Below are 266794 nucleotides of genomic sequence, written 5' to 3'. Positions count from 1 at the left end.
ATCATCATTTACAGGATCCCCTTAAACACAGAAGGCAAATAACTTGAGCAAGTTCACCTTGTCAGCCTGAGTTTCAGCCAGCTTTCTGAAAGATCTTTTCTGTCACCTCTAAATTTCACAACAATTTTTTTTTATGCCTTAACTGGAAATGAGTTGCTATCCTGTTTTTATTGTCTCCAGGGAACATCACTTCAAAATGTCCACCTGTGACTGTCCAGCAACACAAGGGTTCAGGCTGTAGATGTAACATGAGAGAGAATGTATACACAGATACCTTGGGACCCGGGCTGAGGAGTCACTCACGCCATGCCACAGAACTTACATAGTTTTTATTGTCCTTTTTCTCCTAATTTACACATCTGCAAGAGAAGGAATTTTGCTTTTTTGCTATCTTCAAGTGCTAGACATCTGTTGAAAATAAAAAAGGAAGGAAGGAAGGAAAGTCTCAAGGGTTCTCCACTGTGGACCCTCTCTGTTAGACCCTCTGTGGGCCTTTTTCTTTGAATCTATCACGCGAGAACCCATTTATCAGTCAAACTAAACATGCAGTCCTTGTGGTTCAAAAAAAATCCACTGCAAACAGTTTGATTTCCAAGTTGAGAGAAAAACAAAAAACAAGTATTTTTCAAGCGAGGTAGCTGAAGCATGGATAAAAGTTTAGAGTACATCTCTGGGCTGCTGTCAAAATCCCATTCTGATTAAATGTAATAAAAGAGAGCCAATACCAAAATATTAATAAAATACTGCTTTTCCCCTAGTCACAAGCATCTAATAAAGGTGTTCTGATCCTATTTATGAAATAAATTATATTACTTAGTACCCAAAGGTGCTATTTTGTCTGTGGGAGGTAATCATATTCTAATTTAATGACAGAGGGGGAAAAATCATGCATGACTAAAATAAGTATAACACAGGCTATCCAGCTTTAGGAAAACCACATCTTGTGAGCTGCTACAGACATGCCAGTGCTTGTTAAAGTATTAAAATTAACATGTTTAAGTTTTTTTTTCATTTACTATATATTCGGTTTGTCTTCTTCCAGCTCCCACAAGCCCACACTATCTTTCTCATAAATATTTAATTTCTTTCCCTGGGAAGTCAAATCGGCAACCACCCCTCCAGAAAAAGAACTGTAAACAAGGCTGAAGGGAAAAGTGAGACAGGAGATGAGGTGAGAGCAAATGCAAAAGGACAGATGGCTAAGAAAAGCAGAGCATCGCAGAGTCACCCTCAAAGGAAGAGAGAAACAATTAAAACCCAGAAGTGGGCAGATTCATTTTGAAGACATTTAAAACGCTAATATCTCCCCAAATGGAGAAATGGGTTCTATTTTGAGGCAAAGGGGAAGCTTATGAATACTTTATGATGTTTGCATTGGAGAGTCTATGTCAGCATGAATAGATTGCATCCTTTGGGTGAGTAAACCTCTCCCTGGTCAGTGGTTAGAAATTTTAAATGTCTTTCCTGAAGCAAACTTCCTGGGGGCTGTTGAGTCACCAAATAAGGTGATTTAGAGGCAGACAGAAAACCTTTAGTGCAGGAATAATGAACTACTTTATATGCATGCATTAGGCCCAAGAGGATACTTGGCCTCCCAACAGACTTGAGTAGAAAACCATTAGTATAGCAACGTTTTTGAACTGCATTAAGAACAAGTAGGAAACACATAAAGAGCAAACCCTCTGTTCAGTCAAATCATCACTATTTCCTCCTTAGGCTGGGTTAGCACACCTGCGATGGGATTTTGTCAGAAAACAACTACTGGTCAGTATGTGGTATTACAACTCTGATTGTTGAAAACCACGTTTTAGAGGTAATATCGTCCTTGTCTAGTACCTGGGCAACCTCTAGGCAACTATTAACCCTCACTGTCCAGTCACATTTTTCCTTCAAATCAGCAGTGGAAGAGTGATATCTGAGTACTACCTTTAGCAAGGCTGCACAGGAAATAATGATGGAGACGGAATTGCAGAGTAACGGATTAAGCCAAAATCTGTAATGCCAGCCTCCCATAGGGGCACAGGTTCAAGTCTGAGTTGCTCTACTTTGAATCTATCCCCTGCTAATATGCCTGGGAAAGCAGCAGAAGATGCCTTAGTTCTTGAGTCCCTGCAGCCACGTGAGAGACACAGAGGAAGCTCTCGGCCCTGATTTCTGCTGGTGGCTGTTGTAGCCATTTGGGGAGTAAACCAGGGGAGAAAAGATTCCCTAGCCTGCCTTTCTTCTTTCTTGTAACACTGTCTTTCAACTAAATAAATCTTTTAAAAAATAGAGAGAAACATTTGCTTTTCCGTAAGATTAAAGGCTAACTAAATTCTACACTTAACTACATTCACTAAAATGCAGTTTGGTAAGAAAAACATTTTATGGTTTTGGTTCCCCCAGAACTAGATCTAGAGGTAGATATTAGAATGCAAGGGTATGGTGTTTCAGATCAATTCAAGTGAAAATATGAGACAGGGAATGTTATTTTAAAAAGTTTACTATCAATACATATGGTAAGCAACTGAATGGAGCTCATCTCACTGGGGAATTCTGGGAAGCAACATGGAAAACATGCCTCAAACTCAACCTACGTGACAGGAGCTGCTGGGATAGGCAGACACCAACTCCCCCCACTGTGGGCTGCTGAATTGTCCAGCACTTCCAACCTGCTTTGCTCCTCCTGTCAGGGGCTGAGTGAGGCTGAGTGGGCTGCAGCAGCTTGAGAGAGCACATTTGAAAAAAAAAATAAACATGTGCAGACAGTAGGCAGTCAGGCTGAGCGCGTTCAGTGGCAAAGGCCTGAGCAGCATGGACAGGCAAGCAAAGGCAGCAAGAGCAGCCTTACAAGAGGAAAGATCACAGGGACCAGGGTCACTTTGAAACGGACTCCAGGGAACTAGAACACATGGGCGTTCAGGCTCTAAGTGGTAGATCGTGAGACTTGCTGGTGATTTCAACTCTAGGTGAAATAATATTACTTATAAACTCTCAGTAGCAACTGCACCATGACAAGCCACAGCCCAGCGTGCTTGGGAGCTCCAATGGCTGTGCTTAAGAGGAATGGAATGGGCAGAGACCCAAGGGAATCAGGGAAAGGAGCAAGAGAGGGCAGCTTAGGAAGACTGATCAGGAGAATATTCACCGTCACCTCTGCGCAATTCTAACACTGCAGAAAAGACTGGAGGAAAGAAATATATAATATAAGATGTGTGTGTGTGTGTGTGTGTGTGTGTGTGTGTGTGTGTGTGTGTGTGTGTGTGTTGCAGTGCGGTGGGGAATGAGCCTATGTACACATAACCAGATTCTCCTATCCTCCATAATCTGCTGTGAAAAGTACATTTTGCACGATTGTCTTGGTAGTGACGTCTTACATAACCCCCATTCTAAAATGACCACAACTTAATTTAATCTCAGATACAAGTCTGAAAACAATTCCCAATCTTAGAAAATGGAATCAACATTCTTCATATCAATTTGCTATTAAGCACTCACTTCTGAAGAAAAACACGTTTTTATACATTGGGATAATCATTAGCAACAGTCTGCTAAATAATATTCCCTACCACCCTTTATTCTTCCTCAAACACTACACCTGCACTGATTTCTCCTTTCATAGCAAAAACTTACCAAAATGGAAGAAGGCAAGCTAGTACTAGCCAGAAAGCTGCATGATTTCAGAAAAAAAAAAAAGCAGGGGCAGTGAGGGAGGGGGGGAGCGGGTGGGATAGTACACTCTCTGTGGAAGTGAACAGCAGCTCTGTCTTGAAAGCAGGATGGGTCTTTGGTTGCCACACACTTGGGAAACTCCCATCTCATATCAAAGTGCCTGGAGTTGAGTCCCTACCTGGCTCTGGATTCCAAACTCCTATTAATACGTACACTGGGAGGTACCAGTTGATAGCACAAACAGTTGAACCAGATCGGGCTCCCAGGCTGCAGGCGTGTCAGCAGGAAAGCAGTAAATGGAAGATTTACTTTCTTTGTGTGTGTGTCTCCACATTTCCTTTTCTCTCAAAATATCAGCTATTACAAAAAAAAAAAAAAAAGAAGTGTCACCTTAGAGGTTCCTGAAGTCCTTGAGTGTGCCCTTTATGTTCAAGAAAGATTAGTCTGATAGCATTTTGGTTTAAAATATTAATGTTTGATTTTATGCAACTTACAAATTTAAAAGACCTAGTTTTTCCTTAAGCTTTCTCATTTGAGCTTGCAAACTTAATTGTTTATCATCTAGCAAATTTTAGCAATTGCTTTTAAGGGTACTTAGAGGAATATTAAGCTCCATTTGTAAACAGTTAATTAAATCTCTCAAACATTTAAAAATTCATTTATTAATTTAATATATCTAATTTCCTTTAAATCCTTCAATTGTCTAACTTAAAGCCTTCCTAATTAAATAAATTTCTTACATGAATTAAATTTATAAATATGGTGAATCAAATTCTTTTAAATATTTTAATGCTGTACATCAATTTAGCAATATTTCAGCCTGAAACCACAAGTCTAAATCAATGATTAAATTATTCATTTTATGCTGAAATGATAAGGCTGATTGGTTTAACAAACCAAAATCTCTTAAGCATCACAGAAACATTCAATATCATATAAACAGGTTCCTCTCTAACATAAAATCCTTTTGTGTTGGTGCTGATCACATTAAGCACTGCTGTAGTAAGTAGGAACAGTTCTTAGTTAATAGAGATGGCTCCTACTTCTTCACACTTGATCTTAGCCACACTAAAACACACTGCTGTTAATCTGTCCATGACATTCATGAAATTCTTGTCAATATCAATGGAAGACCCCGAGTCCTAATATAGTCTACAGGAGAGGCCCCAAACTAAAGTAGGTGGTCATGTAATCATTTTTCAAAGAATTGCGTGAGTCTGTGTGTGTGTGTTCAGAAATTCACTACAATTCCTTTATTTATTCATCTATTTGAAATTCACAGAAAGCAATAGAGTGGGAAATCTCCCATCTGCTTGTTCCATATGCACTTATGTGCAATATCCAAGCCTGGGAAGGTCAAAACCAGTAACTCAAGCTGGGTCTCCCACACAGGTGGCTACAGACCAAGTACTAGAACCTTAACCACTGTACACTTCCTCCCAGGCTGTGCATGAGCAGGAAGATGGAATCCAACTTGAACTCATATACCTCAATATGGTATGTGGACATTCTAAGCAGTGACTTAACTACTGAAAAATAAAACCATGATTACCCCAGGTTCCTAGGTCATGAGTCACAGTTAAATTTCAAGCCAGAAAGTGGCTTGAAAGTGATCATACTTCAGAGTTTGCAGATACATATAATTGTGAAAAAGTATGAACTTAAAAGCCTTTTGCAACAACATAAACCTATTTTTAAATACCATTTTTATTAACTGTTTGAAGTATACTCTTAATCTATAATTTACACTTAGGTAGCTATACAACTTGACCAGGCTATATATTTCTTTGGCACTTAAGTTAAATCCTTATCTTTTGAAGTTTAAATATCTAGAGCATAATAGCAGAATCTCCCTGTAGAATATCACCCCTATATCTCTGCCTGCTACCTGGTAGGCGTGACCTACAGCTTACCTGCCAGCTGTGAGTGTTGTATGTGACCTATGACGTGATTGGAGGGTTTAAATGGATAGAAGTACCTTCTAGTCAATTATGGCCCCATTGTTGGGTGGGAGGACTGTTGGGGGATGCCCCTTGCCTTTCCCTTTCCTCGTCTATATAAGCTTGTTCTTACATTACAATAAATGGGCATGCTCGATCAGGTTGTGGTTCTTAGAGCTGCAGAATAATGTCGCTCCACCTGTTTGGTGATTTGGGGGGACTATTGGCAAAAAAACCCAAGATCTTCCGTTTTTCCCATATTTTCTATTTCTGCCCTACAACTCTTGCAGATTGTGAATGAAGTTGTTCATAAGGATTACTAACAACTCAGGTGTACTCGTCTACTTGGCTTTAATGTTCAAGACAGTTCAACTGACTGTAACATGGAAAGATCATGTCAGGCTCCCCCCTAAGCACCTCTTTCTAGTAAGAATACTTTTTGTCACTTGTACAATATGTTATGCTATGAGATCAGAGGTTAAAGGTCATTAATGTACGGATATCAGGAAAAACTGAACAAGAATTCAAATGATAATGACAAAGTCTGCAAGTCACTTCAATTGATGATTACTAACTTCATAGGGGTCACCATCATTTCAAAGAATCTGATATAGATCAGGGATTTTCTGCAGAAATATACAAGCACACAGACTCCGGTGCTTATATATTTCCAAGATGTTGTGATTTCCCTGACATTCACCAATGGAAATCAAGTTAAATTCAAAGCAAATCAAAACTTTGGGATGGATGAATCTTGAAGGTCCTTTCCAAATACAGTCTCTGGAAAATACTTTAAAGGGGGTATATTACAGTGGACACAGCAAAAATGTATTCCTGAGTATTGGTTTTTAAAGTAACAGAGACCATCAGAATCAATCAAAGCAAATGAAAGCATGGTGGAGATTGAATAGTATTTTCTCCTAAAAAAAAAAGTTTGAGATGTCTCCTAATTTTCTTTGAGCACATGTCACAGGGAGACAACAATGGAAATTTAATACACAAGGTTAAAATAAAGTGTCTACTCAGCCTTGTGAAGCATCAGTGAAGAAAATGTTTATGTAACACTTCTTCCAGGTATGTAAAAAAGCTTTCATGCAAAGGAATATAATAATCTTATTTTCTATATTTACTGAGAACAAAATACAATCTGAAGATACAGAAAGCTTTTGTTGGGTTGGCTGGCTCTGAATGAGTTATTGTAGATAACATAAAAATGACTTCTCTGAAAATGACAACCTTCAGTGTTCTTCTGTCCAAGGCAATTAAGGACTAACACGGAGCAAGAGGATGAGCCACATGTTCTGTGAATGAATTAATGATCTTTCAATATTCCTTTGAAGTCCATAAATCAACACATTGTACAACAGTTTATGTGATTTTCTCCACTGACATTAGTGGTTATTTCATCCATACACTCTATGCCACAAAAATAACCAGAAAAAAATCCCTATCAGATTGTGGGGTTTTTTTTTTTAGGGTTCACATTTTATCTAGTAATGTCAATTTTGTTGAGTTTAAATTCCCTATTGATAGCACAAGTTTAAAGGAAGAGTTACAGCTACTTTAGAGTCTCCTTTGTGCTGTGTGCTAAAAGCCAAACAGAACTTCTAACATGGTTTTACGTTCTGGAGTATCTGGAGAGGTGTGGTGGGTTTTAAAGCTATTTTATCTGTACAGCCCCTAGAGCCAGGCTTCTGCACTGAACACATTTAAGGCTTGAATTTAAGCTGCTGGCTCATAGAGTAACACAGAAAATCAAGCTCTGATGCAGGAGGCTGTCAACAAAAGTAACACACTTTCTTTAAAGTTTCAGTTCAATAAGTGCTTGCCTTATAGAAACAATCTTTTTCTTTTTGAGACTTTTTCAGCCACAAGTTCTCATTTTAAATCATTTTTAATACCTTTATTGTTGTTGCAAAAGATGAGAATCACTATGGCCCACCAAAACAATGGGGTAGGAGTGAACTGAAGGACAAAGACCTGAACTCTGCGACCTTGCATACATCCTTCGACTTCTATAGCATAGGAAGGGGACAGTGGGAAGAGGGCAGAGACCTGGGCAACTTGCACACAGGTGCAGCTTTACTAAATACACTGAAGTTTGAATTTACAAAAGGCAGGAAAGAAAGACAGCCATGATGTGGATTGAAACCAACGATTCAGAATCTGAAGTGCCTTTGTTCGCTCTGACACAACATTCCTGAACTATAAAGAACTAGTCAATTGCCAGGCATCTGTTTTCTGTATGAGAAGGGATTCAGAAGCAAAATCAGCTTCTACCGTGTCATGCGGTGCTACTGCAGACAAACCTGCTCATATTTCAGTAGATGTTCCCATGTCACCCTCATTTCCTTCAGGCCAAGGCCTCTTTCTCCGAAAACTGCTTTTTTTGTTTCTAAATAGAACAATCCATTTAGCAAATGGAAACAGTTTTTCCTACTTCTACTGTGGTATACCATACCATATACAAAATGCAAACCCAGAAAACGAAAGTAAAAAAATTACATTTTAGTCCTAATCACACATAAAAATTCAGAAGTCATATTGACTCTGTAATCACTAACTAAATGCCTTATTCGACTATGCCTTCATCCAATTCTTCAACTACCATGCTCCTTTTATACGCGAGGCACTGAATGAGCAACCCCTTTCAAGAAGATACTGCCTGGAACTGGAGATAGACAAGATGTTGACCACAGAACAGAGTTAGAGAATTACAGACATATTCTGGGAGCAATAAGGCACACCAGGTATAGGAGGAAAGAGGAGGAAAGGGGAAGAAAGACTTGTGAAGAATAAGCAGATGAGTCACATAATAAAGGAGAAGGCTACTTTCAACCAAATCATTTCTCTACATGTAATAAGAAAATATGAACAGTATGCAAGTTTTCCAAGTTTACTATAAGAAAGACTCAGATCTGATCTGAGCACAGCCAACAAAATCTCTGGAGCTCACGGGAAGTTGGTATGGCTTTTTCTAACACAGGCCCTCCTAATCAGGTCTTCTGATGACACAGGGGATGTAACGCAAACTGCACGGCATTCAGAAAGGGCAGCTATTCAAATCTCTGTATCTGCACAAGCACCCACACTATTGCTAAAAGATCCAAAATCTTGAAGAAATAGCTATTCTTAGCAAAGGAATATTCACATACCTTTCAACCAGTGAGGTAATTTTTTTTAAGAGGGATACTTTTCTCAAAAGATTGTGACAAATACCCTTTCACAGAAGATTCATCTTTGAAATGCCTTGCACATTCCGACTGAGACAAAGAGCAACACCTTCATTTTTCCTCCTTGCAGAAGTCACTTTTGTTTTTAGCTCACTGTGCTTTCATTAATGTTGGAACATATTTCCTTCTAGGAGTTAGTATTTCCAATTTTTTTTTTTGGTACTGACTGATTTAATGGCACTAACATTAAGGTTCCTACTCAGCAGATTACCAAAAAAAGCCCACTGAAATGGACTGTGAACAGAGAAAAACGTAGAATATCAAAAGGAGTGGGAGAGTAGCAAGAGGGCTGGCAGCGTGCTTGCCCTGCTGTACGTGTACGGGAGCTGATGCTGGCTCTAGTTACTAGCACAGCATGTTGGAGGTCTACTGAGAGCGTCCACTGAGCCTCCTCCTGATGGGAAAAAGCTCAGGAAGGAGGAGCAGGCTACCAGCACCGCTGCTTTGATCTCACCGACTCTGCATCAAATCTTGCTATTTCAGTAGAAGTAGAGACACAAGCCAATCCTTTGCTTCAGCTCTTTTGAGTCTTTCTCAGGGGCTTCAGCTCAGTTTGGCCACCCTGTTGAATCTTGGCATCACTATAAAACGTACAGACCCAAATGAAAGCATAGTGACCTGAGGAGAGGGCCAGAGCCCGAGGTGCCCTCCAAGAGCTCAGGTTTTCTGAACTTCCGCTGAATCAATTGCTACCTAATTTGTGCAGAAGCCAGACAGGTATTGAAGGAAGCAAGTCTGGACATCACTGGCGATCAGAGGGGCAGCACAGGCCTTCTTTTTAAAGGAAGTCACTGTTGTATTCTAGTCTAAATTTTGCTATGACATTACAGCACACAGGGCTAATTGCTAAAAATCTTTTGACATTTCAAAAGAACTGCAATTAGAAATATGAATGTGAAGTTCTTCAATTTTGAAATACTGCCAACAGATAGAAAACTCACGCATGTCAAACAAAATGAGGGTACTTCAAAAAGTTTGTGCAAAATTAATATTAGCAAAATCCTCTCCATAGGTTTCAAACCTTTTCATATCAAAATTAACTTCTCTTTTAATTGCATTTTCATGAATTTTTGAAATACTTTAAACACCTGGTGACAGATGCAACTGAGAAGCTGCCAGTTTACACTGTTTAATCAAAAATGTTAAAGTCAAAAATTGAAGATCATTTTAGAGGCATAATAAGTTAAAACCAAGGTCCCATTAGGACTCTGGTTTCTGAACCATCATTTTAACTCAGACAGACCCTAAGAAGCTGGTCATGGACAAAATGTGTTTTTTTTATTTTTGTTTTTAAGTTTTTACTTCTTTTCCCAAAACAAGGCTAATATTAGGTTCAAAGTGTCCAAGGGAGAGAATGAGAAGGGACCTGGTTTGATACTTGGGTTTTCTTCTAAAGACTGTGTGGGACATGTCACCACACCACATACTTGCAATTTACATCAGCTCACAAGAGTCTTATATATCCAAGTAAGTGTGCTGATTTTTATTTTTTGTGACAAACGTTGAGATTTGTGAAAAAGGAATTTAGAGCTAAAAATCATAAGCCTGACAAGGTCTTCATAAGCACAGAGCTGGTTTCTTTGAAGTGGGTTGGCACGGGCAAAGGACAGAAAGTGCTCCGTTCTAGACTAACAATGCAGAACACACACTTAACCACACTGAACAACAGAGTAGGTGAACTCACAGGATGGAATGCCAGAAACTCCATGGAAAATGTGTATTATCTATTACTTCCGTTTTCCATGAGCTTTTGGACGCCTCCCTCTAAAACCCTTCTAATAAATGTATGTTGCATACCTGCCAAAAATCAGACATTATTCTAGATATTTGAGTTCATAGCAAATTAGTTTCTCTGTCATTCAAAGAAACAAATGCATAAATCAACATATGTTACAATGTCAGGTGATGCAACACAAGGAGAGGGTAATCAATGGCACATCATGATAGATGAGGACACTTATAGGAAGCTTTCTCAGATACAGGGAACACTTCTTGGATGGTCACACTCTCATTTCTACATCATGGTTCTAAAACGAACACTAGAAGGAAGAGCACTGGTCTGGAATCCTGTTGACACTTGTTACAATCTATAGGTTTAGGCTGAGGCTCCCTGAGGTCCCTGTAAAATGTGAGTAATCTTACCTGCCCAACATGAAGGACTGCAAGTGGGTTCAACAGGGCAATGACAAAAGCATGCAGCGCCAAAGGCTCAGATGGTCAACACCACTTTAGTCAAATCAATTCCCAGCACCGTGTACATCTGACTGTAATTCCCAGTTTCTTTTCTCTTTTCCCTTTCGGCAATGGTGGGGGTCAACATGTGTATGCACAGGGGTGACACAGCATAGGCCTTGGACAGGAGTGTATTACATTGCAGACAACACTGAGAATGCCAAAAGCTAGTGTTTTTTTCTGACCCAAAGTCAGGGACAGAGCTCGTTTGTCTTCTTCCATTCTATACACATAGGTAAAAATATATTTGCTGCTGAGGAATTAGCAACTTTCAAAAGCATCTGATGAACCAGGTTATGTTTCACAGAGAATTTTTCTTGGTCAAAACAGAAATTACCTGTTTTCATTAAGAGGTAACTATGAAAAAGTTAACAGTCGTGTTAAATACTTCTGTCTTCTTCTTCCTTGAAGTGCTGTTGCTATAGAGATTCTGACTTTAATTTATATGAGTTGACGACTGCCAGAAAGTAGAATGGTAGAATTTTCCAGTGCAAAAATAATAACTCTCATGAAATGGATAAAATGGTCTAAATACATATTTGATGAATGATTCTAACATTATTTGAATAGTGACTGTCATGTTTTTTCAAAGGTTGTTTAAAATGGGTCCCTTTAGCCACATAGGTAAGGGAAAAGCAGAGAAATTGATTTCAAATTAAATTTGCAAACTTAAGCCCAGTGCTGCTTACCTATTTTCGGTCAAATATGAATTTAATAGATTTTTCTCACTCACCATTTAAAAGAGTCTGTTAGTATCATGAAAAACAACCCATAGGAAATCTACTTGGGAAATAATAAATATGAGGCAAAACCATTAATTTGGGAAGAAGGACTAATGTGTAGCTGTGCTATACTGCATTTAGCCAGCATATTAGCAAATATACTCCAATTCTTTCAAATTAATTAAATAGATTAGATAAGAAACTGAACAAATCATAATATATTATTCAATCAATGTTTACTTCTACATTAATATAACTGTTTAAAAGCCATGCCAGCTGATATCTATGCAGTGTCACAGATAAAATGAAAGCAACTAAGAGTGGCAAATTTGGCGCTTGAAAGCATGACACTATTATTGCCATCTCAATTTTCTCTATGAAATACAGAAAATGCAGGTCAGTTCTACCGCCATGTAAAATTGTCAAGGTTTAGAGTAATTGACTGCAAAATCTTGAACATGTGCTATAGTACACAGTAGTACTGTGGCATGTCTTTTGAGATAAGTTGCATTTTATAAAAAAAATTCAGGAGAAACATTTTCCTCTGTTATTATAGCATATAACATACAAATTTACAGTACACATATTAGTTTTAATTGCACCTTAATGATCTGAGCTTCAAGAAACTATTTGGAGGCTGAAAATCACAGCAGAACACTAATGAAGAAAAGTATGAGACTCCTACCCTTTTACTCCTATACATGTTTCCATTAAAAAACTGCAATGGTTTCATCTAGGAGATGGGAGGGCTAGCTTTTCAAATCAGAAGGCAACAGTGTGCCTGGAAAGGCTGATCCAAGTTCTACAGCTTAGAGTACTGATGGATGATTGCAGTGCCAAGCTCGCTGTTAAAATGGACAATGTGGACAAAAACAATGAGTCTCAGAGGTAACCAATGTTTGTATAGCAGAATTCTGGAGTTCATATAAAACTCTTGGAAGAACCACAGAACAATAGTTAGTGCTGGGCCTCTCTCCATTTGGCAAATAAAAACAGAGACACACTAACTTGGGTTTTGAAGAATCAAAGAGTGTAACATTCATGCACTTAGATATACCACAATAAACCCATGTCTGTTACTCAGACGACCCACACTAACTCAACAGTTTTCTCCTTTGAGTGTAGGGAAGCGAAAGTGCTCTCATTTCACTGGGGTAATATTTCCACACCTTGAGCAGAAATTATTGCTGCATAATACCTTCAAAGCAATAGCACATTCTGACATCTAATCCTTGTGGCCGACGGTCACCAGCCTCCTTGATAGATGCTCCCAGGCAGAGCAACTCAGTGACTGTTCCAACAGCCAAAATATGGAATCAACCTTGGTGGCTATCAGCAAATGAATGGATACAGAAAAATGCGGTGATGCCAGTATTGTGATGCAGTAGATTAATTTATTACTTGAACGCTCATGTCCCATATGGTAATGCATTGGGTAGAATAACACATCAGGGGCCAGTGTTGTGGTACAAAGGGTTAAGCTATTGCCTACAGCATCAGCATCCAATATGGTGGATAGTTTGCTTCAGTTCTTATCCAGCTCCCTTTTAATTCACATGAGCAAGCAACAGATGATGGCCCAAATGTTTGGGCCCTGCCATCCATGTGGGAGACCCAGTAGAAGCTCCTGGCTCCTGGCTTTGCTGTGTGCCATCCCCAGCCAATACAGCCATTTGGGGTGTGAACCAGCAGGCAATCTCTCTTTTGCTTTTGCTGTCTGTAACTTTGCCTTTCAAAAAGATAATTTTTAAAAAAGAATCCCATATCAGTTTCTAATGCAACTTTTTACAAATATGCATCCTTTGAGAGAGCAGAAAATGAATGGATTGAGTGCTTGGCTCCCTGCCTGCCATCCACATGGGAGATCCAAATGTAGTTCCTGACTCCTGGTAGGAGCCTGACCCTGTCCTGATTGATGCAGACATTTGGGGAGTGAACCATTCAAGCCATCAAAATCTCAAGTTTTACCTCTCAATTTTTTCATTCTCTTTTTTTCCATTCCCTTCTCAAATAATTCTACAAAAATGAAAGCCAAAGGATCAACAAGCTTGGGGAAGATTCTCTGTAGATGGGCCACCAGGCTTTTGAGGAGTGGGTGTTTCCGGCTGTTACCAAATATGTCAAAACAAGGTGGAAACTGGAATTATCACTGCCAAGTTAAAAACAGAAGCAGCAAACATACAGGAAGGAGAAGACCATTCTCCCTTCTTCCAGCATCCCAATCTCCTTCTAGCATGCTTCTAGGCAGAAAGCACCTGAGAGGCATCTTCCAAGATTCCCAGGCCACACACAAAGCTAATAGAAGGGTAGGAGTCAAGGTGGAAACAAAGTTTAATGTGCTAACTAGCATATGCATCTCTGTGCACACATGCAAGTGGGGCAGGCAGAGCAGGCAGCAGGAGTGCAGTGAGGTCTCCTTGCTAAGTGATGACCCTGACGACACAGATTGAAACCACTTTTCCCTTTTGATCGTATCTCCATTGGATGGATTCATGAATGGAAGAAAATCAGTCTGTTCTGATGCCCACAAGGTGGGAATATTGTCCTGAGCATTTTATCACATGTGATATTTAACCTTTAAGGAATAGTCCGGTGTGTCATCATAAAACACAGGCATTTGCAACAGCCACCATACTATACAAAAACCACACAGCAAAAACTGCAGGGCTCCTGCTAAAACCAGGGATGGCTCATAACCCTCACATATTTCTGGCAGTAACACAAAAGAATCTAATAAATGGAGTAGCACAATTTACACATTCAAAAGTACAGACTACAGCAAACACAAAGGGAACTTTACTTTGAGAAATGATAACAAGGTGTTTGTGAAGTGGGTGTCAGATGGCTACAGCTTATGAGTTCCTGCGAAGTGGGGCAAGGATATCATCTGAAATTGGACATAACAGTTGAGGTGGGTGGTGGGGCCTGGGACACAGAGCATGAGGCAGCTGGGCATGTCTGAGGATTGTGTGTTTTGTGCATTACAAAGCAGCTCTGTTTAGCCAGCTGCGACTTTACATAACAGGTCCTGAGGACAAAATCTCATCTACACCAACACAAAATCCATGTTGTATGTAGATCACATTGCAACGGATTAATGAGTTCAAAATAATGATTACGGTAGAGCTGATCATAGCCTGTAGACCAGGTAGTCCACCAGCACGAATCCACAGGTGGATGCTGACTCACAAAGATGAAATACCTTGCGCAGATTTCGCTGAAAGGCAGAAAAAAGCACACTGCATTTCTTGGGCCAGCACAATTTTTTCACTTAAGATACATTGCTTGTCTGAAGGCGGGCAGAGTAGAAGCAAAGGGCAGCATTCAGGACAGCTTTGTCCAGGACCTTTTTCAGGTGGGTTTAAATCCCTGGGACAAAATGGCTGGTGATCTTAATCTTCTTTAGGTCAACATTTAACACAGAGATGCCAAGCAAAGATAGTCATACCTCTCCTGTATTTTCTCAGAAATTCGCCTCTAGACTTGAGTCACTGTGATTCTGAAAAGATGTTTGATAAGACTTGAAACCTACAGAAATAAATGTCCCAACCTCCACAGTTCAGAAATAACCCATAGCATGAATTGCTAAGTGCGTGCTTCCATCCCCCGCCACAATGATCTTAGGATCATGCTGAACATCCTTTGATGATGCTGCTCTGCCCAAAGACAAAGCCAACCTCCTCAGCATAAGGATGGGTCTTCTGAGCTGTACCACTTGCTCATTCCTCCAGTTATAGCTCAGTGTGTCTAACCCGCTCAACTGGCAGCTGCACTGCTTGCTTCCTCATTTCAAACAGGCAATTTCAGAACAATACACATTAACTCACACTAGTGCCTTGGCTGGAATGCCCATTCCCTAGGCCCTGCATGCTTAATACCAAGCCACCATTCACTCACAAGCTTCTCAGAGGTAGGTGTGTGTGTGTGTGTGTGTGTGTGTGTGTGTGTGTGTGTGTGTGATCCCCTCCCTATCTGCTTGTGTGCCGAAATCCACCAAATCCTGTGGTAACTCCTATTGTAAAACTTTGCTGTGAATATTTGAGGTCAGTTCCTCTATTCCCTCTTTTTTAGTGCTTATTTTTATTTGAAAGGCAGCTATAGACAGGAGGTAAGACAGAGTGAACCATTCTCTGATTCACTCCCCAAATAACCACACGGCCAATCTGAAGCCAGGAGCATCAACTGAGTTGCCTATGTGAATGAGCAACTTGAGCCATCCTCTGCTCCTTTCCAAGGCCTTATTCAGGGAGCTGAAACAGAAATGGAGCAGATGGGACGGGAATCAGCATCCATACAGGTGTCACAGGCTGAGGCTTAGGTTACAAAGTCATATATCAACCCCATTCCCAGCTTAAAAACAAAACAAAACAAACAAAAAGCAAAAACTCTGCAAGCTATCCAAAGCAACATGCCACATCTTAGTAATCTCTGCATCTCTGACACCAAGTTCATGGCCAGAGAACTGAATGAGTCATGAATGCTTAAACAGTGAGTGAATACGTGTCTACAAAATGATCAGGATAGGGAACAAGTACAGCAATGCAGACCAGTCCAGACCTTTTCTTCCCTTCATCTGATATCTGGATATTCAGTTCCTCTAAAGAATTTCTGTGCACAGTAAAACCTATCGAGTTGGTAAGGGCAAGGGATTATTCCATGTAGTAAATTATTTTGCCAAGATAAAGTGAACCTTGGGACAACAAAGTGGAAGATGCTTAAGGACAGGAAACACACAGATGCTGTGTACTAAATTGTTTTCAACAGAGAGGAATCAGCACCAAAGAATAAGCATTAGACCATAGGAAACACTCCCTCTGGGTGAATTATAAGGAAGCTATCTGCGTAAGAAGCTATGGAGGGAGGCCTCTGTGGGTAATAAACACTTCCATACTGAATCTGAGGACTGCAAAACTGTTCCCCTGAAGTTCGAGATTGACACTCTCTGTTTAAATTACAGCAACCAGACATCTTGTTCTACACTGAGGCCAACTTAAATCAAAATACCATAAAGAGTTTGCAAACACCACCTCTTTGATGTATGACTAACTTACACGGCTCAGTGGCTCAGCTGCTTGGAGTTTTTCTGGATCTACATCCTTCTAGAGGTCTCTCTATTCACATGTGGATCACTGGTCTGGGGCAACGACACAATCCTTAATCAGGTGATATATCCAGCCACAAGGTATAAAAACAACAAAAGCTTCTTGAAAGTGAACATCCTAGAAACACATTCAAAAAAATTCCTACACTTTGTCCCTTCTTCCAATTTGGATTTTGAGTTTCTTAGCCGGAAGAAAAGGTAAATCCTGAAATTCATTTTCTTACACCCCAATACTTAAAATAGACACAAATTTTAAAGCAGCTAACACTTGTCCTTTTTAGGAGCAATGGTGACACTGCAGTGGAATATCTGTTTCTCATACATTTCACCATCACTTCAAACAGTTTATGCTCCAAACACCCTCCAGCAGTCTTTTCCCCATAAATGCACTGTGTTGCCCAATAGTGCATTACTTTCTGAATCAACATTCTGAGAGTACAGGTTCCTTTTTTTAAAAAAAAAAAACTTTTTTTATTGTTTCTTGATACAGTTTAGTTGGGACTGGGGTCTCCCATCCCCCTCCCCAAGTCATATATTGGTTCTTGAAAATAATAATAGCATATTTGTATCAGAAACAGTCATAGATAAGCAGTCTTCATAAAGTTTATGGAAAATACATACTAAGAAAAAATGTGCATGACTTTCTAAAATGTTTGACATCCAAACCAATACCTTTTAACTTTTTCCATTAGCTTCCTGAAGCATTCTCACGTGTTCAAGGGGATCTCAAAGAATTTGCAGAAAGTGCTATTATCTTTTAATTCAACTATATAAAATTTTGTAATCCATGGAAGATCCCGCAAATGAATTAAGTTCAAAGTACTGTACACCAAAATATTCATTTTTTAATTCCACCTTTTTGAAGTATTCTCACACATACACACCATTTATTCTTATAGTTCACACTAATATGTGTCTCATGTTTCATAAATACACTGTTAGACTTTGCATTGAGGCTTTACCTTGCTTCATAGTAACTTTTTCCCTTAATTTTGTAAAGTGAACAAATTTCATTCATTTCACAAAAGGTTTGCAAGCACAGTGATATTTCCTAACCCACCAATCCTCTTGCATACATTTCCCATTTGTTTTCCTCGTCCATTCTTTTTATTTTTTTCCCCTAATATTCACAATGGTTTATTCTCATTTTACTCTGAAATCACAGGCTTATCACTCCATTAGGTAAAGAAATCTACATATAGAAAATATAAAGCTAAAGGGAAAAAAAAATCCCTACTGTTTCTTAGGTGTATAGGTAAAAACTATAAACAATTATGAAAACCCAGAAGGTCAGTTTTGCTCATATGGATTGCACTTTTTTGTATTCTGTACTCACAATTCAGGGAAAACAAATGATATTTGTGTTTTTGGACTGTCTTATTTCACTAAGCATAATGGATTCCAACTGGGTCCATTTGGTTGCAAAAGACAATGTTCTATACTTTTTATGGCTGAGTTACATTCCCTTATTTAGATGTGTCACATTCTCTTTATCCAGTCATCATTTAACAGACATCTAGATTAATTATATCTCTGAAGTATTGTGAACTGAGCTGCAATGAACATGGAAATACAGATGACGCTTTCATATGTTGATTTAATTCCATATGGATAAATTCCTAGGAGAGAGATGGCTAGGTCATATGGTAGACCTATTTTCAGATACCTGAGGAACCTCCATGCTGTCTTCCATTTAGGTTTTACTAGTTTACATTTTCAGCAACACTAGATTAGGGTGACTTTCCCCTACATATTTGGCTGCATTTGCTTTTTTCCTGATTTCTGTATAATACGCATTCTATCTGGGCTGAGTCGAGACCTCGCTGTAGTATTTCATTTGCTTTTCCCTGATGAACTTGTTTCATTCTATAAAGGACAGAGTGTAGAGGTGAAATGGGAGAGCCTAGGTCACATAGCTGGAAGCTAACACAGGAGAAGCCAAGCCTGACTCTTCCTTTCTGACCTCAGGTCTTCATTATTGGCTTCCTTGCCTTCATCACAGAAAAAAAGCAAACAAGCTAAGAAAGCTACATAGGGGCTCTTGCCACTGTTATCTCATGGAACTCAGTAATTGTTTTCAGCCTGCGTATAAATTTACTTCCTGCCATACTGACTGGGCAACGTGGCATTCTGCTTTACATCACTAAGAGTTGCAGAAAGCCAGCTTCCGCATGGGTTTCCCAGCCTGATCACAGCCATTGGCTGAGGAGGGTATTTTTCTGTAACTCCTCTCTGACTTTCCCACACGGTGCCCTATCCTTTACCTACCCAAAGAGTGTCACACATGAACACCTTCAACGTCATAGGTGCACCACCCTTAGCCACTATTATCACAATCTGAACTTTAAGCTTTCAAAACAGATTTTTTTTTTTCAAGAACACAAGATAAAGGGAGAAGGCACAAATTTAATCATTCTCCATGACTTCATCTTCTTCCTCTCCCAAAAAAGTCAGATGTGATCATTTGTATCATGTTTCCCACCTTGAGAAATCCATGACATATCAAAATAAACCTATCATTTGAAAAGAAATTAGTGACCTTTACATAAACTGCTTTGTTGATGGCCAATCACTTCCCAAATGACAGGCTAATGAGACACCTATCAGTCATTGCCGACCTCCTACCTGGCACAACTTATCTGACCAACTGTGCCTGACAAAGCATTTCCCAGCAGACAACAAGGCAGCCAATTTGTAAAACAAGGTAACGAGGGAGGCAGAGATCATCTCTCAGAGGGCACTGCCCTCCTAACCCATGGCAGGCACTGTAAAGGTATTTTATGTGCCAACCTTGGCACAAAATGGAACTTGCGTAGTTAAAATGAAGACAAAGACAAATTAGGCACTTCCATGAGAAAACTGATTTTTTTTTCTATTGCTATGGTAACACTACTCCATTTTAGAAGGAAGAAAAGGAAGAATGGGCCTTAAAAATAAGCTTTAAAATTTGTCAATGATATATCAGAAAGAGATGTAGCTTTAAATTATTTCACTGGTGGGAACTCATGCCAGAGAAATAATCTGATACATGTGTAGACATACCTATATGATGTTTATGAAAACACTTAACTAAAAGTCAAATTGGAAAAATATAAACATAGAACAAAACAGTATGTTACTAATTACATTGGTCCAACAGAATCCCAGAGGGGCAGCATGAAGTAGGATATAGATACATGCTTGTTAATATGAATTCATGTTCACTGTATGCAAGTTACCATACAGCACATCATTTGGTTCCATCTTAAAAATTTCCCAAAAATGTCTGAAATTATTTATACCAATAACCGCAATAGTCTTAATAGAAGAAACTTGGTAGGTGTTGGATTGAAAATCTCCTCCTTGTGCTTTTCTATGTGTCTATTCCATGATGACTTTTCATTACGTGTAAAATAGAGAACAAGGGAACCATGGTGGTATCCATTGATCCTTCCTACAGACCTTTTCCTGGTGTTTCTTCTTATGGGAAGAAAAGAATTCATATCCTCATAAGCATTAGGCTTACCTAAATGATGTGCTGTAATGAAACAGGCAGTATATTGTGAGTGGAATGGCCACAGTAGCTCCCTGCAGAGCTCTGAGGGCTATCACAGTGCTTTCACCCATTTTAATCTTCACTCCAAGAAAGGCATGGTATAGACACAAGCTCCTGCTTCTGCCAAGCCAGAGGCGAAAGAAACAGATTTCAGCAGACTTGCAATAGCCATAATGTGGCTAAAAAAGTCATGCGCACTTTTTCCATAGTATGTATTTTCTATAAACTTTGTGAAGACTGCTTATCTGTCAAATGTTTGTAATACAAATATGTTATCGTTACTTTCTAAAGGCAAGCTATACCCTAAGAGAGCTGATTCAGATAATAAGGCACAATCCTACAGCCTTCTTTATCATACTCATAGTAATGGCTCCAATGCATTTTTAGGGTCCCAAGGTTTTCAGCCATTCTCTACTACCTTTCCCATGCCATAAGCAGGATGCTGGATGAGAACTGGAGTGGCCAGGACATGCACCAGCACCCAAAGGGATTCCAGTGGATTTAGTTATTAGGCTAGCACACTGGGCCCTAACCAGTGATTCTAGCTACACAGATAATCATACTATTGTGAGAAGTTAGGCTATTGGACAAGACAGTGCATTTATGGGAAAAAGACTGTTGGACCATTGAAGCTGCAGCACCTGCTGGTGAATGCAGAGGTGAGGCAAACATGCCAGTTAGGGTGCAGTGGGTGCCAGATCCTTGAGCCATGACTTGGAAGTGTTGCTGCAGGGCTTGGGTTGCTTGACCTGGGTCCTTGGGCTTACCTGTGCAGTGTGTGCCAGGCCTGTAAGCCCCGGCAGGATTCTGGCAGGGTCTGGGTCTCCAGGCTTAGTTCCTTGGGACTGCCTGAGCAGTGCATGTTGCATCCATGAGCCCTAGGCTTGGGGAGTCCGGCTGGGTCTGGGTCGGGTGGCCCAGGGCACCACTGGCACCAGGGGAAGCTCACAGACCACCTGCTTGTGGGGACAAGGTGTGAGGCTTTACTGGGGTCTGGCAATGGCACAGCTGGGGATGTGCATGGGTCTGGGGTCTCATGTCCAGAATTGGTTGTCTGACCATGCAATGCATGTGTCAGAACTAGGTTTCCACAGTGGAAAAGATGGAGCAGTGAACAGCTGGCCAAGATGCACATGAAGTGTATGGCAGCCCATTTGGACCTGCAGAAGACATCCGGTACCACAGCAGAGGAAGGAGGGCAGAACAAATTGGACACTTACCCTAGCCAAATGAAGACAGCAAATATCTGGGTTAATGGAGACTCTAAGGTCAACTATGTCAGCCAACGAACATTGGAAGCAGATCCTCATCCCTGGATAAGTGAAATTGACAGCATTTCAGAACTATCAAGGCCACTTGGGCAGAATTCTTCAAATATGCACCACATCAGAGACCCTGGGTTGATATCAGGTGGTCATCCCTGTCACCACATACTTGTGTGGTTAGGAGGCTGGCTATGGCTTCCCTTCTTATTTCTTCCCTTCATCAAATATAGGAAGAAGAAATTAAAAAATTGGAAACAATGATCACACCCACTTTTCCCTAACCCTCAATCCTTCCCACTCTGATCAAATATGTAAACATCAAAAATTAAACAATTTAATAAAAAAGGAAACAAGTCTTGGGTTATTGCAAGCCACTCTTCTTTGGAGACTATTTACTGCCATAGCATAATAGAATCAAAACTGAATGATAGAGCAAATTAAGTATAAATATCATAGCTTCTGAGTTGTCTTTTTGACTATTTTCAAATTTTACATGTAATTCAGACCTTTACCTTAGCATATTTTTTTAAAAAAAGATTTATTTATTTGCAAGGCAGCACAAAAAACAGGCAAAGACAGAAAGATCTTCTATTTATTGGTTCACTTGCCCAAGACTTACCAAAACAGGGCTCACACAAGCTGAAGCCAGCAGCCAAGAAATACAGCTAGGTCTCCAAAGTAGGTAGAAGTCTAGTTCTTAGGCCACCATTGGCTGCCTTGCCGGATACATCAGCAGGAAGCTGGATCAGAGGCCCAGAGCAGGTGGAACTTGAACTGGCTCTCTGCTGAGGGTTGCAGGCATCCCAAGCAGCAGCTTAACCTGCCATACCCTAAGGCCCACTCCTGTTAAGCATGATTTACATCTGCTATTATGGAAGAGCTTATCACTGTCAACATTCTCTTCTTCTCTGTCCTGAGACATGCAGCTTGCTCCTGTCTCTTCTAATCTCTCAGGCTCCACTATCCTTCCTGTCGGTCAATGAAATGGTTAATGGCACTATCTTTTGATCTTCTAAAGTTGACCTCAATTTTGATTTAATAATAACTGCATATATTACATGTATGTATTAGATGTGGTTCAATGTCATATCTTAGTAAATATTTATAGTGCATAATTAAATAAAGCTAATGAACAAATCCATTTCCTCATTTAAATAAGAAAACATTTTAACCTGGTTCTTCTAGTGATTCTTAGAACAATACATTCTTATTTGTTGGGATCACCAATTAATGCTATTCGCACAACACTGAGATTTACTTTCCTTAACTATTGCTTCACAATTTGCCACTGCTAGTTGAAGGTCCCTTGGTCTACTAGCCTGGGACCCAGGTCACGGTTTAACTCTTCAAACTCATTAACCTTCTAACATGAACACTCGCCAGCAACCAAATAACTCATTATTTTCTCTGCACACCTTACACATTCTAAGTATAAGTTTATTATAATGTCATTAGCCTGAACCCATTAAAGGGAAAAAAAAAGGTTATTCTTGTGGTGGACCAAAGGAGTAATTTATTGGGAATCTCTGATACACAGTAGCCCAAGCAGCACTGCCTTGAGAAGCTGGTGTGACAGTGAACACAGCAGCGAGTCACAGTGATCATTTCCCATGCTAATTATCAAGTGTTCCTCCTGTCCTAGAACACAGAAGAAATGGAATCTGGGCTGGACATGCAACTTGCTTGGAGTGGTGTGCTGAGATTTGTAAGACTGTCAGAGTCCCAGGAGTTGCTGCTTTCAGCCCATCTGCAGGGCTCAAAGGAAACCCATGCCAGACCACTGAAATATGAGAGACTGTACAGAGAGAAGCCTGGCAGAATCAGGCCATGTGGGATTGACCTACTTCAGCTGGGTTTCCAGCCAAACACAGCTGGAATACCCTTCATAAAGGATATTCTCCTCATTTCTTCACTCATTAAATTTCACTCCACTTTCTTAGGGAATGGAGGGTTGTTTACAGAGCCCAAGAGACACAGCAGCAGTACTAGGTTATCCTTGGGTGGCTCAGCCAATGGTGAGCAAAAATGTTGAGCAAAGAGGTTTAGGTGTACATGGTGGGAGGAGGAAAAGATGGCAGACACCACATGAGAAGTACTGCTGATAGACTAGCCTAGCAAATGTTGCTAGTTGAAAATCTGGGTGTACAGAATCTCCTTTACAGGTCTAGGCAAGAGCCAGTACATTTTGAGATGCTATTCCTGTGCTCAAGATCTGTTCCCAAAGCAATTCAGGGCTCAGAAAGTCAGGTGTACTTAATAACAAATAATTATCTGTGAGACTGTGGTAATCCCAAGGGAATACACCCTCATCATGAGAGGAATTCCAAGTTTACAATGCTGGACAATAAAAGGCCCAGAGATGTCTAACCACTCACCAAACTTGCCTTTTCCTGAACCCAGACAGGGACCACGTTCCCTAGCCTCTCCCTACAGTCAGGTAAGATATGTCACTGAGCTCTAGACAGTAGACTTGGGCATTTTTAAATAGATCTTTTAAAATCTTTCATGCATTGCTAACATGTGCAGCCAAGTTGCACCCACCTGGCTGCACTCAGTATCTTTACCTCAAAACGTTCTTCGGTACAAAGGTATCAACAAAGGGTCTCCAGATGCCTTCAAAGATTTCAGGATGGTAATGGAACTCCTTAGGTATTTTCAATATTCAAAATGTCTAATAGAAAGCCTAGTCTTCGCTCTGGTCTAGTATTAGTTAAACCATCATACATCTCTGCTTTGTGGAGAACTACATTACCACAACACTGAAGCACCAGCAACCTCATGCCCATCAGTTGCACTGCAGTTACAACAAAATGATGTCGACATTATTATTTGACATAATGGAACACAGCTTGGTTTGTCCACAAATTCTTTGATTATTTAAAATGATAAAAGAGATTCTTAGTGGTACAAAGTCTTGGAACCACTGCTCTGCTTTTCCATCCTTTCCCAGGCTACCCTCCTTTCCTATTCTAGTTTCCTTTTATGAGTTTCTAAAGAAAATCAGGTATCACAACAGTGAACTCTAAGAAATATTCAAAGATTACTTGAAGATACTCGTGAGCATGATTTTATTGTTCTGAAATTATCAAGAGTTAATCTTGATGACACCATTAGCCTGTTGGATGGCTCTGAGCAAGTCAAGTCTTTCTGAATTTCAATTCAGAGGCCTCTTTCATTTCCCTCGGGGGCTCTCAAACCTAGGGGTCATTAATATCAGCTATAGGGCTTGCAGAATCAGACTGTCAAGTCCCATCCTCAGTGTCTGACCCGGCATGGGTGGGGTGAGGTGGGGCTTAAGAAAATGCCTTCCTAACACGTGTGCAGGTACAGCTGTCAGGGGTTCTTGGTGAAGCAGAACTACAAGGACCTGTGTATCAAGAGGCTGGAGAGGACACCGAGATTGAATTTCAAGGAATTAGCTTCCCCAGCCGTGGACCAGGCAAACATAAAATATGCAGGGCAAATCAGCAGAACAGATGCTGGGAAGGCAGTGTGGACATAGGATTTCTCTCTCTTTATCCCATCAGTCTTTTCTCTGGAGGCTACCCACTGAGTGAGTTGGCTGAGTGAGGCTGACTCATGTCAGGGAGAGTTACCTGATTTACTCAGAGACAATGGATTAAAATGCTCATTGTGTCTAAACTATTCCTTGACAGCAACATCTCATGTGGGATGTCTAAGCAAAAATGGGCACCACTACACCTGAAATAAGCCACCACATCTTGTGATGTCAAAATCCTGGGATTCCTCTGAAAGTCACTCATTGCTCTATAGGATGGAATTCAGTGAAGTTAAACAAGCTGAAAGAAGTAAAATCATGCAGCAGCAAAGTTTGTTCAATGTCAGATGCCTTTTCTACTTCTCCTGATAGCCTTTTAAACTAGTGTTGAACTCTTTCGACTACCGGTCTGTTTCTATAATGAGGACATGTAACAGTGCATATTCATGGTTGGTTCCCAAGTTCAAAGAAGTAGTTTAGGGATCAGACACTTGTTGATGTTCTCTGAGCCTGTTCTCCATTCCACAAGGACAACACTCAAATGTTTAATTATGCTTCTTAACTGTGTCATGTACAGACACTAAAACAAAGTTAGCACAGTTTAGCATCCACCCCTAAGATTTTCCAAACCTTCATCGGTATAAATTTAGAAAACTAAATTTCAAACTTAATGCTGGTATTCTGACCAGACACTTAATAATTACATGTTACATAAACATGATGAATAATTTCATATGTTGAAAAGTTGTAAAATGATGATATAAATGAAATGCTAATTATTCTCTTTTAAGAGAGTTGTTTCCTACTAGGATTACATTCTTGCTTTCTGACACATTTCAAAAATCTGCACTTCACAGCAGTTGGAAAATAGCGGAATTTGGTTCTGATTTAATCAGATGAGAACTAATTCAGCTTCAGGCCAAAATGACACTTGGTAGGAGAGGTTGGGAGGCTTTCACACTACATATTTTAAAAAATACACAAATCTCATTCACTCCTCCCTTGAACTTTTACTCTGCTAGGTACTATTCCTGGATTTTAATTCCTATCTCCCCCGAAGGTAAAGAAAAGCCATCTAATGTATAAGGATGCCAGGCATTTTAATAAGGTTTTTAAAATACTACCACTCAATGGACTGCTTTCTTGAAACTAAGTTTGGCAAAAGTGACACTATTAATAAACAGATACACCCATGTATGTGAACAAATACATACAAACATACACGTAAACACATACACTCACATGTCCTCTTTGACCAAATTACTGCTATCCCTTATCTAAATTCATTTTTACATGTTTCTCAAATCATGCTATACAAAATTCCCTGTAATAGGTGCTGGGGGGAAAAATATCAGCTGGTGGGGAAGGATTTCTAGGTTTAGCAAGTCCTTTTATCATATTTTAATATGTAAATATGCACTGTGAGTGCTAAAACACATGCGCTGTGGATCAGCAGTGTGCCTAGTGATGTAGACGCTCCTGTCCCATTGCAGAGGGCATGGGTTCCTTTGCCAGCTCAGGCTCTTGAGTCCAGCTCCCTGCTAACAGAGACTATGGGAGGCAGTGATGGCTCTGCAAACCGGGTTCCAGTCACTCAGGTGGGAGACGCTGATTCAGGTTTTGGCATGGCCCAGTTCCTGTCACTATGAGCACCTGGGAAGTAAACTAGAAGATGGATGTTTGCTATCTCAATCTTGCTACCTCCTTAATAAACTTTATTTAAGAGTAAAGCTATACTATTAACTAATTCCTAAACTTCCTTGTTCATGAGTAACCTTTTTCCTTGCAACCCCACCTCAAAACATCTCAGCACTGGGATTCTACTGAAAACATTTGAACTCAGGAGGAATCAACATTCACAACATTCTAATAGTTGCAAAATTGAGAACAGCTTTCTGCTTTCAATGTTTTAATTCAAATACAGGCTTTAAAAAAATTTTAATTATTTGTCACACAGACTGAATTCCAATTCTCTTCCTATACTGAGTACTAGAAAACCATTTCCTTCAAATATTAGTTCTACTAAGTTACATTCCACATATAGAAGAATTCCTCATTCCTCCAAAAATGATAATGTATGCATCACAGAACAATAGAGGCAGTTACTGTCGCAAGGGAATAAAAACAGTGGGAACATGCGCAGGAGCGCTGCGAGGTACAGCTTATTTATTTCAAGTAGTTTTCTGGAAAATCTGGCAACAACAACAAAAAATATTGGCAGTCTAATGCATCGTAAGTATGGACTTACATAGAACTTCTAGAACACAGAGTAACAGTACAAACGATTCACTTTTCTTTAGCAAGGTCTTAATCCCTTCTTCAAAGTGGCCTCCTTCTTCTATGAAAAGTACTGGGAATCCAAATTTGAATGTAGATTAATTCTTTAAAAAAATTAGGCAGGTATTTGGTAGTATATCCAGACAACTCCACCCTTTTCAGAGCACATCTCTAGACAAGATTTCCCAGCCTCACCTGCAGAGCTGAACAAAGACCAAGATCCGGACAGTCAAATGTACATGTAGCAGTGTGTATTGTCTCCAAGCATGACTCGGAAAACCCCGAGATGATCCCCCATATTCCTTTCCCTTTTGTACCTGCCTTGGGATCCACTGTTATGGATGGGCTGGTATTGGAAAGAGTCTAGAAGAAGAAACTATTGGCATTTATTTCTTACACTAGAAATAAATATGTTTGACTTACACAGTGGTCTCGTTTGATTTGTTCACTAACAAGTTGATTCAGCTAAAATGGAAGTACATTGGGTACTCAACACATGCCAAAACATAAGGGAGCAAATGACAACACCCAGAAACTCACCAAGTCAAGAAAACAGTACAAGCAAAATCCAATGATGTGTGATCCTATGTCTTACAAATTAAGGCTGCAATTCACGCAATATTTGTGTGTGTGTGTGTAAATAGCCGATATTTCCACACACAATAAATACTAGAGGTTCTAACAACCATCAGGCAGTCACAGGATACTTCCCCTGAACAAAAACTCACTGTTCTCTGCCAATTCATCCCTCCTTTCCCCTCTTTCCCTAACTGCTGGCAACTAGTAATCTTTGACTAATCTCTGCAATTACATCTTTTTCAAAATATCATATAGATGGAACCATACAGTATTATGTAGCCTTTTTAGACTGCTTCCTTCATTTAGTAATATTCATTTAAGGTTCTTTCATGACTTTTTTTTTGATAGTTCATTTCTTCTCACCACTGAAACCTATTCCATTGCTGGAATATTCTATGGTTGATCAACTCAGCCATTGAAAGACATCTCCATTGCTGCAAATTTTTACCAGAAGAAGACTCTGAATCTTTTTTAAGAACATGACTTGTTGGGTTAATAACTAGAAGTTTTATGACGGATGGTATAATGTAATCCTGTTTGGCTCTGAGGAACTGCCAAACCATCTTCCAAGGTGCCCACTCCATTTTGCCTTCCTACCAGCAAGGAGTGCCAGTGTTTGTTGCATCACATCCTTGCTAGCATTTGGTTGTGTTGGAGTTTTGGATTTTGACAAATCTAATAAGAATGTAACAATGTCTCCTGTTTAATTTCTAACTATCCAATCACTTGGGATGTTGAGCACAATTTCATACATTTATTTTCATGTTTAGAATTTTTGCCCATTTTTAAATTTGGTTGTTTCCTTATTAATACTAAAAATTACTTACAAGTTTTCGTGAAAACTTTTTACAGAGTTTTAGTTTTTGCAAATAATTTCTCCTAATCTATGGCTTTTCATTCTGTAATAACATCTTTTGCAGGGCAAAATTTTTAATTTTAATAAAATCAAACTCCATTTGTGTTCATGGATCACACTTTACATATTGTCCTCACTAAATAGATCATGAGGATTTTCTCCTAAGTTACACCCTAAGGGCTCTTCAGATACTATGCTTTTACATTTAGGAGCATGGCTTTGAGTTCCTATGAGTTTATATCAATTTTGGTGAAAGGTGAGAGTTTGTGTCTAGATTTTCTTGCAAGTAACCTCTAGTTGTTCTGGTACATTTAGTTAAAAAGACTATCATTTCTCCACTGAACTGTCATTCTCTATCAAAGGTCAACTGACAGTATCTGTGTGGTTCTACTTCCATCGCCTCTTTTCAACTTAACTGATCTGTTCCGCTGCTCTTTTACCAAGAGCATGCTGCCTTGACTAAAATAGCTTTAGATTAAATCTGGGAGGCAGACTAAATTTTTAACCAGTAATTAGAAAGGACAGATAAAGGGGAAAAACTCGCCTTGGATGGCTCACAGGTCGCATTAAACATTCAATACGAGGGTACTTCAAAGAGTTCACGAAAAATAGAATTAGGAGATATGTCTATCTGGTGCAAGGAAAAACTGAAATCCACGCAGTTTTTTCCCCAGTATGTATCTGTAAAATGCACATTTTTCATTAGCTGTCTGAAGACCCCTGGGTCCTTGGAGAGAACACAAGCGTGGAAGCTGCAGGAACTGTCCCTCAGCTTTGAGCGGAGCCCGAGCGGGCAGAACTTTGGCTGCCCCAAGACGAATCTACTGAATAAGAAGTAAACTTTGACACTGTAAGTCAATCAGGTCTCAGATTTTGTTGTTGTAATTACCAACATATAACATAGCTTTCCTAGACATCTATAACTGTTTTCAGCAATGTTAATGAAAAAAATCTATTTAATTATTTATTTGAAAGGCAAAATTACAGAGAGAGAAGGAGAGACAGTGAGATCTTCCACCTACTGGTTAGCTCCCTAAATGTCTACAACAGACAGAGCGTGGCTGATATGAAGCCAGGAACTTCTTCCAGATTACCCAGGTGGGTAGCGGAATCTAAGAACTCAAGCCACCATCTGCTGCGTTTTCAGGCCATAAGCAGGGAGCCAGATACAAAATGTAACAGCTGGAACATGAGCCATCAACCCTATGGGATACTAGCACTGCAGGTGGAGGCTTAGCCTACTACGCCATGGTGTCAGCCCTGGAAAACCAGTTTTGATAACCAAATATTTTATCAGAGTAAAACAAGCATCTAAAATGTTCCTCTCATTGTATCCACATCACTGGGAGAGGCCTTTGATTTAGTAGCTAAAACTATTCTTAAGATGCTTGGGGATCAGCGCAATGGCTCATCTGGCTAATCTTCCACCTGCAAGTGCTGGGATTGCATCTGGGAGACAGCACTCCTGGCTTCCAATCCAGACACCTGTAACACACCTGAAAAAGTTCACACTCAAGTGTACTTTTTGGGTATACACACTATAAGTGAACTTTTTGTTATTATTAAGATCAGAGAAGCCCAGAAGGGAAGAAAAAAGCTCAAACACATTATCCATTTAAAAATCCCATTCCATCAGCATTTATTAGCTACCTCGCACAGGCCGCCTTCCCTCGTAAGTACTGAAAGTGAAGTCACTCGGACTGAACAGTGACAGAACCTGTTTGAGCACACAGCAACACAAAGGCACACAGATAAGCATGTACTTGCAAATCCACAAGCTGCAGGAGTGATTCACAGTTCATAAAAATCCAACTAGCTCAGGAAAGGGCAGAGAAGCAAGTAAGTCTCTAGTTCTCAATTAGAGATGATTCTTAATTACCCAAGAAACATTTGGCAATGCCTAAAGACATTTCTGGTTGTCATGAGTGGGGGACTGTTACGGCGTCTAGTAGGCAAGTGTCATGAATGATGCTTGGCACCCCACAAGGCCTGTGGGCACCCCTCGATCCCAAGCACCACCTGACACCACAGGCCAGCGCTGCTGAGGTTGAGAAGTGCTGACCTGGGCCCGAGTTGGGTTTGCTGACCAGCTTCTTTCAGCAGGATCTAAAAGTAGGTCAGAAATTCAGAAGTTTGTCCTTGCTCTCAGATTATTTCCATTAGAAACTGCAGAAGATCTCAGGTGAGTCAGGTATATTACATTTTGAGCAGGACCCTCAGCTTGCACAACTGCCTCCGCAATGACTTTGCCAGGCATGTCTCTCCCTGCGTGGCTTCCCGTATCTCCAGGCTCATGAAATCTGGCCTCACGCGCAGACCCAGGCTGCCGTGGGTTCCTATGACTCACATCTGACACTGTCTTCCACAAGAGAGGCATGGACTCTTGCCCATGTCCAGAGCTTACCAAATAGGCAGCAGCTCATAGAGCCACCAAAAAAATAATGAGTGTCCAATCCTGGAATGGGATCAGGAACTCTTCCACTGAACAAACTCATTTATGAAAATAAAGACAGTTCGCCAGACAAATCCAGACATATTTACTAAGCACTGATTATGTTCCAGATGCTTTTCTGGGACTGGCAATGCATCAGTGAAAAGAATAAAGACCAGCCCCTACCCTTGAAAAGAGCTTATATTCTACTGGATAGAAGCCAACAATCATATCTGAAAAGAGACAACACAGTAACAGAATGTGAGAAATGCTAAATGGAAGGCAGGCAGGCAGGAGAGAGGGAGGGAAGGGAAGGGAAGGGAAGGGAAGGGAAAGGAAGGGAAAGGAAGGGAAGGGAAGGGAAGGGAAGGGAAGGGAAGGGAAGGGAAGGGAAGGGAAGGGAAGGGAAGGGAAGGGAAGGGAAGGGAAGGGAAGGGAAGGGAAGGAGGGAAGGGAAGGGAAGGGAAGGGAAGGGAAGGGAAGGGAAGGGAAGGGAAGGGAAGGGAAGGGAAGGGAAGGGAAGGGAAGGGAAGGGAAGGGAAGGGAAGGGAAGGGAAGGGAAGGGAAAGGAAGGGAAGGGAAGGGAAAGGAAGAAAGGAAGGGAAGAAGGGAAGGGAAGGAAGGGGAAGAGAGGGAGGGAGGGAATGAACAAACTGGAAAATAAAGGATGACGTGATAGATGCCTAGAGTATAAGGATGAACATCTGAGGAAGTTTTCTTCAAATGAGTTAAAATTTAGACTTAACCCAAAAGGATAAATAGTAAAGCAACCAGGGAAGGACCTTCTACAAAGAAATCACCCAAGGGCCAGTGTTGTAGACTAGTGGCTAATGCTGCTGAATGCGAAGCCAGCTCCCCATTTACTCCTCTTCTGATCCAGCTCCCTGCTAACGAACCTGGGAAGGCAGCCGGAGATGGCTAAGTGCCTGGGCTCTGCCATCCACGAGGCAGCTCCAGATGTTCCTGGCTCTAGCTGGCCCAGCACTGGCCATTACAGATATCTAGCAAGTGAACCAATAGATGAAGATCATTCTCTCTCTCTCCAGCGCTCTCTGAAACTTTACTAATAACTAAATAACTAATTAAAAGTTAAACCAATGAACAAAAGGAAGAGATCATCCAACGCAAAGGCCCTGAGCAAGTGAGCCCTAGGGTATGAAGGGGTGAGGGACATTCAAGGAGGAGGGATCGGGGAAAGTGTAGTGTGGCAGAAAGAGGGAAATACACTGACCTTCCCCAGCGGAGGGGAATGCTGCAGAGGTGGGTCTCCAGGTTCTGGCAGCCTCCGCTGGATTCTGAACTGCACAATTTCTCAGGAGTATGATCAACTCTGTGAGCCCTACAAATAACATGAGAAGACACCAGAGGACAGAGGTTGGCCAAATCTGGCCCACTGTTGGTTTTATACAGCCTGTGACTTAAAAATATTTTTTTCATTATTAATTAGTTATACTACAAGTATATTTTTGTTGTATCTATGGTGTTTGCTCTCGATCTGCAAAGCCTAAAATAGTTACTATTTTGCCCTTAAAATACACACATGCCAATGAACCAGGCCTAGGCAAACTGAATAACAGGCATTCTAGAGTTGAGAACTACTGCTTCCATTTGCCATCATAGCGTATCTGCCTCTCAGCTAAGTATGACTTCAAAATCTTTATATAATCTCTCAAAATAACTATTAGCCAAAATTGCATTTAAAACATAGGAAACAAAGGGATACAGGGGGGGGAAATGATGGTATTAGTGTGGAAACAATGGTATTACCCACTTTCCTGTAGCCCTTGACCCTTTGTACCCCAATCACTAAGTAAGACTATAAAAAAGTAAATAAATAAATAAATAAATAAAAGAATTAATCAATGAAAAATAAAATATAGGGAAGGGCTCAATGTAATAGCTCAGTGGCTAATCTTCATCATTTAAGCGTTGGAATCCAAATGAGCGACTGTTCACGTCCTGGTTGCTTCACTTCCCACCCAGCTCCCTGCTTGTGGCCTGGGAAAGCAGGAGGACAGCCCCAAATCTTGGGACCCTGCACCATATGGGAGACCCGGAAGACGCTTCTGGCCCCTGGCTTCGGATCAGCTCAGCTCCAGCCACTGCAGCCAACCGGGCGGCGAACCATCAGATACAAGATCTTTCCATCTTCCCAACCCCCATCTCTGTAAAGATGACCTGCCTTCCCAACAAAAACAAATAAATCTAAAAACAAAATACAACAAACTACTTTCTAATAACAAAGTGTCTTCAAGAAGCTCATGAGAAATGCTGTAAAAAAAAAACACACAACATTGACTTCAAAAATTGTCACAAATCTCTCACATTCATTTCTATCACAAACTTTCTAAAGTACTCTCCTACAATCACTTCTATTTGTAGAAGTGAAATGTAGATCTCCATATCTCTAAACTTCATGATCTTTCCATCTGTCTGGAAATCCTCCAGATAATTAGGCTCTCTATTAATGTGTTCTCCAACTCAAATGTTTTGTCTCCTGCGTATCTGACACATAGGCAGCTGAAATAGAGCTGAATGAATATACAATATGTCACTCACTTCATGATCAAAAAACTGCTGGGGATAAGAAAGCAATGTGCTTGAGGGTGGTACCTATCCCAACTTATTGGCCCTCTTTTTATTTTTCTCCTGTCATTAACTTTCAATAATGAATGTGACTTTTATGATGAGAAGAAAATACTTATTTTTTTTATAAAGAAAGAAAGCTGCAATAATCAGCCTCATCCAGGGTATCTATATTGTACTTTTTAAAGACAGCACTATTTTGACAGCCAAAAAAAGACACTTAGAAATACAGCATTACAAATTCAAGATCATGTCTATGAACTTGGCTTTAAAAAAACTCTCCACAAAAATACAATCTACCATCTGTACGATATATTCAAAATGATTAGCATAGTATGAAAAAAAATAATGCTGGAATGGCAGGTTTTTTTTCATTTTAAAGAATGTTTCCTACTCAGTATTCTTTTCAGATTTCTTCATGAGATGTAAGCAAAGGCAAAATGGAACATAAGGTAAGAAGATGGAAACAGGAAGTAAACCAATATGAGAAAGGAACAGGTCTATATTCCTGACTGGAGACAAGCCATAGCTCTAGAAATTTCACAGAGTCCAAGAAAGAATCTTGGTCTCCACTCACAGACGTGGGAAACCTCAGAGCCCTGGCTGCAGATATTAGACCTGGTGCCACCACACTATTTCAGCCATGAGCGCTATAAATGCTGGGCCTCTGGTAGCAGGACTCTCACTGGGAGAACTTACAGGTTATACAGACAGTAACTCTTACATGACTGAATGGAACAGCCTTTCATCCTGGGTGCAGTCCTGCAAAAATCCTTCCACTTGTCTGAATTCTCACTAAATATAAAGGAGTTTGGCTAAGAACCTGAGGCACATAGTCACTTGTTGATTTTTATGAGCATAAGTCAGGAGGCCACCACATTCATACTTGGAGAAACAGATCGAATAAAGGAGATAAAACGGATTCCAAGCAGCATCAGTCTTATGAAATTACTAAGTGTTCAAGTAGTCTTTCTAAAATGAAAAGAAAAAGGAAAGAAACAGATCCAACTGATACCAGTTAAGGAATATTTAGCACACAGGCACAGTGCCTCAAGGGACCTATGGAGGCTCCACGTGTTCTCAAAGAGAGGCTGGACTGTTTTTGCTCCCTTCCTGTTAGTGTTGAGGATCCCTGTGGATGAACTGCAGCTTGTAGGACAAAGTGGCCACTCCAAGGTGGTCAAGAGAACAATCTGTAGCACTACTTGGCACTCAGAAGTTCCACGCTTTACACACACCTTCACCTTGGCAGCCAGAATTGCTGAATCCAGCCAGGAGATGAGTCCTTGAGAATTTCAATTAAAGAAAGAAAAGTGTTAGCTGTCAGCTACCATCAGCCCAGCTCCCTTCCCTGTGTCAGTCTGTTGCTCACCTACGGAAAGCCAAGAACTGCCAGCTTGTTTTCCAGTGCTGTCCAAGCCAATTCAATCCAGGACAAGAGGAAATACCACACACTCCCTGAAAACCACTTGGATCTCTTCAGTTTCACAAAACACCTTAATTGGCCAATGGAAGAGGTCAAAGCCCTCATGGTGGAGAACAGGATGCTCTTTGGATGCTGGCTTTCTTCAGTCTAAGGACAGAAACTCCACACCTGCGACAGAGCCATGCCCAGCAGTGTCTAGGGGTTAGCCGAGCTGGACTGATAAACACTAACCCAGTTTTCCAGACACTTCTGAAAATGAACTAGCACAGGGTTCAGCAAACCTTTCCTGTGAAGAGGTAGAGAATATTACAGGTTCTGAAGGCGATATGGACTCTGCTGCAACCACTCAACTCTGCTGTTCTGGGTCAAACACAGCCACTGAAGACACACGAACTGAACAGCATGGTTGTGTTCTCATAAAACTTTATGGACACTGACATTTGAGTTTTCATGTAATTTTTGCATATTCTTATGATTTTCCATAACTGTTTAAAAACAGATTAGTTTCAGCTCACAGGTCATATAAAATTAGGCAGACTACAGTTTGCTGATTTCCAACCTGGAAACTGCAGTAACTGTCTGATGGAACATCCACCAGGAAAAATGCAGACTGCAGTCTTTCTTCAGCAACTTGCTCATTCTTGACGTATCCCTTTCCCTCTGTACAAAATCAACCCTCCAAAACATTCCTGCAGTGGGGCCGTTTGTCTCTGCTCCCATGACCTCTCCATGGCCTCTACTTATCTTCCTCAATTCTCACACTTTCAAAGCAGGCTGCAGCCAACACCAAGAGTTATGGGGTGCGGCACAGATGCTTGGTACAGCAGTTTAACTGCTGCATGGGAACCCCCACCCCATACTGGAAAGCCTGGTTTCTAGTCCTGACTCACTCTCCATTTTAGCTTCCTGCTGATGCATACTCCGGGAGGCAGTAGGAGATCATTCAGGTACTTGAGTCCTTGTCACCCACTTGGAAGACCAATATGGAGTGCCTGTCTCCTGGCTGGAGCTGCATCCAGATCTGCCTGGTATTGGCCTTTGGACACTGAGCCAGCAGATAGGAAATAGGCATTCTCCCTTTCCAATAATTTTTTTTAAAGATTTTATTTTTATTATTTTTTCATTGGAAAGGTGGATATACAGAGAGGAGAGACAGAGAGGAAGATCTTCCATCCGATGATTCACTCCCCAAGTGAGCGCAATGGGCCGATACTATGCCGGTCCGAAGCCAGGAGCCTCTTCCAGGTCTCCCATGCGGGTGCAGGTTCCCAAAGCTTTGGGCCGTCCTCGACTGCTTTCCCAGGCCACAGGCAGGGAGCTGGAAGGGAAGCGGGGCTGCCGGGATTAGAACCAGCGCCCATATGGGATCCCGGGCGTGCAAGGCGAGGACCTTTAACCACTTGCGCCACCGCGCCGGGCCCTCCAATAATTTTTTAAAGAAAAAGTAATGAACTTTCAGAGGGAACAAGTCTCAAGCTTCTTCACTATCACTCAGATATCATTAGAATAAACTTCAAACCCCTTACTCAAAAGTACAAAGTTCGTCGTCTCCTCCTAACTTCAGTCGTGCCCCTTTGCTTGTTTTTGACTTTCCTGGGTGATGGTTCATTGTCTGTGAACCATTTGGGCTCAAGGATGACAGGCACCTGTTTAAACATTATCCCGTGTGTTTCAGTGAGGGACGTACTGGATGAGATGGGCATTTCAGTCAATAGACTGAGTAAAGCTGAGAGCCCTCTGTACTAGTCAAGACTCCCCAGAGAAGCACAACCAGGAATATGGAGGTATAGCTAAATCCAGAATGAGTCATGTTAGAAGGAATTGCTCACACAATTTTAAGGCTGATGTGGCCTATGGTCTGATGTCTACATGCTCGAGACCCCTGAAAGCCAGCGATGGGAATTACAGTCTGAATCTGAAAGCCTGAGAACCAGGAGTGCTGTTAGTGCAAGCTCTGCTCCAAGGACACGAGAAGATGGACATCTCAGCTCACATACTCAGGCAGAGTGAGAGATTAGCCTCCTGTCATTTCGTTGTATCAGGCCATCACTGGGTTAGAGAATGCCAGCCACCTACCCATCCACACTCAACAAACATATACATGGAAGGATCTGTGGTCTCAGCCCTCAACAATTAAAACGCTACTCTCTTCCAGAGACACCTGCAGACACACCCAGAAATGATATTGAATCTGATATCTGGGTTATCAGTCAGGCTGGTACATAAACTAAACCAACCCACCCCATCCAATGGGCCCCATCCAATCAGCTGCAGGCCTAATGAGAACCTAAAGGCTGAGATCCCGCAGACCTGCCCTCACACTGGGAAACAGACACTTCTTCCTGCCTTTAGATTCAAACTGAGACTTCAGCTCTCCCTGGGTCTAAGAAGGCTAGCCTTTGGACAAAAGCTATACTGGCAGCACTCAGGACCCAGAAAGGCCTCTGGGTTCACACTGTTACTACTCCATAGCTCCCCAGCTTCCAAACTGCCAATACACCTTGCACAACTTTGGAATTTCTTGCCTTCATACCTGCAATGAGCCTATTCCTTAATCTGTGGACGCAGACATACACTCACTGTTGTGTTTCCTCAATCCCGACCACAAATATTACACTTTGTCTTGCTTCCTCAAACAGTTACAGGATGCTGTTTACACTTTAAGGCCCCTGCATGTTTCTTTGCTCATGGATTATGATTCTCTTAAAAACCTCATTCAAGGTCTCAGTTTAAACTACATTTCTCCTAATATCCTTAGAAAAAACTGTTCCCTCTGATCCTCCACCAATGATTCCCTATCCCAGCCTCTTGTTCTTGCTCCTTTCAAAACACTGATCAAATCTTGAAGTGTTCTGTTTGCTTATTTGTGCCCATTTTTCCTAGAAGAAAAGCTTCATTAGAGTATGCACCACATTTGTGTTATTCGTGTATCTTTAGCCCTAAGGCAATGCCTGTTGTAAAATAAATAGCTTGGATTTTATTGCCACACCCTTCCTGTTCTTTCCCTCTTTCCTTCTTTTTTGGCTCTTCCATCTGCTTTATCAGAAAGTAATACTTTTACAGCATGATGGTACTCATCTCTGCATTAGTCAGAGGGTGGGGACCATTCAGCCCACTGGTCATGTAAGGTCTGTGAAATCATTTGGTCTGGTTATCCCAAAGCAACCACAAGTGAAACTTCAAATTCAGAAGATCTATAGTGGGCTACATTTTTTCATATCTTCACTGAAAAGCAGATCAACAGAGAGAATAGGCAGTGAAAATCCATTCACTGGCCCACTCCCTAAGTAGCTGTAATGGCAAGAGCTGAGCCAATCCAAAGCCAGAGCCAGGAGCCAAAAGACAGGTGCTTCCTCTGGATCTCTACATGGGCCCAGGGTCTGAAGACCTTGGCCATCCTCCTCTGCTTTCCCAGGCCACAAGCACGGAGATGGATGGGAAGCAGAGTAGCTGGAACACGTACCAGTGCCCACAAGGGATGCCACTGCATGCAAGGTGGAGATGTAGCTAGTAGGTCATCATACCGGGTCCCAGTATTGGGCTACTTTTTAAGTTAACATTGTATGATCCTTAGCAGAAAACTATTTCCCATCCCTGCCACAAGTGATGCTTGTACTTCTTCACTACTGGGAAATCTCCCTACCTTCTTGCTTTCTGGACCTATCACTGGAATGGAGACTTACTCACAAGATGCTTCATCTACTCTTCTTGGCTGGGCACTCATAGTGGTAATCCCAGTCAAGTCACTCGCCCATGCAATTCTATTGCACTTTCCCTTACCAATCTGTATGTGTCTTGAAGGTCTGGATACTTCACTCACATTGGCACATGGTAGATGTTTCAAGTTTGCCTATTGAGTCCACTTAACCATCTCAATTCTGCATTTACTCGGTGCAACTTCTCCTAAATTAAAAGACTGGATCACAACATTAGATTAGAAATAGGATGTAAAATTAATCGGTGTACCTATTAATAACAAGTATCTTTGTTTAGAAATGAGGCGTCTTTTATGTTTGCTAAGAGTTCATCAGCTTAAGACCACCATTTTGGGGTAAAGATTGCTTGTATCCTATCAAAACACAGAAATCTCTAGTAGGGTACTTGCTTGTTTTCTGTCCCTTACACAGATGTGTGGGTGAGAAGAAAAGCAGAGTGGAAGGAACACAGGGTTCACTGCCTTCTTTGTGGCCAGCTGCTGGTAAAGCTAATGAACCACTGCTATTGCTGGGCTCCTCCTCTGAACCCCCTGTATTTCACAATCTTCAACAACATCATCTTTAATTCAGGTAAAACAATGTGATCTCAGTGCACACTACAACTTAATTAAAAATAACATGTTGGCACTAGTTATGTGAATTTGTCTCCCATATCATAGAGTCCCCAAGCAAGACCAGGCATAGGTATCTGAAACCTGCTGGCAAATTAGGGAACTGGATCCTGGGATATCAGTCTCTGCTAGAACTGTTCTGTCACCAAGAAAAATCACAGATCCCAAAAGATGTGCAGGCTCATTATACCTGGGATAATTCTTTGTTCCCCCAGTTCTTGCAGGGCAAAACAATGTGACTTGGGTGTTCCAACTTAACTCGTGCCGAATCCTCTCACTTTTCCAATGTGAATTTCATGCTGCTGAGAACAAGGCAGCTATTTTTACATCTGCCCAGTTTCTATTCACATGGATAAACAGCAATACGAGTAGTGATGCAGCTCCTAAGATCTCTTAAAGAAGATCCTAGACTTAATATTAGCTTACACCTGAGTGCTTTCTCTTTGAATATAATTCTCCTCACAAAGCAGCACCTTGAGGTGCAAACTTCAAAGCCGCAGCCAAAGTGAAATGGCAGGCGCAGTGTTTCCACACTCCAGACATCACTGTGCAGCCTGCATTTTTCAGACTTCTGATATTATATTGGGGTGATCTGTTTGTCACACGGCAGAAAAAAAAAACCAATTACATGGGTCAAGCTCTAAAGTGATCAAGTGCTGGCAGGTAAAGCTACTACTGTTTTTGATTCATTACAAATACATCCTGCAGACCCACACTTAGACACACGATGCAGTTTGGTTGTTATTGCACTACTTTATGTACGATATTTCTTTATTTGGCTCAAAGTACATACTTGTGAGATACTGTGAAAAGTCACAAGAGAAGGAAGGCATTCATCGATCATGCAATTCCTAAAGCTTTATTTCAACAAAACATTGTAAAATGCTAGAAACAAACAAAAAAAATGCCTCAATTTGCCTGCAAATCTCCAACACGGTTTTCTAATAAGTCTACAAGGTAAAAGCATTGCTCTGCATCTGTCTGCTGAAGACTCCCACAGCTGCTAAGATTAGGTTTCTGGCAGGAATTCTGCACAATTGTATGAGCAGAAAGTACAATAGTCTCAGCTTGATTCCAGCCCTACTTTCTTCTCTGAACTCATGTGGTTTTTTTTGTTTGTTTGTTTTTAGAGTAGAGCCATTTGCAGTCAATTGTAACAGTAAAATAATAATAATAATGGCAATTTCATTAACACTCTTAGGCGAACACTGCTGCATCTTAGACAGACACATCTGTGTCCAGGAACATAGGGCAAGGTAATCACCTGTCACAGGAAAGACTATCTTAAAAATCAGGTCAGGGTGGCCTTTACAAACTGGTCATTCATTGAGTGATGGAAATTTTCTGTTTTGCTTTTTAGAAGAAATTAATTGCATGTGTTCTATAGGCAGTCTCCCTCCCCCCACCCTTCTTTGCCACAGAGTTTTAATAAAGTACCAAGTTTTGTAAGGCTAGTAGAGTTTCAATAAAATTGTAGAATCTCATTTAAATGTTTTCTAATAATAGTTTAGAACCTTTCCTCTTACGCACGCAGCACATGTGGTGTAACATAAAATATAGTATTTCAATACAGAACAGAGAAAGGACAATAAATACCTTTTAGAAATGCAATTTGGCATTATTAGACATATTGGCTACCTGATTGATACCTTGGAAAAATCTGGTAAGGACCTTTCCTCCAAAGAATAAGGTGATTTGACAAAAGCATGAATGAACAGAACCAAGAGCTTCGGAAAGTGTGACTGCCACACTGTTAGTAGCGTATTTGGTAAGCCATCCCCTGTCACTATATATATTCAGAAATAATGACAAAGAAATGTAGTTCCTCTGGGCAAATGAAACAGAGGTGCAAATTAGAATCACACCTCCAGTCTCATTTTGGTATCACTTCTTGTCTGGATAAACAACACGTACTCTCAATCTCCCACTCATGGCAAGTAGCCACTGTTAACACTTGTATTAGGGATCAGTCACAACAAATTACAGTTAAGTTTCACACTGCACCGCAGGAGGCAGACCGGGCGCCGGGAGAGTGCCCAGTTAAGCTGGGATGCATTACCAATCTTGAGATAACTGGCATTGCGGCTGCAAAGGCTCTTGTGCCTCAGCCACATGAAGTGGTAAAATTCTAATACTCTAAGTGGTTTCTTAATATTTCTGTCTATGGTCATTTATTATTCTCCGTGGAGAACAGCAGTGGCTAACTGCTTGCAAAAGGGGTGATTTTAATCACCAATCATTTTCAAGAACACAAGAGATCAGTGGTACTCAACTGTGAAAGCAGTATTACGATAGAAAACTGCCTATGTGGATTAAAAATACTGAGTTCACTTCAACATAATTGTGTCTGATGCCAGACTTTCAGGAAGTAGAGTATTATCTACAGACTTCACACATGTAAAATTAATCCACAGGGAAGGCAAGGAAAATAAAACCTGGACGCAGTCCCTCGCTGATTGGTCCCATCAGGTGGGTAGGTAGAAGAGAAAGTTACACAGCCTGAATCCTGTAACAGTTACCCTATCGCCTCCTCAGCTAAGGCAGAATCCACATTGGCCAGTGAAATGGCACAGGGAAAGGGGTGGGAGGTGGGAGCGCCTATAGAACAATTAATTTCTTCTAAAGGGCAAATAAAGTGAAATGAAATCTTATCTCTAAGAATCAGTCAACATAGCTACATATTAATACGACAAAAACAATGTTAAATGGTCTCTGAAGGAAACAGACACAGATGAACTCATCAGATGTACAGCTTTGGAAAGCATGTTCCGTCTCCGGGCAAGCCTGGGAAGCTTCCTAAGTGATCCTGACATTTCAAGGTGGCGAGGGAGGAATCCAGGTGCTTTGTGACACAGTCCACAGGACTTTGGAGATCTCAAACAGTACTCACCCTGTAATTCAGTGGAATAAAGGAGAAAGGTGGGGAGGGTTAGATACGCTTTAATCACAAGTTAAACATTGTTCAGTGTTTGATGGCTGTTTGTTTTTCAATTTAGTTCTTGGAAAGGCAGAGAGACAGAAGAAAGAGGCGGAGGTGGAAGATCTACCAATCCTCTTCTCACATGCACAATCAGGCCAGGCTGAGGTCAGGCACTAGAAGCCAGGAAGTTCCAGGACTGGTGCTGTAGCATAAGAGGCCAAGGTCTCTGCAGCACAGTGTCTCCATCCAAATGCACAGCAGTCTATGTCGCTGCTCCACTTCTTATCCAGCTCCCTGTTTATGCTCTGGGAAAGCAGCAGAAGATGGCTCAAGTCCTCAAGCCCTCACACTCAGAGCAGACCTATGTCTGTCAAATGAAATAAATCTTTAAAAAAAATAAGCCAGAAGTTCTATCCTGGTGGTCCATATGGGTGGCAGGGATCCAAGTACATGAGTCACCTTCTCTTGCTTTCTCAGGAGCATTAGCAGGAAGCTGGAGAGAGGCAGGACAGCTGGGGCTGGAACTGGTATGATGATATGGGACGGCACCAGTATAAACAGCAGATTAACACTCTGTGGCACAAAGCTGGCCCCTGCAGGTCTCTGGTTGGTAAGTTGTTAGCTTTTCAGAAAGTAGAGGAAAATTATTACAATTCATCATTTGAACGTCTCCTCATTTGTACACTTGGGGACATAAATTACTATTCGTGTCCTTCCTTATTTATAAGAACTCGTTATATAAAGGGACCCTCATGCCTCAATATTTACAGTGGTACCAGCCAGCAGTGCTCAATATTGGCAGCTGTCATGTGTCCATCACCACTCTAAGTGCTGGATATGAACTATCTCACTTGCTGCTCTCAACAGGTCATAAGGTACAAACGAGGATCTAAAGCTAAAAGACCTGAGCTAAGTTGCTCCAGGTAACAGAGTAGATAGAGCACAGTCAATCCCAGCCTATTTGATGCCAGTGAGGAAGAGAACATTCTTTTACTGAGAAAGTGCTGATATGATGAAGATAAATAAAATAATTCAAGACACATATCACCAGTGAGTCAGATGTGTGAACTGCTAAAATGGTACAGGCACAATGGGGTTTAGACCAAGAGAGGATGCAAAAGGTTGCATCTGAAGGGAAGCTTAGAAAAATGTTTAAACTTAAACGCTACACATTTTTCCAGGCTCATTAGGGATGGGTAAGTGGAAAAGGTCACTTTAAATGAATAGCAAATTTGGAAGGAATGCACATAAAGCTCACATGTGAAAACAGCCAGCCAACTGTCCAGGTAGGCTCAAGTGCATGCATGTGTGAAAGATACAGAAAATAATAGGACTTAGTCAACTGTGCAAGATGCCTATTGGAATTTCATTAGGCTCTTCCAACTTTGCTGCCAGATGTCATCAACAGTTACCCTGACATGTTCTTGCAAGTGTATTTCCACCAGAACTTTCCTTCTCTCTTTAACCTTATCTCTTGCTTGACCTACTGCAATGCAAAGTCGTTTACTCTCCTAGTTCCCCCTCAACCTCCTCAGTGTTTCTATGATTACAGATCACACTGTCACTACCCTTCATTAGCACATCTGATTTCACAGAGAGCTACATTCCAAATCTTGGTTCTTGTTCTACCTGCTTATGTATACATCACCTCTATTAAGTTTACCAGCTGTAATGTTCCATTACCTCACCTCTCCCATTTCCCCTCCATTGCTTCTGATTTCAACACATAAGTCAATGTACAGCAAAACCAAGTAAAACAATCATCCCGAACTTCTCCTCACCCTATGCTTATTCTAAACACAAGTTTTAAAAGACTTCACCATCGCTGATTTCTAGTTGCACATAATTTAAACTGAACACTGTCATCTGTTATTTGCTGATCCCAATTTCATTATTTTCCTATTCACTTTTTTGCTAAAATGATCAAATATAACTATTAGTCCCTAGCTTAGAACTTTTCAAAGGGGTTGAGCTGGACATTTGAACTCTCAGTTAAGATGACCACATCTATAATGAAGTACCCAGAAGCCATATCCAGCTCCACGCCTGACAAGCTTTCTGTTGACACAGGTTCTGAGATACAACAGTGAAGGCACAAAGAGACTACTGTCACTCATTCTGAAGACCTCTCTAGATTGAATTATTGGCTCCCAGTTTACAAGTATTTGGGAATGAACTAGTGAATGGAAACTTTCTTAATCATATTCATTCTCTTTTCCATAAACAAATATATAACTGTTCAAATAACCCTACCTGCTCTAGGGTGTAGAGGACAAACCTGCTCTTTTGAACAGGACATACGGAGCCTACCAAAGTCTGGCCTGTGCTCCTAGCTGAATGCACTGACTATCACCATTCCATTCTTGATCTTAGCAAAGAGGCCAAGCAGTGACAGCTGTCACTATTTCCTGCCTCGTCCCGATGCTCCTGGAACTCTTGGATGTTCCTAAACTCATGCAGGTTCTTTCTCTGTCCTTTGACAAAGCCCCACTCTGCACAGGGCATACCCCTCCTGATTCTCACCTGTTTGCAGCTAACTCTTTCCCCTTTCTGAATTTCAGTTTATGTGTTTCTCTTGCCAGGAGGGTATGGTGTTTTTCCACATCTACATTAAGAGCATTTCTTTTTTTCTCTGACAGAATTCTGGTATCACCACTCCATAACAGAAATATGTATATAATTGTGTTTCTCACTTATTAAGAAGCCATGGAAGATCTTTTATCAAATCCTTGCATGTCACACATGTGGGTAGGGGAACCAATTATTTTCTGCATTAGCCAATGCTATCATATTTAATTATATTTGTAAATCTAGCCATGTTTCCCAATTGTCCCTCTAGCTCCAAAAGAAAAATTCTATAGAAAAGTCTCTCCAATACTGAAGAAAAACATCCAGGAAAGCACATATTTGTGTGGATTATCTCTACTCTTTCACATGAAGTTTTCTTGGCTCAGAGACAGCAACTCCAGCTAGTAGTCTTCGGCAACATTTCATAAAAATCTGATTACATGAGAATACAATAAGAGAGTGAACACAATACATAAATGAAAACATTACAAGCAACACTCCATGGCCATTTTCCATGAAATTAAATTCCCTTAGTATCAGTTGGTACCTACAAGTTTTAGTACACCGGGCTAGAAACAAGATGTGAGGAAATAAGGATTCTCCCTTCTACTTATTTACTCTCTCTATTGCCTTCTTTCATATATTCTTCTTTGTTGCCTCTCAGCAAATTCTGGCAATAAGTTCTTGAGGAAAAAAAGGCAATGTTGGCATTTAAAATTTTCTTTCTTTTTTTAGATTTATTTTCTTTTTATTGGAAAGGCAGATATACAGAGAGGAGGAGAGACAGAGAGGAAGATCTTCTGTCCGATGATTCACTTCCCAAGCGGCAGCAATGGCTGCAGTTGTACCAACCCAAAGTCAGGAGCCAGGAACTCTTCCGGGTCTCCTACGTGGGTGCAGGGTCCCAAGGTTTTGGGCCGTCCTCGACTGCTTTCCCAGGCCACAGGCAGGGAGCTGGATGGGAAGCGGGGCCGCTGGGATTAGAACTGGCATCCACATGGGATTCCATCACATCCAAGGCGAGGCCCTTAACCACTACACCATCGCGCTGGGCCCAGCATATAAGATTTTCATATCTGCAAGACGGGGATATCTAAGTATAGTGCAGACTATTACCTGGCAGTGTAAGTCCTCCCATAAGAGCAAACTAAGGCTCAAAACTGATGCATGATGTTAATATTGTCCCCTCAATCAGCTAGTAAACTGCTTAGTGTCTCTGTCGGCCACATATTTGTGATTCCCAAATTAAAACAAAGTACCGGTCACGTCTAACAAGGCACTGCCTCTTTAAAGTGAGCAGCAAAAGCAGAACTTTCAGATGGGCACAATTACCACTCCTCCCCATGGAGAATGAAGAGAGAGGAAATGATGCAAAATAATGCAGAAACATTCAACTGGCATTCACATTTCAGCTTGTAAACAATTTCTAATTCACTTGCTGAGACAGTTAACTATCAGTCTGGATGTAAAGAATTTAAGCCCAACGAAGAAACAGGATGCATCATTCTGTCATAAATGTGTTTATTTTGGTGGCTCACATCTGCAGCTCTTCCCCCTCAGTGTATTTTTTCAGAGCCCAAACAGGAACGTGAACAAAGGTACTGGGCCTAAACCCATCACTGCCACTGTGATGCGCTCAGCCACCCACAGCATCACGAGGAAGAAGCTCTGAGTTTCATGCTGAAGAACTCCAACCCACATATGGGCCAATTCTACAAAGTAAAGGATCAGGCAGCTCAACACTATTAACTTTAATCCGTCTCCCCAGTGGCATCCCAGGACTGAGCCAGTCACACCCAGCTGCAAAGCAGCACATTTACATGGATGTGTTCCGATGGACAGCAAAAGCACCTGGTACTCCACTGAGAGTTTCACATCAGCACAAGATCTTCTTGATGCCACCTTGAGTCAATGATGCAATTACTTCCAAACAACTAGAAATGTGAAGGCAAAACTACTCCAAATCAAACCTATAAAACCAAAGGGTAGATTTGACAACAGCTTTGTCAACTGTCTAGGGTGAATGCAAATCCTCTGACAGGACATCTCCAATATACCCTGAATTCTTGTGGTATGCCCCAAGAGTCAGCATACTATATGACCCGTGGGCCAAAAACCTGTCAGCCACCATTTTGGCAATTGAACTTCTGCTGGTATGTAGCCATAATTATTCATTTATTCATTATCTGTGGCTGATGAAAAGTATTTATGACAAAGAGCCCATGAATCACAAAGCCTAAAATATTATCTGTCTCTTTACAGGAAAAGTTGATCAATTCACAATCTAGAATGGTGACTCACTTGTCAATCTTTGCTCTTAAAAATCAAGTTCTGGATCAAAATGACTCTGTCCTGATTTTCTAATTTTTCACTGCGGATCCAAGTACTTACGGCATTGGATTGGCCCAATGACATCCCAAGTCTCAGCTTGGAAACACTGTGGGAACAGGTCCAGGTGGCAACCCTGCAAATCTGAGCAGATGCCCACTTCTTCTTCTGCCCAGTGGACAGATGGTCCTCAGAGAGGGAGGAGAAGAACTAGCCTGTGAGAAAGAAATCTCTGGGCAGCACTAATTTTGGAAATGCATCCCTGATCCATCTGGCTTTGGAGGATTCCTTAGGAGTACCTTTACTATCGAAGTTTGTTTAGCATTCAGCAGGGAAATCCTAGGCTTTCGGGTCAGCTTTTTACTCTTTGCCAAAATGTCACTACAGTGTTTCAATTCCACCCTTCAGACAAGAAGTCTCAAGTAACTGTAAGAACAAGAGAAAGATAAAGAACAAGATGACCAATATCTCATACAGGAACCTTTATGAAGTGAATTTATTCACTGTCTATAATAAATGTTCATTTAGATGAAGAAATAACATGATTTTCTACCACCTACAGAAAATAGCAGGAATAATACTAACTGCCTAATATACTAAGAGTAACTCTCCCACAAAATACAGCAATTATTCCCACTAACCACTCTTAAACTTGCAAAGTTAACTCAGATCTGAAGCTTCCCCATTTTTGATTCCTACATCTTCACAACACGTAGTATTGGTGTAAAAGTAGTAAAGACACAAAATTAAGATCAGATTCGGGGGAAAGTGAGGCAACAAGAAGCAAGGGCATTAGAGACACACTATGAAAACACTTTTCATTTTGGAAATATACTGGCGAGAAAGAAAGCAGCCTCTCTGTTGGGTTAGTCCCCAGACTCCCACAACAGCTAAGCCTAGGCTGCTTGTTGAGGACAGGTGACAGGAATGCAAACCAGGTCTCTCCCGCAGACGACAGAGGCACAGGGTTTACACTGCTAGGAAGCTGAGACTGGGAGCCAGATGCAACAACTGAACCCAGGCACTCATGTCCACCTCCTGCCAGCCCCACCAAAACGGGGGGAGAAGGGCTGGAAGACTGATGGGCTTAAATCTGTTCTACCACTTACCATCTGTCTAATCACAGGATCCTTGTGTGTAATAACCTCATTACCCGTGTTTTCATTGTGAGGATTGAACGAAAATGCATATAAATTATTTAACAGTGCCTGAGTCAGTTTTAGTCCTTAATATGTACTTAAAGATCATTACTGAGCCAAGTTCCTGCAGATAGCACAGTTACTCTAAGAAGCAGAACAAAGCTGGGCTAGGGAAGAAGTCACAAGGGAAACGTATCTTCCTTGCTTTTCTTTTGACTCACAACTTGGAGAGAAAGGAAGAGCAGTAGCAAAAAAGGGGAAAAAAAGATGCTATTAAACATTCTGTGTCTACTTTATCATTAGGAATACTTAACACTCTGATTCCCAAGCATTGTGTGGAGTTACTTGAGGGCTGACATGAGTATCCAACTTCACCTCATAGTTTCTACATCAGGAGGATAAAAGATAAAGATAGTGGCCAGGGCTGTGGTACATTGAGTCAAACTGCTGCCTGCATCCCCAGCATCCTAATATGCACCTGATTCACGTCCCAAGTACATGGTTAGAATGCAGCTCTCTATCGCACCTGGGGAACCAATGTAAGTTGACCTGTGTACTCATACTCATGTTGCAAACTAAGGCAGAATTTCAAACTCCTGGCTTTGCCCTGGCCCAGTCCTAGCCATTGCAGCCATTTCAGAGTGAACCAGATTTCACTTGGTTTGATGGAAGATCAATCAATCAAGCTCTCTCCTCCTCCTGATTCTTCCTTTCAAATAAATATTTTTTTAAGATACTGTCTCAAAGAACTGGAGGTAGGGGTAAGCATTTGGAGCAAAAGTGAGATTTCTACTTGGGATGCACACAACCTCCATCAGCATGCTTGGATAGCCTTGGCTACTCTGCATCTGACCCAGTATCTTGCTAACAATCGCACTGATAGTCAATGAACAATGGCCCAAGTACCTGGGTCCCTATCACCTACACGGAGAGCTCAACCATTTCCAGGACCCTGGGTTCAGCCTGACGCAGCCCTGGCTATTATATTTGGGGAGTTTACCAGCAGATAGAAGATGTCCTTGTCTATTTCCTCAATAAAATCAAAATAAAAATTTATGGAAAAGAAGTGTAAGAATCCACATAGAAGCTATGGCTAACAAGGAAAAAAATAGTTATATAGTTAGCATTAATCAGTGGGTTGGGAAACATTTCTTCTGCATAGTTAAGTAGCTGTATGTAGGAAAATACCAGAACAACCCCAATGTGGTAAGCACTTAGCTTTCACTTAGCCTTATGGCATTTCCTTAAGGGTACACTATCTGCTCACAAAATATAACTCAGTATTTTTCTATCTGAGATCCTTAGACAAAATGTACAAGATGGAGACAGAGAGAGAGAGACCAAATGAGCAAATAATAAACCAAGAAAAAAGAGTTGATTTTCCTACCAGGCTACAAACAAAAATGATAAAAGGATTTATAAGTGAAAATCAAGACTCACATTCTTCCTACAAGTAAATTTGGAGCCAGCACAGACTACGGAACAAAGCTGAAATGACCTAGCTGCTGTTAATCTCATTAAGTTCACCTCTGGCGCAACTTCCTTAAAGCAAAGCATGATTACCCATCCCTACCCCTCACCAGATGTTTCTCTCCTTCGCAGCTCCATGGGTTTAGGTTATATCCGAGCTTACTTTCACCCATGTCGTGAGCTAATTACATGGGATCCAGAATTGTAGGAATGAATTGGGAATATTGTAGGTTGCCTTTAGAAACCTTAGCACCATCTGCTGAAATATTAAGATGCTGGTTTAATAAGCTGGCTCCAAGAGAAGGAAGCCACTGCACAGGCAATGGGAAAGTTCTCTTTAATAATTACTTCTTACTTCTGTCTTTGTATACAAGCAGTAGGGCACTCAATCAAATTTGAGCAGTCCAGAGATAAAAGGCCAGGTCTACTTACCCTCTCCTGGGCAGGCCACCAGTAAGAGAAAAACTTAAAGGGCCTTGGTCATCAAAAGAGAAAATAATATGTACAAAGACTATGGCATGTTAGTGTATTTCACCAAACAGCAACAGTCATGCGTGCAATTGTCTAAGAAAATCATTATGTAAATCCGATCTTATCCTGAGTATGACAATCCCTCAGTAACTGAGACTCATGGGACTCATGTATCCCTTTGTAGGACTTGATGTTTCTTTCTCAAATAGGAGCAAGAGCAGGTTAAGACAGCTGAGGTTTGGCACTAATGATCAGTGTATAGGCCAGATTTCCAAGGAGCTTTGGGAAAGTCTTGCATTATTTAGTATCACTGTTAAATGGCCCCAACACTGTCCCATCCAGCAGTGGTCAGGAACTGCAGAACAATGACAGTCCTGGGACTACTCTCTCAGCAAAGAGAAGTATCCGCTTTAGTCTCTGGTGAGTGATGGTAATGGCAAAGGTAATGATGGGTACAACAGCATCTAACAGTTTTTGTACATGTTCCATGTTATCAAGTATTATGCTAAGGGCGTCATCTGTTATTTATGAAGTTTTCTGACATTCTGGTACAGGTATTCCTGCTTGGTTTTGTGACAGAGGAAAATGTGGTTTAGAGGTTAAGGATTGTACCCAAGAGCTCAGGAGCCAGGAATGTGTACAGCTTGCATTAAGGTCACACTGTTCACTTCAGGGATGGACTGTACCTGCAACCATGCTGCTGGTGTCCACCGACAGTCACTGACAGGAACCCACTCGCTTAAGGGAGGATCTTACCAGGATAACAGCGTTACTGAAGACGGGGACAGTGCAAAAGCCCGCTTCACAGAGATATGTGGAGATTGCAGGGAGCATAGGTCCAGAAGGCACAGAGTGTACACCTGGCCACGGGCACGCTAGGCCTGTGCTGCTCTTGTACAAAAGGCATTCTGAACCCTCATTGGTGTCTGCTCTCTCATTTTTGGCATTCACAGTGATTACTTACACCCGAAAGGACACATAGGATTAATCTTCCCTCCCAGTAGTCTATGTTTAATGACTATGTAAGTGAAAAAGCACACACATCAAGGTCTTTTCTACCAATAAATGCAAAAAGTACTTATAAGGATGGACTGGTAATGTACAAAAGGTGTCCCTCCCTCTTCTCTGTTTCAAAGTTCTGTTCATTAGAATTAAAAGATACACAGGCCTTGCTTTCCACTTACCAGGAGGCTGGTCATTTTTCATCATTACGTAGAGGGGTGGCTCCGAGTTTAGCTCAACCATCTGCCGTCCCTCACAAGCCTGAGGGATGCACAGCAGGACCAGGGTGGCTTGCCAACCCTCACAAGCAGGTTCTTAGGGCAGAGATGACAAGTTACTCCCAAGCCTGGGAAGACCAGACAGGGAGAACAGACTGTCACACGTGACCAGACAGAGCCAGACACAGCGGATGATAGGTCATAACAAAAGCAGAGTCCCCCTCCAAAAATAACCAACACCTATCCAGCAACAATCACCATCAAAGCCACGGGTGTTCACACCAGACGGTACCTTTGTACTCCAATGTCTCCAGGGCAAAAAGGCTAAGTGACTTCTTCTGGTAGAACAAAATTCCTTTTCATGCCAAGAAAAGTTAACTAGTGTAAGCCTAAGCCATGCCATAAGCCCAAAGATCAACATGCTCTTACAGCAAACACAATCAATCCATTGGAAAGAAGAAAATACTTCAATTGGAAAGAGACAAATCTTTACATTTTCCCTAAGAAATTTAAGCTCTTTAGAAAAAGGTATTGATATCATTAGATATGAACCCCCAAATTAACACATGTCATTCAGGTGACCCTTAGCTTGTCTGGTCAAAAACAGAGAGACGGGGGGAAAGAGGGCTGTGGAAATCAATGTGCATTCTTGAACCCTTTATTAAATGCTACCATCCTGATATATTCTGCTCAACTGGCTTTTACAGGTCTGTTTTTAGGAAACTGGTAGGACAGACAGGAGTCATATCTAGCCTGAAAACAATGGGACAGAATGTGATCTCAGGTCCTGCACTTACTAACCATGTTACCATGGCTGCTCACTCCCATTCACCTGGAGTTAAGTACACAAGCTTCTGGGGCTCAAATAAAATTACATATTCAAAACTTTAAAAACTGGAGGTAGGCTTAGGCGTTTTCATTTTTACTAGCCACACAGATTCAAACCTATTTGGACCAGCTTTGAACAAAACAGGACACATACTCAGCATGGGTTCCAGAAAACACGTTCCAGCTGCAATTTAAACATCAGCCCCGCAAGTAAACCTGGAGGAATCATACATGCCTTGTTCCACAACTGGAGGAGTGGAATAAACACTCATTTTGAGGAACGGTGAGGTGCCAAACAGAAAAAGGTGAATAAGAATGAAACATTGGCTTTCTTCTTATAACCCTGAAGACCTTCCCAACTAAAACCTCCAATGTCTTTGAGCATCTTGGCATGCACTACACCCACAGACACAACATGTCCAAATGGAAGTCAGCTTTTCCTAGGATGTATTTTCCAGAAAATACACCAACAATTTTTTAAACGAATACACTGCTCCCAAAGCACAGCTCCCATACATGCCAAGACCAAACAATTTACAAGGAATAAGGTTTTTACATTTGACATCTTACAGAAACTTCTTTTTGCAATTACTTTTTCAAGGGTAATTTGAAAGTCTGTGGGAAAATGAATTTTACAATGTTTGCTTTAGTACAAGAAAAAATGTGAAATGCATGGAGAGCTTTCTCATATCTTTTTACATGAACTTTTCTGAAGTATTTTCATGTACCTATGAATGGATTACTTTCCACATTAAAGGTACAATTTGGAAATTAATGGCAAATGAGCAAAAGCTCACATATGCAAATCTTTCTTATAAATACTGTCAGCTAAGAGCTGCACCCACCACAGGTACTGAAGTAACTTTTTTTCATTAGACAATTCAAATACTTAGTGCTAACCGCAGAAGATTAATACTTTAAACACAGAAAATAATTTGTTAGAATAGTTTTAAAATTTGACTTCCTGTACCACTACATTTTTTTAAAACATAAAGATGCAGCAGTAGTTTGTATCAAAAGTTTTCATTGTTAAAAGAAGCTAAACAGACCATCTACCCAACAGTTGCATCCCTACATACTTCATCATTATAAAGGGTAGAGGAACTGATACCTTCTGATCATGCTAACCTATAGAATTATTTGCTAATCTCACTGGTACTCATACTTTCAATGGCTAAACACATAAAAACACAGCCAACCAAGCACAGACAACCTAAGAACTGGCCCAAGTCCATTTGAAATGGAAAGACGATGGCTATGTCAGCTTCAGAGTTTTAGTCTGTGCTTTTATATATAGTACTCGCCAAGAGGGGTAATGAAACACTATGAGAGTTCTTAGAAAAAAATGAAAAGAGAATGTGCAAGTTTTCCCTCTGATGGATAAAGGTGGCAAGTTTCTGCTCAACCCATCAAGTGGTTTACTGGAGACTGGGCATGATTCCCCTTCCCATGTATCTGCACACACACTCCTCGCAACTTCAAACGATTTCCTATCAACCTTCGTCCTCCTGCAGTATACCTTTTCAGTGAATATATGAGGAACTATTTGAAATCTACTTTCAGTCATTGGTGAAAAGAAAACAAACAACCCAGAACTGGTTACAAACATCTTTGCCTCATGGAGCTCAACAACCAGATGGCATATGAAACATCTCAGCTCCAGGGACCATGGAATCAATGGCACAGAGTGTCCAGGGGAAAGGTAATCCCTGGGCATATACCCAAACCTACCAAATCAGTCTTTTAGGTCAGAAATTCTACATAATGCAAGTTACAGTTCAATAGGCTGATAGGTATAAGGCACGATGGGCCTGAAATTGTAACAATTCTCCAGGTGATATCACTAGTACAGATTTATTACCATATTTAGAAAACAGAGTCCAATGCTTTTATTCTGAATATTACAATTCATCAGCAATCCAATTTGGGAACCAAGACTATGTGATATTGGTGAGAGCAGCGATAATGGTACCTAACTAGACGACTACCTAAAACACTATGCATGTTATTTTGTTGTTTTAAAAAAAATCCAAACATTTCCTGCTTAAGTACTTCAATTTAAAAAAATATAAAACAAAAGAAATTTAACTATTTCCTGCAAATGTTTCAAAGACAACTGCTCGGTTTCTACTTCACAGCCTGGAAGCCAAAGGTCCACCGCTCTAATCACACAACAGGTGTTCAACATTAGTCAATTCCAGCTTATTTTTTCTTTTACCAGATTTTCTCATCTGCCAGATGAAAGTATTGATACCAGTTAATCTATAGGATTATGTACTTCTTACAGGTGCAATAACATGCATGGCAAATAGGAAACAGTCAAAACAGAATTAGCCATAACTGCTTCTGAGATACAAATTTCTCATAAAAAGAAAATGTTAAGTGCCATTCCTGACACCAAAACAAATGCTTGCTAGTCTCTGCAGGCAGAAAAATAGACCTTGAACTTAGTCCTACTGAATCTTACAAGCTTTCTGATGCCCGGCGATACATGTAACATAAGAATCAAAGAAAAGAATCTGAATTTGAATCGCCAAATCCAGTCTTAACCATGCTTCTGTTACCAAGATGATTCACAAGAGATAACAGTTCTCACTCACCGACCTAGACACAGAATCCTCCTTTCTGTTCTACTTAGCAATGCTGAAAAAAGCCAAACTATCCATTCTATCAGGGATCACTTTGTACACTCAGGCATCAAGCTTCCTATCTGTAAAATGGGGTCAATACAAATAACAATACAGAATTAGGAGAATTAGCAACTCAGGTGAAATGTCAACTTTAGTAACTTGGTCATGGTTAATACTAAACAAAAGAAAACTGTTATGATAAGAGTTTTATAGAATGATACTCTGATACGGTATGAGAGAGTTCTTTTCTCAAAATACATCTGTACTACAACTTCACCCCCATACTAAACATCCTAAAATTCTTATAAGATTCTCTCAGGAATTAGGATTTGGTCAAGAAATCACCCCCCCAAGGACGTAATATTGTACCAATAAGAATAAAGTCAAATAGGTCAGGTTACTTTAGGGCTCAGCAACATAATATCCCCTTTGAAAATGAAAGAGCTATTAAATCGTTGAATTGAAGAATGCATACCAAATATTGCTCACCTGAGATCCCTGAGAGTTAGTGCCAAAGGCATTTCAACTCTCCAAGTTTCTCTTCAACATATACATATGCACACACATACACAATCCAGACACACTGCCAGTCTATCCATCATCCAAGAGAAATGTTCCTTGCTCCAAAATTCATAAGGGAAACATTTACACTTTGTTAGACATTCCTATCCTAGGAGCTCAGAAACAAAACTGACTCAGTTGCAAAATTCACTAAGTAGAACCTTGTTCTGGAGTACAACTCCTTCTTCACACGTTTCCTGGAGTCATTGATAAACAATTCAGGCAAAATTCTCAACTCTGACTCAGTCTCAAAAGCAACAAGCCAGAATGAAATGTCAATGGCTTAAGAACATCATTAACACTAACTTCCTGAGAGAGAAGATAAATTTTAGGATGATTCAGGTCTTACACCTTACTTTTGATTCCATTCTTTTCTTTGATATATTCTGCCCCATTCCACAAACTCACAACACATAAAGTACTTTGGAAGACACAGCGGTACAGGCATTAAGCTGAAACCCAGAAAGATACTATCTTCTGGATTTTTCCAGTGTAGAAAGCTTGAAAGCTCACTATCATCTTCCATCCTCACTCATCATAAACAAAAATGGACTCTTCCAAACGATGTATTTTCAGCAATGAAATCAAACACTGCATTCATGGGTAAAAATCAAAATATTTCTATGATCCCCATAATCACCGTTATCAGGTATGTGTCATTAAAAATTCAAGTCTTCTTCCCCACTGTGAAATACAGACTATGAGGAAACATCCTTCATGAGGTTAAACGTATTACTATATATTGAGCGCTCAGTATATTAATGCTTCACCCAAAACAGGCGGTCTGATGCAAATTTTCTGGGTGAAGAATCCAGCAGGAATGGACACCAACAGGCTTGCTGGAACCTAAAGGGAACACCTTTGAGTAATTACGACAATGTATCTCTAGCTTGCCTGAAAAATCCCTGTCTACCCTACAGCCTTTCTAGGGCTCAAAGCACAGCCATCCAATCAGAATCTTGAAGTCACCCGGCACCAGTCATATTGGTAGAAAAGATCCAAGGGTCTGCCTAGGAAAATTACTGTGGATGACAAAGTGCTTTTGTTTCCACGTCTGTTTTAGACATGTTTCAATTAAGATCAAGCATTTTTCTTTTGAAATTAATACGATTGCCTAGTCTCAAAATCTCAGGATCACTGTGCATAATTCCCTGCACAGGTGTTCTTAAGGGAGGTTGTCCCGAATCACCCGCAGCTCTGGCCTCCATTTTCTCATGCTGCAAAAAAGGACTTAACATTCGGGCCTTCTCTTCCCTCCTCCACACATGTGGTCAACTGATCTATTCTCACTCACACTTCAAAATGCTTCTCAGCCACATTTCTGCCGAGTCCCAAACTACTTTCATACTGCTTTCAAACATATACACACTCAAATATGAGCATCAAAAAATTTATTTAACAGACATCTTAGCTCAGAAGTTATCAGTACCCCAATATATATTGGTTCAGTTTCCAAATAGCTAAGAAACTGTCTCAAAGAGTTTGAAGAAAGAACAAATTCATTAACAATTTGTATTGCTATGCTTATTCCATCTTTTCTCCCAAGGGATAAGGAGAGAAGGCACTCCATTTTGCTCAAATTTTTGTGTAGTCAACTAAGAACATGAATACATCAGAAGACTGTAATATTATTGAAAAACAAACTCATAAATATTTAGAGAAAAACTTCATATACATGAAGCTTAATTCACCAGTGTTCATACTTCTTCAATTATATGAAGATTTTTATTGGAGGGGGTGTGATTAAAGAACTACTCCACTTGATTTAGTAATAGCTCCAAGCTGGCTCATCAGACAGACTGCCATCTGGTCAATAAGTTGCCATTTGAAAGGATGCTCTAAAAATATCCTCATATAAGTGTCTAAAACCTCATAAAAATGTAATGACTCCTAATCAACTTATCCTATGAGGAGACATAGCTTCAGTGTACACTTTAGATTCACATGTGTAATACAATTCCAAAACCCCCTGTATTTCCAAATTATCACCCCTCATTCCAAAAAGCCAGGTGAGACAGTCTCATTCTACTCTGCCAACAAGCCACTTCATTGGTCAGGGACAGGAGGGCAACTCCCATCAGCTTATAAAACAAGGTTGAGTCATCAATCAGAAGTAAAACACACTGCATTTTCTTATTGACACAAACTAACTGGTTGACTGCAGAAAAGCAAGCAAATGGCTAGGCACAATCCTAAATTATGTAGCAGGGCTAACACAGAGTAAACTGAGTGTAAAATTATGACTCCTAAAGTAGTAAGATATTCAATACAAGATACTTCAAAATATTTATAAAAAGCAGAACTAAAGCTTTATTTTGGTGCAAAAAATTTCTGAAATCCATACACTCAAAATGCCTTCAAAAATCACAGAAAACACTTATCATAAAAAAAATTACTCCTAGGTTTCAAAAACTTTGCATCAAAATAAACTTCTCTTTTAATTCCTTTTCTCCACAAGCTTTTTGAAGAACTCTCAAGTACAGACATACATACTCCTCCACCAAAAGGATATTCAAAGGCAAAAGCAGACACTATAAAAATAGTGCAACAATCCCTTCATTTGAGCTGCTGTTTCTGAAGTGTCAGGCATTAAATCGGAGCCAAGATTCTCTAAGAAGCTACTCTAGAAAAAGACATAAATCAATGGGCACCAGATTGTATCTGTAAATCTCTTTCTTAGACTTGCACATGCAGATTATCCCATAAAAGACACAACAAGGAGAGCAAACAAGAAGTAAACACAAAAGGAAAAAATCCCTGCGCAAACAGCATAATGTTTAGGGATGAGTCACATTCAGGTTTGCAGGGAGAGTGCTGAGAGAGAAGAGAATGGTGCAAGTTTCTTGTGCACACAGCAGTAAGGGCCATCCAGGCTACCACAAAACAGCCAGGTGTTGATGCGACTCTGATGAACACAGCATGCTGATGATGCCATTGTACATTCGGTTTGGCTCAGGATCGCCCAATCGAATTTGCTAACACAGTGGACTCCAGAAGAATCACCCATTAAAAACAATTCAAATACAGACTCGAAATGTGCATAAGGCCTTCCATGATCTCCGCTGGAGCTTATAGTATCTAACAGCTGCAACTGTGACTGCTCAGGCTAATTGCTCTCAGCAACAAAAATAAACAATCACTCCAGGAAGAAGACGATGCCCGCCAAATATTAATAAAATTTTTATAGCCAGAAATTTCAAATCTTGGTTTAAAAGCCTTGCCACTGGTGAAACACTCTGAAAGTGCTCTTCTACCATTCCACAGGGTTGGGGAAGCAGAGACCATGCCACTCACCTCCACCCCCCACCCTCCAAAAGGAACATGCCTTGAGTCTGAAAGAATTCAAGCAATCTGAGATATTTTAACTCATGTATAACTTTTTAACATATGGGGGAAAAGAGTCGCACTGATTGGAGCTATTTTTAAAGTGCAGCTCTACCACAAAAATAGACATTTACTCATAAGGATGCTTGAATAGGGAACCGGCCCAATCTTCGTCTCATTGTTGAGAAAGGGGTGGAAAAGGCTGTCGTGCTTTCTGGAGAGCCGTTTATGGTCCGCCTGTGATGTCATGGCAGGATCCAGGTGCACACTAATGAGCGTCTTTCGGTCTCGTCAATCCTTTTCAAAGTGCTCTTCTACCATCAGCCACTTCTCTGAACACATGCAATAAGGAGCCAGTATTTACCCAGTTCCTTGCAAGAGAGAATAACACGGCAATCAGGGACCCAAGGAAAAAAAGGAAGAAAAATTACTCACCTGCACTTGGGTTCAGCGCTGTCCTTTCCTCCTCCCTCCCATTAGTGAATGGAGCACCGACTTAGGCTAAGAAAGATTAGAAGCAGTTAACTTACCGGCATTCTAGGATATCTATTCTCTCTCCATGAGGAAAAAAAAAAAACAAAAAATGTAGTTATACATTCCAGTGCTTCTCATCCATGAGCGACTGCTTAGCTAAAGCATACCAAACTGTCCTAAAACAGTGATAAATGATCTTTTAGGTACGTGAAACAGGTTTCTGATTTCCAGTTAGTCTCGAGCCTTTCTCAAAGCTTGGAGGAATGGAGTTGTAGAAGGCAAATACACAGAAATCCCGATTTGTACCCCTGACATAACATCAGGGTTATGGTTGCAATAAAAATCAAACAAGCACTTATATTTGACATGCCTCAAATCAAAACCAGCATGTATTATTTTACATCCGTTAAAAATTTCTCCATACACTCACAGAAAATCAGAAAAAGACAGAAGGATTAACATACAGCAGAGTGGGAGGTTTATGGTAAACCTGAAAATGTAATGGGAAAGATTGACTGATGGCTACTGCATTAGCAGTGGAAAGGATTAAGACATGCTGGGGTTCCATTGCACAGTAGGATGAAGGGAGATAATGATTTACTGTGTGTTTCTCTATTAAAATACTACTTGATAGGATTTTCCAGTGTTTTTTCCTGCAGAGTTAAATGCCTGAAAGGATAATGCATTTAACCTGTGTGGACATCAAAGACCACCAAATCATAATGAAACGTTACATAGCATCCAACAAATGTGTTTAATTTGTACTTATTTATTGGTTTAAAAAATTATAGGTTCATGAGAAAAATATACATTCTCATGACTTTAAGTAAGCTAAACATATTAAGCAGTTTTCAAGAGGCCTAAGTTCTGACATCCATTTTTACATTTAATCTTTCCACAGTTACTATAGTATTATTTATAGATATTATTTGTAAGGATATAATATTGAGCTATAATTAAAATATTGTATGCACTTACCTATGTTCAGTTTCTAGATGTCATACTCACATGGAGGGGTTCCAGAAGTCTGATTCAAAAAAAAAATGACAACAAAAAACAGTTCATGATAGTTAAGTCAGCTTTTCACACGTTCATGATCCGGAAAGGCGGAGTTCCAAGAAGTAGGGAGGATTAGGTACACGAGTCAGGTCTCACACTGGCAAGAGAACCTCAACTTCTGCAAGCCTGCTTACGTCTCTGCAAAGTAAGGTCAAGCAAGACTCTAAACATGTTTTTTCCAATTCCAAACTAGAGTGGACACTAACCTTTTAGCACAGACATATACAGCACAGCACAGTGGCTGATACAGGAGAGAGATACCTGATAAACAATGAAAGGATGACATTTTTACATAAATAAAATACATATTTAAAATGGAGCTTCATACCGGGTTCCAAATGGAGCTGCTGGACCTGGAAATAGCTATAAGATGTGTCAAAATACAATCCTCCGCAGAACAGGAACTGTGGCATGAAGAACTTTAGGAAGCACACATTTTTAAATCTACTACAATACTAGCCAAAGATAAATCTCATTTGGTTAAGTTGAAGACTAAACTTGTAAGTCTGGCATTGAAGCAATGCAGGTAATGCTGCTATTCAGCAACACCAGCATCTCAAAGATAAGTGTCAGCTGGACTTAGCACCTGCACAGCCTCCTCCCCAGCTCCCTGCTGGTGCCCTGGGGAGAGCAACACATGATTGCACATGTACCTGGGTGTCCACCATCCATGAGGGAGGCACAGAGTTTTCCAGTTGCTGGATTCATCTTGACCCACCCCTAACCATTGGGGAGCAAACTACTGAATAGAAGACCTCTGTCTTTAGTCTCTATGTAACATTATCTTCAACTAAATAATTTTCTTAGGACTACAGCAACAACTTCAATTTCTATTTTAATATTTCTTTGCCTTTATAAATGCACCTCATGAATTTTTAGCATGAAAACCTGTACTTCTTGTAACTATTCTACCATTTCACAAGATACGTTCCAATTTATAATGTGTATGCTATAAGTCACAGTATTTAATTGTGATTTTTGATACAATACATGAAATGAAAATTCAATGACTTTCTGATGCTTGCATGTAGGCCTCCCTGCCACATTCGCAGAGCTGGCAGCTGCACCTTTCCCGCCATTTCAACACAAAGCCTGCAGTCCACTTCACAAAGCTACCTTGCAAACTAAGCCAGACTGCATGGGGGGGCGGGGGGCGGTATCCAGTGGGCGACTTCTGTTCTTGGCATGGCTACTGGGAGATGCTAAGCGGGCCGTAAGTTTCTGAAACATACTTTCAGCTGTACAAGGATTTATTTTCAGGAGTCTACCATGACAATCAATGTGACCAACAACCTAAAGGTCAAAGAGCTCCACAACAAAATAAACCAGTTGGTCCTTTCTACTGAGTGGCTATTTAAATGTTGTGGTTCTGCATTAATAAGGGAAGTCACGGCTACTCAATGAATTTCCAAACATCACAAAGCTAAAAATCTGTCCAACTGAAAATTTCATCTTGTAAATACCTGAGAAACATCGAGATTTTGTAGTTTCACCCTCACTTAAGATGATATTTAAGTGACAGGCTAGAAAAAGGTGAAATACGTAGCTAACACAAACAGTTAAGTACTATGGCACAAGCATAGTATAAATACTTCAAGAGGGTCACACTTCATTATCACAAATCATTGAGCTTGGGAGACCTACACACGGAGAAGCAGACTCAAAATTCCATTGCTGAGGAGATTCTGTTTGTGCCCATGCACTGAACAACATGCTTGAAAGAAACATCACTTTCCAATCAGCCAATATCCTAGCAAATCTCACGCAACTTCCCAATCACTTGTATTTCATGGCGGCAACAGAACTGTGCAAGAAACAAAAACAACTTTTTGACCATTTACGTATAATTTGGTTTTTCTTATAAAGATATTGCATTCATCTGATATTTAACTAGTCATGAATAAAAAAGTTTTAGGGAATTTATACATCTATATTAATTATGACTTAGCATATTAATTACTCAGAAACATGAATAGATGGATGCTTACCTGTATCTTTGACCCCAGGGTTCTCTTCTCAAATCTTCTTTTCCTGGATATTATATTCCTCTTATTCTTAATAACCAAGATAAACCGATACCACTTCTGTGTGTGTGGCTTGACCCGCCCAACCACAATCCCATAAACCACACACACACACACACACACACACACACGTCACTCTCACCCTCCTTTTATGAAGCATAGGTTTTGCACAGCGCTTGTTTTTACAGCGTAGGTCTTTGTGGATAGGGAGGAATCTTCTGGTCTGCAAAGAATAAGCTCCAATAATAGCGGAGGGATACGTCTTTCAGATTTGTGTCTGTAACACTATTTTCTTGCATTACTGTCTACAAGGTTGGTATAATGTATTTATTTGAAAAAGCATAAACTATTGAGTGTTTTTAAGGGTTTCTTAGTCTTAATTCACATCTTCAGTTGTTGGGAACAAAAACAATGCTAATTATGAGTTTGCAAAACTCAGATTGTGGTCAGTTCCAATATAAAGCAGAGTAAAACCAGCCAAGCAATCTCTGAGATATTTAACCATCAGTGCTTTGTCTCTCTGTGAACCCTGGGTTTAGAGATGGCAAGAGTATCAACATCAAATTCCTCAGTGGTCCCAATGCCTCAGGTACATGGTGTCTTATTGCCTGTTAATAAAACAAAGCCTCCCAAGTGCTTTCACCACAGAAGCAATGGATACTTTGTGGAGGATTGTCAGTATGGACACCGAGAACCGTATCACGACTGCCTAGGAGATCACAGGGAATATGAATGCCCTCGGAGCCGAGAACTCTGAGGTCAGTCATTTCCTATTGGATTTCCCACACGGATGGCAGCAGCCCAAAACCCTCTCATAGGGTCTGGTGACAGCAGAGCTATAGCCAGGAACCGCCGAGTGGCACTTAGAGATAAAAGAGTTGTAAATTTCCTTTTGGACTCAGGAGAGGAGCTTTCTCTGGCCCTTATCTAGTTCCAGCCTTGGCTCCCAGGCCTGTCTTACACTGGCCATCAGGGTTGCTTGTGAGCCCCAAAATTAGTTCAGATAGACAGAGACTAATAAAGTCAGCTAGTTGATAGTCACGCAGCTTGTACCTTACTGATCAGGCTTCCCATCTGGCTTTTCAGATAGACAAAGACATAGATATAGATACAGAAAGTCTGGAACAGCCAGGGAAAAGGCCAACTAGCCTATAATCACTCAGCCTGTACTTACTGGCCAGGCTCCCTATTTGCTTCTCCTGGACTTTGCTAGGTAGGATGCAGAGTTAAATTCTTCCTCACTCACTGGGTTGTTGGGGATTTCCCTGCTCACCTGCCGAAAACTTTTCTCTTCTTCAATTGTTAAAATGCAAAGTTCTGTAAAACCATGCTTAACCACCATATACTGCAAAGTTTAAATTGTGGTTTAATTTTCTCTGCAAAATACTTTATCAATTTATGACTGTTAATGCTAAACAAAATGTAACTGCATAGAAACTTCGAAGGTAAGTTTGCACTCAGTTGTTACACATATGATGAATGTTAATGTTGATGCTTCCACTGTTCCTGTGCCACTCTGATTTAGGTTAAACTCAAAAACATGTTAGCTTGGGAGGGGGAAAAAAGTTTATAACAGCCGGTTGTGTATATACTAAAATTGAGATGCCAAGGAAGTAGTTACAGGATGTGGCTAAGAACTTACATTTTCTAACATATTGGTCATTCGACACCATGTTAATTAACTTCATGATGTTAATTTCGATGTTTCTTCCTATTGTTGAAGTTGTGTAGTGACATCTCATTGGAGGAGATGATATTCTACCAGCTCTACTCTCACACCAGGATGGACTCCCAATGAAACTGTTGATTTTATCTGGACAATAAGACACTGGACTCTATGCATGGTCCATGCCCGCAATGAAAGAATCATGACTGGATATGAACTGTACTACTGTAACTATATGGAGGAATTCAATGTGGGCGGGGGGTTTGGGGAGTGGTGGGGGAATCCCAGAGCCTATGAAACTGTCATAAAATGATATTTGAAAAAACAAAAGAGGTCCCTGAGGTAGGAAAGTAAAAATTTTTTTAAATTAAAAATAAAAGAAAGTACACTAAATGACATTGTTTCAGATTGCAAATCTCCCAAATGAGCTAATAGTCAAAAGGATCTGTAAGAAACGCATAGCAGGTTTACTTTTATGAATTTTAACTGGGTTTATAAAAATCACACCAAATCAGCCTGATTACTGTGTCTGGTCTTTCAGAGTAATTACAGCATTTTAGTCACCACAGTTAGGCGGCCAAGTTAAGAGCCATAACTGCCTCTTTTTTACAGCCTGTAAGAACGGTGTAGTAGATGACCAGTTAATCTGTGCTGGCTAACCAAAAGACCCTCTTTTTCAAGGAAACAAAATTCTCAAAACATCAATTTCAATATGGCCCACGCTACATTAATGGGATGCCTAGACCACCTAAAGGGAAATAAGCCTGCGTTGTGGAATTTTCAGAAGAATGTAAATACTTCAGGTAGAGAATTTGGGATTCACTGCAAGGACAAACTTTAAATGCTCACCCACCAAACAAGCAACTGCTATATCAGCACTTGTGCTCTTTCCTCACTGTGTGGAGTTTCAGTATAATGAGAGAGGTACAAAGAAAGAGAGGCACTGCCTCTCCTTCTGAAAGCACATTGATGGAGACCCCGATATTCAACGTTCAAAGTATGTACTGCTAACAGATGTGCAGGGTTCCAGCTAACCCTCCAAGTAAAGTGAGTGGCAAAACTTCCACAGCAACTCATTCTGGGTTCTCATAAACACAGGGCCCAGAATGGTAGCCTTGTAACTAATGTCCTCGCTTTGCACGTCTGGACTCCCATATGAGCACCAGTTCTAATCCCGGCGGTCCCGCTTCCCATCCAGCTCCCTGCCTGTGGCCTGGGAAACCAGCCAAGGACGGCCCAAACCCTTGGGACCCTTTACCAGCATGAGAGACCTGGAAGACGCTCTGGGTTCCTGGCTTCAGATTGGTACAGCTCTGGCCGTTGCGCTCACTTGGAGAGTGAATCATCCGATGGAAGATCTTTGTCTCTGTCTCTCCTCCTCTCTGTATATTTGACTTTCCAATACAAATAAAACAAATCTTAAAAAAATACAGAAATACTGTAATTTGTTTTTAAATGAGGCAAAAATGTTCTACTTTTAAGTTAATTAAAATAATGTGAAATGATGTTAAAATTGGGATCTTATATTGGACACTCTCAGATTAAACTGCAGTACTACCCAAATGATTTGCAACTTGAGTGGTAAGAACTCTGAGGGAAAACAATGCCGTTTCCTTTTAAATACAACACAGCAGTTTCACAAATCACCGCTATTGAGAATTTTGGCAAATTCTGCTCAAATATAAAAGAACTGCTGACATGCAAAACCAGTCAAAACACTGATAAAAGCAAGAGAAGCAAAGGCAGGATGCTCCAACATCACAAAATTAGAGGATTAAACACATATTTAATCAAAAAAAAAGTTTGGAAATTTGAAACTGATTGCATGCGGAAGGAATTAGTGTCTTGTCACTCAACTACACTCTTGACTGCAAGTTGTGAATTCAGGACAATTACTTTTAGAATGACTTTTACCAAGAAAGCTGACAGACACAATCAAATCAAAAAGCCATTTACTATTCTGGGTTTTTTCTTTTCAGCATACTTCATTACTATGTCCAATTTTCTTATGCTCTATAGAAGTAGAATTCTCGCATAAAAGAAATCATTTTCTCCCATCCATAAACCTTCTAAAGATGTGATACAAGAACACATGAGTGACACAGGGTTGGTACAGTGCATGCTTGTGTGCACAATACACACCAACCCCAACGTAGCAGAAATGCAATTTCCATTGTCTTTTGACAATGCAGCACTTGTATTACAAAGTAAGTGCCACACACTAACACTTAATTCCTTGTGCAAATTAAATCTCAGCAGCGGAGGCAGGATAAATTCTTTCTGCTGTATTTGTGTTTTCTTTCGGTTGTTTAAACATAGAGGGCAATTCCCATTTATGTGAAAGGTTGCAGGTGAAATCAGAGCCTTTCAGTAACATCAGTATTTAATTTCCCAAACCTTACAATGCGTTACCCTAAGAATTACTCATCTAGCTGTTTCTGAAAACTGATCAACCAAAAGGGGCCATTCAAACTTTTCTTATACACTCTATTTCAATTGAGTCACCTTTTGGTATTCATCCGTCAGCACTTTGAGGAAAACTCTCTCAACTGAAGAATATAAGTTGCTTTATAAGAACGATCAGCAGATGCTCCCCCGATGGATACAAAGACCTACTCGCCACACTGTTCTTTCCCTTCAACTTTGTTTATTGATGTACTGAACATGAAAAAGTACAAAGAATCCAAACACAAAAGAAAACATGTACAGCCTCTTAAATACTCAACAGAATATATTTTCTATTCCAACAGATGTGAATTAAGTCATACTGTACAACTTCAAATAAATACCAGCCTTACATTTTATTAAGTGCTCTGATAAACACTGTAAAGTGAAGCACAATTTGCATGCCCTCTCATCAATGCCTTGGTTTGCTACAGTAGTACAGGAAAGAAGCATGTAGCTGCTGTTTTCCCCTGAGGGAATCCTTATTTTTTTTTTAAGTATATACATGTATTTTAGTTTTTAGTTTTTTTTTTTTAAACGCAGAAGGTTAACTCTGACAATCTAAATGCACCTAAGGATATGAGAAAGTGCTAAGCCAATTGATTTCTGAATAGCATTGAGTGGGTCAGCATGAAAACTCGCTTATTCACTTTAGCACGCGCCTCACAGTATATGTACTGTACTATACTGAAAATTTTTATAACTACAATTTTAAATAATAAAAAATAAAACTCAAAGCAACCGCAAAGATAATGTACAACTATGTTATGCATAGCACATTGCCTGTTCTAAGGGGAAGCATGTGAGCATCTCAGTTTATACAAAAAGCAGGACGTAACTACATAGTTCTCAGTGCATCCTGATGAAGGCAATTTCTGCCTTCAGCTTTTTTGAAAATTTATTATAAGCTAGATGCTAATCAGAAAATATTTTGTATTTTTTAAAATTTCTTTCATACATGGTAAAGACTTATTTTATTATTTCCCCAAATAGTGGTTTAAGCATCATACAAAGTTAAATTTCAATAGCATACAGATATTTATGATTTTTGTATGAAAAATGTAAGGAAATTTGTTCAAAACCTATGGTTATACTCATTTTTTTTTACCACAAACATATTTATAAACAGAAATGTAGCATCACCATAAACAGCTGAAGCTAGACTATCTACAGACAAAATTAGCAACAAATCTGATGTACTGTAAATTCAAGTCCTCAGGACAACAGAAGTGATTAAGCAAGACCTCAAGTAACAATGTTAATGCCATTTACAAAGGAAAAAACTGATACAAAAACATTCAAAACCTGAACATCACTTGGCATGTAAGGGAAAAAAAAAATCAAATTAGCTGAAAGGTTCATAAACACAAGGTTTTATTTACATTACACAAAGCTCAGGTGTTAGCCTTGAACGTAACTTTCAAAATACCTTCAAATATATCCAACTCAGGTCACTTTTGCCGATTTGTTGCAGTACAAATCATGTGCAATGTCTTTTTCCTTAAGACAAAACAATTCTTCAAACAATACTGCAAGTACATCACTAAACACCATGAGCTCTATCTGAAGGGATTTCTTTAGGAAGAACAGATTTTTTTCCCCCATCTCTTGGTAATTTAAATTTCTTGCCTGCTCTTATATATTCTTTTGTAAATTTTTATTTGTTTCAAAATCACAAATCAATGTGAGCCACCTGTCACGTAATAACCAGGATGATCAGACATGCCACTGGTGATTACAAAAACGAAACCAGCAGTGGTTCCCTCATTGATTCTACTTCTTTCATACAAAGATCTCAAAAGTATTTTCTACATCATAAATCTTTCTAAATTTTCCAGCTGCTGCAAATTTCCTGGTAAATTTTAAAAGCTCACTAGGTGTCATATGAAGAGATTTCTCAAAGTATTCAAGTCAAAATATTTGTTCCAGGACCAGTAAAAAGTTTCTCCAAATTTTCTTTTTTATAAAAATAGATGCTTTTTTTAAACCCACATCAAAGAGGCTCTTATCTCTTTGGCAAGGTACTGCTTTACGAAAAGTTCTCCAGTATTCTTACAATAAGCGTTTATAATGTAGACCCCCCCTTCCCCAACCCAAATCATAATTATAAAATAAATACTGTTTTTAACTTTATAAATAAAATGTAAACTTCAAAATACTTTTCTTAAACAGACGTAACAGTAATGCTTTAAATGTAAACCAAACACAAAGCTAATCAGAAAAAGGAAAAAAAGGGGGGAAAAAAGACAGAATCAACTGAAGTACAACACAAAGCCTCAAGATTTACTCACAGGTTCAAGGCAGTTATGTAAAAAGAAAAGAAATGTCTTCCCTTAGCTGAAACACTTTAAAAGGTCCACCTTCTTCAAAGAAGGCAATAGAATGCAATGTGACAGGTAAAAACCCTGTACCTCTTGTCCATATTCAAACATAAAAGATATTTAAGAAGTTTTAATTCAAATACTAGCAATAAAAAATCTCACATATTTCTTAGGATGCTAAGTAGTCGTTTTATCCCCTTCTCAACACTGACTTACAAAGACATTTACTAATGTATAAAGTTTCTCTTAACTTGCCTTTGTTGTATAGTTTTCATATATAAATGGACTGAGGACAAGAGCTCATTAGGCTTTGTGCGTTTTGTTTGTCTTAAAGGAGACCTGCAATACTCTGTCTCCCAGACGGTATCCATTGAGGCTAGCTATCGCCATGGCGGCCTCATCATAGTTTGTCATAGTCACAAATCCAAAACCTTTGCATTTATTGGTGTTAAAGTCACGGATGACCTTCACGTTGGTGACAGCTCCAAAAGGCCCAAACATTTGCCACAGGATACTCTCGTCTGCATCAGGAGCCAGGTTGTACACAAATATACACCACCCAGTTCCAGGGTGCCCAGGGATATTAATTCCAGCCAAACTGGTCATTCCATCAATGGTCATCGGAGAAAACCTACTAAACAAAACAGGAAACACACACAAAACAGAAAATAGGTTGGTTACAGTGATGACTTTTTTTCCTTTTCCATCCATAACAGTTTTAGTAATTTCCACCCCTATTGGATACATCCAATCATTTTGATGCTTCAACCAAAGTCTACTTGTGACTTACAATGACAATGTATTAATAAGCTATGCAATGCCATTACTTTCTGTACTGAATTACATTATCCACAATAGCAAAGAAACATTTAGAACTGACTTCATGAAAGCAGGATCGGGCAGAAAACAACCAACACATACATAAACATGCTATAACATTGGAACACAACATGAAACAAACAACAGCTTTTTAAAAGGCCAGGTGGCACCCAGTGGTAAAGAAATATTCCCTGAGTCAAATGTGTGTCAAAAAAACAGCTTTGTGTTATGTTGTACATGCAAAATAAAATCCAATACAAACTCATGAAGGGTGTAAACAGCAGTGCTCAAATCAAAGAAAACTAATCATGGGAAGGTATGATGAGTATCATGAACCTCTATCATTACCTCTTTACTCCATAAGCCATATTGAGCAGATTGTCCAACCTGCAAAACACACATTCAGCAAACTTCAGTTTTAGGTTTTCCCCTTAATATTCTAGAAGGCTGGGCTGCTCAGTACAATCTTCTAAGGGGATGTCTGTACATTGCTTATACATGAAGTGTCCAAACACACCTGAGACTTTTCATAGTCCTTAGGGGATGGGCAGCCATGGGCGCAGGGCACTAGCTGTGCCCACAGATGTATCTGAGCTGTGTAAGGCTCAGTGCTGGGGAAACACTGATGGTCACATGTACAAACTGCTCAGAGAGAACGCATGGAGCCAGGTGAAGAGTTAACCCCAGGGTTCTCACCAGGCAGTTTCCTCGTCCTCTATACATATACTTTTAACATCCACAATTCCGTTGCTTGCTGAGGACACACAGGTGCAGAGAGAATAATTCACCTGTCCAAGACCACTGCAACAGTAAATGGTAGTACTGATACTCTCCAATACCAAAGAGTCATATAATTGTCCTTTGCATCTCCCAACCTGGAGGGATTTTCACATTGCAGAAGCAAAAAGGAATAAAAGAATTACAAAAGAGCTTCACAGACAATTTTGGTTAACACTTCCATGTCTCATATATGCAAAGCTAAGGTCCAGGGAAGGAGAGAAGAAAGAGCTATTGCTTTAGCAAGCAACAAAGCCAGAGGTTCAGATCTTGAGCACAAGGTTGCATTTATACTAGAGGAAATGTACATCTACTGGTAAGAAGCCAGGCAGAGAGCAAAGAAGGCAAACTGATAGTCTCTTAAGTACATGAAAACAAAGTGATAAGGTGATAAAACCACAACTTTCTACCCTTTCTGTAGTCCAAAAGCTGAACTGATTATATATTACTTGATTCTTTTTGCTTTATCACAGTTTGAAAAAGACTACTGTGATGTCCTAAATTTGCAGTTTATTGTGTATCTGTTTTAAGGAAGCAAGCACATGCTTAATCTCCCCAAAAGATCTCAGGTTACAAGACAGATTTTTATTCTTTTTTAAAAATACCCCTAAAATGTAAATTTGAAAACAGAAGTTTGATCATTTCTCAGTTTTTTGGTTAACATCAAGTGAAGAAAAAGTCTCAAGTTGATTGTGTCTAACTTATGGCACAAAGTCAAGCTACACCACACAAGAAAAAAGCAAAGCACTTTAGTTTTTATAAACACCAATACAAATCTAGGTTGATGTTTAAGAACTGACAAAAGGAGCACTATTTCAGCAAATACCTGTCCCTTATCTCTACTAGAACTTTTCTGTACAAAAATAGAAAGAAAAAATTGAGCAGGCATAACCCAAAATGCAAGGAAACAGAACAAATCACAGTAGTACTTTCATCAATGTACATGTGCCTATGTGTGCACATGTGTGTGTGCATGCCCATGTGCATATATATGCACACATACTAACCAGTACAAGCATGTGTACATCTGTGTGTGTGTGTGTATGTGTGTGTCAAGCTTGCATGAGTGTTGTTCTTGAGTCTCACTGCACTGGTGATAACAGACTTAGGTCATGTCAATTTAAAATAAATGATCTGATGACTACAAAAAGGCAAGGAGGCTATCAAAACATGACAGCTACCAAAAGAATCACGTGAATAAGCCTGCTTACACATGAAGGGATAAAAGCCCACATGCAGAGGATAGCTTTGTTACCTGCGAAGAGCAAAAGTACATTCAAATATGCCATGCCTTTAAACTCAAGAATAAAGACTACCAGCACCAGAAATAAGGAAGAGCACACACTGGGATCACCAACGCACAAAGTCATTCAATACATAGAATCTGCATTTGGTGTCTAAGGATGTCTTAAAAGGTTTAAGGGAAAATGGAATTTTAAAAAAAGTTTATTCCACTGTTTTGAAAGCCATTCATAAGCCATGCAGTGGTCTTTAGAAAATTTATAAAAATGAATAATGTAAAAAAGCTGTGAATGATTTCAAAATGCTTTTGCATGAAGACAGACTCATTATATTTTCCACAGACTTTGTACACTATCCTAACATCTTTTGACATGGGCAGAACAGAAGAGCATTCTGAAGTCTCTGTCCACAGTGCTGAAAGATGAGGTGTCCAAAAGCACAGAAGCACATCGATTCAATGAAAAGTGGTGCAGTGCCTACATTCGTTAACTGTGACACATAAAGACAGACATTCATGGTTACCAACCACTTGGGACAGCAACCAGAAATTCAGACTCAGAATTCACTAAAGAAGTTTTCAGTGTTTTCAAGGTGGGATATAAACCAAGCCTAGCCCAGAAATGAGTAACATTCTTTGAGGAAGAGATGGTCTCCTTCCTCTTCATCTCCCTCTCCTGGCCTCTGCCATCCTTGCAATCATCATACAAGAAGTCTAGGACTTTCAGATTAGGATTTCTGACATCCCTCATTACTGAGCTTCCAGTCTCCTCTATCTGTGAAGCTCTATGATAGGATTTTCCAAAGATATCTTCATTCAGCTTTCATTTTAGGAAAAAATTCTGTCCTCTGAAATTGAAGCCAAATTGTAGACCCCTCTCCTCCTCTACCATCACCAGGAAAGCAAGAGAACATCAGACCAAGGAGATGTGGGCCACGTACGACTGAAACCTTCTCCCTGCATGAAGCTCAGCTCAGTAACTTCACTTGATCTTTCAGTGTCTCACAACCATGTTTTCCAGCCCAGAGGAATCCAGGGATAAAATTCACGGACAACATGTGTACTATGTCTAGCAGTACTTGGCAAGTCATGTATTATCTAGAGATAAAATAGTGCAGTGTCTCCAAAACACCCTACATTGCATTTCTTTACCAAGTCTGTCCATAGCTCAAGGACATGTTTTATACACTGTAATTTAAAACAATTTAAATGGAGATGAAGCTAACAATCTTTGGTGTGACTCAGAGGATGCACATTAGGATGTGCATGTTGCGGGAGGTAAAGCCTGAAGTCATCATTAAATGTATTTCAATATTTTAAAATAAAGCATTCTTGGGCTGGCTGTTGGACCTAGCAGTTCAGAAGCCAACAGGGATGCCCCAGAGTGGCCTGGGTTTAGTCCTGGCTCCTTCTCCTGACTCCAGCTTCCTATCAACACACATGGTGAGAGACAGAAGCAATGGATTAACTACTTAGAACTGGACTGAGTCCCAGGCTCCTAATTTAAGCTTTTGTCTGGCCCAGTTTGAGCTACCTGTAGGTCTCTGTCAGGGGGTATGGGGGTGGGGGGGATAAAACAGTAGGTGGGTGAATTTCTCTCTCCACCATGAATATAAAACTTAAAATACTTTTATTTTGTTTAATAAATGCACTGCACCCTGTGCCCACTCTCAGTTGCATGCCTTTCCCTGAGGGAATAAGAAGCCATTCTCAGAGGAGCAAAGTGGCCAGTGCCATCTCACCTGATCTGCAGCCCGGACATAATCCACTTTATAAAAGATACATTAAGTGGATTTAGAGGATTGTACTGGATAACCTAGATTTAATTAAAATAACCTTCGCTTTTAAAAGATTCTCATCAAAAAAAAAAAAAAAGAGGCAAATCAGAGTTGAGGATAATACCAGCAAAGAAAATCCAAGCAAATAAGAGAAAGGAGAGACAATTATTTCTCCTAATCCCAATACAAGTCACATGATGAGGCTAAGCAAAGCCAATCCAATCAATATGCCTCAGGTAAGGTCACAAAGGAGCCTCAACATCATCAATACTACCTTTTGAATCTTTTTAGAAGGTATATTGAGATAGTAGGTAAATGAGAAGTGAAGACAGCCAACAGTTACTCGCAAGACATTTTTAACTGGATTTTTACTATATCCTACTATTTTCTGCTTGATTATGCTTATATTATTTATGAAAAATAAAATTCAGATTAAAACCAAATTTTTAAAGAGAAACACTTATTAGCCTCATTCCAAAACAAGTGTTTATAAATACAGAGCAAAAATAAACACTTGTCTAATTCTCAAGAGCTATACCTGAATGTTCTATATGATATTCTGGATATGTAGATAAATGCCTTGATATTTATCAAAAGCCATAGAATTATACAACAAAAAAGCGTAATGTAAACTATAAAACTTAGTTAATAATGCATCCACACTAGTTTACAAACAATTAAAAAACACACTAATCCAAGGTTTCCAGAGATGAGCGTATGGAAAGGGGGGAGAAGGAGTACAGGAGAACTTTCCGCTCTTCTGAGTAGTTTTCTGTAAATATAAATTACTATGAAAAATATGATCTTAATTTAAAGCACAGTCCAGATTAAAAAAAGAAATCCAGCTGACAGCCCTTGGGAAGCTAACATGCAAGTAGTGGGGAAACTGAAGTCTATTCCAATCAGAAATAAAAGTATGGAAAGATTACTAATTGGAAAGAAAGCTCTGAATACTGCAAATACTAGGTATCCAAATCTCTCCAGAACACTGATCAACATGCACAGCATAGTTAACTTCCAACTTGATTCAACCAAATGGGCATATCTTATTTTCAAGAGGAATGTTCTAAGAGTACTCAGCCCAGTTTCTTCTTAAAAGGAAACTGTGATGCTATAATAAATATCTAAAATGTCTAACTCAAATGTTTATTTAAAAGACTCCTCTGGAGGTGCCTGCACGATGTCTCAACTGGCTAATCCTCCCCCTGCAAGTGCCAACATCCCATATGGGAGCCAGTTTATGTCTTGTTTTCTCCACTTCCCATCCTGCTCCCTTCTTATGGCCTGAGAAAGCAGAAGAGGATGACCCAAAGCTTTGAGACCATGTGCTCACATGGGAGAACAGTAAGGGACTCCTAGCTCCGGGCTCCTGGCTTTGGATCAGCTCAGCTTGGGCCATTGCAGCCATTTGGGGAGTGAGCCAGTGGATGATGGAAGATGTTTCTATCTCTCCTGTCAACCTGCCTTTCCAATTAAAAAAAAAAAAATCTTTAAAAAAAGACTCCTTTAGGGGCATGCCAGCATTAGAATAGATCATTTTCAACGAATTTAAAGATGTTTCATAAAAAAATAAGCTTAAAATTTTTATTTTAGACATCACAGAATATCCATAATGGCTTGAATCATACTACTGATCCAAATAAAAACTAATTTTGAAAACTGCAGTTAATTAAATAAGCATATTTTATTTGCAGAGCTCATGTTAAAATAATTATCTAATTACTCACATGGGTAAACTAAGCAGTAAACTTCACCAGCACATTTTAAGCTTAACCCTTACTACTTACTTACTTACTTACTATTTCTTTACCCTAGAAGACATGGTGCACTTCATGAATAGCAGATTCCTTGGCTATAACACTATTTGTGACTTGAGTTCTCTGATCTCTCTCAGCTCCCAAGATACTATGTCAACATAAAAATACACAATGAGATATTTTCTTAGTTGTCTGCTGTAAAGTACAAACTCAAGGCTAAGAGCATTAAACCACAAATCCTAGGGGCAAAAAATGTGTGGAAAGAACTTGATCTCAACTATGGAAAAAAAGCACCAACAACACACAACAGTCAGTCCTTAATATACAGGTCTTTATGGAGCAAAAGTAAGTATAACCTTTATTTAATTGAAGAGCAGGTGAGGGGCAGAATCAAGTCAGTAACAGCAATGTTAAAGATACTACACAGGGCCCGGCCTGATAGCGTTAGTGGTTAGAGTCTGCACCTTGCACATGTTGGGATCCCATATGGTCGCTGATTCTAGTCCCAGCAGCCCGCTTCCCATTCAGCTCCCTGCTTGTGGCCTGGGAAAGCAATTAAGAATGGCCCAAAGTCTTGGGACCTGCACCTGTAGGGGAGACCTGGAGGAGCTCCTGGCTCCTGGCTTTGGCCATTGTGCTCACTTGGGGAGCGAGCTACTGGATGGAAAATCTTCCTCTCTGTCTCTCCTCCTCTCTGTGTATCCACCTTTCCAATAAAAATAGATAAATCTTTAAAAAAAAATACTACATAAAAGCATCAAACATTGTTCAAGTTAAAGCCTGACCTCGAAAAATAAGCGTTCTAAATTTTTTCCCCCAACACCCAACTTAGATAAAACCCTTTCACTAAGCATAATAACTAGTTGATTATGTCATTACCTGGGCAGAAATTGCGTGAAGGGTGGTAAGTGGAATGAAGGAGACCACAGACAGTAACCAGCAGGGGAAAGAATAATCTGCACCACCTTCTGATCAGGCTTCCCTTACCAAGAGCAATTCTAATGCTCTTCTCCTTAAACTTCTCCAAAAGTTAAGAATATAATCTCCAAATTAATCATGTTACATGGTTTAATACAGAGAAGCATAGAATGTGCAGTGGATACTATAAAGGTATTGGATCTGACCTTCAAAATGTCAACCCACCAAATGAAAAGCTTGAGTATTCAAGATGGGGTGAGGGTGTGGAGAGGGGAACACTGGAGTCATCATTATTTTAAACTTAGTCAGCTGCAAGTCTTGTCCTTTCAGTAACCAAGCACTCTCCCGAATCGTCTTTTCTTGCTCTTGTCCAATCTTTTGTCTGCACTCAATTCTCATTTGAAAAACGCTACATTTTACTCATGATTATCGCCCTCCCACACACACGTACAGCCTAAAAAGGGGAAAAGTACCTAAAATTTTAGACTAATACGGCTTTCTACTAACATCAGCCATTTTATAATTTCTCAGTTGTAAAATCAACTGATAAAGTTTTAAAGAACTGACTTCCATATAAGCTCTGTTCCTTTCCATGCCCCCAAAGAACCCTGAAAGCGACCTGACAGGTTGCCTAAAACACATGTAGAACTCCTACAGGTTTTTCTGTCCTCAACCTGAAGGTGAGAGTATTTTATATGTAATTTCACTTAAGGAAGATGCCACACATAAAACTTATGGACAGAGCAAAAAATTCTGTGACATTTTCTTCTCCACTAGGGCAAGTATCAAATAATACCATGTATGACCCCTTTCAAGAATATAGAACCGTTTTTCTGCCAACAGCCATTTGGATATTTATAATACCATTTTGGGTCATACAGAGTTAAAAATTAGCCTGCTATGGATTTACTGAACTTCAAGTTACATCTTCAGTTGCCTTAGAACCAGAACAAGTGATTTTGCAGGTCTCATACGGACCACAGACCAGATGTTCCCCATCCTGTTAGCTCAATTTTTTCTAGTATCCACCATTAAAGTCAAAGGTGGCAAACATTTCTTTTCTTTAAAAATCTTAAAAAAAAAACCCTCAACATTGAAGCAGAATTCATCTACTCAACAGGGACCCAAGCAACCAGTTGAATAGTAGCCTTTTAAGGAAATTATTTCTTCCAGGGAAAAGGCCAACTTAAGTAGACATTAAATTGGTGGCATTTATGGTAAACAACTTCTCACCTTAAGTAATACAAAGAGTACTTCTAAAAGGAGGTATTTTGACTGATTTTATCCCTACTATATTAACACTCTATAAATACCTCAAAAATATAAGTTGGAAAACATATAACTTCTCAGTCTCCTTGAGTTACATTTGTGATTGTTTCATAATTATTCTGCTTCAAAATGGAAAAAATAAGCTTGATAAACACTTAAAAAAAGAAGAATCCGTTAGATGATACTGTGACTGAAATACACAATATGGTTTAAAATGTCCTGGAAAATTATAGCTGACTTGTTCAGGAAACTGGAAAGATTTTATGCTGTATTTTTTTAAAAATGTTTAACTTCTTAAAGTCACTTGTCTCCTTAAGCACACACTGGGATGATTTCTAAATGAATCCAAGATGAGCTATTATCCCAGAATTAAAATAAAAGTTGGATTATTTACCTGTTAATAAAAACAAAAATATTTTTTTTCTTATGAGCTAAAGCCACGGATGTTTATGGATTCTACAAAGGTTAGCAATGTCCACCCACAGGTCACACACAGGCTGACATAGGTGTTGTATGGCTCAAGAATTTTAAAATGGCATCTATTTTTTTTTAAAGCTGTTAAAAAGGGGGAAAAAAAAAAGAAGGGACACCAATGCAATAGAGACCGAAATAGTCAACTTTTAAACTCCAAGGAATAATAAAGGGTAGGCAATTATCCATTTGTATATAATGCATTCACATTCATTACAAATCCTTAGGGTGGACTCATCATAAAGCAATGTAGTAAAGAGTTTTATGCTAAAATATAAAACACTGGAAACAAACAAAATTCTTAAGAGAAAAAAAAAATCTTTTGAACACTGGAGAACAGAGTCCTGGAAACAGTTAAGATGACTCCAGCAATCTGCAGATTGATTTCTCAATCATGGCACCGCTTTGATGTTGGGGTCCAATGATCTGTTGCTGGGACTACACTGTGGACACTGTAGGATGCTCCGCAGTATCCCTTTCGGTAGAGAACACCCCTGTGGGTCACTGTCCCTTTGTCTCCATCTTTAATATTAGCAAAAGACACTATTCCCCTACTAGGTTGTCTCTGTGCCCATCAGAAAGAAAACACCAAAACAACAAAAATGATCAAAGCAAACCAGAAATTCTGTCAATTAAAAGTTGTTGGGCAGTAAACCCTCTTTCAGTTTAGTAGCTGGGCACAAAAACTAAACCAGACTTACCTAAAACGCTGTGCCTGCTGAGCTAGCGGTCCTGGATACCTTCTGTTTGGAGACTGGTACAGCTGGGAAAGGATGGCCTGATTGGTTTTTTGGCTTGGATTATTAGCAAACTTTACAGTGATTGGCTCTGTGGCACCAGGAGGTTTCTGGCCATTTAGGCCTTTGATAGCTTCTTCTGCCTCAATCCGCTTGTCAAATCGAATAAACCCTACACCCCTTGATATGCCTATGGTAGATTTGAGTAAAGATTCGGGAAAGAGGGAGTGGAAGGAGAGGGAAGGGAGAGAAGAAAGGATAATTAATTTTTCCTTCTCAAGAACACGTTCACTCACACAAACATTTGCCATAAAATCACACCAAGAGGAAAGTTTAACTTTAACCTAGTAGCAATTCAGTCGAGAATCATAATTTTGCAATTTTTAAATGCATGGAGTCATTTATACAACATGAATGCTGATTATCACATGCCTTCCAATAAGCCAAGACGAGAAAGCACAAGTATGTCCATGTTTTCTCTCTCTCTCCCCTCCCTTCCTCTTTCCCTCCCATGTCTTTAATGTCAACTGTATGCCCAAGTTCCATTTTTAAAATTGTGTTACTAGATAAGCAGCTCAGAAATGAGAGGCACCAGCAGCCCCTTTCCCGATAACAAGGAAGAAAGAATCAGGCATTGCTAAAACTGTTAAAAAAAAAAACTATGTTAAAAATACATACACTGTGGTGACATAGTACAGATAGAATTTTAAATAATATTCTCAGCTCAATACCACTGTACACAGGTCCTTTAGAAAAAAAAGTCTACAGAGGATCCTTGTACTTTGAAATTGCACTGTTTCCAACTAATATGAGTGTTAGACGAAGAGAAAAAAAATAAAGTCAAGCACATGCAGGCTTGTACTTAGAGTGGCTGTTAGGATGCTGATCAGGACACTTGCGTCTCCTATCAAAGGAAAGGTACTCAGGTTCAACACTTGCCTCCAGCACCGAGCACACAGCAGCCCTGGCTGCACCATGAGTGCCGGACTCTGGCATTAAGCATTGCAGGCATCTCGGAGTCAACCAGCAAATTGAGAGCACTTACACTCACGCGCTCTTGCTCACTCCCTCAAACAATTATATTTTTAAAAAGTGAGGTATCAGTGATTTCTCCTAAAAAAGCCACTCCCTACCCATAGTTTGCCTCCAGGACTGACAAAAATGAAAGCAGAGAATGGCCGAGCAACTCTCCAGCTTATGAGAAATCACAAGCGGAAACCCAAAGCTAGTCATCAGGAGATAACAAAATACAGGAAGGTATTTTCTCGGCAAACAAGTTTATACTGGCACTATCTGTTTGGGGCAAGCAGCTGGAAACGCAAACATGATTCAGAGTATGTCATTAAATAAAAGAATGACAGACAACTAAGAAAGCTGTGCTGGGAAAATGCATTAGGCTATCATGATTTATAGGAACTTTCAGAGAAATTGAAGGTTTATTCACTTTACAATTAACACTACAGAATACATAAGGTCAATGGCTTGGAATGGTGTAAGTAGGAAATGCATTTTTCTCCTTATCTTTTTCTCTCAGCCACTATTACTACTTTTGCTATCACTACCTGTTCCACCTAAGTTATAGCCATTGCACATTATTGCCTCCTGATGGCTAGATGAAAAAATTGTTGGGTTTCAATTTTTATTTCAGGTAAAGTAAGCCTGCTCTGAAATCTCTAAGTATTAAGATGAAATAGCAAATTGATGGCAAATACATCTTGTCATTTATCTATCATTTCCTTTTAAGAATCAATGACCCTTAGATTTAGTTGTTCCATTAGGAAACCATTAGATAAGCAAAGAAACTGTTTCTACACAGGTACAATCACATAAACCAGTGGTCCTCAGACTTAAGTCTATATCAGAATAATAAGGGTGAAATGTCCACCCTTAGAGTTTTAAACTCATAGGTGCTGGACATGGCCCAAGTATGTACACTCCTGGCAAGGACTCAGAAAGATGCTGATGCTGCAGAGGGAGAGCCATGAGCAAGAACCACCCACAACCTTACTGATGGTCAGTGAAGAGATCCGAGGGGCTTTCTGAATCACAGGTAAAAATCTACTCTCGAATCATTCAGTTTTCACTAAAAGTCAGAAAGCATGGACAATATGAACATAATAAAAAGGCATTGTTGTTAACTTGGAACAGTTTTAATCTGGATTGATAGGACTAGATTTCTACTTCATTCCATTAGCAGCCTACAGGATACAATACAGTGTGACAGAACGTATAAGGATTAAGGAATAATTAATGCAACTAAGACACTATTCTATATACTCTTGCTGGCATAAAGCTTCCCATGACCATACTACCTCTAACAGCATTCTCTCAGGCATGTACATGGTGACAGGTTATCTTTCCAGCCACAATACCAAGGGTGATGCTTCCTAGGAAGCCAATTAACAGCACGGAGGGGCGTAACACCATCTCTCATTCAGATCAAACTAAAGTGATCTCCCCTTGGAAAATTAAAGATCCAATTTCATTTTGCAGAAAATATACTGCATTCTTCTAAACTTCAGATGTTGTAATATACAAAGTATCATCAGGGTCACAAGATTGTGAAATAGGGAAAGGATGAGAGAAAAAGGGACAGACAGAAGAAGGGAGATGTGGGGGGTGAGGGATGAGAAAGAAATAAAGAGAAAGACCTATTTATTTTTTAAAACCACGGAATTTTGTATTTGCTTGAGTATGTAACAAAACACAGTGCCATCCTCCCTGCCCTGCCACTTTACCTGATTTTGCTGCTTTAAAATTGTTTCTAAAATTCTTTGAGGAGAAAAATATATGTGTACTTCAGGTTGAAAATCCATAATTAAGTCAGTCAATGTTGCTAGCTCTCATGTCACTGAAAGCTTGGGCAGAATGGCCCCCCCAAAATGCTAACAGTTTGATAAACAGGTCAGCATTCTCATTCCAGTTCAGCTAAAGCTGACATTAGGCACAAAATCAATTTTGAAAATTCAAACTCTCAAATTCTTAACATTTGCCTGAACAGCATAGGCCAGGCCAGGAACACAAACTCCACAGTAATTACGAGTGTGGATGGGTGGAATTCTCCCTTGAAGAACTAGCTGCATATTGCTGCATTAAACTTTCCTTTCACAAAAAGATTGTTTATTAGCACTTTATAAGGAGGATGGGGGCTTTTTCACAAGGCAGCTTGGAAAGGAAGATTATAGCATCTATAAATTTATTACAAGCCATGAAACAGGCTTCAAACCTGCACCTTCGGGGTGGAAATGACTCAAACTTGCTCACTACATTCCACAATCTATTTTTGTCCATGCATATTTATGAACAATTCCAGCAGAAAATTGCATTTTCTGGCCCACATATACCTTTGATGTGTTCTTGAAGCACGACTGCTGTATGAGAAGACAAAATACTTCAAGATCTGACAGTTGAACAAAGCAAAAGACTGTGCAGAACGGCTGCCTACTTACCAGTGACCTGGTCAACAAGGATACGAGAAGTAATAATGCGCCCATACTGCGAAAAAAGCTGCTCCAACTCCTTCTGGGTCATTGTTTTAGGAAGTCCACTGACATACAAATTTGCATCTCTGATAGAGGCTGAACTTGGGCGAGCATAGGAAACCTGGAAAAGGGAAAGAAAATATATATATTCATACTCAATCACTTCCCCTTAGAAACTAATTAACCTTTCTATAAAGAGTATACAATGGACACTGGAAGTGAAATGAGCTCAACATGAACAGTGTGACTCATTTCTGGAAAAATCCCAGGCAAATGCCAAGTGTCAGAGCAGTGTATTAGGCCTTGAGGGTTTGGAAGTCCTCAACATAACAACACTAACGAACACAGGTTTTCCTCCATGGAGGAAACCCTCCACCGAGCAGATTTAAACCCACTTATTCCAAGCAGGACTCTAAATTCACTGGATACATTTACGTCACCTCTCCCCAGCTTCTGGGTACAGTGGAACCACATTTCTACAAACTTCACCCTTCATCACAATGCATGCCTTTTTTACTTAAAAATAATTATCTATTTCATATATTTCTAAAAATTTAGATATATGAATAAACTATATCCTATTATCTTTTGGTGTCTTCTTGTTCACAAGTCTTTCCAATCTTGATTTTCAGAAGGAATTATGCCCTCTTATTACTTCACCTGCCATTTTACATGCTTTTCAGTAGATATAAAAAAAGACTGATTAATTTGAAAGACAGAGTTACAGAGAGGGAGGGAACGAAAGGTACAATCTTATACTTACTGATTTACTCTACAAGTGACTACAATTAGCTCTGGCTGAACCAGGCCAAATTCAGTAACCAGAAATTGCATCTGGGTCACCCAGGTGGATGACAGAGGACCAAGCACCCAGGCCCATCCACAAAAGCTTTCACAGGCACATTAAGAGAGAACTGAGTTGGACATTAAGCAGCCAGGCCTTGAATGAGATGCCAGCATCACAGACAGGGACCAACTCACTGCACCACAAGGCCAATCCACTGGTTCTTTGCTTAAAACATATCTCTGATGAGACAGCTGTCTGCCACATGAGTTATTCCTCTGACTTAGGTTTTTCTGGACAGGTAAATGTAAGCACAGATATTTCACAATACACCTAGATTTTAGATTACCCACAAAAACGGGCAATGATTCTAACTTGAAAATTCCTTTGCTGGGGTATTAGGATACAATTACTTCTGCCTGCTCATTTTATCCACTGCACCCACCTTTAATTTAGCTTATTGCCCACCTTCCCCGAAAACAGATACTATCCAGTGTGCACCAATAGTTAAATAACCTGTACCATGAAACATCAAATACTTTCTCCATAGCTTAAATTATTCCCACAGCTTTGTCACAGCATATTTTTCACTGTTTTCCAGGATAAAACATAAGCCAAGTTTTCTATTACTTTATGAAATTTTTTCAGTGTTTCACTCATGGCAACAGGATAAACAGTCTTCTCATTGACAAGTAAAAATATACCTGTCATTCTGAAAGTATATTTGGAAGTCATTTTGGCACTGTCCTGTCCTAAGTCTACAACAGTGGTAGACAGAAGATGGATAATTATTCACATACTACTTGTTTTCTCCATGCCTAAGCACTTAGGATCATAAGAACTAAAACTTAAATATATGTGAAAAATTACATATACAGGAAAAGATCAAGTAATTTAGGAGATCTCTAATATTGAGATGGCTATCAGTCAGTGTAAATTATATATCAATTCAGAAATACCAAGAAACAAATGCACAACTTGTTTTCTAGAGTACAGCTCTCAACTGTCTAGGAAAGCTGAACTCTGCAGCGCTCAAGGCCCCACGTGCACATAGGATCCCAAGGCTTTATTCCTTAGACTGCATGTTCTCAGCAAGTCAGCCAGTTTGCTGTATGTGACTGATGCACCATCATTATGAACAGCCACTTTTGATTGTCAACATTGTCACAGGAGAATAACTTCTGACAACCAATGAAGAGGCAGCAGAAGCAGGCCGCTTCTGTGAGCTCAAGTGTGGCATAACAGCCTAAAGGTATCAGCTACCCAATCATGGTCCCGGAGCTCAACACAAGATGAATTCACTACGGGTTTTGTGAATTTAGAGTACTATTTTTAAACCTTCTGTATACATTTGTTAGAATAACTAAACAAAATTATTTCAACTCCATAGGAAATACTTAGCACAAGTCTCAAAACCTAGATGAGTATGTTATAAATAGTAGTGATCTTTGCAAGTCCTTGAAGATGTAGGTAAAGACCGAGACCATTAAATTTAAGGGTAACCTGAGTCCATTGCAGTGTTCTAGAATAATTTACTCATGCAGTGACATTCACTGCTTTGTGCATTTCAAACGAGTGTGGGTGGAGTGCTTTAAAAGTTATTCTGAAATGCATTTAGGAGAGCGAGTTTATATTTAATGCTTATATAAAAGCTTTGAAAACATACTTAGGTTAACAATGCTTTTTTTTCTCTCTCTCTGTCCCTCCCTTCCTCTCTCTCTCTCTCATTTCCCAACGTCCAGTCTTAAGCTCATATTGCTTCTGTAATTCCTAGCCCCATAAAGAAGGCTTGAACATAAAGAAGGCTCCTTCGAACAGCTTATTTCACTAATTTTGTCAAATCAGCAGTATCCTAGAGGTGACATGTTATCACATATAAACTCACAGTGGTTACAAAATGGTTTAATATCCAATTCACATTTACACAGTGAGGGGATTTCATCATTTACCAATCCCTGTATTTGTATTCTGTCCACATCTCACAACAACCCTAATGAGACAGGTAGGAAATATGTAAATATGTGAGAGTTGAGGAAACAGGCAAAAGCACAGTAAATAACATGCTTAAGGTTATATACAACTGGGATTAAATTCTGGATTCAACTTCTCTTCTTGGCTCCACGACCTCATCTCCCCAACTGATTTTCTCTCCGCAATCCTATACGCAGGCAACTGGCATTGCTTCACTTCTTCCAAAAAAATAAATCTTGCTGTTTCTTTTTCTTTCTTTCCTTCTCTCTCTCTCTCTCTCTCTCTCTCTCTCTCACACACACACACACACACAGCAGATGAGAAGAAACAGGATGTTACTAGAAATAACAATCAGGATTTACTTATTTTGCTTTCTACTGATACTGTTTAACAGAAAAAATTCCCAGAAAAACTGATGACTGAGAGTAACTGAAAAAATAGCACATTATAATCAATATTTGTTCTGTTTTCTAATTCTTATAAGAAAGCAATTTGAGGGTGGGCATTTAGTACAGTGGTTAAGACACCATGATGAAAGCTGGAATTCCTCAAGCCTGATTTCCGCTTTATATTCCAGGTTCTTGGTGATTCACACCAGGGGAGGCAACGAGTGTTGGTTTAAGCAGCCGAATCCCTAACATCAATATAGGAGGCTTGGATTGTTTGCAAGCCTCAGGCTTTGGTCTGGTCCAGTAACAACTGTTACTGGCAACCGGGGAATGAAGAGAAGATAGGAGATGCTTCTTTGCAACTCAAATAGACAAACATTTAGTTAAAATCCAAGATGATCCCAGAATAATTTAAAAAGAAAAAAAGTTAGCAATGTATTCCCCACTCACTTCCAGGAAACAAAGATGCTAGAAAAGGTGACTGTCCTGCACTTCCTTCCAGGGCTTTGCAGTAACTCACAGCCACCCTGCAGTAATCTCACAACTACTGCTTCCTTTCTCTGAATTACAGCAGTGATGGTCATCGGCTTTGACAAAGAAATCTCTGTCATCAACATCATGTTAGGAAAACACTTCCTGTTCCATCTCTCAGAATTACAAATGAACAATCTAGTCAGACCCAAGTGGGAAGAGGCCTTGCTGAGAGATTAAAGAGTTGCACTTTGCAGAGTCAAGCCATTCACTAGATCAAATTTTCTTCCTGCCAACGATCAGCAACTTTCCCTATTTTGATTTTCCTGTGGGTCTATAGTTTATACAGCTCCCTTGCTTTCATGTTCACCTAGAGAACCGCACAGGAGCTATCTTCAGCTTCAAAGCGTTAAGTATCTTTCTGGGACTAAATCCCTTGGAGAATCCCCATGACAGGGTTGCTTTAACTGACAGATTCTGTGTTAGAAATACTTGAATAAAATGTACTTTCAGCACTTGTCTTATTGAGGTCAAAACAGCTTCTTCTTTCTCCAAGTGCAAGTTGTTCCCCATCTACATTCACTGGATTAATACATGCGTTTTGGATTTTAAATTTTCACTGCCATTTAAACAGGTGAATATTTAATGCCTGAGGAGCAAGGTTATGAAATGTCAAAACTACTAAGCGAAGGATCTAATTTAAGAGGCAGCCAGAGAGTCTGCAATTTAAATATTTAAAGATGAAACAGGGAGTACAACACTGAACACCAATCTACTCCAAAGATACCAATTTAAAACTCAGGTTTGCTCTGGAATTTCTCACAACCCTACAAGTGATATAATAAACAAAGACAAGCCATACCAAGATACTTGAGGGAAAAAAGAGGCAGTTAAAAGGAACAGGCAAATACACACTCCAGCCAATGGTTTCTCAAAAATATTTTTAGTGATATAAAATCAGACTGGACAAAATAGACAAAATTAGATTTATCAACATAATTAGGTCTTAGAAATTAAATGATTTCAGAGAGTATATTCCTTATAATTAGCTAATTTCTTCAGCAGCAAAACTGTATTAAACATGAAAAAATACACACAGGAGTGGGTCATCAAAACAAATTAATCAAAATATTAAAAATTAAAATGAATGAAGATATACTATGAATAAGAATTGCTGCTTTACTTAAATGTACGTAGTGAACTTTACAAATCCCATTAGATCACTTTCAAGGTTAAATCCATATAAATGCTTTAGTCCAAAGACAAAATTGCACTCAGTTCTTTGATTCATCAGTGGAAAAGATTGGCGATGAGAGACAGTAATTAACAACAGGTTGAAGTGATAAGGCCCATAAATGAGCAAAGAAATACCTTCTTTTCTATACTAAGAACATTTGAGAAACCACCCACAGACAAAATCATCATTGAAAAACTTTTATCACTTGTGCATTACTGACCTAAAATTACAAATTGGACGTCTGAATATTAGTTACATGTTCAATGTTTCGGAAAAGCTGTAGCCAATCTCTCCACTTGAAAAGTGTGGGCGAGGTCACAGCTACACTTAAACAGCTAACTGTTGTTCACATCAAAAACTGGAGTCTTGATAAGACTATAGAAAAAAGACACTATTACTAAATACAAGTTCTGGCTCTGACAGGCAGCAGCAAAAGTGGCAGGAGAGTGTCCTGGCCATACAGAGAAATGGCTACCTTGGACTCCCTCCCCTGAACAGTGTGCAAGTGTTCAAAGATGTGATCTCCAACCACAACATCATAGTTCAGGGCGAACCTCAGAAAGACGACGAATACTTTAACTGACTTTTAAATACAAAACCCTAAGAGTAACAGGTTTCAAACCCACATCCAGACAGATACATATCATAAGGATCAGACGAAGTTTTCAGTAAGGAAAGGGATCCTTTACCATTGGGTTGGAAATGAGGGAACCTCAAAAACCATCAGAAAAGTAAAGATTCAGTTTCAGTGGAAGCATTGGAGTTAAGAGAAATAAGCACTTTAGAAGGGGCTTTAAAGATATTACAAATTAGTGCAGATACTCTTAACAGATATCCCAAGACACAGAACTTAGAAAATGACAATGGTCGGGGAGGGGGGTTGGGTGAGGGCAGAATTCAGACACATAAACATACAGAACCTTGGCTTTTATTTACACTGGCTTTGCTTGAATGCTTTCAAGACAAATAATGACGGCTTTAACTCAAGCGAAAAGGTCAGAGATGTCATGGAATGCATTCGATAATGTTACTCTGCTCAAAGCTCGTCAGGGCTCCAGGAATTTCTTGGTCTTTTACTAGCTAGCCATCCCTATCGCCGCACACATGCACCCTGTAGTTTCCCGAAGCCCCTTGTTGTCGCACACGAAAGACGCTGTTCCTCTCACCTATCTGAATTTGTGACATTCTAGGCTCTGTATGAAATCCTCTCTCCAAGATCAATGCTCAATTAATCCCTTTCCCCTCGGTTTCAATTCGGTATTTCTCACCAAAATGCATAATGTTTCAAATGTTTTCAATACCGACTACACCAACATGTATTCATTCGTAATCTTATATGACTGGCTTCACCACTTCAAAGAAGGTCTTCATTCTATTCTGTTTATCTTGTGCCTAGAACACAGTCCTTATGATGAAAATAGTTTATAATTAGATTAAATTCATTTTTGAAATCCTTAAAAGTTAAGCCACAATCTGCTATATTGCATCCCCAAAAATCATAGATGGTCCACTGTACACAGAATAGGAAATTCCATTAAGTATTTTAAAATAAGGTTTCATTTCTCAAACTGGAGATTCAAGAGAAAATCTTTAACAGGATAGTGTATTGTTGGAGGTTAAGTGAAGACCCCTCAATTTTGGAGCAAAGAGAAAAGAGAATGCACAAATTTCTTACTCATAGAAAAACAAGGTGATGTTTCCAAAGACATGGAGCAAAAGAGATGAGGACTCAGGGGTTGTAATTCTGATTTCAGAAATTTTCAGCTGCAACACACTCTGAAAACATGAAGCCTTCTAGCAAAATGATAGATGTTGGAAAATGACCAGACATTCCTAAGGGGATTCTGTAACAGGAACTGCAAGAAGGCAAGAATGTCAGCATTGCTTAGGAAAGTCCTCCTTATTTACATTTTAGGAACAATAAAGGCCATTACAGTACTTCATTCTCTCAGCAAAGTTACAGTACTTCTGCTAATAATACCTGAGGATTTAGCTTTCTGAGAAAAATATAGGCTATAAACAGGTGGAAAAATCAAGCTAACAATAGTCAAACTATAGCTTTACAAAATTAAAATGTGTCCACAATAATCAGAATCTTATTGACATTAATTCCTTGTGCTTTTTTAAAATTTTTATTTTATAGCAGCTAATAGAAAATAGCAACTGGTCCTTTACACAGAGAAGTTTCTTGGGCTGCCTATTTTCATGTTCTAGTGCAGCACCATTAAATAAAAGTCAAAGCAGTTGCTCTCAGCTTCAACTTAAAGATGAAGTTAAAATATTGGTAATATCATGAGAATAACTGATTGTATACTGTTTTTAAAAAAAACACACTAAAATTACTGACTGCCCAAGCAAAAACAAAAATATATAGATTGAAGGACTTGTATTAAACTAATCATAAATTTTAAGCTGGAAAAATTAGAATACCTTTTTCAAATGTCTGAAACGCTACAGCAAGCATGTTTTTGAAAATTCCACCCAGTTTCACCAAGTGACTTATTAAATGAGGGTCAAATCAAGCTGCCCAAAAAGATATTCATCCCAACTCGTAGGTTAATTTTGCCCTTTTATCACTGTTCAGTTGAGGTACAGTTGATTCAGCAAGGACCTCTTATGCTGGTGAAGGCAAAAGGGGAATATTGCAGATGATAAAGGTATTTCTCAGAATGTAATTTAGAAGGACTGCAATGTCTTTTAAATTCTTAAAAATGTCTCTGTGCAAAAGATGAAGCAGAAGTACAGCAACATTTATGGATTTGGCATTTCAGGCAGTGCTGGTAAATTAATCATCCTGAGGTCTGAGTAGGAACTTGTCAATCAATATACTTCACAGGGCATTTCCAAATTCATACCTGCACTTAGCTCAATTTTAGAAAGTGAATGTACAAAAACAATTTTTTTTTCATCTGTAATCACCAAAGACTCCATGCCTACTACCTTTTCATTTCAGTTAACAATTAAAAACAAAAACCTAGTTCCATTTAAGAGTAAAAAGGAGAAATGAGCCTGCATTTATTAGGTCGCATAATCTTTCAAACATTATATAACACATCAGACTGGAAGTGAGTAGTTCAGGACTAAGCTGGGAGGACATTTAAAAGGGGACACATTATCATGGGTTAAGTTCTGGCCAGAAGACAAGATACTGTGAACCCTTGCAAGAAATGAAATGTCTTAACAAGTGTCCTTTAAAGTTAAGAAGGAAAGAAAACATAGATCATGGGACAACACAGATCATGGCTCTGTCATCTATCACTTATGTTTTTGGAATAATTAATTAAGGTCCTGTAAAGCTTCTTTATTTCTAAAAGGATGTCATTTACACTGCCTACCTTTTGGGGCCTTATCAGTACTGAACGTAATAATGAAACTGTGACCAGAGAACTGCAGAACCAGTTTTTCCATAATACGTAAATGTGTCTCTTCACAACACAAATAGTAACAGCCTCTTATGTGTACTAGGGGATTGCTGTGTGCCTAACTCTGTTCTATCAACACCTAGGGAAATATGCATGGGGTATCAGCATTACCCTCTGTTTAATGAGAAAAAGTAAAATTTACTATTATCTTTGTAGTCAGACAAGAAGTCACAAATAGGCACACTTGGCACAAGAATAGTGTCTGTTCCATAACAGGAAATGTTCAAAGTTTACATAAATGAGGCATCTTCCAATCACAGGGAAATTACTGCAATTCTCAAATGTTGCAGATTTTTATAACACTGCAGACATGTGTGTTGGACAGCCTGCTGCCCAGATGAAGCCTGAGGAAGTAACCACCTTATTGTCAAATGAAGGATCAACATCCAGCATCTTTACCTGAACTCCAAAATAAATTGGATTAATTTCTGCAATTAAACTATTACACAGTAAATCCTACCAATTTTTCATTCTCTTTGGGCGACATCTTTTAGAATCTAAACTCCATAAAATAAAATGTAAAATGAGAAACAGAGGGTTTATTTTGGGGGAAAAGTAGAAGCAGTAATTTATTTTCTAATAATAATGTCTAGCTTCAAATTAGGGTTATGTGTAAAGTTCCTGCATGCCAGGTGAGTTCTAAGTCATCACGCCACCAACCAGCTGTCTGATGACTTTAGTGTCATATCCCCCACATTAAAGAATTCAGAAGCTGCTACACTAGCAAGTAGTAATACAAATGTTCACTTCAGCCGCTGTCACTAAATATGCTGTGAGGATGCTGGGAACACAGGAAGGGGGAAAACATCCACAATGAGCACTCTGATGTGTCTGAGGCCTCACCCCTGCACAGCCTGTCTCAGAGTCTTGCCAGGGTGACAGTGCTACAATTCAAACCTTTCATGTCACTAGGATTTTAGCTTCCAGTAGGCTGAAACGAACTCATATATATGCCTATCTTCTAGTCCCACCAACCAAGTGGGCACTCCAACACCTGTCAAGTGGATATGTTCCTCAGCCTTGTGCAGGAACTACTGCTGAAGTACCTCTCAGGTAAGATAATTATAAGTTGTGACATTTGCCCAAACAACCTGGCTTTTTACGCTTCACTGAAACAATACAGGTTAAACCAGCTTATGAGAAAAACAGATGTACTCATCCAAATCTGAGACAGCTATTCCGGAGTTGCAGGGCCCGGTCTCCTAAGGGTTAACTCCACAGCTTAGCTTGTTTTTCAAGGGGTAACAGGATGCACAATCTTGGCCTGATACATTTAGTTCCTGGCTTAACCACAAATTCCTGCTTCCCTGCTTCCCATTCAAGATGCCCCTGGGGGTCTTAGGAGCTGTTTGAGCATTGGAAAAATACTAGGAGGAACCAGAGAGTATAAAAGGCAGGCTAGACTTCAATAAAGCGGCATTCTCTTTGCACGAATATCCCAGTGTGTGTTGTCTTCTTTGTAACCCTAGTCCCTCCTCTCCACTGGGAATGCACGGTGACGCGGGCACTGCCCACAGGAGTAATGGCTTTCTAAGGGTTCTTTTTTTTTCCTTTTTTATTTTAAGGGTTCTTTTAAGATTGTACCTACACCTGATCAGATAACATTTCTAGAAGCCAGACCATCTAGATAAGTGCCAAGACTATTAAGCTTTGATTGTTGTAGTATTTGAATATCTAAGGCACTGTCAACAGATTCAAATGCTGCTAGAAAATTAAATCTAAAGAGACTACCAATTAGTTGATATAAGTAAACCAGAGTCTTTTAAGAATAAAATCCAACTAGTATTGGTTAGTAATATCTCACCAAGCCAATTTTGGTGGATTTAACACCTGGGTGAGAGAAGGAAGGTACGCAAAGGCACAGATGCAGAAACATTACACAGAAAATCTCAAGGGGAGGCTTCAATTAATTTTTGATTTTCTTGATTTTACAAAAAATAAAGGAGCTGACAAGCCCTTTACATGCTTTTCAGCTGACTTTTTCTTCAATGTATACTGATGTCTACCAGGAAGTGACAGATGGCTTTAAAAAAAAATTTCAGAAAAATTCATTTTTAATTTCACTTAAATTGTAACTTATCCCATCTCTGAGCAGAGAGGAGGTCCCTGCTGCCTCTGGTAAGCTATATATTTCATATGTATACGACAGACACCTCCTCATTCAGAAGTTATAAATACAACATCCGGTAATGCACTCCAAAAACAAAGATCCCTGGGCACTCATGGATAATTTACAACAGACAGTAAGTGCTTCTCTACCCAAATAATTTAGTAAACCATGACACAGTATAAGCAACACAAGCAGAGGACTACATAAGGCATGCAAGCACAAATTAGATGGCCATACTGAAGGATGCTGAGCCAAGGGAGCCAGAATGAAGCTGCCTGTGGAGACACTGACACTGAAACAGTGAGTTGAGGGCCAATTTTACAGCCCTCACACGTTCAGGGCAAAGTTAAGCAGAGGAATCCCGGTCTAACTGTTGGCAAGTATTACCCAACAGAAATGTTGTGAAAGAAGCAATATGGAGGCAGCCGTCCCTTCGTAATGCAGGTGGTGAGAGCCGTCAAAATTAGCCCAGTCCCAAAAAGGGTAATTTATTTTCCATCTACAGTCAGTTTCCTTTTGTTCTATAACTAGAAGAAAGATTGCTTCACTACAGTATCAGTTCAGACACTCAAGTCTTCTGTGACCTACTTATATATACGGTAATGGAAAAAGTTATATAATGAGCCTGTGTAAATATACTAAATACTACAGAGAGAAATTTCATCTAGCTCTCATTTGTAAATATCCTAAACAAGTCCCACAGGTCATCACAGATCTTTGCAGAACAGGGCAAATCATTAATCTACCCAAGATTCCTTCCTTCATTTCCTCTTGTGTGTTAGCTTTTCTCTAGAAAGGGATACATTTTTCTCCAAAAATGGCTGAATCCAGCCAATTTTGAAGTTAACCATTTGACAGAAGAAGTACACTTCAAGGTTTTCAGACACAGGTTTCTTCCCAGAAGGCTAAAAACCTTCCAGGTCTAACACGTTTATTCTTCTTCTATTGGATGAAACCTCATCACTTCTGAAATCACTGCACAGGCCTCCAGAAGTCTGTGACATATCCATTGCCACTGTACTCTGAGTCACCTATCGTACATCCAAACATAGTCATGTAAAGTAACTGCTCTCCTCCGCTGCAAAGATGCGTCAAGGACAAGATAACTCATCTTAATTTAACAGCGTTCCAACAGTTGGCAACACTAGGAACCCAAAATTCTTAAAGAATTAAGTGCTTATTGAATTACATATCTCCCCTGCCTCAAACCATGTTATAGTCAAAATTACAGAGGTAGGAAAAAAACCAACTTTTGATAAAATGCATTGTGTTAATTTTACTTTTTTTTTTAACCTTGTCCTTTTCAGGGGTTGGGAGAAAGTGGAGAGGAAAAAAAGCAAGGATTCGGCAGACATGAGGAGCTTTTAACACAGTGAGGTTTCCTAAGCTCACCTTGCCATGCATCCATGTAGCATTAATGCCTTAACCAATGACACATCCCTCTAGCAGGAAATTATCACCTTTGCTAAGCCTCTAATGTAGTTTTTTTGTTTGTTTTCCAAACATTGCAAAATGCCTAACAATTTTACACTTTTAAACAAAGGATGAGACATTTTAACTCAATAACCCCCTTTCGAATGTCTGTGTTTTAAAAATATACGATCCATACCTCCAGCAGAGGAGAACACCACATTCACGAGTCTGGAGAACCTGGATGTGTCTCAGTCATTCAGCAACCTGACTTTGAAACCCAAGTACACTTACACAGAGCCACGACCAAGTGAGGAAATCGACACATTTTCTTTTGAGGGTAGCATGTCTTTGATGAGTCTCAAACAGTAAAACTGTATACCAATTTTGAAAAAGAAAGAAAAGGCTACAGTGACAGAAACATGTTGGACTGCCTATGCCATCATCTCTCCAATAGACCAGGATGAAAATCTGCCACACATGCACATGCACAGAGGGGAAACATGGGTAAAGCAATGTTAATTCATAAGCCCTTCCCCGGTGAGCCAAAGGAAATCTTAACTACATATATTTTATGAATATGACATAGGTTACACAACTGTGAAATAATTATTCAATACTTAAGGGGATAAACCCTGAAACATTACGAAGTGTTTTATGACTTTAAATCTACTAAAATATTTTCTGTCTGAACCAGATTACACATTAGAGAATAACTACAGAGACAGCTAAAAAAAAAAAACTGATTTGCAAGACTAATAGTCTCATTCAAAGACAATCCTTCATTACTCAAGTATCTATTAGACACCTGAGCTGTATATTCCTCCAAACCGCCTTAACAAAAAAAAAAATTCTGCATTCCTAAAGCCCTTTGTGTGACTAAAAGTATAGACCATACAAGAAAAGAAAAATAGGAAAACAATCAGGCTTTGCAGTACATAATAAACAGACATGACGTTTGTGGAACTCATGCAGAAATTAAAAGAGGGGCAAGAAAGGAGGAGACAACCACCTTTATCCTTGTTCTCAAAGTGTTTTTACTTGATCTCTGCAGATGCACCTCTCTTTACCTCGAGATGTCTGCTCAGAGGTATTTAATTACCCAGAATGATCTGGCAGCAGACCCTCTCTCTCTGGGTCTCCCTGATTGATAGCATCAATAACACTCACTGGCTGTAATTAAACCTCCAAGTGGTATCCCCTTTGCCACATGGTAGATCAATGTTCTTCCATACTCAGGAACAAAGTACAGAGGTCAGAGGGATGCGTTTACAACTCACCTTCACAGGTCATTTGACTGTGTATGCCAGGGTCATTTGCAGACAAACATATTTCATTACTCCCCAAAGAGGCAATTAATGATAAACACTAAAGAAAACCATTGGTTATGACAATTTCCTACTAATGCATTGACACACATCTGAGCAAGTCTTACATGCTAAGTCTTTCTAGCAGAAGTGCATCCTTCTTTTTGGTTTCAGGGGAATATGATTCAGTTTAAAATTCAAAAAATTTCTAAATGAAGAGTGCACATAGCAAATGTATTCCTTATAAAATATTTACCAACATGTTATATCTGAGAGTCCTTAAAAATGACAGAACAAATTCCCATTTACTGTCTGGACAGGTGGATGAGGTATTCATATTTAGGTACTACAGGTTGTGGGAAAGGATGTGGTTATGAGCCTATAAATCAACACAAATTTTTATTAAATTGTAAAAACAGCTTTCATAAGAGGTCATCTGTCATACAACTCCCGACCTCTACTCTATGAAACTTCCATTTTAAATAATAGATGCTCCCATGTTGCAAATACCTCAAATACTCACAGAATCTAGTAATAAAGTATGCTAATATAGTGGCCATGCTCAAATATATAATGACCTAGCAATGCTCTAAAAAATGAGCAAGTTGTGTTGTGTTGACTGTGTATATGGGTGTTTGAGAGAGTATACATTCTCTAGATAAAATCAGCATTATATTCATTTAAAGCACACTAGTAAGCCCCAGTCATTCAAACGGTCTCATAAAGCTCACAAGTGAAAATAATATTGTTTACATGTCGATTTGCTTTGAAACAAGAGCCAGAGTACCCAAGGACAAACTGCTCATCTCAGCTAAACACTGGAGCTCAGGTGAGGCCACTGCCTCTTAGGACTGGCCGGTCGTTGCTGTTGAGACACAAGTTTGTGCTGCCGATGATCAGAGTTAATCGATCTTGGCTGGAGTCTAAAAATCTTCATCGTGTCAAACAACCCACCCTAAGTGAGTCTGATGAACATGAACATTTTGGCAATGCCTTGTGTAAAGAGATTTAAATAAGTAACCCTCAAACTCTGGAGCTTATGAAGCTTTCCTGGGGGAGCTCATAAAAGCCGGAGGTCTAGTGTTACTCCTTACCATCCACATTTGGTGCTAACTGCCGAATAAGACAAATTCTCACAGAGCTTCAGAGCAAAGCAGAAGAATACAAATTACTAACAAATGCAAAAATACCAAAGTAAACAAAGCCTACAAAACCTACAAAGATGTTTCCGGAAACTCAAACAGGCCAGAAGTTTTTAGCTGGTTGGGGAGTCCAGGCACCTGGCCAGTCTGCATGCAAGTGCCACTGGGTTTGATTCTGTGAAGGCAGAGCCACTCTCAAAGATTCTGTAATCTTTTCAGTAAAGGAAACAGGAGAGTCATTTGTTTAAAGCAGGCAACCAAATTTCTAAATGCAGCCAGTGAGCAAAACTCAAAGATGAAAGCTGCTTCTGGATTATCGGTTTCCAAGACTACATCAAGTCTCTGCTTTTCTGTGACCTTCTTGCAGCCAACTCAGGGGCTACGTCAAGATTCCTTAGTAACTCCCAAATCTGTGTAGAAAAGACTAAGTTTCTCATTCCCTTGGGAGGAGGTACCTTGCACTAAGGAGCCAAGCACATTCGCATGATTGTCCCCACCCCTATTAACTTCTCCATAACATAAAAGAAGCAGTTAACACTAAAACACCCAACAAAACTCAAACAACACTAAACTTTGTGACTGTTCATGCCCAAGTAAAACTGTGTTTTGCTATAATTTCTCCCAAACAAGATTTTGGAAACACACTCAATATGGCGAGAACACTGAGAACAACAGTGTTTTTGTTCTTGTTTTCACAGTACTTCTGTAGACTGGTGACACCATATCCCCCATTTTATCAATGAAGAAACCAGAAGAGAACACAAATACTAGGATCAGATTTAGCATCTAGGAACAGGCACTGTGGCACAACAAGCTAAGCACCCACTGTGATACTGGCATCCCATAGGGGTGCTGGTTTCTGTACCGGCTGCTCCACCTCCAATAAAATTCCCCTGCTTATGTCTTGGGGAGGCAATGGAGGATGCCTTAAATCCTTGGGCCCCAGGATCCACTCAGGAGGCCTGGAGGAAACTCCTGACTCAGATCAAAGCAGCTCTAGTCACTGAGGTTTTGTGGAGTAAATCACCAGAGGTTAAGACCTCTGTTTCTCTTTTTCCATGTGACCCTGTCTTTCAAATAAAAATAGACTCCTCTTTGCCTGTCCATAAGCATCATGCCAAGAAACATCTAGAAATAAAACCTCCTCAAGTTCATTCTGAGATAGTACTTCTGGTTTACAGCTGATGCTAAAGGTAACCATTGGAAAGTCTAGCAGAAGCCAAGTAAAATAAATTTTTTTAAGAAAATCATCATTCAGACTTCAGAGTCTACAAATTTAAAGATAGCACAGTGTTAATGCACTTTTCTGTACTTTTCCAACTAGCATCTAATAAGACTTGGCAAGAATCATCCATTAAGACAGTCTTGAAGAATTTGTAGCCTCCTACAAAACAGATTGACAAGATTTCTATAATAATCCTTCTACTGTTCAGTTACAACTGAAATAAAGCATATTAATCCACCTAGCTGCTATGACCTCAAAACCCCAGTCTTCTTCTCAAACTGAAGGTCTTGCTGCCACACGCGCTCAGCCTAACACGCCAAAATCCTTCCACTTCCAAAGAAGGGACAGCTCCACAGAAAGACCTGGTTTACAAAGTCTCAAGACAGTAAAGGGACCACAATAAAGCCCCCTACCTGTTTATTTACACTGATATCTGCATCCTAATTCCAAGCAGAACATGCTTACATCAGTAGCATGCATCCCAAGTTCCTCTTTCTGGTGCCTATGGTGTTATTAGTTACACTGTTTTGAATAAGTTCCATGGTCTGAGTTTCACTTCACTGGTCAGGAATGCAGAGGCTAGGCTCCCAAAGATGACTGTTGTGCCTGCATAAATCCACACAAATAGAGAGGCGAAAGCCCAATCGCATGGCTAAGGGCTTCTCAGGAAATGTGTCACACACACACACACACACACACACACACTCTCTCTCTCTCTCTCTCTCTCTCTCTCTCTCTCTAACTATGGCAAGCACCCTCAAGCCAAACTAAGTGGGCAATGCGTCTCCTGGCTCTTAAGTCACAACAACAGGAAAGCCTAACTCCACCTTCTGCTTAAACAGCAGAAAAGCAAGCAGGTGCTAGAGGAGCTTTTGGTGGTGTGCTTATACAACAGCAAGGAAAGCAGAAAAATGAAGTGATCTCAGGCAGTAAGATGTCCCTAGCCAACCAGCTCAGTTTTTGATTTATCTTGTCCAAACGCTAGCTTGTCCAAACAAATCTGGTCACATACTTCTATTCTTTCCAGTGTCTTCTGTAAAGGTCCACATGGTTTGCCTGAATCTTTTCTTCCTCGGCTTCATTACTAGAAAATCAATTTTGTATATATCACTAAACACCTGCAAATACTTTTTACTTTTTAAGCTATTAAAAGTTGTCAAGTTTCAAAGATACTCTTCCCTCCTTCTTACCTCACTTATACACAGAAAAACAGCAGCAATTTCCTAAATGAATCCAAATACTACTTCTGTAGGTTTCCCCTTATATTGCCACAATCACATGCTCCCAAGAGCTAGCTACTCTTAACTTCAAGGGTCTCATTTATAAAACCTACAGCACAGATCAGTCTGCTCCAGCCGCTGTGAGCACTTGGGGAGTGAACCAGCAGACAAAAGATTTTTCTGTCTTTCTCGCTGCAAATCTGACTTTTGAATAAAAATAGATCTTTAAAACTTACAATCCTCCTTGTTGGTTATATAAATTAAATAGCCAGGATTTCACTCCATGTTACTTTAAGCATCCTTGTGCGCCCCTGATGCTTTCCAAGGAGCATCCCAGGTAACACAATGATAGACTCTCTATAAGGAAGATAGGTTCAGGCACATTCAGAGACTCACAGAGAAAATAAGCTGCTTCCGGAAAAGTATAAACTGAAGAAAAATTAAAAGCAATACAGCTTACAGTAAAAGTTTATTACCTCTGCTTAACTGCTCTCAAGCAGAACGCTTTAAGGAGCATTGCTATTAATGATTCATATTCCAGTTTATATGGCTGAATTTTTCCATGTATTTAATAATGGCTTATTGTAACAAATTTCATGTTATTGTTTAGTACTTGATAATTTTTATGGAAAGGCATATTTTGGCCTGGTTTAGCTATGCTTGATTATTCAAGAAAGAGATACAGAGTACTTGACCAAGAGCACTTGAGGCAGTTTACCTATGCTGGCAACACTTCCAGGCAGGGTTTCTTCTTTTGAGGAGTTCAGAAAATATTGTTTTCCCCAAGTATCTCATACCATTAATAACGACATTCTATTCCTTCACACAACAGCTGTTATTTTACAGAGATAAAGCAACTCTTTTCTTATCAGAAAAAAAATAAACCTTCCTCAGCCCCTTGTAATAGCAGAATTTGGGAGACACGCTGGGAACCAGACATTCGCATTTCCCTGTCCATGTGATAATCACCCATACTGAGTACCTGGTAGAAGGAAGAATCTATCCTAATTTATTTTTCTGAAAATAAACTATTTTTCCTATAAGACAGACACTGCGGCGCAGTGAGTTGAGACACCTGAGACTCTGGCAGCTTACCTGGGCCCAATTCAAGTTCTGGCTGCTCCACTTCCTATCCAGCTCCCTGCTGATATGCCTGGGAAGCTAGTGGAGCATGGCCCAGGCATTGAAGCCCCTGCCACTGATGTGGAAGATTAATAGTAAGCTCCTTGCTTTGGCCAGGTCCAACCCTGGCTGTTAGAGCCATCTGGGTTGTGAACCGATGGATGGAATATCTTCCTTTTCATCCTCCATCCTCTCCCTTCTGCTCTCTTCTCCTTCTTCCTGCCCCTCTTTGTGACCTTGCCTAAGTAAATCTTTAAAAAAAAAAAAAAGTTAATTTTCTAATCATGCATTTAAATGGGACACTAGTAACCTAGTCAGAAGTACTGGCTTTAAAGTTATAATGTTTCACAAACTATCTACATTTTACTTAAGACCTTGTTTTAATAGTAAGTAGTACAGAACACAGTAAATATAGAATACAAACAGTCCAGAGGCTCCCATGGAGTCCAGAGGCTCTGATGACTAACAATCCCTACCCTCACCCCCTCAACCACCAGCCCATAATTTCTGAGCATGCCATGTTTTTTCTTCCCTCCTTGACTCCTGAACTGTACATGTATCACACATTTTACTACTCTATTATCAGAAGATAAAAACATCCTTAATGTTGACATTTTATATTAGGAGCACTGACTCGTGTGTAATTCAGGAACAGCGTGATGTTGTTGCCCATGAGATTAGGTGATGCAGCACTGTACCAGAGGAACAAAGTGAAAGAAAAGACCCAAAACCTATGGATGCTACCACTTAAAATATATACAACTGCCATTCCAACATGAAACGAACAATGAGTTGTTTTTTCTCATTTCTAAGCTACTCTGAACTGCAAAAACTGACCTATCACGGAATACTCCCACAAGAGACAATGATTAATGCATTGGGTCATAGAATTAACTATAAAAGAGCATCTAGGCAGAATTCTACAAACTCCTGAAAAGATACAGATTGCCAGCTCTCTCTTGTGGACAGTGATCTACTAGAGCCTGTGTTTCTAACTCACACTCTTCGAGGTAATGATGCAACCAAGGCTGGGAACAAGTACGTTAGGATTCTCACAGCGCCTGAGGGACTGCTTCATGCACTGCAGAAACACTGAAAATATGCCATTTATCCAACATATCATCTATTGCACAAAACCCTACTGGGCTAATGCTATTAGGAAGCCCCAGGAGAAACTGCTAAATAAACCACCTTTCATAGTATTTGATTCACTGTTTCAATATTCCAATAACCAGGAATTTTTCCCAAAAGCATACTAAATGCTATGTATCATGGAAGACAGAACAACAATCTAGATTCAAGGAGTATAGAGACATTTGTATATTCTTTTTATATACACTGATTGATTTTCTGTAGTTTAGTAAAGTACAGAACAGTGTCACAAGCAGAGTTTTAATATATGCATTAGGAGACAAGGACCTGAGTCACAGCTCCGTCATCAATTGCCTGGTCTTTGCTAACTGTATGACCAAGGTCTCCACCTGGATGGGAGCACTGAGTGGTATTTAAACTTCAGTTTTATCTGAATCCCCTTGACTCAGGGAGTAGGTAACTTAAGAGGAGCTGAAACAATTCAGTAAGAAGGTACTTTAGCAACAAGCTAAAAATGAGTGGGAAGGGGTACACCAGGGAGTGGGTGCTACACAGCATATGCAGAGGCTGGAAAGAGATCTGGTTACAAGTGAAGAGCCAGTGCAACTACAGTGAAGAACAGCAATAGCACTGGCATCATTCTTCCCAAACTAAGCCAAGTGAAATGGTAAAATAGCAGAGAAACACGACAGAATTCTGAATAGAAAGTAATATGAGGAAAGTTGTGGAAGATTAGCATGACAACCATCATGAGGATGAAGAGCAGGAAGCAAAAGCCACTAATTTATAGAATAGCATCCCAAGGAACAGAACAGTTTAAACGCAACTTCCAAAAAGTACCTAAAGTTGTGAACATTAGCAAAACCTGGATTGAAACCTTGTAGTAAGAGCACAAAACCTATCTAACTCCAAATAAGAAGAAGAAGAAACACAGCAAGAAGAAACAAGCAAAATGATGCTATATACTTTTTGGAAAATGGTCTGCTTTGCCTCTCGGAGAAATCTCGGCCAAAGTGAGGATACCAGCTGTTATCTGATATTTTTGCAGGAACCAAGTGGGGGCGGGGAAAGAAGTAGCCTGCTGCTTCCCCATTACCCCCAGTCCATTTTAGAAAATCAGAAGAGAAGCAGCAGATGTCCCAGCATAAAAGCCACAAGGCACTCCTGCCCTTTCTTCCATGTATTTAGCCCGAGCAGCTGGGCCCTGAAGAGAGCAGGCTGAGTGATGGGCAGTAAGGCAGCAGCTGTCATCCACGAGCTCCTCGAGGACCACAAACATGTCTCGATGCTGACGTATTTCCCCCTATGTCTACTTCTTCCGGATCTTAGTGCAGTCAGAACACATAGCAAAAGAACTGACTCATTAAGGATAGAAGGGAAGTGTGGTTATTTCTGGAGCAGAAGACGTGTTGGCCAGGATGAGCCGCCTCAACCCATCACCTTTTCTTCTTAACCACAACTAAGGCTGTCAGAACTAAGGTAACATAGCTAACACCCTAAAAATTAATATAAGTAGGGGGACGGGAAGGCTTACAAATATCTGCCATAAAATGGAGAGCACACAAAACTTCTAAATGCTATAACTGGACACTGCATACCTTTTCTGTAAAAAGTCATCAATTATTACTTAATACCTCCAGATATTAATCTGAGGCAATCAGAAAATATGGGAGAACGGTGTGAACAATTACAAAAAGCAATTTAGAAAAACTGTGAAACGAAACCTAAGCTTTTAGTATATTGCATTATATTCTAATATTTTTTCTTAAATTTTGCTTCTGTGCAATAGAAGGGTATATATTCTCATAGGACATTTTTCTAGAATTCTTAGACATCCTACATCCAAGTGAATTTAGAAGGCATCATACAGCCACCTTCAGATGAAAGAGCTGGTAGGCATTTTTCTTACAAGCCAATAAATATAAAGAATGAGCTGTCAAAACTACCACGAGTTAACAAATTATCTTAACTGACAATTTTAAGAAAAGTAACGTTTAAGCACAAGGATGATACTGCATTTTCAGATACCTGAAAAAACAAATACAAACCTTCCAGACAAGTCTCTAAGCAAGAAGGATGCTACAGTCAGCCTTGATGAACTTTCCCTCACCACTTCAGGCTACATACTGTGCTGGTTTGTTAAATCAAGGGTGGAAAATAGGTTCTAACTTGGGTCAACTGATAGAGGTTGTCTAGCGTATGTTTTGAAAAATATTTGGGAGTCAATTCTAGACTGAATGAGAAAGACTGCCATGACTGATTGGCAATGTCTGCGCAGAACACTGGAGAGTAAATTGATGGGACAGGTACTAAGAACTGGCTAGAGGCAAGATCCAATTTGTTTCCTAAAGGAAAAGAAAGCTATACTATGCACTGGATTAACTTCTTATCCAGAGAGAGAATCCACATCATTATTTGAAACACACACACACACACACACACACACACACAGTACCTGCTAAATTATGTACAGAAAGTCTTGGAAAGAAAAAATAGAGCAGGAAAAATATCTCTGTTGTCATGAAGGCTCTTTCAGCCTACTCACAGTGAGCTGAACCTGCCAGCAGAAACAAACTATCGCACAATTACCGCAGCCATCACGCCACCCACTTCTCTATGACCTATGAGCCAGGAAAGACTTTTAAACGGGAAAAAATAAAAAGAATATTTTGTGACAGTCTATCAAAATCAAGTTTCGGTGCCATAAGGAAGGCTCTAGTGCATCGCATCAGTTCGTTCACGGAGGGACTGCAGTAGTTTCCATGCTACAACAACAACGCCGAGAGCTGGGAAGCTGTGGCTGAGCTTGCACAGCTCACCATGCCCAGTAGTTCCCCCTGGCATTTTACAGAATGTGACTGGTACAGCCACTGCTGGAAAAAGAGGGCTAAGATTTCCTCTAGCAGTGAGGGAAAATACTGTCTCGATAAGGGAAAAGGATATAATACAACATGCTTCTTCAAGCATTTATCTAAGAAACTTGCACCTGTCCTATTAATATGCTTGGTTATAAATAAGCCACTTCCCACTCTTCACTCAAAAAAAAAAAAGAAAAAGAAAAAGAAACAGAAACAGCTCTGCTGCCTCTCCCAGAGAAGTGTATATATGGGTTCAAAATGAAGAGGAGTGGGAAAAAGAAAACCTAAAGACAAATCGTGTTTTTTTTTAACTTCTACACACACATATATAACACTTTTTAAACCTACTTTTATTGTTTTGGTTTGAAGTCTCAATCCATTCAGGGTGTTGATAGCTTTCTCTGCATCCTTGGGGTCAATGTAGTTCACAAAGCCATATCCCAAGCTCTGCCCTAATGGAAGGGAAGTGGAAAAAGGCATACATTAGCTCTACACATCAACAGAGATCGACTTTCATTTTGGCATATGGTCTTGTCATTAACACCAGCATATTTTCTCAGTAGTAAAAAGAATTCTCCATTAATTCTTCTAGAAATATACACATAGTCTTTTTTCATCTCCTGTCTACTACATTTGCAACTTTAAACATCAATTGGACTCAGCAGGCACTGCTGTTTAAAAAAACTACACATCCCCAAAGTGTTCCATCACACATGCCCTGGTTGAGCCAGTGTGCCAGCAGCAAGGCAACATTCAGCTTCAAAAGCCGTGGGTGCAAATCTCCACGGAGCTATTGAGAGAGCTTCAGTGACAACAGCTTGTCAGCTTCAATTTCCTTACCCATAAAATCAGAAGATGGCAAACATCAGTCAGGAACCTACCAGTGTTTTAGAAACTGTACCCCAACACGTTTCCAGTCTTTCCCAAATATAATTATCTCAGAGTCTAAAATGAAATGGTAAAGAATCAGGTGGGCCTCTGGCACAGCAGGATCCCACACTGAGTGTCCAGGCTCATCCCGAGACAGTTTGCTGATAATACATGCTGGAACACATCAAGTAATGGCTTCGCTGTCTGGATCCCTGCCAACTACATGGGAGAACAAGACTGGGACCTTGCCTCCTGTATTTTTTGGCTCTGTTTGAATGCTGAGGGCATTTGGGGAGAAAATCAACAAATCTCTCTCTATGCCTTTCAACAAAAAAAGTGAAAATGAATAAACTAGTAAAGCATTGCGATTGAACTGTTCTATACATACATATGTTCCTGTGCCACATGATGACATTTAGGTCAAGGGTGTATTTTTACCACATGTACAACAGTGGTCCTCTAATGGAGCTGCAAAGTTCCTGTATGATATAGCTTGCTTTCTTTTTTAAATTTCTTTTATCGGAAAGGTAGATTTATAGAGAAAGGTTTTTCATCCACTGGTTCACTCCCCAAATAGCGGCAATCGTTGAAGCTGAGCCAATCTAAAACCAAGAGCTTCTTCCAGGCCAGGTCTGCCACACAGGTACAGGATCCCAAGAATATATTCGAAGGGCCTACTGGCTAAAGTCCTTGCCTTGCACACCCGGGATCCCATATGAGTACTGATTAGTGTATTGGCAGGCAAGTTCTCACCCAGCTCCCTGCTTGTGGCCTGGGAAAGCAGTAGAGGATGGTCCAAAGCCTTGGGACCCTGCACCTGCATGGGAGATCCAGAAGAAGCTCCTGACTCCTGCCTTTGGATCGGGTCAGCTCTGGCCATTGGACACTTGATGAGTGAATCAGCAGACAAGATATTTCTGTCTCTCCTCCTCTGTGTATATCTTACTTTTCAATAAAAATAAATCTTTTTAAAAAGAGTATATTTGGAACAGTATAGGAAATTAGAGACTTCATTGCCTTCTCTCTCACCAGTCTTTGATGATCTAATTTGATTCTTGTGCAGAATAGCTGCCAGTTAATCCAATATACTGGCCCCATACAACTTTTTTAGCACAAGGACATGACACAATGGGGTTCAAAGACTAAATCCTCATCTTGCAGGCACTGGGATCCCTTATGGGCACTGGTTCTTATCCAGGCTACTTCACTTCCCATCCAGCACCCTGCCTGTGGCTTGTAAAACTACTAGAATACTGCCCAAAGCCTTGGGAGCCTGCACTCATGTGGAGACCTGGAGGAAGCTCCTGGCTCCTGGCCTCAGATTGACTCAGTTTTGGGCATTTGGAGAGTGAACCAGTGGGTGGAAGATATTTCTGTCTCTTTTTTCCTCTGTAAATCTGATATGCCTTTCCAATAAAAATAGGTAGCCTTTAAAAAAAAATACCCAGCACAATGTATTACATTCTTGTCTATGGTGATGCTGGTATGGGCAAACCTACTACCAGTTACACAGAACTGTATACAGTATATAATAACTGCTAATGGTAATAAGCCCCTATTACAAGATCTTAGACTTTCTGTCCTATACTTTTTAGCATTATTTAGAGCACGCTCTGAGAAAAACATCTCCTTAATATCATATGTCCTCATTATGCTAGCATAGTTTCACATGTTGCAGAATGACCCACAGCAGCTAGGTTTGTGTAAGCATACTCATGATCAACCAAATGATAATTCTGCTTAAGGAAATACTTCTTACAGTGGCTCACGGTCATGAAGCCTGCAGAGCCATATTTGTGTGTGTGCACGCACCTATGTTCCTACATGTATACAATGATGCATAGTGGTGACATCCCAGCCACTGATAGCATGTGGGAAAGCAATAAAAAAAAAATACCAAAGTCAAAAACAAACCCACCAAAAAATGGCAAAACTGTGAGAAGTAGGAGTTGCTTCAGAAAAAGTTTTTTGTGATTCCTCTCTCCTCTGGCTCAATGATGACACAATCTCAGAAAATAGAAGGTATTCTGCAGTTGACATCAATGAAACACACATTTAAGTAAATTCAATCCCCAAAACATCAACTTTTCAACTAAGGAAAAGTTTCTCATTTTGGAAAGGTGACCAAACTGGGCATAAGTTTAGGCCGCTAAATAATCTGGAAAACATTAAAACAAAGCAAAACAAAACAAACAAATTAAAAAACCCTTATGCCTGATCCAATGCACACAAATTCTGATTTTACTCTTCTGTTACGGAGTGCTAGAATCTGGTGACTGTGTCACACAACCAGGTTGGAAAACACAGTATTAATGACGGGAAAATAACTCGGGGTTTCTGCGGCTCCTGAGCGGAGCAAAACGCTGACAGTCTGGGTATGTGAAAATATTCTGCAGGGAAGACTGAAGGTTTGACAGCTGCCTGTCTTAAAGATAAAGACGGATGGCCTTTTGCTCGTCTCCAAGTTGCCTATCATTTCTAGGAACAGCTTCTTTGCTGTTTCTGAGGTCAGTGTTAGGCGCAGTAGGACCTGTGAAGGTAAGATCATTTTGTAAAGGGCAAAGGTGTGTCCAGCTGTTGTCACTCCCAGTGTGTTGCAGGGACTCGAAGATTTGCTGACTAACAGAATGAAAAACTAACTGGGCTTACTTATCTGACCAAAGGTATTATCAACAAATCATCCTACGGCTTATTTCCTTGAATGGGTCTTCGACCTGGTTTCCTCAAGCAATCACAACTAGTCAAAATTAAAAAATCTATCCAGTATCTACGATCTGTAAATTGACTTTATTCAAATAACATTTATTACTAAATAATCTCTCTTTGGAAAAACGTTTCTAAGTTTACCAAGTGACATTTAGTTTCTAATTTCTTTGGTGGCACCTCCTCCCCCATTAGAAAGTGACTGAAGCACAATTTTGCTAAAATTTAAAACAAAATAATATGAAAGTATTTCTCTACTACTGAAAGGCTGCATTCCTAAATCCACTCTTGTGCATGCATTAAAAATGCTAGTAGTGTTACCCAAAAGAGGTGAGAATGTTAGATTTCACTGTAAAGCAAGTTAGCCAATTCAGCAAAAATTTACCAGATACTTAAAATACATGAAGACATCCTAGACACCAAGATAGGCAAGGTTCTCAATTCTTAACTTTTAGCTACATTTTCACTGCTTAATTTTAGCCTCACATTAATCATTTTCAACATTCAGATTCTTCACAATCAAGAAGAAATGAAATATAAAGCATGGTAAGGTGAGTCAACTTCTACCAATCAATACAGCAGCGGGAAGGAGTAAAGTCAGCTGTGAATCCAGTACTTTCAAATGCTGTTCTCTCTACTGCACAGCTCGCAGCTGACTTACACACAGACTATCTTAAATATGACTGAAGCATGTAGCCAGGCACTGAGTGTCAAAGTTTTACATTAAAAGTGTTTCATGGGCCCGGCGGCATGGCCTAGCAGCTAAAGTCCTCACCTTGAACACACCCAGGATCCCATATGGGCGCCAGTTCTAATCCCGGCAGCTCCACTTCCTATCCAGCTCCCTGCTTGTGGCCTGGGAAAGCAGTCGAGGACGGCCCAAATCTTTGGGACCCTGCACCCATGTGGGATACCTGGAAGAGGTTCCTGGATCCTGACTTCGGATCGGCATAGCATGGGCCATTGCGCTCACTTGGGGAGTGACTCATCAGATGGAAGATCTTCCTCTCTGTCTCAACTCCTCTCTGTATATCTGACTTTCCAATAAATAAATAAATCTTTAAAAAAAAAAAGGTGCTTCATGTTTGCCCACTATGTTAAGTTTCTATACTTTTGGTGCAAACATCAGCTTCACTATGTATTAATTTCTTCGGTGTTATTTATTCCTTTGACAATGTATACTGGATTTATCTATGCAACACATATTTCTGGCTTTTACATGTGAGCACAGATTTTTTAAAACATGAGTAGGTATGTCAGACACCCTTCTGCCCCCAAAATACTCAGCCCAGATCCACATTCTCAATCCTTGTAGTCATCAAATACTAATGGGCACATCCACCAGGGACGGCTGGGAAATTAAGGATCACTTATTCAGATCAGCTAAAGTTTGTTTTCAAGTCATTGTGAATTTAAAATATGTATGCTGACAATCTCAAAACCAAGAATCACTGCTTTAAAAAAGTTACTTTTAAATTTCAAGTATAACCATTCCGGAAAAAAAATAACTAAAATAAAAAATTCAGATCAAATTGCTAAAGCTAACTTTTTCCCCCAAAAAAATCCTTCAACAAATCCTATCTTAACAGGCCAAAGTGCTCCTCCTGGTAACTAAAACCCAACAAAGGCGTTAAGGGGCTGGCACTGAGGTGCAGCCCACTGAGTGCCACTTGAGGCACTTCATTCCATATCTAAGTCGGAATCCTGGCTGCTCTGCACCTAATATCTACAAATCCATATCTGGATCTGAACCCTGGCTCTGCACCCGTATCAGCAAACCCACATCTGGTTTAAATCCTGGCTGCTCTGTACCCAAGCCCTCTTCCTACTTTGGCATCTGGGAAGCAGCAGATGACCCAAGTCCACAGCCATTGCCACCCATGTGGGAGACCAGGACAGAGTGCCTGGCTTCCGATGTCAGTCTGGTCCAGATCTCAATGTTGCAACCATCTGGGATGCAAAACCAGCCCAGAGAAAGTTAATCAGCATCTCCCTCACTCCCTCCTGACACACCTCTGCCTACCAAACAAATCATCAGAAAACATGGAGAGACAAACCATTTGTCCCCAGTTAGCCTTTCAAGTTACATGTGGTTGCATGTGCTTCAGAATTTTTCAATCAATGATAGGAGTTGTGGTCCCATGCATAGAGATTCTACACGTTGACTATGGAGGAAGCTATTTGAACAGTCACACAACCTATGACCTTCACGTGGGTACTCAAAATCCCAAGACAACACTGCACTTTAACACATGCATTCTGTATGGTGCTGTGTATGAATGACTTTTATTTTGCATCCTCCTTTTTAATCTAACATACATGCCACGGAAAAGCATCCCTTCTCAACAAGACAGAAGAATCACTTAGAACTGGCACAAGGTGAACAGTTATTTAAGAAAAAAAGAGCCGCTTAGAACCAAGGTCAAGTGATCTATAACACAGAACTGAAACACTCCACAGACCTCTGAATGGCTCACAAGGACTACCGAAAGCTGCACAGAGATCAGAATAGGAAGAGATTCCATTTAGTCACAAAGTGCTACTGGGGGAAACACAGCAAATGCCAATTTATCCCAAACTGTGTGTAATTCAAAGCATCAGCCATTCCCTTGCCACCTACATAGCTTTTAATAGCATACTTTAATTAAAATTTTAATTGCATATTTTAATTAAAAATACACAATCTTCTGGACCTGTTTCATTCAAAGGTCATTTTATTTAGTCTTTTCTCCTTCAAATTACTACCAACATTCAAAATATCAAATTCCTGCCTCCCCACCCCCCCGGCCTAAAGCTAAAGGCAATAGCCGCAATTCTTAATTGTAAAGCTCATACATTAATTTTTGCTAACCAGTATTATATGAGATTCTCTTCAATAAGAAATTGTAATAACAAATTTTTGAATTAAAAAAGAGCCATCTACTAACACGTTTTCCATTCATCTGTTCAAAAATTATGGCAAGTCTAGGCCTGAGAATACAAATAAGAGACAAAAAATTCATTCTTATCGACTTTACCATTCTGAAAGGCAAAGTGATTTAATTCCACAATATACCCAAAGAAGAGTCATTAATAAAAAGGAAACAAGAGCAGGAAGTAGATTAGAAAGCTAATATGTAAATATTAAGTTCGATTTTGTAGCTGACTTTGCCACTCCACTGTGTATGCACACATTTTCTTCAGCGACCCATTTGTTGATGGACACTTAAGGTTTCCCACGTCCTGACTCTTGTCAGAAGTTCTGCGGCAGAGGGGAGTGCAGACCAGGCGTTTCCTTGATAGCCTCATTCCATTTCCTTTACTCTATATAGTAAAGGCATTGCTTGTGGCCAGTTAGGTTAGAAGATACGTTCTGATATCCTATTACATTGTAAGGTGGCTATGGCTAAGAACACAGCCAGAAAAAGAGGATCTTCAATGTCTTCATGACAAAGATGTGACAGACATGCTAACCAGCTATCGCTTCGTTATACAAAGTATGTGCTGTTACTCAAACATTATACTGCACTTCATATAAATACACTATTGCGTGCTAATTAGATGAAATTTAAAATCCTTTATCGGAGCAAGAAAAGGACAAATACAGTACAGTAAGAGATCATCCTTAAACAACAAAGGATCCAAGACTTTCAGAAAAGACATTTACAGACTTAAGATGGACAAGTAGATTTATTTCAGCTCAAGTTCTACCACACAGTTTTCATATGCTGCCTTGGCTGTAATATCCTGGCCCATCACCCCCTCCTCCGTGGGCTGCTGTCAGCTAAACCTCCAGTATTCTGCACTGTGACAGTGTTTGGATGGTCTTCCTAAAAGACTAATAGGACTATACTTTCGTATCCAAGTCTGTCATCGGCTTCTGCTTACCTCACCTACTCCTGCACATACAGCATAAACGCACCAAGGTCACCGGGTCAGGAACACGTATCTCTTCAGCCAACCAACACCACCTATTCTGGGATAATTTCGCTGAGATCACTTCATTCCACAAGTTAATCCAGCCCAATGTACACTGCTCAGAGCCCTTTCCTAGTCCTCACTCAGTCCCTGACATACTTCTACCTCACTCTGTATGTGTGTGTTGAATGCATACTAGATTGTTGAATGAAGCTAAGCCCTACTTATTTCCTGGCAAAAAACAATTCTAACACAGTTTATTAATTAAATGGTTAACGACTGCATGAATGAACAAATGAAAGAACAGTAGTGTCTGCCTTCCAGAACTTCACAGTTCAAAAGAGATCTGTCCTTACAAACCTGCCCCCCATGTCCCCACACTACACCAGATGGATTGCCGATCATGTGGAGACAAGATGTTCAAATGTTACAGGATTCTCCTGCAAAAGGGAGTGTATATGAGATACAATTTTAAAATAGTTCATGCAAAATTTTTCATGTAAAATTTTTCTATAAATATCATTAAAATGAAATCTCAATTTAAAAAAACTAATGTCATCTAGAGTAATTTGATAGATTTACATAAATCTGGTTCATAAATCTGTAAGTATGAATTATGGGATGTCAGCATATAATTTTGCTGAAAGTGCTTTCTCACTAATATAATTAAGTCTGCTAAGACTATTCATGCACAAGTCAAATAAAATGCAGAATGAATTCTGTAAAAACCTGAGAGTTGAATGAACAATAAAAGGTGACTAGACTGACTGATGTGTATCTATTATTTCATTTAGAGTAGTAGTAATGTTGTATGAAATAAATGAGAATAAAAACAGCATGAGTCTTTTCAAAATCCTAGTTAGCAGAAATAGTCCACCATGGTCCACTCTGTAACTGCCTAGAAACCTAAGGTCTAATGTTGCAATACTTGAAGAAAAGCAAAACAGATTTTCTCCTCAAAAAGCACCTATGTAAACTTGCACATCTTTTTTAAAAAGCAAATAATTTGGGAAATTTAAGTATCATGCCAAAGGGGATCTTTTTTTATAAAGACCCAGTTCCTTCTTTCCTAACATCCTTCTTTTCAAACACATAAGAAAGTTGCAAATGTGCTGTGTTTCTTCAGATGGACTTTCTGTTCTTGGGCACTCATTCTGTGTGTCTGTTCAGACAGGCTGTGCACTAAAGCCATGCATGCCAGACTTCACCAGGGAGCGTCCTTAGCATCTCAAACCTTAGAAACAGCAAAACCATGTGCATATCACACAGCAGAGGAAAGGGTGGAAGGAATCTTAGGGGAATAAAGGGATGTAACACTTTTCAGTCACCGGCCTCTCCCAATTTTAACTGCTTTAGTTGGGAGTCTCCTCCATTACAGCGTGCCAGATACAACCAGTCCTCCCATTTAAACACGCAACATCTTGAGGTCAGATGAAACAGGTTTTCCCTGCTGCCCTCTCCTCAGTGAGATCAATCTGGGAGGTGTACGACTGGTGAGACTCTACAACCCAACCCAGCCTCGCTCCACCTCAGTATCTTTACCAGATTCCCAAAAGACGTTACTAGGGATTATCACCAAGACGGATAATTCAACCTAGATGCTCAAAGAATACAGAAGACTCACCCAAAGATTCATCTTTCACCCAAACGCTAATAAAGCTGACCTGAGACAGAAAGCTCCTCTTTTCTATGTGGTTTTCAGAACTTCAGATACATGAATATGCTGCAGGGAATTCAACTTACAAATTTTCTGCTGAAATCAAGGTTGTAAATAGTAATCATCTGGTAAAAATAACCTAAGCATCCTAATTCTAAAAAGAGCAGTTAGTGTCCTCAGCAACAGGATATTTCCTCAAATTAATTTTAATGGCCATATCTACCCTCTGATTATGCAACTGGTAGAGCTCTATTTTCTTACAATTCCAGTCCCAGTAATTATGAATTTGCTGGCAATGCAGCGTGACCTTGCTTAAGTTGGCAAAACTGTGGGTTCTTAATACATCACATTTGCAGACAACATTAAGAACTCCCACACAATTCAGTTGTAGTCTATGGGGAACAGAAAGAGCACATTAAATACTCTAAATGTTTATCAAGCACTGCACCATGTACTAAGATGCCTCGCATTCAAGACCAGGAATGGTAGAACAAGAAATCTTCTCTGAAGTGTGTGTGTGGGGGGGGGGGGGGGGGGGGACAATTCCTTTTAGTTTAGACATCACAGGACAAGATTTTGATTTGGAGCAAGTTTCACAGTAGAGTGTGAGCTAGCGCGGCAGTATCATGAAAACAAATGTTGTCATTACCTACTGAATTAGACAGTACCTCTACCAGAGACTCAGCACTTACACCTCAAAGAGCCACTACCACCATGAGAACAAAACAGACCAGAAAGTCAGATCTGACAGTTCAAAACATAATAATAAAATGGGATATTAACAACCAGAGAGCGTTTTGTAAGGCACAATGGTTCTCTGTTGAAGGTTTGCATCTATTGCAACAGTCTTGTTCCCTTGTTAATTATTAATTCTATACAGCTTGAAATACCTTTCTATTGCATATGGACTCACATAACCCATTTCATCACGTGTTCACTTAAAAGGCTGTGGAGTTATTCCAGTAAAACATCATTTAGCCTGGACGCAAAGGTATCATATTCTGGAGAAAGTTTTACGTTGAAAGAAGGAAACCAGTCAACAACTGCAGTGGTAACAAGGGCATCTGCTGCTTCTTGTGCCACCAGCTGGTGTTAATCTTTGCATCATGCATGCCATGCACAAACACAAAGAAACCACTAACCAGGCCACTGAGAAGCAGCACAGACTCTTCATAGGTTTTTTGCTCTGCAAAAGATCATTTTTATTCAGATATTGCAAGAAATACATTTAAGGGCCCTACACACTATAATTAGCTCCGTGCCCTTTTTAAGATTATGTCAGAATGTTGCAAAACCACTGTTGAGAGCTCGCTGTTTGTCCAGAAAAATAGGAAGCATGAAACTATATAAATCTCACCAGGTCCACAATGATAAAAAATACACTCATTAAAGACATTTTCTTCTTTAATGCATATTTTTTTGTAAAATATCTCTATATCCTGAAGGTTAAATGCTCAAACTCGCCAATATGAATATGTCAGTAAGTCTGTGGAGAAAGTCCTGTTGTCAATGCTCTATCAATGTTCATACCGGGTTGCCTGTAAGCAAATGATACCGCTCCTAACTAAAGTGTTGTCAAGGAATTTGCAGTCCCTATATTACATGTAATCATTTTGCGGATACAAATTTGAAGATTCAGAGATGATAATTATCTTGCTCAAAGATACACAACTAGATGTTAAATAACAGCAAGGTTTAGATGCAGGAACTGACCTTTCCAAACTCAATGTCTTTGCTATTCAATCCATTACCTCTGACGGAACACAGCAATTACTTTAGGGACAGTCCTATGCACACAACTCTCCAAGCAAAATATGTGATCTCCAAATACAGCTGCCATTTTTCCATTCTTTATTATTATGTATTAGTTCTTATTATTTATGTATTAGTATTTCAGTTTTCTTAATCCATCCAAGAGACTATGTATAGCAGGAAGAGAGAGAGAGAGAGAGAGAGAGAGAGAGAGAGAGAGAGAGAGAGAGAAAAGCATCCTGCAGGTGCACAAAACACTTAAACCCTCCAAACCAGTCCATCATCACAAAACAGATGAGAAATGTCTGCATTATAAAAAAAATGATTCATTTCAAATGGGCCTTGATTTACATACTCCTTTCCAGATATTCAGAAAGCAACTCTCACGGCTAAAGCCAAACATGTCTGCTACTGCCAAAACTGTCTCCCACACAAGACACATCTCTCCTCAGCAGACTGCATTAGCATGCTTTCAGAAGCAGAGTGTGGTTTCTTAGCTGCAGAAAAGAAGGTAAGATCAATACCACATGGTCACTGTCCTCCAACACGCACACAAATTTAAAGCAACACAGTCAACAGGGAGAGCTGGCATGATATGTGGAACATGAAAAGTTAATTACTGGCGTGTCATGCTTAATCAGGATGAAATTTAAAAAGAGAAGTCTTTAGTGTCTCAGAATAGGAGATAAAATTCAGACTTCTTGATAAATACACTAAGAACACAGGCGCATGGCGAAGAGAGATTTGTGGAGAAGTATAAAGCAAGAAGCAGGTCAAAGACACCCTGAACAACAAACACCAAATACCTACCTGAGCGCAGAGCCACCAACATGCAGGTTTACAGCAAACAAGCGAAGCGAAATGAAGCAAGGCTTAGAGTGACGCAAAACAGATACTGTGCACAAGAAGATCTGCAATCAAGGGAATTCACACAAAGCTGACAGGATGAAAGCCCACAACCTGGGGAGGGCAAATCAGCATAGCAGGTAAGATGCCCATTTCCCAGACCAGAGCATCTGGAATTCATGCCTGGCTCCGCCTCCAGAGCCCAAGGTCCCTCCAATGCAGCTGGGGGGGGGGCGGGGAAGGGCAGCAGTGACGGCCTGAGTTCTTGGGTCTCTGCCACCTCTCTACCTGAACCACTCACACGAAGTGCTCCACTTGAGCCCAGCTCCAAACGCTGCAGAAAATGAGCAGATGGGAGCTGTCTAGCTGTCTTCAACCCCCCACCTCATATGTGTCTCAATCAAATAACAGTGAAATTTTAAAAACTCATAATCTACTTCATAACTCTCTACGCAGTGCCACAGTACTAAGTGAATAACCTATCATGTGAATCAACTGCAGCTCAGATTTCAATACCAAGGCAGTTCCCCTTCTTCAAACCCCCACAAACGTACTCCTGGGTTCACAATAAGCACAATGCCTCAATTAATGCACATCCCCTTTCCAGGCATTCCAGATACAGTCTAGACTGAGATCTAAGTCAACTCCTTGTCCCAGTGAGCAGCTGTCCTGCCTTGGGATGATCAATTCTTAACTGTGATGACAAGGAAACTTCCCAACTACGGGCTCATAACCAGAGAGGGACAGGGCACCAATGCAGCACTCCTCCAATCAGCCCAAGTTCAGGGCTGGCACAGTGCACGGAACGTACGAATTAGAAAGCTTCCTTTGGTGCAGAACCATTAGGTCATTTTCCATGAACCTCTTGGAGACCACGTGTATGTCTGCTACATCGGTGTGGATGAGTCCAGCCTCCGAAGAGCAATTATGGAAGACCGTCCCACGGATGGCTCTGATTGGAGCTCTCGGTACAGCTATACAAAACAAATTTACCCAAACACCCTTTCTCCCAGAAAAGCTGCTATAAGTGGACAAAAGTCCAGAAGTGGGTAGAAAGTATTATAGGAGATAATAAAGTTTAATTTTGTATGTTGTGCATTAACAAGGGTCTTCATGACTTGAAAGCAAACATACCTCAAAATTCTTCACACAAAACAGTGATACCAAATTAAAAAGAATACATGATGGAAGCAGGTTTGCTTCTAATGGAACAGTGAGCAATATCACATGATCAGAAATAAAAGGTTCAAGGGGCCTGGTGCTGTAGCCTAGCAGTTAAGGCCCTTGCCTTGCATGAACCAACATCCCATATGGGCACCGGTTCTAATCCCAGCTTCCCATCTTGTGGCCTGGGAAAGCATTTGAGGACGACCCAAAGCCTCAAGAACCTGCACCTGTATGGGAAACCCGAAGAGGCTCTGGGCTCCTGGCTTCGGATCAGTGCGGTTCCAACTATTGCAGCCACTTGGGGAGTGAGCCACCGGACAGAAGATCTTCCTCTCTCCTCCTCTCAGTATATCTGACTTTCCAATAAAAAAAAAATAAATCTTTTTTAAAAAGTTTAATGGAGTAAAAATATCATTTCACTTTATCTATACTAGAATAGAAAGTGTCCACCACAGGTAGCATGTATGCCCAAGGCTTCCATCTGGGGACAGCCTGAGTTTATTTCAATTCAAAACAACGCAGCAGAATTAAATTCATGATGCTTTTAGCAACACAAAGTAAGTGAATTTTTGCAGGACATCCATTGTCCCTAACTAACAAAAGGAATTTAAGAATAAACACACATGACTTTCCTTCTATGTGTACAGAACATTTTGTTTACTGAAGACAGACGGTTATATTTTCAGGAATATATGAGGGATCTAGTCTTCCTTCCTCCTAAGTTTAAAATAATTACATAAAAAGCAATGATTTTTATGGTTTTCAGAAATCTCCAAACAGGTCAATTGTGTCTGGGTAGGTTATGACGTAAGTGATGAGCAGAATGGAAACGTCTCACGCTGCAGACACAGCTCCACGAACCTTCTGAAACCTCTGTGCAAGGAGTGGGGAGAATTCCAGCAGCACACCGTCCCAGGAGGAGGCTGAGCAGTGCCTGGTCACAGCTGCAAGGCCTATGGAGGAGGTGGGAATCACAGCTACAAATGAAGCCAGAGGCGTCCTTACAGAAATGAATACCCATTCTGTTTGTGCTAAGGGACCACTCTAAACTGGAGTAATTCACTCTCTAACCACAGCGGAATCTGATCACCAACTACCAGGTGACCTTGAAAGAGAAACACAAAATGCTGCAACTCCTATGATCGTCACATCCTTCTCACACATAAACATGCCTTCCCACACCACTTCACTTGCAAAGATTCCTATTGTGGTCCTCTAAGTTCACATTTATACTCTGACGAAAAAGCAAATGCTCAAAGACTAGTTTTTCGACTAGACAATTACTCATCTTGACAAGAACTAACATTGCACCATCCATACCAACATCATAGTAAACGCACCTTCCATCTGAAGCAGAGAACACCAGGACTCGCCTGTTGCCACTGAAAGGAAGGCTATGAATGGAATATTTACATCATAGACACAATTATTGAAGATGCCGAACGGCTGCTCGCTAATTCTAGACTTACTCTTTCCATCAAACAGGAAGAGCCGAAACACGAAAATAATCTTTCTAGCTTATTTTCACTCTATCATCCCAAGCAGCCTTGGAGCTACAACACAGTAGGCAATGAGAAACATCTTATGCAAGACATTTCACTTTTAAGTCATGCCTTTAAAAGATTCATTTGTTGGAGAACGTGCATACTCGTGAGCATGCTTTCCCATGCTGGTTCACTCCCAACTGGCCACGGCAGCAGAGACTGGCCAGGCCAAAGCCAGGAGCTTCAGAAGACTTGGACCATCTTCCCCGGTTCGCCCAGGGGCCTTAGCAGGGAGCTACTACTACAAACAGCTACAGCGCAGACACATTTCAACATGAAGGCAAAGACAGGTTAAAAAAAAAAATCAATCTTGCTCCCCAAAGCATCCTCTAGATCTGCAGGACCCTGAGATCCACATTTTGCAACATTTCATCCGTGGGCAGAGTCGGGCCAGTGGTGCTCTCCAACGTTCCCTCAGGAGCTCCACCAAGTGCCTTTTCCTGGTTAAGTGTATTTCACCAGTAAATGTACAGCAGAGGCTCAGCACCAGTCTCATCAGGAGGATTCCTACACCGCTGACTGCTCTACGTATAATATGGTACGTATTCGATCCCAAGTAAGCCACCCAAAGAAATAAAGATTCCACTAAAAGCCAGACTTCCAGCTCATTCCAACACTCAGCACTCTAGTGTCAAGCAGTCTATTTTGCTGCTGACAATTTCTTCCACGCTGTATTTATAAGGAGCAGCACTTCAGTCTCACATTATACCCCAACCTCCTTTACAAAACTATCAGAAATACCTTACGGATGCTGGCCGATCATTTACCAGTTCAAGTTCTATCAAACATAATACAAGCTATGAAGTAAGGGCTTAGTTTATTTCTGTTAATTGACATCAACATTCACAGGGAGTTCCATTCATACTTAGATTACTGACCAATTTCCTCAAGCAAAAGTACTCCCTAGTACTTTCTATTCACTCTGTGTGTGCACATAAATCACTATTCACTGTGTGTGTGTATATTCATTATTCACTACATACACACACTCAGAGTGAAACAGATTTTAACACAAAAGCCTACCCTACCATATTTGAGTTCCTTCACTCTTTCAGGTGATCCCCATTGCTACTACTGAATGAAGCTATACCACATTTAAAACATTATCTTTAGTCTACAGTTGTGATTTATTGTATGCATAAATTCAGAGGTATCTGAAAGAATGATACATATCATGACTGACTACCTCTAAACATCACTCTTTTGGAAAAAAAAAACAGGTGATGAACAAATTATTTTTCTGAAGCCTCTAGAACATGAGACAAATGTGTACTCAACTAACTGCTACAAAACCACCTTAATGCTACTTGTTTCCACTGTTACAACATGAAAATTAACCTAGAATTTCTTCTCTTTCGTAGCAATTCTTAAGACTTCAGGCTGAAAAGAAATTTTTTAAAAAGCCAGTGGTTAATCACAGTATGAATATCTCAGTTATCAAATTGCATAAATTACTGCCTTTAGTCAAATCGTAAATCTTACCACCACATCAGTATCTCCTATACTTGACTGATGGCCCACAATGCTTGCTGCCATTATTCCCCAATAAGCTAACTTGTTCCTTCATTTGAAGTCTCTTTCACCTAGAATTTTTTTTAAAAGGGGGGGGTGGTTGGGGGGCAGAAACACAAATCAAATGACCAGGAACTAATGAAGTTTTGTAAGCTCCTCAAAGGAAGTTTGTTTTCAGAGCGCAGTCTACCTAGCTAACTAAGGTGCTGTGCAGAGATTGTCTGATTATATCTGGCAGGTCATCCATCCCGCTGCGCCATAAGACACCAGGTTTTCCCCTGAAGCCAGACACCTGCATATCCCATTCTAACCCTTAACAGGAACACATTATCAGGTTGCAAGGTACGAACACACAAATAGCTAGATTTTTCAAAAAAAATGATTACACTCATGACTTTGTATCACTGTTTTTGGGGCAGTAAGTATAATAAAAACAAGCAAAAATATCTTTTTATTTCTTCAAGGAGAACTAAAGATTGTCCAAAAACTTGGTGATAACAATACACACCACTGATTCCATGGGACAGAGTGTAAAGATACATTTGTCCCCAAGGGACTAGACTGGAAAAGACTAAGTAAACTGGGGGCGCGTGAATGAAGGCCTTTCACAGGCAAAACTGCTTCTTTTCACAACGATGGCTCCTTTCAGCTGCTTCCAGCAATGGGAGTCACCAAAAACGCAAGAGTCTGAAGAGCAACACACCCACACGCCCTGCCGTGAGGTCATGGCAACGGCATCACTGCTGGTCATCTCAGCCACCCAAGGCCCTTCTTGTTTCCAACCAAGGAGGGAAGTACAGAGTAGGAGACATCAGCAAATGAGGGAGACATCACACAAGGTTACTGAGGAGAGAGCACCAACTGCCTTCAAAGCATCCACTCCCATGTTTGCATAACTGGATTAAAATATGCTTTCCCAGGGCCCAGTGCGATAGTGTAGCAGTTAAAGTCCTTGCCTTGAACGCCCGGGATCCCATTGGGGCACTGGTTCTAGTCCTGGCAACCCCACTTCCCATCCAGTTCTCTGCCTGTGGCCTGGGAAAGCAATCCAGGACAGCCCAAGGCTTTGGGACCCTGCACCTGCGTGGGATACAACAATGAAGCTCCTGTCTCCTGGCTTCGGATTGGCTCAGCTCCAGCCATTGCAGCCGCTTGGGGAGTGAGCCATCAGACACAAGATCTTCCTCTGTGTCTCTCATCCTCTCTCTATATCTACCTTTCCAATAAAAATAAATAGCCCTTAAAATACGCTTTTCCTTGTGCCCAGCGTGATGGCTCAATTGGCTAAATCCTCACATTGTAAGCGCTGGGATCCCATACAGATGCCAGTTCATGTCCCAGATGCTCTACATCCAATCCAGCTCCCTGTTCGTGTCCTGTGAAAGTACTAGGGGGTGGTCCACAATCTTGGGACCCTGTACCCACATGAGAGGCCCAGAATATGCTCCTGGCTTCAGATGGGCTCAGCTCTGACTGTTGTGACCACCTGGAGAGTATAGATGAGTTTTCGCTCCGTTTCTCCTTTTCTCTGTAAATCTGATGTCTTTTTAATTAAAAAAAAAAATCCTAAAAAAAATAAGGTTTCACCAATAAAAAGAATCATTGGATTTAAACATACTGACAAGTGGCTTTTTAAATAAAATACTCATATACTAGTATATTTCAGGGCCCAGCATGAAGGCTAAATCCTCACCTTGCATGAGCCAGGATTGCATATGGGCACTGGTTTGTGCCCTGACTACTCTACTTCCCATCCAGCTCCCTGCCTGTGGTCTGGGAAAGCAGCAGAGGACGGCCCAAAGCATTGGAACACTGCACCCGTGTGGGAGATCTGGAAGAAGCTCCTGGCTCCTGGTTACAGACAGGCTCAGCTCTGACTGTTGTGGCCATTTGGGGAGTAGACCAATCTGTGGAAGATCTTTGTCTCTCCTCTTGTAAGTCTGTCTTTCCATCTTTCCAATTAAAAAATAAATAAATAAAATCTTTTTTAAAAAAAACTATATTTCAAAATGGCTATTGAAATGGAAGTAAAACGTAAGTTGATTTTCATGCAAAAAAGAACTTTGAAATTGAGGCTGGCACTGTGGCACAAGAGGCCACAAAGACTCTGCCTAGAGCACCAGTATCCCATATGGGCACTGGCTCGTGGCCCGGAAGTACCACTTCTGATCTAGGTGCCTGTTAATGGGCTGGGAAAGCAGTAGAGGAAGTCCCACGATCTTGGGCCCCTGCACCCACGTGGGAGATCTGAAGCAGCATTGGATTGGCCAATCTACAGCTGCTGCAGCCATTTGGGGAATGAACCAGTGGATGGAATATACCTCTCTCTACTCCCTCTGTAACTCTACTTTTAAAATAAAATAAATCTCTTTTAAAAAAAGAATTTTGAAATTCATGTATAGCTTATAATATCTATTTCCCACAAACATTAAAAAATATTATTTCAAAACTTTTGCACCAAAATCAACTTCTTTTAATCATACTTTTCCATGAGCTTTCTGAAGTTGGCTAAGTTCTAGGGAAAAGAATCCAGCAATATCAAAGGATACATGTAAAATGCCAGTTACATTTCTTTTGGATCCACGAATGTCCCTACAATGCCTTCCATTCAAACTGAAAACTGCATTCCCATTTTTTCCCAAATGATTGCATCAAACATTAATCATAATGTACTCAGCAAATCATTAGTCTACCAGGCCATAATACTTCTACATCCTAGCTCAAAAGCAAACCATGTAAATACTTCCATCCGGAGTATCACAAGCAGTGTGTGAAGCAGCTGCCTGTGAGGTTGGCTCTAGTTCATATCTGCTTCCAGTCCAGCTCTCTGCTAACGTGCCCAGGAAGGCAGCAGAAGGTGCCCCAAGTGCATGGCATGGCCCCTGCCACCCACATAGGAGACCTAGAAAAAGCTCCCACCTTCGGCATGGTCTAACCTAGGCCTTTGCAGTCGTTTAGGGAGTTAACCATATCTATGTTTCTCTCCTAAGTCTGCCTTTTAAATAAACAAAATAAATCTTAAGGGGGGAAAACAAAAAGCACCCAGCCCCGTAGCATGATCCTTTTCCCTCCACTGAACCCTCACCTTAACTATGAGGTCCACAAGAGACAGTTATGTTACTGGTATTTCAGGATTCAGAGCTTCTTCAATAGTTACCACCAGAAGTCAGGCATTCAAACCTGGGATCTATACTCAGGCACATCCAAAAAACTTACACAAAGACTGCCAAAAATTGGTTAGTTTGAGTCACTGTCACCACTCTTACTAGAAAAGGCCTTAACGGCCCTAGAGGTAAAAGATCTTCTTTATCACAGAGGAATCTGAAGTCCCAATAAACACGGGAGCAGAGCAGGTGGTAAAGAGAAGAAAAGCCGACAAGAAGCCTCAGTAAGGCCTCAGCCAACAATACTACTACCGTTTTCTATTATTTTTAACTCATACAACCCAGGGGGGAGCTTTCTGTTAAGTCCCTACACACAGAATTGCTTTTCAGCTGTCAATAGCCAACATTGGAAAATAAATACAGTCACCAAGTGTAGAATGGTGTTCCTGCAGCCAGCAGGCATTTGGCTGATGCCAACAGAAAAAGGCAGGAGGCCAAGATATATAAGACCTCAAATTTAAAAGGGAGACAATATTCTATTCGCTAGCACAGAATCTGAAATAATGCAAAGCAGAAATAGGTCAAAGACTGCCTGTCTCCACATCCAACAATCCTCCTCTCTGAAGGCTGCTCATGGAAACTACTTCAGTTTTCTGTTTCAACAATAATTATTTCTATGTGCGAAAAAAGAACAGCTCTGCCCTGAAAGTTTGCTTGGTTGGTAGGTTTCCCGATTGCTACTCTGAAGAGTTTGTTACGAGCGAGGGGCTGAGTGGAATGGGAACTAGAAAAGAAGAAAGCAGATGAAAGAACTAAAACTACAGAAGGGAATTTCTGCTTTACTCTCTTTGGCTCCTTCTACTGAAGAATGGCTTTCTGCCAAGATTTTCATCAGGTTCTTAGCAGTGGAAGGGACCAAGTGAGGTAAAAATACGGAAGTCAGGGGATGCTGCCCGCTGTGTCCTGTGTTCCAGGAATCCACACAAATGTTCCTTCCCAGATGTTCTGGCTCTGTGAGAGAAGAGGATGTGGCAAAGCCTGCACGCAGAGGCGATTGCTGGCTTCTCCTGTCTGACCCCACTTGGCATGTCCTGGTCTCCTCCTGCATGTGACCTTATGTGAGAGGAAGGACAACTTCTGAAAGAATGGAAAAAGCCTGAACCAGGCTAAAAACCTGAACAGGGACTAGACGGACTCTAAAAGTATTCAACAACCTGATAATATGCTACACAAATGCAACGTCTGAATAAACTTAAAGATAAAAAAAAAACAGTAAACTTAAGTTGAGTCTACACCCCAGGGGAAGAACTAATCTGTCTTAAAATAATAATTGCAATTTACTTTTTAACATATTTTATGATCTCACATATATGTATGAGGTCCCTGCAATAAATTCATAGAGAAAGACTACGGGGGCTAAGAGTAGAGGAGGTACAGGGCTATTACTCTTAATGGTACATGATTTCAACTTGGGGTAACAAAAAAGTTCCTGTAACCACATTAAAAATGGTCATTCAGGTTATGTGCACCTTGTTGCAGTAAATTTTTTAAATACATAGGAACCAGTGTTATTTGTACACAAAAATGGTAAGCATTAATTTTAAGAGCAGTCCTTGAAGAGCCAGTGTTTTGGCACAGCAAGGTACACTTCTACCTGTGATGCCAACATCCCGTAAGAGTACTGGTTCTAGTCCCGCCTACTTGAAATGGTGAAAAAGGGGGTGTTATTGGAAAACACTAAAGGTATCCAACATGTAGAAGAGTTTAGATCGTTTAGAAACACTGCATACCCAGGTATAAACAAAGGGCAAGAATCCAAAGTGGGTCTACTCTTGTATCACATATTAAACATTCCTGGGTTCAGAAGCCAGAACAGAGCATCAATCTCTTTGGGTCTAACTATGTTCTACAGTTTGGCCAGACCTGCTTTTATCATACAGTGAAGTAGCTTCCTCCTCCTCCTTCTACTATCACCTGCCCAAAATTACCTAAGAACTGTATATACTAACTGGTGTCTCACTTGCAGCATTTCCGCTCTCAAAAGAGGAGGAAAACGACTCTTTAAGAAGTCTGTAGTCCAAAGCTAAAAGCTGGAAAGAGTATCAGTCACCTCCTTACATGATGGTTATGTCCAAATACACTGTTTTTCATACATATTCAGTGAATTAAAAATCAAGTAAGAAAGAAGCTAATAAGCCAAGATTCCACATTTTACTTTTGAATAGAACAGTAACTCCAAGATTAAAGGTTTTAACATGGAATCGAGAAGCTGGCATTTGTGGCATGGCACATTAACCTGCTGCCCGTAGTGTAGTCTTCCCCTACTAGAGCACAGGGGCCAGTCTCTGCTGTTGTGCTTCTGATCCAGCTTCCTGCTAACATGCCTGGGAGACCAGCAGCAGACGGCCCACTACGACGGCCCCTGCCACCCACATAGGAGATCTGAATGGAGCTCCTGGTGTCTGACTTCATCCTGCCCTAAACCAAGCCATCCCAGCCAGGAAGGAAAACTACAAGATGGAACATTAGCTGCTCTCTCCCTCCCCATCCCTCTGCCTTTCAGTAGGTTCTCTCATCTTCCTGCTTGATAAGGTAACAAACTTTCTACAACATGTGCAGTAAAAATCATTTAAAAATGTGTTTAACAGAAGCTAACCTTATATTTAGGCTCACAGAGGGAAAAAGTTACAGAATTTTACAAAAATCAAGCAATCATTTAGGGAGAGCCTTTATTTCACACATGAAGAAATGTCAACTGACATGACACACCACAATCAGCTCATTCAGATACACGTTAGAGTGAACTAAGAGCAAGCTCCCACTCTGGGGGTGGGCTAAAGAAAGTGGCAAAGGAGACTCTCCAGGATTAGAATAGAATGGGTGCGAGGGGCTTAAAAGACAATGTCGTTGTTAACCTCTATGTTAATGGCCCTGAATAACCCTTTCAACATTTTCATTTAAAACATCAAAATGTGATGAAATAAAGCTGTTCTTTCTCTTGCCCAGTGACCTTGAAAACACACAGGCATTCTGGTTTCATTATTTCCTTTAGGTATACCTACATTAAACCTCACTTTAAACGTCAGGATACATGCAAGGTCAAAGAGGTTGTGAAAAGTCAAGGGTTATCAAATTTACTCCTCAAGGCTCTACAAAACATTCAAGTTTCTCATTCCACACCAAGAAATGCAAACGTTAGCTGAGCTAGAGGTGGGGGTGGATACACCATCTATGCTCCCCCTTAACAATCAAAGCATTATGGGGAAAACAGAGTTCCAACAAAAAGTACAATGATGAGAAAAGAACTCATTAACAGCTAAAAATAAACTCTAATTCACAATATGCATAAGGATTTAGCAAAAAAAAAAAAGAAAAGGAAAGGAAAACAAGATGTAAAATTGCATCTGTTAAGCTAACCATTCCCTCATGGAAATTGCTCCTACCCAACCCCACACAAACTGAAATCTGTAGTCTGGGATGCCTGAATGAAGCAAAGCTTTAGATGTTTTCAATGAATATTTCAACAGAAAAGAAAACAAAGGGGTAGCAATTTTTTTTCCCAAGCCCTTCAATTTGCTAACACGGCAGAATACTGAGTTTTTTTAACATCTAAGTACTCAGGTCTCTGTATTTGAAGATCTTACTTGACAAAATCAGAAATAGTTAGTTCATATTAAAGGGCTAGTCACCTTAAGGAAGAGGATGGTCAATTAAAGTAAAGTCACAGGTCTTATCTAACCAATACTTCACAGCTCAATTTAAAACCGACTATCCTTCTAGGCCAAGTGTAGGCCGTTGGGGAAGCTCAGCTCAGAGTACCTTCATATTTTAAGTCAAGCTAATTCATTCTGAGTAACATCCACACAATACCACATAGAGCAGTAACTCCATGCTCCAGTGCTCGAGTTCCAAGAGGCTGATACAGCGTCTTTAGTCATCTTACCAGGCTCCCAAGTTCTGTCTTAGACTTCCTATTCCCACCTTATCCCACCCCTGGGAAACCAATTATGTTGGCCAAATCACCTAGAAAGCAAAAGACAGAAAATCAACTTTGCAATTTGCCCATAAGAAACTAAGAATTGCAGGACGATAGATATATTTACATATTTTAAAAAGGAAAAAAAATGCCGTACAATTAAATAAATATTAACAGATAAAAAAGAGATTAGGAAAAGGGAATAACCCCCACTTGCCAGCAGCTCTTAGGCAGAAACAAATTTAGAGACCAGTAGCTCTCATTAGGCAACAAACGAGAAGTGTTCAGGCTAGGATTTGAACCCGAGTGTAACAATGTTCTTTCCAGGGTAACACCTCAGAGATTATTGCTCTTCTGGTCATTTCCCCAGCAGGAAAGGATACAACAGGCATTTTGTGGCTAAATTCAACCCAACAACTTGATTCGGAACTACTAGGACTGCAACAACCCAAGAGAGCCCGGAGCTGCAGTACATTTTATTACCATTGCGTTCACACCCAGTGCACAGGATAAGGAGTGCCTCACAGTGCCATCTTCTTATTCCCCTGAAGATATAAAGGCCAAACTGAACATCTTTGTTCTAATTTAGCACAATAAGGACAGATCATCTCTCGAGTTACCTAACAATCACATTTGGGATAAAAAAACTTTCTGAAGCTAGAACTCAAAGATAGTTCAATGTTCCACTCCTTAATAATCTTTGGAAGAGGTGTGACTACTGCTCTGTAGCCTACCACCACTAAAAATTTTGGATTTCCAGACACCATTATCAATGAAAAATGTTTCCAATGGTATCAAAATATTGCTATCCTCACATTTCGAACAGCAAAAACAAATGCATTGAGGAGTAAAACACGCTAATTCAGTTACTGTACAGATCTGGCAAATCAAATGACACTCCCAAGCAAAATGCCAGAAAATATCTGTTAAAGTTGACCTTTTTTAGTTAGGAAACAATGCTCTGAGTTTCCACAGCTCTCAGAATTCAGCAGCAGCAGTGTACTCAGCTGAAAGTCAATTAACTCAGAACAAGCTCAAAAGAAGTTGGCAAATTCTGAAACACAGCTTTAGTTCAACAATCCACTATTTTGTTCAGGAATATTCAAAAGGAAATGTTCCAATAGGTACAAAATAAAAATGCCTCATTCTATTCAGAATGTAGACAGAATTTTTAAAAGCAGCTGGTGCTATGGTCATTTAAAAAGTAAAGTAATGAAACAGAATAAAGACCAACACCAACAAAAAAAAAGGGAGGTTGGGTTTTTACTGCACGATATGATGGAAAAGGGTAAGATGCGTCAATTTCCTTTCTTAGGAAAAGAAGGATTTTACCATTTGATAGATGTGCAAAAGGAGAAGAAATTCTGTTTCAGAATTTAATTGTTCTTTACCTTATTTTAATTCACCTGCTTCTTTCAACATTTTCACCATTTTCCACAATTACTGTGACATCTACTAATATATTGAGCATTCTAACCATAAATAACCTGACCCAAGTGTCAACAGACTATTATTTAAACACAGAAATTTCTGGAATAGCATAAGGCACACATGCACTTAAACTATACGCCTCAAAACCTTCGAATCATGCTCTCATTTCCTATGAACAGTAACAAAGTTTGGGAGTTTTTATCAAACTAAAAAATAAAAGAAAAAGAAACTAAACATGTTTAGTTTAATTTACTGGTAAGAAAATATGACCATTCTAGATGTCCCAATCACAACAGTAATATAATCAATGGGCAAGATCAGGATCAACATTTTGAGATTTGATTATTGTTTAGTCTTTATCTTTTTGGGCCCAGCACCGTAGCCTATGAGCTAAAGTCCTCGCCTTGAACATGCCCAGATCCCAAATGGGCACTGGTTCTAATCATGGCAGCTCCACTTCCCATCCAGCTCCCTTCTTGTGGCCTGGAAAAGCAGTCAAGGACAGCCCAAAGCCTTGGGACCCTGTACCCATGTGGGATGCCCCGAAGAAGCTCCTGGCTCCTGGCTCCAGATCTGCATAACATCGGTCGTTGTGCCCACTTGGGGAGTGAATCATTGGAAGGAAGATCTTCTCTGTCTCTCCTCCTCTCCGGTTATCTGACTTTCCAATAAATAACTAAGTCTTTAAAAAAAAAAAAAAAAAGATCAACATTTTGAGATTTGATTATTGTTTAGGCGTTATCTATAGTCTTAAGTTTTTTTTCCCACTATTTTTACTTGTTGAATGTTTTACTAAATGGAGTTTTAAGCCTGTGATTGTGAAGTGAACTGAAAGTATGCCAATATAAACATTTTAAAAATGAAGTCGGAGGGTAGGTGGAAAACGTGAATAGCAAGGAGGGTTGGTTGGGAAGTACCATTGTCTCCTAAATCTGTATTTTAGAACCAGTGGACTTTAGACTTCATAAAAGCTTTAAATATGTGTGTGCACATATATGTCTATATTTATATAAAACCACAAAATGAAAACCCAATAGATTCAGACTGATTTTTTCAGTGTGTGTTCTAAAGAGCTGTTGGAAATTGACATAAGTTGGCTTCTCAGAGTCACATGTCCTCTTCCACACTTAAGACAATGCGGTACAAAATAGGAAATACCACAACCGTCAACCTCAGTAAATCAGGAAAACAATCCTCATGATTTATCAACTCAAGAGAAGTGCTTCTTTTTCAAATATTTTTGTATGCCTACAATAGATGTCTTCTCTGCAACCAGTGATGGTTTCATTAACTTAGGGTATACGCAGCAGCTGCACTGTTTATGTTTGCCAAGACTCATTCCATTGCGCTGTAAAGGAGTCCAGCCCATGCCACCTCTAAACACTCCACTGTGATATACTCCTTGAACTGAATGTCAGTGAGAATCACCTTATTTTTTTAAAAATTGTATTATGTTATTTGAACGGGGCAGAGGAACTAAGAAAGATCTTCCAACTGCCGCTCTACTTCCACTTGTAACAACCAGGGCTGGCCAGGCTAAACCCATGGGCCAGAAACTCGACTCAGATCACCTAAGTGAGATGCAGGGACTCAGATACTTGAGTCAACAGCTGCTGTCTCCCCCAGGATGCATGCCAGCAGGAAGCTGCATGGGATCAGAACTACAAGTACATGAGGAATGAGGGTATCCACTTCACTGCAACCCAAATGCCACCCCAAAGGACACAGGAGAGCCGGTGCAGGAGCACTCTGCCCGCCAAATGTAAAAACCATGGTTATCAGAACCAGAGGCATCAGAGAGGAATCTGCTTAAATAGATCTTGTTCCTTTTCTTCCTTAGTTTCTCATGTAGACTTCTTAGCCACTTCCCCACAACTTAATGTCCCTCAAAGTCCAAATCCTTCCTTTGTTAAAATAGCACAGAAGCCCCCAAATCTAACTTTGAAGTTCCGCTCCTTCTCATGAGCTTCTGAGCATGTAAAATATTAAAAATCTGTGCCTTTTCCCCAATTAATATATCTTTTGTTAGCCTAATTTCCAGATCATCAGATTTTGAAACCTAACACAGTGGGGAGGAAGTTTTCCCTTTCAGGCAAGGAAAAGAATAGTACGTAATCTCTTAAATGTTATGTTTCTAATTTCATCCTTCTGGAATCTCTGATCTAAACTAATCAACACTTACATTGATATCTGGTCTAAATACTCAGAAAAAAAGAGGCACCCAGAAGAATACCTTTTAAAGCCTTTCTCCAAAATTTTGCTGAAAGCTTCCAAAGTAATACAATTTTTTTAATGACAGATTAAGCATGACCTTTGGAAGAAAAAAAAAAGGCATAATGGAAAACTAATTAGATCTAAAAATATATTGATAAGGATGCAAATGAAGTTTCTTCAGAACCTTTTTATCTATTAGAGATGTTTGAAAGTTCCATCAAGGGCTCTACAAACTTGAAAAAAGTTTCATTTTAGACAGACTAAGCCACTAAAGTTTGTAAGATTCAAAGGCACTATATTCATTAGCACACTAGGCCTTAACCCTTGTGTAGCCAAGCTCTCCCTATTCCTGCAGAACGTGGAGCACCTGGGGCCATTCTACCATCCAGACAATTAAACAGCATTGAAAGTGTGTAAGGTAAGATGTTCACCACTCACTCTTCAACCTGCCCAGGTGCCCTGCTGCATTCAACCAGTCAGCAAGAGGCAGAATTACTGATTTCTCGACAAACACCTACCAGGCTAAATATACAACTGTACTTACAGAACCACACACATTGCCAATGTGCCAACAGCCATCTGTTCCCTGTGACAGACAGATTTCATCACAGGAAATAAGCACAATTAAATGTGGAGGTATATGTTAGGCTAATGAATTATCATTTATCTGTTTCAATTCTGAAGAACTATGATTGCATTTGTTTAAAAAGCAGGGGAAACTCCTAGGCCATAAAACCAAAATTTTAAAATCTCATTCTGGGTCCAGCATAGTACTGCCATCAGCGACACCAGCATCCCACTGAATGCCAGTTCATGCCCAGCTGCTCAACTTTCAATGCAGCTTCCTGCTAATAGCATGGGAACACAAAGAAAGATGGCCAAACGCTGAGGTCCCTGCCACTAATGTGAGAACCAGATGAAAGTCCTGGTTGAATTGGCTCAGTGCTGGCTGTTGAAGCCAAGTGTGGAGTGAATCGATGGATGGAACATCACTTTGTCCCTTACTCTAATTCTTCCAAAATAAAGAAATAAATCTTGTTGTTTTTTTTTTTAATCACATTCTGGGGGCCAGGGCTATGATGTCAGTAATTCTACCTCTAATCCAACTCCCTGCTAAAGTACCTAAAAAAGCAATGGAAAATGGTCCAAGTACCTGGACTCCTGCCACCACATGGCAGACCTGGACGGAGTTCCAGGCTTCTGGCCTCCACCTGGCCTAGCCTAGGCTGTCACGGCTATTTTGGGAGTGAACCACTGGACAGAGGTGTGTGTGTGTGTGTGTGTGTGTGTGTGTGTGTGTGTGTTCTCTATAGTTCTATCAAGTAAATAAGAATGAATCTTGTAAGAAAAATATCACATTCTGATCCAATAAGCAAGGGTCAAAACTAGCATTAAGGTTCTCGGGAAGCAGTAGCAACAAAGCAAAACTAGGTGGACCTGAGGGGAGCAGGGCGTTCTTACCAGACAAGGCACTGTCTGTTTACAGGTAATCAACACACGCAGAATCTCCCTAGAACCCCGGAAGTGTCTGGGTTTTATTTGTTTTGTTTTGTTTTCATTATTTTGTCCGAAAGCTTCCAGTTGGCAGCTGATAGGGTCTACACAGGACCATCTCAAACAATTCATAGACTGAGACCACCATACTAATATGAAACAAATAACACTAATGACAACACCTTCAACTAATTAGTTACCCCTCCTTTTAAAAGAAAAAAATAACAGTGACAGAGCACCTATCCTCGATTTTTGAACTACTCACATGCTCACTTTGACAGACATGCAGAATCAATATGGCCTCATGACTTTTAAGCTCTAATTTCCAGAAACACTGAAATCAACTCATCAAAGAACAATGAGAAGGAAAACTTAAGTTTTCTGTAGAATTAAGTACTATAGTTGCCGTGCTTATCCAACCACTCAAGAACCAGAATTCAGGCAAGCCTGGATATCCAAGGCTCCACGACTCTGCAAAATGTTCAGCGAGACACTGGTAACGAAGTGACTGAAGCACTGCACCGCACCTGCAGAAATCGACTCATCAATTCTCTGCACAGCACCAAAAATTTTTTCAAACTTCCCTTTGCTAAAGAAGTAGAGCTGGATTTGGGGGCCAGAGGACCAGAATACTGCCACAGATCTACAATATTTTGGAGAAGTATGAATATCTTTGTTGATGTTATTGAATCTCAGTGCTTGATTCCCCCTTCCACTCTCCCTTCAAATGAAAATACACTAGGCTAGAAGATACCCACCCACTCACAGCTATATCCCACGATAAATTCCTAAGTGGGCCCTATGTTTACTTTCTAAATGAATTTTGTTGCAAAACAAAAGGAAAGGAGATTGCCACAAAAAGGGATCCGAACATGAAAACGGTTACTCTTGCTGTGTACATAACGCCTGTCATGTTTAAACGGACTGGTTAGGGTCACCAACGAAGACTTTTCTGGCTTTAACACTCTATTAGTTTATTCACTCCTTAAATCATAAAATCCACTTCCCTTCTTTACAAAGCAGCATCAGCAGGTGCCACGGACTCTAAAGTACACCTAGACCTTAAAGGGATGAGCCAGTCAACTCACATGTACACACAGCTATAGCTTCTCACACTGAATGCCTATAGATGGAAACACGCATGAGCATAAAACTGGGCAGAAGCTCAGAGACAACTTAGCATCCAACACAATAGAATGTAAGCTACAGAAGCTAATTATATTTGTTTCTGAAGGCATTTCTTAATGTACTTCCCTAATCCTCACTCAAAATAGTGACATTAATTTGCTAACTTACACACAATTTTAAAATTATGTTTTCTTCTATGGCTCAGAAAAATGGCACAGACTCTCCTAACTATGGGCTTTTGCAACTGAAATTATATTTCCTAATTCAGCAATAAGTTTTCAGAAAAGTGAAAGGAGAGATTTCAAATTTTCCTCAAGGGCAACTTCAAAATCATCTTGAAAGCTTCACAACTACTGCTCGCGCACCCACAGAATCAGAACACAAACACCTAAAGCAACTGCTCACCAGGACATCCGGTCAGCTGGCTGCTGAAGCGAGGAAGCCAACAAGTCTGACCCGCCCTGAAAACACCCCAAGACAAGAACTCCACAGGGTAGAGTCCAAAGTCCCACAATTTTTTCCCAAAAACCTTTCTAGAGGTATGTTAAAAGCATTTCTTAGGAAGATAGCCTACTTTGCAAAGTACAACGATACAGAATCTATTTTTGGATAATTACAATTTACTACTTTGTTCAATACACATATTTACTAAGAAACAGCATGGCGGGGGGCCAGAGGGTTCCTAAGTTTTGCTAGTGGCTAAATGTCAAACCCTCCTGAAAACAGGTTGAAACTGAAACGTCAACATGCCAGATCCAAACAGTCACTGGAAACAGAGGGGCTTTGTGTTCAGATTCACCTAGTCCGTTTTTTAAACTGAACCTCACTGTCATTATGCCCACCTTATGACACATTCACACTTTGTCAATATTCACAAGTTAGGGAAGATTTCAGATTAAACTGTATGATAACCAGTCAGCAAATGATTCCACATTAAGTAGAAATCTACTGACAGGAACACATCCCCAAAACAGATTCTACAATCAAAGAAGGCTAAGAGATTCTCTGAATCAAACCTGATTTTTTTTTTTTCTGTAGGATTTTTCAAGACTCTTATCATGATTATGATCTGCAGTGTAGATCTCAGAACCACTAAGCGGTATTTCTCAAATGTGTCTTTAACAGTAAACTTACACTGAGGAATAATTACAACTATTTCGTGAAAGCTTAGAAGTCATATTTCAAAGTCCATCCCCATTATGACATCTCTTAGGTACTATATTTGTTTACTAGATGTTTTTAACTGACATTGTTACCACAGTGGAAATGTCCATTACTACTGTCTATCACTGGAAAGGCAACGGCAGAAGGTAAAGGAACTGAACAGCAAACCCAAATAAGGCATTTAGCTAACCACATATTTCAGATTCACCACATGGTGTATGTTCCTATTATATATATGTACCTATTACTTTATAATAGGTAGTGATAAAGAACGTGAAGAAACATCCTAAACTAAGTCCACTTTGCTAGGTAGCAGCTTCAGTTAAAGGTGTGATGGATGTTCACCTTGAATTACTTTACTTTTTAAAACTGTTTATAAACTTCACATGTATTATTCATACTCATTTTAGGAAATGAAACTGCAAAAATCTCATGTACCTAGTTCTCTATGTTCAAGGACATTAACAAGAAACTTCCTGATGAGATCACAGTGAACATCTAAGAACCTGGTCAGTAGGGGCCAGTGACAATAAGCTTTGCCTGATCTCAAAGTGTAACAAGTTCAATCTGCAACTCAAGAAAGCAAGCATTAAGAGGAACGGGATCTTGCAGTCTTGGTAACTGCATGGCTAAATCCATGATCTCCAGAGAAGTCCAAATGGTTCTTAGAAAGGTACTGAAGTAGTAGCACTGCCCTTTCTTCAACCTCCACTTCATTTTGCTGATCAAAACCTTAACTCATGAACTACGTGTTGGGGTCATTGTGGCATAGTGAGCAAGACATACACCTGCAACAACAGTGTCCAAAATGGCACTCCTTCTTGTGTCCAAGCTGCTCCATTTCTGATCCAGCTTCTTGATAACAGCCTGGGGAAACTGGAAATATGCCAAGTGTTCCAGCCCCTGCCACTCACATGGCAGAGCCTGATGAAGCCCCTTGCTTCGGCATGCCTGGTGCTGGCCACTGCAGCTATGTGTTGAAGCACCAGTAAAGAATTCCGATTGCTGGGCCTGGGCACAGCGGCTTAGCAGCTAAAGTCCTCTCCTTGAACATGCCGGGATCCCATAGGGGACCGGTTCTAATCCCGGCAGCCCTGCTTCCCATCCAGCTCCCTGCTTTTGGCCTGGGAAAGCAGTCGAGGATGGCCCAAAAGCCTTGGGACCCTGCACCCGCGTGGGAGACTAGGAGGAGCTCCTGGCTTTGAATCAGTGCAGTTTCAACTGTTGCACTCACTTGGGGAGTGAATCATTGGAAGGAAGATCTTCCTCTCTGTCTCTTCTCTCTATACATCTGACTTTGCAATAAAAATAAATAAATCTAAAAAAAAAAAAAAAAGGAATTCTGATTCCTGAGTCCACTTGTTCACTCTGTAAGTATGCTTGGCTTTTACAAACATTCAGCTTATGAGTAATTTGATAAATACAATCACTCAAATTTAACAATAATGAAAAAAAGCCATGAGTTCTCACTACATTTGATATATTTTTCATGTTTAAAAACAACTCCTACAGGGACTATTAGCCCTTCTATGGAAAGCATACGCATCCTAATTAGGTTGTGGCTTACTCTGAAAACTTAAGTCAAATATTTAAACATCCCAAAGAGATTTCCAATGACCTACTATTCAAAATGATACAATCATTAAAACAAAATTACCTTTTTGATAAGAGGGATACTGCTATACCACTTCTTCCTTTCCTTGCTAAAGAACAGATCTCATCATAGTTGCACTCCATCAGTGCAAAGATTCATACACTGACATGAATGTTAGCATTTACTTTATCAAACAGAAGCACTATATTAAATTAAAGGACATCATCATAAGAGTTGGTTTTTTCCTCTCTCTCTCCTAAACTCAATATTCTCTTCCTATCTCACTGTTTAGAAAAGTCACAGAAGCATAGGAAACTGAAAAAGGAAAAGGTTAATAATTACTTCCCTGGGGTACGGACACTTTTAAGATATTTTCCAGATGAACTGCCCAGCGTAGGCAAAAGTTAAAATACAGATCGCCTTTCCTTCAGAAGAAAAAAATAAAGCTTCTATAACTAAGTTTCACAGTGTTAATATAGCTAGTTAAGAAAAAAATCTGGATGTGTAAAACCCACAGCCCTGAATGATTTACCAGCAGAAATGTAAATGCTTTCTTGTATCTTGTAACACAATCTTTTACAGGTGATTATTTATACAAGACTGCGTACCTGTTATTTTGTCTCTTACAAGCTTACAGGACTCTATCTCCCCAATGCTCCCAAAAAGACTCTTTAGTTCTTCCTGGGTCATGTTCTGAGGAAGGTAGTTGACTATTAGGTTGGTCTTGCTGTCCTCCGTGTTCCCAGAGTCAACTGGCGACGAGCAGTTGTTATTTATGGTGGTTGGACCATTGGCTGTGTTATTGCAAGTTGGCCCATTAGACAGTTGTGTTTCCATGGCAGCAATTACCTGCTAAAAACAGAGAAAATAAGAAATGTCAGAATTCATATTTCACAACCTATTAGAGATTCCATCCAAGAGTTTAAACACCTGTCACTAAACACAAGTCATTCTGCTGAAATTACAACAAAGCTTCAACACAAAGTATAACGCCTACACTAATTTGCACTTCATATTAAGCTATTCCACCTAAGATTAGAATTACATTTTCATATACATATTCCATACATGCACATAGGTATAATTTAAAGTTTAAATATTTTCTAGACTCACATTCTAGTCTATTCTCATACCCTTACTCACCTGTAATGTCCTTTAAAGAGGGTACTGGGACCAGGGGCACACAATTAAATCCTGACTAAACATCATATTTTAAAAATAAGTACTTAACATGCTGTCAAAACAAACCAAAAACAATCTAACTCAGAAGGTTTTCAATTATCTAAACAGGTTCAATATTCTAAATCTGACCTTCATTAACTTAAAATCAAGGAAAGAACACTTTAACAAAATATAAGTTTGTCAACATGTACTGTTTTGGTTACATATTGAGAATATTTTGAATCGACAACAACTTGTACTTCTACCATTGGCAAGAAATAAGAAAAATAGGGAATGCAAAGGATTTGTAGGGTAACTTGGGAATGAAGCTATAAATACTTTGCCTACCATGTAGAATATAACAGGCCATCCTTGTCCACCTTAGCAGCTAAAAATCACAAATAAGGCAAATGATCTATAGCATTAGAATGATATCCCAAACAATGCAATATGGTATTTTTGTCTTGGCTCTGATTTCAAAGAGCCATTCCTGAAGAGCCATTTCTCTTCAGAGAGGGAAAAATAACCACACACATAAAAGTATCCATTATCCAGGCCACCAAAACAATAATATAAATTTATGTCAACTTTGCAAACAGACCAGCCCAAGAAATTTTCATTTGAGCACAAAAGCCTGTTGAAAAATGCCAGTAATGAGATACCTATAAACTCCAAATAACCAAATAAATGCCAAAGTGGGGGAAGGGTTTGCATGGGAGATAGCCTCAAACTACTGAAGCTAATCTGAAAATCATTTATCAAGCAATTTTGGATACAGGTTTCATTAAAAACAAAAATCCTATGCTCTTTTGAGCAAGAGTCCACAAACCATAACCCCGTATTTGCCAAAAGCAACCACCAACAGCTATATAACACCAAGAGTACAGGGCAGGGGTGGGGGGATCCAAAAATCGCAGCATCACTGACAGCATTATCCTTCGCATTCCATCCAAGATACCTTTCCACTCCACAAAGGACCACTTCTAACTGGAAATGCTCAGTGAATGGGATGCTAGTTTTAGGGAAGTTTTTAATGTAGAAATACAAAAGAATTTAAGGCAAAGAAAAACTAAGAAAGAGTGTTACAAGAGAAAAAAAATTTTTTTAAAAAGCATACTGCTTAGGAAAAATACAAGGCACACCAGCGGGTAATACACAGGAAGAAATCCATATTGCCACACGACACACATAAAAAAGGTGGCAGCACTGTACTGACTGAGAGTGGCCAGCTGACCAAGCGGAAGCTGCTCACACTGGACAAATGATTTTAAAAAAAAAATAAGGAAAAACAGGAGACCAAATTCAGAATGGCTAGGAAATATCCAACAACCTGTAACTTCTCCACGGCTTCATTTCCTTCTCAGAGGAATAGGTATGTGTTTGACCAGCAGCAAGCTATCTTTCTCACGGAATATTTAACATAGTAAAGGAAAATATAAAACCTTAGAAAAAATAGGAAAGTCAAGTTATAAGTTTTATTGTTATTAAGAAATCTATATGAAAACTGAGAAGGGAAGTTTCAGATTTCCTAATAGAGCAGAACTGCTCTGGTGTGCAGAATATTAGCTGCAGAATGCCTTTCCCACAGCAAAATCCTCGTGAGGTTAATCACCGCCCAGCAGTTATGAAAACACCGAGATACAGGATGAATGTAATCAAAGCCAATTAAAACAAATCAATTTTTAAAAGTCAGTATATATGTAGAAACAGTGAGAGCCCCAAATGTGAGACTTGGGCTAAAGCTCACTGGAATGGCATTTCAAATACAGTGTTCATTGACTGAAATTAGCAAGATTTAGCAAGGACAACAAACACTCCTCACTTAATTGCACATTTATTTCCATTTTCAGGTGGCAAGAATGAGCTCCTACACCAACATTCAAGTGAACAGCTGCAGTAGGCTGTGTGTGCTGAAAATTATAGCATCTTTCAGCTATAGGACCATCTGCTCAGATTAAAATGATACTAATGTGCTATATTTTACAAATAATGCATATTCCATTGATAGGCTCAACACAACTGTTCACAGAATGCAAACTCCTTCTACAGCTACTGGGCAAATAATTTCCATCCAGATTTATAATTTCAACCTTTTTTTTAAGCATCAGGAATTGTAAATAACTTCAAAATTTAGTAACCAAAAAAATACATAGTAAACAGAATGAAAAGAATTATGGTAACTCAGTATTCAGACCATACCAAAACTTTTTTTTTTTTTTTGCTTTTTAAAAAAAGCTTGTCACTGTTTTGAGTCTGCACTAAATCCTAATTTATATTATAAAAAGTGACATACAAAAGCATGGTTCTGATGCTACATGTACCGCTACAGTTAAAATTGTAATGTGCTTTAAGTCCTAATGATGGCCATACCGCAATAGGTTAAATGTGAGTATAATTAATATGCCAAATGGAAAGTTCAAGTGTTTGGTATGGCCTCAGCACTCCTGCAACATGCTAAAAAATAGTAGCCTACAGAATTTAAGAAAAATCCCACAGACCCCGGTCCAAGGCTCTGCTGCCCACGAACCACTTCTAAGCAGAGAAGCCACATCACACAGTCTGACTGCCATGTTAGTTTGGAGTTGCCGTCTGCAATATGGACACAAAAAGTACCGTATGTTAGATGAGCAAGATAATGCAACAAATCAGCTTGTACAAAATTTACAGTGATTGTATTGATATTCCCAGCACGTCCATGCAGTGTGGCTTAATTGAATTTGAGGCAATTCCAATCTAATCTTTCCAAATTCAGTTTAACATGTAGTTTTCTTGCACAAATGTAAGCATTTTAAATTAAGTGCCTGAGCTTAAAACAATATCAACTGGTTATCTTGGCATTTATCCTAAGATCTACCTTAAACCACGTCTCAAAAATTAAAAATAAAATAAAATGAAGCAAAATACTGCATGCTGATCTGTCTCTTAAGGATATGGGAGAAGGGAGGAAATGCAAATGAAATTTTCTAGTGAGAAAAAAGCGGTCATGCAATTCATAAATGACTGCTTCGTTTGAAAGCATGCTTTGCCCAAAATATTAAAAGGGCATTAAGAGGAGCTATATTTGCCCACATTCTTACATTATACTACAAATGATCCTTAATCTTGAGACTTAAAATTAAAAGTGAATTGAAACCCTGTGAGGTTATTCTGCCACTATAGTCAAACTGGTTTCTAACAGTTTCACTGAGAATTGTTCACATATACTAAGAGGCAGTAAACCAGCATCTTTCAATTGAAATAATTGGACCAATAAATAGGATAGTTTGGAGTAATGCTTGTATAGGATGTCAGCTTTGTCCCTGGACGAAATCAAGTGAACATTTTTTAATATGTAAATTGTAAACCCAGCACGAATTGAAATTAGTGCTGCTATGAGGCCTCCAATATAGTTAATGAGCCATTTACCACTTATTACAACTTGCCCAAACACTCAACACCGCCATGATATTGGCACAAAAGTCAAAGTTTACTTCTTAGGCATATTTGCAGATGCTTTCAATGTCAATGAAATAATCAGAAAACTTTATCTCTGAAAATAGACAATATAAACAAAGGAGGGCTGGAAATAAATGTTTCTTTCACTTTTAGAATCATTAAAATTCCATCCTCTGAGTTAAAACCAGGCTGTAAGTGATTTAACTCTGAAAACTAGCAATGACATCAGTAACAAAGAATTCCATTTTTGGCATCTACCAGGAAGGTGTAACTACTCTTTACAAGATGCCATGAAACATTAGAAACCTTCTTCCCTTCTCCCACTGGAGCCAGAGAATACAACTCGATTCTGTGCTTTTTTCAGAAAAGCTACTTATTCTTCAACTGAACCTGTGAAAAAGTAATATGTTTCATACCCATGAAATACTATTACCAGAACCCAATTGTGATTAGACCAGATGAGGACAGGAATACCACAGTCCCAACAGATTAAACCCAGGCTAAAATACATCCTAGACACCCTCTGGAGTTAGTATCTAAACATCTCTCCTATATAAGACCATAGCTTCAAACTCAACGGCTTCTGTTCCTTCCATTCCATGGCAGGTGGGCACTAATGAGCTAATCCACTGACACCCCTCTTTCTGAAAGCCCCAGGGAGACGAATAATCACTTCATTGCCCCAACTAGCTAGGAAGGATGTGTATGGAAAAATATTCTACTGCACTTTCACATTTCCAGCACCCCAGACAGTCTCTCGGCTTGAGGCAGACACATACCTTTATGGGAAGTTATAAATAAGTTGCTCACATGGCCCTTACCTTTATGCTGGCCAACAATCCAGTTACTAAAAATGTAAAGCTACTTCCCCTTCACTTAAGGACAGGAGACTCTGCTCTGCTCAATCTACCACAGACAACTGGGCTGTGCACTATTTATAGGTCCCACTGCCTCTGAAACTCTTTGGCAGGCAAAAAAGGCCATATTCCAGCGAAACAGCCATTAATTTCACGGCTTAAAAAATAATGTTTCAATATATGTTCGCCTCTTAATTTAGACATCAATTGTGACACTTCAGACTGCTTTTCCTCCTGTTACTCTCCGTGTAATAATTTATGAAAAGGCACTTTAACACAGATCAGTCTAGAATATTCTCATCTTTCACAGGGCTCCAAAAGAGGCCTTAGATTTGACAGAAGCACGCATTGGGCTATTTGGGGAGCCAGCTCGACCTCTTCACAGCCACGGTTTACTTCCTTCAAATCCATAAAGGCTTTTAAACTGGATTTGCACTTTTTATTTTAATGACCGTATGCTTTAACATCTGTAGTTTCCACTATAATGAACGATAGAAACACCTTAGCTCTTTCCTACCCGGGAACAGCACAAATCTGAAAAATCAAAGCAGCCTGAGAGTTTCCTAGTCAGAGAAAATCTTTCAGCTCAAAAAATTTGAAAACTAAGGTCACTAGCATCCTCACCCATTTTAAATATCTTAATAAACAGCCACCAAGCAAGACAGCACGCTAATGAAAGACAGTAGAAATGTGCTGAGGACCCCCTCGTTCACTTGGGATGTCTGCAGGGTAGAAAGGGGGCTTCCATAACCCAGACACCATCTGATCTGAGATCAGACCTCTGCAGGTTGAAGGCACAATGGGACTGCTGAGGTCCAGCACAGCCCCTGGGAAGGCTGGTCCAACCTGCAGCCCACTGCATTGCTGTGGCAACCTTCCTGGTCTGGGCTCTCATCTTCCTCTGGACCAACAAATGACAGTACCCCACAAGGTCCTGCCTCATTCTAATCCACCCTGATGCTATCTCCACAAGGCTCTCCCCAAACCTGCCAGTTTCCTATCAAATGAAATGCAAACCATTATTGTTACTAATCAACTCATCAAGCACCTAAGTATCTGAATGCATCTCTTTGTACCCTTCTTTCTGGCTTTGCTCCTCCAGTTTCATCTCCAAACTCACCCTATTACCATTTCAGGTTTTTGTACAGACCAAGCCTGCAAAAATGTATGCAATGTCAAGAATAGCTCCTTCACAGATTAAAAAATGGAAAGACAATTTGCCTCCATAAATGCAAACCTACCAACCTGTTTTCTTATTCCATTTCCAGTATTTCAAACAAGAAATCATTATGAAAGCATTATTTCTGAGTTTTGGCAAATGCCTCACCCCAACTACCCTTACTCACTGAAATCAAATCCCAGTTCTATTCATCGTTGGAGGCACTAGTTGTGAGCTTTTATTTCAAAAACCTATCACACCAACCAGAAAACCCTGGTAATACTTCCAAACACGACACCAAGTGAGTGTGATTTCAATGCCAGAAGCAACAAAAAATGCAAACACAGACGATTTAAAAAGTATACCTCTTTTGATTACAAAGGCTTCTGGGAACCCATCATGACTGAAAGATCGCAAAGCATTCTGATACTGACTTAAAAATGTTAGTCAAACATAAATGGTAATGCCTCTGAGAAGAATCAGGCTAGGGGACAAGGACAACATTCTCAGGTTGGAACGACCAAGCTTGTACGTGAACTAGAATGTTCAGCACTTCGAACAGCACCAGCAGGACATCAATCCAGGGCAGAGCCTTTCTGTGACCACTTCAGATCTCCATCTAAAAGCTGAACAGAAGACACTTCTTCCTAAAGCCTAAGAAAAAAATCTGGTCACACGTAGGATGTCAATTTTGCCATGAGACATGTTCCTTCAGGGAACTCAAGGAAGGGCTGGAAAAGCACTGGTGAGAAGCTCACCTCCAGGAGCCAAGAGGTCACTAGGGGCTCACCTCCAGGAGCCAAGAGCTCACTAGGGGCGCACCCCCAGGAGCCAAGAGCTGCCTAGGGGCTCACTCACCTCCAGGAGCCGGGAGCTCACTAGGGGCTCACCTCTGAGAGCTAGTAAAGCAGCTCACAGGATCATCTGTCTAGAAGAAACCGCCGACATACAGAACATTTTCTCTTTCATAGATCATTAAAATGGAACTTTCAGAATATACTCCTGGTTACGAGGAATTAATAAGGAAGAACAAGATCAAGTCTAAAACCATGGGGTTAACCTAGGAACCATAGAAGACATTAATTACATGGTTTTCTTTAAGCATCTTTGCTTTATGCTTCCTAAAACAACAAATGCTGGTACTTTGCATTTTCAAGGGATTGCCTCAATTCCAGAGTCCTTGTTCCCTTCGCTCTATGCCCACACCATTGAACTGGCTCACCAGCTCCTGCAGATTGCTCAACCTCCAACTCAGATTTCTGGCCGTGGGGCTAACAAGAGCCCAAGAGCTGCCAGAGAAGAAATGAAACAGATGCAGGAGTCACAGGGAGGAATGTTCTCTGGCAGCAAACATTAACATTTTCTGTCCCTCAGCCCCTGTGACTCCTACAAAGTAGAATGCCCCCAATGCCAATCTTTCTGAGGTTTTATAGTTCCAAAGCTGGCAGGATGAAAAAACTTTGAGACTAGAGAGCTGACAGCAATGAGTTGAGGATTCCAAGTCCTTCCCTTCACTGTGGGTCCTATTGAGGAACACATGCTAAACACTAGAAAAGGAAAGATCTGGTTGGAAAGATGTAATTAAACTGCACAGCCTGCTCCACCATCCACACAGCAAACATTTGCATGCAACTCCCAGGAAGTCAGAACAGCCTTGGGTGCTGGAGGGCAGCAATGAAAACATATGCTGGAGTATACATTTACAGTGAGAGATACCAAGAAGGAACACCTATGGACAGAAGCATGCTTTGAAACAAATGAAAGTGTCCACCAATGTGGAGATGGGGAATTACGTTTTCAGCACTAAACAGCAGGTCTCAGAGGTGAGCTGAGCCAAGGTTTCAAAGAGACACTGCAGTAGGTACAGTGATGCATCCCCATCCACCAGATGCTCACCTTCTACTGCCTAAACTCTGTGAATGTCATGTAACACAGCAGATCAAGATGAACGTGAAGGGCCCGGCGCGGTGGCACAAGTGGTTAAGGTCCTCGCCTTGCACGCCCAAGATCCCATATGGGCGCCAGTGCTATCCCAGCAGCCCTGCTTCCCTTCCAGCTCCCTGCCTGTGACCTGGGAAAGCAGCAGAGGACGGCCCAAAGCTTTGGGACCCTGCACCCACGTGGGAGACCCGGAAGAGGCTCCTGGCTTCGGATCGGCATAGCACTGGCCGTTGTGCTCACTTGGGGAGTGAAACATTGGACGGAAGATCTTCCTCTCTGTCTCTCCTCTCTGTATATCCGCCTTTCCAATAAAAAAAAATGATAAAAATAAATCTAAAAAAAAAAGGCAAAAAAAAAAAAAAAGATGAACATGGAACTAAAGCTGGCCCAAAGGAGAAAGGCAGAGTATTCCAAATTACCTAGGTGATCCCAATGTAATGCTAATGGTCTGTGCAAAAGAGAAATCAGAAGACTGCAATTCATGTCCAAGCAACCTGGAAGGACTTGTCAGCCCACGGCTAACTTCTGTTTAAATATTTATTTATCTATTTAAAAGCCAGAATTAGAGGAGGGGGGAAGACAGAGAGAGTGTTTCCATCAGCTGGTTCACTGCTAGCTAACTTCCAAAGGTGCCACCAGCCAAAGTAACAGAGGCAGTTTGCAGAAATGGGAAAGGCAATGAAAGTAATCTCCCTCAGCCTCCGAAGGGAATGTATTTGCAAACACCTTCACCTCAGCCCTGGGAGACTGTGACCCATGGTGGTCTTCTAATCTTCAGAATCACAAGGGAAGCTTGTGGAGTTTCAAGCCCCTAAGTGTACAGTTACTTGCTCCAAGTGCAACAAAAACTGCAGCCTCCATATGGGATTTCTAGGTACTGGCAGGGAGACCAGCCAAGGCAAAGCTGTTCTTTGCCGAACAGCAAGGAACCATAGGGAGACTAGAAGATAAGTCAAAGTGATGAGGCCACACAGGTTCTTGATGGAAGAAACCACAGAAATGTTCTCAACAACAGAGTAGCAACATAGAAATACATACATGTTTATGTATATTTATAAATACAAAAAGGGAGTGACAATAAATACGATTTGGTTGGCAGGAGGATTCAGTAAGTTTGGGAGCCGTTACATGAGTGAAGAATCAGACAGTCATCCAAGTGTAGGGTAAAGAATGACTCCCACTAGAGCAATGCCAGAAAAACTGTCAGCAGATTCCAGATACACGCAGAAGGAAGCAGGCATTAACACACTGTACTTCAATTACATCTGCAAAGTGCTTATATCCAGTATCAAGAAGTTTGCTTAGAGTCAAACAAAATCTACCAAAGCACTTATTCTGAGCACTAGGCATACAAAATGTGGAGTAGGCTTTGTGGTCGTGGGTAAAGTGGGCTACCTGATGTCACCCAGTGGAGGTACCAGTTCCAGTCCCAGTGGCCCCATGTCTGACCTAATTCCTGTCTAATGGCCCAGGGGAAAGCAGAGCATGGGAGCAGAGGATGTCCCTCCCAAGGGCCACTCACATGGGAACGGGATACAGACAAAGCTCCTGACTTTGACCCGCAGCCCTGGCCACCACTGCACCCACTTAAGAGAGTGAATCGGTGAAGGAAGGAAGACACCTCTCTCCCTCACTGTAATTCTTAAAAACAAAAAATAAGATAGAGAAAGTTGTACTTTCAAGAATATATGTCTCCTTAAGGAAACTCAACATGCAAACATGTGAGTTTATAAGCATTAAATTAAGAATTCATGTACAATTTTTATAAAAGAACTTAGCTACTTGTTTACTTAACATCTAACGTAAAATCAAAAATGTAAATATTAAACATGTCAGAAATAGATTCATAACCTAGGACAGCCCCCTTACATTTGTCAGAATTCAAAATAAGAACCTCAAAAGTTTTACAAACTGTATTTTCCAGCGGGCGTTTTTATTGACCCCTATGGTAGTGCAGGTTACGCCACAGACTAACCCAGTGTTGCTTACAGGCTGCGCTCCGCCTGTAATGGTGATGAATCACCCCAACCTCATTCTTTCATTCCAACCTCAGTGAGCCTAATTAATTCCCATGTCATTATTTGGCTATAGAACCTAAAAAGGGATATGAATACAATAGGAATAAAATCAACTACTGCCACGGTTCTGCAGAGTTTTTGTTTGGTATAGACAGATGAATTTGAATTGCAAAATTAAGATGGTTAACATAGTAATCAACATAGAAATTAGATTATCTTCACATTCCTTTACAAAGTCACAGCTAAAGAAAACTCCCTCATGGAATACAACTTGTGAAAGGCAGATTGGAACTCCTCAAATTTAATCCCAATGTTTTCATAAGGTAAGCTAAAAACAGAGCTCCTCTACACAACACAACCATGTGTCCCTTCACGTTCAAGTTCCCAAACATCAAGAGACCTTACAAACATCTTACCACCAAGGTTTAAAGACACAAACCTTTCATTCACAAATGTCATAAAGTGGTACCATGCTCCTTTTAGCAGACATTTCATTCACTCAGCAAGACTTACGTACAGGAAATCAAAGTTTAGTATCTGATTCCAAGCAGTCCACACCAAAACAAACGCCTCCAAAACGACAACTGTGAGAACAGGTACCTGTACTTGCTCAGGTATGCTGACGTACACAAAGGTCTCTGTAGGACTTGAGAGAACCTGGAAATGAAGACACACTGCCCCAGTGTACATCAAAGTGTCTGATTTGTCCAGGTATGTGGAGGGAGCAGTGTTCGCCACCTTGCCCTCGGTGGCATCCCTGCTGTGTAAAGCATCATCGATACAGCCAGCCAGCTTTCCTCCTCTCTGAAATATGAACCACCTCGTTTACTGGTACTTGCCTAAGAGATCTTTTCAGCTGATGCATAAAGTTCCCAGAGCCTCAAGAGACACGCACTTTTGATTTAGAAATGACTATGAATTATTTAGTACGGAAAGTCAGAGCATCTTAAAAAGATTCACACTAAGAAATGTACTAGTTTTTGCATCATCTCCTCTCCTTCTTCCTGGGAAGATTTCTTGGCAGTGACCAAATAGAATACGTACATGCACCTATAACGCTTTACGGTCAATAAATTCCTGGCTATTTACTACATTTTGCTATACACTCCAAAACAGTGAGGCCCTCCTTTGCCTCCCTGTGTATGATATGTGTATCCCCTGCAGGGATACTTGCATAATCCCAGACTCACATACCTCCTTAACAGGAACAGCAGCAATGCCTGGTCACTACAGATCTCACCTCACCTGAGTTTATCCGCTCTTCCTTGTCAGAGTTCCCACCTGACAACTTATCCTAACAGCTAAAGCACATTTTACACACATGCTCGCGGATCCCTGCGTTAGGTGAGCACCCCACGAGAGAGACAATGAAGCAAGTGTGTAAGCATGAATGTGCGTTTAAAGCCAATAGCCTGCACACATGTGCACAAACACTGCTTCCAGGAGCAGTTGAGAAGCAGTAACTGTCTCCCACAGGCAGGGGAAGGCGGCACAGGTTACAGTTTTGACACGGCAAAATTTCCTTCAGACTCAAACCACGAAATCACTGAGTAAGGGCAACAGCCATGGCAGAGAGGGTTGAGCTGGGGCTTAAAATGCTAGCATTCCTCCTGGGTGCCATTTCGAGTACTGGCTGTTCTCCACTTCCAGTCCAGCTCCCTGTTAATGACCTTGGAAGGCAGCACCGGAAGAGAGCTTCAGGCTCCTGGCTTCAGCCTGGGGGCTGCCACGCTTCAGGAAGTGAACCAGAGGATGTGAGATCTCCCCCCCACCCCTCCAGTTCCCATCCCTGTAACTCTGCCTTTCAAAAAAAAGATCTTTTTCCTTTTTTTAAAAAAAAAAGGCATTTAGTCTTTGAATTATTTCTACTCTGCAAAAGAACAAGAAGGGTAAAGAGGTCTGTTCTCTTTCAAGGCTTTAATTATACACATATGTTCTGTCAGATAGTGTGTCAAAGCACTTGACAAACTCTAAAGTGCTAAGTGATTTCAGGGGCTGTTATCGCTACAGCCGGACAAAGGAGGGTGTCTCCTCAATGCTACTCTAGAAAACTTGGTTGCTGCCTTTGAGGTTAAGGTTAGCCTATTTTCGCTTCCACATTTAAATGAGCAACAAGGGTTTTCAATCACGAGAGGGGAACACTGCACGACACACAGTGGAGTGTGCACATTTTTCCAGTCATGTCTGTCAGCTCCTGCCCGGGGCCCCTGAAAGCGAGCTATATGGAACTACGTTTAGCACACGGTCACTAATGATGACTGAGACAGACTAAAGTTCACTTCAACCTCTGCAATGTTTAACCCGAGACCCTCAAAGACAGTATTTAAAAATACAGGTTGCAATACCGCACGTTTTTCACATTAGAATGACAACCTTGTCTATTTTTAATGTACCAGGCTTTAAACTATGTGTCGCCCTCCCCAAAATAAGTGCAGCTGCTTGCCATCATCCCAGCCGAGTCGCATGACCAGTGGCCCTCAGCTACTTAGGATGTTGGTATCTAAAACAAATCGTTATTTCTTTTTTTTTAAGATTTATTTATTGGAAAGTCAGATATACAGGGAGGAGGAGAGACAGAGAGGAAGATCTTCCATCCAATGATTCACTCCCCAAGTGACCACAATGGCCGATGCTATGCTGACAGGAGCCAGGAACTACTTCTGGGTATCCCACCTGGGTGCAGGGTTCCAAGGCTTTGGGCCGTCCTCAACTGCTTTCCCAGGCCACAAGCAGGGAGCTAGATGGGAAGTGGAGCTGCTGGGATTAGAACCGGTGCCCATATGAGATCCCGGGGCGTTCAAGGCAAGGATTTTAGCCACTAGGCCACGCTGCCGGGCCCCATAAATCGTTATTTCTGTTCCCTTGGTCTAAAAACTCCATGGATGTTACCAGTATCTCCAATGTATACAGCAGTTTAGCAACTAAGACACAGGAAGAGGGGTAAAGCTGTAATCTCTACAATCGTAACGTGCATATCAGAAGACTTGTTACAGGTGTCAGCGTTTTTAACAAACATCAGGGAAATAATTCATATACAACCAGGCAAAAACTCACAGCCAACATCCTTCTAATATTATGATTTTTAAAATAACTTGAGTGTATGCACTGTTTTTGTAATCCTGTTCTAACTGGTTAAAGATTATGTTTAATTAACAGAAAAAAATAAGTAAAGCATGTTCCGGAACATTCCACAGAATTGGGGTATCTTCTTCCGGGAAAGAGTCAGATAATCTGACTGCCTTTTGTGGTAGAACTTAATGAATCCTACAACTAAAGAGGGTAAGAAAAAGTCAAGAAGGAAAAGAAACTAGCATTTATTGATTCCTTATTCCACGCCAGCCTCGGGCTTCACAATTTACAGGCAAAATTTCATTTAATCCCTGCGCGTGCTATGAGCTATATACATTACTTTCAGTTTATAAAACAGGAATTCTAAGCTTCCAGAGTCCACGCAAGTATTAAGTAGAGACTGGGGATTTGAAACCTGTTACCTCTGGTGGCAGGCCAGCTGTCCTCCAGTCCACCCTCCATTCCAGGTCAACACTGATCTCCACGATGGTCAGCATCGTACAGGGCCCTCTTCTCTGGAAGGCCTTCACAGACTCCACAGCTCAGCTGGGGGCGGGGCACGCTACCTGACCTCCTTTCCCCTGCCTCTGCATGCATATGCTCTCCCCAGCTCCATCACACACACTGGGTTCTAACAAATCCCAGGAGTTTTTCCCCACTATCCAGGCTGCCTCCCACTGTTACCAGCTTATATTCTCTACCTACAAAGTCTGGTAACTTTTCCCCTATTCAATAATGGAAGCACCCTCACTATAGTAATATGTGTATATGTATTGTGTGTGTGTGTGTGTGTGTGTGTGTGTGTGTGTATTCAGGCAGTTTTTGTGAACCACATAACTCCCCCTCTGTGCTTCTAGAAGCCCACGCCCTTACTTTATCTGCTCAGCAGGAAACAAGAAGAGAGATCCACAGAAAAAGAATAAATGTTATGGAGTGTGATTCAAAGTAGCAAACAAAAAGGGTTCCACGTATTTATCCATGTGGTTTTACATTTCCTGCCAAAGGAGAAACCTTCCATTGCAGCCTCATCAGATAACAACATAAGAGTAGGAAAGGAAAAGCAAGGGAGGCAGGAAGAGGGGGAGAGAGAGAGAGAGGGAAAGGGAGAGAGAGAAAAAGAAGGGAGGTTGGGAGAGGAAGAGAGAGAGAGAGAGAAGGGGAGGTTGGGAGAGGGAGAGGAAGAGAGAGAGAGAGAGAAGGGGAGGGTTGGGAGAGGAAGAGAGAGAGAGAGAAGGGGGGGTTGGGAGAGGAAGAGAGAGAGAGAGAGAAGGGGGGGTTGGGAGAGGAAGAGAGAGAGGGGGAGGGAGAGAAAGAGAGAAGGAGGGGGGTTGGGAGAGGGAGAGGAAGAGATGCATTTCACTGCTACCAAATCACAGTTTGAACAAATCCTACAAGTGAACAAAATCAAACACCTTCAGCCCTTTCTCGCTCAGCCACAGGCTGGTGTACAGGGTCATAGCAGAAGGAAAGGCCTCTAAGAAACCACCCAAGGACAGCAAAGCAACCTCTGTGACCCAGGATGCATACCATGTTGTGATAAGATTCTGGGAAAACAGAAGTCTACAAAGCAAACATACTCCACCGTTTTTGGAGTCTTCTGAGCATACCCGCAGACTGACAAGGGCAACCACAGAAGCCAAAGGCACACAAGAAAATCTTTAAGAACCCACAACCAGGAATAATAACCACTCTGGCTAATTTATACTAAATATTTCACTACCCAAGAAAAAGAATAAAAGGGCAAAGTCACTGCTGCTATAGAAACTACCACCTCCAACTTAAACATCTGAATTTAGACATGTATTTGAGCAGAAAGAAATGAAGCACTTTGCTCCCCAGTATTTAAAATGCTAGGAAATAATAGGAGACCATGCATAGCATACACAATGTATTTTAACATTAAACTAGATTCCTGCCTTACTATGAAAATTTCAAATGACAAAGAAACCAAGGCTGAACTTTGCTCATTCAGAATTGCTCGAACTTTTTGGGTACTGAATTCCTGTAACAATCTTATTCTATATAAAAATATAAGTCTCTTAGAAAAAAAAAAACTCAGTGCAATACTATATAACAGGTAAAATACTCAGCAATCAGTTACAATCCTTGACACTGTCAAGATTTTCAGAAAGTACCTACTATATGCTAGTCTAGAACAGTCATGACTGCAATGTCTTTTGGATCAAAATGGAAATTTTTACCATCAATCTATTATCTTATTCTTAAATTCAACTAAACAAAACACTAACCCATTTTTTGGAAGGGAACTAAGGCCCCAAGGACAATTTTTTAAATTCTGTGGTGGGTGGAAAACTAGTCAAATGAACCCTTATACATATTTTAAAGAATTTTTTACTGCCAACCTCTAGACTGAGAACCATCAACGAAAGAAAAGTGGAACAGTTTCAAAATGTGTTACATATCCATCCTTCAGGTCTCAGAAGCGAACTGAAGAATCAGGACACTAACCTTCATTCTAAGAAGAGCAAAAGGGAGTAAGGAATGGAAATCAGCATGGTAGACACAGTAGCAAAGGAGAGCCTGGAGGAAACTTTCCCTTCATTAGAACACTGGTGTGTGAACACCTCTGCCATCAGGTCAGCAGCCAAGACACAGCAGTATTTTTCCAGAAAATTCTTGCTCTGTCTGAAAATGACCTACATCTTCCCTTGCCAGTTGGCCTTCTACTTTAAGAACTGACCAAAATGAAACCAGTGAATCCTATTTATCAAGCACAGCTGCACATTAGCTAAAATCTAACAGATACATAAACAAGTCAGGTTAAATGCTCAGAACATTCCTTGTGGTATGAAGTTCATCATACAACTAATGGCATGGTGAACAACGTCCAACCATGACTCTAACTAGCAAGAAGAAATGATCCAGGATGGAAGAGAGGAGTAGTGAAAATGATCTTAAAATATTATGTATTTAAGTAACTGGCAGCAGGAGCCGGCGTCACGGCTGCTACTTGAGGAATCCATCATTGCATAGAGTGCCTACTCTAGGCCCAGCTGTTTCTGTTTTGACCCAGCTCCCTGTTAATGCACTTGGGAAGGCAGTGGAAACTGCCCAGGTGCTTGGGTCCTTAACACTCATGGTGGACATGTACACGCACTGCCTTCAGTCTAGCCCAGCCCTGGCTGCTGCTGGCATTTGGAGAAGAAACCACCAGAGGAGTGGGTCTCAGGACAGGGTGTCTCATGCCTGGATCCCAGACACCAGCCACCATGTGCACGAGGTGAGCTGTACTCAGGCCTGCCTGGGATCTGGGGGCTGCTCCCTTCTGGGTGAGTACACTGAGAGGGGAGGTCTCTGTAACTGGGCAGGTCTGGGACCCACCCACCGCCTTCATTGGGCTGTGAATGGGATTGGAGAGGGGCACGACCTTGGGCCTAGGAATTTAAACTTGTGGGTCTCAGGACAGGGTATCTCATGCATGGATCCCAGACACAAGCCACCATGTGCACATGGTGAGCAGTCCCCGGGCGGCCAGTGCGCCATTTGGTGCCAGGCTTCGCCTGCTGGCAGCCCAGCCAGGGAGCTCTGGGGTTTTGGTTCTTTGAATGGCTGCTTAGGTAGCTCCAGGTTGAACCAACTGTGCTTCTAGAATGTGAAGCAATCGTAAAGATTCCTAATGACATGGGCCCGGCACGGTGGCACAAGTGGTTAAGGTCCTCGCCTTGCACGCCCGAGATCCCATATGGGCGCCAGTTCTATCCCAGCAGCCCCACTTCCCTTCCAGCTCCCTGCCTGTGGCCGGGAAAGCAGTCGAGGACGGCCCAAAGCTTTGGGACCCTGCACCTGCGTGGGAGACCTAAAAGAGGCTCCTGGCTCCGGATCGGCATAGCACTGGCCGTTGTGCTCACTTGGGGAGTGAATCATCGGATGGAAGATCTTCCTCTCTGTCTCTCCTCTCTGTATATCCGCCTTTCCAATAAAAAAATAATAAAAATAAATCTTTAAAAAAAAAAAAAAAGATTCCGAATGACAGTAGTCTTCCTTTGAAAAACTTGTAATTACTTAACAATGCTAAGCACCAAATACCAATCTATGCAAAAGCTATGGCTTGGGGCTGGTCCAGCAGAATCATATCCTATTACCTGACATGAGAACAGGAGAAGGGTCACATTAAGCAGGGCCATTACATTAACTAGCACTAGAACTATAACTGGGGCAGATTCTGTGAGGGATGTGTGGGCCAAACCCTGTGGAAATTCTAGCTCCACTGGTTAGCTCAAAAGTTGAGGTGGTGATAGACTAAGCTAGGTGTAACCAAGGAGCCTGCCGTGAATCACAGGTAAAGGAACCGGCAACAGTCTGGACTGGTCAGGGCAGCAGCACCCAAATGTGCATCCTGAACAGGGTGTGGGGTGGGCTGGGCTGCAATGTTCATCAGCTCATACAAGGCCAAATGGAAGGCCAGACTTCACTGGAACCTGGCCTAAATCCAATGGCATGTATGAGACCTAGGTCTGGGAGTGGATTAAGTGGAGGAACTTGGGAAACTTCCTTGGCGAGTCATAGCTGGTGAGCATGTGGTCCAGACCTGGGGGTCGGACAAGCTGGCCAGAGTAGCTCCAAAAGCTGGGTAATGTGTCACTTGGTAATGGAACAGAGTGGACCAGGTCGGACTGAGCAAACCTTAGCCCACAAGCAAAACTAGAGACCAGGAGGGAGCACAGGTCATGCCGAGCTAGGCTCTTGTGCCTACTGATCTGCGTGAGCCAGCAACGCTAAGCCACAATGTCTAAGGCAGAGTTCGGGACAGGTAAGGAGCTGAACCAAGCTGAGTCACAGCAACCACCAGCATGCGTGTAACCTAAGGCTGGGAACAGGCCCGGCTGGTGAGCTAAGGGGACAACCTAGCCGGGTTGAGGTTCCCACCAAGGGGTGCGTGGCCTGGAATGGGGGCTGCGTTCTGATCCGGAAACAGTTGTAGTCTCCCTTGGGACAAGTGTGGACTGGGACTGGATGCACCGAGCTGGGCCAGACTCCAACACCCTCTGGTGTCCTGGAGGACCAGGGTAGATGTGGGATGTACTAGGTAAGGTCTCAAACCCCTACTGAGCCATGTGTGAGCCATATGTGGGTATGGACGAGCCATGGCTGGGCTGAAACACCCAATAAGGACCAGTTTGGGTTGAAGGCCAGTCAGAAAAAGCCACTATTCCTGCTAGGACAGGAGGTGAACTGAGTAGTGCAGGCTCATGGACCCACTGGTATGTGCAAAATCTGGCACTGGGAGAGGTTCTGATGGAGGAGCCTGGGCAACTCCTCTGGCAGGACACAGACCCAGCAGGTAAGAACAAGAAACATGATAGGAAACAGCCCAAAACAGGCCATGGAAAGTTACCCACTGGCATACATCTGGCAGAGGTTGGGGGAAGACCAGGCTGAATCTGTCCACGTCATCCACTGGCAAATCCAAGCACCAGAACAGTGTGGGTCGAGCCGGGTTCGATCGCAACAAAAACCAGTGCACAATACGGAATGCCAAGGTGAGGTTGCCTGTGCCAGATGCGACCGCAGTGCCCAACCAGCACACATGAGAACCAGGAAGGGAGGGGGCAGAGCCGGCAGGGGGAATAAGGGAGGGTCCCCTTACCTGACAGCTACTCCCACTGGAGAGCATTAGCTGGGATCGGGGCAAACCAGACTAAGCAGGGCTACAACACCTGTACGCCTCATGTGGACTAGATCAGGGAAAAGCCAGGCTGAGCTGATTATTCTTACTGGTGCAAGCATAAATTAGAGTGGGTGAGGGTTGCTTGGGCTTAGTTCCAGCAGAAGCTGGCACTGGGGGCTAATTCTGTCAAGTCAAACCACAGAACTACCTGGAGAGTGCATAAACTGGGAGTGGGTGAGGGTTGTTTGGGCTTAGCCACAGCATCAGCTGGCAGAAGCTGGCACTGAGGACTAGTTCTGTCAAGTCAAAGCACAGAACTACCTGGAGAGTGCATAATCCTGGAGTGGGAGAGGCCCGGGAGGGAAATAGTGGGCTCATCCCTCTTGGGTTACCACTTCCACAGGAGGGCATGAAAACCAGGACAGGGACTGGGGTGGAATGGGGTGTGGGACAGACTGTACTACTGCCTCACATACTGGCAAACCAGGGTAGGGAGTGGGCCTGGTGGGGATTATTGTGGATCGCTCCAACTAGGCTGCAGCTCCCACTGGTTTATGTGAGGGCCGAGTGTGTGCTGGGAAGAACCAGGCTGGACTGCAACACCCATTGGTTCCAGTGGAAGTCGGGGCTGAAAACAGAACCAACCCAGCAATCACAACCACCAGCTGATCAAGGCGATGGACTGTACGGGGCCCTGTACTTGCTAGTACATACAAGAATCTGGTCTGAGAACACCTCAGACAAAGTTTCTTTGGAGATCTCCTCAATCAAAATGCTGGACTCAGAACCCTAACCAAGAAAAGAGAGAAGACAGAACAGGTCAATCAACCATCTCAGCTATATGTTGGCAGTGAAATACGGAGCAGAGACTCTATGACAGACTATGTCAATCAGTGGATTCTTCAATGACCTCATAGTGCTTGGAATGGCAAGATTGGCAGCAATTTATAACTGGTGAACTATCAAAATCACTTGAGCAAGAACCTCAGAACATACCCTACATGCGGGACCTAGGGAGGATGGGAAATTGGGTGGGCCTTCTCCCTTAATAGCCCCCTTTATACATAAAGGAAAAAATATGGAAATAATAGTCTTACCCACTTTCCTATAGCCACTGAACCTTTTTACCCTAATTAATCATGCAAAGATTGTCAAAAATATAATAAAATACATTAAAAAATACCACTTGGGATTCCCACCAAAAAAAAAGTGGGAACATATTGTCCATATAGATGTTTTGTGACTCTCTTTGATACTTCACAATCTCACTTGGAGAAAAGCTAGTTTATGCTTTGAGGGCAAAATGGAGAATTTCATTGCACAAAGGTACCATGATGCTTTAAGCGTGTTATTCATAACCACTGACATGTTCTTCAGTTGTCTGGAAGTAAAATATGAGGGCAAATTGCTGTTTTTATACATTATTTGTGACTATCCTTTAAAATATACTCTTGTTTACTTGTACAATTATTTAAGAAAAATTATAGATTAAGATTGTATGAATTATAAAAAAAAAAAGCCAGCAGAAGAAAGATCTATCTCGTTTTGTCATTCAAGTAAATATATCTGGTGGCCAGTTGTGAAATCAAAAATAAAGTTATATCCTTTATATACAGATATGCTATATCCAGATGGGCGCCAGTTCATGTCCCAGCTCTCTGCTCATGGCCTGGGAAAGCAGCAGAGGACAGCTGAAGTTCTGGGGTCCCTGCAGCCATGGGAGAGACCTAGAAGCAGCTCCTGCTTGCTCCCTGGCTTCTGCCCGGCCCTGCTCTGGCTGTAGCAGCTATTTGGATAGTAAACCAACTGATGGAAGACCAGTCTGTCTCTCCTTCCCCCTCTCTATAAATCGGCCTCTCAGATTTTTTTAAAAAAAAAAAAGGATCTACATGGCCATGCTTGTACAATTCTGAATTTGAACTAAAGAGACACCTTACCAACAAATATGACAGCTAAGAAGAACAGTTAATTCAGACACAATGATGTATTACAGTACCAGAAAAGGGTGTGGGGAGGCAACACCCCCCAAAAGATACTTCTTTGCAACTCAGGATAGCGTGGAGGTAGATCAGGGAATAATCAGGGATAGAGTAGAAGCTCACAGAGTTCTTCAGCTTTTTTGCAACCTTTATTACACTCAAATAAACTCCTGTGAAGATTTTTTTTTTTCACAAATGGCAAAGAAGGCAGATGGCAGAAAAGATGATTTCAGGACGTACAGAAATCCTTTGCAGGCAGGAAGGGTAGGAAGGCAGGCCGAACTACAGCCTGGCTGCTCGACAGCAGGGTGAGAGGATGGTACAGGAGGCAGGTGGGAATCCAGAGTTCGTACGTGGGGACTTCCAAAGCTTCATGGGGGACCAAAATAAAGTTCTCTTTTAACTCCATTTTCCACAACTTCTTAAAGCGCCCCTCTTGCACACTCTGGGAAGCACAGGTTTGCTTCCCACTAACTTAGAAACTAACCATCCTTTCACAGATTCCAAGCTGCTACCTTGTTTCCTGTGTACATTTTTTAAAGTGCTGCCAGAGACTGCCCTGGGTTCATTTGACAATATCAGAGCAATTACAATCAGCTTAAAACCTTGAGGTAATTAACTCAGTACTGGGCTCCTCTGGGGGAGGAGCAGGGGACTGCACAAGCAGGGGAAAGACAACACCACTGCAGGAGTAATGAGGGTCTCCATCAATCCCTGAGGTCCCACAGCACTGAAAGTTCCAGCAATTTCAGGCAGAGTCCAAGGAGAAAACCATACTTTTCACCTCTTCTTGTTAACTAAAAAGCCACAGCTAAAAATAAAAAGCTGGAGGAACTCCAAAATTGAGGGTTTTATAGGGCACATTAAATTATTCTCCATCAACTGCAAATCTTTAACATTGCAGAGCACTGCTTTAATATTATTGACTTCCCCCCCTCCCACAGAACCCATGGTAATTTTCCTTATTAAAAATAGAGAAAATCCTCATGCACTCCCAAGTCCATACTTTATGAGGTAAATAAAATAAGGCTTCTGAAAAGTGCAAAACAAATTCACTCTGCAAAAACAGGTTGATTCTTTCTTCTTTCAGGTTACAGGATAAAACATGAATTGACAACAAACACCCAACACTAAATACGTTACAATTCTACATTTACTAACAGTGTACAAGAGTCAAAATAAAAGCCACATCATAGTTACTAAAGAGAGGCTACATTTTCCTATTCGACTTAAATAAAACTACCTAGCAGTATTTATGGATCCTGCTTATCAGCCCATAAGATAAATGGGCAACCTGATAAACTTGAAAAGTAGCTTTCCATTTACCAAACAACTCCAATTTGATAAAAGACTGTAAATATCAGGTCTTTATGCATCTTTCATCATTGTTCATGATCATTTGGGGTATTTTTAAGATCTTGAGCTAACTCTAGAATATGTGACTATCAGATAAGAAGTACAACTGTAACTATGAAGAATACAACCAGTATCTTTCTTCAAAGGTAGAGATTACAAAAATTTAGTGCCACTAGACTGCCCTAAACTCAAACTATCACATTTTACACACACAGTTCCTCCCATATACACCCACTACAGATGTCTATATCCAAAACTAAATAGGCCCATTTGTATTCAAATGTAGACTTCAGTGCAATTGTACAGTTAAAGTATCCAGTTCAAAAAAAGTCTCAATACAATGTAACCCGTGGCAAAGAGATTCCACATCAGTGAGCCTCAGGTCTCAGAGGCCTCACACCTTCAAACATTCTCTCCTCTCAAACTAACATGGAAATTGACTAGGAAGACAAAAGCACAAATGAAGTCTCCAGACAAGTGCAGACAATGCTCAATTTACTTCTTGGTGGATCTGTGACTTTCAGGAAAGATTAACTTCCTTTCCCCTTAAAGTACATTTTCTCTGCTTAGCAACCAGATTTTGTTACAAATAATGAATCAAAACAACTTTTGAAAATTATCAGACACTACACTAAATAAATTGGCATGATTCTTAAGACATTAACTTTGTCAAGAATTGGTTTTTGCTTTTATGCTATTTTCCAAAAACGTATTTCTAATCTATGCTAAGGTCAAGCTGCCATAATCACTAGAACTTGCAAAATTCAAATTAATAATGAAATACACACACCCACACATGTGTTAGTTGGCCTTTCCTCGTTCATTCAACGTTAAACTTATATAAGTCGACCAGAAACTACTAAATAATTAAACTCACATAACATATATAATGAAGTATTAAATTTTCTTTGACCAAGTCAAAACACATTATTACTGAGGTCAGTGCTGTAGTGCACTGGGCTGAATCGCAGACTACAATTCGCACATCCCATAGAGGTCGCAGGTGGGGCTCCAGATACTGCGCTTGCAATCCAACTCCCTGTTCATGTGCCTGGGCAAGCAGAGGAAGAAGGCCCAAGTAACAGGGCTCCTTTCACCCAGCTGGGAGATCCAGAAGTTCCTGGCTTTGGCCTGGCTAGGCCCCAGTCATTGTGGCCTTTGGGGAGTGAACCATTAGATGAAAGATCTCTCTAATTTTATATTTCATATTAATAAATCCTTTAAAAAAATAAAAGGCACTTTGTTACTAAACAGCTAAAAGTACGGTCATATGTCAAGTTAAGAATTTTACATACTTTCCAATAGCTCAACATCAACACGGTGGGCATTTGCTCAGAGGCAAGCGCAATGCTTAACAAGGATCACAAGTGGTCAACAAGTGACAGTAACCTGCGATAAACACAAGAATTTTTACAACAGCATACCTAAAACGGTCAGCATTCTTAAAACATGCAAGAGATTTAAAAGGCTAGAATCACGAAGATTACATCTGGATATAACTTGTATGCCCCATCCTACACGAACAAGCCCATTTTAGATAGCCAAATACTTCTTGAGACACTCTGATGAAGCAATTCTACTTTAATTTACAAGTCCTACTCACCTCCACGGTTTGGTAAGCAATCCTGGGCACAACGGCCCATAACATAACTGAAGGAGACCGCAAGGCACAGAGGTCGAGAGGAGGATCTCAGGAGAGAAGCAACAAGGAACTGCACTGAGACCCTTGTCCACGTGCAGTGGGTCTGTCCCACTCCCACCAGCTGCTCACTGAGGCAGTGTCCCTTCTCCTAAGAGTTCAGCTGAGTCCCCACATCATTCAAGTTACTAATTGGTAGCCATCTGGCTAGAAAGGGAGACCACCTCATTTTCTTCTCATCCAACAAACTCACATTTATAAAGGACAGAATCTACCTAGAATTTATTTCAGTCTTTGTGAAAGGTAACCAACTTCTACCCTCTGTAGTGGAGTCATCCCACTTCCAGATGATTCATTGTACTAAATTATTTTTACTTCATTTGTTTCACACTAGACCCATAAATTTAAAAAAAAAAAAAAAAACAAAGAGAAACTAAAGATGACAAGAGCTCAGCTCATAATCAAAGAACCATTTAAATGGAATGACGGCAAGCAACACCGGAATTCTCAAACCGAAGAAACACACTTACTGCTGGAGAGCATACCTAACTAGTACAATTCCACACAAATAAACAGCCCATGCACCAACCTGAAAACAAGGAGGCTGCTTATTGAACAAAGGCATCAGGGACCTTTGAAGGCAGAGGATTCCAGCAGGGCTTTAGTCACTACCGAAAGGACAAGGAAACATAGGCTTCCAAAATGACACCTCTGAAGGACAAAAGCCTCCACATTTACTTTAATATGCAAATCCTATTATATGCAGAACACTGTGCTGGATACTCAAGAAAACTCAGATAAGAAGTTTCCAGGCCCAGTCTAGTGGCCTAGTGGCTAAAGTCCTCGCCTTGAAAGCACCAGGATCCTATATGGTCACTGGTTCTAATCCCAGCAGCCCTGCTTCCCATCCAGTTCCCTGCTTGTGGCCTAGGAAAGCAGTCAAGGATGTCCCAAAGCCTTGGGATCCTGCACCCACATGGAAAACATTTAAGAAGTTCCAAGCTCCTGGCTTCGGATCAGCACAGCTCCAGACATTGAGGTCACTTGGGAAGTGAATCATCGGACGGAAGATCTTCTCTGTTTATCTGACTTTGCAATGAAGATAAATAAATCTTTAAAAAATAAAACGAAGAAGTTTCCGGTTACTGCACAGCAAAGTACGCACCACTAGCAGAACCACAACACAGGACACAATCTGCAAATTAAAATTTTATCTGGATGACAAAAAGGAAAAAACCAAGAAACTGACAACTGAGAAAGGACATGTGCATCAGAGTATCTCATCGTATGTTTTAACAGAGGACGAGAAACCCAATAGGTTCAAACCGTTTAAAAAGCCTGCCACATGCTGGACATAAACAATGCAGGCATTCAAAAAACTTAGTAGAAAAGCTATTTGGCAAAACAAGCTAATGACAACTGGTGTTTGAAACTGTAGTCTACGCTGTGAAAAAAATAGGATACACTAAGAAACTGGATCATAAGAAAATGCTTCTGAGAAGTGTTTGAATACATGAACGTGACTTTGCAAGAGCAGGGGCAGTACCACACAACATGCTCATGCTGGGGGAAGCAGTAACAAGACAGAACCTGTGCCCCAATGAATTCCCTCCTGGAGAAGCAGTTCCAAGAAGAAAGCCCAGTTATGCCAAGTTTTCCTAACTAAGGAAAGTTACAGATCCAGAGAAATCTTTAAAACCACGTGTGCTTAACATTCCTTTTTTTGTTGTTTGTTTCTTTGTTTTTCCAAATAAAGAGAAGGCAGCTAAGGCTCAGCTTTTACTGAACTAGGTAGGCAGACACAGAGGCGGGGCCCCAACCTGCAACCCCCACTATATCACACTGCTGGTCAACCTGGTAATCACCAAATTCATTTGGAAGGTCAGTACTCAGCAAATCCATACTGTGTCGGAAACGCTTAATATCTGTTGGGAAAACAACTTGGACATATGCACTTCACTAGCCATTATGGGAAGATCTGCCAACTCAAAACAAAATGAGACATGTAGTAAAGTTTGCTAAGGAAAATGTATTCAGTTTCTCTTCTGAAATTATGTGCATACTACTTTTGGATCATTGTGCATCCTGGAAAAGATGATGAGAATAGAGAATGTGTCAGGTTGTTTTAAATGCCGTTCCATGGTCAAACAGAAAAATGGCAGATTCATCCTTCCCCTTCCCCCTATGGACACCTCATTTCTTACTGTAGTTTCCTGACAAATACAAACCTCAAAGAACAGCTGTTATAAGGACAGAGAACAGAAACCAACAGGAGGTTCAGGGCAGCGCAGTTCATCAAAGCCAAAGAGTGAAAACAACGTCAGTGCGTATCAGGGAGGATAAACATGAAGAGGGAAGGATACCACATTCACAACATTATACATTATTCAATAGCAAAATGAGAAGGCCCATGCACAGGCCAAAATATAAAATGAACTAAGGAGGCTGATGAATTTAATTTCACATCTCAGGGGACAATAAAAAAGACTTGGAATATTTTAGTCATTTCAGCTGCTCTCTTAAGTCAAATACAATCAAAATGATGGGTCTGGCACCATAACATATCAGCTTAAGCCTCCAACTGCATTGCTAGAGTCTTATACAGGTGCCTGGCTACTCCAATTCCCACCCAGCTCCTTGCTAATGTGCTTGGGAAAGCAGCGAAACACAGACCAAGTCATTGGGACCCTGCACCCGTGTGGGAGACCTGGAAGAAGCTCCAGGCTTCTGGCTTTCGCCTGTTCTAGTGCTAGCTGTTGAGATCATTTTGTGTCTCTCCTCTCTAAACACCTCCCTTTCGAATAAAAATAAGTTAATTATACAGTAAAAATGAAACTAATTAATTATACTTTCAAACCTTGCACTTTCTCCTATAGCATTGTAGAAACAAAAATAAAGAGATGGGGGAATCGGAATCCAATTCAAGTTGGAGCTACTATAGCTCAGCCTTCACTGCTCACGCCCTGTGGATCCCAAACACCCGCTATTACCAGGACTGACCAGTCAGCTGTGACACAGAGACCAGACCTATGCTGCCAGTTAGCAGCTAGTTGCTTCAGGTCTGCGGCAACCTGTAGACAAGCGTTTCCTGAAGCCCTGCACCTGCTCCAACCTGAACAGAGGAGCAGGTCAGAACTGGAGAAGACACACAGGGAGAAAAACTGCTGGTCAGATTATGGAACTTTTCATACAGAACAACCTTTTTTTGCCGCTTAATATGCATTTCCCCCCAAATAAATGAAGACCTGAACAGGAGTTGCAAGCACTGTGCCCTTGCAGGTCACCAGATGAGGTCACCCACACACTGACTGACCTACTGGAAGAACAGCCTGGCTGGTCCTCACTGATGCCACACTCTATTTTGGACTCTGATTGTCTCAAGCTAGCTAAATCGGAGAGGTTTCTAAATCTTTCCAAGGGCATCAGAAACATTTGTGTCCATACCGGGGCATTTATCTCTTTTACTAAAGAAAAGTCACCTTACAGAAGAATTGCAATGAAAGCCCACACTGCACACAGTATGTTTAAAACTAACACATGAAACTCGGTTATGTAACAGCAAAGTCAAGGAGGATTAAGAAAATTTAAATCTTGATACCTAATCATACCAAAAAGCTATAAGCAGTAAAGATCTAATCTATATCTATATTTTTAAAAACTACCTAGCTCAGACTATTTAGGCAAAGAACTTACAGAAAGGTTTATTTCACACCAAGATTTAAGAGTTATTTATTCAGAAATATACAAGAAGCTTAAGCTACTAAAATGACATCCCAAAGATGAGTGCTGACCAAGCAGGAAAAAAAAAACAATGGGTGTTTGGGAGAGTCTTAAAAAAAAGCCAATTCAGTAAAAAAAAAAAAAAAAAAAAAACCTCATCTTTTAAGAAATGGTAAGAGAGTTACGCCTTTCAACCGCTGTTGATCAACTTTCTAACTGGAGAGGAACCACCACTAAGAAGGTTATGCTGAAGTTACACTAAGTGTGGAGGGAAAAAATTAAACCAAGACAGACAAAGGACAAAAAGCAAGATCTATTTATAGAAAAAAAGTAGTGTTCAGAAAGTGTATTATCAGGAAACCTGCAGTGGCTTCAGTAACAGCGACCATGAGAATGGAGAGGGAGGTGAGAGGACGACGAGAGAGTTTCCTAAAACTCCAAGGCCCTGGACTCAGAGACAGCCACAGGATGACAGTTTCTTTGCCTATTCAAAGGAGTCTTGACGCTCTTGCTCTTTTTCCTTTGGAAGCTTCTTTTCATACTTAATGTATTCTGAAAGGTAAAATGTAAGCCGCTTTTACATAAGCACACAATGGAATAAAACATTACCGAGCACCTTGGACCTGTAAATAACTTTTAATGAGAAAGACATGAATTTACACACAGAGAAAGGGCAACAGATAAACAACAAATGTGAGAGAATCTGCGCCTCTGGAAAAGGAAAGCAGCATTATTACATAGAGTAAGACAATCGCTATTATTTAGGAAGTGCTGAGCAGCGTACTAAGCCTCTTTAAGGAGTGTTAATCCTGTGTGATTCTAAGACTTTAAAAGAAACAGTTGTTTTACTCCTATGTTTCAAATGAAGGCATAGGCTTAGAAGAGATACTGCCCAGAATCCCACAACTGATCAATGAAGGTCCATCAGATTCCAAAGCCTATGTTTTTTGCACCACATTGGCTAAGCGGTTAATATAGCCACTGTCTTATTTCACAGCAGATCAATTAAACAAGAATCACTCCTAAGGGCCCTGACACTGGTATCTTTATAAGCAGCTGATGTGAGTTTAACATCCAAAAGCTAGAGGCACCATAAAAAACCATCATAAGACGAGCACTACCAGCTGGGTCTTGCAAAACAGTCCAAAAAAAGGAAAAAAAAAAAATCGGTCTAGAGACGGTACTCAGCTTTTGGGGAAAAGGACCCTGACAGGTGGCCGAGCAAAGCCAGCAAAGCCCAGGCTCATCTGAGCAGAGGCTGTAGTAGAAGTGGTCATTAAAATGGCAGGAACGGAGGCTGCAATGATTCTGCTGACAGCACCATGTTCGGGCTAAGAAATCTGTGCTTGAAAAGACTACAGATTAAAGAGGCAAGGAGGGATTTTTGTAACTAATGCTTGAGAAATGAGGTATGATTTTAAGGAAGGAAGAAATAACAGCTGACTACAGCCCATGGACAAAGATGCAGAATGTATAGGAAATGGTCAGAGAATGAACAGCATTTGCTAGAACAGTGGGTATAACCTTGAGCTCACCATTCTGAACCTCAACTTCCTATTTTCAAAAAGGGGAAATGGAAACACTATTATCTTGATCAGTTATTGGAAAGAATAAATGTGATAATCCAAGTAAGAGGAATAAACCTTAGTATCTGCATCCTCATGACTCTTATATATGAAAACAGTCCTGGGGCTAGCATGGCAGATCAGTAAGCTAAACTTCCGCCTGTGGCATCCACATCTCATATGGGTGCTGGTTCTAGCTCCCCGCCCCCCATTGGCCTGGGAAAGCAGCAGAGCATGGCTCAAGTCCTAGGGCCCCTGTACCCATATGGGAGATGTGGAAAGCAGAAAAATACCCGCCAATTTTCCCTGTTTACTATTACATTCTAGATGGCTTTGTCACTAAATACAGAAGCCTGGCCTGCCTAGTCCTTCTCTGCTTTAATTACCCTCTACTTCAGCCTAGAACAGTGGCCAGGTGTTAGATGCAGCAATGAAGTTAGTAAGGTAGAATGCATTCTGTCCCCAAAGACTGCTATGTTACAACAGATTACTGAAATAATACATTGTGATGTTAGATTTATATAAATTATATACAAAACTAGTAGTTCATATTGTCAAATGAATTCTTGGAGTCAAGCAAGCATTAAGAAACCAGTCTAACAGGATTTGATTAAACTTCCAGTTTCTAAATTTCACTTATTTGAGACAGACATACAGAGGGCTGGGGGATGGGACAGACAGCACTGCCATACACCTGTTCCCTCCCCTAAACGTGAGCAAAGGCCAGGCAGCACCAGATCACACTGGGCTGAAGTTAGGTATGTATTCCACAATCTCCCACGTGGGAGGCAGAAATCCAATTATTTCAGCCGTCACCTGCTGCCTCCCAGGTGGCTTATTAGCAGGAAGGTAGAACCAGGAACAGAAACGGAACTCAGGCCCAGGTACTGTGCTGTGGGACACAGCCATCCCAGCAGGCAGCCCACCTGACCAGCCCACCAGCTCCCCTGAACTTTCAATCATTTGTATCCCGTTTAGAACCCGAAAGCTTCCTGATGGATTTAAGATGACAAAATTTGCCTGGATTGTCTTTAAAAAACTTCAACTTTCATTTTCACATACTTTATTTTACCTTAAAATGATTTTCATAGTAGATAATTCTGTAGCTATCTTAAAATTCTCCATCTAAATGGCAAGAAACTGTTTTGCAGGTCATTTGTTGCATTACACAAACTAGTCATTATGACAGAAACCCAACCTGGGTGACCAAGGTGTCTCTCTTTCTCTAGAAAACATTAAGAACAGAGAAAGATGAGTAAACCCCAATTATGGCAAACACTGCAGTCTTCAATGACGTTAAATGCAGTCTGAGGGCTGACTGGGATGCTGGGGGTTCAAAGAATCCACAGTCGCCCACTACCCACAAACCACCAGACACAAACTGCTGCCCAAAGGCTGTTAACACACTCTAGAGTCTTACGTGGAAGCACACAGCCACTCTGAGGCCTGACGCCCCCAGCAACAGCAAGGACACTCAGCACCTCACAGCAGGCTCCTGTGCATCCTGCAACCCCGGGAGCAACAGCGCATGCTCTTTCTGCACTATCTAGGAAACTCCTCCAGGCCACTTGGAGCCAAAGACACGAGTAGCGGCATACTCAGAACCGCAGAGGACTGCTTGAGGAAGCCCCTTCTACAACTCCTATCTTGGACAAAAGAACCTAGCACAAGCCCCCTGCATCACCCCTGTGGGTCCTGCAAGAACTAGGAACAGTCCCTTTTGTACCCTACAAGCTGGGTCCAACACTGCTGGTGCTAGAACCTATGGAGTAACTGTACTGCTTGTAGAGTCTAGAGGGTTCTAGCTGCATTCCTGCACTTCAGGTTGGTGACTGTCAGACCACAGCTCAGAAGTGCCTTTTGCCTGGGTAAGGATCCCATGCCATCCTGCAGGTCCATGACTCTGTCTATGCATACTACATTCCCCGGGCATTCGAACATACTCTGTAGAACCTAGGGAAGAGTCTACCTGAACGCCAGTGCTCTACACCACCGCCTGTCAAGGCGTAACCCTCAGCATACTGTGTATTCAGCTTGTGAGCCTGGGGTGAACTGACCTAAACAGTCCCACTGCTGGGGTGCAGCTTCTCGGTTCCCTGAGACCCAGAATTAGTTACAGCCACATAGCAGGACCTGATGAAAGTCCTATTCACGTCAGGTAGCCCAAGGATCATGGCCATCAGTGCCGCAGTCCCACAGAAACAGAGAAGGGGCTACAACAGGAAGAAGCGCTAGTTCAGTACACACTGACTAAAAACCTGGAATTACGCAAAAGACATCTCAAAGGCATAGCACAGCCAAACTGCCAAGAGCTAAGAACAAAGGCAGAATCGTAAAAACAGTAACAAGAAAAATGATATGAACAGCAAACTTAGTAAAACCCTATAGAAAGGAACGGGGAAATACAATCAAACAAAAAAAATCCAAGCAAAAATACGATAGCCAGAAAGCTATCCTTTAGAGGTGTAGAATTCTTCCCCAGACATAAAAAGTGAAAGAAATCATAAGTAGCAGATAACCATACACAAAAAATCACATCATAAGACAGGCACAATGGTAACTCACTGGCTAAATTCTCGCCTTTCACATGCCGGGATACCATGTGAGCCCAGATCTGTGTCCCAGCTGCTCCATTTCTCATCCAGATCCCTGCCTATGATTTGGGAAAGCAGTAAAAAATGGTCCAAAGCCTTGGGACGCTGTACCCCCTAGGGAGACCCAGAAGCAGCTCCTGGCTCCTGGCTTCTGATGGCTTCAGCTATGACCACTGTTGCTACTTAGGGAATAAACCAGCAGATAGAAGATGCTTCTCACTCTACCTCTCTCTCTGTAATCTGCCTTTCCAATAAAAATAAATCTTTAAAAAAAGAAGTATGCATTGTGAGATGATATGACACTACCAAATTCACTAATGGAACACATACAATCAGTACTACCCAACAAAAAGACAGAAGTTACTCCTTGTTTAAATATATTGAAATTGAGTGTAAATTAAATACTCCAAATATACAACTTGTTTGAATGGATACACACACACACATGCATGTATATCCATTCAAATTATATATATATAAAAAATCACCCATTATATATATATATATATATATATAATCATCCATTCAAATCATATATATAAGACCCAGCTACATGATATCTACAACAAACTCACTTCACAGACTAAAAGCGAGGAGCTGGAAAAAACACAGCATACAAATGGAAATTTTAAAAATAAGAGGAAGTCAATATGGTCATAACACAAGCTCTAAATCAAAAACTACACAAAGAAACAGAAGGACATTACGTACTGATAAAAAGGATAAACTGAACCAGAAAATATATCACAAATATACATAACAGAGGATCATTCAGATTTAAACAGCAAATATCCCCAGAGCTGGAGGGAGAGACAGACGCCAACACAACACTAACAGAGGTGTTGAACATCCCTCTGCCATCGACAGACTGACCCACAGACAGAAAATACCCCAACCGCCAAGCAGACCTGACAAATACTTACAGAATATTCTACCCAACAGCTACAGAATAGCCATTCCTCTCACTAGCAATAATAAACATTTGCTAGAATTGACTACAGACCTTTTTTTTAAGATTTCTTTATTTTTATTAAAATGGGAAACTTACAGAGAGGAGGAGAGACAGAAAGATCTTTCACCTGCTGGTTCATTCCCCAAATGGACACAATGGCCAGAGCTGAGCCGATCCAAAGCCAGGAGCCAGGAGCTTCTTCTGGGTCTCTCAAGAGGGTGTAGGGTCCCACAGCTTTGTGTCACAAGCAGGGAGCTGGATGGGCAGTGGAGCAGCCGGGACATGGATCAGTGCCCATATATGATGCCATACTTAGAGGTAGAGGGTTAGTCGGCTGAGCCATTATGCCAGCACTAGAACTGACTACATACTAAGCCACAAGGTTCAGTAAAAGTCTCAAAAAAAAAATTTCTCAGTAAAATTTAAAACACTGAAATCATATGATGTATTCTCCCACACTACAAAGGGATCTGACTAGGCATCAACAAGAATAGCAGAAAGCTTACACACACGGGGGCATATTAAAAAAACAGGCTCCAAAGCATCACTCATAAATTAAAAACAAAATCATCCCTAGAAAGAAATGAAAATATATCAAACCCTGTGGGCTACCGGAAAAGCAGTTATTTTAAGAGGGAAATTCACAACAGTAAGCTTTCACATTAAAAAAAACAAGTCAAACTCCCCAAGATATATCTCAAGGACATAGAACACAACTGGAAGCAATCAAAAAAAAAATCAGCAAGAAGTGAGAATAAAAACTAGAGCAGAAATAAATGAAAACAAAAAATTTTAACAGGGCCCAGCGCGGTAGCCTAGTGGCTGAAGTTCTCCAAGTACCAGATCCCATACTGGTACCAATTCCTGTACTAAATGCCCCACACTTCCCATCCAGCTCCCTACTTCTTTTTTTTTTTTTAAGATTTATTTTTATTATTTTTTATTGGAAAGGCGGATATACAGAGAGGAGAGACAGAGAGGAAGATCTTCCGTCCGATGATTCACTCCCCAAGTGAGCGCAACGGGCCGATACTATGCCGATCCGAAGCCAGGAGCCTCTTCCGGGTCTCCCACGCGGGTGCAGGGTCCCAAAGCCTTGGGCCGTCCTCGACTGCTTTCCCGGGCCACAGGCAGGGAGCTGGAAGGGAAGCGGGGCTGCCGGGATTAGAACCGGTGCCCATATGGGATCCCGGGCGTGCAAGGCGAGGACCTTTAACCACTTGCGCCACCGCGCCGGGCCCCAGCTCCCTACTTCTGAATTGAGAAAGAGAACTGCCCAAAGCCTTGGGACCCTGCACATGTGTGGGAAATCTGGAAGCAGTTCCTGGCTCCTGACTATCAGCTCAGCTCTGGTCATTGTGCTCACTTGAGGAGTGAATCATCGGACGGAGGATCTTCCTCTCTGTCTCTCCTCTCTGTATATCCGCCTTTCCAATAAAAATAAAATGTGTTTAAAAAAAGATGTCAACTTTTTGTTTTGTTAATCTTATTTTTAAAAGATTTATTTTGTTTTTATTGGAAAGGCAGATATACAGAGAGGAGAGACAGAGAGGAAGATCTTCCGTCCGATGATTCACTCCCCAAGTGAGCGCAACGGCCAATGCCATGCCGATCCGAAGCCAGGAGCCAGGAGCCTCTTCCGGGTCTCCCACGCGGGTGCAGGGTCCCAAAGCTTTGGGCTGTCCTCGACTGCTTTCCCGGGCCACAGGCAGGGAGCTGGAAGGGAAGCAGTGCTGCCGGGATTAGAACTGGCACCCATATGGGATCTTGGGCGTGCAAGGCGAGGACCTTAACCACTGTGCCATTGTGCCTGGCCCAAAAAAACCTGGCATCTTAAGATGATAAACAGATAAACTGTTAACAAGCTTATGAAGAAAAAAGCAAATAACTCAAAACTAGAGGGAAAAGTAGACATTACAACTGATGCCACAAAAAACATGGGACTATTATATAGTTTACAAAAATAGAAGGGAAAAATACCCCAAAAATGAACAAACTGGGTAAATATAATCTACCAACATTAGATCATGAAAATATAAACAGACCTATAGAAGCTTAAAAGTTTCCCATCATAGCAAAGTCCAGGACATAATGGCTTTTCCACAAATTCTGCAAAACACTCGTAAGGAAACTAACTCCAACACTTCTCAAATCATTCCAGAATGTTGAAGAGAATGGAACACAGCCAAACTCCTTTTATAAGCCCAGCATCACTTTAATGCCAAACCAAAGACATAACATGAAAATCACCGCTCTATCAATGAACACAGATGCAGAAATTCTCAAAGTATTAACAAATCAAACCATATACTACATCAAAGAGGATCAGACATCAAGATCAACTGGAATTTATCCCAAAGGCACAAGGTGGTTCAACAAGCAAATATCAACAAGCACTATAAAATCGTATCAACAGAATGAAAAACAAACTATATGATATCATGCAGAGAAAACATTAAGACTCAACATCCCTTCATTATATATAAAAAAGAAGAAAGCACTTAGGCATAGAGGAATACACCGCTAAATTACGGACTATGTATGAAACACCAGCAGCCAGCATCACTGTGCAAGTGAAAAGGTATCTCCCTTCAGACCTGGAATGAGGCAAGGAAGTCCTCTGACGTCACTCTTACAGTACTGGATGTATTGGCAAGAGCAAATAGGGAGGAAAAAGAAAGGAAAGGATGAAGTCAAAATATTCATATTTGCAGAGGACATGTTGCTGTAAAAAGCAAACTCCGAACAACAAAGTTGTTAGAACTGGTAAGTCCCCCAGCTTTAGGCAGTGGCCTAGGTTGCCTTGTACCCAGCAAGAATCACAGAGCTGCGAGAAAAGCAGCCAAGAGCTGGTGGGAATCCTGGGCCTGGCTACTGCCAAATTTCTGTTAACCAGTGTGCCAGCATAGTCGCCTATTCTATTTTTTTCTTTTTCTTCTACTTATTTATTTTTTAAAGACAAGTGGGAGGATTTGGTGCCGCAGGACCCCAATCCGGCTCAGTCAAGCCAGCATGAGAACCATTTTGGTACCGAGCACAGGGACTGTGGATTGAGCAGCAAAGGAGCAAGGACATGTGTGGAAGGGAGGACCACTTGAGGGAGTCTACTGCAGGTGAGGGATGACTTCGGAGGGACTTCCATTGACAAGGCCACTGCACTTGCATGTTTCAGAACTGGGACTCCTAGGTGGCTCAGAGCAGCGGAGAGCATACCCAGACACACATGGAGGCTATGGCGATCCACTGGGGCCTGCAGAGGACATCTGATATCATAGCAGAGGATAGAGAAGAGAACAAATTTGGTCCTATGTCAGCTAATGGACCTTGGAAGGATTTCCGCATCCTTGGTAAGGCTGACAGCATCTCAGAACCATCGGAACTATCTGAGCAGAACCCTCAGAGCATGCTGCACATTGCAGACTCAGGCAAGACATAGCGTGGCTGTTCCCAGAGCCGAGTACTGAGGCAGCTGGGGGGCTGTGTGCAGCTTCTCCCTAACTTCCTCCTAACCCCCAACACAGAGAAAGAAAATTAGGAAACAATGGTCTCACCCACTTTCCCTAACCCTTGACCCTTCCCATCCTAACCAACTATGCAAACATCACAAATAAAATGAAATATATTAAAAAAAAGAACTGATAAGCTATTTCAGTGAAGACTAAGGATACAAAATTAACAAATAAAAAATGCAAATAGAAACTATAGCAACAGCCTTGCTAAATGAGAAACCAGAAATCTCATTCATAACAAGCACCAGCACCAAAAATCCAAAAATACATACAATGAATTTAACCAAGCGTGTGCTCTAAATATGCAAAACCAGGAACACAATACATCCCACATTTCACAAGCCACGTCCTTTCCAACACAAACATCACAGGTTACATGATAAACAACTTGACCTCTTCACGTATTCCAAATAAACAGGCTCAGAACCACCAGGACCTCAGCTGACATTCCATGAAAATTCTGCCAAGATCCTCTTGACACCTGTGGCAAAAAAACACATGCTGTCTTCTAAATACATGTTCTGTCTAAATGGTTTTTAAAACATAAGCACGGTGCCTTTAAAAGCAGTTTGTAACAAGAGGTCAGACTATAAAATTGAAGGGGTTAGAGAAAAAATCAATTGTGTAACAACTGTCAAAACCTAGTTTTAAAAGACAAAGTCTGTCGGAAACTGTTGTACCAGGTAAAAGGAAAAACAATTTCCACAATGGAAATCCTGGACAGTAAGATGCGGGCCAGGAGCCTGGACCAAGCGAACAACAGGTAAGAAAAGTGCTTCCCTCTGCACTAAGAACAGAAACTTAGGAAGAAAGAGCCTCATTTTTGCTTACCCCTAGAGAAATTAAGCATTCGTACACCTTAGACTGAAGTCAATCTCCCCAGATTCACCCACTGACGCCCTCATCTCCCTAGCAGCCAAGAGACAGCACCAGAAATCAACTCTGTCAGCACCTTAGCCTTAGACTCCCAGCTTGCAGAATGTGAGAAAATGCATGCCTGTTGTTGAGCCTTTCTGCCTGGAGTTCCCACGAAGGGCACTGCAGGCTGACGAGTACAGCTCCCAAACCGAATACTTCTCCTGCCCGTCTCTTTCTTCCTACTACAGCAATCTTTGCAAACTTAAACTGATCCACTCAGCCATAGCTCTGCTTTGGAATTCACATTGTTGGCTGTCCACAACTGTCAGTTTTCCTCTCCATTATTAGTATCTACCCATCCATCTGCAATTTTAATGATAGTGGGCACATTTTTGAAAAACAAAATATGATTTGAAAGATTGACAGAGAGGGAGGGATGCAGAGACAGAGGTCTCGCACCCACTGCTGTCTTCCCTAGTGCCTGCAACAGAGGATGAGGTCAGGGAGGAGCGGAGCTCGGAGCTCCAACAGGCTCTCTCACAGCGGGGAGGAAGGTGCGTGCTTGGGCCATCTTCGACTTCTCCCCAGATGCATTAGCAGGGAGGTCAGCTGGATGCACTGAGCTCCAGAGCCCAAAACCAGACACTGTGATATGAAAATATGAAACATGGGGTCCCACACAGCAGCTCAACGGCTGAGTCCTCACCATGGAAGCACAGGATCCCATTAGGGTGCCGAGTCATGCCCCATCTGTCCCACTGCCTTCCAGCTCCCTGCTTTTGGCCTGGGCCAGCAGGAAAGATGGCTGAGGGCTTTGAGATCCTGCACCCTCATGGGAAACCTGCGCAAAGCTGCTAGCTACCAGCTACGCGCTCCTGGCTTCCCATCAGCTCACTGTGGAAAGTAAACCAGTGGACGGAAGATCGTTCCGTCTCTCCTCTTCATAACTCTGTTCTGCCTTTCCAGTAAATTTTATTAATCTTTTTTTTAAAAAAAAGAATTTGAAAAATGGACATCGCAAGTAGTAGGTTTTAAAACTCCATAACACATCCAGAGTGCGTGTGGCTTAGGAGTTAAGATGAGAAAATCCACGTGGCTTCAGCTGGCCTTTAAGAACAGACACAACAGAGAAAACGTGCAGTCTGACACAATTAGGAAATGGGGAGATAAGACAAAAAAATGAAATTTACAAGGTTTTCATAGGGTTTTTTGCGTCCCCTGACATCTTATCATAAACACCACATATTTGGAGGCCACAAAAGGCCCCACAATTTGGATCTCTGTGTTCAACCAGTCCTCTTTTAAAACCCCCTCAGTTTATTTCAAAACCCACCACTTGAATCTCAGCAACAAAACGTGAAACGAATACAGTCTCAGAACTTCCCAATTTTCAACTGTTCCCTCCTTTATCAAGAACTTATTAACAAACCTCTTCAAACCTTCTTCCTTGAGGGTATAACTGAGCTTCCTGACATTCTCTGAGGACAGCTACTGATTTTCATCACGAGGGTGACAAAATACATTAATCCACTAACATTTCCAAAATTCTGAACACCTGGCTCTTGGTTTTTACATACCCCAAGATAGTTTATCACACTAATTGGCTTTCCCACTACCATATTTCTATGAATTTTTTTTTTCTCCACGTTGATCTTATCCCCCAGCTACTTCCAATTTTCCCATCTGCCCATCATATAATAAACTTTACTCACCATTTTAAAAATTGTCCTCCATGGACCGTTTCCTGGTAACTGACAAGCACTGTTAAGGCCCCATCAATTACTTCAGATCAATGGGTAATTTTCTATGCAGAGACCCAACCAACAGAGAAGACTTGCTTTGCAAAGAGCCTTAGTTCTTGCACTGCTCTGACCCTAAAGTACACCGCATTCGGCAGAACCCTGACACTGAAAGGTCACTGATTGGCACCCAGAGAGGACAAGGGGTTATCTTTCCTCTTTTAGTACAGGCAGGGCAGACAATCAAGCAGTTCTACAATCAGAGGCCAGCATCAGAAGCAAACTGCTCCAGCCACATTCAAAGAATTCACTGTTCCGCCAGAACACCCAGTGCCCGGAGGGCTGGCCCATCAGCTTCCCATCAAAAGGGGAAAAGAACCGCCCACTTTCTAAGACAGATTGACTGTTAAAACACAAGGACAGCAGGCCTGGGGGGGGGGAGCAGGGGGAGGCAAGCTGTCCTGCCAGAGTTCTTCAAAGCTTCTGAAAACCATTTTTAGAAGGGTAAAGAGATACAGTCTAATCCATACTGGACAGAAGCTTCTTTCCCAACTTCAAGACTGAGTAAGATTTTAAAATCCTGGAATTCAAAGCCATTACAAAATATCAACTATTTCTCACGAAAATGTTAGTCAAATATGACTAAGATCATTAAAACTACACAAGCTAGGGCCACATGCAGTAGCCTAGTGGCTAAACTCCTTGCCTTGCAAGTGCCAGGATACCATATGGGCACTGGTTCTATTCCCAGTAACTGTGCTTCCCATCCAGCTCCCTGCTTGTGGTCTAGGAAAGTAGTAGAGGACGGCCCAAAGCCTTGGCACCCTGTGCCCACACGGGAGACCCTGAAGAAGCTCCTGGCTTAGGATCAGCTCAGATCCGGCCATTGAGGTCACTTGGAGAGTGAATCATTGGATGAAAGATCTTGCTCTCTGTCTCTCCTCCTCTCTGTATATCTAACTTTCCAATAAAAATAAAATAAATCCTTTAAAAAATAAAACTACACAAGCCTGTACTATAAATCCCAAGAGTCTGGGGAAATCATTTTAAATTTCATGTGGTTTAAAAAAAAACACACATATATGGTTAAGTACGTAATTGTTTCAGAGCAAGTACACCAACACCTGGGCATTGCTCCCTAAAATCTGGAAGATTTTCTCACCAATGTAATGCAGGCCAAGTACGTTTACACAAACAATACCATGGCCATCATGACCACTACTGTGTCAAGGTTAAGTACAGAACCAGTACCATGAGTGCTAAGGCACAAGTAGCTTAATCCATTACACAAATGCACACAAATACCTATATACACATTCTACATATCAACTATCAAAACAACTATAGGAATAAAATAATATTGTTGCTCTTTAGACATTACAAGAAAATACAGTTCTAAAGAATACTAAAAGACCCTACAACTTTGAAAAACAAAGTAAGCTCCTATCAAACTAGACCATGAAAGTCACAGGCTTATTCATCATGACTGTTAGGTATACGTTTGTATTTTCTATCAGAATTCTCTAAGAAACTAAGAGCATATGAAGCACTGGAAAACAGAATGTCAACAATCTTTAGCATCATGTAAAGTGACCTCAAGAAGAGTAAGACTTTCATAAAATTGAGAATATCTTACAACAAAAGAAAATTCAGAATTAAAATGGGATTTAAAACTTTGATATTACATACATTTTAGAGAATACTTCCCTGCTCGTTCCAAAATTGAGGTAATAACAAAATATGTGAACACAACATGTTTCCTCGCTGAGAGCTGACTGCACTGTAGTGTCCAGGAAAGGATTTCCCAGAGCTAAGCAATCATTCTGAACGCTGACTCCTCCTCACTGTCTGCTCCATGGCACTACCACCTCCTTACAAACTGGAGAAAATACCTAAATGACTTTCTGATCTCAATATTATTTCCCAACAGAATATCATACAAAGGGACTATACAATTATAGTCTCTGAACTTTCTACTGATTCATAATTTGGCACAAAACAAAACCGGGAAGAACAAATACTTAAAATAACCCAAGCAAGAATTAACCCAAAAATCGAAAGGTTAACTTTCTAGGTTCTACTGTAAAACACTCATGTTAGCCCAGTGATCATTTTAAAGCATTACTCTGGCTAAAACCTCTGGTCTGAGTTTAAATTGGGTTATTACAGTTCACGTTATTTACAAACGTGGAAACATATCACATATAAAAGCTCTTAGTTCCAACGGAGCCTGGATAACTTGCTCTCTCCATCTGAAAAAGCCACTTCCTCACATTCACCATCCATTTGAAGAGTGATCTGACCCACACTCTGTCCTTTGAGACATCACATAAAAGGACTCTCACCTACTCAAAAATCAATCTTTTCAATTAGATGAAAACTTAATGAAAGCTGAGATCATCTGGATGAAAGCAAAATACTGCCAACAGGCAAAAACAGCTTCACACTCCTGACAGGAAGCCCGCAAAGTTGTCAGATTATAATTCCACTGCTTAGTCACGAAGGCCCAAAGATGCACACTTTACCTCACTAGGGCAATACTTTCTGTAAATAAGAAACCCAGCATTCACCAACCACACAAGAAGTCCTGTCATTATCCATGCCAAGTCTGTACCCACTGACTTTGTTCCCTGCACAAGAAGGTATTATATTAAATCAACCACTAAATCAAGTCTCCCCAAAACACCCCAAATTTGCAAACAGCATCCTGAGACCAGTGCACGTTCCCTGTGTCCTTCACATCACTTATCACATTGATTCAACATCATGACCATGGAAGACAAGAGAGAAAATGAGTTGTGGCTCGCTTACCCTTCGCTTTAATGCAAGCCCTTTCATGGCCAAGAGCATGGATACCTTGGAGATAGCTAATCATAAATTACAATGACAGGAACAATGACCTGCAAAGCTGGCTGAAGTGGCATGGGGCTCACCAAGCATGGCACTGCACAGCTTGGTAAGTGGACACGGGCTGACTTAACTTCACCTTTAGACATCAATATCCTGAAACCAGCAGAGTGTAAGATCTGAAATAAAAATGAACCAGTCTAGAATGAACCCTCTTTTCACTGAAATCCAAAGTGAACTTTCATCCTGGCTTTTTGCATTTTTTGCTTTAAAAAAAAAGTACTTAAAAAAAAAAAAAAAACACTACCCGGGGGGCCAGTGTTGCAGCCCAGCAAGGTCAACTGCCATTAGCAACATTTACAACAATCAGAGAAGCAGTTAGAATCCTAAATCTGCTTTTAATCTAGCACTCTGCTAAAGAATCTGGAGAGCACCAGAGGAATCCAAATGCTTAAGCCCTCCCACCCAGGGCAGAGACCAGGAGGAACTTCGGGGGTCAGTCTGGCCCAGTCCCTGGCTCATGGAACCATTTAAGGAATGAAATCAGCAGATGGAAGGGATCCGTCTCATTCTCTGTCACTCCGAACTGCAAAGTAAATAAATATTCTTTAATTGCACCCAAATCCAGCAAGCTTACTTTTAACTTAAGATAGTTTAGAAAGTCATACCCACACAAAAATTTGCAAAAGCAGTATTACACTCCAACTGATCCACTGGTTGGGCCTAGTACCTGCGCACAGGGAATGCTGGCACTCTGCAGCCAGCCTGAGGAAATTGTGCCTCTCATTCACTGCATCTTCGTTCAATCACTCCAACTCACTGTGCTGCAGTCGGCTTAGCTCAGTTCTGTGAGGAACCAAGCGAGAAAGCACAAGCAGTTTACTTGGAGTCTGACACAAACAAAAAGCCCTGAATGGTGTTCTCACAGCCACTTCTACAAGGAGACTTCAAAGAGTGCGGGGAACCAGGAATTAAGAATTTATTCTGTTGCAGAACTTTGAAATCCAAAGTCAAAGAACAATTTTCCAAGAACTTTTTCAATGCTTCTGTATGGCATGCATCACATCCTTGGCTTTGTCACAAATATTATATCGTATTCCATAAAAAATGAAAGAATACTGAATTAGGAAATTTTATAGGGAAAATACAAAGATTAGGAAGGACTCATTTGCTGTCTCTATCCTTCCAAAATCATATGCTAACAGCTGAATACAAAAATACTTTTTTTAAGCTTTTATTTATTTATTTGAAAGGCAGAGTGACAGAGCAAGAAAAAAAAAAAAAAAAAAAAAAAAAAAAGCTCTTTTATCTGCTCTTCATTCTTCCAACATCCCAGACGGCCAGGGCCAGGCCATAACAGTAGGGAGCCTGCACTACACCACGTCTCCCATACGGGTGACATGAACCCATATAATGCTGTCCCGGGTGCCTCAGCAGTGCCGTGATCAGAACATGGGATGAAAGAGTCCATGTGGCAGCTTAATCCGAGGTACCACTACCCTGGTCACAGCACTTCTTTTCCATTGTTTGTCCTGCCAGTTCAATGACTTAAAATGGTTCTAGGGCAGTTAAAAATCACTAGAAGAAGCCAGCGTTGTGACATAAAATTGATGAATCTGCTGCCTATAAATTCAGCATCCCATATGGGTGCCAGGTGGTATTCCAGCTGCTCCATTTCCAATCCAGCTCCCTGCTAATTTGCCTTGGAAAAGCAATGAATGATAATCAACTGCCTGCTTCCCTGGCACCCACTGGGAGACCAAGATGAACCTCGTGGCTTCAGCCTCACTCGGCTCTGGCTATAAAACCACATGGGGAGTGAATCAGTAGCTAAAAGCGCTCTCCCTCTTCCTCTCCATTTCTCTGAACTGCAAATAAATTATCCTTTAAAAATAGATGTAAATTTGGGGAAAGAGCCATGGCTTAGCAGGCTGATGCTATGCCTTGTAACACTGGCATCCCACACGGCCGCGAGTTTAAGTCCTGGCTGCTCCCCTCCATCCAGTTCCGTGTTTCCAGCCTGGGAAAGCAGCAGATTTGGCTGAGGTTCTCAGGCCCCCCCAACCCACATGGGAGACCAAGAAGCTCCTGGATTTGGATTGGCTCAGCTCTGGCCACAGTGGCCATTCGGGGAGTGAACCAGCAGAAGATCTCTCTTGTCTCTTCTGTTCTTTCTCTCTCTTTAAATCGACCACTCAGATTAAAATACACATATCTCTAAGAAAAAAAAATCAATAAATTTATTATTTTTTCTTTAAAGATGTATTTATTACTGAGAGGCAGATTTAAAGTGAGAGAATATGATATAGAAAGATCTTCCATCGATTGGTTTGCGCCCCCAAATGGCCACAATGATCGATCAAAGCTGATCCTCTGACGCTGACAGCCAAGAGCTGGCACATGAGTGCAGGGCCCAAGGACCTGAACCAACTTTGGCTCCTTTCCCAAGCCATAAGCAGAGAGCTGGATCAGAAACAGCAGGACACGAACAGGTACCCCGATGGGATGCCGGCACCACCGCACTGGACCCCATAAATTCATTATCCTTACAAGATTGCTTTAAGGAAATCCAGTATGTGATCTTCTACCATCCAATTTTCACAAATGTAAGTGCAATCTACACACATTCTTTAGTCAAAACTTAATCATTAGGTTCCCAGATTCAAAATTTCATCATTTTCTTTTTTAGTTTGATAGAATATTTTCCCAGGCTGAATCAAGTAAAATGAAGGGCAGAAGAACTATTAAAATCCTTATCACAATGACTCTCCTACAGTATTAATTGTTAACACAATTACGACACATAAAATCTCTAAAAGCCTAAAACCCTAATGAAATCTCATGGTAGCTTTTTACTTTTCCACCTCTATTGTTGTGCCCGGGCCTGCCGTGGCAAAGTGGCAGCCACCGCTCACTGCTAGGCGCCAAAGCCACTCAAGGGGGCCTGCAACGGGCCCACTGCCACAGCTCAGTAGCATCTTGGCGGCTTGTCACAGAAGCAGAAAGCCACTGCATTGGGGACAACCAGCCACGCAGCTGGGACATGTCCCGATTCTGCTGGAGCAGTGTCAGCCACCGTTAAAGAGTCATATTGGCAGCCTGGCAGCAGGCCTGGCAGTGGCTCAGCCCAGGCTCGGCAGCAGGCTCGGGTCTCTCAGCCTCGGGTCTTCCCCAAATGAACCAGCAGGAGTCGAACTTCAACGCAAGAGCACAAGGGAGGTTTGGTCAAACTCGAGTTTGGGCCTCCAACTGTCACCAACTCGTGGTCCTTGGTTGAGAGCCCGAGGTATAAAATCATAGGGTTCTTACACAGCTCAGCGGGATTCCACAGTCACACTTATGATTAGTTAACTATATCTCAGCCAGACAGAATTGTAACTATCAATCCTTCATTTACATGGAGTCTTATCTCAAGGAGGCCTTCTGATTGGTTAGCCATGTCTTGGCCAGTCAGAATTGTAACTATCCACCCCTCGCTTACATAGTCTTCTCTCTTCAGGGAGACCTTGCCTTAAGGTCACCTAGGCTGAGCAGATGGAGTCTCTTAAGTTAATTGGGATTCTAAGGTCTTCCATTGTTTTTCACTATCTCCTAAGGACTGCCCACCAAAAGACAAAATAACAGCAGGCTCTCTCAAGACTCCTATAAAGAAAATAATGCCAGGAATAGTAGCACCAACAGTTCCTCAGGTTCTAACGCTAGAAAATCAGGTCTTTAAAGGAAAAAAGTAACCCTGCAAGTTATCCTGTTTCCTATCCCACATTTTAAAAAGAAAAGAAAGAAAAAGGAGCCAGAGAAGTAAAGTACTCTCCTGAAACACTTTGGGTCAAACTGGAACTGAAAGCTAGGTTTTCTGTTTAAAAAAAAGAAGAAAAGAAAAAAATTTTGTACACTTAACTCCTATTTAGAACGTGAGTGGGGAAGAAGGAGTCACACTTTCAAGTCTGAAAGTCTGAGCACTGTCTCTCACTCACACCTAATTACAATATCTATTCCTATTTCCAACTAAATAAGTTTAATTCCCAGTCACTGATGCTTAATAGTAACTCCTGCTACTCCAGGCAGCCAACACCGTACTCTGAAAGGCACGCACATCCCTAATTAGTGCATCTTCCACTGAAAGCCCCTCACTGCCTTACCACACCCAGGTCCCTTCCAGCTAAACCAAGCCTCTTTGTAAGCCTAACACACCAAACAAGAGAGACAAAATTGGCAAAGAAATCTACTAAGAATTAGAAAACCCTGAAAGGGTTCTATTTACTACTGAAAGGAGAAATCTAAGCTTAAGTTCCTCATTCTTTTTCCTTTTTCTAAAAGCTAAGAGACATCTCCCAGTAAATCCTAACTCTTGCTATTAAGCTTAGTTGGTCCTAGGGCTTGATGACCCAGATGACAGACTTGATACCACACAAGATATGAAGCCGTCTAAATTTCACAAAAACCAAGACTTAATTTCCAGTAACTTCCCCTGAAATAACTTTCTATGAATGTCAGGAAATCACAGCCTTCCAAAGGATTCCCATTCAGGAGTAAGAGAGGAAGCAGCTACTATGCATTAACAGCATCTACAAAGCACCCCAATGAACATTTTATGGTTGACATCATTATTCCCATGTGTACTTCAGACACCTCTTTCCTGCATTTATTCCACTTTTTCACTTATAATTTTGTATAGCTATGCTTTTTCCACCTTGTTTTTTGTTAGAATAGCTGGTGATCTATTTTGATTTGTTTAATAAGGAAAATCTAAATGTATATACATTTGAAAGGCAGATTTGGAGACGGAGAGCTCTTCCACATGCTAGTTCACTTTCCAAAGGACAGGCTAGGATAAGACCAAAACCAGGAACTTCATCCAGGTATTCCACTGGGTGCAGGTGCCCGATCCCTTGTACCATCGTCCACTGTTCTTTTCTAACACATTAGCAAGGAGCGGGGACATAAACCAGCAAGCATATGTGACGCTGGCACTACAGGCTGCACTTGACTTTACTATGCCACAGCACTAGTCCCAGTTGACACTTAAAAGACTTGCAGAAGCTCAAGAACTTGAATGCTGACTAAATCTAGAAACCCTTGCTTAAAAGCCAAATTCTGAAACAGAGTGCCCCTATTCTTTACCGCATCTAACATTAGCAGGTGTAATCAGGCTGTCAGTTTATGTCGCAATCCGAGTGTAGCATTTCATACTCCTGGTGCATAGCCCAATACTGGAAATGACTGATCCAGCCTCTTTTTCACTCAAAGTTCAGCTGAAATAAAATACAGCCTTTTTGCTTTCTTAAAATAACAAAAAAAAAAAACAGTAATTTTTTCAAAACATTTCAAAAGGTTTTTCACTCACTTTGACTATTGCTAATAGTTCAACTTAAGCAGCATGGGAACAGAAAACTACTTCAAATTACTTGGTTCCAGTGAATACAGAATCCTTCTCAGCAAAGCAATCTAAAAATTAGAAAACCCACCCTACTTAAAGTAAGCTATAGTACAAGTCTGAAACATAACTTACAGATTTGAAATTATTCAAATACTAATTTAGAACTACCTTCATTCCATATGTGTCCATTCAAGGGTAATAAATTCACTTTGTAAATCTCAAAAATAATTCCATTCACACTTTCTTAAAAAGTTTTACTTATTTTCATAAATACAGAAAAAGGAGTAGCATATACAATTGAGAGATTCAATCCTCTGGTTCATTCCTTAAATGCTAACAGCAGGACCTGCTGGGCCTAGCAAAAACTGGGAGACAGTGTCCCAATTCAGGGCTCCCACATGGGTAGCAGGGACCCAAGTTCTTGGGCTAACACCTGCTGCCTGTCTCCCAAAGTACACGCTGGCAGAAAGCTATAAATTGGGGGAGATAGCAATGGCAATGTGGGTAGCACAGAAATCCACAACCTGTGACACCAGCACAGCTCGAGTTTCAGCTGCTCCATTTCCCATCCAGCACCACTCCACACTCATGGCTGGGAAAGCAGTGGATGATGGTCCAAGTGACTGGGACCATACATCCACATGAGAAACCTGGATGAAGCCCCCAGCTTCGGCCCAGTCCAGGCTCAGCTGCTGCAGCCATCTGAGCAGTTGAACACTCTCACTGTAACCCCAGAAGGAACTGGGGTACAATAGAGTTGGGAGCCAAACCAGACACTCTGATAAGAACAAAGCTGTCTCATACAACACATTAACTACTAGGCCACAGAGCCATTCCTATTCTCAGAAACAGAAACACCAGGGATACTGGCAATAACCATCTTCTTCCTGAGTTTCCAGAACAAGAGCCCCTCCTCTCTGTAACTTCTAACTTTCAAATAATATTAAAACCCGAAGAAAAAGTGTTACCATAGTTAAGGTTACTAAATATTCTTTTAAAAAAAAATTAAAAGGCTCACTGCTGTATTTCTCAGGTTGAAGATTTCACTTTTATAGCTTCAAGGGATATCCCCCACACAAAAGAAAAAAGACAAAGGTTTATTATCTTAAGTTGTGTTTGGAAAATCTTACTGCCATTTCTTCAGTAAATATGAAGCTTTAAAGTACAAGGAAGTATCAGAATACCAAAAAAAAAAAAAAAACACATATCTTTGCCTTCCAGGGCTACAGAGCTTTCAAAGCAGTTAAATTTCTGTAACCTGAAATTTCAGAATATGAGTAATCCTCACCACTACCCACCCCATGTCCTGGATAAGGAATTTTAATTTTATATGGAAACCAACATCATTCGGACTACTAGATGCTCCTGCCACTGAGATCTCTTTACCCAATCAGGACATAGCAAGTTCAATACATTCTGACAAGGAAATGTTCAGGAATTTGTTATCCAAAGAAAAATGCAGCAAATGTCTCAATCAGTACATTAGAAATCTGAAAGCAATCAATTCTATCACAATACTGAATGTCGAACTATCTATTTACAATAGCTGGACATCCCACAGCACACCCCCAGTAGCACCGTTTTGCATCTGAAAGGCAGAAAGGACCAATAAGCTATCTGCTCGTGACAACAGCTGACCTGTGAAAGCCTGCCTGACACTGGGAGCTCAGAAGACACTTCACCTTCCTCTCCCCTCTGCCCCCAATCCCTTGACTACTAGGGAAGGAGGAATGTTTTAAGTGCAGGTGTGTTAAACAGCTGACAAAGAGAGTCTACAGACGCTGCCATTTCAAACTAGGACAACAAAACCCTAGGTGGGAAAAATGAAACTGCTTAGGTTAACTACTCCACGGTGCATCTTAGCTCATGTGACCTTCCAAAGCGCTCCAAGTATGTGAACGCAGGTGTGTGGGCAAATAGGTATTTATAGGAAAAGGTGTTGAGAGCTATTAAAAAATGCACAAATAAATTACAGAACAGAGTGCCACACGACCACAGCCTTAATTCTTAGAAAAGCAGGACCTAATACTTGGCGCAAGGTCAAACCTAATGGTGAAAAAACTAGCTCTGAATCTCACTCAGAGCAATGAGGTTCTCAATTCCAAGGACAATGACAGACTCCATTGCAATATGGAAATACAACTGACTTCCGTGATATGAAAGAAGCTTAAAAGGTAAAACTGAGGCCAGCACCATGCCACAGCAGCTGCTGTCTGCAATGCTAGCATCCCACGTGGGCACTGGTTTATGTCCCAGCTGCTCTACTTCCTACCCAGCTCCCTGCTAATGACAGGCAAGCAGCAGGAGATGGTCCCAAATTCTTAGGCCCCAGAATCCATGCGGGGACCTGAATGACACCTGGCTTCAAATCGGCCCAGGTCCAGCCACCACAGTCATCTGAGGAGTGAAGCAGCTGATGCAAAGCAGTTACCCCTCTCATTCTGCCTTTCGAATAAATCAATCAACCTTTAAATAAAAAGTAAAACTGTGCCACCCTTCTCACTTTAGAAATAAACATATCTGTCATTTTTTCAATGCATCCGTTGCTCTATAGATTTTTTAAATAAATATTCTTAAACTTTCTCATCCCAATCTCTGATACAATAGGGATGGATAAATCTAAAAAATACAAGGCATTTGGGGTCCTCAAAAATAAGTGTATAAAGGGAACCTATGACCTACAAGTTTGAGAATCACTAATCTACCTTACTGCTCAATATTTTAAAAAATACTTACTTTATGTTACTTGAAAGCCACAGTTACAGAGAGAGGGGAAAAAACAGAAAGAGATCTTTCTTCTATTCATTCACTCCCCTAAAAGGCTACAATGGATAAAGCCAGGCTGATCCAAGGCTGAGAGCCAGGGGCTTCTTCCAGGTCTGTCACAAGTGTACATGGGCTCAGGGCATTGAGCCACCCTCTACTGCCTTGCACAGGCCACCGCAAGGAACTGGATCAGAAGTAGAGCACCAGGACTCAAAATTGTGCCTATATGGGTTGTCATGGCCACAGGCGGATGATTAGCCCGATACATCAAGCCCCTAAATAAGCTTTCTTTTAAGATGAATGACTTGAGCACCTGCAGATAAACCTCAGAATAGCTCTCCTTACCTTCCAATGGCTGCTTCTCCAGCTAAGGCGAATTTATAAACTTCTAATGGCCAGCTTTACTTTCATGTACAACAAATCATATATTCTAATCACTTTGATACAAAAGTTTTATAAAATCATGGAAGAGAGAGGCTGTCACAAAAGTTAAAATAGCACTTGGGACATGTGTGTCGCCTAACAGGGCCTGGAGTGAATCTAAACTCCTCTGCTTCCAATCCAGCTTCCTGCCGGTATGTACCACCAGGAGCCAGAGGTGACAGCACAGGCAGCTGGGACTCTGCCACTCACACGGGAAACCTGAATTAACTTCCAGGTGCCTGGCATCAGCCTACCCAACCCTGGCTGCAGGCATCTGCAGAATGGAACACAGTGGGAGATGGTCTTTGTTATTTGTCCCTGTCTTCCAATAAAGTTCAATTTCTCTTTAATGGTGGAGACAAGTCAATACTCTGATTCTCAAAAAGACATTTTGTAAGTCACTAGCTTAAGCCACGTGCCACATTGCACACTTATTTTGGTTTATAAAATGCCTGAGTGTGTTACAGGTCTCTCCTAAAATCCTTTAACCATGGGACCATATCTGCACATCCTTAAACTTGACCTGTCCTAAGACCAATCCATCCTAGAAAACTGCCTTGCGTCTAGGTCTCTCAAACAAGAAGTAACCCTGCATGTATTGCCAAGCCCTTCTAAAAACCCACTCAACCCTCTGATCATGAAAACTATTTATTCAGCATGCAAGTATTATATTATGCGTAGTCTCGTACTCGTAGAAAAAGTGCCTCAGCTTACATAAAATCTCCCTAGAAGTGCTACTTGTTCTTACTACCTGGTTCTATAAACCTTTTCCCAACAACTGTAGCAGCTCTCATCAAATTCCCGTTTTATAATCGAATCCATGCCTCCCATCCCCTGCCTCTGCCTCTTCCCTGTCTACCAAACAGGGAAAAAAAAACTTACAAACAGCATTAATTTCCCATTGCACCTGCTTTCACAAAGACCTGACACATCGCTCAGCTCTACGAGAGGCCTGAACACTACTAAACATCTTACTGTTTAGATACAAGAAATAAAGCAAACCAGGTCCAGTATTGTGGCACAGCAAGTTAAGCCAACACGGGCAATGCCTACATCCCACAGAGGACATGTTAAGTCCCCGCTGCCAGACTTCTGATCCAAATTCCTGCTAATCTTCATGAGAAGGCAGTGTTCAGGGTCCTGACTTCCAGCTGCCAAACAAACCAGCAGATGGATTTTTCAAATCAATAAATATATCTTTCAAAAAAACACACATGACTTGTGTGTGTATATATATGTTTATATATATATATAAGCTCTTCTACCACCACACACCTGCCATACCTTACGTTCTGCCTAATGTTCTGTGCTGGGCAGATTTGTTGAAATACTGAATTATGCTCCATGAAATACTTCTGATTTCATGGAAATTCAAATATTAAACTTGAATTTTAACAATTTTTAAATATCAGAAACCTACTAAAATGCTCTGGAAAACACAAAGCAGTTTGTTGTTTGAAGTAACAGCAATTAGCAAATAGTATTTAGTAAGAGGCAATTTCACTTCTATATGTTTACATGATAAAAATATATATTTGATGAAAAAAGGATATCACAAAACTACTTAGATACAAAACAAAAGCTAAATGGCTTTAATTCTTCCAAGGCATACACAAAGAGTTAATAGTTTTTTCGTGAACATTTTCAAAGCAGATATAAATAATGTGCAAGCCTATCTGAAGTAAAAAAGAGATAAATCTTTCTAAATGTTATGTGTATCATTTTACATTTTAAATACTAGCATACAGAATTCTTTACAGATGGCTATATAATCAAGATATGCACTATTTAAAGTAACCAATTCTCTATTGATGAACATTTCAGGGTTTTGCTATTTCTTTTTACAAATTTATTTAGAAGACAGAATTAGAGAGCATGAGAAGAGACAGAGAGCCAGTCCATCTGCTGGTTTACTACCCCAAACTCCCAGGCCCGGGCTTTGGCTGGGTCTCCCACACGGGTAGCAGAGGCCCTAAGCAGTAGGGCCTTCCACCACTGACTTTCCAGGCTTTTAGCAAGCAGTGGATCAGAAGTGGAACAGTCAGGACACACACCAGCAACCAAATGGATGCTGGTACCTTAAACAACAGCTGAACAAGCTACGTTACAGCACTGGCCCCACAGCTATGCAGTCCCAAACAATGCTTACAATAAATGCCTGATACAGGACAGCAAACATTAAAAAGATTTGTTTTTATTTGAAGGGAAAATTTACAGAGAGAGATCTTCCATCCATTGGTTCATTTCCTGAAGCCAGGAGGCAGGAGCTTCTTCTGGGTCTCCCTCATGAGTGCAGGGGCCCAAGGACTTGAACCATACTCTGCTGCTTTCCCAGGCCAAAAGCAGAGAGTTGAATCAGAAGTGGAGATATTGGGACATGAATCAACACCCACAGGGGATGCTGACACTGGCAAGCAGAGGATTAGCCTGTTGAGCCACCAACCTGGTACACCCAAAATAATTTTTTAATTTAGAGACTGTTAGTGCATTCTTAATTAACTAGCTGCTGCCCCCCAAGAAAACAAAAAAAAACTCTAAAAATAAACCAGTATATATCACCTTATATGACCCCCACATATTTACTAAAAGAAGCAGATAATTCAGCAGTATAGAGCAGAAGGGTTTGAGAGAAGGAAACTTAGGCACCAGCAATGGGTTGAAAGTCACCAACCACTGTCACTATTTCTTAAATGTACACAAGGCAATACAAAATTTTAGAATCAGTTCTGGTTGTTGAAGTCTTGGTCAACACTGTAAGGGTCCTTCCAGCTCTAGGTCTTTCCCAGGTCCTTGGGTTTGCTTTTTTCAAAGAAACACACCTGAAACACGAAGCTGGAACGCTTCACTTGGGCTATCCGGCAGCAAAAAAGCCCTGGAAAAGTAAAGGCTTAGAGAAAACCCCATGCCAGAAATTCCACATAAAAGTAAAATTAAAACTGGAATAAATAACCACCCTGTAGGAATGACTAAGTGGCCTTGCAAAGTGATAAAAAGAAAATTTTAATTATTTGAGGGTCTGCCTAGTTTAACATGAACCACATCTTCGCAGAAGATAGAACTAAATGGCTATAATAAGCAAGGGCCAAAGCACCCTGTTGGCTACTAATTAATAGAAAATCACAAACATCCCTTTCTAGTTTACCATTTGAGAGACTGAATGTTAACAGGAGATATGATTTGCTATGCTAAATAAAAGCCTTCATTAACGAGAAGTGACAAGATCACAACCCTGCTGTTGATAAACTGCCAACATGCCAGAAACATTCAATGAAAGGTTGCCCATTTAACATATTGCAGCTTTAAAATGAGTCGCTTCAGAACAAACAGTCCCTAGTCAAGGCAAGCCTACAAATACCAAATGGAACTGCTGCTGTACCCTGGACAGAGTGTGTGTGTGTATGTGTGTACACAGGGATGTGTGTGTACACAGGTGTGTGATAGGTGAATGTGCATGTATGTTCACACGTGTATGTACTACGTGATTGTGTACATGTGTGTGCTAGGTGAATGTGCACACGTGTACACACTAGGTGAATACCATGGGTGAGCCTGGCCTCGTTAAGTCACCCACGATGAGAGCATTTTCCCCAGGCCTCAACCTCCCTTTCAGCTGGTAGCAAGCTCAGCGCCGAACAGCAAGCACTCAGCTTTTCCCAGAGGCAGGAGAGCTTTCACTAAGCTATTAAATGGTGGGCCCAGAGGTCATCCCTAGAGTCTGTTTCCTTATTCCTGGCAAACACAGCTCCTTTAGAAGAGCCTGAAGCAGCAATTTTTTTATTCAGCTCCTTGCTGTATAAACAGTCATAAATACAGCAGTTTTATCCCAGTCAAGGTAGTCACAGGAACCGGCATTACGACACAGGCAGGGGAAGCTGCCATCTGTGACGCTGGCACCCCATTGAGGTCCAGTCGGCTCCACTTTCAACTCAGCTCCCTAGTAAGGCTCGGGAAGCAATATATACCGGCCCAACTGTGTGGGCGGCAGCCACTTCCATGGGAGATTCAGACGAGTGCCAGGCTCCTGCTTTCAGCCAGGCTCAGGCCCAGGCACTGCAGCCATTTGGGGAGGGAATCAGCAGACGGAACATCTGTTTCTCCTTCTAACACTGCTTTACAATTTTTTAAAGAGATTTATTTTGCTTTTATTATTAAGTAAGATATACAGAGTGGAGAATAGAGGAAGATCTTCTGTCCACTGATTTACTCCCCAAGTGACCGCAATGGCCAGAGCTACACCGATCCGAAGCCAGGAGCCACGAGCCTCTTCCGGGTCTCCCACAAGGGTGCAAGGTCCCAAGGCTTTAGGCTGTCCTCAATTGCTTTTTCAGGCCACAAGCAGGGAGCTGTATGAGAAGTGGGGCCACCAAGATTAGAACCGGCCCCGTACGGGATCCCTGCGAGTTTAAGATGAGGACTTTATTCACTAGGCTACCACACCAGGCCCTACTTCACAAATGTTTTTAACAACAAAGTGGTGTCAGAAGTATAACTACAAGATCTTTTGCTCTAAGGCCCCAAAACAGTTAAATCTCATCAACTAGAATGCTGCAAATAAATACAGTAAATTTCTAGTATGGAGAGAGGGAGAGAGCACTATAAAGTTATCTTAAAATATGACCTGGTATCCAGCACTTCATTACAAAAGACAGAGCTTTTGTCTGCTGGTTTACTGTCCAGATTGCTGCCAACAGTCGCTAGGGCTGCCACATGGGTCCCAGGGCCCCCAAACACTCGGAGTGTCCTTGCTGCTTTTCCCATGCCATTAGCAGGGAGCTGGGTTGGAAACAGAAAAAACAGGACATGAACAAGTAATGATAGGGCAGCCAGTGGTTTCATCCACTGCAGCACAAAGCCAGCCCCTCAATCTTTATTAAGAAACAGGACCCTGCTAAATTCATGAAATAAGGGTAGGACCTACTGCCATCCACGTACAAGCTGAAGGACAGTCAGTGCCGTCAACAAACTTCCAGTACAGGTAGAAAACCAACGCTCACATGTTGTCCTAAAAATTCAAAGCATTGACAGTCATCTACAACAAGATCAGACACCCAAGGCAATGTATGGGAAGTCATTATGTAAGTGTCCCCCTTTCTCACCAACTCCCCAACTCTTAGCTGCCCATGTAATCCAGAACAAATCAGACTTGTCCTTCCTTCCCTATTCCGTCATGATTCAGGGGGTTACGGAGTTCAGCGTCACCAACTTCTTCCTGCATGCCCCAACAGACCATGTAATCCTAACACTGAGACTAGTTTGGCCACTAGAATCCACTTCTCCGAACAAAGCAGCAGCAAATTCCAATCAGTATAAAGAGCCCATCAGCAGGTCAGAAGGATGTCATTCAAAAACACCGTGTATCTGTGCTGTTTAATTCTCAGGATCTATGTGAAGAGGAAACCAGTAACAGGGAGAAAACCAGGCCTCAATTTCCTTAGCCTCTTTTTGTTTGTTTTGGCTGCTTAGAGTAATTCCTCAGTCTAAAAGGCATATATAGCCCTTTAGTGCTAACGGTCCTGCATAAAAGCCATCCAGCTCCTTGTCCTTCTCAATTCTTTTGGACAACACATGTGTTAGAGAGTTTCTACAAAGAAAAGCAGCTAAGCCTCTCTCAACCCCAACAAATGTATTGCAGACAACTCAAAATTAACAGGTTATTTCTTCCAGTTTAAGTTGAAACGGGGCAAGCATGTGGACATGGTAGTTAAAACACATCTCAGAGTGCCTATAAGTCCTGGTTCATTTGTCCATTCTGATTTTTTGTCCATTCTGATTTCCTGCTAATGCACACCTTGAAAAGCAGCAGGCGATGGCCCTAAGATGTGGGCCCCCACCAACCACACCCCGCCACCCACACGGAGATCCGCAGAGTCCCAGCTGCAGCTGCTCAGCACTGCTCCCAGCCAACCTGGGGAAATTCGCAGAATTAACCTGGAAAATGAATCAACAAATGGGAGCTTGCTCGCTCTCAATCTCTACCTCTCTGTTCATATTTTTGCCTTTCAAATATAATTTTAATATAATTAGTACTGACAGGAAGAGTATTAGAGAAACAATGTCAGGTGCTAACATCTGGCACAAAGGAAAGGATTACAATCAAAGGTTTCTTGAACTAATGAGAGAATTAACTAAGTGAAGCTTGGGATGAACTGAGCAAGCCTTTGTTGCAAGGTAAAGAGCCTAGCAATACTACCTGTAAATTCTTTACCGGGGTCAATACATTGGAAAATATAAAAACTTACAAATCTTATTTGAAAACCAGATACAGACAATACATTTTCAAAGTGAGAGATGAAAAGAGTAAAGGATGAAACGAAAGACAACTAGGATTTCATCACAAAAACTGGGATATAATTTAGAATAAAATCTGCCAAATTACATGCCCTTAAAAGAAAATAAGTGGGCCAGGCGCAATGGCCTAGCGGCTAAAGTCCTCGCCTTGAACGAGCCGCAGGGATCCCATATGGGTGCCGGTTCTAATCCCGGCAGCCCCACTTCCCATCCAGCTCCCTGCCTGTGGCCTGGGAAAGCAGTCGAGGACGACCCAAAGCCTTGGGACCCTGCATCTGTGTCAGAGAACTGTAGGAGGTTCCTGGCTCCTGGCTTCCAAACAGCGCAGCACTGGCCTTTGTGGTCACCAGGGGAGTGACTCAGTGGATGGAAGATCCTCCTCTCCGTCTCTCCTCCTCTCTGTATATCTGACTTTCCAATAAAATAAATCTTTAAAAGAAAATAAGCATTACTTCTCAGCCGCTTTTATAAAACACAAAACACACGGCTGGCCACGGCAGGTTATAAGCAACAGTTCAAGTCCCTGCTCCGTGACAATGTGCCTGGGAACACAGTGGAAGGTGGCCTGCGTACCAGACCTTTTCACCTCAAAGAAGACTCACATGGAGCTCCAGCTTCCTGGCTGTGACCTGGCCATCGCCTGCACTGCGGCCATTTGGGGAGAGAACGAGCTGGTGGAACTGCTGCTCCCTCCCTCCAACTGGGCCCTTCAAAAGCAAAAATCAATAAATCTTTCTAAAATAACAACAATAATAGTAAGTACTACATGGTAGGATCAGCTCTAGAACTCAAAACTCAAGAATTTATCAACAAGAATAAAGTTCAATTTCAGGACGCCATCTCTTCCACTACTGTAGCGCCCCTATAGTTAAAAGCAGGTGGAGAAGACAGTTAACAAACGACCTTCCCTAACCGCCGCCAGGTAACGTTAGGGGTGCCAAGGGCTCCCCACCTTCAGAGTCCATCACAATCAGCACCTGTAAAACACGGAGCATCTCCTGTAAGTTGGCAGGACCCGCGCTGTGCTCATCGGTGTGCACTGAGCACGTCAGGGCGTGTGGTGTACAGAAACACTACACGCTTCCGCCATGAAAGAAACTCTGCATAGCAGACCAAGAAAATTCCAACTATAACTGGCAAAAATACTGTTTTTAAATGATTGCAGGGTAGAAAAGATTGCACAAACAACTAAAAGAGTGAATGTCTGAACAATTAAAAAGATGGAAAAGTAACAGGAAGGACCAGACACCAGACACAACAAAACCACAATAAATCCTACTGAAGGAGGTGGTGTCCAGCAAAACACAAAACAAGCTAAAGAAGCTACTACTAAAAACGACGTTTTATCAAAATATCATTTTTATAGTTCTGCTTTCATTATTATAGAGAGAACAGATTTGTTGCATTCTGCAACACAGCTCTAAAAGACAAGCACACGTTCCCGCTTTCCCACTACCTCTCCTTTCCTTCCCTCGCTTCTTCGATAGTTTTTGTGGATGTATTTTCAATCTACTCTCTACTCATGGACTCCATTTGCCACTCATCATCTTATTCAACAAGTATAAAGTATAAAAACCCACAACACCACATTTCCACTGGAATATAAACGGAGGCTTAAAATGACCATCCTATTCCAAAGTGACTTAACACTTTTCATTCAACAAGCCATCAAATTCACTTTATTTGACAAATAGAAACATATGAAAAAGGAACAGGAAAAGAGCCACAATGAAAAATTCCTGGTGCATAAAATCCCAGAGAACTCCTTGAGGAGAGTCTGAAAACTAGGACACAAGGCTGAAACAAGTCTCTGGAACTCTGTTTCGAAGTTCCTGAGGGAACTGGGAGCTACTGAAACACTTTAACCAATAAAATGTTGGCAGTCTATGCCATTTTTTAAAAACACATCACAGAGGAATTAGAAATGTTATATACCATGCGTGGTACACAGTATGAAGCCCGGGCCTAGGACACCAGCATCCTGTGGGAACACCAGTTTGTGATCCACCTGTTCTACTTCCCATCCATCTCCTCGTTAACGCCTGGGAAGCAGTGGAAGGAGGACCCAGTGTCTGGGGCCCTGCCACCCATCAGGGAGATCTGGATAAAGTTTCTGGTCCCAGCCTAGCAAACTGACCACGGCAGCTATCTGCGGAATGAATCAGGGACATAAGGGATGTGTGTCTCTCATCTTCTCTGTGTAACTATTTTACATAAATAAATCTTCAAAAAAAATTAAGATTGCAATGTTCTATAACTCAGAATGATATAAGATGCTTTTTAGCTTGGGAACAGAGCCATGACATAGCACGTTATTCCTCCATCTGTGGTGCCAGCATTCCGTCTGGCCCCTGGTTAGAGCATGGCTGCTCCACTTCTGATCCAACTCCCTGACCTGGGAAAGCAGCAGAAGATGGTTCCAATCCTTGAAGCCCTGCATTCATGTGGAAGACCCCAAAAGAAGCACGTGGCTAAGGATCAGCTCAGCTCCTGTTGTTGCAGCAATTTGGGGAATGAATTGGTGGATGCAAGCGCTCTCTCTCTGTCTCTGTCTCTCTCTCACCTATACTCCCCTTCACTCTCTGCCTTTCAAATTAAAGCACAACAGTAGTACAGAGCATCTCTGCATCTCTGGCAGTACTGCACCTGAGGGCTCAATGTTTGACTCTGCACATCATGTGCTGATTGCGATTTATACAAAATAGTACTTCAAATAAGTAAAGAATTCAGTGACCATATTTTCTTGGGTTTAGGCCAGCTTCACATAGCATAAGCTAATATTTTCACTCTATAATGAGTAAAATTCACACATGTAAGAAACCAAAGAGGACCCGGTAGCTAAAGTCCTCGCCTTGAACATGCCAGGATCCCATATGGGCGCCAGTTCTAATCCCGGCAGCTCCACTACCCATCCAGCTCCCTGCTTGTGGCCTGGGAGAGCAGTCAAGGACAGCCCAAAGTCTTGGGACCCTGCACCCACATGGGAGACCTGGAAGATGATCCTGGCTCCTGACTTTGGATCGGCACAGTTTTGGCAGTCGCAGTCACTTGGGGAGTGAATCATCGGACGGAAGATCTTCTTCTCTGTCTCTCCTCCTCTCTGTATATCTGACTTTCCAATAAAAAACAAATCTTAAAAAAAAAGAAGAAACAGAAGAACATATTAACATAGAGCTATTCTAGGAAGACTATCTGCCATGTCTGATTTATCAAACACACAAACACAAATTTCTCAACTTGCTTCTTCTCACACTACTGCTACTCTGCTCTCAACTTGCACCAGAGGCTGGGTGTGCAAAGATAGCAGACAACAACACAGAAAGCCCCCGTCCACACAAGGACAGAGAGGCCACCCTGGCTCTGCTGTCTCTCTCCTGTCCCCAATCTCCTCCCAGTAACACTGGAGGAACTTTACTTTCAGAAACAATGTGATAACTTACAGAGGAAAGGTGAACCAAAAACCATGTGCACAGGGTAAATGTTCTGTGGATTCACATTTGTTGCATCAACTGTGTTTACTCATATTCCTGTATCCTACTGAACATCTGAACTGGGCTTTCTTTCTTCTCAAAACAAAAAACTGTAGGATTCCTAAAAGCCCACCAGATTTGGAACACATTCATTTCAAACATAATGGGACTAGCAGGATAGCCCTTGGATTCTCTAATACAATGAATGAGCTGAAGTTACCTGAATGTCACTTTTAGAGGACACAAAACATACCACATTTCAACCTACTTTCTTGCTTCTACAGCTTCCTAAAATAAGTCTGAAGACCATATCTTCACTCCCTCGCTTACAGAAAATAACCAAGTAGTCCTTCATATGGCTCCAGAAAGCAGTCCTGCACATCCTGGCTGCCAGCTGGCACTGGGAAGACACCTGACCGTGATGGCATCATAGCGAGAAGCACCTAAGCACACGCTTAAATGAATCCCAGGCTGGAATCCAGGGCCGGGAATAAGCTGTGGTCAGCCCGGGGCTGTTTCAGAGACCAGAGTGAAGCTTTCAAAGGACAAAGCAGGGGTGCTGGGAGGGAGAGGGGTGGATGGGGAGAGACAGGGAGACCAACTCACCATTCTATGGAAGCAAGTAAGCACAGCTGGAAGCCAAATGCAATTTCATCACAAGGCACTCCTAACAGAAGTAATGCGGTCTCCAAACATTAAACCTTCCAGCCAAGTTGCCTCTAGGGTCTCTGTCTGGAGCCACCTTGAGCTACCGGAGGTAGAGAGACCACCACTCTGGAGTCCATGGACAAGGTACAGAAGCAGCCTTCAATTAGATGTCCTCACTGGCCAGGTTTACACAGGGGCAAACCATGTGACCTCTGAGGCTTCCTCCTCCTCTGCAGACCCCGGGGCATGCCGGGAAGGCTCTGTAAGGTGTCCTCACCAGGACGAGACAAGACCAGGCGCTCCATCCTCTTGGTGTGATCACCAGGGGCAGCTCGCCACCCTGCTCTACCAATGCCAGGCATTCTTGTGTCTCCCTAGCAGGCCAGCAGCAAGCAAATCCGAAGACAGGCGGCCCCAAGACCTTGCCGATGTGATCGCCTCGCACAATCCCTTCTTCTAACTACTCTTCAGAGGCAGTAATTTCGAAGCTACTTTAGAAGTCATACAAAAGGAAAACCGAAATATCTCTTTATTCTTCCTGTTTAGACACACACAATGTTATTCCCTGTGAAATGAGACTTATCCTCCTCCTAACCACAAAACAATGTTTATGGATCAGCAAAACCTGGGGGGGTGAGTCCAAGAAGCAAGGACACAAATTATTCCCCACACAGCCGGTTCCGATGCGGGAATGCGCCTCTCCAGCAAACCAAAATGATGGTGAAGCACAACGGCTGTGCCACCAACCTTCATCATTAAAAACAAGTAAAAATAGAAAAACACCAACGCCATAAACTTGGAAAAGCAACAGGAAGAACGGAGAACACTGAGCTGTCATGAGTCAGCACCTCCTCCTGCAGGCCATGCTCTCAGACCAGCGAAGGCTCTAGAAGGCACAGACCCCTGCCCCTAACAGCATCACAGTGATGCACACCATGGCACAATGGCTTACGCCTGTGCTTGCAACACTAGGCTACTACGCTGGGTCCGGAAGATTTTTTTTTTTAATTTCCAAAATACGAAACAATGTTCTTAAAAGCTTCCCGGGCCCCTTGTGGCATGGCCTAGCAGCTAAAGTCCTCACCTTGAATGCCCAGGATCCCATATGGCTGCCGGTTCTAATCCCAGCAGCTCCACTTCCCATCCAGCTCCCTGCTTGAGGCCTAGGAATGCAGCTGAGGACAGCCCAAAACCTTGGGACCCTGCACCCGTGTGGGAGACCTGGAAGAAGTTCCTGGATCCTGGCTTCAGATCGGCATAGCATTCGCCGTTGTGCTCACTTGGGGAGTGAATCATCGGATGGAAGATCTTTCTCTCTGCGTCTTCTCCTCTCTGTATATCTGACTTTGCAATAAAAATAATTAAATCTTAAAAAAAAAAAAAAGCTTCCCAGCACCAGACTTGTTACTTGCTTCTTGCTGCTGGAATAATAAACCTAAGAGGAAAGGTGCCAAAGAGACATTAGAATTGTTATGACATTTTGCTAGGTGCTTTGAAAAATAAATGCTACACCCAGCGGAAGTTGCTGGCACTTAAGAGAATCAAGCTTGAGGGAAGGGCTGCGGCTTCACACCACTTCACACACGGGCCTCAGACCCACTCCTCGGGGACGGCAGCAGAATGAAGAGTTTGTTCTGTGTCTCTCCAGCCTCAACTTAAAAACCCGGCAGGATATGCATAAGTGTTTTTCACCTAGGACTAGGCTCCTGGCAAACCACCACAGAATGCATCAAGCCCAACAAAAGTAACATACAAGCTGGGGAGGAAAGGCAAAATAAAAACAAAGCAAAAGACATCCAGGCAAAGCCGATCCAAAAAGGCAACAGAGCTGGCTCCTAAGTAATACTCTACATCAAGACCAGATACCGGAGACCCAAAGTGCAAAGGATGTCCCTTCTCCCAAGGCCTCCAGCACAGCCGCTGCTATCAACTGAGGAAGATAGAGGACTTGTGGTATTTTTCAAGTTATCATCTTCTACCTCATCTCCTCAGACACAGACCAAGGGTTATAAGGACACAGAGGTTTTCTTAACTTACTCAAAGAGCTTTTCTGTGCCTGGGACTTGTTAATGAACAACAAAATTCTAAGTACTACACAACCTTCCTGGTTTCTGAGCAGAATGCCAATACAAAAGCTAGAAATCATTTTTTTAACATTCTTTACAAACAGCAGCAAGGGGCCGGTACGGTGGCCTAGCAGCTACAGTTCTCACCTTGAATGAGCCACCGGGGCTCGTTCACCATAAGGGCACTAGTTCTAATCCCAATAGCCCCACTTTCCATCCAACTTCCTGCTTGTGGCCTGGGAAAGTAGTCGGGGATGGCCCAAAGTCTTGGAACCCTACACCCGTGTGGGAGACCTGGAGGAGGTTCCTGGCTCCAAGTTTCAGAATGGTGCAGCTCCGGTCACTGAGGCCACTTGGAGAGTGAATCAGTACACGGAAGATCTTTCTCTCTGTCTCTTCTCCTCTCTGTATATCTGACTTTGCAATAAAAATAAATAAATCATTAAAAAAAAAAAACAGGGGCAAGTACAGCGTAGCATACTAATCCTCTACCTGCAGCACCAAGAACCCCTAAGGTGCCAGTTAACTTACCCATTGCTGCAATTCTAACCCGGCTCACAGCTCACCACCTGGAAGAGCAGTGGAGGATGGCCTACCTTCCCAAATGCTTGCAATAGCAAGGACTGTGGCAGCCTGAAACTAGGACCCAAAACTCATTCTCAGACCTTACACTGTTGGTAAGAATGTAAGTCCTTGAGTCACTAGTTGCTGCCTCCAGGGTTCCCGCTGGCAAGAAGCCAGAGCTGCAGCTGGAGCTAGGTTCTAAACACCAGGACTCTGGTGTAGGATGCCAGCATGCCAAGCACCATATTCATCGCTATGTCACATAATTGTTCCTTAACTGTCATCTCAACTTTCAAGCTAAAAGCGTGCCTCAACTGTGTGTATTTCTTACTATCACAGACACATTCTGAACTTACTTTTCAAATTCACTTAAAATACCTTGACACTAGGACCCAAAGCAATAGCCCACTGGCTAAACCCTCACCTTGTATGCTCCAACAAAACATATGGGTGCCAGTTCACATCCCGGCTGCTCCACTTCCCAACCGGCTCCCTGCTTTTAGCCTGGGAAAGCAGCTGAGGGTGGTTCAAAGCCTTGGGGCTCTGTACCCACATGGGAGACCTGGAAGAAGTGCCTGGCTCCTGGCTTCAGATCGGCTCAGCTCTGGCTGTTGGCGACCACTTGGGGAGTGAATTAGTGGACAGAGATCTTCGTCTCTGTCTCTCCTCCTCTCTGTATCTTGCCTTTCCAAAAAAATAAATAAATCTTTTAAGAATGCAATTCATTTTGGTGACTGTATAAACAAAATATGGTACATACGCATTATGGAACATAACCCAGCCATAAGAAATATATTGCTGCTACCAAAATGGACCCAACTGGAAACTATGTGCTTAATGAAATAAGCCAGTCCCATAGAGACAAATATCATATGTTCTCTCTGATCTGTAATAACTAATACACAGCATGTTAAAAAATCACAATCTATACGCCTGAGAAATAACATGGCCATTTTTGTTATATTTTCATTTTATGCTATAGTTTTTTTTCTACACTTTTATCTTCTGATACCTTTACATATCAAAGACTTGAGCTTTTTTTCCATGAAGCACATGAATATGCTATTGTAATAACTTAAAAATAAGGAAAAGATAGGGAAGAATAGAGTGAGGAGGGTAACAGGGAACCCCTATACTTTCTACTGTGTACTGTAAAACATGTGCAATCTATTCATTTCATATACATTTTTAGAAAAGTTTTAAGAAAGCACAATTAATTTAAAACTAATTTTACAGGGTTTTTTTGTTGTTGCTGTTTTTGGTTTTGTTGTTTTGTTTTTAGTTTAGAAGGCAGAAAGACAAGGACAAAGAGGGGGAGCTTCCGTCAACTGGTTCACATCCCAAATGGCCACGACGACGGGGCCTAAACCAGGCCAAGCCTGGGGTCTGGCGCTCTGCATGGTTCTCTCACATGGTGGTAGGGCCACAATCACTTCAGTCATCTTCTGCTTGCTGGGGCAGATCAGCAAGGAACTGGATCGCAAACCGAGAAGCTGGGACTTCAACTAGCACTCCGATATGGGGTGCTAGCATTACAGGTGGCAGTTAAACCAGCTGCACATCGCAAACCTCAAAACTGATTTTTAAAATTAAGTTATTGGAGGGGCCAGCACAATTGCGTAGTAGGCTAATTCTCTGCCTGTGGTGCCAGCATCCTGTACAGGTGGTGGTTCTAGTCCCAGCTGTTCAACTTCTACACCAGCTCCCTGCTTACGGACTGGGAAAGCAGCAGAGGACTGGCCAAGACCTTGGGCTCCTGCATCCACCTGAGTAGGAGACCTGGAAGAAGCTCCTGGATCCTTGCTTCAGGCCAGCCCAGCTCTGGCAATTCCGACCATTTGAGGAGTGAACCAGTAGATGGAAGATAGTCTCTCTCCCTCTTCTACCTCTCCTTGCCTCCCTCCCTCCTTCTATCCCTCTGTAACACTTTCAAGTAAAATAAATAAATATTTGTGTTTTTTTTTATGAGAGGTAGAGAGAAAGCTTCCATCTGCTGATTCACTCCCACCCAAACTCCTGAATCAGTCAGGGCTTGGCCAAAGCCAAAGACGGGAACTCCATCCACATCCGCTGTACAAGGCAGGGACGTGAAGACAGGCACCTTCACCATTCCTCCCCAGGTCTGCGTTGCACAGAAGCTGGGGAGCCAGACGCAGAAGTCGAGCCTGGGGAATGTGATGTAGCACACTTACAATCTAAAATTAAAGGAGAATTAACAGCTGAACTGTACCAATTTTTAAAACTGCCAGCATTAAGCTCCCATCATCCTGAAGGGTTCTGCGAAGATGTTCCATATAGGGACACACTGATTCATCGTTACAACTGGCCTAGCTCAAGTGGCTGTCAGGAGAGCAGGGTTTTATGGGCATTGTTCCATCCTCAGAAGCTACATTAATGCTGGCTTGATAAAACAGATCGTCACATCTATTTGCCAGGCTGAACAAAAAGTTAACTAGAAATCTAACTGCTTAAAGTCACCAAAGGAAGGCTCTTCGCTGACATTTTCTACCTACTTAGCATTCATTTGTACTCATCTCACTAGACATTAACACACACCAAAGTTGCTCACTGCTATTCAAGCCATACTATTATATCCAGGAATAGATTAATAAGATCCACCTTCCTTATTGTAAAATAAAATTGCAGCATTGGTCCAAACATGACATGTGAGCCTCTTTCTCCTGTTGGCGCATCAGCTTGTTCGACTGCACACATGGGAGACAGCCTCACTGGAGCTGCCCTGCTCTTTCCAAAGAGGGCAAGGGGAGAAAAGGCTCAAGGCTGGAAAGCCGAGCGGAGGAGGAGAGAAACACCACACACACAAACCTCACATTTGGTTGCCTCCTGTACTAGCTCTTGTACGCAGCCGTCTTAGATAAGAATGTCTCTTCTAAGCTGACACCATCAACAGTGAGGTTAGCAGGTGGGCCACTGGCCTTTTTCAAACAGCTCCTAACATCAAGCAACTTCTGACGACACCAAAGTCATCTGAACAAATAGAAGCTGGCACCTGCAAGAAGAAAAGCTCAGTGCCAATACAAACAGGCATAGAAACCCCAGGAGGATGGTGGGAAAAGACAAGCAGATGGAAATACATCTTACAAAGGTAGGGAAAGCAGATTTTTTTTTTTTTTTTTTGCAGTCAAGGTGGAAAAGCAAGACTTCTGTAACTGAAGGAAACGTACCAACCAGCTCTAAGTTCATAGGCACATGCAAAATTCATACATCCCTTAGTATAACTCAAACATTTTTGCAACGTAAAGAAAAATCAAGAAACTACAATGTTGGAACTGGTGCCTGTCTTTATATCCTAGTGAATTTTTAATTCCCATGGCTTTAAAACTGCAGTATTGGAATTCAGAGGCAGTGGAAACAACTCCTACTTCAATCTTACGGGTGCACTTGGTAAACCTAAGTTCAGAGTTGTGCAGCCCAATTCATGAAGAGGCAAGGAAGATGGTTCTTCATCTTTAAAACCGACATGCTTCACAATCAACAATCTGCAGCTTTTAAAAATACAGTGAAGGCCAAATAAACACACCTGGATCTCACACACACACACACACACAACCATCTGGGATACACAGGCACCAACAATTTGTACACTGACTTCCATTTCTCCCTAGAATCTCAGGGATACACTTGATCCTAAAAGATTCTTCAGTGAGCAAGACACGACTTACTGCCAAGAACCAACACACAAGTACAAGCAGGATAACAAAACCAAGGGACAACTGGAGAGCTGTGCCTGACCCAGAATTACCAAGGCTAGAAGCAGAACACGCATGCACAGGGCTCAAGATTGAATAAGGGACCGAGGTGCCACAAAGAAGAGAGAGAGGCTGTGGGGAGCTCATGTTCCTTAAAGAAGCACAGGAACAGAAGGAATGAAAATCAAAAACATGGCAACCTAGTATTTAGGAACAGTTCATGAGTCTCTCAGAGCCGAAGGCCAGGATGGACACCAGGAACTTAAACAAGACCTGGAGCAGTAGCCTAGTGGATAAAATCCTTGCCTTGCACTCTCCAGGATCCCATATGGGTGCCGGTTCTAACCCCAGCAGCCTCGCTTCCCATCCAGCTCCCTGCCTGTAGCCTGGGAAAGCAGTCGAGGACGGCCCAAAGCCTTGGGACCCTGCACCCGCGTGGGAGACCTGAAAGAGGCTCCTGGCTCCTGGTTTTGGATCGGTGCAGCTCCTGCCATTGCAGCCACTTTGGGCAGTGAATCAACAAGCGGAAGATCTTCCTCTCTGTCTCTGCTCTTCTCTGTAGATCTGCCTTTCCAATAAAATTAAATCAATCTTAAAAAAAAAAAAAAGAACTTAAAGTCAGCCTGCAATCATATCACTTAAACACAGTATTAAACGAATTCATACAGACACAGATCTTACCTGGATATAGGTTATAAAAACGTGTTCACTCTATAATAAATGTGCACTTAACATATTCTGTATAGTTTTGCAGTTGGTGACAACCAACCCTCCCAATGACCAGATCACCAGAGGCACCCCCAGCAAAGCAGCAGCATCAAGAGAAACAGAAAAATCGCACTTTCGCTGTTTTAGAAAGAAACCCAGAAAAAACTCAAGACCAAGTACAGCCAGACACAAGAATATTGTCCCCACCTCACATAATTGGCTGAATTTATTTTTAAATATACTGATTTATTTCAAGAAATACCTCTGTACTTGTGATGTACACAAATGATGTCTAAAGAACAAAGTATTAAACATCCTTTGAACAGTGAGCAAGTGAGCAGTTTCCAATAACTTGGCAGGACATCCATCAATAGCTTTTCACTTGGGGCAGTAAGCGGTTACTGAGACAAGCAAAAAAAAAAAAACACATATATATATATATATGCTTCTATTCAAGCTACATTTTATGATGTGTAGAAAAAGATCTTCACTCACAGATTAGGCAAAACTCAAATCAGAAAAATGTGGACTAATTTTTAATGTAAATGCTTAAACATTTGATTTCTCACCAAAAAAATACAGAAAATCTAAATTATGAAATTTATATTCCTGGAATGCTAGCTGGCTAAAATACCATAATCTCACATGCAATCTTTCAACATTACTTATATCTTCAAGGAAAACACATTCTAAACTTTCCTTCCAAGTTCTACCATCATAGATATAAATATATCTATTTCCATATTGAAATGTTGAAAGTCACAACTCTCCTAAAACCTTCTTGCAATTCACGATTTTTTGTTCCTGCATGGCAAATATATATATATGTATATATATTCATTATATAGACAGAGATGATGCTATAAGGAATTGCCAAAAATGGGTCATAATTATATACTGAGCACCAAAAATACAAATCTATGTGGACTTACCTATTTCTATACTTCCAATTCAATAAATATTGTTCAAAACTCTTGAATATGTTCTACTTCACCCAGTTCCTGAGATGAGGAGGGTGAGGCTTTATACACAAGCACAGAATCAGGTGACAAAGCAAGACCACAGACACCTGAGCCAAGACGAGAGCCTGGCAGCTTCAAGCCTGCAGTCTAGAGTTTCCCACCTGGCTCTGCTAAATTAAGAATTTCCACGTCAGTAACAAAACCTAGTCCGGCAAAAAAAATTCAGCATCCAAAGAGGCAGGGCAGTGCTCACAGAGACACTGCACGGGTTGTGTTTCTTTATGATAACGGAACGGATTTTAAAACAAACTACAAAGCAGGCAAACGCAGCGCCGAGAAGGCTTACCGGGCCATATGACCAACGACACAGCAGGCCAGAGTCCACCTCAACTGCTTCGCCTGCCTTCACCAGGGCAAGACACAACGCTCGTTCCCAAAGGCTTCTTTTCCATCCAGCTCCTCATTTTGACTCTCTCCACACAGAGGGCAAGACAGTCAAAATGGCACGAAAATATTTGGATTATGGGCATTCGTCCAGGGGAACAAAGGCCCAGACCTTCCTTCAGACTCTTCAACATTTGAATTAACGTGAAGTTCTACCATGGCTCCTTTGTAAGAAAATTCTGGAAAGCTAAGAATTCCAAAGTAACTGACGCCCCAATCTGAAAGGGAGATCAAATTTGTCAGGGAACTGTCTGCTGAAGTTTGGGCTTGACCACTGCTGACAGGCAGCAAAATGAAAAGCCAAAACACAGCCTGAAGGAAGGGCTGATCTGCTGGGAACGTAAAGGGAATTCGTGATGTCTCATTTATACATGCAATAAAGGTATTGAAATAAACTCTGGTAATGAACATCCCAGAACAAAATTCCAGCAGAAAAGATGGGCAAGTGAGAATATAAATTTTGTTTCAATGGCAAAGTCCTTTTTCTCCCCCATGTTAAAGAAGGAAATCTTTATATTAAACTAGTACAATCACATGACAGAAAAATACATAGGTAAGTGAAAGCTAGGATTTCAAAATACATCTGGTACTAAAGCAAACAAAACCTTTAAAATGCTTTAAAAAAAAAAAAAACTTCTCATTTTACTGTGAGATGATCTCAAAAGATCTCCTGAGCAAAAAAATGTCAGGGTTTTTAAATTGGGAAATTCTGAAAGTAGGAAGAGGGTGTTTGCTAGCTAAATCTGATTTGCTATTCACTTTCAGTCAGAAACTGTCATAATGGAAACCAGTAATATTAGTGTGGGGGGGGGGGGCCTGCAATTTTGGAAAAAAAAAAAAAGAAGTAAAGAAACATGGCTAGCATGCTGTTTTTAAGCTGACATATAAATCGGCTTGCTTTTAACCCCATCCGACTTATTCCTCCGGCTTTCTCAGTCATTTTGCTTGATTCTATTCCTTCCCCGCATGAAGATTTCTTACAACGAAAACTTTTGTCATCACCTAGAACTATTCAGCAACATTCAAAAAGGAAACATGTAGTTAATAGCCTCAAGAAAATGGATGCGTTCAAAGCCCAACCACAGCCGAGAAAATAAACCTTGCAAGAACATGAAGATTCACACCCAGAAACTTGGCACTGGTATAAAGGTCCACATTTCCACCACATCCTATCACAATATTGCAAGTCACCTTTCATTTTGTTCTGTTTTATGCAGAATACAACACTAACAACACAGAAACTTTTCCCATGAATAAAAAATTTCTAATGACCCTACTAAAATCACAGCTATGTTGTGTATCACAGAAGCTGAAAATCAGATCTGTTCAATTTCTTATTACTCCAAAATTGCTGAATACTATAGACAAGCAGAAGCTCTTACTAATTTCTACTTGCAGGTCAGACTCGAAGTTAACACACTACAAAATACGTATCTTTTCAAACACAAAGGCTATAAAACAGATTCACTGTTCAAGTTTAAATACCTTCTGTTTCCACTTAACAGGTTGATACTGAAACTGAGAAATAATCAAACAGTGCTGAAGATAGTTTCTGGGACCCAATAAACACACAATCAACACTCTTCCCAACTCAGAAACCTATGAAACAATAGACTTGCCATTGAGCTACCCATGGATTCTGCAAGTAACCAGAAACGGTAAACACGTTCACCTTTGTAAACCCGAATTGATCAAAATGAACACTGACCTTCTGTGTGTCTTCTACAGAGTTAACCTGAGAGTTGGGCGTGGCACAAAGCCTGCAAACAGCTCTGGAATACATCAACAAGGCAGCAACGCCACTAAGGAAGGACTGTCGAGTGGAAACGCACCACACAGCGACAGACCAGGAAATCTGAGGCTCTCGATGCCACTAGCAGGAGCCCTTTGGTGCCAACGATTTTAAGACAGGGGAGGCAGGTGGTATGTACAGCTGCACAAGTTACATGCCCATAAGTAAGCCCAACTCCTAACCAAGTATATATGCTGCAAAAATTTAAACAAAGGGTATTCGGATGCAGTAGCTAACTATGGTTTTTGGCCTGTCCAGCTGAGAACCCACGGAAAAAGAGCTGAGTGAATTGCTATGGGCAGGTTTTCCACAGGGTGGCACACTATCAAGGCCCAATACCACCCCACCAATGCAGCTCCAAACCACAATGCCCCAAGCCGCCACCTGACCAGGCCAAGTATGGCCGATTCAAATGAACACTGTGGGGTTTAAAAAAAAAAAAGGTGGCAAAAAGATTGGCACAAGATGGTAGATTCACCAAGAGTTCAGATGAGAGAACTGGTCGCACCATGAAGACTAGTTATTACGAAAGCACTTGGCTCAGCAGTTACTACGCTGTCTGAGGGTGCTCGCACCCTCCACTGGACCATGTGCTTCGTCCTGGCTCCGTTTCTAATCTGCATCTTAGGAAGGCACAGGTGATGAGGCAAGTGCCCAAGGACCTGCCACTCAATGTGGGGCACCCAGGTCTAGTTCCACCTGGTTCCAGCACAGGCTCTTCTGGACATCTGGGGGTGAACCAGTCAACAGAATCTCAATCTCTCTCTCTCTCTCTCTCTCTCTCTGCATTTCAAATAAAATGGAGAAAAAAAAGTTTTAAGGTAAATGCTAAAAGTAGGTTTTGCTAAGACACTATTCTGAAGGCCTCCAGCCCTTGTGGGAAAAGAACACAGGGTTGGCTGCCACAGCAGCGCTCTCAGCCGGCGTGGATACCCGGAAAAGCACCACAGGCTCCAAACTAATCACAATGTTTAAAAATGCCAAGAAAGGTAAGGCTAAGCAGAGCACAGAAGCCTGGGTATCCTGAATGACTTTGTTGTGCCCTTGAAGAGAACTTGGGGCTTACTTCTAGAAGACAAGACAGGTGTTTGAAAAACAACAACACGCAAAGGTGGGGATAGCTGAGATTGTTTAGAAGCGTTCAGCCAGACATGTCTTTCTGTGTGTAATGAGCCAAAAGGTTCATTTAAGGAACAGGGTAACAGAAATTACCCGTGGCAGCATTATTTTTCCTCAGCCTACTGGGAGCCTCACCTTAAACCACCGAAACGCGGACAGAAGGACCTAAGTGGGAGAAGCTTTCATGAGAACCATCAAAATCCAAGACGGAAGCTCAGCAAGGAATCCATTCCGGCCTAGAAAGGAAAGTGGGGTTCCAGGATTCCACACTAAACAACAAGGAGGCTGGCAGAAAGAGGCCAGTGTGTGTCCGTCCGCACCCGTGTTTGCAAAGGGAACAGCTGGCTTGACGGGATTCCTAGTGCATATCACGCAGCGGAAGACACCCCCGAAGGTTCTGTCTCTGCTTGGGAAGGAGCTTTCTCCCCAAAAGGCCTCGGCACAAAGGCACCTGATGAGGCAATGAAGGACCAACTACGCACACACACACAGAGTCTTTCCTTCAGTCTTCAAGAAGGAAAAGATGGAACCAGAGAAAATGAATGTCTCTTCAAAATGTTCTGTCCTTCCCCAGGCCTTCTGTCTTCCAGACGTTTTTCTTCATTCCGCTTTGTCCCTGTCCTCCCCCCCACGTCCACTAAGTGAACACTCCCCTCTCCTTCAATCCGAGCACAGTTAATTTCACATCCCTTCCAACCTCTCAAAAAGAAAACCCCAAAAACCAACATGTGTCGCCTCCAGTCGATCCAGCCACACAGCCACCATGTCCATCCGAGAGGTCCGGATGAGAAAAGCAGTCCAGGAGAGCTTTGCCACCTGCTCACCGGAACGGACGCAGCTCAGCTTCCTGGAGCAAGCACGACCTTAGCACAAACGGGAAATTCACATGATTCCTGAAAACACTGCACCAACTAAACAGCTTCACTTAAGGCGATGGGAAGATTATGCCTCAGTTTGCATCTCAATGATTTTCAAATAGACTTATCTGTGATGAGTTTTGAGGCTGAGCTGCACTGTTACGGCCACAAAATTATTAACAACCACACAAACATTAAGTTTAAAGGAGCGCTTTTGTCTTCGTGGAAGTATGTCATTTTACCATGGCTAAGCGCTGTTCTCTGGGGTAGGGAAGAGTAGATATCCAGCAGCAATCCCTCCTTTACCCATTCTTTTCAGAAAACATAAAGAGAAAATGTAAATTTTTTATCATGGAGATGATCTTTAAATATGCACACAATTCTAAATGTCCATCTGGACAGCTATTACTTCAGGCTCGAAGCTCACAAGTGTAAGACATGGTGTTGTGCTCTGGTCCTCAAGGATAACATTTGGGCTTTTAAGAGGATGCTGTGAAAAGACTGTCCACTGGTCACTACCACGGCCACTGGAGGTGCACCTGCCAGGGGAACTGGGGCTGGCCAGCGCCAGCTCCACCAATCTCACCAGGGCGCTCACACACGTCTGCACGCACTGGGGCCGCAGCTGGCTAGGCTCACGGCCGAGCTGGAGGAGCAGCTGCCGCAACCACTGCGAGAGCGAGCTAAATCCCAGAGCCTGCTTCCCTCGCCCGGCAGAGCGCCCGCGCTTCTCGCTCAGCGCACCTCCTGCGCGCAAACCGGGCTGCACCGGGCTGCGACCGGGGGATGCGACCAGGAGCTGCGACCCCGCGCGGCTCGGCCTGGCCTCACCTAAATACGCGCCGAGGGAACTCAACCCAGCCCCCTGAGCGCCTTGGCCTCACACCACCTTGGCCACACGGCATGGCCACTGCCAAGTCCCCAGGTGCCGGGAAAGCTCCGAGCGCTGGTGACGACGCCGTACAAAGTGGGTGCACACCAGACACCTCCCCACCCCAGGGTGTTCGGGGCCCCGGGAAGCGGAGCACACGTCCTCCCAACCGCGCCGCCGTGCTGCCATCCAGCCCTTTTTTCTAGAAAAGCCCCCTCCCCCACTTTCCCTCCAATACACTCACCTGCGTCTGGGCGCAGTTTCCTTTCTCCCGGCGCTACTCGCGGCCGTACCAGGGCTCGTCCACGCCGGTGCACGTTGCCCGGCGCGACTGGCCCCCGCTCGGCTCCCTCGGCCCCCACCCAGCCTGTGCCCACAGGAGGGGCGGTGCCAGCTCCCGAGGCGCCCAACTCCTTCCAGTCCCGCCACAAGGGGCCGAGCTCTAGGAACTTCACGGGCTAAACCGCCGCCGCCTCCGCCACCACCACCACCACGGCCGCCGCCACCAGCGTTCCCGCCCTGAGGCCGGACCCTGCACAGGAGTCTCCACGATGGTGATGGTGGTGATGGTGGGCGGCGAGCACAGCCCTTCAGCTTCCAAACAGGACCGGGCACCTGGCGCGGCACGGCGTGGCCGCGTCCCCGCCCCCACCCCCACGCCCCCTGCACTTGCCTGCTAGGACTCGGAGCTGCAGCTACTATGGCTCGTGCCGCCGGGGCGTCAGCACAGCCGCGGAGGCGTCGCTCCCGGCGGGCTCCGCGGAGAGGCGGTGGTGGCGGCGGCGGCAAGGAGGACTGGAACGCGGTGGAACCCCCCGCCCCGGCCGCGCCACGCCACGCCGCGCCGCGCCACGCCGGCCACGGCCCTGCCAAGCCGGCCGGCTGCTGCCTCAGTGCCGCCCGGCCGCCGCGGTCCCGCCGTTTGTAGCGTGCCGGGGAGGAGGGGCCGGCTTGGGCGAGCGCCAGGAGGCGGGGCCCGGCGGCGAGTTGGCGGCGCCACGGCGGCCTCGGGCGGGCGCGTGCTCTGCCCCGCCGGCGCGCGGGGTCGGTGCCTGCGGGGACACGCCGCGAGGCGACCGCTCACCTCGGTCCCTCCGGGCTGGAGGGGCCCTGCGCGCCCCGGCTCGCGGAGCGGGCTTCCCTGCGCGGCGCGGGGCGGCGCGGGGCGCGTCTCCCGCCCAGAGGCAGCCAGTTCCAGGTGCGAGTCGGTCAGCCCCCGTGGCTTCTGGCACTAACACGGGGATGAGAGCGGCTCGCGCGGGGTTCCTTTGATACATGCAAGCACATCAAATATATACCTATATATAAACACACTTACAGATACACACAGAAATGGCAAGCAGAGTTAAAAGACCACCCCCCCCCCCCCCCCCTCCGCGCTCCTGCTTCACAACCAAAGAGATCAGTCCCTCGCCGGGAGGCGAAGCTTTGGCCCCTGCTGTCCCTCCCCAGCTAGATTGGACGTTTAAATAATCCCCCGAGTACCTGTGCGGGTTACTAGACTCTGCTTTCAAGCCAAAGTAGGAAATTCTGCACTCAACTGTGCTAGCGCCCGCCGCAAGCCGCATCCTTGCAACGCCCCTCACACGAGCCCCTAAATGGCTAACTTCACCGAAGGGGCGTCCCACCGCCACCTGGCCTCGGCCCGCCCTCTCGCCTGGCTCAATCCCTTTTCCCCAGAAAAACCTGTGCTTGTCCTCAGACCCAACAGCACGCCGAAAGTCAAAACCGACCCCCAAGCCACGAGGCACGGGCACGTTTTTACACCTGGTGCGGCCGCTTCATTACGAGAGCACCTGTCGTACGTACTGAAGCTTTTTTTTTCCCCCACTGCAAAGGCTTAGTTTTCACCCTTCCTCCTAAAACACTACATTTAAAAATATCACCTGTCATACCTACCTGAAAGCACAGGAGGTAAGAGAAAGGAAGTGAGCAGTAGGCGACTCAGTCGCCGCAAGAACGTGACCGAGGTTACAGCTTCAAGGGCATGATGCGGGCTGCATGCAGCAAGGTCCGCTAAGGGCGCCCGGCGCTCCCCGCCCCCATGCGACGGGCGGGGCGTGGGTGGGGGTGGGAAGAAGCTAGGAGGACTCCTCTTAGCCAACGGGGGGTGGTTCGGGGGCAGGCAAATTTGCTTTCCTGGAAGAAGACTAATCAAGCACAGCAGAGTAAGGGGGCTCCGGCAAGATCCAGATGGAGAGAAGCCATCACTCAATATGGGCCCCACCACCACCACCACCAAGGACAACAGAAATAACTCAGATTTTTATCAGCATTTCTGTGTCACCCCAAGTCCGATTTGCAATTAAATGACCTTAATTGACTTTGCACTAGTTCCTGAGGTGCAGAGTTGGGGAGAGGGAAAAAGAAAAAAAAAAAAACCTCAAAAAGCCTGCTTCTGTTTGACCCAAGCAGTTAATTGTAGCATTCCCATCATAGGCAGACAGGCAGGCAGGATTGCTAAAAGGGCCAGTTTCCCAACGTTAGAGAAAGCGGGGCCTACCTAATCCACCAACCCAAGTCTGAGGCTCTCAAGGGGAAAGTCCTGCCCCCTGCTCTCTGAAGTCTGACCTCTCCAAGTTACGGGAGACTTCTCCCAGTCTTGCCACTCTGCCCAGTCGCTGGGTTTTCCTGAAGAACAGATGCACTTTATAACACCCAAGCACTTGTTACAAGACTGGAAGGGGAAAGCAAAAGTGGCTGCTTTTGAGACAAACTCAGAATGACAGGAATAGCTATCTAAGAAAGGGAGTTAACATTTGGAAAGGAAAAAAATAAATAAATAAAAGTCAGAGGTGACTTTGAAACATTCAGCATTTTTTTTTCAGACTTATTCCGATTTTGACAAATCTCTCAGATGTCCCATCAAGAAGCCATTTTAACAAGGAAGTCTTAGGAATCCAGATTTTCTGCCTTTTGGTTTCTGTAAAAGGGAACAACCCTTTAGGAAGAGGTTTGCAACCTAAGAAAATAATTTCTTTGGTTACTATTTTCTGCTCTGTACTTTCCCCTCCACCTTCCACCAACTTCAATTTCAGCCCATGTTTTTATGGGTTGTACCTAATAGTACAGGCCTGGGAAAGAAAACACATTTATCTCTGCCCATCCCTACTGCTCAGTGGACTGGTGTATTAAATAGGGATGTGGAGAAGGGCTGAGGGCTTAGAACCTCAACCAAAAGGAGTGTTTGGCCGTCATTGGGGGCAGAGAGAGAATTCGTGCGTTCCAGAAGAAAAGTAAAGAGACACCCACCCCTGTCCAACGGTGTTCAGAGTAAATCCTAAATGGTCGGCTATTTTTCTCACATTCACAATAACGCTAGACCTGCAGCTGGCAATTCGTAGAAGAAAATGCGCTATCTCCACGCCAGTGTTGCTAACCCAGGCTTGAACACGGCCAACTGAGGAGGTAGCCAGCCTCCAATGGGCCACAGTTGCATCTCTCTCGTATGAATTCTTGACAGACATGAAATAGGTGGGCACGGAGCAACGTGCTGGGCATAAATGAGGCAACAATGGCCACGCGAGGTCGTGTGCGCCTAGCGGCGGCACGCTGGGCACTGCCACCTTAGCCAGCCCGACCCCTCTCGGCCCTCGGCCTAGTGCAGAAGTGAGGGGGGAGAGGGACAGCGGCGGTGCGGTGGCTTTACAAGCCTCAAGGGTGGGTGGGGCGGAGAGCAGCGAGGACCGAGCTAGCCAGGCCAACGCTGTACCTCGTCCCTGTCCTCCGGCTAGCCAGCACCGCGCGGGCGCTCTCATGCGCGCACACACACTCACCCACACTCCCCTCGTGCCAGAAATTGAAACTCGTCCTAGGCAAAGCCGGCGTCCCGCTCCAGCGCCACCCCTGCTCCGACCTCCCCGCCCAGCAAACGTCCTCCGCCTTTTCCCACGTCTGCCCAGGATTCGCTCTCCAGAGCCCGGAGCAATCACTAAAGTTAATAGGAAGCGTGTGCCTAGCGCCCAGCTCCTATCCCCAAGCGTCTGCCTCCCGGCATCAGTTTAACAATAGCTATGCTGGAGGGGCGTGGGGGGCGGCAGGGACGGGATCCGGAGGGCTCCGGGGGTGGCCATGGAGCCGGGCGGCTGCGGAGGGCTCCCCTCGTCCCAAGGGCGAAGCCGGCCGCGTAGGACCAAGGACAGGGCTCGGAATCGGCTTCCCCCGCGCCCAGCTCCGCGAGCCCTCCCAGGCAGCCGCCGCTTCACAGACACAGCTCCGAGGATCTTATTTACGCTTTTCTGAACAAAGGGAATCTCGTATCCGGTACAGACTTAAGCTTTCGGCCCCAAATTGGCTCTCCTGTTTGACTAACAGGAGGACGGTCCCTGGCGTCGGTGGGCAGGAGCCCGCATCCCCAGAGAGGATGATTCTGGACAGCTTCCCAGCACCCCAACCCCAGCCCTGCCCCAGCCCTTAGGCAGCGTGTACTTTTTTCGGTCAGCTACAACTCGCTGCCTGGTGCAGCATCTCAATTCCATCTGGCAAGCCCTCTCCCCAGCACATGCTCACTAGTTAATGCAATTAAGCCCAGGGTTTTCGCCGGGCTAATCTGCAAGCCCGAGTTCCTGATTCCCCTTAATGATACTAAAGCCTCTCGGGCCCTTCGGTGGCTTTGCGAAAGTAGAGGCGTGCATCCCTCCAGCCCCCCAAGTTATCCCTCTCTTCCCACGAAAGGAACTTCTCACCTCCCTCCCGGAGCTGGCTCAACACCCCCTCGCGCCCTGCCCTAGCCTGGCCACACTGACCGCTTAAGTTTCTTCCGCGGACATTTACGAATATGCTGAACGGTTAAGCATGCGACCACTGTCTCTCCGTCTAGCCTTCTAGAATTAAAAAGCAGAGCAATAGCTTTGAAATGAGACAGACATGTGCAATTAACTTCCCATTCTGCATTCCGCTCACTTACAGGTTTTCTGGGTTTGCCAGCGCATCGCTGCAACTAATGATTAAAAAAACCAAACCGAAACTTACCTTTCTCCCTTAAGGTTTTTGTGTATATGTGTTTTTTAAAGTAACGGTGCAGTTCTCCCAATAAGGATGAGCAAGAAGCTGCTGGATAGTTCTCTTAAGACAGCACGAAACCTAAACTGTGCTCGGCTTAAAAGAAGCAAATAAAAAGGAAGGCTTTCGACCCCAAAGTCCAACGCTAAAAGAAACGGCGGGAAAAAAAAAATAGGAAAGGGGAGGGGAAACTTAAAAAAGAGTTTAAAAAGACGGAGAGACTACCCTCCTATTGCCGTTCAACTAAACAAAAAGGGGCAAGAAAAACAAACCAAAGAACAAAGAAGAGAGACGAAAGAACGTGTTTTTTTTCCCCCAAAAAGACGATGTCTTTCTCCTTGTTGCTTTTTAGTAGGTCGCTACAGGAGTAAGCTGCTGCATCTCTAAGTGAGAACAGAAATCAGGGGGGAGGACGTCTTAAAAGGGAGGTGGACTGGACCACAGATTTATAGCACCGTATCACCAACCCCTTCTCTGCCTCCGCACTGCCGGCTGTGCAGCTGCTCGGCCAGGCTCCTATCCCGGGCAGCACGCGCGGAAGTATACGCCGAGGCGCGCCACAACGCAACTTGCTCATCGCTCCGGGATGCGGATTGGCCGAGAGCCTTCCGTTGGGACCGCCCAGGCCAAGATGCGTGAGGCGATTGGCTGAAAGCGGGTGTCCATCTGCCGAGCTCAATGGAGTCCCGTTTCAAGGTATGTTGTGCGGGGAGGTACACCACACTTAACACTGGCGGCGAAGGGAAGTGCAAGAAGCAGAGAGATGGGGAGAGCCAACGTGGGAGGGTTGCAACTGTACTACCAGAGTTTGCGTTTTAGCACGATCTCCTGTCCTCTTAAATCTTTCTGCTTCCGAAAGATCCATTTCCTTTGCCATCGCTGCTGCAGCTATGCCATATTTCTTTGTAATATCTAACTCCCTGTCCGGTATGTATGAGTCATTGAGAGTGCTCCCTCTCTTTGATCTGAGTAGAAGGGCTGAATGTTACGTCCATGGCTTCCCGGCGTGCTTTATTCGATTTGTGTTCCAGTATTCTATATTGGGTTTTAGGTGACTGTTTGCTTTTTTTTCCTATTTTAATATAGGGATCATGCAAATTAATTTTTTAAGCATCCTTTTAAGGTAAGAGTGAAGTTAGAAATGCTTTCAAATAAAGCTGCATGGTTTGAATTAGCATTCACTTCATGTTAGAATAGGAAAGTGTAGAACAGACATCCTGTCCGAGAAAAGTAGTAGGGTCCTTCGCTTTGAGGTAAATGTTGACTCCCAAAAGGAGCAGCTATATGTAAAACCAGAGCCAGCAACTCCCCTGCATTTGCTGGCGTACAGTTCATGGACCACACATGAATTGCCGATGGATTTGAGCCTGTATCAGAGCTTTTTTTTTTTTTTCTTTGAGGATGGAGAAAGTTTAGCCAGCAGACCAAGTGCTGTCAATCCTTATGCTTTATAGATGAAGATCACTTTATTTACAACCCCATATTGGAGTAACGTTCAGGAGGCTGACATATGTTTTTATTCCCCACATTTATTTCTTCCTCTAAATGCAAGCAAGATCTGCGGAATCATCTTGATCTCCGGATGTTCTTTTCCAGCCAGAATTTCTTCCTTCAGTCCGGAAGGGTATTGCCAACTTCCTAGATAGTACTTACATGTCTTAGACAAATACTGTGTTTTCTCCAGAGGCACACATGGCCTTCTGAAAGGAATTCCTTTATCTGTTTATTTGCTACTAGTCTGTCTCTTTGAGAATGTCAGAAAGAGAAGGCACATGTAAGAATCAGAGACGACAGGAGGGTAGTTAGGGTCTCATGAAGGGGAGAGGGGTAGGGGGTCCCAGAGCAAAATGGCTTGAAACGGAGAAGTATAGTAAATCAGTGTTCCTTGAGAGTGTCCTTGAGTGTTGATAAATGATTAATGGCAATGAACAGGAGACATGTTTATCTCCCTCTCCGTGTAAACCGCTTAACAGTGTCTGAGTTCTGTTACTTTGCATAACAATTACAGGAGATTGGGAAAGAAGGCCTGAATCTATATGTTGTCTTATAATCAGCATTTAAAATGATCATGACCTTACTCCACCCACCCACTCCAAGTTGTATATATAAAAACAGCCCCTGATGTCTTCATTTCAGAACTGTTCTTGAGACATGGGTGGAGCTTGTGGCAAAAAGAAAGGAAAAGCAGTTTGAAGAAATGAAGTCCAGGGCCTGAGAAAAAGAAAGATTGCACCATCTTTAGAATAGATATCTGAATAACAGGAGGTTGGATTTGGGGTTCTCCTGTTGCAACTCCTTCCCTCTCCCCAGTGCAGTGCAAAGAATTACCTCTTAAACAATTACACTTTGGGTAAAATTGTAATATTGTCCTAAAACTGGCTTATCTGTGTAGTCAACTGTCTTTCTTTCCCGTGACGATACTGTTAGGTTGACACTGATTTTGCTACATGTGTTTTTGTAATCTTCTCATCGTTTTAAAGAAAATATTTACCATTTTAATTATTTAAATGCTTTCTGAGTGGACATTGACACTTTGCATTTTACTTTAGTGCATATTTATATCCACAAGAAAGTAGATTACACTGGTGAGGTGTGGAAGCGTCGAAAGCCAGAGGTAATGACGAAAAGCTAGTCTGTCCTATGTAAAAAAAGCACGTGTACTGAACTTGCCCGTTCGAACGTATGATGCTAAAGTTTGCTCTATCTTTAGCTTGTTCAGAGGAGCTCATGTGTGTTTTAAACATTGCCTTCCTCAGCATGTTGTCTTTTCTGTGTAGACAAACGGACCCACTTTATTTTAAAAACTGAAAATATCTTGAAATAGGCATTTACTTCCTCAATAAGAGAAATATTTATGAAATTGAAGAATTTGTTAAATGAGTAGATGCATCATAGGCAGCATGTATTTCTCCACCTTTTAAAATGTAACATTTTACATATCCATTCTAAAGTAAGTGCTTTGGGGAGAGTAAACTTTGCTTTGAAATTCATATAGTGGCCTGAAACTTTAACATATGTTATCTTATAATTAATAGGGGCTATTGGCAGATATCTCACTCCAGATGAAGCAAGAATGTCGTCAGCCCCTCCTCACTCTGAGTGAGGTAGAAGAATCAGCCAGAGTCTGAGCTTGTATTAGGAAAGCATTTAGAAGACATGAGTTATGACTGAGTCACATTAGCTCTGACATATTTCAAAATTCTCGGTACTATGTTGAATTTCAGCAGAAATAGAGAAGATAAACTGAATCACTTAAGGCTTGGAGAAAAAGTTTTCTTGTGGATAAAGTTGAAAAAGAATGATTCTCAAAGCTGAAAATACTATGAATTCAGTTGTTTATTTTACTAAAGTTAGCTTATAAAAAAAAACAGTAATGTATGGAAACAATTCAAAATGTTGTGGGCAATGGCTTTAAGGGTGAATAATCCCTTACATAGTCATCTTGGGAGAGAGAAGGAAGTGATTTTAGTATTTCATATTAAAGGGCACTGTAAGTTGTTTGTAACTCTTTTTAAGATAAAACAGGTAAGTTTACAACGTTAAACTTCTGGTGATAATTCTAAACACTGTACCCTCTCAGATGAGTGTAAATATCATGCTGTGTCAGTCAGACTGAGATGTAATAACTTAATGTCCTTTGAAAATACAGATATTATAACTGGATGAATGCTTCGTTATGTTCTTCTTAAAGTTGCAGGTCAATTCCCCCTCCTCGGTTTAGAAAATAGGAAGGAGAGAATTGACACCAATGTGAGTTCAGTCCTTGACAACCCAGCTAATGGAAAGGCAGGAACTAGCACCATGGACAGAGATGAGCAGCCTCTGAGTGAAGGGTTGCCACGCCTGGGAAAGGCGTGTTCTGTCTTTTCCGCTAAGAGAAGGAAACAGGATTTCTCTGAACAGCCCTTGAGGAGGAGGTTGCCCTACTCCATGGAAAGATGTTTATTTTGATTTATACTCATTCGTATTGGGTCTAAGTCATCATGATAAACTGAATAGACAGCTAAAGCCCCAAGCTCATTGTACACCTTCTACTGTCTTTTTTTTTTTTTTTTACACACACTCCTTGATCCTGGGGAGTCTGCTTTTCATCAAAGTGTTCCTCAAGAACATATTCAAATTCAGGTAGTCTCCTGAAAAGTCTGCTAAGTCTCCTCCAGATTTCCTAACCTGGAAACTCCCAGTGAGGATGCCTATCTCCTCATTCTCCCCTCCCCCAAATCTTTACCGGCTTCCTCCACCCTCTGGCAAACCGGCAAAACGCTTTTATCGGAAGGTGAGTGACCTCTAAGACTGTGTTGCAAAGGACTTTTTATATTGCAAACACTTTCCATTAGGGACAGCGCTGGGGCAGCTGTGAGCAGAATCACGGGAGCCTTTATTTTCCCTTTGTATTATGTCTCGAATCTCCTCTTGCAGGGGAAAGGTAGTAAACTCCCCCTCAATCCTGAGGTTCGGGTTAACACTGAAAAAAACAGTGAATTGTCTTAAATGTTCTTATCAACATACATAAATGTAACTGGAGTCGTTGTAAAATCTTTGAGACCAGGCTGACACTTCACAAGCACACTTTTTTTTTTCCTGGGCAAAATGTTTGAGGTTCGTTTTCCTCTAGGTGACTCGTCTTCAGTTATTCAGACTCGGATCTATGGCACATGCCCTGGAGCGTCTTGAACAATATATTTGCAGCCTCGGAGGGAGGAGTATTTATGTAAACGCTCCCAAAAAAGTCCTCAGATGTTCCTCCTCTCTTCCACAGCAACAGCTTTTAGGTGGATCAACTCAAGGTCTTTCCCTGAGCCTGCAAAGGGGCATCCAGGCGACTAAGCGAGGGTGAGGTAGGAAAAACTGCAGGTGAAGAAGGGCACATCAGCGCCTTGTGTCCGTTTCTTTCAGGGATGCTACCGTCTTTACGCTTCCTCCTGGAGCCGATACTTCTCTTGCAAAATTAATACAAGTAATTAAAAATAGCAGTTTCCAAAGTTAAAGGAAACCATCTGTCTCAGCTGGTAGCAATCAGTCTTTTCTCGCCCGCCCCTTTACGGGGACCCGGGGAAGAAACGGTTTTTCAGCTTCCGATGCTCGGAGGTTCTTTCTTAGAGTGAAGATTTATGTTTAAACTTGTGTGCGGTGCACGTCTAATTTGAAATAATAAAGCTGGGCTCAGCAACCAGTCAATCAGAGCCATCAAGTGCGCCCGGCGCCCGCCCTGCCCCCCACCTCCCCGGGTCTTTAACTCTTCCCCATCCCCCAAACCACCCACCCAGCTCGTTTTCTCACTCACACTGGTCCCCCCACGTGTGTTCAGATCGAGCCCTTGCCCCGCACAGCAAGTGACGGCACCGGGGCACGGTGACAAAGGCGGGGTTTGTGGAAGAAGAAGGCTGGGGCCCGGGGAGACACGCGGCTAGAGAAACAGCTGTCTTATCAGCCCGCTGCAGAGATGGAGATGGCTCGAGAGGTCCTCCACAGATAATCACTTGAATAGGTTTGCAATGCGCCAAACTTCACGCTTGATAAGGCCAACCCAACGTACAGAGCAGCCCAGATCCTGCTCCATTCTGTTTTATCTGGGCTGTAAATTAAGAAATTGAAATTCAGGTGGCAGAGGCGGCAAGCGGCTGACAGACCACGAAAGTAAATTGTCATTAAAATGCTTTCGGCAGGCAGAGAGGGGGCGCCCGGAATAGGGATATTGTTTTTTATTAAGAAAAAAAAAAGTGGGGGGAGACTTGGGAAGGGAATGGGACGGTGAGACACAGCAGCCCACCCACCGGGAAGGGGAAATGTCTTGGAGTCTGCCCATGAATCCTAATGACAGCTACTGGGGAATAAACCATTGAAAAAGTCTAAAGTTCTGTGAAGTTTGGTGCGATCGGGATTAAGGAACAATTTAAACTCATCTGGTAGAAAAGGGAATTCTATCTTCATCTGAGCAGGAGCAGAGGAAGTGGATTTTAAATGGACTCTAAAGTTCTTTCATTGTAACAAAAGCAGATCAACGGGATACGGAGGAGTTAGCATAAACTGAAGAAAACCTGGCTTTTTTTTGTTGTTGCTGTTGTTGTTGAAAGCATAAGGTTCCCAGAGAGATTCCTGGATGGCTTTTAGAATTGCCTGAGAAGTTGTCAACCACAGCAAAAGAATCTGCTTAGCTGCTTGCAGGAGTTAACAGTTGTATTTCAAATGCCTCTGCCTTTTATACAGATAATGACCATAGTGTAACTCAGGGAACTTAAAAACATTCCAGGTATGTACTCTGACAATACTTCTTACAACACACTTGCTATGTACACTCTTTTGTCTGCTTTTACAGTAAGAGATTTGAACTTTGCTGCATTGTTTATATCCTCCCTCCACCCCTCATTTAATGTGTGTCATGACCAGTGGATAGCCTTGTTTTCTTGTTTCTCTAATGTCATAGAACAGGACCTTGCTCTTCCTGTCTTAAATGGATTGAGTGTTCACTGCTGTCCGTTGATGAGACGTGGAAATATGAGAAGCTGTATTACATTTTCCTTCACAGCAATTATATTTTAAGAATTAGGAACATTTACAAAAAAGATATCTTCAGTGGACAACACGTTGTGAATATGGCTTTAGAAAAAAAAAATTGTTTTTACTTTGCTTAGCTCCAAACTTTAGCCATAGTCAGAGTGCATTTAACTGACAGTACGTAAGCTGCTTCCATCACTTGGGAATGAGCAAAAATTAGATATGATTTTGGGGAAAGAGTGATGAGTAACATTTAATCAGTGTGTTTCTGCACATATTAACCTAATTTTATATACTGAAAACAATTCAAAATTTTGAAGTTATCTGATTACTCAGAGGATGATAAAATGTACTACGTCATGGGCTCTCAAAGACATTTTGAATAAAATGCATAAATGCTTCACAGCATGCCACAGAGCATAGGTGTTTGGTATTGTTTTTTGCAATTTCCAGAATAGAAATGAATGAGAGCTACGTGTATCCTTTCATATGAGAGAACTTCATAGTTGTAAAATAAATTTTACCCTCCATCCTGTCATTTTCAGTACTGTCAGATTGACTTAAAATAATGGTTAATATGTGAACATTTTAGGAAGTATTCTTTCAATGAATTTCCTCATTTGGGTACTATCATATTATGTTCAACAATCAGATAACAGAATATTTTTTCTGTTTATAGCAAATACTCAAATAAGTTAGAATTACATGCTTTAATGAACCCTTTAACACCAAGGTTGTTGTCTTTCTTGATCTAATTGAAAATATGCACATGATACACAGCTAAACTTATTCTTTGTTAATTCAAGCAGGACTTCTGAGGGATGTGAATTTGAATAAGTTTAAAAGATACACCCTAAGTTTGAAATGAAAAAAGAAACACTGTATTTCACAAAGTTAATGACAGCATTTCCAAACAAAAGGATAATTTTTAAATGAAAAATTTTCATTAAGGAACAGAAAAATATTTTAACATTAAATTAATGCAAACAGCCTGCATTTTTGTCATGAATCAATGATATGTGTGCTTTAAAAAGGCATAACAAATCATTATGAATGAAATCTCATATTCCCCAAATGCAAAAAACATATTTTAAAGGGATTTTTATACTATTGGTTCCTTTCTGTGGGAAATTGGGAAGAGTAGTTTTAAGACGACCAACCTTTCTGTAAAAACAGAGACAAAATATTGGAAGCTTCGAACCAAACATTCTTTGTGACTGCTTATCATTCTTTCCCCAAAGTTATTATGTCCTTTCTTATATAATATTTAGCATATGATTAGGGTCAGATGAATGATACAGAGTCAATTCTTATTTCTAAATTCTTTAACTGCGGCAAGAGTTTCCTTTCGATGACTGAAGCATCTTTTTAGTGCCTATCATTTGCCAGAATAACAGAAATATAGAAAAATAAATGCTTAAGTGGCATTCTGTTACATTTCAGGAAGGCCTAGCAAAAGGAAAATATTGGTTTTTAAATAACGACGTTAATGTGTTCTATAAAACATGAACAATGAGTCTGAGATTTTGTTACTGTTGTTTACCCTCTTAGTTTTTGTATAGCTCTTCATAAATGATTAGTAGTTTAACTTGTCAAAAACTTTTTCCTTGAAAGGGAAGTTTCCCTTTCAAGGGTTTTAGTTGTGCAAACTATTAGTTATAGCAGCCTGAGCTGTGAAAGTCAGATGCAGGTAGGTTCAAATCTGACTGTGCAGTAACATGAGGCTCTGGTCAAGTTATTTAATCACTTTTATGTCAGTTTTCCTCATCTATACTATAGTGGATAATAGCAGCTAATTTAAAGGTCATTGTGAGGTAAGATGTAATCATGAATGTTACGTGTTCATACTTCCTAGAACAGGGGAAAAAATCAATATGTGATAACTGTGACTATGGGAGCAAAAATAATAACTTGAAACACTTATTTAATGTAGCTTGAATCAGAATTCCTGGTTTCACATATTATTTTTAATACTTTCGTGTGTTCTCATTAATGTCCTAACAGGTATATCCCATAATAAATAGCTTTTCACATTTCTAATTGTAACCAAGTTTAAGAGGCCCCAAAGCATAAAGTCTCCTGTCGGCCCTGTTATATGCCTTCAATATATTTCCCAATACAATTTCATGATTCATCATAAAAAGTTGTGGGTCTTCGAAAAGAACTGAGTCTGAGATCCCATTTGACTGATATAATAATAAAAGCACCTTAGATTTTTATAGTACATTTTATCACAAAAAGCTCAGTTCACTTTTACATATTTATCATTGTAACCCCAGGAGACAAGGAAGGACATAAATTATTTCTCATTTTCAGGGGTATAACAGAGACATAAGGAATCTAGGTAACATTTCTAAGGTTAATAGAAATAGAGAACAGGTTTCCTGAATGCCAGCCTTCCTGCACTCTGATACTCCCGCTAGCATTAATCATGGCTATTGTTACCTTAGTTAAGTTCAAATGTTAGTGTATGGCATTAAGCATAGCTTCTAATTCACTTAATTACTTGATGAAATCAAGTTGAATCAAATAGGTGCTATCGTAGTCTAATCAAATTAAAACATTTTCATTTTATGCAGACATTTTATTATTCAATTACATACATGCATACATTATATATTCTTATTTGCTATTCTGTGTTAATTTTAAGGCAATATTTTAAAAGTTGCTAGAGATTTATGATCTTGAAAGAAATCCGTTCCAATCTCCTTATCACTCATTTCGCCCCACATTCATTCTTTCTCTCCCCCTTATTTTTATAGGCTATTAGATTAATCCATTTACATTGTCCAACAGTACTTTCTGTCCTAGTTTTACATTGCTTAGGTAATCTGTGCTTGAAAAAAAAAATTTATCAAAGTAAGTATCCAAAAGAATACGGAGGCATACTAAATAAAGAGCTTTTTATAATAGTTGTGTGTTTTAAATTAAAAAACTAATGTAATGTCTGTACCCTTGCCATTGTAAAACAGAATAACATAAAAATAATAAAAATGGCTTATGGTTTATACTTCTGCAGTTCCCTCCTGGGCTTGCTTTGCTAAGGGCTGATATAGATGCAGCTGGAGATGTGGACTTTCGGTAAGTGAGTGAAATGGAAGGAAACGAAATTTTACAGCCTGATAAAAGAATAAGCAGATCTAAATGCACTGCAGATTACAACAGAAAACAGACTTAATGCTTTTATTTTAAGTTTCAATAGGCATCTGTCTGCATCCTAAATGTATCTTATAATTTGATAAGATTGACCCACTCAAGGTCAAGCTGAGTCATGTGATCGCCAGCCTTCAAAGCGAAAGCATAATTAGCACCAAGAAAAAACACATGTGCATAAACACAGACTAGCCAGTGCTTCTGTTTATTGCTATTTCACACCAACCTTTCCTGACTCTTCATATTGATACGATTAAACAGAATATCCGTTTCCCTAATCAAGCCTATTTACGTGCACTTTAAGGTTGGCAGTAATGTCACAATAGAAATAACCCTGGATTCCTTTGGTCATTTACATGGTTGTATGAGAAATTAGCAAATATGGTGCTTGAAATGTCAGTTTTGTAAACATGACTTGGAAGACATACCATCAATGAATGCTGTTACAGACTGTTTTAGGCTGTTTGAGTAACAAATAGACATTTCCTTGAATTATTTTGACACAATTTACTGTGAAATTTCTTTTTTTCTTGTACTGATATTTCTAGATTCCTTGTGCAGACAATAAGAAGAAAAGACTTTCTTTTATGTCAGTGCTCATTATTTAACTCATCGAGCACTGATGTTTTCTAGAATACTAATATTTCTTGAATGTAAAATGAATACTAAAGGGGAGGTGTGTCACCATAATAGTCATATCAAAGGGATACATCAAAGTTGAGTTGCTTCATAAGGTCAGCATAGAAAAAAAGAGTCTTATAATTTACAGTTTTCAGTCCTCAATTTTAAAAGAGCTTTTTATAAATCTACTCTGTTGTGAGGGGTGTGTGTGTGTGTGTGTGTGTGTGTGTGTGTGTGTGTTCACACAAATGAAAAGGTGTCCAGAGGGGAAAATGATGGTACTTTGGTGGAAGAGTCCTGACCATACTGTAGAGGTGGGCTGGGAAGCAAAGGATGTCAGGCTGGTTAAACACTGTGTAGTTACCTCATGCTGGCTTTGAGGTCCAGCAGTGCGGACTACCCATATAAAGCTATCAGGTCCAAGATATACATATTGAAAACTGAAATTGAAAGTGCCAAACAGGAAGATACCTAAAGTTGAGGAATCAAAACAGAGAATCCGCCAGAGTTAAGCAGCTTTCGTTTTGACTCCTTAGAATGAGGTGATAGAGACAGAAAATAATAGGGCTGGGGAAGGCTCAGGTAGAAAAGAGGGGTTCAGGACATTGATAATAATAAAACTGTTGTGACAGATGAAGTATTTCTTCCAGACAATGGGAAATTGATTACCTTCTAAACAAATAAAACTGGAGATCCAATACGCGTAAGAAAGCTGAGGGGGAAAGAAACCATCAGACTAGCATCCTGCTTAGTCCTGGATCCCTCTAAGATAACTTTGTGCCTTAGGGAGGACCTTAAAAACACTTCTGGAAAAAAGACAAATTGTAGCAGTAAGTGAGGATCCCTAAACTTGGAGAGGGGAAACAGGGGGCTTAGCACTGTTTCTGTACTAACTAGCTGAGATCCTTGAGCAAGTCATTCGTGATTCCTGGAAGATTAGATTCATAGTAATAACAATAATGAACAATGATAATGAGTACAAATTGTGTGCTTTGTAAATTCTAATCCTCTACCTAGGATAAATCTATTAATCCACATGATAATTTTTTATCATTTAAATAGAAAAGACTGAGTGAAGAGATTAAGTAATTGACCCCAGATTGCACAACTAGTCCCTGACAGAGCTGGGGATTGGACCATAAGCAGGCACTGCAGCTCAAGACCTTAACCAGCTCACGTCAGCTGATGCTCACAATAATTTTATGATGTTGCAGATGGGGAAACTGAGAACATTAAATAATTGGCCCAAGATTACACAACTAGAAGTTAACAGAGCTGGGAACTGAGCCCAGGTGTAATCCACTTCTGTGGCCCAGGTCCTTACCCATTATTTCACAGGTTACCTCGAAAGTTCTTTCTAGATGGTCATAATCTGAAATTATCAATGATATAACATGTGCAAGAGTATAAATGCATAAGGAAAATAGATATTACCATTAAAAAACAGATGAAAGAAAGAGTGATACTGTTGTCTTTTAAATACTATCTATTGTTGATAAAGAGAAGTAAAACTGATAGATCATTTTCTTCTTTAAAATAAAATAAATTTATTTAAAACAAATACAACAGGAATTTGAGACACATACACGATATCCTAGAATGTTCCAACACCTCAGTAATATTTTTGGAGGATTTGAGAAAAACTTTGATATTAGCTTTTGCATGTTTTAAGAAATCTATGCTATAATACGGGTATGCTAAGCAGTTATAACATCTCTAAAAGTGACTTATAGTATTAATAATACAGGATGATTTTTCATGAAATATGGAGCATATTAAATATCACATAAAGGATGTTCCTGGTTATTTTGAGTTAATGGGAATCGCACTTACAGTTACTTTTTTTCTGATATAAAAGTTTGGGGGCTCAGCGCAATAGCTTAGTGGCTAAATCCTCACCTTGCATGCACCAGGATCCCATATGGGTCATGTCCTGGCTGCTCCCCTTCCCATCCAGCTCCCTGCTTGTGGCTTGGGAAAGCAGGACATGACCTGAATGAAGTCTTGGGACCCTGCGCCTACATGCGAGACCCAGAAATAGCTTCTGGCTCCTGGCTTCGGATTGGTTCAGCTCCAGCCATTGCAGCCACTTGAACCAGCAGAGCAAGATCTTTCTGTCTCTTTTTCTATCTGCCTTTCTAACAATAAATAAATAAATATTTCAATAAACTGTACAACATCCACTATTTATTTATTTATTTTTTAAAATGTTTTTACAAATCAGAAAACCAGTTTTATGTTCGGGCTGCGATGCTACAGCTCAGCTTTGGGCCCTGTTGCTTCCAGATGGGAACAGTATAATGTGTTATGAGGATCTGTTAGTGCTCCAAAGAGAGGTTAGAGTCAGACTGAGGGCATATTAACAGCCCCAGGGCTTTATTTTTTGTAAACAAGTTAATATTTACTAAAAGAAAAAACTAATACTAATACTTGTTAGGTTTAAAAATAAGTACGTTAGGGCAATATTAAAAGGGATCATAAATTGCTCTACGAGTTCATTGAACTACAATGCCATGGACCTATCTCATCTAAATAGAACTGCCTAATATTAATAATATACAAGAATTTCAACTCTTCATAGGTTGCCTAATGTATAATCACTAAAGGAAGCTCTTCTTGACATTAATTATTTCTTTCCCCCATTCTGCCCTTTCTCTCAGTTGCTCAAAAACCTCACAAAACAAGCTTTAATTCCCAACCAGCAAAGCAATTCAGGTGATTTGCTTACATTTCTATGGCATATAAATAAACAAAGATCATAATACAGTAAATAATTACACTGAGATTGCATTAAAAATTGGCTTCTTGACAGGTGCCATTTAGTAAATTGCTATTTCAATGCGTAATAGTCCTCTGAGTTAATTCAATTTTTCATATTGTTCAATTCTTGTCTTTCAAATCATCCTGAGGAGACTGCGAAACGGGATCACTGTCCCTCCTCCATCAGCTGGACAATCTTGGGATGTTCTCACTTATTTGATTTCATTACTTAGAAACAGTCTAATACCACAGCCAAGAGTCTAATAGGACTTACATGGAGTTATTATTTACCTTAAAGGAATATTAGGATTAACTTCACAGTATTAGTAAAACTGAAAAAAGGGACTAAGGAGCAATACCCAAATAAGAGAAACTTATTTTTAAATGACGTATTTAGCATGTCCTGTTACTTTAAGCTTTATCAACTGTGAGCATATATTAATTTTCTACGGAAATTATGATCATTCCGAAACAAAATATATTTGTCATAAGCAGACGCAAAGTGCTGCTGCCCTCACTCATGCACTCATTTGACTCATGGTGCAGTCTTGAATAATTTCAAGCCAAACATGACTGCAGCAATCAATTTTCATCCAATTTATTGGGCATGAGTTAAAGCCAATTAAAAAACCATTTTTGGTGCAATTCAAGGGGAAAAATGTATAAACCCATGAAAAACAAATTTCAGTCCTCAATATGACTCATCACTGTTCTAAATACTGGTGTCAGTCCCACATCAGAAAGAACAAGCAGAAATCGTACACCATGCAGGAACTGCCTTTCTCTGCAACGGGTTTAGACAATTGTTCATATTTTTACAAGAAATTAACCTGGAAGGATAATCATGCGCTTCTAACATTGTCTCATATCTGAATAACTTTTGTATGGAAATTAAAAAATGGTTTATGGCACCTGCTTGTGTTTCTGAATTGAGAAATGAGATAGAAAGTCATCTGTGACCTTTACACAAAGAAAGCAAAACATTTTACTTATAATGTTCAAGTGTCTTTTACCTATTAGACCATGTCTCTTTTCCCATGAATGTTGTGGCGCTCTTTTAAGGCTATAAAATGAAACAATCCCTGTACGGTCTGGATGTTCTTAGGGTAATCAAAGCAGCGAAATTGAAGCTTCTAGGCTGGAAATTACAGCTATAAAATACAGCGATATGTTTTCAATCTGTGTATTAAAAAGGCCGTTTCAAGTTCAGGGTTGTCACGCTTAAATGTATTCATGTAGACCTGCGTTCTGGTTCTGCTCTGTGTCCTTGGAGTATAACTTTAGGTACATTCACTTAACCTCTCAAGTCTCAGCTTTCTCCTTGGTTAAACGGGTAGTAAAAAAAAATAGTCATCTTGGTGGGATGCGGTGAGCGTGATACGAAAAAACACGTTTCTCAAATGCAGACGGGGCAGCTCGACAGAGTGACTTGTCAGTGACCACCAAAAGTGGGGAGAGGAAGAAGGCTGGGTGGTTCTCAGGGCTGTGCCCAGGGTTGACCCTGCCAGCGGAGGTTTATCTCTTACAAGTACAGAAGCCTTCTGATCACCCTCGGAGCTGCTACTTGGTAAGTCTGAGGTGAGGCTGAAGTACAGATGTTTTTATAAAACTGCTCCATAGTTGGTCCTGACGAAACAATAATTTAGAGCGATACAACAACAACAACAAAACAAATTACAGGTTTTTCAGTTGTTCGGTGAACGTGGAGTTAAGGTAACCTGTGGCTTGATCTGTTTTGGCTCAACTCTCTGTTGAGCAGACTACAGATAAAATTGTCAACTTTGTACGATGTGTCATGCTGAGATAGGCTTAACTGGAATAGTTTAAGAACATTCTATTTACATTCATATGGCTGTGAGGTCACTGTATGAGTGTGATCTTCCACAATTTCCCGTTAGTAAAATGAAAAAATAGGCATGCGAGATAGCTATTTACAGTTATCCACTGACAAAGATATATTTTAGTGTTTGCTATATTTTAGCTTTTACTTCTATTTAAGCAAACATAGATAAGCTAATACTCCCAAACCAATCTTTCCAGAGTTCTGTTTTCCTGTTGAGGCAGCTCATTTGTAACAGCCCTGCCTCAGGATGAGTAAGCAGTCCCTTCTGATAGAAAACAAGGCATTCCTCACGATGAAGAATAATAACTATTAGAAAAGTGCTTTTGTATATATTGGCTCGATAGGATTAATGCACAAATCATTCATCATAATGTTTTAATAAAATCCAGGGCATTTCCCCTGGAAGTGAATCCTATGTATTAACCAGAACCAGGAATCTCCTTGGTATTTTATTAGTAGAAATGACTATATTGTATTAATAATCTATCATGTTGGCAAGGAATCAGATATAATCCTTGAGTAGACCCTGGGCTTCAGCAGCGCCCATTACAGCAAGAGTACAAGCCCAGGAGAAGGAAGGACAACCAGGCCCAAGAGCTTTCAAAAGGAGAGAACGACGAGGCCAATCAGAGGGTTTTTGCCATTTTTGTTCTACAACAGATCAGAGTGCACTTGGAACATTCTCAGATTTAAAGTTTTTATGGACCTTGTTGATAGGAAATCAATGATTCATACCTTGGCATATCTTTACACTGGAATTCAGGAAAATTCCAATGTTACCACACCACCAAATTCTTAATTTAGAGTTTAAAAGAAAAGGCCACCGATACATTCTCTCCCTATATTTAAGAAGGCAAATTGTATACATTAACTAGGGCCTCCATGGGAAAATACCGATTCTCTAGAGATGTTGGACCGTAAAGGTTTAGAAATGACTCAGCAGTCTTCATAGGATTTAGCGTTATATTTTAGTAAGCTATTAATAAACAGAGACATTGACCAAGACACTGATGAGGGACACGGTAGCCTAGATGCTGGTTTTAAAGCTGCTTGTGAATACTTATGCTTATACATGTAAAACGAATAAGAGAATTTTCCTTTCTTATTTCATCAAGTTATATTGAAGATAAAATAAAACCATATTTTAAATTATATAATAAATATAAAACATATACACAAGTCTATACATGTTAAATCTATGAGCTCTGGAAATGTTTTATTGATGTGGCACTGGAACTGAGGGGAAAATGAAAATGATCTTAATGTGTGCTTTAATTTTCTGCTAACTTATCAAAAACCTATTAGAAATATATATATATATCTTTTTTCACCTACTTTTTCTTTTTTATATGGTTAAAAGTTTGAAGTCAAGTTTTAAAAGGATAATACTAAATTTTAAAAAGTTATATTGCTCAAAACTTGCTGAAGTCTCATAGAAAATGAAAACCTAGAGAAAAATGAAACTTGCCCCTTGTTTTGTTTATGAGTGTCATGTTTGTCCAAGTCTGGCCTTCGACCTGTGGTTTCTTGAATGAGGCTCTCGGCATTTCAGGGAGTGCCCTTCAGAAGTCTTTCATTCAGTGAGCGGAGAACTGCTTTCCCATGGCTGGGATCTCCAACAACTGTGGGCCTGACAGCGCCTGCTCCCTGTCTGTGCGGCCAGGATTATGGGCAACAAGTATGTGGAGTTAGAAACATTTTCCAGGACAACCCACCAGCAGGGCCACTCTGGGACTGGAAAACAGATACTGGATCATCTGGGGAAAATACTGCCCCTGTGGAAGAAAAGCACCTAAGAGCCTGCCCTCTGACCCGTTCATGGCTCAGTGTGACTCTAAGGACTCCTTGAAGGACTTTTGATTTTGGTCTCAATATCTGTTATCCTTCTATAATTTCTCAATATCCTCCCCACCCCACCCCCACGTTAAGAGGAAATTTCCCTTTCACTTAGAAAGTATTTCTAAGTCTTTCCTGGTAAGTACCAAAGAGTTAAATCTATTTTTAATGACAGGCAGAAGGATTAGCAAAAGACAAAAAACAAAAAACAAAACAGCCTATCAGAGGCCACCATTCCGTGTGAAGACTGATTTACTCTCAACTGCTCCACTTCAAACCCAGCTCCCTGCTAACACACCTGGGAAAGCAACAGCAGAGAGCCCAGTGCTTGGCCCACCTTGGCTGGAAGCCAGGATGAATCAGCCTCAGCCCGACCCAGGTCCTTGGACAGGCAACCAGGAGACGGAAGATCACACTGCCTTTTCCCTTGTCTTTCTGTAAGTCTGCCTTTCAAATAAATCAGTCTTTAAAAATTTTTGTTTTCAGAATAGCTACCACTTTTTTGCCATATCCACTAGAGAATTCTTCTCAGAGCAGCTCAAAATATCTCCCCTCACTCTGTGGCCTCTGGCATTTGATGCTCAACTAACTCATGAGTTGGGCCACTGGTTACATATCGGTGTTCGAATGAAAACATTCCCCCTACTTTAACACCTCCTGCTAGTTCAATAAAGCGATGTTTAAATAACTGAACTGGCTTCAATGAACTGTACTTGCCATTTTTTGCTGCTTCTTAGCTAGATAAAATGGAGATAATTATGAAGTGGATGAGCAGGTTTAATGAAAGCCAGTTTCTTTTGGTATACTCCTGAAGCAGCAATCATCATCTGTTTGGCTTTTGAAGAGCAACAATTATAATCACTTAAACCCCCAAGGGGAACAAAAATAGAATTTACATTAGCATATAAAATATACAGCTGGATTGGGCAAGCCTACAAAATTCTGGGGAAATCATTCTAATCTGAATGCTATTCAAACTCAGAAGTGAAACGAGTTCAAGTGTATTTTACATACTTCCTGCCTATAAAATCATACACATAACAGTATTGAGAGGATTTTCCTAAAAACGAACAGGAAAATTAAAAAATTGTTGCCAGGAGAGAATCCCAGTAGAAATGGGCTCAACTGTATTGCCAAAACACCAGGAAGCAAAATGCATAATGGTGTGCACATGAACTACTAATTACTCTGACGTGAAGGTTTTTCACACTAAAGCTACACATATTTGGGAGTTGAAGAAAAAAAAAATAGGATTGTTTTCATTTTATCACTACTGAAAGTTAATCATCCATAAAGAGAATTTCAAATGGGTGGTACTTCCCTAGTGTCAAAAGCACCACAAACGAGATTGACATGCCTCAAGTTGATATTCTATTACTGTGAAGCTGAATGGTGCTTTCTACTTTAAAACACTGCCCTGGGGCTGATGTTGTGGCCAAGTTGGCAAAGGCCGCCGTCAGTGATGCCTGACAGCATGGCATCAGGACAGTGGTTCGTGTCTCTGTTCCACTTCTACTCCAGCTTCCAGCTGATGAGCTGGGGAGAGCGGCACACGGCGGTGTCAAGGAGCTGCTTCCACCTATTTTCGAAACCCCAGAAGAAGCTCCTGGCTCCAGCGCTGCGCAGTGTGGCCAGCTGGGTAGTGAACCGGTGGACGGAAGATCTCTGTCCCTGTCTCTTTGTCTGTGTAGCTTTTTCAAATGAATAAAACTTTATAAATAAAACTCTGTTCTATCATTTCCCCTCATTAACTCTTTTTTTTTTTCCCATGCTCCCCACTTCTCATTCTAACTCGAATCACAGGCAAGCTCCCATTTATGGTACACGATTACTTTTGCTTTTAAGTGCCTTTCACAATTTGCAAGACTTTCATTATTTATTTATTTATGTTTGGGAGCGCATAGAAGGATAAAAACGGAGCCTTTGCTTTATCCATTATGCTACTTGCAGCAAAACACTAACATAATCAATATATGAAAGGCTTTCCCGGCTGTGCACATTTATCAAAGGCAGTGTATCTGAGAAATCACGCTAATGAATCTTGAAAAACTCGGCATCCTATGCACAAAACCTGCTCTGCATTTATATCGTAAGTGCATATCAATATGTAAGGATGGGAAAATACATACTTCATCTTTCTGTAGATTATGTGAAGTTCCACTCTAGTTTTTAAAAATAAATGGACAAAAAGTCACCGCATAAAACTTCACCTCCACTGAGAAACCTTCACAAACACCACGCAAAGGCCATCCGCAGGTGTCCTCTGCCAGCGCCCACGGGGCTCCGCAACGCGCTTTGTTCGCGCCTCTGATACCGATGTTCTCCCTCCGTAGTGTCAGTCACCGCCTTGTCTCCTACACACTGTGCTTTCCTTCATAATGCAGCCATCTTCTCCTACCAGGTATTTCTAGCCTCTAGCAGTCTGCATAACCCAGTAAGTATGCTGAGGGAAGTATGTCATTCAATTGTATTCCAAACAATCGAAACATTATATTAAGACTCAAACTTACCATCTCTGTCACAATATCAGACTAAATTGTGACAGATTAAACAGAGAGGAATTGAAATTCCCAAGTCTAGATTTCTGTAGCAAGATCAGCTTGCATTATCCTTAACAAATGATAGTGGCAAGCTTTTAGATTGTTATTAAATATTTATAATGTTAATCAATTTTTGAAACTATCCCATGGTTAATCATTCTTACAGGAAACACTAAAAAAAATTGAATTCTTGGCTGTTAATGGTGATGACCTCAGGTTTCATTAACTTTCTAATCTCTTGTCAATGTCTGACAAGTATGATGGTATTTGGTGGGTGATATTCTATCTTCCTGGTTCATGTTATGAGAGGTTTTCAATGGCCACAGCACACAGCTTGACTTTTAATACCAAATGAAATGATTTCATATTCAAAAGAAGTTAGAGGGATGACGTGGTACATAATCCAAAGGATTGCAGATGTTGCCCGAGAGCTTCTTTAAAAAAAAAAAAAAGATTTATTTCTTTTTATTGCAAAGTCCAGATATATAGAGAGAAAAGAAACAGAGAAGAAGATCTTCACTCCCCAAGTGACCGCAACAACTGGGGTTGTGCTGATCCGAAGCTAGGAACTTCTTCCAGGTCTCCCACGCGGGTGCAGCGTCCCAAGGCTTTGGGCCGTCCTCGACTGCTTTCCCAGGCCACAGGCAGGGAGCTGGATGCAGCACGTGCAAGGCGAGGACTTTGGCTGCTAGGCCACTATGCCACGCTCCCCATCCCCAAATTCCTCAACCCCCAGAGCTTCTTAAAGTCTTTCACTCCACCCTACTTAAAACATAGACCACATTCTCCCTATTAACTTTTCAGGTGAAATGGGCATCCTATATGATGTTATCAGAATGCAGTAATGGAGAAGCAGAAAAAACTAGGTTCTACAAGCTAATTCTAGAATATTACTGAAATTGTAGTTAATGAAAAATGTAGTTATTATTCTTATTAGATAAAATTCAATCTACTAATTATAATAACTTAAAATTGAATAACTACTTGTTCTATCTTTGCTTCTTACTAATTTGAGCATAACTTGATATTTATTATTAAAATATATAAGTTTTGGGGCCCGGCATAAGCCTAGAAGCTAGTCCTTGCCTTGCACTTGCTGGGATCCCATGTGGGCGCTGGTTCTAATCCCGGCAGCGCTTCTTCCCATCTAGCTCCATGCTTGTGGCCTGGGAGAGCAGCCGAAGACAGCCCAAAGCTTTGGGACCCTGCACCTGCATGGGAGACCCAGAGGAGTCTCCTGGCTCCTGGCTTTGGATTGGCTCAGCTTTGGCTGTTGCAGCCTCTTGGGGAGTAAATCATCGGACGGAAGCTCTTCCTCTCTGTCTCTCCCCCTCTCTGTATCTCTGACTTTCCAATAAAAATAAATCATATATATATATAAAACATATACATTTTGTGGACTTTGGATGAAGTTAAATGAAAAGGACATGGTCGAAACATATTCTCATGAGTTGGTAAATAATAATGAAATTCCAATTTCCAAGTCAAGAATAAAACAAATTAAATCTGAATTTAACTCAGAGCTGGCATTCAGTATATGTTTGATTCTTACACTGTATGCCATATGATTTGATTTACCATACAGATTATAAATAATAACATTTTATTAAGGATGAAGAGAACTGAGCCTAAATTTAAATTTAAACTTAAAAATAAGCAAATAATGAAAATTATATTTGGGAAGGTAAAAATTCAGGATTCTTTCAAGATACAGTTTTCAAAGAAAATTAAGTAGAGTTAGACAGCAAATGGTCTACCCCTAGCATAGAGTTCAATGGCCAAGCCCCACAATTCTTCTCTTTGCAACATGGTTCTTAAAATCTTATGGTTATCTCACTTGAAGAAAAAAAAAAATCTTTGTATAAAGTTGTTGGATCTGGCTGATTTCACTTTGTGAGAATCTGAAATTTGCAAGATAGGCGAACACATTTTTTAAAAGTTCACTGCTTTCAAGTAAGCTCTTTGCACTAAAAAAAGTAAGCCAAGTGAAGGGAAAACATTACTCCAAACAATTCAGGAGTCCATTGTTGCAGAAATACAGACGGCTACCTGAGTGCATTCACATCCCCTCAGGTGCCATTGCTAGAGTGAGCCATATTTTGCTGAATGTAAATGATATCCTTACATTATCACTTAGGGAAACTTGTCTGAATTATCTTGATAAAATCTTAATATCTCCACTTTTGCAGATGTAAGCTGATTAAAAAAAAGAAAAAAACTGAGCAGGCGTGCTATGTTCAATTTCCCAGGTTCAAAGATTTCGTAAACAGAAAAGAGCTGAATGACATCATTTAAAAGGGAAAGCTATTTCCCCAGGATTTATTAGAGCCAATTGCCTTTAATGTTTAAAAAGGAGTCAGGTAATAGGAGGCATTTGAAACTTTACTTTCTATATCCATTTCTAGCTGTTTCTTTGGTTCATGAGATGAGTGCAGTTCAAAAAAATAGAGGCCATTGCATCACTGAATGGTTAGTCTAAGTGTATTGATATAACTTCTAACTTACTAAAAAAATTGATGGGTAAAAAAATCAAATGATTTGATGCCTATAACATTCACATAACATTTTATCAGTTTAGCAAGTGCTAGGATCACCAAATTTTTAAGTCCTTAAAATAAAAATTAGACCATGTTTAACTTGGTAAAATGAGAAGAATCACTTTTTATTTGGTTTTGAATTCCTTTTTCTTTCTTTTTTTTTTGTTTGTAGTGACGTTTTCCTTTTTTAAGCATTGTTATATTTCTTTTTTGAATGCTTTTGTGATTACAATCTAGTTAACCTTCCTCCCACTTTTTTGTTGGAGGGGAGAGGCAGAAAGAAGAATGTCATAACATCTCCACAATTAAAGTCCCAAAGAAGAAACCACCAGTGTCCCAAGCTATTACAGCCACACTCTCTTTGGGCACAGCCTCAGGAGTGTTCAGTGAGGTTTTTTTCCTCAAAAATATTTTACTGTGGAAAGTATCATGATCAACAGCTATCTTCACTACCCTCAGAATTTGTGGAGGTCATAAGGGTTTTATGCAGAATGGCTTATCACTCTATCACATTGTTCAACTACTTGATCTTCATATCTTGTTTGATTTTGGAGTCTGATTCAAATCAGTCATGAGTTTTGTGAGCTGTATGACCTTAGCTACTCTGTTTTTAGGCAAAATAAGACCTACCATCCAGAATGTTCTGGAATAACCCATTGCCTAGATGACACAATCATGATAGGGAGACGGTAAATGCTAATTATTTAAGCTAACTTATTTCCTGTTTTGATTTATGCACTTCATATAAGATCAATATTGAAGATACTATAAATTAGAAATAATAATGATTACTTTTGTCTTTCTTAAAATTTTATATCACTTTAGCCATTGATGTTTTGTCTTTATGCTGGCAGGCACTTTTCATCCCTACATATGGAACAAGGGATAAAACCTGCAATTTCGCATGAAAAACCTAATTGTTCTCCATTCCAATGCCTATGTCTCAACTACTTTCCCCCTATTATGATTGCATACCTGTTAACTCCAAAGGAATCAGGGTTAGAGAAGGCAACAAATATTGCTGTAGTTAGTTGATAACACTCGGATTTTCTGTACGAATATTTTAACTTTCTGTATTTTGCAGAAAGCTAATTGCCAACAACATAGAAATAGACATTCATATTATCTATATAAAAATGCTAGGAAATTTTATTTTTCTAGAAAAAAATTGGTTAGTATATTATTAAATTGTTATATAAATAAACTTACATATTTGGACAATTGAAAAAACCTAAAAACTGGCACAGAACTATGCAGTAGGTTAGGCAAGATTTAATACTTTAATACTTCTTAATGAGTATATGATTTTACATACTCTAAGTAATTGTGAAAGCAAAATATTATATGTGCTATTATCATTTAGAAGATAACTTACAATTACACAATTCATTTTAGATAAATCTTTTGATGGTTTCAATTGGAAAAGTATTTTCCAGAAGGAGGTCAAAATTAAAGTTGAGGTTTTGTTTTACATTCAAGATGATTTAAAGTTAATTTTGATCAAATACATTTTTCTAAATTAAATTGTCAAAGTAATCTAATTTTACACATGCATTTCAAATACTTATTTTTAATTATTTATACCGAAGTACTCGATAATGATTTCTTATTCTACTAAATATTGTGTCCATAAAAGTAGTTCAAGAAATTAGTTGGAAATTCCAGTCATGCTAGTACAGTTCAAGATTACAAAATTAAATACTGTAACAATTGAGTTGTGTTGTCTAAAATGAGTTACACAGCTGAAAATGTTGTACATTGCCTTTCCATCAGTATATAAGAAAACTAAACTTTGCAACTGAAATTCTTAATACTAAAAAGACATAAAATATGATACTCTAACTTCTTCTGAGTTTTTCCCCCCAAGTTCTACTGACTCCAGGCCTGTTGTACCCACAGGTGTCATTAATCACACATTTGTTTTTCTAAGACCTCCAAATGAGAACGGTTTTAAGTATATGAACTGCAAAAAGGAAGACTAAAAGCAGTGGTGATACTTGAGAGCTGATTTCATAAAGTGTCACTTTTCTGTGATTCTAGCATCATAGAAAAAGGACAAAATAGTATTAAAATGAATTATTAAATGTATATAATACATTAATCTTTATTACAGTACAGTCTAAGTTTTTCTGAATTTCCTATATCATAGGAAGTTTATGATTTTGTTAAAAATCCATATGTAAGACTAGGTTTTGAGAAATGTAGGCGCATGCCACTATATCTATACACATGTTAATGGGATTAAGAATCAACTCAACACAACAAGAGCACAATTCCATTCAAGGGGCATTTTATTTTCCATCCCATCCTTCAAGCATGAGATGACATGGCCACCAGAGAATGAACAGGTCCATTCCATTATAGGGCAGCCCCGTTGTCTCCATGACAACAGTCCTTGATAAATTAAAAGGCAACTAGATCCACAAACTGAAAAAAAGTTTCAAGACTACTGAGCACCACTAATTCTTCTTCTTCTTTTTTTTTTTTCTTTTTTAAGTGCAGAGCTGGCCAAACATTCGGAATTCTCCAGAGCAAAGGTTGGGTCTTTCACTCCTAGAATTGTCAACTTTGCCACAAATACTAAGCCAGATATAGCTATTCTCAGAAAATGAACAAGCTCCAGGGGCAAAACTCAGAAATCCTTCTCAGGAATATACTTCCTGTTACAACAAATACCAAAGATAATCTTAAAACAAATGGAAGACACTGAAGAACTCCTACATCAATCTGGACATTGTAGTGTTAAAAAATGAGCCGGGGAACAAGAAGGAGGAGAGAGAGGAGTAAGTGATACAGAGGGTCATAAGAAATTGCTTTCTCCAGCCTCAAATCTGTTAAGACCACAACTTTCCCAATGCACTTTTCCACCACTTTGGAGCATTTAAATTTTGTCTAAGAAGGATGGCTTCTAGTGTTGCTTCCAGAGCAAGTATGTGAAGACAGAAGTCATAACTGCAGGTGGTCACAGAGACAGACCCTGGTACTGCCTGAGGGTGACCTCATTAGCCCTTTTTGTCCAGGATTTTGATCAAGAATGGTCTGGCTACTGTGCTAAGTTCAGCAAGTCAGAGCTGCAACGTTCTTTTGAAGCCAGACAATAACCGAGTTCCCTCCTCTCCCTGCACCTCTCCCCTGCTGACCGCCAAATCTTTCTCTTTAAATGCACCAAACCTATTATAGCCTCAAGAATAGCAAATAAATACAGACCTGGGCTACTGACCATGGCACAGAAAAGAACAAAATCAGAACCACTGGTTTTGTTTGTTTGCTTAACCACCACCTCCTCCCAGCCCCCAACCCTTTGTGTTTGAGGACTCCCCTTCAACCCACCCAAAGATCGAGCATACCAAAAGAAACGGCAATTTTTGGTTTAAAAGTTCACTTACCACAGCAACCTCATATTGCTTTGTCATGCTTTTTGCACTTAATTTTTCAAAACTGCTTGTGCAGGGCGCAGAACTGGGAAGGCAGGACTAAAGTATCTCTAGTAATCACAACAAAAAGGAGAGAACATTTCACCAGTCGGAATTACATTTTAAATACACAATCAACCCCCAGCGCAAAATGCACGCTTCAAATCACATCAGGGAGGGGGAGGGGTTGGAAAAAGCCAAGCTTACAAAACAAAAGGTAAAGGGGAGAGTTGAGTGGTTGGAGGGGAAATTGATCCAAGCCGGCTTCTGACCGGAGACTGGCTTACCACCAACAACCACCACTATGGCCACCACCACCACCCCCGCCCCCAGCACTCCGGCCATTACCCGAGTGACTGCACTTGCCTCCAGCCAGCTCAACTGCAGGAGACCAAAGCCCCGTCTAAGTTCACCAGCCCTGCCACGGTCTTCCACCGGCTGCCGGTCCGTTCAGGAAAACACTTGCAGAGGCATCCACCCACTTGAAGTCTGGGCTTGGCTGCGGCTGCGGGATTGATACAGCCAGGGCTGCTGTGAGCAGCTGCTACGACCGTCGCCGTGTCGTTCCTGCCTCTTTTGCGCGGCACAATAGCCCCGGCTGGGTGCACCTCATTAAGCCAGCCAGAGAGCCCCAGGAGCAGGGCAAGCAGTGTGACAGCGCTGGCCCTTTGTAACGACTGTGTGATGGATGCAACCGAAGGGTGGGGTCTGGGTGGGTCACCACTGTTAATGACAGTATGTATCATTCTGTCTGTCCACCAGGAGAGCGAAGCCCCCTGCACTCCCCTAGGCCGATCTCTCTCTCTCTCTCTCTCTCTCTCTCTCTCTCTCTCTCACACACACACACACACACACACACACAAACACCCCTCTCCCCCCCCCCCCCCCTCCATGGCACTTTCTGAAATCGGAGTTCAAATCACTTTGGGAACCCCCCGGGTCATTTCCAACTAGACAGATGACGGACAGGGCATTTATCCAAACGCTCGAGAAAGGAGAAGGTCCGAGACTCGGAAAGTGCTGGAGGAAGGGACGAGAGGAGCCAGTGCGGCTGCGGGCTGAGGCGAGCGGGCAGGACGCTCACTGGTCAATAGTTTGCATCTGTCAGTGCACTCGCACTAACTCAGCGCGGCTCAGGCAGGCGCGGGCCGCTGCTGCCCCGCGCACCGCGTCCCTGCGAGCGCACGGGAGCGTCTCGGGGCAGGCAGCAAAAAAGTGAGGACTTAAAGGAAGAAACTCAACTCCAGCAGAAACTGCAAGTGGGTCCCTGGCACCCAGACGGCAAGCAACCAGTGAGAGGAAGAAGGCTGCACCCCTAAGACCGACCCTTTGGGGGAAGTTGCCAATACGCTGGAACGAGTTTGGGGGACCCAGACAGCCAATTTGGGCAAGGGTTTCTACCCACGGCCTTGGATCCCGGTCTGAGCGATGTTCCGGTCCCTCTTCAGACCTCTGAGCTCACAGGTGCGCAAGTCCCTGCGGTTACCACTGGCATGCCCCACCCCAGACCCCCGCCGCCGCCTCCTCTCCCCAGCCTCTCTCCAGGACAGCAGCCCTTCCTGGTCTCACTCCACCTGCGGTCTCCCGGTGGCACCTGAAAGGTGGAAAATACAAACACATCTCCTTTTACTTGTTAGTGGCTCTCCGCCTCGTGGCCTTCCCCTGCCCCCACCACTTGAAAACACCTGCCGGTACTTTTTTCCACCTTTTAATTTTGTTGATGGTCCCAAGAATCTAGTTCACAGGCACTAGTTTTTCATTTATAGGAAAAGCCAATACAGAACGTTTTGTCTCTCTAGGTGGACAGTTATTTTATACTCAAGTTCCATTTTCAACTTTGCTGGACTGCTGCATGCCCTTGATGAGGTTGCAAAGCACTTGCAGGCATCCTGAGCTGCTTCTCTCCAACCGCCTGGAAGCTATTTATTTATGTTTACTGTAGTTTATGGACCACCACTTCTGTGACACTGTGCAATCAGCTTTTATATTTCTATCGTTGGTGCCTTAGAGCAGTTAAGAGAAGGCGAGAAGCAGAGAGAAAACAGGGCATTTATGTCTAATGAACCATCTCTCCCATTTTATGTGTGCTGTTTATTTATTAATCATTTGAAATGTGTGTATATAGGTTGTGCAACTTGTTCTAGGCCATGGGAAGATTTTATGCTGCAGCTTAAAGAGCATCTGATCCACAGGGAAGGTAAAGGAACCGGTTAATCTCGAAGGCGTCTCCTTAGATATTACTTGTAATAAGCTCGACAGAGACCTTATCAGAAAACGCTGACTCTCTGGGGTTCCTTCAGGGCCACCATCCCATTTTAGAAAAACTTATTTCTTATGGGTGGGTGTGATGACAGATATTACCCACTCCTCACATTTCACTCCCCAAATACTTGCAGCAGCTGGGACAGGACTAAACCATGTGTCTCCCACAAGAGGCAACTATCCAACTCTTGGAACCATTAAGTGCTGACTTCCAGGGTGTGGATCAAAGGGAAGCTGAAATGCGGAGCAGAACCCAGGAACGCAAGGCCAGGCACTCGTTACGGGATGTGGATGCCCCAGCCAGCCTCTTAGGCCACATGCCTGTCTCGAGCCCCACATTTTTATCAATTACTTTTTCAAACTTTTTATAATTCTGTTTTGAAAGTCGTTGCAGATTTTTGCTCATATATTTCCTAGAATGACATATAAGCTGTTGGGTGGGGGTGGGTGGAATTAATGAAAAATCTAAATTGCCTAATTTTGATTAATAGCAACGCCAACTGAATAAAGTGTGCCTAGAAGAAATCTTTACAGGCTTACTTTATGAATATGAATAGGAGTTGTTTATGGAGTTCTGTTTACTGTTTATCTAGAATTATCTGTACATTGTTTCTATACAAATAATTATTTCAAAAGTCATCTGAAAACTTCTCTTGAAGCATTTTCTCTCACGTTGTTTACTAATAATTTACAGTGAGTATGAAATAGTTGGAAGTAGAGGTAATAGATGGATTATGCAATACATTGTTAATTATAGGGATAGTAACATACAAAAAAGATTTGTTTTTATTGAAATACTCTGTGTCCTCATTATCTGTTTGGGCAAGATACTAAATACTTCTGTCTGAATTCCTTTGGATGGAAAATTACTAACTTCTTTTTTAAAAAATAGCTCATTATCTGACTGGACAAGTTTGTTGTCTTTTTATTATTCTCTTCAATTATTTTAAAGACATCTTGAAAAGCATCCAATTTGATAAGTTTATTTTTCTCTGATCTTCCTTTCTGCTCTTTTACAATAACTTTGTTTATAAGGGGAATAAAAATGAGAGGAATAGGACTATTGACTGATAGAAGAAAAGTGTTTTTCTTGGACACTTTTAAAACATACTAAAGAACAATGAATTCAGAAATTGGGTCTTTAAAAAAAAAGAAAAAAATTTAAGATGTGATAAAACTGCTCCAATAAGTACGCACATTAAAAGTATTAACCTTGTGAAACACAAGATTGCACCTGGGAGAAGTTAACACAGTTGGAGATTATTAAGACATATCAACTCACTCAGCATTAATGAGGAGAACCGGAGTCATACTGAATTGGCAAAAATTATGCACTTAAATGTAAATCACATTTTTAGAAGGTGAAAATACATCAAATTCAAAGAAAAGCTGTAGGTACATAAAAAAAAATTATCCTGCAAAAATGTTTATCCTACAGAAAGTTGCTAGCCCAGCCCACAATAACCCATACAATAATGTTAATAGTACTTTGAAAATAGGGTGTTCATACCTGAGCAATATAACACGTTCTATTTTCCATCTTTATTAATATAATTTCAGTCTTGATTTATTTTGGGTCTTTTTCTATGTATGGAAGGAGAGAGCGAGCACAAAATAATTCCTTTGGCATACATCAAAACTACATTATAATCGATATAAGCAAGCCAATTCTGGAACATATATAAGCCAGATATTAAGTAAGTAATTTACGATCTATAAATCTCCCACGAGCAGGTGAATGTTGGAAGTCATGTGAGGGCTTCAGCGGCTAATGGAATGTGGTGGTTACTCTCAGGTGACCTTGGCACTCTCCTTGTAGTGACTGTTACATGTGAGAACAAGATGATTGCATTAGAACCCAGCAAGGATTTTACAGATCCTTTTGGATGTTGCCTTTTAAGAGCAAGTATAATACTCCGTCTTGGCAAAGTGTTTTTTCATGCTATTATGATTTCTTTCTTTTTATTTTCTTTCTTATCTATTTATTTAATTTTATTTGCAAGGCAGAGTTACACACACGAGAGAAGAAAAACCAGAGAGGCAGATCTTCCCTCTGCTGATACACTTGCCGAATGGCAGCAATGGGCAGAAGCTTCTTCCAAGTCTCCTATGTGGTTGGAGGAGCCCAAACACTTAGGCCAGCTTCTGTTGCTTTCCTAGGTGTATAAGCAGGTTGGTGGGTAAGAAGTGGAGCACCCAGGACGCAGGCATTGACTTTACCCTCTGCATGCCAAAGCTCCAGCCTCTATTTTCATTTTACCTGAAAGAGAAATAGAAAAGTATCTGTGGGTTCATTCTACAAATGCATGAAGCCAGAGACCTGGAAGTCAATTTGGATTTCTCATGTGGGTGATACTGACCCATGTTCTTGAGCCATTATCTGTTGTGTCCAAAGATGTGCATTAGCTGGAAGCTGGACTGGAAGTGGAGCCAGTAGTCAAATCTGGCACCATGATATGTGATGGGGACATCCCATGCAGTGACAAAGCAGTTTTACTATATGCCTTTCCCATCTTATGATTTCTACCCATGCTAGGAACTATGGTTTTAAAAGCTATATAAAAATTCGTTTCACTGTTTATAAACTGAGTGACTTGGTCAATTTCTTTAACCACTCTAGATCATATTTACATCTTTAGTACATTTAAAAGAACAAGAACCAATTCCTTGTGTTGTATTGATTTAAAGATTGGAAAGGTGAATTCGTACTGCCTAGTAAATACCAATCTGGCACAGATGCTGTAATTTAGTTTACCCGATACAAACTCTCAATCCTTTTCTGCCTAGTCTCACTCTAATTTAGAAATTGGAAAACTGACTATTAGATTTCCTAGTTTTCTTAGCAACTAAATGTGGCTGTTTATACAGCCCTGGGAAATTAAATGTAGATATGTATTGGCTGAAGGATCTTGTGGAAATACTTTTGTTTTCCTAAAGAAAGAGGAATAGCCACAGTAGGACCACCTTTGCCCCCTTGGCCTTTTATCCTCTCTGCCTGGAATATTTTCTGATGTCTGGAGGTTGAGAAAATATTTTCTAACTAGGAAGCAATGTATTTGAGTTGAAGGAAAACTCTGAAAAAGGGAAGGAAAATGGAAAGAACTTACATTCCTGAAGGCACACTCACCCCGTCCAGTTTCCTGGTTTTTGCTACCTTTAGACTTCTTGTGGCATGAAGCACCTTTAAGAGCATATGGAAAACGCAATTAAAAGATGCATTTGGGGGCTTCAGTGAGATGACCTAGTGGCTACATTTTTGGCTTGGATTCCTGGGACCCCTGTTGAGCTGCCGGTTTGCATACTGGTTGCTCTGTTTCCCATCTGGCTCCCTGATCGTAGCCCTTGAGAGGGCAGTGCAGGATGGCCCAAAGTCTTGGGACCCTGCACCCACAGGGGAGACTGAAAGGAGCTCCTGGCTTCTGGCTTCAGCTCAGCTCAGCTCAGCTCTTGCCACTTTAGCCACTTGGGGAGTGAATCAGCAGATTGATGATCTTTCTGTCTCTCTAGTCTCTCTGCAAGTCTGCCTTCCCAAGAAAAGATATGTAAATAAAAACAAAAGGATGCATCTGAGAGCAGATGTGATGGCTCAATTGGCTAATCTTCTGACTGCAAGCACTGGCATCACATATTGATGCTGGTTTGTGTCCCGGCTGCTCCACTTTCCCATCCAGCTCTCTGTGGACTAGAAAAACAATGGAATAGGACCCAAAGCCTTGAGACATGGGAGACCCAGAAAAATCTCCTGGCTCCTTACTTCGGATGGTTCAGAAGTGTCTGTGGCAGCTGTTTTGGGAGTGAGCCAGTAGATGGAAGATCTTTCTCTCTGTCTCTCTTTGTCTCTAAGGATCTACCTTTGCAATAAAAAAAAAAAAAGACATTTTTAAAATAAAAAGATGCATTTGTTTCAGAGCAAAAATTTTGAAATCTGTTAGAAATTTGTGGAAAATACTTATGAAAAAACTGTAAATTTTGAAACTCTTGTACCAAAATAAACTTTTAATTTCATTTCCATAGGATCTCTTAGAAATTTATTGGACATATAGGAAGAGAGATGGCCAGTGAGCTGCTGTCCACTGATTGGCTTGTAAAGATCCTGATAATCCAGCCGGGAGCTGGGAACTCAACCTAGTAGTGCAAGGTGGGTGGTAGGAACTCAATCATTTAAACCACAACTACTGCTGCTAAGGGTTTGATCTAGAAGGAAGCTGGAGTCAGGAGGCAGAGTCAAAGCTAGAATCCACTCTAGTTACTCTCTTGAGGGGTGTTGGTGTCCCAACATTTAGGTTAAAAGTGGGCCCCTTCACGTGCTTTTTGTAGTACCCTCATTTATGACAAAATAGGCTGCTCTTGACTTGCCATACTTAGGCATGTAAAACTGGGAGTTTTCCATCTGCCTTTGTTGCAATCTCCTGCTTATAAATTAAATCTGTCTTAATTATTTGTGTTATCCTGAGTACCAGCCATTTTGAATAATTCAGGTGAAAGATTTTGCAAAGACTTCAGCCATGACTTGTCCTGAAATTGGGTTGAATGACCTATTTGAATTACTGAATCAGGACTGGGTTTGTAAGGATTTAAAAACTTTTTTATTGAGGATTTTCCCTAATTGTGCTAAAGTAGGTTAGAGTTCTAATATATTTTGTATTTTCATTACTAATACACTCTTGTTTGCTGTTGTTTTCCTCTTGGGATGTATTCACCTTATGCAAACTAGAATATTCATTTTGAAAGACTGTCAGAGCTTGAGTTAGCTCATGATTGCAGTTTGCTGCCATAGCGCCAAATGATTTTGAATGTCTTCTTTAGGAATTATGTTCAGAAGATTGATCACAGTTTTAACAAATGGTGGCAATGTGATAATATTAACAACTTTAAAAAAAAAAGATTTTAAGATTGAATTTAGAAAGTATTATTCAGAGTCAAATCCTATGAGGTAAGTGAGCCACAATTTAAAACTATAATATGGGGAGATTTTTGTTCTTAGCATAAATAATGAGGCATAATAAAAATACTTAAAGCAGATCTAAAAATGTGTTGTAGCATTGATAACATTGCTCAAATAAGCATATGTCTTCCAAGTTTTTGCTTTGGAGACTCACAAATAGTCACAAGTGTTAGTTAAACACGTCAGTCTCACAGCTACTTTTTCTTGCTCTTTCTTTGAGTAAACCAGATGTTTTCTTTTCACCTTTCCCCTTGCATTCTGTCATACATTTCTTATTCTGAGATAGGCCCAGTACTCAACCGAAAGGCATTTTAATAGTGCTCTAACTGTCCCACAGTTGATTTTCTAAAAGTACTGGTATCTGAGCTGGCCCTGTGGCATAGTGGTTTAAGATGCCGCCTGTGACGCTGTCATCCATATGTGTGCCTGTTAAAATCATTTGTTAAAGCAATCGGAAGAAGTCCCAACGGATGCGTCCCTGTCACCCACATGGGACACACGGACAGAGTTCCAGGCCCCTGTTTGACCTGAGCCAGCTCTGGTGTTGCAGCCATTTGAGGAGGCAACTTCTGGAAGGAGGATCTCCAGTTCCCCCTCTTTATCTGTAACTCAACATTATGAAAATAAGAGTTTCTTACGTATATATGTCTTTATATATATTTATAGGTGTATACATATAGATAATTTAACTGAAAGGCAGAGTTAGAGAGAAAGAGAGAGAGAATCTCTTTCATCTGCTGGATCACTCCCCAAGTGGTTGGGGATGGGCCAGGGCAAAAGCAAGCATTTCACCCGGATTTCTGCAGGAGTGTCGGCTCAAGGACTTGCACCATTCTCCGCTGTTTTCAAGTGCATCAGCAGGGAGCTGGACTGGTAGTGGGGCAACCAAGACTGCAACCAGCAACGAAGTGTAGTGCTGACACTGTAGGTGGCAGCGTAACCCATTGTGCCACAATTCTGGCCCCTATAAATCACTGTGGGTTTTTTTTAAGATTTATTTTATTTTATTTTTATTGCATAATCAGATATACAAAGAGGAGGAGAGACAGAGAGGAAGATCTTCTGTCTGATGATTCACTCCCCAAGTGATTGAAATGGCCGGTGCTGCGCCGATCCAAAGCCAGGAGCCAGGAGCCTCCTACAGGTCTCCCACACAGGTGCAGGGTCCCAAAGCTTTGGGCTGTCCTTGACCTCTTTCCCAGGCCACAAGCAGGCAGCTGGATGAGAGGCACGGCTGCCAGGATTAGAACTGGCGACCATATAAGATCCCAGTGCTTTCAAGGTGAGGACATTAGCTACTAGGCCACCGCATGGGGCCCATAAATCATTCTTAAAAAAAAAAATTAAAAAGCACAAGTATGAAGACCAAATATTGACAGAGGTAAGATTTTGCATGAGACAAAATTTTCTTTGAACAGCATTTTTACTACTTACTAGCTATGTGATTTGAACAGTTATTTAATTATTTAAGCCTGGTTTTTTAATCTGCAAAATGTAGGTAAAATAGCACCTATCTAAGGGAGTTGTCATGAATATTAAATAGGACAATAAATGTGCAGTTTGGGTATAATGCTGTGCAAGAAGTAAATGACAAATAAGCCATACTTTATTATTAATTATTATTATTATTATTATTATTATTATTATTACTTACATTGCATTATGTGACAGTTTCATAGGCTCTGGGATTCCCCCAACCCCTCCCCCCATGGTGGATTCCTCCACCTTGTTGCTGTATTGCAGTTCAAATTCAGTTCAAGATTCTTTCATTGCAAGAATATACCAAGCACAGAGTCCAGCCTGTTATTGTCCAGATAAATTCAGCGGTTTCTTGGGGCGACCATCTCTGGTCTGAAGGCAGAGCTGGCAGAGTATCATCCCACTCCATTAAAAGCCATAACATAACAGCAACAACAATTTACAACATTATGGAATTAATAGACATGGTATTGAGTAACAATATGTTAAAAAAAATGCAAGTTCTTAACCACATACTGTGACTACTTCATTGACATTTCAGTTTTAGTTTACATACCACCCACTTCTATCCACCTTAAAATGGCTATGGGGTACTATTCAGCTGTCTCATGTCTATTTTCATTTTTGTATTTAGCAGTTTATAATGTTGAAGCATAATTTTGCTGAATTTGGCAGATTTTAGGATAGTCTAGACTGGCTTATAACTCTAACAAGGCATATGTCAACAGTTGAGGCGTAGAACAGTTTTAGGAGGGATGTGCAGAGAAATCTTCAGTACCTTAGTGAGGAGTAACTAATCTTTGTGTCCTACCCAGTAAGGTTATGTGTGAGTCTGAGCTGACCATTTCCTGTCTGGTTCTAAGCTTTCCTTGTTGTTCTTTGTCTATGTTTTCTAATTTTTTTGTTTATTTGTTTTGGGGGACTGTTCTGGAGCGACCCTGATGGTCATTGCAAGAGAGGATGTGGGAATCCAAAGTTGGAACTATGTAAGGACCAGAGAAAGCTTCTCTCCCTAGTCCTGAAGGAGGTTTACTGTTCTGTTTCTGCGGACCGCTCAGGGTTCCTGGCTGTTGTCCGATGACCTTGGATCCTGCGTGGAAGGGTTTGGGCTTCTTCCATCCCATGTGGTAGGTCCAAATGGGAGTGGATGACCTCAGCGTTCTTGGCCTCTGAATTAGCCGTACTTGTGACAATCCCTTGTTAGGCAGAAATACTTAAAATGCAAAGACTCCTGAGTGTTTATAAGCATTGCTGGTAAAAATTACAACTTTGAAAATAAAAATAACTTAGCTGATTATGAGTTACTCATGAATAGTTAACATGAACTACTCTAGGATATATATTATTTTGTTTGATGTAGTGGAAAACTAAATCGATTCTAGAGAAACTTGTTCTAGTCTGTGTGATTACAGGTAAATCTTTTAACCTTTTTAAGTCTCAGTTTTTAGAGTATAACTAATATCTGAATGTACTTAAAAAATACGTAGGAAACTTATCTTTACTTAACATATTGTTTGCTAATAAAGAATAGAAAGCTAGAGGATGGCCTTAGTCATTTTTTAAAAAGATTTATGTGTTTTTATTGGAAAGTCAAATATACAGGGAGGAGGAGAGACAGGGAGGAAGATCTTCTGTTTGCTGATTCACTCCCCAAGGGGCCACAATGGCCAGAGTTGAGTCAATCCGAAACCAGGAGCCAGGAGATTCTTCTGGGTCTCCCATGTGGGTGCAGGGTCCCAAGGCCTTTGGCCATTCTGAACTGCTTTCCCAGGTCACAGGCTGGGAAGTAGGGCCTCTGGGACAGGAATTGGCATCCTTATGGGATCCTGGGTGTTCAAGGTGAGGTCTTTAGCCACTAGGCTACCGCACCAGACCTGAGCCAATTGTAGAATATGTGACTGGGTGCAGCCAGGGTCGGCAATCTTGCCTTCAGGATCCACAGCTGATTCATGAGTAAGGTCATAGAACTGCTCTGGATTAGCAGACTAATATCTTGCGCTGTGGTGCTGATACTGCATATGGGCATTGATTCATGTCCCAACTGCTCCACTTCTCTTCTAGCTTCCTACGTAGAGCCTGGGAAAGCAGCAGAGAATGGCGTAAGTTCTTGGGATGCTATGCCCACGTGGGACACCTGAGAGGAACTCCTGACGCCTAGCTTCAGGTCAGATCAGATCTGTCCATTGTGGCAATTTGAGGAGGGTACCAGAGAGGTGGAAGACCTCCTCTGTCTCTCCTTCTCTGTGTAAATTGCACCTTGTATATAAAAAAATATATATCCATGCATAAATAAATATGTATATTTTAAAGAATGGAACTGCTCTGCTGACTCATAGGCCTAAGAACAATAGTAAATAATTGTTATTTTAGCCAGTGAATTTGCTATGGTATATTATACACAAAAATATGTGAAATGATAAACCATAACACAAAGTGTAGAACAGATGACTGTTCAGTTAAAGTTATGAGAATCAGATATCATTTTTAGTGAGGTTCAGGTATCATGTTATTTGTGAGGTTTTGCTACTATGAAAAATTTTATGTGTGCTGTTTTAAGGGTCATCAAGCAATCTCTATAAATCATTGCTAATTCTTATAACATTCCACAAAGTAGATGCCAGGATTAGTCCCATTTTACTGACAAAGAAATTGGAAGTATTAGAGGCTCATACCCATATAGTTATGGTTACCAAGTCCGTGTCTCCCTGCTTTGCCATATGGTGGGAATGGGATGAACTAGGACTGTGGATGCCTTCCAGTGTAAACTTCTTTTTCAGGTTGAAAGTAATGAAGTGCAAACAGTTGGCTAAAATTATTTAACTGAATGGATCTGTTATATAGAAGAATCTTTGTTTTAAAAGGAATCTAATAATTGGTTCTACTGAAAATGCACCATGAAGTATGCCAAAATGTTTTAAATCAAACTATTATCAGAATAAGGATTCAGATCCTTGTTTTTCTGACTCTCAGGTCCTGGGACTGGACCAGGCCAAAGCAAGTCAAGAGTATGGAGTTCCATGTGAGTGGCAGGAATCCTGAGTTTTTGGGATATCTTTTCCTCCTTCCCCTGTACATTAGTAGGGAACTGGATTGGAAGCAGGGCAATTAAGACTTGCCCCAGTGATCATATGAAGTGACTAGTGCTGCAGGTGGCAGCTCAATGTGCTGTATACTACAGTGCTGGCTCCAGTGAAGTCAGTTTTAAGGCACACTAGTGATTTTCCAAAGTGGGAAGATGAATTTCTTCTTGTGCTATAGGCAGTGTGGGCAACAGAAGGCATATAATAGTATAATACTAAGGGGCTTAAAAAAACATTTATTTTTTATTTGAAATGCAGATATTACAGAGAGAGAAAGAAAAAATGGCAGAGAGAGAAGGGTTCACTTACCAAATTGCCACAATGGCTGGAGGTGAGTCAATCTAAGACTGGGAGCCAGGAGCTTCTCCTGGGCTGCCCGTGTAGGTCCAGGAGCCCAAAGACATGAGCTATTCTACAGTGGAGCTGCCAGGATCTGAACTGGCACCCATGTGGGATACCAGTGCTGTAGGGAGGGGATTAGCCTAATACGCCACTGTGCTGGGCTCCATTAAAGGGCTTTTTCACACCATCTATTCATGATCTGGCAAATCTTTCCACAAAAGTTGCACATGGGAATCCTTGGTATAGTAAACTGCTACTGATGGATGTGTGCTGTCTTTCACAGTGTCCAGTTGGGTTGAAAGCAACAACTTTAGCGGTAATAGTGAAGGTCAAGAAGTACTGCTGAGCTATTAGGCTATCTCAGTTGATCAGGTTACATTTACTCAGTCAAACCTAACAAAACCTCTAGTAGAATGGGCCTCAGAAGGATTTTGCCTGACAATGCTGAGTGTAAAATGATGAGTTTGGGTACTGTTCAGGTTGCTTGATACTATTCCCTGATGGGGCATTTATCTCCCATTGTACATTTGGATGATTCCTATTTTTGGGTAAGGGCAATACGTGGATCTTTACTGATTCGGTCTGAAGTTTGTGTTGTTGTATTTTCTTTTTTTACTCTGACCGTAATTTCTTAGTAACTGTCTTGTGTGTTAGTCTTTGCTAATGTGTGTCAGAGACTCAAACCAGAAAATGACTCACATGACTCACATGGCCATGCAGAGGTCATTTTCATCACACGTTCTAGTGTCAATCCCTGGCTTTAAACATCTATAATCTTCAATAGTCACCTACCCACATGGATAAGGGCTCAATGTTTGCTACAGGATTTATATACCAACTGTGTCTGTGTTCTGTCTACTCCTTTCCTTTACACCATTCCACTCTTCTACCCAAGATGAAGAAAAGATCAGTGGCCACGTGCATCTATGAGTCAAGAACCTCTTTGTTTGCTACTGTGTTTATACAGCTAAGGCTTTCTCATGGCAACTGCCCCATCTGCCACCTAGATTTCAGTCAGTCACATATGGCAGGGGGAGTAATGGCCAACACAGGGTGGTTTCATACCTGGTTCCTGGGAAGACAAAGCAGTGGCAGTCCCTAGGGGATGGTGTCTGCCACTTTTGAAATCCTGTGGTGGGCCCGGCACGGTGGCACAGTGGTTAAGGTCTTCACCTTGCACGCCTGGGATCCCATATGGGCACTGGTTCTCCAGCTCCCTGCCTGTGGCCTGGGAAAGCAGTAGAGGACAGCCCAAAGCTTTGGGACCCTGCACCCGTGTGGGAGACCTGGAAAGAAGTTCCTGGTACCTGGTGCTCACTTGCGGAGTGAATCATTGGACAGAAGATCTTCCTCTCTGTCTCTCCTCCTCTCTGTATATCTGCCTTTCCATTAAAAATAAAAAAGATTAAATCTTAAGAAAAAAAAAAAAAAAGGAATCCTGTGGCTTCTCAGAAGCCACACTACCCAGATGGAGCGGTAAATGCTGGGAGCGAGAAAATGTTTGCCTCAAGCCTACACTGTGTACAGGAACAGTCAGAAGCATGATTCAAGGAGGAAAGCTATGTTGCATTTTTACTGGATTAATTTCCATTGCTGCTTTGACAAACCACTTCAGTGGTTTAAAGAAACATAGTACCAGAACACAAACTTTTGAAGAGTAGAAATCCAAAGTAGGTTAGATTGATCCCACAAAATATTGGTTTTCTAGACGTTTCCAGTTTCCAGGTCACATTTTTTGGTGCCTGGCCCATTTCCATCTTCAAAGGCAAAAATGCAAGTTGAATGCTTTTCTATGTCACTCTAATACTGACTCTCCTGCCTTTCATTTCCACTATTAAGATCCTTATTTTACACTGAGTCCACCCAGACAATCCAAGATTTTCTTATCACAAGATCATCTGATTATACCACCATTAATTTCATCTTCGGCTTAAAAATTTCATTTTGCCAGTGAACAGGAAGAAAGATAAAGAAGAATTTGTGGCAAAATGGTATTCAAAGATCAGTATGTTTGGGTGGGAAAATTTTGAAATTCAGCCATAGGTTTATGTCCAAAATACCTACTTCCCATTGAATTTTTGAAGATATATTCATACACATTTCAATATTTTTAACCACTCCCAAGTATTTTTAAGTACACATTTCAAGACATTTTTTCAGGGACCTTGATATTTATATATTCTAGGGAGTAGGACATACATCTGGTGGGAGAACAGAATTCTGCTTAGCCTATCTGTTTAGAAAGGACAAATTCACATGGTCAACAATATCTATAAAGACATTGCTTCTGTAGATTCGCAAAGACAAAATACAAATAAAAATGTGCCAACCTCTTTGACCTTAGGGAACATCGAGGTAATATACTGAAAATTCTAGGAGATTGAACAGGGAATTGCTATGCAGTAGCTTGTATGAATGCATCTTTTAAAAGCCATATGTGGTTCCCTAGTTCGTGTTGTACAAGTATTGATTTTCACCTCAAGGCATCACACTTAACTGTACGAGGAAAGCAGTTATGGAAACTGGTACCCATCCCCCTAAAGACATGGGGAGTGATTCGGAGGAAATAGGAACAGGTGTAAACAGAACCTGACAAAAGACAGCCGTCTGAAAGTGAGAGCAGCCTTTTTGGCAATGATAGCATATAATAATTTGCAGTCTCAAATCTTCAACATTTCCTCTGGCTTCAACCTTGGATCTCATCTATGCTGTTGAGTTAGCAGCAAAGTCAGTAATTTAAGTGCTGGGACTTACTTGGCATGCAAAATTGTTTGCAGAATCAAAGGAGTTTTCAAAATGGAAGTACTTAGCTGAAATTTAGCAAAGAGATCGACCCAAGTGCAAAGAAAATCTTCAGTCTGAAAACTGGTTACATTATAACACATTTATTGAGTCCAAAGTCACTTTGTTAAATCTTAAATGTCTCCCTATTTGTATGATTATTCATTTTTATAAGAAAAAATACTTTATTGATTTGGTAAATATGGCACTTGCTAATTATAATGAATTTAAGCCATGCAGAAAAGTAAAGAGAGGTTTTAAGAAATCATGCCAAATTCCTTTCTGCCATTATTACCATATTATACATGCTGTTTTTATAAATAATTATTGGGGTATAAAAACTACAAATGAAGCTGAAATGTTTCAATGGATTGCTAAACTTTAAATAAATGTGTTCAGAACTGGGACATATTATTTCCTGAGATCTGTTTTGAGTTAAGGAAAGTTTGTTTAAAATCTTAAGATGTTAAGCTTCTTTGAAATCTGCATATGACAAAAATATTTGGTATCAATTTCCTTGCTCTGCAAGATGAAGACATTAACCTCAGCCTTTCCCCCATCTTCTACCTCTTGATCTTGTTATTTATGTTAGTACTGTTTACACATTGTTGGATTCAAAGAGAGAGAGGGAGTGAGAGAGAGAGAGGCTGAGGCTTTTAGTTCAAAGTTTGGTTCAGGGAAGTCTGATGGATTGCTCCTTGGTGGGAAAGAGCCCCCAAAACTCCTTCCACATGAGGTGACCACATGAAGGAAATGGCCAGCCAGGGTATACAGCACTGGGCTTTTATATCGCTGAGATGTCTGGGGGGTGGGAGAAGGCAGCAGCTCCTGAGTTTGCAGAGGCGACACATGTGCTGTGGAGCAGGTTATTCATGCTTGTGGGCTGGGACAAGGTCTGGGTGGTTCCTGCGGGGCATCCCAGAGGTCTGTGAGGTGATGAGGCTTGGATCATCCATCCAGGCATTCTGACTGTGCCGCTGGCCAGCGTCCTGCTCTGCACAACCAAACACACATTATGTGGCTTGTGTATATGTAAATATGACTCAGTGTTGATCTAAGACCTCTTAACCATTTCCTTCTTTTTCAATCATTTCTTAAGTTGCTACATTTTATTATCAAGTAGTTAATGTGTGTTTATCTTTCTTCTGTTTTGACCTGGCTTTAAGCAAAGGAGCACATACGAGAATTCTTCGAGAATTCTTCAAATGTCTCATCAGGTTTGAAGACATCGATCTGTTGTACCTGTGCAGTTAATACACCTTGTACAAATGATACTTTGCATGCAATGGAGTTCATTTCTCCTCCTTCAAAATTTCTTACTTATGTCACAGAATATTACTAAGGAACAATGCAAGACCAACTAAATACTTATTCAGGGTTGAACCTTTGTACTCCAATCACCTTGGCATGTATGCTACTCTTCAACCTGCAGGTTGAATTTTAAAAATTTATTTCAGGCAAGGTTGATCAAGTAACAAAAGAATACCCTTGGGTATGCTGCTTTTAATAGATTGTTTTATTTAAATGACAGAATGACAGAAAGAAGGAGAGAGAAGAGGGAGGGAAGAAGAAGGGAGGAGGTAGGGGAGGAAGTATGTAGGTAGGTTGATATCTAGAGATTGATTGATTTGCTCATTCATTTCCCCATGGCCACAACAGCCAGGGCTGGGCCAGGCTGAAGCCAGGAGCCAGGAACTTTATTTTGGTGTCCCATGTGTATGTCAGAGACCCAAATATACATGTCTGAAATGACAGCTGTCTGCACCATGTTGCTGGCTCCCCTTTGGTATATTCTTACTTTTTTTGTTTTGTTTTGTTTTGTTTTGATCTAGAAGACATTATGTATTGGCTAGCATTGATCAGTTCTCCGCTTCCATAAGCTTCTTTCTGATTGTTTAATTTCCCTTTTTTTTTTTTTTACAGCTACATTCACTATGGTTTTCTCAGACCTTTTTGTTTCTGAAATTTTTTATTAGTTATTTAACAAGACTGTTTTTGTTGTCTATTTCCATAGATCTATAACTGCTCTTTTATCCATCTTTGTTTTTATAAACTTTTCTTTGAATTTGTATTTTGTTCTTTTAAAAATTCCTTTAGGGGCCTGGCATGATAGCGTAGTGGTTAAAGTCTTCGCCTTGCATGTGCTGGGATCTCATATGGGCACCAGTTCTAATCCTGGCGGCCCCGCTTCCCATCCAGCTCCCTGCTTGTGGCCTGGGAAAGCAGTCGAGGATGGCCCAAAGCTTTGGGACTCTGCACCTGCGTGGGAGACCTGGAGGAGTCTGTTGGCTCCTAGCTTTGGATTGGCTCAGCTCCAGCTGTTGTGCTCACTTGGGGAGTGAACCATCGGACAGAAGATCTTCCTCTCTGTCTCTCCGCCTCTCTGTATATTCACCTTTCCAAAAAAATAAATAAAAATCTTTAAAAAATTCCTAAAAGCAGCAAAGTACTTAAAGAGAAATTAATCCACTTTCTTGCAGCATTATGGATTTTCCTTGGTTTGGTTCGGTGTTGATCTTAAATATTCTTACTCACTTCTTAATTAGCTTGCTTAGTCACCATGCTGTTTCTTTTCATATTTCCTGTGAATCTGTGCTTGTGATTCTGTGAACACCTGTATTTTTTTTTATAATAAAAAGAACATTTCAAAAGCCTACATAAGATGATGAGACCATTTTGTTTTATGTTTTTATATGGAATTTATGAGCTAAGAATTCAGGGCCTGGAGCAGTAGCCTGGTGGCTGAAGTCCAGGCCTTGAATGCACCAGGATCCCATATGGGTGTTGGTTCTAATCCTGGTGGCCGCACTTCCCATCCAGCCCCCTGCCTGTGGCCCAGGAAAGCAGTCGAAGACGGCCCAAAGCCTTGGGACCCTGCACCCGTGTGGGAGAGCTGGAGGAGTCTGTTGGCTCCTGGCTTTGGATTGGCTCAGTTGCAGTCATTGTAGCCACTTGGAGAGTCAATCATTAGATGGAATATCTTCCTCTCTAGCTCTCCTCTTCTCTGTATATCTAACTTTGCAATAAAGATTGTGAACAATTTTTTTTTAAAGCCCAAAATTTAGAATTTAGCTTTCTTGGACCATGAGGGTCAAATGGAAAAAGCTTAGGAACATGTACACATCAAGGATTTGCTGTTCTGACCACAGTCTGGAGTGAGTCCTTTGTCTCCAGACAATGAAGAATTACAGAACAGGCAACAAAGAGGAGATGAGTAAAGCTAGTGGATGTAGATTTTATTGAAAAACTGACTCCTGCTTGCCAGGAGAGATGCCATCAAGGTCTGGGTCTTGAGAGCTTACACATGGAGTGCATATCAATCGATCAATTCTTCAACATGGTTCAGTATGTCAGCTGTCTGTCTCTTGCATGGTGATCATGGGTCCTGACCAGATAACATATGTTCCTGAAAAATGAAGGTAGGTAATACCTGCTGATCAGTTGCTAAGAACTTGAGACATACAACTTTGTGGTGGTGTTCTTGTACACAGCTGGACCTAGTGTTTCATGTGGTTAAATATGGTATGGGACACATTGTGTATCCTGTCAATCTTTCCATTTTCTTGGGGTAATACCTTTTGTCTAATCAGCTGATGCCATGTTTCATACTAACACCTGGTTCCTTATTCCTACATCGCTTTTCTTAGTGTTAGGCGGTGTTGTTCCAGCTCATTCATGATAGAGATAATCTTGAAAGTAGGATAGGTCTTCACTTTCTTCAAAGAAATAGTCCGCAACATTTCTCATGTTCTTTAGTTCAACCCTTTCTCCTTCATGACCTACCTACTACTTCCCAGTAAAAAGGAAAGATTAAATTGTCCATTCCTGGAAGAATCTTTCTTATTGTGATAATTAATTTTCTTTTTCTAAAAAAAAATAATAAAAAATTTGAGGGGCCAGTGCCCAGGCATAACAAAGGTGCCAGCATCCCATATGCTGGCATCCCAAATTAGCACCAATTTTTGTTCTAGCTGCTCCACTTCATGTCCAGTTCCCTGCTGATGGCCTTGGAAAGCAATGCAGAATGGCTCAAATGCTTGGGCTCCTGCACCTATGTGGGAGACCTGGAAGAAGCTCCTGGGTCCCAGCTTTGAACCAACCCAGCTCTGGCCATTCTGGCCATTTGGGAAGTAAATAGCAGATGAAAGATCTGTCTCTGTGTCCCTCCTTCCTTTTCTGTAACCCTGTCTTTCAAATAAAATTAATCTTATAAAATATTTGAAAGGCAGTAATACCGAAGGGTGGGGGGGGTAGAGAGAGATATTCTATGTGAAGGCTAATTTTACATGTCCACTCTGCTGGATCGAAGTTGCCAGATGTTTTGCTAAATATTGTTTCTGGTGTCTGTGGGAGTGCTTAGAGATGAGATTAGCATTGGAATCAATAGGCTGAATACATCACCATCCCCAAAGTACGTGAGCATGATCCAAATCCTTCAAGAGCTTAGTACTTCACAAAGGTGGAAGGAGGGAAAGACTGCCTGACAGTTCTGACTGTTGGCTGGCTATGGAGTAAACGAATGGATGGAAGGTGTGTGTGTGTGTGTGTGTGTGTATCACTCTCTTTCTATAGCTCTGATTTTCAAATAAATCTTTGGGGAGTGAATCAAAAGACACCAGATCTTCCTCTCTTTCTCTCCTCATCTCCGTATATCTGACTTACCAATAAAAATAAGATAAATCTTAAATATGTATTTACTAATTTAAGAATTATTGATAAAAAATACTTTTTTGCTGTTATACAATATACATCTCCAATATGCGCTAAATTTCACTATCACAATAGTATATAAAAGTCCCTGTTTATATGCCAATATATTTTGAATAAATTGTAGTAGTTCATAGGAAAGTGAGTTGTGAAATCTTTAATGTGCAGAGCTTACACATGGGACCGGTGTTGTGGCATGGCACGTTAGGTGACTGCCTCAGTCGGTGTGTGACCTGGCTGTACCTGTTGATGCAGCTCCCCAGTTCCCTGCTGTGGAGATAAGAATTCATTCCTGGGTCCCGGCTTCATCCTGGCCTCGTGCTGATTGTTGAGGCCATCTGGCAAATAGATGACTGCCTCTGACTCTCCTCTCAGAAACTCAAACAAATGAATGTTTCAAAATTAACACATGGATCTTTTTGAAAAAAAAAAAAAACTTACACATTATAGAAGTTCTGCTAAATCTCTTGTCAGTGGGTACATCCCAAGGCGCCTTAGTCCTGAGAGAAGCTTCCTTGTAAAGGGAAGTATTGGAAACATGTTCTGTGTGTATGTGCTCCCCCTGGGTTACTTTAAAATCATGCTAGATCAGGGCAGAAGGAGTGATGAGACCATCTTTTTTTGTTTTTTTTGGTTAATATGACAAAGATTATTCTGATTATATTTTGGTTTAAATTTAGTTATCTAACACACTGAGAGATGAACATTACTTCTAGAGGAATATAAGCAATTGGAGCTGCCTAAAAAATGGACTAGGATTCGGGTAAGTTATTTTCCCATCACTGGTGAGTGCTACAGCATAGCCCTTGTCTCCTAAATGATCATGTGTTGATGTCTGGTTCCAGTGTGGTGGTGATGCGGTGCTAGACGCTCTAAGAGGCAGTGTCTCGTGAAAGGTAATTAGATCACCAGAGCTACCTTTCGTAAATGAATCCTGCCATCTCATGAGACTGGAATTTTATGAACTGATAGATATAGATGTAGCAACCAATTATATTCCATTTCCCTGCCGTGGCCTCCACCAGCATGCCTATGCTATGCTGTTGGGATCCTCCATAGTCACCAGCCCAACAAACTTGTTTCTTTTTTTAATGAAATATCCCAGCTTGGATGCAGGTTAAGGTATTGATAAGTGGAAATGGGAGGTGTCTTTTTGAGGACACTGAAACATTGAATGGGCATGTGTGCTTGTGTGGTTTGGAGCTTAGGATAGTAAGGCAGAAGGACAGACACTAAATGGCTTCTGTAGGTAGTGTTCACGTCATAGGCTGGCTGTAATTGAATTAAAATCACTTCCTTATGTATAAACCTATTTTATTCCTATATTATATATTAAAATCTGAATTATGATTTTACGACAATTGGTAATAACCAAGAAATTGGATTTAACAAAATTATGAACACCTACTCCTTTTATTAAAATCTTATTTCATGTAGAGGTAACACGATTTGAGGATTGCTTAAAATAAAATTATACTTATTTGCAAGTAATTTCACATAGATACTTGAAATGTGTTCGTGTTAGTGACAAAGCATTCAGTTGACAAGTAAATGTTGGTGCTTTAATTCCAGAGGAAAACAAAAGACATAAAATAAGAAAAAAAGGATGTGGTCATTATTTTGAAAAAGTTGGCTAGACTGTTTTCTCTTTAGAGTGAGTTAGATTTAACTTGAATTTCTTGTTTGGCATTTTGTACCCATTTAGCCACTAACCTGTTGTTGTTTCTTCTTCTTCTTCTTCTTCTTCTTCTTCTTCTTTTTTTTTTTTTGAATTTTAGTGTTTTTTTTTTTCTAAAAAAATGCAGTATAATGGGAAAATAAAAATGAGGACAGAGAATCTATCTTAGGGCTTTTGGGAGTGTTTGGCAAGCTTAGTCATGTGAAAGATTTAGCACACTCATTGTTAAGCCTTAATCATCCAGAACAACAGCAATAGAATGATATTGGCACTGTATACCTTTCTACATAAAGACATAACCTATGGTGGCTTGCAAGACATAATAAAGCTCTAGCGCTAGGAAAAACTCCTGGGAAATATCACATAGTAGGCTTTCTATGGAATTCTGTAAGATATGGGTAACAGTTTGTCACTCTCCCTAGAAAAATGCCAACTACAGCCAGCATTTATAGATAATGACAACTACTTTGATGTTTTACTAGAAAAGCTAGAAATGAGATAACATCTGCGCTGGAAAATCAGTCCTCCTATATCCATTTGCTTACATAAATAGCTATTGTTAAGTTACATCACTGTGTAGGGTTTCAGCTGGTGTAACAAGATGCTGAAGTGTTTTAAATGTATGAGCCTTGGATTACTGTGTGACTCAATGTATTGTTTACTAATGACATTAAGTATAGGGTAGCTCATTTTAAAAATTGGCCTATTGTATAAAATGAGCCTGATTTAAAATAAGACCATGTATTTTATTTAATCCGAAAATTAATGTTCCTGAAGAAAATGCAAACCCATTTTAATGGTTACCATGTAATTCTAATAAAAATATCTGGCAAAAATGATCAGCAATTACTTACTGCTAAGCCTATTTTATTTGTACTGAATGGAGGGAGATTTTTTAAACTCTTGATTTAAGGCATATATAATAGTAGGAACCCAGAATCATAATATTCACGGAGAGTAATGGTTTACTAGCTACAATTCATAGACCCTGTAACTAGGTATGAATTCTTTTTAAGCTTAAACATAAAAAAGCAACAAGCAGTTTTACTTTGCTGAAAAAGAAACTGATTTGTAACTGGCTGCTATAAACCATTTTTTTTTCAAGCTAGGCAAAAAAAAAAAAAAAAGAAGGAAATAAATACTTTCAAAATGAAAAAAAAAAAGAGAAGTCTGTTAATGCACAGAATGTCCACTGTTCACATGACCTCAGACATAACATTTTTTGGTTGGTGTTAGTGGAAAATGCAGCTAAAGATGTTTGCTTGGTTCCTAGTAACACTTCAGGTAGTTACACATAGTTTTTCATAGTATACATTTTTCATAAACTTATTAAAAACATATAGCATAAAAACCATATTTATAGGGCCTGTGCTGTAGCTTAGTGCAAAAGTCTTCACCTTGCACGCGTTGGAATCCCATATGGACACCAGTCTGTGTACTGGTGGCTTCACTTTCCAAACAGCTCCCTGTGAGTAATGTGGGAAAGCAGTCTAGGACGGCCCAAAGCCTTGGGACCCTGCACCTGCATGGGAGACCTGGAAGAAGCTCCTGGCTCCTGGCTTCAGATTGGCGCACCTCCAGCCGTTGCACCCACGTGGGGAGTAAATCAGCAGGCGAGAAATCGTTTTAAAAACATATTCATAGAAATAAAGCAAAGAGGCAGGAGAACTCGATGATCTCATTGTATACCATGAGGACATCTTTCTAATCTTTTAGGCATGACTAATTGCACACACAGGAAGAGTACCCCTCAGAGTAGGTATTCATAATTTGTATAGACAGCTAATTTGAAAGACAGTGTTTCTGGCATGCTTATCCCACAGGTTCTATTCAGCAAACTCTTGAGCTTTCATGCTAACATAATGAAATATTGTACTACTACTCCTTGTAGGCTAAGTTTTTCTTTACTTTTTAAAATCAGTAGCCTAACTATATTTTGTGTCACCCTGCCTGTATCCAGATTTGGAGTACCTGTTGAACACTGTAGCAGGGCTGTTTTGAAACCACTTACATTTTTCCTTTTGCTTCTTTTTTCATCCCCTTCCAACTTTGCTAAAGAATAGCAAAGTTATTCTTTAGAATAAACATAATGAGCATGAGTAAGATTCAAGTGGGCACAGCCCTTCTATTCAGGCATGGGGAAAGGTGCACATTTTGGTTGCAGTGTTGACCACTGATTTAACTTCTTCAGATTCCTTAATAAAAAAATGCTGGGATTCTACTCATTGCTGTCTTAGCCCAGTAGTCTCTCTTGGGTCTTGGTGACCTAATTTAACAGTAAACTGGTATGTGGATAGATGATAAAAGGGATGTTTGGGGTAGAATCCATTATTTCAAAAAGTTTTAATCTAATATATATCTATAGCAACGTATGCTTGTTTTCTCCTAAACTTACACCTTAAAGTTATCAAGGATCTGTGTATCTAAAGTGTTCACAAATTTTAAATTCTTAAGTTCCAACTCACTGATGCAATATTTTGCAGATTGCATTTACATATTTTGACAAGATATATTTATTTACTTAAAAGTCATAGTTACAGAGAGAAAGGTTCATTTGTTGGGTCAGACAAAAGCCAGTTGCCATCTCTGGTCATGAATGTTGATACAGGGACCCATATGAACTGGTGCCTTTATAGGTTGCCAGCATTATAGGCGGTGAGTTTACCCCTGCTACATCATGAAGACAGCATGAACAATTACATTTTTAATATGAAAAATTTCAGTTAGAGAAAAAGTAGAAAGAAAAGTAAAATGAAATGTCTGTGTGTCACTGTCATACAAATTCAACAGTTATGGAGATTTTGCCAATTGCAACATAATTTTAACTTACATAAGTATTTTACATGAACCTCTTTTTAAAGGGGAGTAACAAACTGCAGAGAAGATATGCAAATCATAAAAAACATACCTCCATAAGCATCCATTTCAAGAATCAGACCACCAGGGAACCCAAATCATCACTTTCAAAGTCAAGGTTAATCAGTGTTGCTGCTGTGATGCCAGCATCCCATTTGCATGCCTGCTCAAGAGCTGGCTGATCCATTAATCATCCAGCTCCCTGCTAACTGCCTAGGAAAAGCATCAGAGGATGTCTTAAGTACTTGGGTCTCTGCCAGCTTCTGGGGAGACCCGGAAGAAGTTCCTGGCTCCTGGCTTCCATGTGGCTCAGCCCTGTCTGTTGCTGCCATCTGAGCAGTGAGCCTGTGGAGGGAAAATCTGTCACCCTCTCTCTTGTTACCCTGGTTTTCGAATAAATGAAATAAATTCTTTAAAAAGGGTAATGAGTGTTACAACTTCATAGGCTGGTTTTGCTCCATGGAAAATTTTTTCTAAATTAAATCGTATATTATGTTGTTTTATGTCTATATTTGCTCATTGTTGTTAGATCCACCTAGATTGTAGCGTTCTATTGTCATCTGTTGATTGTTCTTTTATAGTATTCTATTGTATGTCTGCATCATGATTTACACATTTTAAATATGGGAAATATTTTCGTTACTTCGGTCATTAATATTAAAAGCAGTGTTAGCATCATTATCATTCTTGTATACATCCTTTAATGAACACATGTATGCAGTTCTGTTGTATATACTTTGACAGAAATATTTTTTTCTTAAAATATTTGCTTATTTTTATTAGAAAAGCAGATTTACAGTGAGAAGGAGGTATTCTGTCCACTGGTTCACTCCCCAAATGGCTACAATGGCTAGAACTGAGCCAATCTGAAGCCAGGAACTAGGAGTTTCTTCCAGGTCTCCCATGTGGGGTGCAGGGTCCCAGGGCTTTGGGCCATCCTGCACTGTTTACCCAGGCCACAAGCATGGCACTGAATGGGAAGTGGAACAACCAGAACATTAACTGGCACCCACGTGGGATTCTGGAGTGTGCAAGACGTGGAGTTAGCCACTGACTTATTGTGCTGGGCCCTGGCAAAAGTGTCTGAAGTGAAATTCTGGATATTGTCATTTTGCCCTTACACAATTCAGCATAATTTGTATAGAGAGCTAACAATGACATTTTCTCCTATAACCATGAATATGGGTTATTTCTGATGCCTTATTTTAAATGAATGAAGATGCATTTTCAAATTGGAAAATTCACATTTTCTCAGGATGGCTTTTGAAGTTAATGGACCAAAAGCATTGACATTGAGGTACACCTTAGTTGATAGTAATTTCCTTTGGCTGTGATGGATAGATCATCAGGTAACCAACAAGTATTTATGAATCGCCTTATTTGTAGAACAACAAATTTGTCTGGCATTCACATGCTGACTGGAATTTGAGAACAAAGCCATACCTTTCTGATAAATTGTTAGTAATTTATTTATGTTAAGTACCATGAAGTGGACTGTGATATATAATTTTTAAAAAGAATTATTTATTTTTACTGGAAAGACAGATTTACAGAGAGAAGGAGAGACAGAAAGATCTTCCATCCACTGATTCACACACCAATGGCCACAATGCCTGGAACTGAGCTGATGCAAAAGTCAGGAGCTTTTTCTGGATCTCTCAGGTGGATGCAATGTGCCAAGAGCTTGAACTATTGTCTGCTGGTTTCTTAGGTGTTAAGTAGGGAGCTGGATTGGAAGCAGAGCAGCCATTACATGAAGTGGTGCCCATTTGGGATGCCAGCCCTTGCAGGCTGAGAATTGGTCTGTTGAGTCATTGTGCCAGTCCCCAATATGTAATTTATTTCTTTCTTTTAAGCTTTTTCTATTTTTTAAATTATATTTTTAGCAATCTTTACCTAGTTAAGTAGGGTAAAAAGGCTCAAGGGCTACAGGAAATTGGGTAAGACTTTCATTTCCACATTGTTTCCTTCATATATCTGAGGTAAAGGGGGTTTCAAGGGAGAAGCCCAAACCAGTCTCCAACCCACCCCAGGTCCCAGATGTGGGGCATGCTCCGAAGGTCTTGCTCAAGTGGTTTTGACAGTTCAACAGTTATGAATTGCTACCAATCTTGCCACTCCAAGCACGATAAGGTCGTTGAAGAATCCACTGATTGACATAGTCCATCTTAGAGTCTCTGCCCTGTTTTCCACTGCCAACATAT

The 266794-nt window shown here is 41.1% G+C and overlaps 1 protein-coding gene across 13 annotated transcripts; it reads right to left on the bottom strand.

The window, feature by feature from the left end:
* Positions 1-66972: 66972 nt before the first annotated feature.
* Positions 66973-241141, bottom strand: ELAVL2 (ELAV like RNA binding protein 2). 13 transcript variants are annotated; one of them, XM_041004393.1, is made up of 8 exons: positions 240827-241141; positions 240434-240531; positions 136778-137021; positions 104465-104568; positions 82324-82477; positions 78839-79064; positions 70276-70314; positions 66973-69742 (listed from the first exon to the last, which is right to left on the bottom strand). In XM_041004393.1, exons 2-8 carry the CDS (start codon positions 240458-240460, stop codon positions 69412-69414), a joined length of 1125 nt encoding a protein of 374 aa, XP_040860327.1. In that variant the 5' UTR covers positions 240461-240531; positions 240827-241141; the 3' UTR covers positions 66973-69411. The 13 variants fall into 13 exon arrangements, with proteins under 13 accessions (XP_040860327.1, XP_040860329.1, XP_040860316.1 ...); XM_041004395.1 differs by having other exon boundaries at positions 66973-69739; XM_041004382.1 differs by lacking the exons at positions 240434-240531; positions 240827-241141 and adding exons at positions 139829-139919; positions 215233-215681.
* Between the last annotated feature and the right edge of the window lie 25653 nt (positions 241142-266794).

This window comes from Ochotona curzoniae, unplaced genomic scaffold (assembly GCF_017591425.1).
Source record: "Ochotona curzoniae isolate NIBS_2020 unplaced genomic scaffold, NIBS_Ocur_1.0 scaffold_3208, whole genome shotgun sequence".
Lineage (NCBI taxonomy): Eukaryota > Metazoa > Chordata > Mammalia > Lagomorpha > Ochotonidae > Ochotona > Ochotona curzoniae.
This window is presented reverse-complemented; position numbering and strand designations above follow the sequence as displayed.

Bases quoted from the DNA above. Each gene is read 5' to 3' on its own strand.
- ELAVL2 (XM_041004382.1), bottom strand. From the start codon at position 139,900: ATGGCAGTCAGACTGTGTGATGTGGCTTCTCTGCTTAGAAGTGGTTCG. The intron at 137,022-139,828 runs GTCTGTGGGATT...CTCTGTTTTTAG, and splicing joins CAGCAGAGCCTTGGACCGGG to CAGGTAATTGCTGCCATGGA. The intron at 69,743-70,275 runs GTAATGATAGAG...TGTTTTGTTTAG, and splicing joins ATGGCTTATGGAGTAAAGAG to TAGGTTTTCTCCGATGACCA.